Here is a 288,358-nt window from a genome sequence, read left to right as displayed (position 1 = left end):
GTTCAATGAGCATGACAGGCTGTCAACCCCTTGGCCAGCTGTGAGAAATTAACACTCTTCTGTTTCCACCAAAGAGCAGCTGCAGTAAAGCGCCACAGCTCATCCAGTGTTTTCTTCATCTGCAGAGTATTTCATGCAGATTAGTTAAATGATGGCGGCACGGTGGCCGACTGGTTAGCACATTTGCCTCACAGTTCTGAGGACCTGGGTTCAAATCCCGACCTCGCCTGTGTGGAGTTTGCATGTTCTCCTCGTTCCTGCGTGGGTTTTCTCCGGGTACTCCGGTTTCCTCCCACATCCCAAAAACATGCACGGTAGGTTGACTGAAGACTCTAAATTGCCCGTAGGTATGAATGTGAGTGCGAATGGTTGTTTGTTTATATGTGCCCTGCGATTGGCTGGCGACCAGTTTAGGGTGTACCCCGCCTCTCGCCCGAAGATAGCTGGGATAGGCTCCAACATGCCCGCGACCCTTGTGAGGAGAAGCGGGACAGAAAATGGAGGGATTTATAGTTAAATGATGCATGGAAACATTTTTGAATGGTTGAGAACCTCCCCTTTAACACTTTGGGCTCTATATTTGGAAACAGCGCATCAATGGAGCGCAAATGCCAGCTGAAGTGTATTTGCCAATTTGGCAGACCCGTCTGCACCAAGCTGGGATTGGGACACCTGCTCAGACCACGCATGTCGAAGGTAGACCGTTGTTCTCACATGATTTTTGGTGAATTTGATTTGGTCACATGGGCAGACAGATAACTGCTGGCGACTTAAATAGTATGTCATATTTAAGTCGCCAGCAGTTATCAGCAGCTCATTCTGTATTTCATGAGTACCCGCTCACATTGTCTGGTGTCACACCAGCCGAGAGCAGTGACGAAGTTTGAGCGTTTTGAAAGGCGCTTTTCAAGATCATTCATGATCGTTAATTGTTTGGGGTTGAATGCAAATCTGGTTGAAGCTCAAACACAGTCGACCTCCAATTTGCTGTGATTTGTATATAAAAAAAACAACAACTCAAAAGAAGCAATGTAAATTTAAAAAAATCTGTTGCCATCATGAAATGTATTAACTATATAGGCAATGTTTTAAAATACATTCTCAAATGTTAAGTCGAAACTAAACTTTGCATCCTATCGCTTGACACTTGAAATTCAAATTAAATTGATCATTTTAATCAATTTACATAGTGCTGTATATATAACCAGATCACACACGTGCAGGCATGGAAGGAAAGACGTCAGAGGGAAAGGACTGCACAAACATTAGAGGGGCAATTGTATTTTGAGGTACCACCGTATTTCAATTAACCTCAGAAATTGTGAAGGACAATTGGTGGAATATTTGGAATCTCAACATGTTGGCATTTGATTGTTTTCAAATGTTATTACTTTTCAAATTGTTGTCGATAATGTTTCAATTTACATTGAATAAAAGTATATCGTATGCAGACCTGAACGTGTGCAAGCAAACCCCAAATAACCTCTCACATTTATTTATTTATTTTTTTAAGTCTTAATCTCCTGCCTGTTTGTTTGATATTGCACAGAGTCGAAAACATCTGTGCACATTGGTTTGATGTAATCTTTGAGTTCGGTGAGCCCTTTTGATCTGACCGGTGGTTGAATTTAACTGTGATTTAACTGTATGATTAGTGGACACAAATTAGCGTAATTTTAAACAGTGTTGCCTGAGAATGATCGACCACAAATCTCCCCCCCCCCAATTAAAACCCAATACAAATGGACTACACACACCGAGTGAAATATTTCATGATTTATTTTTAATATATTTATGTATAATTATGATGATTAGATCTTACGGTAAACGAAAACCCCAAATTTGCCATCTCTAGAAACTAGAATGGTATGTAATAAACAGTGAAGAAACAATGAAAATGATTTTTAATGTAGAAATTAGGCAGGAATTTGCCCTCTGAATGTGTGTGTGTGCACTTGCATCTGTAGGTATAGGCGTGTGTGTGTGTTTAGGTGTGTGTGTATGTGTGTCCGTGTGTGTATGTGTGTGTGTGCGGGCGCTCGTAAGTGATTGAAAAATATTTAAATATTTAGGTGAGAATTTGTCGCACCACAAGTCGGGGGGCAGCCGGTGTGGCTCTGAACATGTGGGTCTCACACTTGTGTGGCAAAAGGTCATGTGTGAGAGTTAGCAAACTGTGAGGGGAGTCTTTCTCCTCCTTCCACATCTCCATCACACTGCTCCACAAATGAAACAGCCCTTCGCGCTTTAACCGGCCGCCTTGTGTGTTCCTCACCTCACTTGAGCAAATGGCATCTCTACTTAAAAGGGACGAGGCGCATCCACGCAGGAATCGGCCTTCGATTCCTCCAACCAACATGTCAGCAGCTCCGTCACTGGATCTGTTTATTTTCTCTCTTTTCTTCCCCTCCTCTTCTTTTATGAGGGGTGGCCGGCCCATCCGCTGGGGACCTCCATCCTGTTTTTGATGTGTCCCCCTCCGTCCTGTTTATCTGTCTGCTTGTCTGGCCTGCAACTGGGCGCTTCACCTCTAATTGACTCGGCCAGAATTTGAGGGCTGGCGTTCCCCACGCAGCAGGTAGTAATTACTTCACAGCAAGTTAATACCAACAGCATGCTGGGATGAGTGGGCAGGGTTCATATTGGGGAGCACGGTGGGACACTGCTGGGCGGGGGTGGTCACAGAGGAGTATAATGTTACTAGTGTTCTTTAATGTGCCTCAATGGAGCTGCATTTCCCCTCTCGCCTCGCTTAAATAACTTCTTGACTCCTCTGGGCTAGTCGCATCTCTCTGTGTCCTCTTTTGCTTTTCATTCACGCTCCGAACAGTCACAAGTCGCCCCCTCCTCATCTGGCAGCCTTTTCGCCTTTTGGCTGTGAGGCTTCTGCCGCCTGATTTTCTATAGCGAACTAATGAATGAGGCTTTTGAGTTAATGTGTTCCAGGCCAGTGAATTACACTCAGCCTTGCTGTGCAGTTGGAGGCGGTAGATAAAAAAAAACACAAAAAAAAAAAACAAGAAAGTGGAAAAGGGACACAGGAGGTCAGAAGAAACACAAAGCTAATCACTTTGACCCTTAATTATTGCTTCCTTTGCAAAACATAAATTGCCCCCCTCCATCTTTGGCCGTCACTTCTTTCCTCATTTGGAGTGCAACACTTTGAAGCCAGACTTCTTTTTGTATGATTTTGATTAAATAACATTGAAGGATTACATATTAACAATGTACACAACTTGTCAATAATACATAAAACAATGCATAACAAGTTCTACTTTACTGGTGTAGTTGCATGAGGCCGTAGGCCGAAGAATTTTGTAGGATTTCATACAAAAAAAATGTAATTAGTTGAATATTTGAACATATTTGAAAGGCTAATCAAGAAATACTAACTTTAAAATAAGAGTCTAAGGAAAATCAGTAGCTAACAATGAATTTTGTACTTGTAATTCTGAAACTTGTATAGTTTGGATTTGCAATATATATTTTTTGGTGATATACAGAATATATAGTACCATAGATACAGTACGTATACCTTTCTATACATATATTCTGTACAGATAGTGTACATAGGGCCTACTGTATATGTGCCCTGAGACCAACTCTAGGCTCCAGCTCGCGCAACCGCGAATAGGATAAGCGCTATAGAAAATGGATGGATGGATGGATGGATATTCATTATAGCACACTTCTATTCATCCATCAATGTTCTATCAGGGCTTGTCCTCCCATTAGGGTTGCCGGTTGAGCTAGAGCTGATCTAAGCTGACTTTGGGCGAGAGGCATACTTCATTATATTTAATCATACAGTTTCTATTCCATTAAACGTGTGAATGTAGTACGTTTTCAACATTATAACAGTGTGTAGAAGATTCTCTTGGCAAAACAATTCTGGAGCAGGAACCCATATCTGTACATGACAATACTATTCCTCCATTTCCATTGTTTTGTTTGCCCCACTTGTTGATCTCCCCCAAAACCAAAACGTGCTACTTTTCTACTAGTAAGTACAAACAATATAACACACTTGGCAGCTTGGGATTCACCTTTCGCGTGTAATGTATTGTATTGGAATTTATATATTCCAGCTTGTCCTGCTGGATAGATAACACTTACTTCATGTAGTCAGAACCTGGCCAACTATTTTACGTTCACACATGAAAATCAAGTTAAAGTTATGAATAAAGCATGTTTTCTTTGCGGCGTTGCCTTGCCACTTTAAACCGGCTTTTACCCGGACCTGCTCTCTGCAAGCAAGTGTGCCAAAACTACCAATAAATTGAGGCTTGACTGGTCAACCTTGACATGATTTAAACTTCACTAACAGTATTTGGGAAAATCAGTTATTTGCCTGAAATTCTCATATCAGACAAACCATCAGCAGCCATTTGTTTAAGGTGCTAATCGTCTAGTCTTTGTACTCACATGACTTGGAAGGGGCAGTTGGGTGTGTGGAGGAACTTGAGCTCTTTGATGGAGCGCTGGGGAACCGTGTTGAGAGTAGAACGACACCAGCACCTCTCCACAAGACTGATGGGCTTTGCTGCAAACACACCGAATTGAAAATGATTATTTTTTTATTTTTTTAAGTATGAAAACAAAAGACAATATGCTAAGAACTCGCCTATTGTGCATTTTAGGCAATCAAGAACCACTTGGTATGGCATGCCCCTAATAAGAAAAATACACTACATTATTTACAATACCTCTGATTAAAAAACAATATCTGTCAATGTGTTCATACTATGACAAACAAAAGAACGATGAACATAATTCACATGCCACTTCTCAGTTAAAGATAAAATGTCATATTGAATTATAAGGAATTAATCTCTTAAAGGGGATGCGATTACATCCCTGACTTACCTCATTGAACACGCTAAAAGTGTGTTTAGTCTACTATAACATCTTTCCAAAGCATGGGAACATACAAATGTACCTGCTATTGCTCTTGACAACATGTTCATTAAAAAGAGATTAGTTCCTTTTTGATCACTTTCTTTTTTCCATACACACTACCACAGAATTTTAGCTTTTCACTCAGAACGCATTCAGCCTGACTGGTCTCCCACTAAAGGGTCCTCGACACACAATTTCTAATGTCGCCCTCTTTTATAAAAGAGCCCTCTGCAGCTCACACAGCCTCAGTGGAAATCACCCTAAGTACATTCTTAAAATGATTACAAATCACTCCTGTGCCACCAGCATGGAGGCTCGCGGGGCCCCGAGCACTATTGCAGATGCAAGCAGATAATGGCAAACATCAAAGTATGACAAGCGCATTCCATAAAGCAGCTGTGGATTGCTCTAAAATGATGCTTCTCAAAATGCTCCGCAATAACACTTTTAGCGACGTATTAAATTTGGCTTGATTCTTAAACAACTTAAAGCAAACCTAAATAAATCCAATCATTTCAATAAATACGTTAAAGAAACCAAGCACACCTAGTGCAACTCAGACCTTCCACATATTCCTATTGACATGCATGTTTATAATGCAACACCAAATGGCTAAGACTCAAGTAATATCAGCCTAATGACTACGCTTCATTCTTATGTAAACTAGGAGATCATTATGCAGCACGCAGCACTGGGGCCCGACGCAAGCGTCCACTGCTATCATCAGCCCGTTGTTTATCCCTAATTAGAAACTAATTAAAAGAAAGCAAAGAGGAAAGCCAAATGCATACAAGTCTTTAATATGCAATCTGGGGGTGCTAGCAGGGCACAAACAACAAGCTTAACATAGCACAGGCCAGGCCTTGACACCTGGCCACGAACATAAGGAGACACTAAAGCGGGGCCACAAAGTTGATAAGAAGACGATGCAAGATAACGATCTGTTGTTCGGTGAAAACAACATCTACAATACATCTTTTTAGGCAAAAGTATTTTTGAACATTTATTTCTGTATAAGAACAAAATTGGGAGCTACGTGTGTTTCATCGGACAACAATGTTATACTCCTTGTGTTATTATATCCAACGTGTTTGAATTTGATCATGCACTTTTAACAAATAATAATAATTATAATAATAATAATAATTGTAATCATAATCATGATATATTTTTTTCCTACAACAAACATTCCAGATTCTAAAGTAAATGTAGCTCGGAAAACCATTGGAGAAAAGTAAACCAATTCATCATCAACATTCAAAAGTTTCATTAACAATCTCCTCAGATATTTTTTGAGACAAGTCAGTTAAATTTTAAATATTAAATATGACAATAACAAAGACAGTATTATTTAAATTAAATTAAATAAATCAAGACCTCAGCATTCAGACGAACAATACTACCTGTGGTTAGAAAAGGTCTTAAAGTATAGGTCAGTAAAATGATGCCAATGAGCAAAACAACACATAGATAGCCATGCAAGTTTTTAGTGATTCAGACTCACCGGTACTTGTAGGCCCATGTGTGACCACGGCAAACAGAAGCATCAGTGGCAGAAGTTTGACATCCATGATGGTGCTTGCTTAAGCTGCTCCCTCTGCTAAGTTCCAGGGCACAACTGAGGCCGCCAGCTCTGTATTGTGTTAAAAGCTCACATGAGAGAGAGCGAAATAGAGAGAGAGAGAGAGAGAGAGAGAGAGAGAGTGGGGAAGGAGGGAGTCCCACTTTCTCAGAAGGGGGAGTGTTGAGCGGGGTGTCCCAGCATGGGAGGAGAGGAGGTGAGACCAAGGCAGCGAAGAGGAGGAGGAGGAAGGAGCAGTGGTGAGTCAGGAGAGACTTCCTCACTTGTAAAGGAGTTGGCAGGGAGTCAAGGAGAAAGTCTGGTAGAAATTCTTTCGCTCCTTTTTTCCTTTCATTGTCAAATTCGCCTGGTTTCATATACTCACCCAAAAACTGAGGCTATTCAGCTTTCAGGTGAAATTCCTGAATGAGCCTAAAATGGACTCCAACCTTTACAGGTGAACTGAATTTGACGTGTAAACTTCTGAATGTACGTATCCAATTGTTCAATGTTTCAGTACCTTTTGCACAATTTCTAAGAAGAAGCTGAATGGCAAAATGCACAACAGGTATTTTGATCCATTAATGGACCATTACATTTCCAAGGACACCCATTTCATGCCTTTCTGTGACCCTTCCAGTGTCTCTGTATGTCAGTTGCAACCTGCTGATGACACTCTAAGCTCTGTGGCCACTTCCCTCTGAGAACATCCTTGTTTTAAGCCTTGCAATGGTACTGTTGATCATTTCTTACATGTCATGTTGGTCTCATGATGTCAAAATGTGAAGAGCACGGTTTGAATACCATTATAAATTCAATTCCTGAAATTTGGCTTGGTCTTTTGCAGTTTTGAAAAATTGCGTTATTCTAGATGGGGTGTTTGGAGGACTTGCCCAAACACCCCATCTTTGTAAATCCCCTTCCAGCAATTTAGAGAAGAGCATTAAGATATATGCCTCATCCTACATACCCGGAAAGGAAGGTAAGGTCAATAGTCTTCCTAACATTGTGGTTATGTTAGATGTAGGTTATCAGTATGCTTATAAACAATCCCGTTTAGTGATGCAATATGCGTGTGGTAATGTATTAATTAATTAGTATGAACATTTCCTGCTTAACGTTATGGGTAGCTTTTTTTTAAAAATTTTTACCAAATTATCTTTTGTAGAATTGAAAGTCTTCATCGGATTCGACAAATCGTTGTAATCCAAATGAAGAAATATATTTTAGTTTCTGGATCTCTTTCTTTAGAGAGTCTATTTCTCCTTTTTGTTTGTATTTTCATGCACGGCGGTGTCCAGGAATACAGGCTTCTGGGACAAAGCAATACATGTAATCGTGAGTGCATTCAACAGTGCAAATTTCATTGATTTGGGAAAAAAAACAAAAAAAACAGATTCATATTCAGGTGTTTACTCAAGACTATAACTACGTGGTAGTCATATCAGCTACACCAGAAAAGGGTGAACCGGATCATCCGCAACGGATATGACATCACAGTGTTACGTGCAAAGACACGATTGTTAGCTGAACTCTTCGTCTCATGATGTCAAAATGTAAACAGCATGATGAAGACGACTGTTAAAACACCAATTTTAATTGAACCAAGAAATGTATTTTACTGAATTTCTTTTTATGTGACTTATATAACTTGTAAAAGTCATTTAAAAAAATATATTTTTGTGAGTGGAAGTGAAAATAACTGATATAATGGGGTTGTGTGCACACCCTTTATAACTGGGCATCTCATTGAGGCTTATGTTAACGCACACATGCCACCTTTAAAAAATAAAAAATAAAAAAAACTTTATCCAATCTTAACTTGATTTATGCTAATTTCCCCAAGCATCTTTGACTCTCCTTCCCATCTGCCACACACACACGTTTGGGTGACCTCCCTGCTGTTGGACTAACATTGATGTATTCTGCATATCAGCTGAGTGTGACAATTCTATCTCTCTCTCTTTCTTGCTCTCTTGCTCTTTCACTTTCTCTCGCTTTCTCTCAATGGAAGGTATGCATTTACTGTATTGTTCTGGAAATGCAAATACTGCAGCTCTGGCTTATTTAAGAGAATAATAATGTCCAAAGGGTTAACTAGTGCGCTCATTGGATGAAGAACAAATGAAAACTCGAAACCATTAGACTTCATTCTAGTGCTCAAGGGTTCTTTGTATGAGACTACCGAGACCGATTACATGAATAAACAATGGCCTACTTTTTTATTTATCATTTACAGTGGAACCTTGAAGATCACCATCATAAAACCTTTAACTGTGCAGGCAAAGTTTAAATTAATATATTTTTACATTGTTGATATTAATTGATTGGCTTAACAACAACACACAATTAAAAATAATTAGACTCTTAAGGACAAATGGGAATTATGTACGGCAAGAGGATTGGTGTTGCAGATAGTTATTGTTAATTGTCATACAATTGTAAAACGAATTTGACCCCTATAAAACAAAAACAATAAAATAAAACACTCAAAGTGACAATGCATATGTAGTCTACTGCTTTCTCGGTGTAGTCTGCTTACTGTTGGTTCGTCTTTTGGTGAAAACATTGCCAAAAAAAACAAAAACATCCAGAAAAAGCTTAAAGGGTTCATCATTGTATGGGGATAATGGTTCATTTTCTGTTGAATTGACAGGTTTTTTTTGCAAATCAAAATGACAGCAATCAGACTTTTTAAATGTAGTTTTTAATTACATATATTGATTCAAATGAAGTAAAACTATAAGCAAATAAAACCCGTAGCAACACTACACAAGTGCGTGTGTCTCTATGTGCTACATGCACATTACAACGCATTTGTGTCATGCTCCCTGAAACTGAGACCAGTCTTCATGCCAGAACATGACGGCCCTTTTGCAACCCCACCCCTCCCTTTACCCCCACCAGCATCACCTTGGCCAATAAAACCATACAAGCGCTTAAGAATGGTCGTCGATTCATACACCGAACCCCTTTACGGGCCTGCGCTGCTGCAGTGTGGTGGTGAAGGAGTAGTGGCAGGTCCTGTTGTTTTAGTCATAAACCTGAGAGGGTGTTTACAGTTAGCCAAAGAGGTGTGCACTAAAACCGCCACCAAGAGGAGAGAGCTCAACCCGAGCTGCCAGGAGACAAACTGTAATTGAGCTGGCTGGAATTAACTTCCTCTCATGACACAAACAGCACGTTTTTAGTGTTTTATTGCCCAAGAAAACAAATTGAGAAACAGCACAATATTTAGCCATTAAGTCTGCAGGCCTCCATCGCAATACAATAGTCGTATATTACCTCTGCCAAGAAGTTGTGGCTTTGTCCAGTTGTTTGTTTTTTTATGCAACTTCGACTCTTAATATATCATTCATTCATTCATTTTACAAACCACTTATTCTCACAAGGGTCGCGGGCGTGCTGGAGCCGAACCCAGCTGACTGTGGGTGAGAGGCGGGGTATACCCTGAACTGCCTGCCAGCCAATCGCAGGGCACATATAGACAAACAACCATTCACACTCACATTCACACCATCCATCCATCCATTTTCCGAGCCGCTTCTCCTCACTAGGGTCGCGGGCGTGCTGGAGCCCATCCCAGCTGTCATCGGGCAGGAGGCGGGGTACACCCTGAACTGGTTGCCAGCCAATCGCAGGGCACAGAGAAACAAACAACCATTCGCACTCACAGTCATGCCTACGGGCAATTTAGAGTCTCCAATTAATGCATGTTTTTGGGATGTGGGAGGAAACCGGAGTGCCCGGAGAAAACCCACGCAGGCACGGGGAGAACATGCAAACTCCACACAGGCGGGGCCGGGGATTGAACCCGGGTCCTCAGAACTGTGAGGCTGACGCTCTAACCAGTCGGCCACCGTGCCGCCCACATTCACACCAACGAGCAATTTAGACTCTTCAATTAACCTACCACGCATGTTTTTGGAATGTGGGAGGAAATTGGCTGGCAACCAGTTCAGGGTGTACCCCGCCTCCTGCCCGATGACAGCTGGGATAGGCTCCAGCACGCCCGCGACCCTAGTGAGGAGAAGCGGCTCAGAAAATGGATGGATGGACATTTCTTTTAGCCTCTCCAGCACTAACATACCACAGCGGCAAGCACATTGGCTGGGAATGTGTTTGGCACCTTTTCCGCCGACCTGTGGGACAACACGGCCGCTTGTATTGCACGTGGGGTCAGAGGTCGCTGTTTCATGTACCTGTGTAGGGTTACAGGCAATTGGGGTGCCTGGTCTTTGTTCTGGACCTGTCCTGATTGACAAGCTCGCACAAATGGCTGGCTTGATGAAGGACATGATCGAGAGCAGACGAGTATTGGGGCCGGGTGAGTGTTCTGCGTCACCTGTACAACACTTACTACTCTATTCTACATAAATAAAATGTAAAAAGTCAGGTAAAGGCTTGACCCTGAACAATTACTATACATTACCAGAATTTTTGTGGATTTTTCAATTTCACTGTGTGTGGTCTTAACTGATTGGCTGGTTTTAATATATTAACTACTACACAGTTACCAAATATGGCCCATTGCTCATTTAAAGGCTACAAGGGATATCTGATCACATCAGGACTCGTGGTTACATTGAAACTTCTGAGGTAGTAGAAAAACACTATTTATTTTTCCTTTTTCTTGGAGCATTATGCAGTTTCCTGCCAAGATTGAAGTATTTGTGCATAATAAATTAATCCTTAGAGTTAAAATCTTGTAGAATCAACTAAAGTCCACTAACAAAACATACATACTGATGAAAAATTCTGTCCATTCAGCTAAAGATCATACGATACACATACTGCTGAAATTCATCACAGTCATCTTTCATCAGCATGTATGATATAGCACTTTAAGATGACTAACACAAACACAATATTAATTCCCTTCCATGTAAAAATGAACCCAAATAAACACATACTAATCTTTTCAGTAATCTTGCACAACAGCAGATCCCAGCAGTAAAGTTGTGATCTCTGTAAGGAGATTGCTCTGCAGTCTCCAGTTTATTGTGTTTGAGTCTGGTGCTGAGTTGTGTTTTATGGTGGCAAGGCACATGAAGGCTTTTCTTCCTCTGGGCTTAGATAAACAGTAGTTCACAATCCCACTCAGATCTGTATAGGGCGAACATAATGTGCCATATAAACACACAATCAATGTGGACATTCTCTTGAGTATTATCTCCTTGTACATATCAGTTTTTTGATCATATAAAGGCCAAGTGTTGATTAAAAGCTATGCTCAGTCTCTGTTGGTCAACTATCATTTTTGGGTATCCATTATGGGAAGAAATACAACCCCAATTCCAATGAAGTTGGGACGTTGTGTTAAACAGAAATAAAAACAGAATAAAATGATTTGCAAATCATGTTCAATTTCATTGAATACACTACAAAGACAAGATATTTAATGTTCAAACTGATAAGCTTCATCGTTTTTAGCAAATAATCATTACTTTAGAATTTTATGGCTGCAACACGTTCCAAAAAAAATGGGACAGGTGGCAAAAAAGACTGAGAAAGTTGAGGAATGCTCATCAAACACCTGTTTGGAACATCCCACAAGTGAGCAGGCTAATTGGGAACAGGTGGGTGCCATGATTGGGTATGCAAAGGAGCTTGAAGGGAGGGTGAAGCATGGTGGTGGCAGCATCATGCTGTTAGTGGGTTTTTCAGCTGGAGGGACAGGGAGACTGGTTGCAATCGAAGGAAAGATGAATGCAGGCAAATACAGGGATATCCTGGACGTAAACCTTCTCCAGAGTGCTCAGGACCTCAAACTGGGCCGAAGGTTCACTTTCCAACAAGACAATGACCCTCAGCACACAGCTAAAATAACGAAGGAATGGCTTCAGAACAACTCAGTGACTGTTCTTGAATGGCCCAGCCAGAGCCCTGACTTAAACTCAACTGAGCATCTCTGGAAAGACCTGAAAATGGCTGTCCAACAACGTTCACCATCCAACATGAGAGAACTGGAGAGGATCCCCAAATCCAGGTGTGAAAAACTTGTTGCATCATTCTCCAAAAGACTCATGGCTGTATTAGCTCAAAAGGGTGCTTCTACTAAATACTGAGCAAAGGGTCTGAATACTTATGGCTGTGTGATATATTATTTTCTGTCATTTGCGCACCTTCATGCCATTTACGCACTCTGGGCGGAGTAACCCTGATGTGTGGGCGTTCCCTCTCATATCTGCTAAAGACTTACGCGTGTTCCCTTATCTGCACTCCAGAGGCTGTAGCAAGTGTAGCGCCTCGGGTAGGTGAAACATCATATTGCACATTTTGATCCGCTCTCATGTTCTGAGCCTCCGACGGCTGGTAGCGGCCCGGCGACTGACAGTCCAGGTGACACCTGGCCCGTACACGCTCACAGAATGCCCAATGGCCATAATGCGTCCCTACCACATTACGCTGATCAACGGCTGAATGTCGATATATTATAGTAATTGGCAAAGACAAATTCAGCACCAGAAGACTATTTTTCATGCACCTGCAAGGGGCATTTTTACTGCAAACATCCGACATGGCTGCTGAGAGTTAGTCTGGAAGCGCCCCTCATAACAACTGCAGTCGCCTTGATGGCGCGATGGTGTGTTAGATTTGAAATCATTTGTTTTTATTCGATCTGTGTCATCGTTGATCGTGAAATCCGTTTAAGTGACTAACCTGTTCGGCAAGCGGTGCTCACATCTCACAGGCCACGCCTAACTTCGAGATCAGCTACATGTAAAGTGTCGACAATCCATTTGGAAAATAAGTCATACTTTAAATGTGAAATTAACTCCTGTAGCGGATGGAAGTTAATTGTTGCCAGCGAGCCGTGCACACCGTTTATGTAACTGGCAATTTTGAAGGAGCATGTTTTTTTTTTTTTTTGTATTCTGTGTTTAATAAATCCAGTAAAAATTATTTAATCATAAATATGAATACAGAAAAGCGAGTTGTTGATCAGCAATGCCCAGCAACCATGCTGAGGTCACTTTGATGGATTCCACGACCGACAATGATACCGATAACATAAATACAAATGCATCGAACTTGAACTCATCATCACGCTATTAAGGTCACTGCAGTTTTTGTTAGGGGCACTTTCAGACAAACTCCAAGCCGACAGCCGTGGAAGCGGAGATGCTGCCCGCAGGTGAAAAAAAAAAAAAGTCAGATACCGCGTAATGTTTTTTTTCAGCAATATTATGTCGACGTTCGGCTGTCGGCGTAATGCAGTAAGAACACATTACGGCCGCTGGACAGTCTGTGAGTGGGTCAGGTGTCTCGCCGGAGCATAGGAGCAGTTAAACTGAATAAAAATTTGCAATATGATGCTTCACCTTCCCAGGACACGAGACTTACTCCAACGTGTATGAGGAAACATTTTTGGCCAGATATGAGAGGGAACACCCACACTTCAGGGTTACGCCACCCAGAGTGTGCGAATGACCAGAGGGTGCGCAAATGATAGAATTAAGTGAACGGTGGGCGCAGTCAGACAAGCGCGGAGCTGCGCACCTTTTCTGAATTAACTTTCCCCTTGACAGTGCGCAAGCCAGGCGCGTAAAAAGAACACTTATGCACGGACAGGAGAATCTGGCCCCTTAAGAGTAGTGAGAACACACATGGCGATTTTCCCCTCCATCATGTGTAGGGTCTCTCACATTTAAAAAATCAGTTAAGATGTTAAAAATGTATGTGTGTACCCCGCTTAAGTTGGAATTTGCTGCAGTTTAATTTTGACTGGCAGCTAAATGGATACTAACATGCAATCACTTGAGAGGTGAACAGAAAGGCCGCCATGAGAACTCCTTGTTTCCGTTTGCTCGCGGTGTCTGTGCTCTATCTGTAATCGCAACCCATTTTTCTCACCGCTTGGCCACACAATGTTGCCTGCAGTAGTGGAAAGCTACTTACTGTAAGAATGACCATGATACAGTTGATTCATTGTACTACTATACAAGCACTTAAAGGGCAAAGGGTAAGAAAATTTTGTTTTTGTACTGCACATACAGTTAAAAAGCTATGAAAGGCACCAGAGGGAATGATGAAGACATTTCCATCTGAATAAGAATTTGGTCACATCCTGAATGTGTTTGAAGTTGTAGGCTCTCCTAGCTTGTGGCTTCTGCTGAAAGGCTTCTCATTGACTAATCCAGTTTAGCTGGTGCCCGCCCGTGGAGGAGAGAGTCTGGCATCCCACCAAATGCGACTCAATGGATGCTTTTCCAAACAAAAGCAAAAATGGCCTCCCTCCTCCTCTTCTTCTCTCCTTGTACCCAGCTTGAAAAGCACATTGATTCCAGCTCGTTTTTCATATATTTGTCAAGAGCTCGGTTTGCATTTGACCCTGTTGTCATGGTTTCAGGACCTGTATTGGGCAGGACATGTGTTTACTGTATACGTTTAGGATTGCTGATAAAGGAGAGGGCCGCCCAGAGCCCTGGTCCTCTTCTTGGTGGCACATTCAAGCGTGTGAGACGGGGTCTGCTCACAGTTCTTTTCTCACTGGAGGCCATATGAATGGATGGGTAATCAAAACTCATTCTCTAATTGGATGAGATGCACCATGAAGGCTAAGTGACCTCACGCATGGTTAAAAGCCTCAGTGAAATTCTTTCAGTGGTCATGACTGTTCCTGAAACTGAATGATATGAGAACATACAAAAGACACACCTGCCACATTAGGTAAACCTGAACAATCGAATAGGATCCAATCCTGGGATTCAAATGCATTTTTGGGGTGGGCCACATTGGAGTTTCAGTTTTACTCAGAGGGTGACTCTGTGACTCTGAACCCAAAACATGTGTCATCGCCTAATCATATTATTGCAAATACACAATAAATTCATGGATTACTAGTTTTGAAATTAGAGGTCAAGAATTAAAGTGTTTGGTAACAGCAACAAAAAATGCTAGCAAAAGCTCAATGTTATTATTTATTACATATTTATGATAATTAGAATTCTGGTAGAGATTTGAACAAGAATCATGGAAGTTGATGCACATGATTTGCTTTTGCGGGCCACATAAAATGATGTGGGGGGCAAGATCTGGCCCCCGGGCCATGAGTTTGACCCCTGTGCAGTATGTCAATCAATTTTCCTTAAAAAATAGTAATGTTTTATTTTTAATTAGAAGTGTCAGGGAGGTCTTCACTCAAAAATGTTTATTATCATGGTTGTAGTTTGCAATGGTGAAAAACAGTTTAACAATATAGCCCCACAATGCACATTTCCAGCAATTAGCCTCAAACATGTATAATTTATTTATAAATCAATCTATTATTTCACTTTACATAACCTTTAAGGTAAATAAGATAACCAAACTATTTGAAACACATAGAGGTACAGTTATATAACTAATAACTAATTAGTAAATACACAAAATGTAAACAGATAAATGAAGCAAAAAATTATTAATTTTGATTAATAGCTTACACAAAATAGTAGAGGTTTTCTCGAGCTAAGTAAGAGCTAACTTGATTTTTTTTCTTTTTCTTTTTTAAGATTCGATCAAATTGCTTTAGGTAGTAGGTGTCCTATGTCCTGTGCAAACACGCTGTTCTGTCTCTACAGTGAACATGACAAGTCATTTTTGTTCAGCATGTGCTCTTTTCTGCTCATACGTCAGTTATAACTATGACAGACAGCAACTGCTTTGCGGCAATGCGGCGCAATATCTTGAAATGTTTTTCAGTCTGGGAAAGATTGATGCACGTTGAGAGAGAGAAAGATCTTGTTGCCGCTAGATAATAAGCTGTAACAATGCAGTTCAGGCCCATTTTCTCACTGTAGTGCTCTCCGCAAATGTCAAAAGTAATCACATTACCAGCTTGGGTGCACTTCAAAAGCACAACTTAATCTGTGAAGCTTGCCAGAATGATGACGTTAAAACCTGAAGGAATGGCACATCATATGGTAGATTGGGGTGTGAATGCTCTTCTTAATACATATTTACTATTGATGATGCATCTGTATTAATCTGACAAAGGCATGTCTAGTTTTCCTTGTTTTATTTCCTTTACTTTATATTTAGATACAGTGTTTCCTGAGAACAAATATTCAAGGTGATTCATAATGCAACTCCATTAGTGGAAAATTATAGGTGGCCAATCTTCACAACTGAGAGGACAAAACGATTTGCTGGACAACTGAACAGAATTTGTGGGGCATAATCATTTGTGCGCTCACTCTGCTGTTTTCTTGAGGGATAGAGAGCTCTGCAGCCTCACACTGACAAGGAAGCATAGGGAAAATCAGGCAAGAACACATTCAAAGTCAAATTACTCCCATTAAAAAAAAAAAAAAGAATTAATAAGGGCTTACACAAAAGTGAATTCATATACACTCGTATCAACTGAAGCTCAAGCATGGGAAAAGTAATAAGATTTTACCACCACGGTACCATCTGCTGGATCTGGTAGGGCACTGTCCTGCTTGCCCCAAAGTCAACATTGTCACTGAAAGAAATTCAGTGGCACCTCTGAGTCAAACACAATCTGTTACGGGATGCTGGTTTACCTCAGATTTTGTTCAGATTAGGAAATAGTTTTTCGCCATACGAAATAAACGACAGGCGATGTTTTAACTCACACTTTAACATTTGTAACAATGTAATAAGTTAAAGGTCCCGTACGTTGGCGATTTGACAGGTTTCCTTTGTGTAAACGCCTTTATTATGTTACGTAAACATCTATTTGTCTAGGCAAATATTGATTATGAGGTATTCAGAATAATCTTTCAATTGCAAAACAATTACATATTTTACGCTTTATGTGAATATACTGTACAATATGCAAACTCTGTTGCAGTCAAGAGTAGTTTTGATGTCTTGCTCAATGCCACTTAGGAACCAAACAGTCATCTGTCCAGCAACCAATCCCAGTTTTCATATTCTTGCAAAGTCTGTAGTGGATGTTGGGCTAATTTTGGGTCTTCTGATTTAATTATTTTTTCCCATTGTTACTTTTTATTTTTGGAATCTTGAATGTGCATGCAACCTTCTGGTTCCCAAGCCAAATCCTTGGAGCCAAGTGCTCACTGACTGAACCAATGCCATCTGAGCGACCTCGTTAAGTCTATGAAGATTGATTGCAATATGGTATCGTGAAAAAAAAAAAAAACCCAAAAACAAGAACGATCCCTTATAAAAACAGTGGCAGGATGTCTGTCACAGCCTTCATGTGAAGAGTTCATTTGCATGAGACAGTTTAATTCACCTTGGAGATTCTTGGTGGAAAGATACAAGAGAACCACAGATGGTGTTTGCCCCTCCCTCTTTGACAGTCCCATGACGACAAACGATTGAGGGGCCACTTTCAAATTGACAAGTTGAATTTCTCTGCCAAAAGCCAATGTGAAGGAAGCCAAGGGAGAAAAAAAAAGAAGGTCAATTGAAAACATCAGGTTGACATGGCAGCCTTTTAAAGAACATCTCCATCTGCTGAGCTTTTCAGCTCTGGCAAATTAAAGCTGCATTGGCTCTCACACGTCTTCCTTATTTCACTCTTTGCTTCAGTTTGTTCGACTTGGGAGGAATCCAAGTGTGCAAAACCTGCAAAAGCCCGTCAGAATGGACTTTGAGGCCTTAATGGGATGGACGTCTGCCTCATCAGCTGCTAATGTGTTGGCTTTCTTGCACTCAACACATAGGTTTTCTTTCTTTAAACACAACACACAAACGGTGCTCACATGCACTGCTGGCTTTTTTGGAGTCGTGACGAAAACCGGCTGGTATGGAGATGAGGTCACGACCCTGACACACAGAGGTCTTGCTCACTGCTCTCAGCTTTGCAGGTGCTATCCTGCTATGACCTCTCCTAAAGCAACAATAGGTGCTAGAGTGTGAGTGTTTCAACAGACCAAAAAAAATCCTGCAGTTTGGGGATGGCTTGTTTTTGGTCCACAACACAACACTGACTCTAATATGGTTCAGCCTAATAGTAGAATGTTCTGCTCCTGTTCACACTTCTTATCAACATCTGTTCCAAGTTTACAAGTGGACTCATATAACATAAAATTGATCTTTATACTCTGTACATCCACTTGTGAAGATATATAAAAACAAGGAGGCATAATCCATTTTGGATGGCTGGCACAGTACTTTCGTGGTTAACAAGTCTGCCTCACAGTCGAGAGGTCTCATGTTCGAATCTTGGCTCCAGCCCTCCCGTAGAGTTTGCATGGTCTCCGTGCGTGGGTTTTCTAGGGTTATTCCGGCTTCTGCATTCCAAAAAGATACATGTTACTGTAGGTTCATTGAAGACTAACTTGCCTCCACAGGTGTGACTGCGATTGTGATTAGTTACTTATCTACTTTTGGCCTGTGATTGGCTGGCAACAGGCACAGGGTTCACCCTGCCTCTCGCCCAAAGTCAGCTGGGATAGCCTCCAAATCAGCTCTGAACCTAATAAGAACAGACAGACTGATGGATGGAAAATTTTGATGGCAACACATATGCTCCAGTACTTGAAACCATCTGCCAGTTCTACACATGTGGATTGCACCTTAGCAGCTCTTATTATCTCTTTAGAAGAGTCACATGATGTACATGACAAATGAGAATGTACAGCAGAACAGCAGACAAGTAGAAGGCGTAGCTCAGTGTGTAGGTCAGGAAATGTTGAATTGCCACTGTAGACAGAACCACTTCCAAATGTGAGCTGACTCACTGGATTTTAATGAAAGCTTATACTTGGTATTCGTCATCCTATGACGTATTGTGTTTTGTCTCCAAATGCAATTTTACGGCCTCGGCAAGCTGAATTGATACATTTATAAAAACACTTGGCGCCAACAGTTATGATAATGAAAATGATTCGATATTCAACATAACTACCGTGTGAACCACTTTTGCAAGCATGTTAAACAGACAACTGAAAGATTGTTATATTTTGAACATTCAGCTTTCCATTTCTTAGCAAGCTGCTTCGCTGTGCTCCCTCCTTCCACATTTCCATCCCTTTCACTGGTTTTCTCCTCTGCACTTTTTTTTTCCTCTTCTAGCATTACCAGATATTTATTATATTATACAGCGGCTGAAATAAGTATTTAACACATCACCATTTTACTCACTAAATATATTTCCAAAGCTGCTATTGACATAAAAATGTAATCAGATGTTGGGAACAACCCAAGTAATCCACACATACAAAGAAAGTAGAACAAATAAACTCAGAAATTAAGTTATGTGTAATAATGTGAAATGACACGGGGAAAAAGTATTGACACTCACAATCACACCTACGGGCAATTTAGAGTCTTTAATTAACATACCCTGCATGTTTTTGGGATGTGGGAGGAAACCGGAGTACCCGGTGAAAACCCATTCAGGCACAGGGAGAACGCGCAAACTCCACACAGGCGAGGCCGGGATTTGAACTGTGAGGCAGATGACCCACCGTGCTGCCATATTATTTATTATTTTCATATTATATTATATTCTGTGTTTGCACGTCCTTTTATCCCTGTCAGCAGACAACAAGTTGATATTATTTGTACAGTATAGTATGATAGGGTGTCCACTATCCATCCATCCATCCATCCATCCATTTTCTACCGCTTATCCAGGTTGGGTCGCGGGGGCAGTAGCTTTAGCAGGGACGCCCAGACTTCCCTCTCCCCAGCCACTTCATCCAGCTCTTCCGGGGGGATCCCGAGGTGTTCCCAGGCCAGCTGAAGGACGTAGTCTCTCCAGCGTGTCCTGGGTCATCCCCGGGGTCTCCTCCCGGTGGGACGTCCCCGGAACACCTCACCAGGGAGGCGTCCGGGAGGCATCCGAATCAGATACCCCAGCCACCTCATCTGGCTCCTCTCAATGCGGAGGAGCAGGGGCTCCACTCTGAGATCCTCCCGGATGACCGAGCTTCTCACCCTATCTCTAAGGGAGAGCCCGGACACCCTGCGGAGGAAGCTCATTTCGGCCGCTTGTATCCGGGATCTTGTTCTTCCGGTCACGACCCACATCTCGTGACCATAGGTGATGGTAGGAACGAAGATCGACCGGTAAATTGAGAGCTTCGCCTTTCGGCTTAGCTCCTGCTTTACCACAACGGACCGATACAAAGTCTGCATCACTGCAGACGCTGCACTCATCTCATCCCCGGCCTGGAGAGGGCATGCCACCCTTTTCTGACTGAGGACCATGGTCTCAGATTTGGAGGTGCTGATTCTCATCCCAGCCGCTTCACACTCGGCTGCGAACTGCTCCAGTGAGAGTTGGAGCTCACGGCTTGATGAAGCCAACAGAACCACATCATCAGCAAAAAGCAGAGATGCAATACTGAGGCCACCAAACCGGACCCCCTCTACGCCTCGGCTGCGCCTAGAAATTCTGTCCATAAAAGTTATGAACAGAATCGGCGACAAAGGGCAGCCTTGGCGGAGTCCAACCCTCACCAGGAACGAGTCCGACTTACTGCCGGATATGCGGACCAAACTCTGACTCCGGTCGTACAGGGACCGAACAGCCCGTATCAGGGGGTTCTGTACCGAAGCACCCTCCACAGGACTCCCCGAGGGACACGGTCGAACGCATTCTCCAAGTCCACAAAACACATGTAGACTGGTTGGGCGAACTCCCATGCACCCTCGAGGACCCTGCCGAGGGTGTAGACAATAAAACTTGCACTCTCTAAGTGATCTCTGCGTCTGAGTCCTGTGTGTAGTCCCGGCCTGACAGTACACTCTGGCCAGTATGGACTCAGCAGAGACTGGTCTGCTGACAGCAGCGCTGTACGTGCAGGAAGCCCGTCTCTCCCGTCAGGAGTAAGTTCAATGTCATGAACTGATGGAGACGGGATCCAAGAGCAGGCGGAGGCTGAGAGCATGTGATGAACAGTTTATTGAAACAAAGGGAAATGTAGATGGTCCTTGAGGTGCACTTGCGGGTTGTTGAGGCAGACGGTGACGAGGACAGGTGGCTGGCTTGGAGGCGTGGGTGCAGGAATTCACTTGGCGAGGAACACAGAGGACACTGAGGACAAGGAGAGACACGGAAGTCAGAAAGGAGTATATACGGAGTAATACGTAGCTTACAAGGAGAGTGGGGAGCCATTGTACCACTTGAAGAAGCAATATTCTGGTGAGGATTTCCGGGCTTAGGCTGGCTTAAAAGCAGGTGCAGGTAACAAGGGCTGATTGGTGACAGGTGCGCGGCCGAGGAAGTTGCTGGAAAGAGAGAAGAGAGGGGAGGGGAGAAAGAGAGAGAGGGCACAAAGCTCCAACAGTAGCAGAGAGGGCAGCTCATGACAGTACCCTGCCCTCTCAACGGATGACTGCCGGTGTCCTGCCAGGCTTCCCCGGGTGGGTCCCATAAAAGTCAGACAGCAGGGAGTCGTCAAGGATAAGCTTACAGGAAATCCAAGAACACTCCTTCGGACCATACCCTTCCCAGTCTATCAGATACTGGTAACCCCTCCCCCTGGGCCTCACCGTGAAGGCCGGATGGTTGTCGATAACACGGGGGGGGGGGGGGGGGGGGGGTACGGCATGAGGGCTCAAGGCGCAGGTGGAGACAGGGTTGAGCAATGACACGTGGAAGGATGGATGAATTTTTAGAGACTGTGGGAGTTGAAGTTACACGGATGTGGGATTGATTATTTTAGTGATGGGAAACAGACCGATAAAGCGCGATGTGAGTTTGTGGGATTCAGTTTGGAGCGGGATGTCACGGAAGGAAAGCCACCTTGTACTCAGGTGCAGCGGAACGACGAAGGTCCGCGAGCTGTTTATTCCTCTGTGCAGATCAGACCAAGGCCGCCCTGATGTCCTTCCACACGGACTCCACCCTTCTCAGATGATCCCTCACCGTGGGAACCACCACTACATGCTCCTATTCCTTAAATAATGGAGGTTGGAAACCGTAGCAGGCCATAAACGGCGACATACCGGTGGCTGAGCTGGTGAGGGAGTTGTGGGCGTATTCGATCCATGGCAGGAATGAGCTTTGCAGAATTCTTTCCAAACCAGGGAGGAGAACTGGGGAACTCAGTCCAAAACGATGTTGATGGGGATACCGGGGAGTTTGAAGACATGATGAACAAGCAGTTAGCAGTTAGCAGTTTCAAATGCTGATAGTTTGGAAAGGGGTATGTAATGGACATATTTAGAAAACCGAGCGACACCAGTAAAAATGATAGTGTTACCTTCAGAAGGAGGCAGGCCGGCGGAACGGCGGTAGAAAAGGTTCTTGGGATCAGTCCAGATGATAAACGGTACTTCAGGCCCCTCCAGCCAGTGCCTCCACTCTTCCAATCCCCATACGATGGCTAACAGCTCTCGGTTGCCAACGTCTTAATTTCTCTCGGGGACAGGCGATCGGAAAAAAAAGGCACTGGGATGAAGTTTCTGGGATGTGGTGTCCCGCTGCGAGAGGACTGCCCCTACCCCAGTGTCCAAGGCATCAACCTCCACCATGAATTGGAGGGAGGGTTTGGGGTGACCTAGGATGGGAGCACTGGTGAACAGGGTTTTGAGTTGGATGAAAGGTTGGTCTGCTGCTGGGGTCCACTGAAAGAGGGAACTGGTGGATGTGAGGGGAATTGCGACCTTGCTGTAATTGCGGTTGAAGCGGCGGTAGAAGTTGGCGAATCAGAGGAAACGTTGGAGTTCTTTCCGGGTGGTGGGAATGGGCTAGTCAATGATTGCTTGGATCTTGGCAGGGTCTGGTTGCAATTGTCCAATGGCAATGATATAGCGTAGAAAGTGCACAGAGGAGAGGTTTTCGCATTTTTCGGGTTTGACGTACAGACGGTTTTCGAGGAGGCGCTGGAGGACTTGGCGTACATGAGTGGGGTGCTCTTCAGCGGAGTGGGAGAATTTGAGGCTGTCGTCAAGGTAAACAAAAATGAACCGGTTTAACATATCACGGAGGACGTCGTTGATGAATGCTTGGAAGACTCCGGGGGCGTTGGTTAATCTGAATGGCATGACTAAATATTCAAAGTGTCAGAGAGGGGTATTGAAAGCGGTCTTCCATTCATCCCCCTCTCGGATACGGATGAGGTGGTAGGCATTTCGTAGTTCCAATTTGTTGAATATTTGGTCAACGCAGAGGGGTTCAAATAACGGGTCGATGAGGGGTAGTGGTGATTTGTTCTTTATGGTGATGTCATTGTGTCCGCGGTAGTCTATGCCTGGGCGGAGAGTGGAGTCTTTCTTTTCGACAAAGAAAAACCCCGCCCCAAGTGTAGACGAGGAAGGGAGAATGAGTACAAAAACAAGGGAATGTAGTCCTCCATCGCCTTTTTATCCGGGCGGGCGAGATTGAAAAGAAGGCTGGAGGGAAGAGGGGCTCCCGGCAAGAGATTAATCGCGCAGCTGTAAGGCTGGTGGGGAGGTAGTATAGAAATGGTCAGGTCTTTACTGAACACAGGAGAGAGATCATGATATTCTTCGGGTACACGGTAGAGGTCAACGGCGTGGCAGATGGTGGTGGTTCACCAGAGGGCGGTATAGCCGCGAGCAGTGTGAGTGGCAGTGAGGGCTCCACCCGGTGATAGATTGTTGGGTCCAGTCTATGGCGGGGTTATGCTTCTTGAGCCAGGGAATTACAAGGACTAATGGGGTCTCAGGGATAACAAAAAGAGAGATGTTCTCGCGGTGATTTCCGGAAATCAGCATGGTGAACGGCACTGTTTGGTGGGTGACGGGGGAGATGACTCAGCCATTTAGGGCTGTGACTTCTTTGGGGGACGGAAGTGGTTGGAGAGGGAGTTGGAGCTGATGTATTATACCTTCGTGAATGAAACTATCGTTTGCACCGGAATCAATTTGGGCAACTATGGGTGTGTTGTGGCGGCACGGTGGACGACTGGTTAGAGCGTCAGCCTCACAGTTCTGAGGACCCGGGTTCAATCCCTGGCCCCGCTTGTGTGGAGTTTGCATGTTCTCCCCGTGCCTGCGTGGGTTTTCTCCGGGCACTCCGGTTTCCTCCCACATCCCAAAAACATGCATTAATTGAAGACTCTAAATTGCCCGTAGGTGTGACTGTGCGTGCGAATGGTTGTTAGTTTGTATGTGCCCTGCGATTGGCTGGCAACCAGTTCAGGGTGTACCCCGCCTCCTGCCCGATGATAGCTGGGATAGGCTCCAGCACGCCCGCGACCCTAGTGAGGAGAAGCGGCTCAGAAAATGGATGGATGGATGGATGGATGGGTGTGTTGTGAGCGGAACCTAGAATGCAAGCAGGGACTGTCATTCGGGAGGGAGAGCTAGAAGAAATGGTGGTTTGGCTCACCACGGCGCTGTTGGATCGTGGCGAGCCTGGTCTTTTGGTTGCAGGGGCAAGTGGCAATGAAATGACCTGATTGACCCCAGGGTGGCTTTCTGTGCGGGCCTTTTTTCAGTATTGCCGATTTACGAGCCATCTGTGAAAACATGACTGATGGCATGATGAGGCCGCCTCCTCTTTGTCTGTCGGCTTCTCCTCTTCCCTGTCTCTGCACAGAGTTAACGGGAATCTTTGTGACTGTGCGAGATGCTTACCAGATGGAGGGCAGCCATAAATGTTCACACTGAAGGAGATGGGACACATCGTACACCTCCAACTGGCCTGTAGCTCTGTGACACAGGTTTATCTTTACTGTTCTTTATTGTTGTGATGGAGGAAGAAGAAATGAAATGAGCACTGCAGGCAAAAAAAATTTAAACTACAGTATGTACCTGTTTTTAAAGCTTAGCAACCACTCACCCCCAATCACCAAGTTGGTTTGTTCATTCAACCATTTGTTTTTCTGCAACCACTAACTCTTACACAGCACATAATACAGTACAGGTGTGTGTAGAAATTCATCCCAGGATCTTTTCTTTGGAATTGGTGAGAATAAAAGTGCTTAAAAGACATTCATCGATTCACTTGCTGTACCACTTGTCCTCATTAAGGTTACGGGTTTCCTGGAGCCTAGCCAATCTGATTTTGGGCTGTTCCACTCTGGACTTGTCTCCAATGAATCGTAGGGCAACTTAAAGGGAATGTTTTCAGTTTTAAAACTGCTACCAAGATTGTAATGTACCCTTACTTTGCTAATCCCCATCAAGGATCTGACCAAAGCCACGGCTCTCACTGATGTGGACGAGCGCAATTCTCAAACCTGGCCATACATAATGGCATGGGAATATGAAAGTGTATAGTTGTGATAGTCACAGATTACACTGTCCATCTTAAAAACAAACAAAACAACAACAACAACAAAAAGCAGCCCTAGCAATGCTAAGCAAGTATTAGCTCTGTAAACAAAATGTTAGCCACGGCTGCTACTGTATATTGTCTTATTCGTAATAGTGTTACTATAAAACAAAATTTCATCAGTTTGAGGTTTTATTTTGGAGCATACAAAAAAAACAACAACAAAAAAAAAACATGTCGATGTTCTGTGTTGCTTCTGAATCCTCTCAGCTGCCTAAGGTTCCTTTGCTCTGCTTGTGTTTATGTGCTAGTCATCTGTCTCTGATAGATTGTTCTTCCTTGGGTGAGCTGGTTTCTTTAAATAATACACCTGCCAACTTCCCCTTTAAAAGACAAAAAAAAAATCCATATTGTTTACAACTGGTAAAACAAACAAACGAGTTTTTACAATTTTATCTGATTAGCTAAATGTGTACAAGGTCATATTCTGGATAAAATGTCATCCAGATTACACATTTGCTGAGACTTTAAATTTACAGTCGAAAAAGGAATTTAACATGGTAAAATGTCTGTCAGAGTGCATCAGATAACTTTGTAATGTGTTAGTTATTAAGCTCTTGTGTTGCTCCCTTGAATCCAGTGTCAATTCTGCAAGAGGTTTGTGCTCTTTGAGACCTCCTGATTGTTTTCAACTAGATCCAAAGGTACAATTCACATAAAGGAGCTAAACTGTCATGAACAATTTTACCGTTTATATGGATTAATGCTGAGAACAACAATTACATATAACACACACAAACAAATAAATTCCAGACACCCACCGACCGGGCAGCTTGAAAGATGCCGACGGCCTGGTCGCGGTGTTAGATCTCCTTGAATTGTGTTTGAAGTGTGAGCGCGTGTTTGTGTGTAGGGAGAGGGGTGTCCGGTCGGGACATTATCTGCCGACACGCAGATGCACACATTGCCTGACCTCGGATGCCAGGCCTTAGGGCTGCAGAGCTCGCTGAATAGAAGAGCAGATGGCGGAGAGGTGGCTTCAATGGAAAAGGAGGCTAAAAGAAAAGTGAGTAACAGAAAAGTAAAGAAAACCTTTAGTCAGGTGTGTGTTTGAAGTTTTTGTCTTGAGAATGTGAGTGGTGGCTCATAGACTCTGTGTGTGTGTGTGTTTGTGTGTGTTTGTGTGAGCAAGAGAGTGCGTTACCCACAAGGGGTTAATTTATTTAATTAAAAAACTCAACCACGCCCCCCCCCACACGCAGTTGTTATGATTAGCTGTTGCGATCTGAATGCAATTCTCTACATTGCAGAAACAATACAATATCCATCCATTTTCTGAGCCGCTTCTCCTCACTAGGGTCGCGGGCGTGCTGGAGCCTATCCTAGCTGTCATCGGGCAGGAGGCGGGGTACACCCTGAACTGGTTGCCAGCCAATCGCAGGGCACATAGAAACAAACAACCATTCGCCTACGGGCAATTTAGAGTCTCCAATTAATGCATGTTTTTGGGATGTGGGAGGAAACCGGAGTGCCCGGAGAAATCCCACGCAGGCACGGGGAGAACATGCAAACTCCACACAGGCGGGGCCGGGGATTGAACCCGGGACTCAGAACTGTGAGGCTGACGCTCTAACCAGTCGCCCGCCGTTCTTGTGCCCATCAGAATCTATCAACAGAACCACCAAATTACCAATTTACTATTCTTATTCTAAGCCTATGGGTGAATAATTTTGATTCAGAATCCTCAAGTAGTGGCCAATGTTGGCCGTGGAGCTGTCTATGTGAATTAGTTTCTATGCGTTTGGCAATCAGGGTGACAAATGCAGCCTCCCATACATTTACACAATACAACTGTGGTAAATAGTTTAAAAGAGTTAAGAGGCTCATTTGGTTATTTTCAACAAAATCCACTATCACGGAATAAAAAAACTGAAGGCTTGAATTTTTCCCCAATTTCTTTCCCACAAACCTCTAACCGGTAGATTCTGGCATTGTCAAAATTTGGTTTAGTGCTTTTAAAGTAAGTACAGTATTTGCCATGTTCGAAATTCTATATGTTGGCAGTCAAGGAAAGTAGAGGAGCACCTGCATGCTGACGGTTCCAATATTTGGACCACGTCACGCCCTCGTAAAATAGTTATTTTGGGAACACCATAAACTGCTTCCATGTTGGCTGCGGCCTCACACAAAAAAAGATCCAGTGTTCCGCCCCAGTTGGTAAGGGCCGAAGAGGGGATTATTGAGGACTTGGCCCAAAAACATTGCCTTTCCAAATCCTCAAGCATAAAACAGCCCTACCCATTCCAGTCAGTGTAGGTTTTCCCTCATAGCCATCCAGTAGAGCACCGTCAAATTCGGCGTTATTTTTGCAAGCCACACAGCTGTCAGACATCACACATCATAGTGGCCAAATTCCACGACAAACACAATCTTTGTGTGTAACTGTATCTTTTAATAATAAACGAATGAAAAAATATTTAGTGTGATACAAGAAAGGGGACAGTTTTGAATAGTCATTAAAGCTTTCATTTTTTATTTAAAAAAAAAAATATGTTAAATGTCTATTTTTCATTATTCAATCCCAACTAGGGAACCCTGGAGATGCATTGTTTTTATTTGTCTGCTTTCCATGTCTGTCGTGTCCTTGCAAACAGATTGTGTGCTTGAAACAAACAAAATCAAAATTTTCAATGCTGCTGTTTATATATATATATATATATATATATTCATTCATCTTCCGTACCGTTTATCCTCACTAGGGTCATGGGTGTGCTGGAGCCTATCCCCGCTACCGTCGGGCGCGAAGCGGGGTACACCCTGAACTGCTCGCCAGCCAATCGCAGGGCACATACAAACAAGCAACCATTCGCACTCACATTCACACCTATGGGCAATTTAGAGTCTTCAATTAACCTACCCTTTTGGGATGTAAGAGGAAACTGAAGAAAACCCACGCAGGCACGGGCAGAACATGCAAACTCCACACAGGCCGGGCCGAGATTTGAATCCCCGGTTTTATATAGGCACAGTGGATATATATATATATATATATATATATATATATATATATATATATATATATATATGTATAAAATTGTTGTTATTACCCAAGGTAATGTAAGTATCTACTACAATTTCATTTATATGATATAAATTTTTTTTAAATTAAATATTATTTATCCAGTTTGTTGCAAAATGTGGTAGGAATTAAGAAGATAAATCTTATTGTATAACACCAATTGGTGGTGGGTATTAGGGGGGAGGGGGTGTAGAAGAGAGGAAGAGGAGACACCTGGTTTGTTTTCCCAACTCGGACTAAATCAATAGTCACAGTGTGGGCTCACCCATCTGTTGACAGCTCAAGTAACCATAGTGGCAGGGTGTGGGGTGTTCGCAGGGATGTGAGGAGGAGGAAGAGGGAGGGGGACTTATTGGTGTGGGATGGTAATACCAGCGGTGAGTGTGTGTGTGTGTGAATGTACGTGTGTGTTGTGGTTCAACACACACTTGTCAACAATACAAGGGCTTCGGGTCCCACATCTGAGAATCAAGCGTTTACAGTTGCGTAAGTGTTGTGCACGCGTCGCGATGAAATGCGTGCCGACGTGCTGCCGTATGTGTGTGACAAGGGCAGGAGAATCTGGAAGACATTATCAGCGCTGAATTGTGGAGGCACTTAGAGGCGTGAAACAATGATCTCACGACGGCTGGCAAAGGTCACTACATCAACCTTGCAGTGGCAAACAAAAGGATGCCTGAGGTCGACACAGGAGTCCGCAGCGCTGACTGAAGACATCACTTACACACATGCCTCTTTAGTGGGGATAAAAGAAAATAGCTGACGGGATTATACGGTCCATCTGAAAGTGCGTTTGCGTTGCGGGCGTCTTCTTGTCGCTTTGGGATAAGGGACAAGCTTTTCTCCTATTGCTTTACAAAATGTTAAAGGTTGGCTGGATTGAAAAAAAATTGCAATATGACCATCAACCCATGAAATATGAATGTTGGTACAGGTCCTCTATAATGTATATAAAGATCAGACAAACCTTTATGCTTGAATAGTGGCCGGCATCGTGCTTTCATAGTTTTTGTGGTGTGTGAGTTGTTGATGAAATCTGGGCTCCATTGTTGGTCTCAGTGGCGAGATCATGTTCCATTTATCGAGCTGCAGCCAGACCACTTTCTTCCTATAGCATGTCTTTGCTGAGGTTCATGGTGATAAATCATATCATCACCATCTCATATTGTGTTTGAATTAAACAATAATAAGGTATACATTTTCTAATCCTTCGTCTTGGCTAACATATTCGTGTAACAATGCAATGCTTGTGCTTTATTTAGTTATTTTTTTCTAACTTGAGTGTACAGGCTTCTTTACAGAAAATGTTCATCATTAGGAGCATTACATTTCTAATTGGTCATATTGGTATCATCAATGCGATTGTTAAATGAAATCGTACCAAAATCATACATTTATTTCTGTATGATTATAGTATATTATATTAACATTCCTTACACAAAAGCACATATACAAGACTGTCATTTCGCAATATCAAAACTTTTTATTAAGTAAAGAGATATATTTACAGTACATAACAGTAGATCCCCTTTTAAATGTTCACGTGTTATAATGTTTTATTGCATTGCTTCAATTAATGTAATTGAAGTGATGAAATTAATGCAAGAACAAGAAATGAAATTTACATTTTTCAGTAGATTCTGCAGCCACAACATGCAAATGTGATACAATATGAGAGCTGCATCAAAAAGATGTTGATTGAAAATGTCAGAGCGATATTAATTTATGTTTAGTGTTGTGGTGGTAGTTTGCAGTAGTTTAGAATTGTACTGCATCAAATAAGAAGTATCTAAATTATTTTGGCAATTATAGTTCATTTAATACATCATTCTTATTATAATTACTCGAGGAAATTCAAATTATGCCCCGCTGTATATTTTGTGTTGCACATCAGATGGAGAACACGATTACACCCATGCATGCATTCAAAGAGAGATGTCAGACCCAAAGAGACGCGCAAACACTGCTGCACCACTTGAGCTGGGACAATCGGGACAATGCCTTGCTCAAGGGCACCTCGACATTAGCCCCGCATGCTGACTAGCATCTCTCCAACAACTAGTTGCCAATTTTACATATTCATCCACAGTGCAGGGTCTCGTACCCTTAGCAATTCCTTACAGATGAGCTACCGCTGCCACCCAAAATATCAGAAATATTGTATTTGTCTTTAGAATACCGATCAAGATGAACAAATGATTAGAGTAGATGAGTTTGGTGAACTCAACCTAACCACAGAGTGCATGTGCAATGTTGTTTTGATGATAAATATTTGTGTACAGTAAAAAAAAAAAACACAAAAAAAACATTTTTGTTGTTGTTGTAAAAACGTACTCTTTCCATCTGTTTGGCCTCCGTAAAGATCATCCGTGCATCATAAACTCCTAACTTCCTCTAAGGACTAACCCTATAAAAGGAACCACCTCTGGGAGTGTGATCTTTCCAAAAACAATCTGAGCATTAGACTCCAATGAGCTGTTACGCAGGTTAACGCCAAAGCAACAAAACTTCATCCGCCGCAGCCAAGATGAACAGGTTAGCAAGTCAGGTAGAAAGGCGAGAATGTCTGTCGGCGGCAGGCGGGGCTCAGACTGACTTATGGCCGGAGTGGAAGCCCGACAGGGCTCCACGACTCGCTTTACTGTTTATTTACTCTCCCGTTTAACTAGCTTTATGATTCATATGTCAGTGTTAACTGCCTTTAGGGGACCAAATATTTATGTAAGTTAGAACTCTGCTTACTGGGGAGGAAACACACACACACACTCACAATGATTCGTTTTTCACATTATGAACATATGACCCCAAAACACCTCAGTGCAAAAAACTAAGATTAGCTAAATGATGAATGAATGACTACAACATGGGCTGGAGTGTCTGTGTGTGTGTGTGTGTGTGTGTGTACTGTGGAAACTTGAATCAACCCTACACCGAGGCTTCCATGTGATCAGAACATGATGCTCTGGTTCTTTTCATTCCTTCCTCACATCCTGTCTGGTCGTCACCTAAACTGGGGCAACTTTAGATCTTGATTTAGATCTGCATAAACTCAGCAAAACCAATTTAAATAGACAACAATTTAATCTATGCTGTTGTGTTTGATTTTGGACTATTGTTATTCTACAAGCAAGTCGCAGTCAAGTCCCATCCTCGTGTGTTTTGCTTTAATTGAATAAAAGGGGTTCAACATCCAGATTTGTGTTCCACAATTGAACCTCTAAAATTGAATGAAGTTAAAGTCATGCAATCCGTAATTCGTAATGGATAGCTGTCAAGCCCAGGTGTGGCTTGACAGCGCAGGATCCCCACCGTTACATACGGGATACACACACATACTGACAAACTTGAGCATTTTCCCTCAAAGTCAGCAAAGGCCTGATTCGCAGATATCTCTGACAGATTATCTTGAGCGATTATTGTGTGATGTGGATTTTTCTTCCTCGATCCGATCGGAAAATGGTTGGGGATCGACAACCATAAATTTGAAACTTGTTCAACATTTGCGATTGTAAATCCTTATGTGTGCGGTGAACACCGAGTCCTTGCCTGAGACGTGAAACGGAGCGATTGACAATTAAGAAGCGCTGTTTGCGGACACAAATAGAGAAGCAACAGGTTCCGTCACAATGCAAAAATAAGTGTTTGCAACTGCAATTTTGCTAACAGCTTAATGCCTAGCCGAGCTACTTAAACATCTAGTTTGAAGGAGACTCACAATTTTCTGTGAAGATATGGTTATGTTTGCGGTGTGCTGTGTTGGTCATGTCGAGTACACCACAAAATATAAGGCAGTAAGAACACACATTGAGATTTTTTTTCCTGTCACATGTGGGGTTTCTCACATTGAAGAAATGGGTTCAATTGTTAAAAAATGGTATGCTTATACGCCACCTTAAGGTTGGAGGATGGTGACAGTTTGACCCTGGAACAGATTAATATCCTGCCTTAAAAATGAATTTTACATTTGGAGAAAAAACATCAAAGGTTGACAAGCATCCCAGAATTGATCGTGTTTGAACAGATGGAAATTACAAATGAAAAGTGGTCAGTTTATCATCACTGTTATTGCACATGCAGCTTCGTCTTCTCAAAGATTTTTCTGTCGGCACATGAAGACATCTTTTTACACTTTCAGCAAAGCCACAGCGTCAGAACATTACGGTTCACAGGCTCGCTAACTTCCTGCTGGGTAAACTCAAGCGCGTGGAATGCGGAGCGGTGTTGACTTTAGCGTCTGTTTAACCTTAATCTACAGATCTGTTTTTTATATACTTTTACAGCCTTTAATAATCCTCTAATATAACCTGTGGCTGGCCACATCTTTATGGCCTTAATCATGATGGCCGGGGTCAATCCACTTAACACCAGTCTCTCCTCCATCACTTCCTCTTTACTCCCTCTTTCATCTGACCATCATTGGGGGAAGCCCTGCTCGTTTCCCCCAGCAATATATGTGATCAAGCTGTGACAGAGCTGTTTTTGTAAGGCAACTAAACCAGCACCAGTTTTTTTTGGGGGGGGGGGGGGGTGGGATGGGTTAGCTACCCCAACTACATATTACATTTAATCTTAAAAACACAACATAGAAAAGCACTCTTGTGATAGGAGTCCATCAATACATGAACAAGAAAATTCAACTATTCCTTCATCTGAGCCATGTATGATAATAATGATTTCATATTTGGATAAAACAGTTCATGAAATCATCTTATTGGGAATTATTTGTCTGTAATAGAACCAAAACAGGATGACGCCCATTTAGATTTCCTATTTTAAGCATCATGTCAAACAATGACACATGGAGATTGTTATCGCAACATCGATATTGTGATACAAAACTAAACTACAGACAAGAGATTTCATATCAAAAATATTTATGTGAAAATAAAGACTATATAAAAGGTCTTTATATAAATTCTAATATTCAAAATATCCCAAAACTGAATATCCGGTGTTTTGTAAATGAACTCAGAGCGAGCTGAGAAAACATACGAGCCACACTTAAAGACAAAATTGACACTGCACACATCTTGAGGCAGCCAGACTGGAGGAAAAAGGCACACCCAAACAAAAGCCTAATCTATACGTCTCACTCGACGTGTCAAGCTGTTTGAGTTTAGACTCAAGACTGTTGGGAGTCTGGTCATGCCTCTATGTCTGAGGATTAAGGGGTCTGTTGGCATACAGGCTCTGTACCCCTATAGTCCTCTATCGTCGCCCTTATTATTTACAGCCCATTATACCAGGAACTGAAATTCACCTCAGTGGCAGCCTCTCAGATATCTACAATTGCCTCTTTCCTGACATAATGTTTGCAACCTTGGTAGAAAACACAACTTATAACTGTGGAAATGTTAGTCATACCCCATGCTGACTGTTATCACTGTGTTTGTCACTCAAAAAGTAGCATCAAAGCACTAATGACAAGTATGGTGTTACGGCACATTTTTTGACACAAACCCATAAAACAGGTTTGACAGGCAAAGCTGAAAACATTCAGACAAACAATACAATACAAAAATCGGCATTTTTTCCTCAGCATCATCCAAACTCTTGAAAACCAAATTAAATGAAGCATTGTCAGCCTGATATTTCGGCCTCCAAGCTTCTCCCTAAAATCAGATTGACAATGAGGAAAAATGTTATTGGCAGTAAGAAATTCCTTAAGTTGGTTACTGACTAGAGTCTCTAAGACGAGCAGATTAAAAAAGTGGGACGACATGTAGCCCCTTATGCCCCCCTCCAACTACGTCCTTGCGTGGAGGCTTTGCAGCTGATGGTGTATTGTGTCCCACTGTGGTCCTGTGTATTTTAAGGCAGGTCTTACTCCATAGAAGCAAGGCCTTACAGGAAATGTTGTCATCGTGTCGGTGAAACATGAGTGTGTGTTATCAACAGTCACAGGAAATTTGCCCTCTAAGGGGCATGATATGCCTTATGCCATATTTCCTTCATTAGTCATTTGCATCAGCACAAACTCCACAGCCAATCTCCAAAGAAATACGGTTGACTGCTGCAGCAAAATAGGAATGCTAGAATTATCTCTATGACAAGATGGATCCTCAGCACACAAATTGATTAAGACTAACAATTTATCCAAATAAGAACATACGTGACATGAAGGTACAAAATGTATAAAATTAGCACAATAGATGTTGGCAAGTTGGCTTTATCTTATCAACATTTGATAAGTTGGAAAACAGATGCTGTCAAAACCATTAAATAATACTATAACATTTTGTAAATAAATCATGCAAGTACTACCTAAATGCAAATATACATAAAATGAGCGGTTGTTACACAAATTCGGGTTTTGAATGGGGAGCATGCAATTATACCTAACAAATTATTACACATAATCTAATTTTAGTTTTTTATAGACTAAAAGAAAACAAAATCAATAAAATGTGAGGCTTTTTGTTGGACAGCGATGATATGCAGCTTTTCACAGCTTCATATAAAAATATATCAACGTGTTCAATTCAACACATGTATGTTTTTAAATGCCAAACAATGTTTGCCATGTTTGAAAAAAATTATCTGCAAAATGGACAATACATGTTTTTTGGACAGCAACAATGTGCAGCTGTCCACACATTTGGATTGTGAGTGAGCCCACAGAAACAAAAATGATACATTAGAACATATGTAATAGAAGTAGTTGCAAATGAACAGTTAGTTAGTTAGTTTAGTTAGTTAGTTAAGCCACTCTTTCCTTCTTGTTAGAGGAACATGTTGATTGATTGCTAAAATGTCTCCACTGGAGGAGAGTGCAGCGACACACTGGCACACAAACCCACACAAGCAGAGTCAACAAGGACCACTTCACTACACAGAGCCACCAAGTGGAACCCAGGTTCCTTGAGGATCGCATTAACCCCATGACTCGCGCACACAAAAATGTTGGCGTCTATAGAAAACACTCTATAGGATGTTAGTTTTGTGAAGTTTCCAAGCAAATCGCAAACAAGAGTTGTCCTTTGCCCTCCTTTTCACACCATCATTTTATTTGGCACAAACGGGCAGCCACACACCTCGACCCAGTGGACGAACCACAAAGGCTGCAAAGCTGCAATGAAAGACCAAGAATTTTTTTTTAAGTGGGAGCGTTTTCATCATTCCAAGTCTATGGTCATTTTCGAGCACCGAGGTGTGAATGAGCTTTTGGGATGTTCAGGATTTAGATGAACATCATTAAGAACGTTTTGAGCAATTGCAAAGCGCAAAGGCCACATGCATTCACACGTAACGATAAAGCTACGCGAGCTACTTCCTCTTCTTTCTAGATCGACAACCTCTTTCTGCTTCAGTCCTCACAAATTCCAATCAGACTCAAAGTAGCTCATCAACACTCCAAGAAACTGTGTCATTGCACAAATACCATTTTGTGGCAGCCTTCCCAATAAAGAGTAAACATGAAAAATGGAGACACACTTTTCGTTGCAGTAAAAGTCCTCAGAGTGTGGGTTGTGTAAAGGAAACACATCTGCTACAGCACTTCAGAAGACCATTTCCCTCATCGCCTTGTAGTGGCTGAACAACAAGGCAAAGAGCATCTCAGTAAATAATTTAAATGGCCATGAAACCCTACTGTTTTTGCAGAGCAAGACTGATTATTCCTCCTTCCAGTCTTTCATTTATCTTTTTGTGCCATGTAACCGGACACAGTGGCACTTTTGCACTTACATACAGCACTGCAAACCCAACAGCTTTAGAGAAGACTCCCTCGTCACAGATTGCTTAATTTTTAACTTGAAATGGAGGTCAAACTTGGTAGTGGCTGCATGTTTATGCATTAATAATATTTTGAATCATCTCCCAGTTATTGGGTATATTTAAACAAAAACATTTGAGTAAGGCGTTATTGTTCCTTTGCATATTTTCCTCATTCACACGGAGCTGCAGAAACAATGGTACAGGCTGTCCTCGGTTTACGACGGAGTTTCCTTCCTTTGGTGGTGATTTTAACCAGAATTTGTACACAAGTCAGCACACGCTATAGTCTATTACGCAGTAGTAAAGTTAGAACTACACATTTCCTCGTCGATGTATGACAAACCCTTCTGGGCCATGAATGCAAAGCAATCAAATGAAAAACAATAAGTACAACTGGAACTGAAAGGGCCTTCCTGTGCAGCGTGATGGTATGCAGTATTATTGAATATACAGGTATGTACACTACTCTGCATATATTTGTGTTGAGAATATGTGTAATGTGTCTCCGCTGGTCGCAGTAAATATACCGTATTTTCACAACAATAAGGCGCACTTAAAAGTCTTACATTTTCTCCAAAATGGACGGGGCGCCTTATAATGCGGCGCGCCTTATGTGTGCACCGAGTTCCAACATCTATAAATGTTGTGTGATGAGCGCTCCTTTTTAAAAACATTGTTTTAGCGTGCATGCATGCTACCGTATGTTTTAAGCTCGCGTATGTTTTACCATGCCTGCGTCCCAAAAATACAGTGCGGCTTATGTATGTGTTAAATACAGAAATAGACCCCGTAACTGAGACTGCGCCTTTTAAAAAGGTGCGCCCTATGGTCGTGAAAATACACTTCTGTGGAGAGCTGTAACAGCAACACTTGATAAACATTTTCAATGTTTAGATGGGAACAAAAATTTTTTCAGAAACTTTAGCTTGGTGACCCATTTTCATCCTTCCATCCATCCATTTTCCATACCACTTATCCTCACTAGGGTCGCCGGTGTGCTGGAGCCTGTCCCAGCTGACTCTGGGCAAGAGGCGGGGTACACCCTGAACTGGTCACCAGCCAATCGTAGGGCACATGTGGGAGGAAACCGGAGTACCTGGAGCAAACCCCCGCAGGCACGGGGAGAACATGCAAAATCCACACAGGCGAGTCCGGATTTGAACCCGTGTCCTCAGAACTGTGAAGCAGATGTGTTAACCAGTCGCTCACCGTGCCGCCACCCATTTTCATAATATAAAAACTTTACTCTCCACAACACTGTTGTCATCCAAATGATTGTCAACATTTATAGTTAAAATTGGTCAAACTGTATTGTGTGCCCCTGTCAAATGCAACAAATGTATATTTTATGTTTAATACGGCGCAGTGATTAAATCACAAACCTGCCTTTCGTCATAATCCTTATTGTGGTACGTTCGTTATTGTCTGTCTGACTTCCTGTTCCCGTTGGCTCTCTGTCCAGGAGCACAGCACCGTCACTCCCTGGTATCACATTCAAACGTGACTGGCATAGGCCAAGCCTTATGAACTCTTTTTAGCAGCAAGTTGCAAATGTGTTACAAGACCAGGAAAGATGATTCTGCTGAGCTACACTGCTGTTTCTGACACAATGCTAAGAGTGTATTTAATTTTTAAGTTTTCATATCAATCACACATGACTTTTGTGATTTATAACATTGCTACTGGAAGAGTTTATTATTATATCACACATTTTGAATGAGTGTGTTAGTTTCCCTGCTTGATGCCACTCGACTTAACCATTCAGTGTTGTTTATTGATGCAATTCAAAGCCACCCAAACAAAGAGATTTATATCCAGTTTAAGCAAACCATCACCTCAAGTCATCACCTCAAGCAGTAAACAGTACTCCTACATGTCCAATAGCTTCACGGGTTTTCTCCCATTTCGTCAGTCATTTATCTTCCTCTCTTTTTATAATATCTCGTTACTCTCGCTCTCTCTCTCCTGAGCCATATCAACTCTCTCTATCAGCACTACACAGCGAACATGCGTCTCACGGGCCAGCAGCTCCCTCTTATCCTATCGGCGAGTTCATCAGAGTGCTTTCTCAGGATTCATTGACAAGACTGCGATGGCGGCAGTCACTCGGGGCCACTCCAGGTCACCTTTCATGTTTGACTCATTTTCAATTTAAAAATTTTATTACAAAGGATTAGCAGCATAGCCAAGTCGAGTGGGGAACATTTCAAACAGTCGCAGTACTCATAATTGAGCAATAAACTTTCATAAAAGAGTTACATCAATGCTAAATGTCTTTTGGGATACAATCTCTTGTCACTGCGATTGTGAGTTTGGTAATTTTGTTATTAACAATTCTGACTGCGCGGCACAGTGACCGACTGGTTAGCACATCTGCCTCACAGTTCTGAGGACTGGGGTCAAATCTAGCCTCACCTGTGTAGAGTTTGCATGTTCTCACCGTGCCTGCGTGGGTTTTCTCCGGGTACTCCAGTTTCCTCCCACATCCCAAAAACATCCATGGTAGGTTAATTGAAGAATCTAAATTGCCCGTAGGTGTGAATGTGAGTGCGAATGTTGCTTGTTTATATGTGCCCTGCAAATGGCTGGCGACCAGTTCAAGGTGTACCCTTGCCCGAAGAAAGCTGGCATAGGCTCCAGCACGCCCGTGACCCTAGTGAGGAGAAGCGGTATATATATATAATATGGTAATTGTGTCCTGGAAGCTGATCCTTTGCTCCCTGTTAGAGGACCAAAAGTCATGTGGTGTGGTTCACAACATGCTGGGTGTGATTCAGAAGATGGAGCTCTACTTCCACCAATCTGCTCGAACAAAACTAGAAAGGGACAGTCAGAAATTCAGAAATAGTGGTCGAAAAATTAAGTTAATATCTGTATATAATATTATATATCCATCCATCCATCCTTCCATCCATTTTCTGAGCTGCTTCTCCTCACTAGGGTCGCGGGCGTGCTGGAGCCTAACCCAGCTATCAACGGGCAGGAGGCGGGGTACACCCTGAACTGGTTGCCACCCAATCGCAGGGCACATACAAACCAACAACCATTCGCACTCACAGTCACACCTATGGGCATTTAGAGTCTCCAATTAATGCATGTTTTTGGGATGTGGGAGGAAACCGGAGTGCCCGGAGAAAACCCACGCAGGCACGGGGAGAACATGCAAACTCCACACAGGCGGGGCCGGGGATGGAACCCAGGTCCTCAGAACTGTGAGGCAGACGCTCTAACCAGTCGTCCACCGTGGTATTGCATCTAAAAAATTAAATACTGTATACTTCCGGATTGTGTTTTCCATGTTATTTTTGTGATGTACACACATGCTCAGCTGCCACACACGATACTAGTGGCTCGTTTCATCCAGACCTAATACCCCACTAGAGGAATGGAGATCTCTCAGTTCCCCAACATGAATCATGAAGACAAATGGACATTCAGCAGACCCACAGGAAGACACAAGGTACTGTAGACAGTGTGCTCCTAGTCGTTTAACACTAATCCACTTTGAATATGTAGTGATCAATCTCACCTCTAGGGAAATAAGTCATATATATATGTATTTTTAAAATAAATGTTCCTGTTCTTATTTTCACAGCTGGGCGGACAGTAGATGCTTTGTAAGACATTAAATCACAGCTCTGGTAAAGATGTTTAACCATCCACAATACAACTTACAGCAGCTGCCAGCTGGGGGAGATTCATTCATCACGCAATACATGTTTTTAGTAAATATTTAACCATTATTAAAGAAAGATTATAAATATTTATGTAGTTTGAAGTGCAAAAAAAGGGGTGTATTATGCTCATTTGATGGATAATTGTAGAAGCCCTATGGGGGGCACAAGCCAGTGCAAACTGTAGGCCGGTCCCAAGCCCGGATAAATGCAGAGGGTCCAGTCAGGAAGGGCATCCGGCTTAAAACTTTGCCAAACAAATGTGAGCGTTCATCCAAAGAATTCCATACCGGATCGGTCGTGGCCCGCATTAACAATGTCCGCCACTGGCACCGTCAACCTTCAGGGCGCTGGTGGAAATTCAGGTACTGCGGGTTGAAGCCAAAGAAGAAGAAGAGGTGGAAAACGGGTTCTTCAGCAGAAAGAGAATAGGAAAGCACAGAGCCTAGAACTGAATGTGGGGACTATGACAGGAAAATTTCAGGAGTTGGTTGACATTAGGAGAAAAGGTTGATATATTGTGTGTCCAGGAGACCAGGTGGAAAGGCAATACGGCTAGAAGTTTAGGGGCAGGGTTTAAATTATTTTACCATGGTGTAGATGGGAAGAGAAATGGAGTCGGGCTTAAAAGAAGAGTTGGCTAAGAATGTCTTGGAGGTGAAAAGAGTATCAGATCGAGTGATGAGGCTGAAACTTGAAATTGAGGGTGTTATGTATAATGTGATTAGTGGCTATGCCGCACAAGTAGGATGTGACCTAGAGGTGAAAGAGAAATTCTGGAAGGAGCTAGACAAAGTAGTTCTGAGCATCCCAGACAGAGAAAGAGTTGTGATTGGTGCAGATTGTAATGGACATGTTGGTGAAGGTAATAGGGGTGATGAAGAAGTGATGGGTAAGTACGGCATCCAGGAAAGGAACTTGGAGGGACAGATGGTGGTAGACTTTGCAACAAGGATGCAAATGGCTGTAGTGAACACTTTTTTCCAGAAGAGGCACGAACATAGGGTGACCTACAAGAGCGGAGGTAGAAGCACACAGGTGGATTACATCTTGTGCAGACGATGTAATCTGAAGGAGGTTACTGACTGTAAAGTAGTGGTAGGGGAGAGTGTGGTGAGACAGCATAGGATGGTGGTGTGTAAAATGACTCTGGTGGTGGGGAGGAAGATTAGGAAGACAAAGGCAGAGCAGAGAACCATGTGGTGGAAGCTGAGACAGGACGAGTGTAGTGCAGCTTTTCGGGAAGAGGTGAGACAGGCTCTTGGTGGACAGGAGGAGCTTCCAGAAGACTGGACCACTACAGCCAAAGTGATTAGAGATACAGGCAGGAGAGTACTTGGTGTATCTTCTGGCAGGAAAGGAGAGAAGGAGACTTGGTGGTGGAACCTTACAGTAGACGAAATCATACAGGGAAAAAGAAGAAGTGGGACACTGAGAGGAGAAGTGAAAGGAATACATTGAGATGCGACATAGGGCAAAGGTAGAGGTGGCAAAGTCCAAACAAGAGGCATATGATGACATGTATGCCAGGTTGGACACTAAAGAAGGAGAAAAGGAGAGGTTGGCCAGTCAGAGGGATAGAGATGGGAAGGATGTGAAGCAGGTTAGGGTGATTAAGGATAGAGATGGAAATATGTTTACTGGTGCCAGTAGTATTCTAGATATATGGAAAGAATACTTTGAGGAGTTGATGAATGAGGAAAATGAGAGAGAATGGAGAGTACATGAGGCAAGTGTGGTGGACCAGGAAGTGGCAATGATTAGTAAGAGGGAAGTTAGAAAGGCATTAAAGTGGATGAAAAATGGAAAGGTAGTTGGTCCTGATGACATACCTGTGGAGGTATGGAAGCATCTAGGAGAGGTGGCTGTGGAGTTTTTGACCAGCTTGTTCAATAGAATTCTAGCGCGTGAGAAGATGCCTGAGGAATAGAGGAAAAGTGTGCTGGTGCCCATTTTTAAAAACAAGGGTGTTGTGCAGAGCTTTGGGAACTATAGAGGAAAGTTGATGAGCCACACAATTAAGTTATGGGAAAGAGTAGTGGAGGCTGGACTCAGGACAGAAGTGAGTATTTGCTAGCAACAGTATGGTTTCATGCCTAGAAAGAGTACCACAGATGCATTATTTGCCTTGAGGATGTTGATGGAAAAGTACAGAGAAGGTCAGAAGGAGCTACATTGTGTCTTTGTAGATCTAGAGAAAGCCTATGACAGAGTACCCAGAGAGGAACTGTGGTACTGCATGCAGAAGTCTGGAGTGGCAGAGAAGAATGTTAGAATAATACAGGACATGTACGAGGGCAGCGGAACAGTGGTGAGGTGTGCTGTTGGTGTGCCAGAGGAATTTAAGGTGGAGGTGGGACTGCATCAGGGATCAGCCCTTAGGCCATTCCTGTTTGCAGTGGTGATGGATAGGCTGACAGATGAGGTTAGACTGGAATCCCCATGGACCATGATGTTTGCAGATGACATTGTGATCTGCAGTGAAAGCAGGGAGCAGGTGGAGGAACAGTTAGAAAGATGGAGGCATGCACTGGAAAGCAGAGGAATGGAAAAGGCTGACACGCTGTGGCGACCCCTAATGGGACAAGCCGAAAGGAAAAGAAGAACATGGATAATTGGAGAGCTACAGTGGAACTCACAAATTTGCACATTTGTTTTGACGGTCAGCAACAGCTTTGAAACACACTTAGCACAGTTTTCACAGTGTATCATCTTAATTTGGAAAATGAACAACATTTGGGAGACATTAGCTTCTTAAATTTAGCCACTCGCTACTATTTGCATTCATTCAGAGCCCAAATGGTATGAACCAAGCTTTGATAGTTTCATTAATAACCTGTTGCAACAGATAATTTTCCAAATGTGAGTTAAAGCTATGATCCATAACTATTATTTGTAAAACATTTTCACCCAACCCACAACAAGAGTCGATGACAGAGTGCTGATTAAGCCAATCAGCTTCTGACATATCTTGCTATATTTTTCAACTTTTATTTTTTTAAACTGAGTCCCACGCTGGATCACTTGGTGGAGCTCTAAAATGACGTAGCGGAAATGACGTATTTTATGGACGTACGGAGGGCCCATATGTGGACAGCACGCAGCTCGGCTAAGCCATAGAGAAACTAAAAAACGTGGGGCTGGAAGGAGGAGGAGGCCGGAGAAGCATTTAGCCTATGTCATATTGAAGCGACAAAGGCTTTGTTGTAATGCTGAATTCCAGCGTTAGGAGGCGCCAGAAATTGCAGATTATAGCTTTAAAAACAACATTAAAACATGTAACATGTTAAGTGTTCTCGTGAAGAATTTTAATAATGAGGACAGATTTTTTTTTTGTGTGTAGCTATGATCTTTTTAATGTGATTGAAAATTTCTGTCGGCCTTCACATTAACCAAAGTCTATTCTGTAGTCTTTATTTGTCTAATAGAGCTTTTCGTTATCGCCGCCAAGTGAGAAATTGCTGACACAAAAAAAGTTTGTGAGTCTATTAGTAGGATTGAATGCAAACTACATAACCAAGTTCGAAACGTGTTTCAAGTGTCCTTGTTGCACATGATACAAAAATACAGGTTTTCATGCAAATCTGTATAGAAATGTGTGTGTGTGTATATATATATATATATATATATATATATATATATATATATATATATATATTTAAATCATCTTCTCTTTTTGCCACTCCTTTTTGATACAAATGACCGCTTGTGTCTGCCTGTCCTGTCTGTCTTCATAAAGGATGAAGACATGTTGGTTTTGCTTCAACTCTGCCATCTGTCATGTAAACCATAACTAGGAATATAAACCTGTGTCACTGACCCCAGCCGGTGCTTTTATGGAGGGCCCTGACCACGTTTGAAACTGTCACCTCCAATTTGTGGAAGCATAGGTAAGAAAACAGGAGTGCCGATCTGCTTTGATGGACATTATGACTGAAAGAAGGTCAGCCTCCATAAACGTTGACATCAGAACCTCACAAAGAGTTAAAATGCATAAAACACCATTTGACCATGTGGAAATATGTGTTCTGTGGATACCTATGAAATAAAATGGCAGAAAAGACAAACCAGGACAGAAAAACATGGTATCGAAGGAGTAACTTAACTCATTTAAAGCAACAAAATGTAATAATCTTATTTAAACGCAAATAACAAATATATGTTATGATACACTGAGACGTAGCAAAGAAAATGTCTCCATCTTTGCCATGGTGGCTCGGGATTACCTGCATTAGTGGTCTATAATATAATGGTCTACCAGCTGCTCATATTTTTACTGAGTAGTTTTCATTGTAAAAACCTTGCTGCGTGCTAATATGATCAGCTAGTGTTTAATTCAAGACATCTTGTCATATCAGATGAGTCAATTAGCATTTAGCTTACGCGTTCCCTTATCTTGAACATGAGCATGTCTGTAGCTCAGAGGATCAATTAATGTTTACCGTTATTGATTTGCATTCACAACAATGTCTGAACAGTAGGGCAGACTGAGAGCAGAATAAATGAAAATGATTCCAAAGTTGAACAATTATCATCAGCAGTTATTAGCAGGCCACTTTATGGTTCATGGCAAATGACCGGGTTGTACTGTTAATAATTCTGGGATGTGGTGAACCTTTCCATTGGGATTCAAACATTAAAAATATGAAGAAAAAAAATCACCTAACAAAAGTAAAACATATTTATGTGTTTGCCAGTTTCTTCGTTCGCAGACTATTTCCTGTTTCATTGACGACGAAGATGACGGGACTGATGATATTGATTTTAGGTCGATTTTAGGTATCGGAAACCCGAATTGAATGGGTTCTTCCTTTTTACATTCTCAACTCCTAAACAGAGTTATGGGAAATCTGCTGTGCAGTGTAGCTAACTATCAGTCAAAATCAAAAAGCAATAAACGGCAACACTTGCTTCCCATTTTTGCGCTTGGCAGAGGTTTTTATTTTTATTTTTAAAAAAGGTCCTGTTTTCTAGAAAGATATATAACATCTGGTGAGGCATGAAACCTTTTCCTCTCTGAATGTGTGCTTTAACATGGGAAAATGAATATCACAGTCTTTCTACGAAGGCTTGTTGTTTAATAGGGTAATAAGTCAAATGAGAAAAGGTTCATTTTCTCATAGAGCTCTATACAAATCGGATGAAAACAGACCGGTGCATTAAGTTAAATTGCAATGACATCTTTTAGTGAGACAAGCCAGAGATGTGTGCTCCACTGAAAGACGGTAAGCTGTCAAGATGAAGAATGTAACGTGGCCCCAGATAACATGAGAAATGAAGGCATACATGGAGTAAGGGGGAAACAAGACTGGAAGGACTATGGGTTCTTCTCTCATCTGTGAGGACAGGAAGAGTGACGAGGGCGTCTGTGAGGGGGAGATGAGCTTGATTTCCCCCAAACCACAGCAGTGTATTTATGGGCCACCCGTAAACCTCTGATGATCTTGGGCCTGACCGCGCCACCCGTAAACCGCCGGTTTAAGAGCATCCCGGAATGCTCTGAACCTTGACTGAAGCTGGTGAGGTAAGAAGATGGTGTGACAGGTTTACGAGTAAACCACCCTCGTCCCCCCCAGACTTAAAAAATAAGACATTCTGTTAGCTGTCTCACAGGACGAGGAAGGTTCATTTTTTAGTTGATCCGAACATGGAATTCCAGCCACAAGTGATCCAGAACAAGAGGGATCAACGCCTCTCTTCTTGGACCCAGTGAGTGATAGAGAAGGTGAGTCAGGATGGACTCAGGAAGACAGAGGTGAGGAGGTTTGATGTGTTTACCGCCACACATGGACGCTCACCGTATTGTCCGATTGTCAGCGAGCTGAGAGCAGACAGGACATCCTGCCAATCACACAAACTCACAGTTTTGCATGTGTTGTGTGGGTTTGTAGAAATAGCACACATTGTTAAAGTCCCTGTAAAGTGGAAATACATTTTACACACTACAGAGAAGAGTGTTTAACGACCTTGTACGCATGTATCATGTATTTAGAAACAAATCTCTGAATTCACTTTGGAGGCTATTTAAATTCAATGTTGCAATGTACCAAATGAATAAGGCTTGATGTTTTTTGTTGCAAAAACACAGATATGATTTTATCTCTCATATTTATTAAAGACAATGAACTATGCTCTGTGCTGCTAATGGATGCAAGAAATAGGACTGCTTAGATGTGAAATTCACAGATTTGTTTGGAAGATAGATGAAGTTTTGATAGATAGCTCCACAAGGGTTAAACCTTTAATGCAAAAGGTGAAATGTCATAGCTATTCTTGGTGGGGGGGATTGTTCTTAAAAAAAAATAAAAATGTTGATTTTAAATAATATCTAATCCAACATTGGTACATCTGTTGTTGATTTTCACCTGAAAGGCATAATTTGTTACACAACTGTGGGAAGGCAAAGAAAAGCAATTGTATAATAGAAGAAATATGTTTCACCTTCTGATGGGTGACCAATATAACCTTTCTCTGCGCTAGTCTGTTTCAAAATATAGGACATTTTCTGTAAGCAAAGATGCTGCAATGATGCATACAATTGTTGAGGTGGGTATATTTCATGGTATCTTGTAGTGTATATCTATTCATGCACTGTAATGCAATTGGTGTGTCCGGTCTCAGATAGTCTGTGTGACACTCATATGGCAATTATTTCATTATTCCATGGGGTGCAAGGCCAAAAAAAAACAATAATCACAAATTATAAACACCAGGTGATGCGAGATGGAGCTTGACAAGAGAGCGAAATGAGCGTGGTGTGTACAGTACGTGTGGTATGTGTGCTTGTGTTGGCGTGTTTTTTTCCCCACAGTGCATGCACATGTGGGTCTACAGGAGTTAAGATTACAAAAAAGAAATATGGTTGAAATGATCCATCCATCTGTTTTGCGTATCCTCACTAGGGTCGCAGGCGTGCTGGAGCCTATCCCAGCTGACTCTGGGCAAGAGGTGAGGTATGCCCTGGACTGGTCACCAGCCAACTGCATGGCACATCCAATTAAACAACAATTCAAATTCATATTCACACCTATAGACAATTTTGATTCTTCACTTAACCTAATGTGTGTATTTTTGGAATATGGGAGGAAGAGTACCTGAAAAAAAAAATAACATGCAAGCATGGGAAGAACATGCAAAGTCCACACAGGAAGGCCAGAGCGGCGATTCGAACACTGACCCACAGAACTTTGAGGCAGACATGCAAACCACTTAATGGCCATGCTGCGCAATAAAACATATTGGAGTAAAAACTAGACTTATATTCACAAAATACATCCATTTGTGCCAATTGGAACGCTATTAAAGTATAACACTATGTACCGTATTTTCACGACCATACGGTGCACCGTATTAAAAGGCGCAGTCTCAGTTATGGGGTCTATTTCTGTATTTAATACATACATAAGGCGCACTGTATTATTGGGCGCAGGCATGGTAAAACATACGCTAGCTTAAAACATACGGTAGCATGCATGCACGCTAAAACAATGTTTTTAAAAAGGCAGCCAGAGCAAAACTGAGTTCGGTTGTACTCTATTGAAGTATTTAACAATGTACGTTATTTTTTGATGAATCCTCAACCACAAATCCATCAAAGTCCTCATCTTCTGTATCCGAAATGAACAGCTGGGCAAGTTCTCCGTCAAACACGCCGGGTTCCCTCTCGTCATCGTCGGAGTCAGTCTCGTTGCCGGGGGGCTGTTCAGCAATGATCGCGAAAGCTCGGACAACAGTGCAAGCAGACACGTTAGCCCAAGCATCCACAATCCATTCAGAAATTGTGGCGTAACTCGCCCGGCGATGCCTCCTAGTCTTACTAAAGCTGTGTTCGCCATCTGTCATCCATCGCTCCCACGCCGCTCGCAACTTCACTTTGAACGGCCCGTTTGCACCGATGTCCAGCGGTTGGAGTTCCTTCGTCAATCCTCCAGGAATGATGGCAAGCTCCGAGTTATTGCCCTCAGTCGAATGGTGACTGTAGAGACGCTTCTCCCGGCTGTTCTTTGATCATTAATCCATTGCTCGAGTTGGTCTTCCAACTCGGACCACCTCGCCTTGTTTCCGCGGAAACGCAGCTTCGTCTTCTTGACTTGGCGAAGCTCGTTTCCCTGCTTCCTCCAACCATTGATTCGCTGATCTTGAATTCTCTCGTGGCTGCTCGATTCCCATGTTCCTCCATGTAACTGATAGCTTGCAGTTTAAACTGTGCTACGTAAGCGTGTCTCTTCGTAGGTGCCATTTTCGGGGGTCCTTAGCCAAACCGATGTTGTTTTGCACAATGCACATACCGGCGCTATATACCGACTGGGGGCGTGCCTTTAGCGTCCTCTGTCACGAGCACCCTTCCCCCTTTAACGTCCGCATGCTGTCCTCAGTCACGTCCGCCTTTCCTCTATATAAGCAGCGTGTCGGCAGGAAATGCTCCCAGTCAGTCAAGTGGAGGGCTCATCGAAGTCACACAACATTTACAGATGTTGGAACTCGGTGTGCACATAAGGTGCGCCGCATTATAAGGCGCACCGTCCATTTTGGAGAAAATGTAAGACTTTTTAGTGCGCCTTATGGTCGTGAAAATACGGTACTTAGAACGTAACAGACTATTGTACCAAGTTGCAGTATTTTTGGGACATATTTGAGATAGATAATTCATATTGCATGCATTAGCTTCAGTCAAAACCCAAAACAACAGCTGGTGCTAAACGCACCATAACAAATAATGGGACCTTTGCCAATGATGTGTTGAAATAAGAACTTGGTTTTTCTTCCGGGGAATAAAAACCACTGGAGCACTTCAGAACGCTGCGGGAGATCAACATGTTGAACTTCCTCTCAGGACCAGCAAAGTACATTTGGAAAAGATTCACATTCATGACCATGTTCTCATCTGGCACACTTTAAAGCAACTGTACAAGGTAAAGGAGCTCCTGTAATGTGTTACAGTCACTGACTGACATTGTGGCATGTTTTATCACCTGTCCTGCGGTGTTGATGTGGGGTTCCCCGCTGGAAGCCAATGGCTGTTAATTGTCCTGTTAAATCCACACGAGTCTGTCAGCAGACATCAGATAGACAGTGGTTGACTAACCACTGCATCTTGGGGGGAAAAAAGACATACATCGCATATGTGTCTGTGTGTTTTATTATATTTCTGTTTTGTCAGGAGGAAAAGAGATAATCAAATAACACCTGTTAGCTTGTCTCAATGATCAGCATGTGTGATCCTCTCCATGCTTACCCATGCTATAACACTGCACTACCTGGATAACACTAAAATGCCCATAGCCCTGACATTTGGCTTTTCTACCTGTAATGCCTCAAGAGGAGCCGAGTGGCTGGATTAGTTTGAACTAATATCCCAACTCAGGTGTGAACAGCCCAGCAATTAGGCTTTTCTAATTTGCATGCCCAAAGGGCTGGCTCGTTCAATTTTTTCACCATTCTTCACCATCTTGTCACCATTGTTCTGTAAATGAGGCAGTTACGCTCTACTCTCTACACATTTGCTGAAAGAGAAGTGATGTTGCTTTGCCTTTACCTGAATAAATTGATAGAAATTACTGGCTGTATGCTTACACAACACTGCATACACTTTTGTTCAGATACCAACCCAGACCTTTTTATAAACATATAGTTTATAGTTACTGACGTATCCCTGCCAATAGCCAACACGTTCATTAGTAAAGTTATAGAAAACTGAGCTCGCTCTCAGGCACGGTGAGAGTGTCAGACTGAATTTCCGAACGTAGCCTGTGTTGATATTTTGTGCGTGTAATGCAACTATATGTTTATAGGGAGATCTGGGCATGTTTCTGGAATGAGATGTATCAAACAAAAAGTATGCAGTGTTGTGTAAGCGTGCAGCCAGTAATTTCTATCAAAATCAGTGTGTTGTAATGTAATGAGAGAGACGTAGCGGTTTAGAACTAGTGTACATTCGTTTCTCACAGCATTGTGTTCAACAATAATAATATTTCCACTTTTGTGATCACAACAAAAAAAATATTTTCCCCTCCCTTCTTAGTAAGAGGCTGACAGTTTGTTTTTCAATTCTTGTTGAGATTTATTGCTGATGCACAAGATTCAAACAAGACTTCTTCACTTATAAATTACTGCAATGAAATATACAAACACACAAATGTGTGCAGCATCTGGATAAAGTGAGGTCTTCAACCCTCTACATTGTCTGAACATATTCGGCACTGCCACGCCATCTCCTTTCTGCATTTGCCACGTGTACTTGTAGCAGTCAACACAGCGCACAGTGACGTAACTGTTCTTGCACCGCAGGTTTTTCGAAGCATGCCAAGAGTGACGAAACAGAGAAAAATCTGTAAGCGACTCGACGCTGTTCTTCTGACCAACACAGTTGGCTGTCCATCTGCAGCGTAAGATTCAATTGAGCTGTGCTAGAGATGCTTTCCGACCTGTTCTTGCGCCACACTGTGCCGTCTTTTGCCTTCTCTGTTGGCCCGGTGTGTGTCTTCAGTCAACCTCTCTTTTCTGGTGGCGGTGAAGTCTCCTCATCTGTAGGGTGATCATATTTTTTAGATGTGCGCAATGAAATATGATGTGCGCTATAATTGAGGTTTTTATAGCTCACATCATATTTCATTGCTCACAAGGTTAAAAATCTAATCGCAATGATATCATTTGAATTATAATTCCAAAACATCAAGTATGTTTCCTCTGTATTGATTTTGCATTGTTTTCGTCTTTTCCTAAAAAAACAACTGCCATAATCAGCAAATGAAAATAGGATGTTTCGGAAATCTGAACTCAGCTGAAGGGCAATGTCTCCTCCATCGGAGTCGCAAGGGTTGACTTGGTTCAGGATCAAATCCACAGCCTGCTGAGTGCTGTAGACTTTCTGCATCTTTGTTTCCTAGTCGACTGAGTAAGTGAACTACTATGTGCCGTGAGCAAGCTATTTATCCATCTCGGGTCTATTGTTCATTCATCGTTCACACCGACCCATCCTCCACACCAAACCCAGTAGGCCTGTTTTTACATTTCCATCAATGTTGATATCTATTTTTTAATTTCTTTTCTCATTTTGTTGTTTTCACCAGGATTTTCTGTGTTTATTTATATAGCACACTTACAATGACCTTCTTATTTCGTCCCTCATCTCAAGTCATCTCAAGTATTCACTGACCCCAATTCACTCATTCATTTCCCCATGTACAGCAGGGGCTAGCAGGGATAATGGCGATACCTTCGATGCTAGAGGTCAAATTTAATAGAACGCTCTCGAGCGAGCTGCCTCAACTACATCTGCTCAAGCTAATCAGAATGTTCAGCATTTCCCACCGGAACTAAAGCCTACTTCATGTAACAGTGCTTTTGGGATGGACATGTGTCGGGACGACATAATAACCAAAGTGCTGTCACTATGGAGGGAAAAGGATGCTCATGGGAATGTGAAAAATGTATGATTGACTTATTTTGGTAAAGCATACAGCAGACAAAGTGCCTGATAAAGACTGTTATCTTTCACACCGACTCAAGCGCGTTGACCAAGTAAACGTAACCAACTTTTTTATGTTATCATCCCAACACTAAATGTTTCTCCCCTGTCTTGCCGCCGCCAAAACCTCTCACGCAGAGGAAATAAACATCTTATTGAAACCAGTCTTAGTGGGACCTTTAAGGGGGTCCTCCTAAAAGATTAGCCAACATCCACTGAGTACAAGACTAAAGTATTATATTTCAATATTGTCAGACTGAGTTTGCACACACCAAGCATGCAAGTTTTGATCTAAGGGGATGTATATGTATTTCGTAGTGTCATTTAAATCCAGAAACCATCCATCCATCCATCCATTTTCTACTGCTTAGCCGAGGTCGGGTCGCGGGGGCAGCAGGGACGTCCAAACTTCCCTCTCCCCAGCCTCTCCCCAGCCACTTCATCCAGCTCTTCCGAGGGGATCCCGAGGCGTTCCCAGGCCAGCCGAGAGATGTAGTCTCTCCAGCGTGTTCTGGGTCGTCCCCGGGGTCTCCTCCCGGTGGGACGTGCCCGGAACACCTCAACAGTGAGGCGTCCGGGAGGCATCCGAATCAGATGCCCCAGCCACCTCATCTGGCTCCTCTCGATGCGGAGGAGCAACGGCTCTACTCTGAGAACCTCCTGGATGGCCGAGCTTCTCACCCTATCTCTAAGGGAGAGCCCGGACACCATGCGGAGTAAACTCATTTCGGCCACTTGTTTCATTTAACATATAATAACAGCATCAAAAATACTAAAATAAGAGATTTGCACATAAGTCGGGTGTCAGGATCAGCAGTTCAGTGTAAGTGTTCGAGCATGCTTTGTGTTTAAATAGACATGATGGATGGAGAGGAGAAAATATTCAATTCAAATAGACATGACCAATTTGGTGGAGCATGTTTATCCCCTGTTGAATCATCCATCATTGGACAAGGTCTGAGCACACAACATTGCTGACTTCCACTGTGTGTGTAGCCTGGGTGTGTGTGTGTTTTTGTAAAACTATGTCATATGGAAGTGATCTTTCATCTTCAATTTCAACTCTCTTTCGTTTCTCTTGAATAGCATAATTTCCATGTACAGGTATTTTGCTATAGCCTCTGCATGGATAAAAAGAGCCACTGAGGTTATTTTTTTGCAGTAAATGTTGTGAATCGTGCGGCACGGTGGACAACTGGTTAGAGCGCCTGCCTCACAGTTCTGAGGAGTGGGGTTCAATCCCCGGTCCCACCTGTGTGGAGTTTGCATGTTCTCCCCGTGCCTGCGTGGGTTTTCTCCGGGCACTCCGATTTCCTCCCACATACCCAAAACATGCATGGTAGGTTGATTGACAACTCTAAATTATAGATAGATAGATAGATAGATAGATAGATAGATAGATAGATAGATAGATAGATAGATAGATAGATAGATAGATAGATAGATAGATAGATAGATAGATAGATAGATAGATAGATAGATAGATAGATATTTTTGGAATGTGGGCCGGAGCACATGAAGAAAACCCACACAAGCACGGAAATAACATGCCAACTCCACACCTTGCTGCATTTTAGATAACAACATTGAAAAGACTTAATAAATCATAATTTTTCTTGCTTATAAAACATTACTGTATTTAAACAACACTTGGTGTAGGGTTGTTGTTGGACCTATGTAAATGGACAAAAATATTATATAAGTATTCAAACTGCTATCAATATTTGAGTCAATTTAGCCTCATTTCAGTCCCTGCCCACGCCTCCTCACGTACCAGGACAAAGAAATACCCTCAGCTCACTAAACTTGAACAACAAAAATGGGTCAAAAATGTTTACATGGTTTGAATAAAGGGTGTCCAAATTATGAACATCCATTTTCTCAGCAGCCTGCATCATAAACTAAAATGAACATTTGACTCAGCGTTCTTTATAACCAGTATCAATATTAAACCAATGAACTAAAAGGCAGTGTGTGTGGAACTAACCCAATTGACTTAATATTCATTAATTATTGTTTCAGCTAAAAGTTAAATATAGCATTGTTAAAATAGTTCTTTGCGACTGCTTTATCACGTCAAATGGTTTATTTGTGCAAGTTTTAACTTGAGTTCCGGTTTTAAGCATGTAGCCTTTGATTTTGAAGGTTTCACACCGGAACTCAGCATTTTGGCACGTAAAAATGACAAAAAAACGACAAAAAATGACAGTAAAGTGAAAAAGAGTAATGAATGGAACCAAATGCTCTGTAAAAAGTTGATTCCTTTACATACACACCGATGAGACACAGGGTTAGTGTTTGTGATACTGTGAGACGTTTTTGTGAATTTTGCCCCAATTCATTGTGATGTGAAGTTGCTCGTTTAAGTGAAGTTTGGTGAAGTTTTAGCTCAATGTTAGGCTTGTAATGTGACTCTTTTTACTTTCTTTCCAGTATGGTAAAGTCATTTATAGTTTATTTTAGTGTCCGTCATCAGCTCTTACGTTGGTTTGAAGACTAAAATAAACACTAAAAACCATCAGTGCAAGAATGTAACCCAGTGTTTAACTTGCTAGATGCCTCAATGTTGGCATAGACGTATTTTATTGTTTCACTCATCCAATTGACTTGACTGAAGTTCTGCATGGTGTAGGCTGAGGCTCGGAGTGGAAGAAAGCACGTCAGACTTCTATACATCGTGAAAGCCTCCTTTGCACAATATAATCTTAATCCATGTGTTACACTGAGGTGAATGGTCATTTATTTTTAACATACTTAACACTTTTGTTTGCCGCTGCCGTTGGGCACAAGCACGTCTTCGTGCGCGTTCGTCTTCATTGGTTTTCGCCGCTTTCTTCTTCGTGGTAGGTGGACTGTAGGCATTGAAACTGGGAACCAATTTTTTTTAATTTGAACGATTCCGGGAGAACCCGGATGTTAGTTCCACTTCCAATCGGTTCTCCATTCTCGATGCCCAACCCTACTCTCACTCCACTCTCTGATTGGTTATTCTTGTCTTGCCATGCCCAGTTGTAAAACCATAATGAAAATTAAATTAATGGCATTAGGTGGGGCCAGGCGGCACGGTGGACGACTGGTTAGAGCGTCAGCCTCACAGTTATGAGGAGCGGGGTTCAATCCCCGGTCCCGCCTGTGTGGAGTTTGCATGTTCTCCCCGTGCCTGCGTGGGTTTTCTCCGGGCACTCCGGTTTCCTCCCACATCCCAAAACATGCATAAATTCGGGACTCTAAATTGCCCGTTGGCGTGAATGTGAGTGCGAATGGTTGTTTGTTTCTATGTGCCCTGCGATTGGCTGGCAACCAGTTCAGGGTGTACTCCGCCTCCTGCCCGATGACAGCTGGGATAGGCTCCAGCACGCCCGCGACCCTAGTGAGGAGAAGCGGCTCAGAAAATGGATGGATGGATTGGTGGGGCCACAGAGGGGTGATTTTTCAAAAGATCATTTCAATAACTGTCAGGTTACACGGACAATTTTAGCATAGTATATGACAAAAAAATTTTTTTAAACTGCAAACTCTCCCTTCAAGAAAAATTTATTTATGGGTGATTTGTGCGGAGAGGCAGAATAATCTTCTCTCTGCTCCTTTCCAGTAAAGGCTTGTGCAATTTCCTTTGATCTTTAATACATTAAACCAAACTTTAATTATATTATTATTATTATTATTACTATTTAGACAGGTCTTAAATTAGATGTAATTGTACTATTTTACATGTATAACTAATATTGTAAGTGTGTACTTGTGTTTATAATATAGATGGAGAGAGTGTTTCCTTGGATTGAAATCAAGTGGCCCTAAAGAGCAAATGTCCTCCACTAGATGGTCCACTGGGGCCTTGCTGAGTCCTTAAAAGTATTTATTGACTCAGTCAAATTAAACCCTGGGGCCCAACTGTGATTAACTGAATGTTTTATTTCACTACTATGGTCACACTGGCTTGGAGACATGCTTGTATTTGTATAGTGGCGTAGTATGCAGCATGTGCTCCTATAAGTGACGTTTCAGCGTTTGTGTGTATGTTTCCTGCAGAGTGCAGTCCGTATGAAAACACTGGGCCTAGTTTATCTAGTATAGTTAGCACAGCAGGGCATGTATCTAAAGCAATAAGAGAAGCCCAGAGGCTCTTCTTAACTGTCTCAAGCAATTTACTCTTTTTCATCACAGCATTAATTTTATAATGTGTCATACAAAACAAGTGGAATTTAATACTAATTGCAAAATAAGTGAAAGTAAAGAGAAATGATGAAGGGGAGCTATAGTGCAACTGTCACTCCCATTCGGGCTTTATCGACAGTATGTGCAACTGAGCAACTGTTTTGCTGAGTAATCTGCATACCTGCCTGCCTGCCTCGCTTTTATGTCTACACTATAGAGACAAAAGTATTTAGACATGTACTTAATCAGTATATTCATCCATCCATTTTCTGTACCGCTTATCCTCACAAGGGTCGCGGGCGTGCTGGAGCCTATCCCAGCTATCTTCGAGCGAGAGGCGGGGTACACCCTGAACTGGTCGCCAGCCAATCGGCACATATAAACAAACAACCATTCACACTCACATTCACACCTACGGGCAATTTAGAGTCTTCAATTAACCTACCATGCATGTTTTGGGTATGTGGGAGGAAACCGGAGTGCCCGGAGAAAACCCATCCAGGCACGGGGAGAATATGCAAACTCCACAAAGGCGGGGCCGGGAACACTGAACACTGGTCCCCAGAACTGTGAGGCAGACGTGCTAACCAGTCGTACACCGTGCCACCTAATCAGTATATTAATCAGTCAAATTTGTAATTCTTCATCAATATTTCTTTTCTGGTCCTGCTTGTTTCCTAGTGCACAAAAGTTCATAAAGGCTTGCTTAGATGAGTTTCATGCGGATGAACTTACACAAAAATCTGACCTCAAGCCCATGAAAAGCCTTTGGGATGAACAAGTCAGCAGGCCCTCTCTCAGGTCTCACTTCCTGTAGCTCCAGTGAATCGTGCCGATTTTTGGTTTGGTACAGTAGACATTCTCCTTTAACAAAGAAAGAAGTCACACTGTGGTGAGTCAGAACCCCTGAGCTGGTCACTCATATGGACCAAGAGGACTCCTCCATCTCCCGGCGGTGGGTTTTCAGCCATATATAAACAACATTAGCAAAGTGTGGAAGGACCCCATTTTTGCATGAAAATCAAATTGTCAACCTTTCCCCAAGCACTGGTAACTGGCCAGATTTCATCTTGCATCATGGTAAAGTACCTTTTGGTATTCATGGTATCGGAAAAAAATAATTGACCCACACCGCAGAAGACTATTGATCCCAGAGCAGGGAAATTCAATGGTTACAGCAGGAAACGTTAATATTCAATATTATGAAAAGAATAAGCATTATCAAAATAAATCAGATGAGAGTAAAAAAAAAAATATCAAGTTACCCATGCACATTATGTATTTACTTTACGAATAATATTGCACATAGTGATATTTGAATGATGTGTGTGTGTGTGTGTGCTGTACAGTATAGTTATTTAGCAAAGCAAATGTATTTATATGACGCATTTCATATAATGTGCTGTACATGATTAAAAGCATTTAAAAACAAAGAAAAAGCAAACAGCTTATTTAGTGGACTTGAGCAGTCTTATTGCCGTGGGAAGGAATGATATGCGGTAGCACTCCCTCCAGCACCGTTGGTGTAAACGTCTGGCACCGAACGAGCTGCTCAGGGACTCTGCAATGTAATGCAGGGTGTGGGAAGTGTTGTTCATGATGGATGTCAGCTTGGCGCACGGTCTTCTGTCAGCCTCCTCCTTGATGGAGTCCAGTTGGCAGCCCAGGACACAGCTAGTTTTCTTGACCACTTTGTTAAAGACCCTGTGCAGTGAAAGTAAAGTGTGTTAGAAATTTGACAGACCACAGAAAAGAGTGTTGTTAACAAGCCTGCCAAATTGCATTTAAAAAAATTGCCAAGTACAGCGGACCAGATTTTTGCTTTTCCGCTCGGTCCCTATCCCCGACAAATAGTGAAAATCTGCGAATAATTGGTGCTCATTATAATTGCCATGAAAAAAAAAATGTGTTTAGTTTTTTTCCATGAAAAACATGTAAGAGGAAAAATACCACCAATAAGCATCCCCCCCCCAAAAAAAAGGGGGTAAGTACACCACCCAAAAAAAGTATAAAAATATATTTTTTTAATTTAATTCGTGAATAGGCGAATCCGCGGATGGAGAACCGCGATTATGCGGGGGTCCGATGTATATAAAATGAGGCGCCAAAATCGGGAAAAACAGAGACCTCCCCCAGACTGTCGCATGCTGTGGGCGTGTCCGCTGATTGCAATGGAAACATACTTGACGTTCACCTGTCAATAAAATACGGTCGTTCAGTATCTTTTCAAATGTCTGTAGTGGGAGCTACAGGCTGATTAACGTGTGCCGCTATGTTTCATAAACAGCTAACTTTCCCTGCAGTGTTTCTGTTATGTGGACCCACACACACATGACAACACCAGCTGCAGTGACGTATTAGACGACCCCGCCGCCAGTCTAGCGAGCTCGCTAGCTCGTGCATGTAAATTAGGCCATGTTTTAATTTAGAGCCTGAAGTTCCTCTAGTGCGTGTAATATCAGCACTCAGCTTTAGGAATGTTTTTTCTCCCTCTGTGGAGTTATACATCACAGTTTCGCCTCTACAATAACCACTGCTGCTCAATTTATTAGCAGTACCAAAAGGTTTATGTTCACTTTAAAGTGTCAACTGTGCAGTGAACTCAGCTGGTTTCCATTTTTCTGTCGTTATTATGTTCTTGTATTTAAAAGGCCAGAGCAGGAAGAAACCAATACTTCTTGAGCACATGCCATTGTGCAACAAGTAACGAAGCATTCGAAAAGAAGTCTTGAGACATATACTACGTATTATTTATTAAATCTATCAACAAACTGAAGAACAATTAAAAGTTATCTTAAACACTATCTAATGTAATGTAGCCACATGAGTCACTGCCATACATGCCAAAATACTGCCTCCATCATGATTGACACATGATGTGGTATGCTTTGGATCATGAGCTGTTCCTGTCCTTTTCCATATTTACAAGTTGGCCTTGCTTTTCATCGGTCAAAAAAAATGTTATTCCAGAACATTTGAAGGCCTTTCAGATCTTTGCCAGTGGCTTTACTTGACTTGAATGTTACCAGTGGTTTGTACCTGGTTGTAAACCCTCCGTATTTACAGTACATTCATGAAGGTGTCGTTTGATGGTACATGTTGACAATGATAGACCTACACTACATTTTTCAAAGTGTTTTGGATTCTGTTGATGTTATGAACATTTTGTTTAATTCATTTTCTTTTGTGGTCTTCCAGGTTGTTTGATGCTGAACTCACAAACGTTTTCTTTCTTTTTAGGATTAACAAACTAATTAATGAGTGAGTTTGCTTTCCACAATATGAAATACTTTTATGAAATAGTTTTATAGCGAGGCCATTCAGAGGATGGTATTAAGATGTAATTGTGCAGAGAAAATAAAGTTTTGGCAGCTTTACCACTCTAGTAGATGGAGATGTGTATTAAAACTAACACAACCCGCCATTTCATGTTGACTAGCTGATCACAACAGTCAGTACCACGCTGAGAAAATATTTGGGCTAAGAGTTTGCCCTTCGGTGGTGCACCGTGACGGGGCGCAAAGAGAGGCCTTGTTTTCCCACTGTGAGTGTGCTATGAGTGGGGTGATCCCACACCTCCGTCTAAAAGATGTAGTGGGAGTAGGGGGCCCTCAGAGGCAGAGGGTCACTTCTGTTTTATGTTTGCCCAAACCTGCTTGTGTAGGCCTCTTTGTATTCAGGAGAGGTGAGGCTCCACGTGATCGCTCCCAGGACCACAATGAATCACGGAGTGGTCACCCTCTCCCGCTATCTTTTCTCCAACAATTTGTTTATGCCTGACACACATTTACACATCTTTATTTAAAATTTGGCCAAGTTCACTTTGGAGCTTGTGGAATTCACATGTCCATGTCTGACCTTTGTCTTTAAAAACAAATCCTCAAAACTGAGGTGAGTTATCTTTGTCTGTAGTAGTAGAGATGGTGTAAACAAACTAACCACAGTAACCCACAGTGGTAATTTATGGTCTTATTAAAAACAGATCAGATTAAAGTACAGATCAATAGTTCAGTAATGACACAGGACAAGTACCACATTTGATGATGATTAATTTAAACTACTATCCTTTTAAAACTCATAATTTTTATTTTATTACTAGTTAAATATTTTATTTTAAATTGAATTTCCACTGAGGGATTATATAATGAGTATAAAAAAAACAACAACATACAAATAAATGAATATATACATACATACATACATGCAAGCAAAGACTACTTCTTGTGGATACTGTTTATTACAGAAATGGTGCTTTTACTCAGATTTTGTCATTTTGACGAATGAAATGATTTTGAGTTTGATGAAATATATCCATCCATCCATCCATTTTCTGAGCCGCTTCTCCTCACTAGGGTCGCGGACGTGCTGGAGCCTATCCCAGCTGTCATCGGGCAGGAGGCGGGGTACACCCTGAACTGGTTGCCAGCCAATCGCAGGGCACATAAAAACAAACAACCATTCGTACTCACAGTCATGCCTACGGGCAATTTTAGTCTCCAATTAATGCATGTTTTTGGGATGTGGGAGGAAACCGGAGTGCCCGGAGAAAACCCACGCAGGCACAGGGAGAACATGCAAACTCCACACAGGCGGGGACGGGGATTGAACACCGCACCCCAGAACTGTGAGGCTGACGCTCTAACCAGTCGGCCACCGTGCCGCTGATGAAATATAATGAAACATTTCTCCACAACAAAGATATTGTCATCATCTTCAGTTTCATAGGTTGGATCAAAATATCATTGAGGTTGACTGAAAGAAATGAAACAAGGTGGGATTAGAAAAAGGTTAAGTGCAATTCCGGTCTGAGTCCTTGCCATCAAATTTACCAATATTTCATGAAAGGTGATAAATAACATTAACTGATACAGACTAACATGCGGATGCACTGGCACCTAAGCTCAAGCACGACAGTACTTACTTTGAGTCTTCTATCAATCTTTGAACCTCACTTTATGAGGTGCCGTCCCAGTGCAATGATTAATCATGAAAACTCCTGCGTGCAACAATGGACTGACCCCTATGTGCCGAAATTGAAACTAAACCTTGATTTACAGTAGATTAGTAATCATCTGAAAGATATGCCTTTTCTTTGTCCACTTCTGCACTTAACTTAAAAAATGAGTTAGCCCACTGTAGTTCTCAGCGGCTCAAATATACCGCCACGCGGAAATCCTCAATAATCATATTTCGATTCAGTTTACACTACTGTAAACAGATTCCAGGGGGTGCCGTGTGCTGCAGGACAGCATATTTTTACTCCGCTGCGCAAAATACTTGCATTACACTTGTTTGTAACCTCGAAATGTTGTATGTCGCATGTCTGTAGTATGGCAATCAAATCACACAGTTTTCATGAGAACTGTGTTGGATTTCGTGCAAATGTTGAAACACTGGAATGTTTTTTTTTTTTAAATAAAAAAGGACAGGTACTGTATATTTTATTAAAAGCATTCCAAAACCCCCACCCCCCGCCGCACACATACACACACACACCCTGCTGTAATTAAGTGACCAATTTGACCAAATAATTACTTGGGCATGTGTAACAATTACTCTCTTTTTATTAGTAATGCATAATCACAGCTAGACAATAATAATCTTATGTAGAAGAACTTAGAATGGTTAGAAGGAAGCAAAAGCTGAATTATTTAATGTTAAACTAAACAACAGTGACCTCATTTGCTGTGGAGAAAATTGAAAAAATTGCCAAAATCTAAGGCTAGAACGTGACGTTATAGAAATTACAAATTTGTGTAATATCTCTCTCTCGTAACTACTGAATCACAATAACATTTTCTTGTATTTTTGTATATATTTCTCAAAATCTAAAATATAATTCAAATGCAAATGCACCTGCAAGCACCTCATTGCTAGAGACAAATGTAAGGAGGAACTGTCAAACTACTCAATGCAAAATTAAAATCAAACAAAAGGGAAAATGTTTCTTGGTCATTGAGTAAAATCCAGAAGAAATCTCCCATCGCTGAATCAATCTCTTTTAAGTGGGGAAGCAGCACTTATTAGCAATACCTTGACAACTAACTTTTAACATGGAAAAACATAGACAACATAAATTCAAATGTCAAGAAATTTCCAATTAATGTGATTACAAATGATAATAGCAAATACTCCCTCCTCTGGCTGATTGGTATTCTGCTCGCTCTCTGTTGGGGTAGGGGCAAATTTGTTGAGGTCACCCCAGAGAACTCTGCAAACATCAAAATGACCAAAACTGTCCCGGACACAGGTAAGAAGAAGAAGAAAAAGGGTGGAATGGGAGAATGACAGGTCAACTTTTGGTTTGTCCCATTAGCTGTCATAACAGCCATTACTCACATGATTTGTTTGGCTGTAGAGATAGAGTAATTCATCCATCCATCAATTTTCTGTACCGCTAATAGTCACGAGGGTCACGGGCGTGCTGGAGGAAAATGTTCTATTTTATATTTTAAATTGTGTGGCATGTTATCGTATGAATTAAAGGCAATGTTAAAAACTATTGGTATTCGATTTTTTTCCAAGCTTATTTAAATCATTGATGGGGGGGCGTATAAAATCTCGCCTAGGGCGCCACATTGGCGTGGGCCGACCCTGATCACAATGATCAGATGAAGTGCACACAGAGCAACACGATCACAATGGCAATGATGTAAAAGCAGTGGAACATGTGTTGCTCATAAAACTGTCACTAGAACCTCGGTCACCTTGTTAAAGGCCCTTACTTATGAAAAATAATAAATAAATGAGCGATGGATTGTCTCTGCAAACAATGTAGGATTCTTTACCCCTGAGAATACTATTATTAGCAGAAGTAATATTATTCAACATCTGCTGTGAAATCATCAGCAGTCTTCTGGAAAAGGTCAACAGTCAATGCATTTTCTCACGAAATTTTAGTGGAAAAACTTTATTGCATAAAGTGCATATGGAAAGTATTCAGACCCCCTTAAAATTTTCACTCTTTGCAGCCATTTGCTAAAATCATTTAAGTTAATCCCCCCCCCCTGTATTAGCTCAAAAGGGTGCTTCTACTAAATACTAAGCAAAGGCTCTGAATGCTTATGCCTGTGTGATATTTCAGTTTTTCTTTTTTAATATCCATCCATCCATCCATTTTCTGAGCCGCTTCTCCTCACTAGGGTCGCAGGCGTGCTGGAGCCTATCCCAGCTATCTTTGGGCAGGAGGCGGCGTACACCCTGAACTGGTTGCCAGCCAATCGCAGGGCACATAGAAACAAACAACCATTCACACTCACATTCACACCTACGGGCAATTTAGAGTTGTCAATTAACCTACCACGCATGTTTTTGGGATGTGGGAGGAAAACCGGAGAAAACCCACGCAGGCACGGGGAGAACATGCAAACTCCACACAGGCAGTGCCGGGGATTGAACCCCGGTCCTCAGAACTCTGAGGCTGACGCTCTAACCAGTCGTCCACCGTGCCGCCTCTTTTTTAATAAATTTGCAAAAAATTCAATAATTCTGTTTTTTTTTCTGTCAATATGGGGTGCTGTGTGTACATTAATGAGGAAAAAAATAACTTCAACAATTTTAGTAAAGGGCTGCAATATAACAAAGAGTGAAAATTTGAAGGGGGTCTGAATACTTTCCGTACCCACTGTAAATTGATTTTTATCCAGCACCATGTCCACAAATGAAAGACATGTACCAGCTATAATGTAATATTGTTTCATATGCAATATTTTGACATCATGTTAGACTTAGAGAGTTGTAGCATATATTTTTTAAAAATGTTTATAACAAACAATAATAATAATAACATGCACTTTGTTCTTTCGGTCACGACCCACAGCTCGTGACCGAAAGAACAAGATCCTGGATACAAGTGGCCGGAATGAGTTTCCTCCGCAAGGTGTCCGGGCTCTCCCTTAGAGGTAGGGTGAGAAGCTCCGTCATCCGGGAGGGGCTCAGAGTGGAGCTGCTGCTCCTCCACATTGAGAGGAGCCAGATGAGGTGGTTCAGGCATCTGTTTAGGATGCCTCCCGGACGCCTCCCTGGTGAGGTGTTCTGGGCACGTCCCACCGGGAGGAGACTACCCAGGACACGCTGCAGAGACTACGTCTCCCGGCTTGCCTAGGAACGCCTTGGGATCCCCTCGGAAGTGGCTGGGGAGCGGGAAATCTGGCCTTCCATGCTAAAGCTGCTGCCCCCGCGACCCGACCTCGGATGGATGGACATGCATTTTAAATATAAAAAAAATATATAATAATTTTTACCCCATCCATCCATTCTCTGTTCCGCCTCTCCTCATTACTGACTTTTGCGGGGTGCATCCTGGACTGGTCGCCAAAATAGACAAACAACCATTCATACTCCCATTTACACTTAAAGGTGAAGTATGTAGTTCAGAAGAAAAAATAGGTCATATATGTTAAAACTCGGTGGCACGGTGGCCGACTGGTTAGAGCGTCAGCCTCACAGTTCTGAGGACCGGGGTTCAATCCCCGGCCCCGCCTGTGTGGAGTTTGCATGTTCTCCCCGTGCCTGCGTGGGTTTTCTCCGGGCACTCCGGTTTCCTCCCACATCCCAAAAACATGCACATTAATTGAAAACTCTAAATTGCCCGTTGGCGTGAATGTGAGTGCGAATGGTTGTTTGTTTCTATGTGCCCTGCGATTGGCTGGCAACCAGTTCAGGGTGTGCCCCGGCTCCTGCCCGATGACAGCTGGGATAGGCTCAGAAAATGGATGGATGGATGGATGTTAAAACTCTGCATGTCCAGACAGTAAAGGGTTATTTAAATGATCTTTTGAAAACTCATCCCTCTCCAGCCTCATCTAATGCCTCTAATTTAATTTTCATTTTTCATTTAAAAAGTCTCAGTGACGGAGAGAATTGTGCAATCAGACACTGTACAGACTCTAAGCGTGGCCCTTGAGTGTGTCAATCATTTTCTCGCTTACGCGCATTTACACCAGAAGGAAGCTCTGGAAACAGTGGCAAACCCAGCAAAGTTCGGTGATAAATCCAAAAATGCCCCCGTTTGCCCACAACTGGGTCTCCTAATACAAGGAAACACAAGCAGAGTGAAGAAATCAGAAAGGCTAAATGGAGGGAATCTGATAGAGAAAGAAATAAAACTAGGATACATGTTGGACCGTCGCATATTCCAGTGGTGGCAGCAACTTGTACTCTCTGAGGGACTTGATTGACTCAAGAGCGACGTGGCTTTGTTTCTGGTCGACGGGTAAGTCTATCACATACTTTTATTTTTTTTTTTGATTGTGCATTCCCCATGTTCGTGTGTAGCACTGGGTGACTGCAAATACACAAACTAGTTCAAAATAGCATCGCTTGCTATCAATACAGTAGCTAGGGTTTCCACCTTTCAGAAATGAAAAAAGGGACGCCCACCATGGCATCTCAGGACCCCTGTGGAATAGTGTGCCCATAGCAGTGTAATATGAATGACTGTGGTTGGATGTTTGGTGGTGGTCGGAGGGGCCATTTTTTTTCTGTCAGACTGCCCCAGGGCAGCTGGAGCTACTCAAGTAGCTTACCACCACTAGGGTTTGACTGTGGAGTGAATGAATAATTTGTGCAATTGTAAAGTGTCCTTGACTGCCTTGAAAACGCTATATAAGTGTAATAAAATATTATTATTATATTTTTATTTGTATCCTTGTTTTTGTGGTGAGCATGAAGTCAGTTAGCATTCCTATTTAACGTACAATGAGGAAAAAGTAAAAAAACAAAAACAAACATGCAGACATTCCTGGAAGTAAATTGAAAAAATAAGGTGCAAATGGATCTGCAAATGTTTATAAACATGTAAATAATACATATTAACAAATAATAAATATAATAAAAATATATTAATACAAAATAAATATTTTTCACATCACGTATTGGGAATAGGCACCATTGGCGGAATTGTTTGCTGTTCTCTCCAGGGTCATGAAGGTCAGCTCTCCGGATGTCATTCCACATTTGGAATCCTCGTCCAAGATCAAGGTGTCCATGAGATTTGTCATGTGTCTGAAGTTATGGCAAACACCAATTCATTGATCAGGGGCTGAAGAGTCTGAAGAGCTTTCCCAGATGTTTCGTGGTGGACGTAAAAAAAAACATGGAGCTGCGGTCATGTTGCTGAAATGTCTTTATCACACTTTATGATTCCTCTAAACTGAGTCTGTCAACTCTCTCCTGTAAAGGAAGACATTATGGTGATTAGATTTTGTGTTTTTAAAATTGGCAATCCATTGTTACAAATATAGCATCTATTTTTTTCTGATGTCCACATACAGACCCTTTCCAAAAAATTACAATATCATGGAAAAGTTTATTTATATCTATAGTTCCGTTCAAAAAGTAAAACTTTCATAGATTATAGATTCAGGTCCCACAATTTAAACAATTTCAAGTATCTATTTGTTTATTTCTAAATAATTTGGGCTTCCAGCTCATGAAATCCACAAAATCAGGAATTAAACTCTGAACAACTCTGAACAACCAAGGATGTAAATTTACTGTATAGTTCTTCGACTTAAATGTGGAGTATTGGTATTTAAAGCTTTTACCAAAGCTAGTTGCTAAATAAGCGTCTAATAATCAAATGTAAAGTACATGTTGACAACTTCCTAACTAAAATGCCGTGTGTTCGTTTTCTATTGTATTCAGTATGATAACATCTGTTTCTTTCACTTACCGGTGAAGAGAAATAAAGAACTAGTCACCGCTGTTGCTGCGACAGGATGATCACAGCACGTCATCAACAAGCCAGGAGACTTGGTGCGTGCACACCGATGAGGAGCACGGCTTCGGCCAAACACTCGGGGCAAGGAGGGAGTAGTGAAGTGAAGCGTCATTGAAATCTTCCTAGCATTTTGAACACGACAGACTGCACCTCTAAGGACAATTTAGAGTCTTCAATGAATGTAACATTTCTGCTTTCGGAATGTGGGAGAAATACAGAATACCCAGAGAAAATCCACGCAAGCATGAGGAGAAGATGCAAAACCCACGACTTCTGACCTGTGATGCGTATGTGCCAACCAATCAACCACCATGACGCCATTTTGTCAACCAATTACAGTCATAAATACAAACTAAAACGGAATTTCCTAAATGGTAGCCTAAATGGTAGCCATGTTTCTTATGGCAAAGAAAATAGTAATTGCTTTAATTTTTATTTGTAATCTGTTCATGCTTATTTTGTCATTATACATGGTTTTACATATAGATAACACTAATGCAGTTGCACACCATAGCTAAGAATTAGTTTGAGAGATGTGTCAGTGCTTTTATTTTGATTTTTTTATGTTGCAGTTCAAATTTAAATAGTTATATATATTTTGTCCATCCCGGGTTCTCGTTGAAGTTTAAATATTTCTTTCTTTTCACATTTCACAGCAGTCACATTAGACCACATTAACAATATTTCCTTGTAAAAACCTTTATTTGCGGGTTTCAAGTCACTAAGTTTGTTGTTGTGTTAAAATAAAATAGACAACCACAAATTTACAACATATATTGGTTTATGTATATTTATACATGGGGTCAATGCATCTAAGTAATTAATATTAACACAAATAACATATAATCCCAGTGTGGCATGCATGTTTAAAAAATCCATTTTGGGTTTTATTTGTGAAGTCATGGCCTTTCCTTGACTGATGCATGTTAAATCATGGGATTACTGCTACAAATGCCAGTTGTCCAGCAATAAAGTCCCCTGTGCCTTCCAAATGATCATATTAAATGTGGCTGTTGGTTTCATCGGGATCTTTGCCTCTTTCCAGTGTCCACCCTGTGAAAACACACACGGGGGGATTCGCATTCCTCCAACCATCTCCATCCAAGAGGTTCTTATTTTAGTTAAAGCTCCTGTCCCACAAACACACACACACACACACGCACACACATACAAAATCCCCCTGGAGTGTCTGTTGACATGGTTTTCCCAGAGATCCATGTATACATTCATCTTGGCCATCTTTATTTGTTACATGCCCAAGTGTGTGGCTCCCACAGACGAGGTTGGTTTGAGAATTGGGAATTAATGTGTGACATAAATCAGCAGGATTTGTTGTCTGAATCCAGACTGTGTGACAGAACCAGGTCTATTTGCATACGTCAAAGCACACATGAGCTAACTATAGATCTTCCTTAGAGCTTCACTATCCCTCGATTTTCTTTACGGCTTATCCTGTTCAGGGTTGCAGGGTAATGAAAACTATCCCAACAGACTGTAGGCAGGTAGAGTACAACCTGCACTGGTTGCCAGTCAATCGCAGGGCACATAAAGAAAAATAACAGCTCACCCTCGCATTCACACTGTCTTTAAGTGGCAGCTGAACACACGCTGCCTGCACAGAAGTCAAACGAGTGGACCACTACACTATCAAATGTTAAGATAAATGTTTTTTTTTATTTTCACACCTGTATGACAGGGTTATTCATAACAATGTGCCGTATAGAATACAGCTCTTGTAATGTCTCAATGTCCCTAATGGTCATTGGAGACATACAGTTTGCATCAACAAAATCTTTTTTCTCAAGGAAGTTTAGGTTTGGCAGACAAGTGTAGGTGAAAAGGGGTTAGATCCTGGGAAAAGAAAAAGAATATGGCAGGATTTTGGACAGCAAAAACTTGTCTTTTCCACAACTTGGATAGAGTGTCAACTATATAAAACATTCAAAAAGAAATTGTATCTCCATATCTCCATAAAGTTAAAAAAAAACTATATAAGCTATTCCCTACTGTGTTTGATTTGTAATGTGTTTGTGGCCAAACCAACACTACTTTTCCCTTTGGATTGAAACAAGAAAGCCCCCCAAATAATACAAAATAAATCATGAGATGCATTTTAAACTTTAAACTAAATGTCAGCTATGCTGGTGGATAATAAATGTACACATTTTGTTTTTGTCGATTTAAGACTTGAGTTTAATATTCCATCCTACTCTTAAAAAAAAGCAATCTGCTAAACTGTAAATGCAATATGGACATAGCCTGAAGCCTCACACAGTTTTACTACAAATTTGAGAGCAAAAAATATAAGGTACAAGGCACTTTTATTGTCAATTCTTCAATATGCGTAACACATACAGAGGATTGAAATTACGGTACTCAAGGGCCCGCGGTGCTACAAAAGACAGTAGAAATAATAACATGAATATAAAAGCTAAATAAACTATGGTATCACATCTATAATCATCTGTGGGTTTCTGTTGTACAATTTATTTAGGTACAGTATGTCATCTCAATAAAATATTAAAATATTTTCAAATTTATTGAGCCTGTATGTTCGTTGTGTGTGTGTGATTTATTGTAATTTTACAAAAGTACATAGGACAGTAAGAGATTACTTCTGCAGTGTCGGTTGGTGCTACAAATAGGATGGATCAGAAGCTGATTCTTGTAGGAATGAAGCATCCCCTCTTCTTCCTTGGATTTGATTGTTTTCATGTGATTGTTTTTAAGCCTGTTTAGACTCTTGAATCCTTGAAGCGTATGTAACACAAGTGGGACGCAACTGAAGGAAACATGGAAACAATTTGATGTGAATGAAAGCCAGGGGTCTTGAGTACATCGTTTTAATGTTTTCTTTTTTCTCTCTAATCATTACATACCAGCTTGTCTATCCAGCTTGTAGGGAATGTGGTTTGCAGTGTCATGGCTGAATGAATTAACATTGATACCTGCAGTGAACCCAGGCAGGAAGCGCTTCCTAGAGTTTTCATGCAAACATGTCTTCCTAAGTCAACAATTAGCAATGAAACAGCCTGGTAGGAGCTCATCCTCAATAATGGTCACCCCATATAGAACTCACGAATCAGCATAAAAACACTTGATATTCACCATTGGTTTTTGGCATCTTCAACTGTCCAGATCTATAATTATTATTTTTGTCAAAATTCCAGGTGACAACATAATGAAGTACAAACAATTGTACATGGTTTCAGACGACACATGGTATATCAAGTGACAAGACCAGGCGCTTTGGTTACTGGGCGCTTTGGAACAATAACCAGCCAGCTTTCGGTGATGTTATTCATGTACTTTTTTTTGGATTTCCTGGAAATAACTAACGTAACACAATTTCCAAAAATTATATTATTCTTGCAATGGATTCAGGAGGTTGGGGAGGTTTAGGTTTAGTTTTAGAGCCAGAATCCATCACTGACTAGTGGAAATTCTGGAATTTTCCCTCATTTATACGCCGGGATCCCTAAGAGACAAAGGCAGTTGTGCAAAATAAGCAGCAAAACTCTGTGGAACAACACAGGGCATATTTCTAAATCCACTTATTATTTGGATTTCTTTGCCTTCTTCTAAAAGTAGGGTTTTTCATTCACCTTGACAGCAAGATAGATAGATGAACATGGTTTTTAAATCCCATGCGGGATATATATTGTTAAATGCCATTTCAAATGTTTGCTGTACCGCTAAAGGCATACAGTATTCCTTGCCATGATATCTGCCAGCCAAAGGCTGAGCTGCACTGCATTTGTTTTCAGAGTAAACATGTGGCTAGAGCACAAGGAAGTAACATTTCTTGTCACTTTTCTACTATGTTCTACTTTGTTCTACTGTTCTACATTCTATATTTTATACTTTTGAGAACTTGGCACACCTTAGTACTGTACCGAAAAAGAATCAGAATAGGAATACAGATTTTACTAGCTGTCTGGGACCCACTTTTGGGTTCCGACCCACCAGTTGGAAATCACTGATCTAAAGAACCGCAAGCTTCCTTTGCCTCAGTTAAGGTCAGTATTCAGGAATCAACAATAAGGAGGAGAATGGGCAAAAATAGGAATCCTTGGCAGCATTCAAAGGCAAAAACCACTGCTGATCAAAAAGAACATAAAGGCCCGTCTTTCTTTAGCAGAAAAAAACAAAACAAACATCTGAATGATTCCCAAGATTTTTGGGAGAATATTCCTTGGACTGACAAGATGAAAGTAAAATTTTTTGGAAGGTGTGTGTCTCATCTAAATACAACACAGCATTTCAGAAAAAGAACATCATACCAACAGTCAAACATGGTGGTGGTAGTGTGATGGTCTTGGGCTGCTTCGCTCCTTCAGGACCTGGACAACTTGCTGTAATTGTTGGAACCAAGTATACTGCTCTTTACCAGAAAACCCTGTAGGAGAATGTTCAGCCATTAGTTCGTGACCTCAAGCTGAAGCGCACTTGGGCTCTGCACCGATCCAAAACACACCAGCAAGCCAACTTCTGAATGGCTTAAAAAAATTTTTTTAAAAAAGGCTGAATCTGGTTGAAATGCTGTGGAGGTTCATGCTCCACAGAGATGTGAAAGAGTTATAGGAAATGCTTGGTTTCAGTTGTTGCTGCTGAGGTGGCCCAACCAGTTATTAGGTTTAGGGGACCATTAGAGCCAGGTAGCTGAATATTTGTTTTTCCCCATCAAAAATAAAATCGGCATTGAAAAAATAGCATTTTACTCACTCAGCACTTTACTTGAGTTACCTTTGTCTGATATTTACATCTGTTTGATGATTTTAAACATTAAAGTGGGGAAACTGCAAAATGAAAAATAAGAAGAAGAATCTGAAAAGGGCCAATACTTGCGGCACTGTATGTGTCGATGGCCGAGTGGCTAGCAGACGCAATTGGAGGGAATTTAGTCAAAATAATATTTATTTAAAAAAAAAAATGTTATGCCAGATGCCCAGTCCAGCCCTATTTACTAAGAAACCAACTGAACCACTAGGTGACAGATGCAGGTAAAAACTCCCTTTAAGGAAGAAATAAAAAAAAAAAACTTAGGATGGCTGCCCCAGGCTCTCTCCCTCGGCCGGTTAAGTTGAGATTGTTTGATTGTGACAATAAATGTTAAGTGGAAATGAATTCACAAATAAATGACCATCTTTTTATCACAATACACACTGCGGAAAGTTTTTCCAGCTACAAACACTAAGCACTTAAATCATCTAAATACAATGGACACTAATGCTATTAAGAATAATACTTCAATGAGCTTTACCATCACTGTACATTGTCCACTACAGCCTTCCAAGGACGTCGTTTCATCTGGCTAACATGGTTAGTCCAGTGTGACTTGATGGACTGCAGACATTAGCCTTGTTAATGTATTGTTAGGTGAGTGACACCAGCACAGACATGCAAATCACTAGAGGGAAATTAATGAAAAGGGTGAGAGTTGAAAAAAAAAAATCCATCGTATACACAATTTAGCATTGGCAGCACAAACCCAAATCTAATTATCTCTTACAGCCATGCACTGTCGTTAATATTCACCTCATGTCCACCTCTTTGGCCTCCCTTCTTTTATTTAGACAATCTATTGTTGGCTTCTTATGGCCAACAGAAGCTTAGGCAGGAGGTTTTTTTTGTTGTTTTTTTTTCCTTCCCCCCCATAAAGTGTTTAACTAACACTCCCCAGTCTGCTATGTCACATGTACAAAGATAAAGTGATGTTTGATGGGCACTTGGAGATAACACAATTAACTCACTGGGACCCCACAGCGTTTCAGCTCTCGGTTCTCTGTTTGTATTAGTGTTCAACTGGGACAAGACGAAATTCTACTTTTACAGAAATACTAATGCTCAGTTTTGATTAATATTGTCAGGGGGCTATTTCTCTAACCATACCGTATGTTTATTATCACAGTTGTAGTTTGCAGTACCTAAATAGTGTCTGGTGAGCATGTACAGTTATTGTTATGTTTCTCACGACTTTGTATTGCTTAGATGTGATAGGAAATAAAATATTAGTACAAAAACCCATATCTTTAAAACCATCAATTTTGAGCGATTTTAAAAAAAATGTTTAGCATACTAAAAGAACAAGGAAGCAATCCCATTGTCCCTTCCTCAGTGAAAATGTATTATAGGACATTCAAAACAGTGTCGTCATGTATGCAAACCTATACCAATTGGTATCTTTCCTTGCCATCTTTGACTCCACTCCATTTTCAGCTACTGGGGTATTTCTCAGTGTCGGGTTGTTTTTACAGTAACAATGAAAAATGACATAATCACGATACTGTAATCCTACCTCCGCTGCGCAGGAGGTCGGCAGACGGAGACTGAGACAGTTGCTGGTCCAGCCCCATGAGAGCGTTATCTGGTTTAGTTCATTTTAAATGGGACACATAATGATAATAATCAAAATAGATTATTTCAAAACCATCAGAAGAAATAGTGAGTCAATAATGTGGAAGTATCGCATTGTAAAATTGATGATGTACAGGTATGTTGTTAGACACATTAAAATGATATGTAAAATTGTGGAAATATTAGGTGCAAAGAACTTAACACACCTCTTACTCATACTTGTTAATAGTTTGGTTTATATTATCACCACAGCAAGTGTATGATCCGTAAATCTGGCATGTGTATTCGCATATGAGTGTGACTTTTATTGTCCGGAGATCACAAACTAATGTGTTAAACTTCACACATACAGTATTCCCTCCTCAGCCCATTACAGCATTTTTTTGCTGGCTGATAGCATGAAGTAAGAATCCAAGTGCAGTAAACTGTCCAAATACTGTATGTCAAAAATACAAAGTAAGTGTCAAATTTGCTTTGGCATTCATTTCCCACACACACAGACTCCACTTGCTTGCAACAAATGATATTTACAGAACTATTCTGGCATGCAGGAGATCTGCTCTGGATATGCTCAGGTGCTGCGTGAGCTTGTTGGCCTGCCAATGTTTTACAGACTGAGTTTAGTTTGATACAGTGGAACTTCCCACGTCAAAAACAATACGTTGCATGGCGCTGGTTGAATTCCAAGTTATTCTAATATCGTAACAAGGTTTTGCATCTTTCATGACTCAACATGCTTAAAATGTAAACTGAAATAATTCTATCCAGATTCAACTATCACCATCATAAAACCTCCATTCATTTTACAGGCAATGTTCTTTAAAATATTTACTTGTACATAAATATGTAAACTAGAAACACTGTATAATAAAACTAAACAAAAGTAAAACTATTGATCATTAGAAGACATCTGACAAAAAGGTGTTTCAATACTGTCGCCTATTGCTGGAATTACAAATAGAATAAACAAAACTCCAATGTAATTATATTTTGTTTTATGAAACCTCCCGACTGTGTGTATGACTTTTGAGGTTCTGTATATTGTTTCATTAAATATTGGTTGAACTCCAAATTATACCACTTTTAAGGTGTTCACTATGATTTGAGAGGTACATTTGAAGATGTGGTTGGTTCAAATGACTCCAGTAGGATAGTAATGTTTTGACTAGAGCCTCTTCCATAACACGACCAAATCTATCAAATCGTACATTGGGGAGCTTCTGTTCTGTACTGTACAGTACTTGTGTCAACTGTTTCCACATGGCACTCAAATAAATAAATAACGATATACGTCTCTAACAAAAAATAGTAGTCATATTTTTTGCCAGGAAACACAGTGAGCAAGTGTCTGCCTCATAGTTCGGAGTTTCTGGGTTCAAATCTCAGCTCCAGCCTTCCTGTGTGGAGTTTGCGTGCATGTCTTTTCTGCGGGTACTCCTGGTTCCTCCCTCATTCCAAAAACATGCTTGTTAGGTTAAATGAAGACTCTAAGTGGTCCATAGGCATGAATGTGAGTGTGAATGGTTGTTTGTCTACTGTATATGTGTGCTACGGTTGACTGCCCAAACTCAGCTGGGATAGATAGACACCACCAACTCACCCACAACCTGAATGAGAACAAGTGCTATAGAAAATGAAAAGAAAATGGAAGGATGTATTTTTGGGTCAACTTCTTCCATCCCATTTTGTTACTTAACAATAATGTTATAGTGTGGAGCCATACATCATATAAAAATATAAAGTAAAGTCAATGTTTACTTTTTAAGGGTAATAAATTATAGTGGCAATTTGTTGTTACAGTATGTAGGACGGAACTGCATCATGCTGACTTTTTTTTTTCTAACATTTTTTCCAAATGTCTAACAATTTGCATCAGATGGTTACAAAATTACAAATAAAATATGATGTCTCTCATCAATGGATAGGTGTACGGACTATTTTACTCGAAATGAATAAGCTAATATCAAAGAACATAGCCTCTGCAGTACAAGTTTTACGTTAACAAAAAGAAGCAAACACGGTCCCAACATGTGTTTTACTTCATTTCCCTTATCAGAAACATGCCCCCTTGCTTCTCCATCATTATGAAGCAGTTAGTTAGTGTTAGTCATCCTCTCATCACACTGCAGCTTGTCCCGCCCTCATGTAAGAAGTATAGTAATGAGGTGTGTGTGACAGCTCCGTTATACTACACATCCTTACTAATATGAGTTCAAGGCCTTTAAAACAAGTAAAAGGCTGTTGCACAAATAGCTTTTACATATTTGATGTCAAACAGGAATTAAGAAGTGTTGCAATGGACTGTGATGAGACCAAAATAATATTTTGACCCTCCCTTTGACAGTCAGTCATGTTGGGTTTATTTTCTTAGCAACGGATTCAATGAATAATCACAACATTGTTGTTGGTCCATTAAATTGTCTGTGGAAATGCTTGATTCATAAAAGGTTTGTGTACAGGCAATGTTTCACGTAACATTTTTATATTATCAAGAGTCACACAAGTGAGAAAAATAAGTTAACCATAATTATAAGATGACACACGTAACACCAAAATAACTTTGACTTGGCTTGTATTTTATTTTATTTTTTTAATGGTGGACTTGTGGCTTTGAATGTGAGTATGCTTTCTTCATGTAACCAGTGTATATTATTTTACTTTGCTTCTCACATTCTCCTTAGCACCCCTTGTTGAGGCTGTCTTATTTTGGAATAATTGTGACAAAAAAAGGAGAAAAACAAAATATAGTTAATGCACTGAGATAATTCTCTGACGCTCTGTGAAGTATGATAAGGTCTTTTAAAATATACAGTTTTTAAAATATTATAGTCAAATTTTGAAAAGTACAACCTCAGGACCAATTTCTTTTGGAGGTGAAAAAGAATTACAGTTTAACGTGTGCTTGTTGTGTTTTTTTATTTTTATTTATTTAAAGATCTCCTCCATCAACAGAAATTGAATTGCTGATACAAATAAAAACAACACAACCAGGCACCGAAGGTTACCCAGTTGTTGTGTGTTCAATGGTAAACCTTTGGGTGACTGTGTAATAAATCACTGCAGGACCCTCCCGCTGAACCACATAAGAACAAATGGATCACAGCAGAACGTTAATTCCCAGCCAGCCATGTGTAAACATAACATGGGCAAGGAGGGGCGATGAAGGATGCTCAGGAATTTACTGGAGGACTGATGGACTTGATCGCTGTGGATTGAGAAACTGTAAATGGAACAAAAATTGGTCTTGAAAAAAATAAAAATCATGTATTTTTTTTAAGCACTCAGACGGCAATCTGTACAATTTAAATAAAACTAATCCATAATGCTAATTTAGATTAATAAAAGACGAGGTAGGAAAACTATACAGAAGATTAGTGAGGCTGTGCAGGTATTATGGATTGAATTATAGGTCATTATGTCAACAGCCCTGCCCAAGAAAGAACCCACATTTTAGTGCAGGCAGATCTACAGGCAGAGTATGGTATCTATTTATTATTTTATTATATATATTTGAATTTTCTCATTAATTCTAACATTTTAAATGAATGATACAATTCATACATATGTTATGGGTCTGTCTGATTTTGTCTGATTTACAATTTTTGGCCCTTAGCTGAGATCTCTGCTCTAGTATACAGTATATGTGTGTATTTTAAGACTCAGACTCACCCTCTAAATCCCTGTTCACTTTTCCATATTGACAGTAACAAATGACTAGCGAATCAGAATCAAATTCACTTCTTGTACTATTCTGAAATAATAGTCCAACAAAGGAAAAATCCAATTTGATTATTTGAAAACTATCTATTGAACTGGAAAGACAGTATGGTTGCCTGTTTAGGCTGATGCGTTTTTGTCTCCCTCTGAAAAGGTTTATCTTTATAGTTTAAAATGGCTTACGTTAACCAGGATCCCTCGCCGTACCTTGGCCAAAGGTAGAACCCAGGTTTGCTCTGTGCCTGTCGGTGTTGTAAATCCTTTCTGCCTTCATGTCTTGGACCAAGCCGCCGCCTTTCTAGCTAGGCGGCTGTCGTTATCTCTCACGCTGCGTTAGCTAAATTTTTTTCCCATTCATTCTGCCACGGTAGCCGTCCACCACGACGATGGCTCCTTTCCGGTTTTGGTTGTGGAAGCTTCCATGAACATCCGTGCAGCTCCTCAGAGCTAGGCTAATAGAAGCCTAAAGCACTAAATCGATATCTAGGTGGAGCTACTATGTTTATATGCGCAGAAACTATGCACAGTAATTCAAAATTGGTCGACCATAAACACAGACTAAACGTAAAGTTATGATTATTATTTTTTTTAAGTAATAGTGCCATGGCAGCATTGCAGCTCAATCAGAATAAAGTAATTAATATGTTATTCTTTGATTTGTTGCGATTCGCATCAGAAAATGTGGGATTCTGCATTCACTTCTTCAACGGATTTGCGAATCAATTCAAGTCACCACCAATTCACTCATAGCCGTAAAATATCGTAGATATAATTTTAATTTAAGACATAACATAATATGCCATGGTTACTGACTGGATAGCGCGACTACCTCACAGTTCAGAGGTCATGGTTCGTATCCGGGCTCCGGCCTTCCTGTGTAGAATTTGCATGTTCCTCCCGTTCTCTTATGGATTTTCTCTGGACACTCCGGTTTCATCCCACATTCCAAAAACATGCATATGAGGTAAATTGAAGACTCAAAATTGTCCTTAGGTGTAAATGTGAGTATGAAAGCTTGTTTGTTGTCTATGTTCGTCTATTTGTTCTCTGCAATTGGCCGACATTCCGGTCCAGCGTGGACCTCGCCTCTCACTGGAAGTCAGTTGGGAGGACAGGCTCCAGCAAAACCGTGACCCTAATGAGGAGAAGAAAATGGATGCATGGGTGGACATAACATAACAATTGAAGGGAAATGAATACAGTTTATTGTAATTCTCCATCTGTTTTCAATTTCCATCATAATCATAGCAGTTCCTTTATTAAATCGCAATTTACTCCTGTTTGAATTGAATTGTCTCAGTCTCAGTGCTTTGTAATGATTGCAAATGAGGTGTATCTAATGGCATGTCTCATTTCACTTCAGTGGTCTTCCAGTTTATTACTGTAATATGAATGCAATATTCCCCATTCATTTCTGGAAGGCTGAAAATCATTAAGATGCGTAGTATCAATCTTCTCTATTTCTATTGGAAACTATCTCAATAATTTCGACAAAGCCAAGGCATTTCACTTCTGAATGTTTTCCAGTGCAAATATTTTGGTCAAAGCGAAATTAAGATGTTTTTTTTTTCTTGGCTGATATTCACACACCAAGTGGGTGACATTTTACAGAAACCTTGTTACTTCTGAAAGCACATACCATTTTCTTTTGAGTGCACACAGCTAAAATGAATGGTGATAAGTGGTGTTTTATCTCGAACCTCTCCAACTGAGTAATAATAATCTGGGTCCCAATACCAGTGAGTTGGTTTGTGCAAATTGGTCCGCTGAAATTAACCATACCAATATAATACCACCCATAATAAGCATAATAACCACCCATGTGCTTTTCAAAATTCAAACATGTCTGCTTTACTGAGTGCCAGGGTTGATGGGAAAATCAAACCAAATTTGAAAAAAAGATATTTCACGCCCTGAATGCCACTGCCTCATCATTCACTCAACTGCTGTGTTTGTTTTTCTAGACTGTATGCAGTATGCTGACCTGGAAAACAGGAACGCTAAAGTCAGTCAAGCCTCAACTACCAGATGGATGAATGTGATGGAGGAAGACTGAATAGTGGAGATGAAAGCAAAGTCTGACATCTAGTGAGCGCTTAGTGAAGTGTAGTCTTGCTTGGACTGGCAAGTTAAATGAGTTCTAAGTATGACTTCACAAGATTTACAAATGAATTATAATTGCTCATGAAAAATAAATTGGACGTGGTATCAGAAATGTGTGTTAGTAACACTTATTTTCACAAAATAATATATTGACAAGCGGCACGGTGAAGGACTGGTTAGCACATCTGCCTCACAGTTCTGAGGACTGGGGTTCAAATCCCAGCCCCTCCTGTGTGGAGTTTGCATGTTCTCGCCGTGCCTGCCTGGGTTTCCTCCCACATCCCAAAAACATGCAGGTTAGGTGAATTGAAGACTAAATTGCCCGTAGGTGTGAATGCTTGGTTGTTTCTATGTGGCCTGCGATTGGCTGGCGAGCAGTTCAAGGTGTACCCCGCCTCTCGCTCGAAGATAGCTGGGATAGGCTCCAGCACGCCCGTGACCCTTGTGAGGATAAGCAGTGCAGAAAATGGATGGATGAATAATTCTTACGTATATGTGCAGGTGCATCTCAATACATTTGAATCTGTCCATCTTTTTTCTTTCGCACTTTCCCTTATTTGGGCCACAGGTAAGCTGGAGCATATCCCAGCTGACTTTTGGCGAGAGGCAGGGTACACCCTGGACTGGTCGCCAGTCAATCGCAAAACACATTGACAAACAACTATTATAAATTCCAACATTGTAGAAAATGTCATTTATTAGTTCAATTCAAAAAGTAAAATGAATGCCAATTCCTACCCAATTTCAAATTTCTAAATACTTTTGATAGTTTTGTGTGCAATATTCACATTTTTAGTGGCATTTTTGTTTAGGACGACAAACGTTCTCGTCCTAATGAGAAACGTTCTTGTTTGAACAAAGTAGTCCATTGCATGCGTGCACTATATGGCAGACCCTAAACTACATTTCGATTTGCATTTTGGTGTGAAAATAAGTGCAGGAGTTAGTAAGCTTATATTTTGGGTTATACCGCTTGTAGTTAAAGACATTTCTCATTCAAACAAGGTTTCTTGTTTGAATGAGAACGTTTCTCATCCCAACGAGAAACATATTTTTCTTATGCCCATGTCCCTTTAAGCCTGGCCTACGTAGTAAGATATAATCATCAAAATTATAAAAAATAGAAACATCAAATATTTTAGTGTGTGTAGTGAATTGATCTGAAATAATGTCCAAAATGAGTTTTCCACGATTTTCTAATTTAATGATATTTACCAGCATATATACACACAAACAGTAAGATAGATACTATAGATTTCCCCATACAGGTATATACATACAGCTTATCTTCCTAATTAAACAGCCCAGTCATTTATTAGATGCGCAAATAAATGCCATTGTGCTGCAGGATGAAATGAAGCATAAGGAAAGGGAGAATGCTGCCTTTGTTGTTCTTTGGACTTTGGCTCTTGCAACTTTTTTGGAACCAAATATCTGCAGAGGCCTATTTGGGTTCCCCTCTAAAATTCTTTCAATTGGACTCAGAGCCTGAAAACAGAAAAAGGTGGAAACTACTTGAATTAGATGGTGACACAGCTGCAAGTAAATAACATTTTCCCCCTTCTTAACTGAAATGTTATGTGACAGTAAGCTTATGAAAGCCAAAACAATACAAAAAGAGTTAACTGTCACATCTGAACATTTCTTAAGTTTTAGGAATTTCCTCTGCAAGCTGAGAGGCTGCACAAACATCACAAACAGTGTGAACAAGTGCAACTTTCTCCCTTCAAGTGCTTGAAGAGAATAATGAGCAGTAAACATGAGAACGAGGGAGAGAGAGAGAGTTGAAATGAGGAGTGACAAGAGGGGCTGTCTCCATGGCAACCGATCCAAGCGCTTTGAGTCACATGGCCAAAGATTCTATTGAATCCAATGGTAGGAGCTTGACGCTCAGGTTTGCTCGCTTGCTAGCAACATGACTGGCTCACGAGAGGTTCGAGTGATGACACCTCACAGCCTTCATTTCAACGCAACTTTGGATCTCCATGATGACGAGATGAAAACAGCGGTTTTTGGTCTGTTATCCTTTTTCATATAATGTTGACTGAGGGTCACTGGCTTTTTGAAAGTGAGAGCTACTTCTTGGGTACTGATTAATGTGAAGGGCTATACCAATTTGATACAGACTTCTTTCTGAAATAATAAATTTGCTCAGGGCTTATTGATGTTTTTCATTAAAATCACACAGTTGTATTTTTAACTTCAAACGCAAACTACATTGGTTGAAGCTGCTTTTTATGGAAAGTTGCTAGAACATTTATTCGATATTGCTGTTATCCACCTTAAGGTCCGTGTACTAGTTTGCTCTTTGTCCTCACTATTAAGACAATTCGAACAACTGTGTCTAACTAGTAATTTTTTGTTTCCACTACTGGAGCCACTTTTGGCCTACTAGTGCGTGATTAATAGTGTTGCCAGAGTTACCTTGAAAAAGTTACTTTACTGATTACTTGAGCTTAAAAGTTACTTAGTCACTTAACTGATCACTTCATTTCAAAAGTAACTAAGTTAGATTGTAAGTAACCTTTGTGGCAGGAATATCACTTAGCCACAGTACAAAAAGAGCATTAGTTTAACTGTACCCATTACCTCGTAATATACGCCCACAGGTGAGTAGAGTAGCCAAATATTGGACTCGAGTAGGAGTATTTAGTCAAATACCATTGGACAGATTAGGTACTGCTTTCTAAAGTCATGAGCCATAAAGGATTTCTTGTAAAGAATCACTCAATAGAAACTACCATTAGTTTAATGAAGTAACTTGGTTAATTTCCTGGATTCAGTAACGTGTAACATTGCTCGTTACTCAAAATAGTGGCAATTTTGAGTCATGCAAAGTAATGCGTTACCGCCATCACTGGTGTAAACTCGTAAACAACTGTGCTATGCTAGTAACACTCCTAGGCCCAACTAGTAGGCATGTGTCACGCACAAGTAGCCTCCTTATCAAGGATATCGAATAAATAAATATGGAAATCAGTAGTGTTACTACTGCCGCACAGTAGTCTATTAGTAAGGTTTAATTGCATACTTGTAGGCTGGCAATAGTAGTGGAAGAACACTACTGGTAAGACAGTCGCAGTGCTCTGAATTGTCTTACTAGCGAGGAAAAATCACGTACTAGTACATTGATCTTAAGATGGATATCAAGGCTATCCAATTAAGGCTGGAATAGCTTTCAATAGCCAGTTCATCAAATCCACATTTAACTTGTTCTCTGGAATCATAAGTACATTTGATTTTCAGATACTAATAGAAACAACAACAAAAACAACATCCTTGTGCTTTTTCTTTCCCAGAGTTCAAAGTTTTCAACATAGTCATCATTGCCTTGGCCTTGTGTATCCTCATCATCACCGCCATCTACTGCATCAGTATGTGCTACAACCGCAGCAGGTGATGCGCACACATATAGCACTGAGCATGTGTTTTGGCCCGCAATTAGGTTTCAGCAATGCGATAATGAAAATATCATATGTGACCAAAATGTCAATAATATCCCTTTGTAGAGCCTAGACCTCCACCAAGGCTGAACTGTAAACAAGTGACAGAAACAATATGAAGTGCAATTGTTGTTTGTTTGTCCATCTGTAAGTTAGTCCATGCCTTAATGATTTTGGGGTTACGCTATTCCATTGATGCCACAGTGATGCAAACAATGAAAAAAAAGAAAATTATGTGCACCTTTATCCAGATCCTCACAAACATTTAATGGGTTCCTTCTTGGCCCGTGGTTCTCAAACTTTGCACATCAAGTAAACCTAAAAAAATACATGGCTCTTCAAGAACCACCATAATGATCAGTATCAAAATACAGAAGCACAGCAGGCCCAAGTGTTCATCAAAACAATGTATTCCTAGGTCTATTTAATATTGTAAGCTATTGTGACATTATGCATAGTTCAGTTTGCACATTAATACTATGCTTAGATATAGGAAAATAAAACCACGGAAATAAGGATTCAATTAAAATGTATTACACATAAAAACTGAATATAATCTGTACCTTAATAAATGTGAAAAACAAACAGTTCTTAAATACTGAATGCAAATGTACTTTAAAGTTAAATACAACTGAACTGTGCTTAACAAATGTACAGTGCTGATTTTTTTTTTTTTAAGTTTAAACCAGTGTAAAATTATGCACAGCTTGAACATTTAATTCAGTGGTTCTTTCGCCTATCACTAGAGGGAGGCTGCGTGCCACTACTGGTACTCGTACCACACATTGAGAACCACTGGTAGAGAGGACTGATTGAGCTACTGCAGTCCCATTTTTGTTGATTTTATAACACAATATCATTTTGATAGTTGGTGGCCTCTTTTTCTCTAGGCAATCAAAGAGAGCCCAGGTTTATGAGAGCGCAGTGACCCAGGGGGAGCCAGCGGACCCTGTTGCAGTCAGAGCGGTGAAGAGGTCGAACAGTTTCATCAACCCACTGGCCTTCTTTCGGAGAGCAGAAGCAGCTAAAGACAACTCGAGAATCTATTACATCTACAGCAACCCACTGCCTGTGGGAGCCAAGGAGGACGAAGAAGACACAGTCAGGCAAATTGCGCTCCAACAGTTTCCGTCCATTGAGGAGTACGCAGAGGACCCCAGCAGTGGAGTCATTCTGGACCCACCGATATTTTACATGCAGCTTTAGAAATGTGATCACGTCACATCACATTATTATGAGTGTAAGATCTAGAGTCAAATTTACAATTGTACTTGTCTCAATGAAAAACATGACAGCTGTGAAAACATTGGTTTAAAAATCTTTGTAGCTCTGGAAAGGTTTTGCAATGGTGTAATGATTTCATCACAATTAGAATAGCCAAGATGTTGGATTTAGAGCTCAAGTCTACAAACCTGAAGGATGGAATTTTGAAATGTGGCTCTTACGAACGATACATCATGGGAACTGTACAAGTCTGCAGTTTTAGGAGCTTGTCCAACAGTCAAAGGTCAGGATGTGCTGTTCGATTTTAAATGTTTCATTCAGTGGCGCAAGACTAAGTCAGTGCCTTCCTTATCTTAAATTATCTATTTATTTCGGACACTGCACTGTCATGTTGTCCTTGCTTAGGTGATCAAATGTCAGATTAATCTGGGTAGGGAGTGTACCTAGGCGGGTCAAGGGCTAGGCTGGGCTGTCCCTCCGCCCCTTGTCGGCCGGTCGTACCTCGATACCTGGCTGACCTCCTATCACATGCCCTGCTCTTTTTTAATGCACTACACACCAGCTTAGGGGTGGGATACAATAAATAAAAATAAACATACATAACATCCAATCAAATCTACACATCCATTGAAATTTAAAATACTTAATATTTATAAATACATATAGCACATGGATTAGGCAGGTGGGGTGTGCGATGGGGGCCTGTGGTGGCGAGGGACGACGGGAGTGGGGTGGTCTCTGGATTGGTGCCCGGTGGTGCTCTCCCTCCCCTCAATTCAAGCATGGGAAGGGAACTGGCCTTCAACCCAAATTAATGAGTTCATTCTTCATCTCTTTCCTTTCTTTAAATACATATTTGTTTGAAATTAGAACTTTTTGTTGTTCTTGTTTTTGCTAATAGTATGAGTACTGTTTTTTTATTATTATAAACATCCCTAATATTATTACATTTTTCTTTCAAATATGTATGTACAGGTACTTTCACCCACTTCACCGATCTACATTCACACACACCCACAGTTATATTCACAAATGTTTGGGTCTTACTTATTACTGCTTCGCAATTAAAAAAACAAACAAACTTTGAGGTGGGTGTGCTAACCCCTCGCTCACCGTGCCACATTTTTTCAGTGTACCTAAAAGGTAGACCTTCTGCACAACAGTTTTGTCATGCACAGTGTATTGTGTTTTGTGTGTGTGTCTGTGTAACTCCAACACCATGTTCTATGCTTACAAAAACAGAAGTGATGGTCTGGGCTGAGCTAGTTTGTGATAAAAGCTGATCATATGAGAAACTATTAAAGACAAGACATTGATTGATTTTCACTGATCTTTATTAAAACTCTTGATACGATGTGTTACAAAATAAGAGACACAAAGGAAGATGAGACACGTACATACAATGATCATTGCACAGCACTGAATGGTACAGTGCTCTTGGCCAGAGTGGTCCCTCACACGATGGGTTGGGTCTCCCGGACGAGCCACTCCAGCGCCTCCTTTCTGCCTTGACGCTCCAGCTCCGCTCCCACCACCTCGCGGCACGTCCTGTGGTACTCGTTGACCCAGTCCCGCTGCAACACACAAGGACACGCAAACACCCTTTTAGTTAATGTGGCAAACGTAAGAAGGACGCGTTAGTAAAATAATAAATTATATACTTTTGAAAAAAAATGCTTCGGCTTTTGAGATGCATGAGTTTGAACTGGTGTTGGACATTGTGGGTAATGTTTACCTCCTTCTGGGTGAGCAGCTCTGTGTTCATCATCTTGACTTGGATGGGAACCAGAGTTAAGGGCTCAAACGTCAAGCTACCTCTACTTCTGTAATTGTACTACAGGAGACCAAAGAACAGTGTCATCGTTTCAACAATGAATGAATACTACAAATTGTAGAAGAACTTGTTTTCCTTCAGTTCAAAGTCTTACTTTGGGTTTAGTTGGTACAACAAGAACCACATTTTCAAGACGGATACCAAAAGCTCCATCTTCATAATACCCTGGTTCTAAAAATTCAATATGAAAAATGTACATTTAAAAAGGCAGAATTTTTTTTTATTAGCATATCATATATTAGTGCTGCATTTTTTTAGAACCTCACAACATAGGAAAGAAGTTCTCTATGGTGGTCACCGATTTGCAGTATCAGTCTTAGTGTGTCGATCCATACCATCGCTGACAATCATGCCCGCCTCAAGAGGTTCATCAGCGAAGGTCTTGTAGCTAATGCCGCAGGGTCCCTCGTGAACGTTAAGAAAGCAGCCAACGCCGTGACCTGTACCATGAAGGTAGTCGAGGCCCGACTCCCACAGGGCGGCTCGCGCAAACGAATCCAGCAGGTGGCCTGGACAGTGGAAAGAAGGCTATAGTCACACAGTCAGTTTTCTGTGCAACTGTTTTTTTCTTCACATATCCATCCATTTTCAATACTACTTAGCCTGCTCAGGGTTGCGAGGAGCTGGAGCCTATCCCAGGTGACTTTGGGCCAGGGGCGGAGTATCCTGGACGGGTCACCAGTCAATCACAGGGCACGTTTAGACAAACAACCATTCACACTCACATTCACACTTATTGGACAATTTAGAGTCTTTAATTAACCTGATGTGTTTTGTTGCAATGTGCGAGGAAGCCAGAGAAAACCAACACGAGCACAGGGAGGACATGGAAACAGATATGCTAACCACTACCCCACCATCCTCATATTTATCAATAAAAGTATAAGTGCACTTGAGCACTGTGCGAAACTGAACCCACAATGCTCGTGGATTAAAATAGACAAGCTTGGGGTTCTACATTGGATGACACACATCCACATACAATGGTCTGTTTTTTTTTTTTTTGGTTACTGTATATATGTTCTTCTAACTTCATCATCAGTCATATCATGGGCCTCGCATGAAGTCACATGACCAAACCAGAACACAGGTTGACGGACCTCCAGTGTGTTCAGCAATAACTATAATAACTACGGGCTGATGACATGATGATTTGAATCCGAACTTCATAGAATACTGTTTATATTTTATTTTTTGGATTGCTGGTATCTTCTGTTAGAAATTATTGACTGCACGCTTACACAACACTGCATACACTTTTGTTGGATACATCCCCATTACAGATACACATCCAGATATCCTTAGAAACCTATAATTGCATTACACTTAGTCACACCGACACAACAAACGCACACCATATCAACATAGGGTGCGTTGGGAAGTTCACTCCGGGCGCGCTCTCCGCAACCTTCGGTAACTCAGAGCGTTGGTAGTGTGTGTGCCACTCGATGTAAGTAAAACTGACACATTCAATATGGCAGACGTACTGACGCATCCCTAGCAATAGCCACCACGTTCAGTAGTAAAGTTATAGAAAGTGGAGCACGCTCTGTATCTGGGTGCCGCGGTCTCGGGGTGCGATGGGAACATCGGACTGAATTTCCGAACGGACCCCAAACACTAGGGTGACGCTACGATTGGTCTGCGATTGCGTGACGTCACAACGGGAAGCAGTTTTGGCCAAAAAACAAGCGGACAAGACATTTTGCGGTCTCTTTTCCATGGGAGTTATTCTGAACTAAGTGGAGGCGAGCCCAGCGCTGAACCTTCACCAACCTTATTGTGTGACTTGTATTTTCGAATAAATTGTTAAAATTTTCACCTGGTCTAATCATTGAAGTTTTACCTCAACCAGAATAAAAGAACCGGGCAATAGAAGTTTGTACGGCCGGCAGGTTATACCCGGGTCGCGACTTTTCTTTGTTCTCTTTTCCTAACCTCTAACATGTCAGACAAAATTTAAATACATGGATAGATGTGTAAAATGTATTTATACATATGATATGATCGGTGGCACGGTGTAGGAGTGGTTAGCACATCTGCTTCACAGTTCTAAGGACCGGGTTCAAATCCTCCCTCCCTTTGTGGCGTTTGCATGTTCTCCCCGTGCCTGCGTGGGTTTTCTCCGGGTACTCCGGTTTCCTCCCACATCCCAAAAACATGCATCGTAGCTTGATTGAAAACTCTAAATTGCCCGTAGGTGTGAATGTGAGTGCGAATGGTTGTTTGTTATATGTGCCCTGCGATTGTCTGGCGACTAGTTCAGGGTGTACCCCGCTTCTCGCCCAGAGTCAGCTGGGAAAGGCGGTGTTATATTGTCCATATATTTTATATTTAGTACTGCTTGCTTAAAGCTAGATGTGGCCTGAAAGTGGCCTTGGCCACGGGGAGCTGTGCTTGTGTGGTTTATTTGTCACAGGATGGCACCATCAGAGGACACCCAGATAAGGGCGAAAGACAAGAACAAGGATAAGATGGAACCACGCGAGGATGACTTGTCCCCCCCGCACTTGTACTGTCATCTACAAATTATGGGGGCTAAGAGGGAAAAGCTCTCTTTTTCGTCTCCCTGCGGCACAGGTGCGAAGTCGGTTTCAGGGAGAGAGAAAACAGTAACTCCGAAATTCTGAATTATGTAACTCTGTACCTTTACTGAACTCGGAGATAAAAGACAAATTGCAATCTTGTGTGAGTTTCTTAATTAGTGACTTAGTAATTAGTGACTTATTAACTTAATTAGTTAATGAGTGAAAAACATTTTGAAGCGCTCTATTTTGCATCAATCTATTTTCTATTGTCCACAAGTTGTCATGCAAAGTTAAGTTAGAGTGGTACCTTTGGTTCCGTTGGGGAAGACAGCAGCACTGACAGCAATGTGCCCCTTAAGTACAGAAGTAAAGCATTCCTTGAAGAGTACAAAGAAATGGGGTCATTGAAATCACAACACCAGATAAATGCTCTATTTACAGTATTGCTCAAGCTAAAAATGAGGTTTTGGCATGTTAAGTAGGCAGTTGATTGCACCTTTTCATATGCAGATGGTGTCCCAAAGTGCATGGTGCGGGTAACGTCTGTGGTGCCATCACTGCCAAAGAGGAGACAAGTCAAACCACATACCAATCAAGATGCTGCGTGTGACCAATTTTTTTTTACATGTACTGCGCTCCAGAGTCGATCAGGTAAACTTCATTAACGGTGAGGGTTCTGTTGGTCTCAGGCAGAGGCCTACAAAGACAGAGGTCACTTGAATTACAAAACCCACCAAAACAAATGCAGTAACCCAACGGCAACTGGGGCTTTTCTGACCTGTAATGTATGATTGCTGCATTGGGCCCAACGCTGGAAATTGTAGGGAAACTCAGGCCGACAAAATGTTTCTGTTGACTGCAAAAAGAAATAATCAGAAATAATGAGCTTCTGTGGCGCTTCCGAGAATTCAGTCATCCATCCATTCATCCCTCACTAGGGTTACAGGGAAATTGGAGCCTAGCTGATTTTAGGCAAGAGGCGGGGTACACCGTGGATCAATTGCAGGTGATGGTGAATTTTGAGTTTTCCTTAGCTGTAAGCTATCCATCAGTCCATTTTCCGAACCATTTATCCTCACTAGGGTCACGTGTGTGCTGGAGCTTATCCCAGCTGACTTTGGCCGAGAGGCGGGGTACACCCTGAACTGGTCGCCAGCCAATCGCATCCAGATCTGGATAAAATTTTGTCTTTTAAAAATAAATAAATAAATAACATCCATGATCATAATCATCAAGTAATTGATTTTGCCAGGAATAAAAAGATCAAATTGTCCATAAATCCTTTCAGGCTTGTTTGTTTTTGTATATCCTGTAGAGGGAGACATCACTCCAGGAGAGCCTTTCAATGAGACAGCCTTGTAAAGTAGGACATGAAGTTTGAAAATACTCAAGAACAAAAATCACCTGCGTAGTTCTTCAGCCTTGTCAGCAGCTGAGATTTCGGTTACAGAGCCTTTTGGAATCTATACAACCATTAAGATAACAAAATGACAGCAAGTTTAGTAAACAGTATGTGTTTCCCCGGGGCACAAAACAGTCAAGGAAGTACAACCCCAATTCCAATGAAGTTGGGACATTGTGTTAAACGTAAATAAAAACAGAATACAATGATTTGCAAATCATGTTCAACCTCTATTTAACTGAATACACTACAAAGACAAGATATTTAATGTTCAAACGGATAAACTTTACTGTTTTTTGCAAATAATCATGAAATTAGAATTTTATGGCTGCAACACGTTCCAAAAAACCTGGGACAAGGTCATGTTTACCACTGTGTTACATCACCTTTTCTTTTAACAACATTCAATAAACGTTTGGGAACTGAGGACACTAATTGTTGAAGCTGTGTAGGTGGAATGCTTTCCCATTCTTGCTTGATGTACAGCTTCAGCTGTTCAACAGTCCGGGGTCTCCGTTGTCGTATTTTACGCTTCATAATGCGCCACACATTTTCAATGGGAGACAGGTCTGGACAGCAGGCAGGCCAGCCTAGTACCCGCACTCATTTACTACAAAACCACGCTGTTGTAACACGTGCAGAATGTGGTTTGGCATTGTCTTGCTGAAATAAGCAGGGGCGTCCATGAAAAAGACGTTGCTTGGATGGCAGCATATGTTTCTCCAAAAACTGTATGTACCTTTCCGCATTAATGGTGCCTTCACAGATGTGAAAGTTACCCATGCCATTGGCACTAACACAGCCCCATACCATCACAGATGCTGGCTTTTGAACTTTGCGTCCATAACAGTCCTCATGGTTCTTTTCCTCTTTGGCACGGAGGACAGGACGTCCACAATTTCCAAAAACAATTTGAAATGTGGACTCGTAGGACCACAGAACACTTTTACACTTTACATCAGTCCATCTTGGGTGAGCTCGGGCCCAGAGAAGCAGGCGGCGTTTCTGGGTGTTGTTGATAAATGGCTTTTGCTTTGCTTAGTTGAGTTTCAAGTTGCACTTACGGATGTAGCGCAGAACTGTATTTACTGACATTGGTTTTCTGTTCTGTGTTCCTGAGCCCATGTGGTGATATCCTTTACACATTGATGTCGGTTTTTTATGCAGTGCCGCCTGAGGGATCGAAGGTCACGGGCATTCAATGTTGGTTTTCGGCCTTGCCGCTTACATGCGGTGATTTCTCCAGATTCTCTGCACCTTTTGATGATATTATGGACCGTAGATGATGAAATCCCTAAATTCCTTGCAATTGTACGTTCAGGAACATTGTCCTTAAACTGTTCGACTATTTTCTCACGCACTTGTTCACAAAGAGGTGAACCTCGCCCCATCTTTGCTTGTGAATGACTGAGCAATTCAGGGAAGCTCCTTTTATACCCAATCATAGCACCCACCTGTTCCCAATTAGCCTGTTCACCTGTTGGATGTTACAAACAGGTGTTTGATGAGCATTCCTCAACTTTCTCAGTCTTTTTACCACCTGTCCCAGCTTTTTGGAACATGTTGCACCCATAAAATTCTAAGTTAATGATTATTAGCTAAAAACAATAAAGTTTATCAGTTTGAACATTAAATATCTTGTCTTTGTAGTGTATTCAATTAAATATAGGTTGAACATGATTTGCAAATCATTGTATTCTGTTTTTATTTATGTTTAACACAACGTCCCAACTTCATTGGAATTGGGGTTGTATTTACTGAGTGCATGCATTACATTTCCCTTTCGGCATGATATACGTAACAATCTCATCGTGGTTAGAAATCAATATACATAAAGAATCCTTGTGCAATACTGGCTTGTGATGCAATGCTAAAAGGGCACATGCCAATTCTAATAATTGCTAATCGTAAAGATTAAGGCTATTCATAAACTTACAATAAGTCTTAAAAGTGTCTCTAAGATAAATAGTGCTAGGTGTGGAGTAGAGGCCTTACAAATAGGCTTGGAAGTTGTCTGAAGCACAGTCACGTGAGGAAACCATTACACAATAAATGAAAAGTAAGCAGTCTTTCATTGTCATTTAATGATTTAAATTAAATTTAAATTAGAAATGAAAAAGTAAAATAACATTATTAAATTGTACCGATTAGACGATGCCAAGAAAGTGCTGGTTTATATTTTTGATGTGATTAAATATGACACGCAAAAGAAAAATGTCACAATGACAGAATGTAAGGCAAAAGGCAATCCAACAGTGAGTATTGATGAGTGGGGTCTGAAAGCTGCTATATGGAGAATTATCACATACACATTCTTAGCATAAGATTAAATAATTATTATATTGTAATGATCAATTACTATTATTAACATGGCGGACGATTGGTTAGCACACCTGCCTCACAGTTCTGAGGACCCGCATTCGAATCCGCCTCACCTGTGCGGAGTTTGCATGTTCTCCCCGAGCCTGCATGGGTTTTCTCCGGGTACTCCGGTTTCCTCCCACATTCCAAAAACATGCATGCTAGGTTAATTGAAAACTCTACATTGGCCATAGATGTGAACGTGAGCGCAAATTATTGTTTGTCTATGTGTGCCCTGTGATTGGACAGCGACCAGTTCAGGGTGTACCCCATCCCTCGCCACAGAGTCAACTGAGATCGACGCCAGCACAACCGCGACCCTAGTGAGGATAAGTGGTACGGAAAATGGATGAATGGATATTGTTGTCATTATTATATTTTTTGTTTTCTGTGGTGACTATAGGTCAGTGCTTCTCAAATAGTGGGGCGATACCACGGGGGGCATGTGAGACCCTGAAGAACATGATTTGCCGTATTAGAATAAAGTGTAATTGCACATCCACTGCAGAAGATGGCAGTCTATATCTCTTTCTTTTGGACAAGTACTTTCTTCAATGTTTATAATGATTAGATAAAATTATCCTTTGTATACAATGTTATATAGAGGTGTACTCGCGGGGGGGGGGTCGCACATTTTTTTCTTCTTACTGGGGGGGTGGTCGTAACAGAAAACAATTGAGGAGCAGTGCTGTAGGTGCTTTTACACAGAGATACTGCTGAATTGCTGCCATATCAAAAGATTTGGTTAGCATTTACTTGCCTTTATCTTTTACACAGAAAAAGTAATATTCTCAACGTAGAATATTGGCTGCCGACTTGGTGACCCTATTCCGTGTCCATGCCATTTATACAAACCAGCCACCCACAGAGAAGGCAGTCTTTTGGCAATGTATACCAAGGCCTTGAAAAGTCAAACTTGTTTGACTTTAGAGTGTAGAGTTTAGGATGTACACTGTAGGATTTGCTACATTTAAACAATGCTTTCCCAATAAGTGGTCATTCAACAACCAGTGTTACTGAAAACATCTGTCCCATCAAGTAAAATATTAACAGCATGGTAAATAAATTAAAAGATGGTAAAGAATTATGTGTTTGTGATTTATTCAGAGTAATTAAGAGCACAATTACATGTGCATTTCTTTTAGGGGGAGGGCAGCCAATCACAGGGCAACAAGGTAATTGTCAGCCTCGCCGCCTCAAAATTGAGAGATTTGCGTATTCTTTATGAATACGGCCCCAGGTGTTTTAGCCGATGTTGAAAAACACAAAACTGTACCTCTTTTTCCAACCAAGCAAAGAGGTCACAAAGAGCGACTGCATCCTTGATCTGTTGCGAGGACGGCAGAACGTTTATGAAACATGAATAAAGTCAGAGAGGAAAATGTTAATGGGTAAAATGTGTGTATGGATTTATGAGGATTACAAATAAGGCAGAGGTTCTTACATGGGCTGTTTTCATGCCTTGAATCTCTGTCGGGTTCTTCACGGCCTTGCCGAGGCAGAGGGGGGTATAGGGAATGGGGGACCTGTGGGCCTGTAAACACACCCAAAGCAAATGGTGACTATTTGAAAAGAATAAAATGCAGAAGAACTTAATTAGGCTCATTAAAAGATAACGATTGTAATACGAACCAACATCACGAAGTATATCAAAATTAGCCTTTTAATGGCTATCGTGAAATATTTTCAATACCACACAAAATCTTGATGGACACTCTTCTTAAGCTTTTTTTAACATCCTCTGCTTTTTTTTTTTTAATATCTTCATCATAGACAGTTACCACTATCTTTCTTTGTGCTCGTACAAAAGAGGCGTACTCTCACCTTGGGAATGACCTGCGTGAGAGCACAACTGGCTTTGTCACAGATCCACACTTTGTCCTTGGGGCCGAGCGTGGCGCAGATGGCCTGCAGCTCAGTGTAGACCGATTCGTATGGCAACGTCTGAATGTGAAGCTCAGGCTTGCTTGGCAAGTCCAACTGCAGATGCTGTCTTAATGCTGGGTCGGCTAGACGCTTTATGTCCACAAACAGCCTGCATAGTGATTCAGGTAAAAACAATGTGGATTGAAAAGATACGTATTTATTCATTTATTTTAAGTTACACGTCCTGAAAGTAAGACAAACTAAGCGGTCAGGGCAAAGTAGCAACAAAAAACAAGTAGAAAAACTACAAATGAATAGGGGAGACAAAATCCAAAGCAGAACGCAAAGCAAAGCAAATTTACAAATGCTGCTCATGCTATGCCATGTGTAATTTGCACATTTTGCATCTAAAAACGAGGACCTGATATTCGTTGTCCGAAAAACAAGTCGGTCAGCTCAGTGAAACTTAAATGTCTTTTCCAGTAATTTTGTTTTAATACTGAAACAGTAATTCCCAATTTTTTAGCCAAATCTCACAGCACACCACCAGATTAAACATCACAAAAAATGTATATACTACTGAAATAATGATGATCTTGTCTCAATTTAGTCACCATTTTTATTCTGTTCTACTAATGACAACAGCTGGATAAACAGGTTAATGGTACCTTCTGCCATCTTATCAAAGAGCATTGAATTGTTCTGCCTGACACTATAGTAGATTTGCATAAATAGATGAACAAAGATGCATTTGTTTTGAATAAACAATCATTTTCATACTAATTCAGTGATATTTTTTGCAGACGCACGCACACACACACACGCACGCACAAACACACTTGATGATCTCATTGGTTGGCAATACACCATTTGAGTCAAATCCAATTAAAACTGTCTTCGGTGCACTAAAAAACACTGCGACAAATTAAATGAATTAATTATATGTACTCCAACCTTATTGTGTTGATCCCCACAATGGTATACGCAAAGAAGACAGGGTTATACTCAATATCTGCACCGCGGAGGTTGAAAAGCCCTGTACAAGAGAAGAAAACAACCATTAACAACAAAATTACTGGCATGTTAGACAATAAATTATTCCAAAACTAGAGGGTTTGTATGGTATTTTCAGGATGGTTGGTCAATGGTCTGTAATAAACATATTTATATACATCCATCATAAGTCATTTGAAAAAAAATTTTTTAAAACGCATCGCTGCAGTTGTACATGTGTAGCTCAATAAATTTGATTATTTTTGAAAAGTTCATTTAATTCACTAATTCAATTTGAAAGTAAAACTAACAAATAACATAGATTCATCAAACACAGGCAAATTCCTACCTAATTTCCATGTTAAAACGCATTTTGATTGTTTCTTATGAAATTGGAGTTTTGGTTGGCTGTAAGCTGTCATCATAAAAAAATATTTTAAAAACAATGAATCGTGAAGTACAGTATTTCATACTGTGTAGTAATTCTATATAATACTGTGACTTTCACTTTTTGAATTGATATACTTAATTAAACTGAGTTTTTCCACAATATTCAAATCTATGAGCTGTACCTCTATGTTAGCTTGCCTATGGTTTTCATCAGGGATCCTCTGCAGATGCCTGAGCAATTCAAACCAAATGTCCATTTAGTCCAAATGCAAGCTGATGACAATCACAATCACGGTAATTAACATAGACTCTGCGAGCAAACAATCAGAACCAAGAGCCCCTCAGGCACGGTCAACAAGTTACTCAAACAGACATGAAGTGGGACGCCTGTGCATCCCGGGGTCCTTGGATCGTGATCACGTATCAGAGCTGATTTATGCAAGAGATGTGACACTGCTGCACAACATGAAAAATTAGCACGATTTGATCACAATTGGTTTATGTTGTTTTAAAACACGATTATTGAAAGTGGATCTTTTTTTTTATTTCTAATAAAATGCACGGTGACTTGTTTATAGTTAGTCTAGTATTCATATTACTTTTTCATTTAACTGTCTGTTTGCGTGTGTACATTTTATGCCACAGTGCATACATAATAAGAAAAGTAGCACTCTATAATATTATACTTCATCAAAACACAGTAATGACTTAAATAGAATGTAGGTTTTTGTCACACTTTTGCTCCTTCAATGCACATTTTGCTGCTCATTCTGGTGTGCGCACCTCAGTCAACTGGGGGCAGTATAAGACATACAGTAGATTGGCATACAGTACTGTACTGTAGACTCGAGGCTGACATTTGTTTGGGATTCCCACCGGGTCTTGCTGGATTCCTGCTGGATTGGAGTGAATTTCACTATTAATCACGGGATTGGACAGGAGTGGGAGCGAAAGTCAACGGGATCGGTGGGAGCGGGAACTCGGATAACAGTCACCGGGAGTGGAAACCATGACGGGAGTGGAAACCATGGTTTTTGCAGGATTCTGTAAAATTTTGGCTTGGGATTGGGAGGGAATGAGATCAATATCTGTGGGACTGGGAGGGGGCAGGAGTCAATATCCACTCCCATGTCAGAGTCCGCTCCTCTCTCAGCTTCTCATCACAGCAGTAATATTAGCCGTTCTTCGCAGAGAATAAGGAATATAATGTATGCCTGTTTCTGTTTGCGGTCAGATATCCATTGCTTAAAGGGTAAGAACACCGTTACATAGATGGGCCTATAGAGTTTCCAATTATATGTTAGAATTAAAGTAGCAGAGGCTATGAGGTTGTTTAACAGTAACCTTCAGCCAAAAGTGACAATAAAGAGCTTGGAGCGTCTTTTTTTTTTTAAAGAATATTTACTAATGATATCTGCCAAACTGCCGCTTGTTGTGAAGTGAGTCCAGTCACCCGCCACCATACAGAGCTCGTATCTCAAGTTTGCACTCGCAAGTCAAAGCAAAATAAAAAATAAAAAAATTGCTCGCTGGTTCAAATCTAGAAAAACTCATAAATTGGGTCACTGGTATCTCAAGGCACCACTCTTTATAATTAAAGATCTGACATAACCTCTGAAAATCACAATAAGGCCAAACGGTTAACAAAAACTGTCAAATACATTCTAGACCTGCACCAGAGAACGTTTCTTCTTTAAAACATGCCCCATCCATCCACAGGGATTTATAAAAATAAGATATATTTTATCAACCCCTGGAGGGGAAAGTCAAGTGTTACCAGCAGGACAATGTAAAGCAGCACACACAACACAACAGATTGTTTAAAATAATAAATGTTAGATACAACTTTTTCCTTTTTTTTTTTTTGTTGGGCAGGGGGGATAAAATGACTTTTTTTGTAGCAGCAGATTAAAGCACAGGAATTGAGTCTATGAGCACAAATATAATAAGTATATGGGTCCTTTTCATATAATTTGATTAATAACAGTAAAGACAAAAATATGAATACAGTAAATATCTTCTATGCTGAAACAGCCATGCTTGAAGTCCTATTTTCAAAAAGTTATTGATGATTTAAAATTTTAGGCCATAATAGTACGGGCTGTTCGGTCCCTGTACGACCGGAGTCAGAGTTTGGTCCGCATATCCGGCAGTAAGTCGGACTCGTTCCCGGTGAGGGTTGGACTCCGCCAAGGCTGCCCTTTGTCGCCGATTCTGTTCATAACTTTTATGGACAGAATTTCTAGGCGCAGCCGAGGCCTAGAGGGGGTCCGGTTTGGTGGCCTCAGTATTGCATCTCTGCTTTTTGCAGATGATGTGGTTCTGTTGGCTTCATCAAGCCGTGACCTCCAACTCTCATTGGAGCAGTTCGCAGCCGAGTGTGAAGCGGCTGGGATGAGAATCAGCACCTCCAAACCTGAGACCATGGTCCTCAGTCGGAAAAGGCTGGCATGCCATCTCCAGGTCGGGGATGAGATCCTGCCCCAAGTGGAGGAATTCAAGTATCTTGGGGTCTTGTTCACGAGTGAGGGAAGAATGGAACGGGAGATCGACAGGCGGATCGGTGCAGCGTCTGCAGTGATGCGGACTTTGTATCGGTCCGTTGTGGTAAAGAAAGAGCTAAGCCGAAAGGCGAAGCTCTCAATTTACCGGTCGATCTTCGTTCCTACCCTCACCTATGGTCATGAGCTGTGGGTCGTGACCGAAAGAACAAGATCCCGGATACAAGCGGCCGAAATGAGTTTCCTCCGCAGGGTGTCCGGGCTCTCCCTTAGAGATAGGGTGAGAATCTCGCTCATCCGGGAGGATCTCAGAGTAGAGCCGCTGCTCCTCCGCATTGAGAGGAGCCAGATGAGGTGGCTGGGGCATCTGATTCGGATGCCTCCCGGACGCCTCCCTGGTGAGGTGTTCCGGGCATGTCCCACCGGGAGGAGACCCCGGGGACGACCCAGGACACGCTGGAGAGACTACATCCTTCGGCTGGCCTGGGAACGCCTCGGGATCCCCCCGGAAGAGCTGGATGAAGTGGCTGGGGAGAGGGAAGTCTGGGCGTCCCGGCTGAAGCTACTGCCCCCGCGACCCGACCCGGATAAGCGGTAGAGAATGGATGGATGGATGGGCCATAATAGTAAAGATAATCAATAGATCATAATCGACCTCGACAGCCACGCTTCCGCCTCTGCTTGCTCCTCTGTCGGCTTATGCTGCTCAGCGAGTCCGCTGCTCCGTAGCCTACTGGGTCTTGCTAGTTTAGCACACCGAGGTTAGTAAACACTCCCGAGTGGTTGTAGCTCCGAACCCAAAGTCACTGCATGATCGTAATTCCAGCAAGTGCTGGTGATCTTATGATGATTTGCTGTGCATATTATTTGTACTATTATTGGCATTGGAATCGAAGAATTTTGGTCAAAATATCCAGAACTGTTGCGAGCCAATGCAGCCGACCAGGGAACCGCTATGTTGGACAATAAGTACTATTTTCAAAAAGTTATGATGATTTACAATTTTAGGCCATAACAGTAAAAGACAATCAAGAGATAAATATACTTATTAGATGGCAGTCCAAATCTTGTTTAGATTCCACTTTGGATTTCTTACACTTGTGGGAAAAAAATCATAAACAATGAAATCTTCTATTTATGAAGAACAACTTTATCTAATCAAAACAACATCAGCAGTGAACTTTATTGATTTGTGTTAAAATGTAATAGCATTATCCTTTGAACAACTGACAAAGTAATTGTGTAACATAGTTATGCAAACTAGAAATATATATGCACCGTATTTTCATGACCGGCGGCACGGTTGGGACTGGTTAGAGCGTCTGCCTCACAGTTCTGAGGACCGGAGTTCAATCCCCGGCCCCGCCTGTGTGGACTTTGCATGTTCTCCCCATGCCTGCATGGGTTTTCTCCGGGAAGTCCGGTTTCCTCCCACATCACAAAAACATGCATGGTAGGTTGATTGAAGACTCTAAATTGCCCGTAGGTGTAAATGTGAGTGCGAATGGTTGTTTGTTTATGTGTGCCCTGTGATTGGCTGGCAACCAGTTCAGGGTGTACCCCGCCTCCTGCCCGAAGATAGCTGGGATAGGCTCCAGCACTCCCGTGACCCGAGTGAGGAGAAGCGGCTCAGAAAATGGATGGATGGATTTTCACGACCATAAGGCGCACTTAAAGTCTTAAATTTTCTCCAAAATGGACGGAGCGCCTTATAATGTGGCGTGCCTTATGTGTGCACCGAGTTCCAAAATCTGTAAATGTTGTTATGTGACTTCGATGAGCGCTCCGCCTGACTGAATGGGAGCATTTCCTGCCAAAACGCTGCTTATATAGAGGAAGGCGGACGTGACTGAGGACACCATGCGGACGTTAAAGGGGAAAGGGTGCACGTGACAGAGGACGCTAAAGGCACGTCCCCAGTGGGTATATAGTTCCGGAATGTGCATCGGTTTGGCTAAGGACCCCCAAAATGGCACCGAGGAAGAGACACGCTTACAAAGCACAGTTTAAACTGCAAGCTATTAGTTACGCGGAGGAACATGGGAATCGACCAGCCGCGAGAGAATTCAAGATCAACGAATTCATGGTTCGCAAGTGGAAGAAGCAGGAAAACGAGCTTCGCCAAGTCATGAAGACAAAGCTGAGTTTCCGCAGGAACAAACCGAGGTGGCCCAAGTTGGAAGCAATGGATTAATGAGCAAAGAACAGTCGGGAGAAGCGTCTCTACAGTCACCATTCGACTGAGTGCAATAACTCGGAGCTTGCCATAATTCCGGGAGGATTGACGAAGGAACTCCAACCGCTGGACATCGGTGTAAACAGGGCGTTCAAAGTGAAGTTGCGAGCGGCGTGGGAGCGATGGATGACAGATGGTGAACACCGCTTTACTAAGACTAGGAGCCAGCGCGGGGCGAGTTAATACGGTGCGCCTTATGTATGTGTTAAATACAGAAATAGACGCCGTAACTGAGACTGCGCCTTTTAATACGGTGCGGCTTATGGTCGTGAAAATACGTTACACTGATTAAATAAATTAATGAATTTGTGAAAGTGTCAGAGGGTGGGTGCTCTGACACTTTCACAAATTCATACATACGCTATCGCAGAACTGACACCATCTATTTTGCTGTGTGCTATTGTGTGAACGTGAAATCAGAATCATTATTTGCCAAGTATGTCAAAAACACAAGGAATTTGTCTCCGGTAGTTGTATCCGCTCTAGTACAACAGCAGGCAGCCATTTGACAAAAAATACCTTTGTGACATAAAAACATAAAACAATAGCTGGGATAGGCTCCATCACACCCGCAACCCTAGTGAGGATAAGCGGAACGGAAGATGAATGAATGAATGACTGAAAAACAAAAGACAGTACGGAAACTCATTGAGCAATGAAAGGTTACCGGTAATGTTGATACTTTTTTTTTTTTGACAATTGTGCAAATTACTTAGAGTCCTCTAGCAATTTAGAGCAGTTGGACTAATAGAATGACTAATAGAGCGATAAACTGGTATAGTGACAATTGTGCAAATGGTACAGAGTTCAAGAAATTTAAGCAGTTTAAAGTGACTAGTAGTCTGATAATCTGGAACAGTGACAATTGTGCAAATAGTACAAATACTTATCAAGCACATGAGTGGCCAGTATTGGTCAACAACAGACATGAAAATAGTGCAGAATAATGTGGAAGTGTCCCGAGAGAGATGTGACAATAATCTCAAGAAAAAATTGGTAGCATTGAATTGTAAGTTAACTGTTTAAGAAGTTAATGGCAAGAGGGAAGAAGCTGTTCGAATGTCTGCTAGTTTTAGTTTGCATTGTTCGATAGCCTACCTGAAGGAAGGAGCCGGAAGAGCTGGTGACCAGGATGTGGAGGGTCCAAGAGGATTTTGCATGCTCTTGTCTTAGTTCTAGCAGCGTGCAAGTCCTCAAGGGTAGGTTGGGGTGTACTGATAATTTTTCCAGCAGTTTTGATTGTCCGTTGCAGTCGGAGTTTGTCCTTTTTTTGTGGCAGCACCAAACCAGACTGACAGGCTGATTCGATGACTGCTGTGTAGAACTGCCTCAACAGCTCCTGTGGCTTCCTCTGGCTGCTGGGCCTTTTTGAGGATGGAGTTGATGTTGATCTCCCACTTCAGGTCCTGAGAGACTGTAATTCCCAGGAACTTGAAGGTCTCGACGGTTGACACAAGGCAGTTGAACAGCGTGGGGTGCAGCTGTGGCGAAGGATGCCTCCTGAAGTCCACGATCATCTCTACAGCCTTGAGCGTGTTCAGCCCGGGGATCTGTTGCCCGCACCACAGCTCCAGCCGCTCCACTTCCTGTCGATATGCAGACTCATCACCATCTTTGATGAGGCCGATGACCGTGTTGTTGTCCGCAAACTTCAGGAGTTTGACAGCTGGGTGCATTGAGGTCCAGTCGTTCGTGTAGAGAGAGGAGCAGCGGAGAGGGGACACATCGTTGGGGCGTCCCGGTGCTGATGGTGAGTGTGGATGAGGTGGTGTCCCCCAGTCTCACCTGCTGTCCCTTGCCCGTCAGGAAGCTGTAAATCCACTGGCAGACGGCAGGCAATACACTGAGCTGGAGAAGCTTGGAGGAGTGGAGTACCGGGATGATGGTGTGTTGAATGCAGTCCATGAACGGGATCCTCGCGTAGGTCACTGTGCCACCGAGGTGTTCCAGGATGAAGTGTAGTCCCATGTTGAGTGTGTCATCTACAGACCTGTTTGCTCTGTAGGCAAACTGCAGGGGGTCCAGCAGGGGACCTGTGACGCCCTTAAGGTGGTCCAGCAGGATGCGGTCTAAGGATTACATGACCAGAGATGACAGGGCGACATGCTTGTAGTCATTCAGACCCGAGATTGCAGCTTTCTTGGGGACTGGGATGATGTTGGAGCGATTGAAACAGGATGGTACTTCACACAGCTCTAGAGAACTATTGAAGATCTCTGTGAAGACTCGAACGAGCTGGTCCGTGCAGATTTTGAGGCAGGATGGGGACACAAGGTCTGGGCCTGCCACTTTATTCATCTTTTGTTGTTTGAAGATACGTTTCACATCCTGTTCGTGGATGGTCAACGCTGGAGGGGGAGTCAGAGGTGTGATGGTGGTCGGTGTGCGGCTGGGTGGGTGTGGGGTGTGAAAGTGTCCTTTTCAAATCTGCAGTAGAAGGTGTTCAACTTGTCAGCTAGTCCTTTAATTGTTCTCTGCTCGGGGGGATGGTTCCTTGTAGTTGGTTAGCGTGGATTAAATTTTAATCCACGCCAGACTGACTTAGAGTTGTTAGCGGTAAACTGCTTTTCCAGCTTTTCTGTATAATTTCTCTTTGCGATGTTGCTTTCTTTCGTCAACTGGTTTCTATCGCGATTGTAAAGGGCTCTATCCCCGCTTCGATAGGCGTCCTGGCTGCCACATCCTGGCACTTCAGCTCAAAGATCCCGCTGGTGAATTGCAACAACATACTCTCTCCAGTGGCACTAATGGTAAAGACAGCTTGAGTGGCAAAGGCAAAAAAAAAAGGAACTCTGAAGACACACAGGCTATGTTCACACTGTAGGTCAATTCAGATTTTTTTTGCCCAATGTGACGTATCAGATTCTGTGATGTCAATGGGAACAGTACAATTACGATGTTTTTAATAATCAATCCAGGTCTCTTTCATATGCAGATATAAATCGCATATGCATCCAATGCAAGTGCAGTGTGGACGTCATCAGAAGGCAACAAACGTCAAACTGTTGGACAAAGCAGATGCAACAAAAGCAAACGGCAGAAAAACAAGCAGAAAACAGTCAGTGGAGAAAAGAAGATGCTTTAGAACTGATAAATATCAGAAGATGTTACAGAAATGACGAGTGGCAAGTGATGGAACATGTCAACGTTCAAGCTTCAAAATGACGTTACAGACCCGTTCCGTACTCAGTAAAAGCCATATTTGTTTTTGTAATATGAACGACTCCATAAAAAGATTAACAAAAACATCCGAATTGGGCGTCATGCCCTGTAGTGTGAACGTAGCCATAGGTTCACACTGAAGGTCAATTCCGATTTTTTTTGCCCAGTGTGACATGTATCTGATTTTTTCATGTCAATGTGAACATTACAGCTCCGTTTTTTTTTATATCCGACCCAGGCCTTTTTCATATGGGGCGAAGATAGCTGGGATAGGCTCCAGCAGCCCGCGACCCCAGTGATGATAAGCGGTAAGAAAATGGATGGATATAAATCAGATATGTATCCTACGCGAGTGCAGTATGGACGCTCACAGGGTGCGCATCCAACCCATACGTCATAAAAAAGCGATTGTTTGGCAGGGGTGAAAACATGATGCTTTAGCACTGATAGATATAAGAAAATGTTGGCTCCGATTGCACAAAATTCTTGAAATCGCCACAAATGCGTCATGACGAGACCTCTGCAAGGAGCTGCATTTACTTCCATAAACATGTCGCCTCACAGTGACTTCCGGTTTTGTTCACATGCGTGTGATGTCACGGATGTGACCCGTCCACAATAGAAATCACATTTGTTCTTGTAATGTGTTCTAACGTCTGCATAAAAAGATCAGATTCAACTAAAAAAATCTGAATTGGGTATCATGCCCTGCAGTGTGAATATAGCCTAAGATGCATTTGCGTTAGTTTTTATGGAAAAGGCATATTTTAAGCAATCGGAGAAGACTATGTATATCCTCAAATGGAATTAGCATCTTCAGAAATCATGTTGCAAACAATGAAATATCATTTAGGACACAATGGTAAAGACATTTTGGCATTAAAAGTGTGAAAAATAGTACTTTCGTGTTTTCTTTCCTTTGAAACAATGATTACCATCTGAATAATGATAACTGCCAATAATTCAAATATATATATAAAAAATTTAAAATTTATTTTCTAAATGAAATTCGGTGGGTATGTCTTTACAAGTATTTATCAAATTATAATAAATGACCCATAAATAAGTACATGTAGTGGTATTACACATCTTTTCACTTTGGTTAACATGTTGACCTTGGCAGAGGTCTGGACTTTTATGGCAGCTCTAATTCATACAACACTGCAAATAAAACCTGCTCTTCCATCGAAACTATACGCCTGCCTACACACGATTGCAATGCTATTTAATCTTGAATACACTGGCAATACATACTGGGAAATAAAGTCATTCACATGACTGAAATACTTACAGGCTATCTCATCCAGTGCTGTGGCAATGAACCAGGACATTTTTCGTTCAGTCATCTTTGCACGTAGCGCTGTGATCTTGTCTTGCCATAACATACCTTAAAATAGAAGATACTGTTAATCATGTATTCACATGGTCTTCATCTGATCTAATCATTTAATGCAAGTCCTGGATATCAAGTTCCAAGAAAGAGCACAAAAACAAAAAACAAACAAACAACAAACCCATGGTTGGCAAGGTAAGAGTAAAAGGTCAGACACGGCTATGCTCCACCGCATAGTCGCGATTCGATACTCGCAAATTCACCCATTCACAGATTTTCTTTTGGAACCTCCATCCATCCACTCTCTGAACCACTTCTCCTCACTAGGGTCACGGGTGTCCTGGAGCCCATCGCAGATGAGTTTGGGTGAGAGTCAGGGTACACCCTGAACTGGTCGCCAGACAATCACAGGGAATATACATAAACAACCATTCGCACTCATATTCACACCTCCGGACAATTTAGAGTCTTCAATGAACCTACCATGCATGTTTTTTCATATGGGAGTAAACAGGAATACCCGCACAAAACCCACTCAGGCATGGGGAGAACATGCAAATTCCCCTCAGGAAGGTCTCAGCCTGAATTTGATTCATATTTTTTGCTGAGGCCAAAGCCCTGTCTAATATACTATAAAAGTATTGCTTTGCCTCCATCTTGTGTCATCTTGGTTCAAGAAACTATGTTGAAGTGACAGGAGGAGCTTCATTTAGACAGGCCATCGCCCTGTTGAATAAAAAAAGAAAGCACTACTTGTGCCATCTATAGGCAAGTAAAAATATTTCGGGGGACATTAATTACTCCCGAATTGTCGTAGCAATGTGACCTTGTCTTGCCATGACATACTTAATTGAGAAGGTACTATCAATCATTTAATCACATGGTTGAGCTAATCTAATCAGTTAAAAACACACACAAAAAACATGATTGGCAAGGAAAAAGTAAAAGGTCTGACAGGGTATACAGGGTTCCCCCTGTTTTCACGACTCTCTACTCGCAAATTTACCTCTTCACTGATTTTCTTTGGGAACCTAAACTTGATATTTTCTGAAAAGTGCTTCTTTTGTGCTCAGGCCCTGTCAGATATAAAACTATTGGCTCATTGCACAAAATGCCGTGACATCATTTTCATTGCGGAATACCTGTTAATAAGACAAGCATATCACAATGTGAGTGTTTTTTTTCTTTTTTAAATAAAAACCACAGTCGAGAAAGAAATGTTCGTCTGAATTATTCATGAACTTTAAAGTGAACTCCGATTGCAATGACATGTTTGGTATATGAGTCATTCCACGGATGTGGTGAAATGTTATGAGCAATTATTAACAGCAAAATACATTAAAAGGGATCAAATATTAACACACAACAGTACCGTCAGTAATCAAGTATCAACATGTAGATTTTCCACCTCCAATTGTTTTGCTATAAACCATGTCAAACGGATTTTTGTGAATTTTGACCAGCGCCGAAGTGTGACATTTTAGCAGTCATCAAGGGAAATAGGCACAGTGTGAAAAATATCGGCAAAATCATGCAACCACTTCGCCAATATCTGCTAAAAGGGTGCGCCTACCACTCAACAGAAGTTAATGAAATTCCACGGTGAGATTTCTTAGAGACACTTAAATAAATAAATACGCATCATGCTCGTAACTTTGTTGGTCGTTGGTTACGAGCAAGCAGCCACTCAATTTCATAACTGTAAACAAACAACGACCATTTTACGACGGCTATTTGGAATTGATGCAATAATCTCCAAAAATAATCATAGAAGGATAAATCAATTGCTTCAGAAGGAGTAGGAGACAATATTTACTTACATTTTTAAGTGTCGGTCATATTTTTGTTCGAGCGACTTGGACAAAATAACAAAAAAAGTCGACTATTTTGCGACATCAAACACCCAGAACCATTTTCGGCTTACATACGACCCGCATACGGCAGCATTTGAGCTTGATGGGAAAATGGAGGGGCCGGTAGAACCTGGTAAGTGTTTTCAAGAAAATTATGTCAAAATGTTACAAGGTTCGATCTCAAACGGTCAATTTACTAGCAATGATAAAAACGGAGTTTGTATAGAATTAAATGTTTTCTTGTTTGATTCGTTGAAGGAGAAATGATTGGTGAATTTTGACCGTTTTCTATCGCTAGTGCACAGGCTGTTTTCTGTGTCTCTTGACTGCATTGCTGGTAATTTTGACGAGTCACAGCTGTGTTGAGGATGTTGTCATGATTACGCGCGTACTTTAATCCTTATTATTAAACTTGGATTTGTTTCCGATTATAAAGACCTCCTGTCAAACGTTTTTAACTATCTTTGATCGAAACATATGATTCACTTTGTTGATATAAATGCCGATGTTGTGTGGTGCACTGTGGATTGTTACTGGTGCTTGTAACATGACATGGGCACTGCCAAAGACCGCTGATGTCAAAATTACGCACAGGTCTAAATGGCTGTATTATCGTTTACAAACACTGACTTCTGTAGCGACATTGTGTTCAAAACTGTGTTAATGTTTTGAAATCATAGTATTGCTCAGTCAAGGATTGGTATTTGGAATACATGTTGAAACTCTGGAATGCCATGGTGTGTGTAACTGGACAGTACAAGTTGTCTACCTTTACAAAGCTCACTTACAACAGAAGGGTACACCTTCAGCTGAAGAACAAGAAGTATGTTTCTAATCTATTGCTACAGCTACACAAATAGAAAAACATTCATTGCATAACACTGAAAATGTACATCTAGGGTTTTAGCATTAAAAATGGCAATACTTAAACCTGAATTAAAATAAAAATATAAACAACATTAATGTTCCCTAAGATTTACCTTTAGATTGTTTATCATGTACAACAATTAGATAAACATAGTTGGTCAAATGATTGAATTGGAAGTTAAAAATGGCAAGTGATGGAACAAGTTCAAGCTTCAAGTTGATGGTCTAACTGTGAAGGGTGAAAATTCACTAGTCCTATTACAAACCCAATTCCAATGATGTTGAGACGTTGTGTTAAACATAAATAAAAACAGAATACAATGATTTGCAAATCATGTTCAACCTATATTTAATTGAATACACTACAAAGACAAGATTTTTAATGTTCAAACTGACAAACTTTATTGTTTTTAGCAAATAATCATTAACTTAGAATTTTATGGCTGCAACACGTTCCAAAAAAGCTGGGACAGGTGGCAAAAAAGACTAAGAAAGTTGAGGAATGGTCATCAAACACCTGTTGGGAACATCCCACAGGTGAACAGGCTAATGGGGAGCAGGTGGGTGCCATGATTGGGTATAAAAGAAGCTTCCCTGAATTGCTCAGTCATTCACAAGCAAAGATGGGGCGAGGTTCACCTCTTTGTGAACAAGTGCGTGAGAAAATAGTCAAACAGTTTAAGGAAAATGTTCCTCAACGTACAATTGGAAGGAATTTATGGATTTAATCATCTATGGTCCATAATATCATCAAAAGGTTCAGAGAATCTGGAGAAATCACTGCATGTAAGCGGCAAGGCCGAAAACCAACATTTAATGCCCGTGACCTTCGATCCCTCAAGCTGCACTGCATGAAAAACCGAAATCAATGTGTAAAGGATATCACCACATGGGCTCAGGAACACTTCAGAAAACCAATGTAAGTAAATACAGTTCGCCGGTACATCGGTAAGTGCAACTTGAAATTCCACTATGCAAAGCAAAAGCCATTTATCAACAACACCCAGAAACGGCGCCGGCTTCTCTGGGCCCGAGCTCATCTAAGATGGACTGATGCAAAGTGGAAAAGTGTTCTGTGGTCCGACGAGTCCACATTTCAAATTGTTTTTGGAAATTGTGGACGTCGTGTCCTCCGGGCCAAAGAGGAAAAGAACCATCCTGACTGTTATGGATGCAAAGTTCAAAAGCCAGCGTCTGTGATAGTATGGGGCTGTGTTAGTGCCAATGGCATGGGTAACCTACACATCTATGAAGGCACCATTAATGCTGAAAGGTACATACAGGTTTTGGAGGAACATATGCTGCCATCCAAGCAATGTCTTTTTCATGGACGCCCCTGCTTATTTCAGCAAGACAGTGTGCACGTGTTACTACAGCGTGGGTTCGTAGTAACAGAGTGTGGGTACTAGACTGGCCTGCCTGCAGTCCAGACCTGTCTCCCATTGAAAATGTATGGTGCATTATGAAGCATAAAATACGACAACAGAGAACCCGGACTGTTGAACAGCTGAAGCTGTACATCAAGCAAGAATGGGAAAGAATTCCACCTACAAAGCTTCAACAATTAGTGTCCTCAGTTTCCAAACGTTTATTGAATGTTGTTAAAAGAAAAGGTGAAGTAACACAGTGTTAAACATGACCCCGTCTCATCTTTTCTGGAACGTGTTGCAGGCATAAAATTCTAAGTTAATGATTATTAGCTAAAAATAATGAAGTTTATTAGTTTGAACATTAAATATCTTGTCTTTGTAGTGTATTCAATTAAATATAGGTTGAACATGATTTGCCAATCATTGCATTATGTTTTTATTTATGTTTAACACAACGTCCCAACTTCATTGGAATTGGGGTTGTAAGTTCTGATATCCACTGAATTCATCCACTTATACCTGTTAGTATTCAGATCCTTCATTTTCCATGTTGTATTTTTAGTCAATGTTACACACATCTATATTTGCACTAAGTAAATTTTTTACTCGATACTTTGCGGTGCATTAACAAGTTGGACATAAATTGGTTTGCGAACCTACTCTAACCCTAGTATTTGTGTGAAAAATCCCCAAGGTTTTCATACAATAGACAGCTTTCCATGTTCCTATCTAAAGTCAGTGTTTCAAGTGACCACTGGTCAAATAGTGGTCATATTAAATAAACTATGTATGTTTTTATCCCATGAACCCCTAAATGTAACTGGTATACTTCAAAGAAATTTTACTAACATATTTTCAACAAAATGATTTGAGTTCTTAAATTTTTTTTTACATCTCACAAATTGTGTACCACCTCAGTAGAATGACCCATATACGATCTCTTTCGACTTGAGGAACAACAATAAGATACAACTTTCGATAATCATTTCCAGATTTATATATTTTTACAAAACGTAATTTTAACATAGGCCACCATTGTTTTTTCGTCGCAGTGCATTCTGGGTAGTGACGTCAAATGGGTATGTGCCCGACGCCAGGACTTTTTAGCATTAGCCACAGTAGCAGCCCCTGGCAGCGATGAACGTTGTTCAGTCATTTCAGTTCGAGCCAGAGCGTCCTCAGGGAAATGAGGAGAGGATGAAACAAGAAATGAGGATGAAGATGACAGGTGTGAAGAAAATCGAGTTGGTCATATTAAGTGGTGTATTTATAGCTACTGCTTGCCAATGCCGACTGAGAAAGAGAGTATCTGTTGTAAAGAGCTCCGTGTCATTTCTGCTACTTGTTCGTTTTGACCAATGTTATAAATGCAATCAGTAATAACTGAGTAAAGTTATATGCATACCTATTTTACTATTCTTCACTGCTAACTTAGTGCCCGGTGGCGATGGTCTGCTTACAACAGCTGCTGTTGCTGAAAGTGGGCTGCTCAAGGTATGCGACGAGCACCTGCTGTCTTTCGCATCTCTTTGCTCGGCTTTCTCTTGTCACACGTAGCCGTTTAGGCTCCTTATGAAGAAAGATAGTCGACGCTGCATTGGATTTAAGCCGTCGTTTATACCCAGACACACCAGTGAGCTCTCGCATGAGCTGGGGGCTTCGAACAACCGCGGAGCTTTTGGTAGCTCAACTCTTCCGAAAGAATTCTCCCACCGTTTCCTAAACTTTCTCTCTTTGGGAAAGCTATGAATGCTTACCTCCTTTTTTGCATTCCGTCCTGATTGGAAATTACATCCCAAAGCGCCGCAGTATGGAAATTTTAACTCTTTTTGCTGACGATAAGTTGTTCGCAAGTGGCTAGCTTAGCTCTGCTGAGAGCAGAAAGTAACAATTTTACAACACCCATTCTACGTCATCATTCCCAGAATGCTTTGCACACACTAAAACATGGCGGCGACGTATCAAATTATGGTCGAAACAAAATATTTTTTTTTAACTTAAAGGAATAATTTATAAATGTATACCACTGTATTTCAGTCATAGAGGTCAGTAGTTGTAAAATTAAATGTATTTGTTATTTCAATCGGAGTTCACTTAAAAAAAAAAAAAAAAACGTTATCAGTAGCTTTTCCCATCTTACCTTGTTTTATATCAAATGTCTCCATCAGATCCGGAGAATCTTTGTAATCAACACGTAGAGTTAATTTTGGGTTCATGGAACTCTTTCTTTAATCTCTTTCCTTAATGAGTCTATTTCTCTTGTTAAATTAATGTTTTCAACCACTGCGGTGTCCAGGATAGCAGATTCTGGGACGGAGCAACACAGTGAATTCAACATTGAGGCAAGGTCTGTTGTAGCTTCGCTGTTGAATTTGGATGGCAATATGCACGTTGGAACACGGCAATGTTTATGGTGTTGTTTGTGTTGCTTTTGGAAGGGAGAACTATGATGTTAAGGCTTAAGTCAACATACAGCTGTGATAGTTACTTTGGACAAGTCCTGTAAACACAACATGTTGCCATTTTACTCGTGGATTTTCGCTATTCATGGCAGGGTTCGTTCCCTATTCCTCCGAGTAGTGGGGTTAACACTATTAATCTAAACGTGTTGTACAGACCAGTGTAGTCCAATCCCAAAGTACGAAGCTGCGTGCTGGGTCTTTGTGGACGGTCGCTCCACACCACATCGATGAGGTTTTCCTGCACTCCTATGAGAGAGTGGCCCGCACTGTTCAATGCCTTAGACATGGCTTTCCATTGATCTGACATGGAACACAGGCAGGAAAAAATATAACACATTTAACACATACAGGTCAAGTGAAAGATAATAATACAGTAACAGTCAAAAGGACACAGATCCTCATTCATTAGCATGACCAAATGCATCCATTTTTTTGTATTGCTATATAAAAATTGGGACAATTTGCTTGAGAGCTTTACTTCTGGAGTACATGAGCAAAGCAACCTCAGGGGGCTTCTTTGTGTGCCATTATTATGTGTATGTGGCCATTAAATGTCCCTACCCAGAGCACCATGTGAAAGCTTGAACATTTTTAACTTTTGTTGCTTCTATATGATGAGAAGCATTCACGCTGCTATGGGTAGCATCACCTGTAGAGAATTTTGCATCCATAGATCCATTTTCCGTCTCACTTATCCTCACTAGGGTTGCGGGCGTGCTCCAGCCTATCCCAGCTATCTTTTGGCGAGAGGCGGGGTACAACCTGAACTGGTTGTCAGCCAATCGCAGTGCACACATAGACAAACAACCAGTCACATTCACACCTATGGGCAATTTAGTCTTCAATTAACCTACCACGCATGTTTTTAGAATGTGGGAAGAAACCGGAGTACCCAGAGAAAACCCACGCAGGCACGAGGAGAACATGCACAGTCCACACAGGCGAGGCCAGATTTGAACCCGGGTCCTCAGAACTGTGAGGCAGATGTGCTAACTAGTCGGCCAATGTGAAATGAAACCACAAAATACCTGCAGCAATGATCCAAGGGTCAACGCCCACTTTGGAGTTCTCTGGCAGGACACTAATCAGCCAGTCCTCCTGAGAGGGTGTCTCCTTCAGTCCTGTATGACAATAAAAAAGTAGATTATTTGGGCATGAAATGTACCAGATTTTTAGCTTCTGAACTGCATGATGTTGCAGTGCTTGCAATTGTTGCTGAGAGGGATATATCGATTTATATTTCTGTGATACAACTACAATCGATCTGTGCTCAGCAATTTGGCTTTCCAGATGACATCGTTTTTTAAAGGTAATCAATTGATTGTATCAATACTAGGAAATAACACATTGGATTTAAGCACGGCAGACTTAATATGGGTGTTTTTCAGCACTTTTAATAAAAAAGACAAATGTAACTCGATTCACTCTGCCTGTCTATGACATCATCGCTACGCACCAGCAGACAACAAAATAACATGGCGGATGGCAGAGGATAAGATGATGCGCGAGAAATTATCAAGACACCATTTTTGCCCATTGTGTGGAAACAGTTTGGCTTTTACAAAGACAGAGATGCTCTATATATGTTGCTTGCTTTTTGTAGGGTATGTAAATGTCAAGTAAAATACCATGGCAACACCACAAACCTCTCCAAACACATTAAGGCGCCATGTGATTTCACACAAAGCCAACCGTCCAGGCACATTTTACAGCGTTCCCGTTTAAGCTGCATTGTAAGATAACATCCGCTCTGCAGAAGCTTCAGGCCTTGCCAACACAGCAACAATTGCAAACAGCAGAAGTCGCAGGTAAACGTACTGTTAATTCAACCTGAAGAGATGCTGGTTGCAATTTTTATTTTATTTTTTATATTAATATTGTATCATTTTTATGTTGAAAAGCAAAAACAGAAGTAGCAGGTAAACCTACTGTTGAAATGTTGGTTATGCTTGCTGTACTTTTTTTTTTCAACCTGAAGTGTTGGTTGCACTTAATTCAAATACCATTAATCAATTACCATTAATTGTTGCTTACTTGTTTATTATATTCGTAATTAATTTATACATGATTCCCTTACAAGAAACTACAGGAACCTAGGAAACATCACCTGCATTGTCCAGTATCCAGGTATTGATTTTATAGTCACAATGGTTGAATTTTGGCTAAACACTTATTGAATAGATTTCAAGTCACTGAATTGTTTTGGATCGTATCGTTTAAAAGGTCCCATATTTTACCAAACCAACTTTTTCTTGTATTTGGGATTTTATATTGGCTTTATGGTGCCCGCGAGCCAGCGCTGTCAACATAACAAACACGTGCGCGCTCACAAGTAGTGAAGGTTAAGTCTTCTACATGGAGGCAACCGATCAGAGGAAAGGGGGCGGTCTGAGACAAAACGGATACAAAACTGGGTCAAACAGAAGTAGCTGCCAGATGGGCCTTTTCTGGACACTAGTATGACAAAACCATGGTGTTTTTTTTTTTTTTATTAAATTCACACTTTTATACTAAGTCCATGTTAGAGAGTCACTCTATGGTGCTCTAAATGGCCAAAATATGGGACTTTTAAATGTACCAATATCGTCCTTGAATGGTATCGGCAACCACGAATCATGACACGAATCGTTGTTAAAACTAATCGCTACATCCCTAATATAGGGTATTAATAAATGGAGTCACTCAACATGATCTTCAACTGCAGTCACAGAAAAATATATTAGACCACTTTTTTTCTTCAATTTCTTATTCATTTTTATGTCTGGTACCACTAAATGTATATTACCTGAAGAATACAATGAAAATGACAAAATATAGCTGATTCCATAATACTTTATGACCTATTTCACATACTTAAGTTTAATTGTATTCCCAGTGATTTTTTTATGCACTATCAAGAAAACCATGGAAAATGGCTAAATATCACCTCTTAAATTTAACTATTATGAGCTATTTTTGTTGTCATAATTGTATTTGTGCAAACAAATGTACCTTTAGTTGTACCAGGCATTAAAAATGAACAAAAAACTAAAATAACAAGGGTGGTCTAATATTTTTTTTCGTGGCTGTATGTAGTTGAGGTTGTAAATTACCCATCTTCATAAGGGTCCAGTTGTTGTCCATCTGCTGGGTGGCCTGAAGGAAATAACGCCCATCAGTCCACATGGCGGCGTACTGCTCTGTGATGATGGCTGTACCTACACAACACGACACAACACAACACCCACTCATGATTCAAAATCTAATAACACAGGCTCATTACTGTCTCAACCACAGTGGTTCTCAAAGTTTTTACACCAAGTACACCTCAAAAATACTCGACTCTCCAAGTCCCACCAATATGACCAACATTAAAATACAGTAGCACAGTCAGCCTATGTGTTCATCAAAATTGAGGGAGCAGTTTTAATATTCAAATGTATATGTTATTATTATTCTGAGCCACTCTAACAAAAAAGTCTTTAAATGATTAAATTAAATTGTATTGCACATATAAGTTAAACAAAAATTTAACCCAAGTAAAAATAAAAGTTTGAAAACTAACAGTTCTAAAAGATTAAATGCAAATGTTGTGCACATAAGTTACATACAAATAAACTGCACTTAAATGCACTGTCCTGGATATTAAAAAAAAAAAAAGTTTAAGTGACAGTACAAGATGCCGTTTGAATCACTGCTCTCCAAGATTCAGTTGAAACCTAAATTGCAATGTCCATAAAGTCTTACAAATAAGAATTAAGGAAGAATTTCCTCAAGGATTAATTAAAATTGACTACCCATGAGTGACATTTATTCTAAAGCCAAACTAAAGCTGGGTTTAACCTAAATTACTTAAGTCAATTAGTGTTGTGCGTGAATATTTCAAGGCAGGGAGTCTGTGTAGCCTTCCACAAAAAGAATGCACATTCCAAACAACAAAAAACAAAACCCACATCAAAACAGATACCTGCTGAGCCGTTGAAACCACAGATGAACTCGCGTCTGCAGTCACATGGTGCAATGTATTCACTCTTAACACAGAGACAATAAAAACAAAAACATATCAGATCATTAATAATCACAGCCAAGTGGTCTTCAGCCCATATACCACATTTACCAATTTGTCCTACTTACATCATGACGAGAATTCAATTTAAAACATCAGACAAGCAGAAAAAAGCTTCAGAATCACACAAGCGGCGCTATTGTGAGTGTATATATGAATTTCTAGAAAAGATGACACACCTGGAAAGATGCAAAAAAATATTTACCTGGTGGGCATCACCAGAGGGGATAATATAAGCTTGAAGAGGCTCAGTGACGTATTTACAATTCTTCATTACCTGGCGGAGATGCCTGACCAGCTCTCCTGTGATCTTTGGAGACATGTTTCTGTCTGAATGGACAATAATGGCAGAAAATTACTTCATTTCGCTGAAAGATTCATATGACAAATCTCTGGATGTTTGCATAGTAGTATAGATATAAAGAATACAAGCAAAAATAACCAACCACAATCATCTCGTTGTTATCATTTAAAACATGAAGCACTGACATTACCAGACATTTGGGAGGACATGGAGACTTCAGTTGAAGAGTGACTCACACTAAATGGCTGTCTATGAACATGGAGCTCACAAGTCACACCTCGATCTTTAACCCCCGTAACATGCTGACTCAACAACATGGAGTCTTTAAAGTCTTTAAAGTAATACATTCACTGTACATGCCATTAGGTATCTCCTGCACAATTTTACAAGATTCATACTTCAGTTTTTACAGAATAAGCATTTTTATTTTCCCTGTTGAAACATCTCTATATGGAGTTTGCATCCTTGTGCTTGAAAGGGTTTTCTCCAGGTACTTCAGTTTGAATGGTTGTTTGTCTGTATTGCCATGTGATTAACTGCAGACCAGTCTAGTGAGTAGCCCGCCTCTTGTTCAATGTTAGCTACCAGTGAGCACAAATGAGGATTGTGGTTGGACTTTGTAGTTTCGGTATGTACAACTTTATTGCACCGTAGTTAGGTGTGTCCAATATTTAGCTTTTCTGATGTAGGTATCCGAATTACTAAAAACACTGAGTATGATGTAGGGAAAACTCCAACAAACAATAACAACATAACATAACATAATAATCCATCCATACATGCATTTTCTGTACCGTTTATCCTTAACATAATAATGTTGTTGAATAAGCACCTCTATGACAGTAACAATGTGCACATTGGCCACTACTAGCCTCATTGTGTTAACTGCCTTTTCAGAGCAGTTCTTTTGACTGAGAACTCTTGCTTAACTCCATCCACATATACATTTTCTATAGCACATGTCCTCATTCGTGTCACAGGGGAGCTGGAGCCTATCCCAGTTGAGTTCAGGTCAGAGACTGGGTAACACCCTCAACTGGCTGCCATTCACTTGCAGGGCACATACAGACAAACACACTCACATTACCCTAACGGACAATTTAGAGTATTCAATTAAAATAACACGCATATTTTTAGAATGGGGAGGATGCCTTAGCAACTGAAGAAAACCCACACAATCACAGAGAGAACACGCAAATGCCACACAAGGCTCGAGGCAAGATTAGCTAGAAGAGCTTCTCGACTGTGAGGCAGACTCACAGTGCTGCCTTACTTATTACTTTTATAAGTTTTTAACTTTTTCATTGAAAATCAAGGGAATGGTTCAGCGTTACATTTTTATTGCACAATATGTGACAACTTGTATATTAATATTATAAATATTGTAGTAGTGTAAAGTCATGGTGGGGCATGGGGACACTAAATACTTGCCACTACAGTATAGGCTTTTAGAACTTGTTTTTTGTGTGTTTTCTGGTATTCTAATAACCTCGTGATTAGAGTATATGATCATTTTAGCATTGCTAAAACGGCAAACCTAATAATGGCCCAAGACATTGCAACTTCATAGTGATATGTATATGAATATCTGTATTTCCAAATACCACTGCCACAGTAATCATCAATAATAAACAGCATCTTTGATAGAATGATTGATAGAATGTAATAAAGTAGGTTCCCTGCTCGGTCAAAATAATGAACGCCCATGCGTGTGGAAAGGCAGTCAAATGTCACCCAATCACGTTGCAGGATTCTTCATCGATGAGCGTTACCATTGGCGAACCGCTCTGCATGCGTTTACAATTTGTTATCTTATCTCTCTAATCTAATCTCTTTTGTCAAGTCTCATCCTTTTGCTGGTTTGTCGGCTACAACGAACATACCAAATTTTTAGGCCAGCAACACAACAACAAAATTCAGTTGAATGAGGTCTTGGGTGTGGTAGGAAAACAGAAGAAAGTCATTGTTATGTTCTAAACTCCATTCTATTTTTTTACAGCAATACCCGTCTCAGGTTGGCTCTCAGTTTTCATACCAAACAATGGTGTGAGTTCGAGAAACAGACGTGGGATGAGCAAACGAGTCGCTCACTGGAAAACAGACCGCATCTACCATATGACTCGCTTTGTGCCACCTTCCGAACTCCTGCGCCGCTTTACGGTCAAATAACCACGCGTGCAGTAGGTAAAATAATGAATACACACCCGAAACTTTCGCCGTGTAAACGTAGTTCTTGCGTGTAAGGAGAAAAAAAAAACAAGTATCAAACAACAAGTCGTGAGGGTTTGGTTTACTAACAGGAGGCAGCCATTTCGCTGGTGATGTCATTAATCACGTGGCTGCAGTTTCCTCCAGTAGCGGCGGAGGGATGCAGCCTCGCCTCCTTTTTATTTTCCTCTTCATTCATACCACGCTTTCAATGAGCTTTAGCCTCCGGAATTTTGTGTATTTTGGTATGTTATACTCAAATTGATACTAATGCAATGGTCAGTGTATCAATAATTGTATACACACACACACAAACACACAGCAGCTGAAATAAGTATTTAACACGTCAGCATTTTTCTCACTAAATATACTTCCAAAGGTGCTATTGACCTGAAAATTTCACCAGTTGGGAACAACCCAAGTAATCCATACATACAAAAAAAGTAGAACAAATAAGTTTGTTGTGTGTAATAATGTGAAATGACACAGAGCAAAAGTATTGAACACGCCAACTGGTATTTATTTACTACTTCGTACAAAAGTCTTTGTTTGCAATGACAGCTTCAAGAAGCCTCCTGTATGGAGAAACTAGTTGCATGCATTGCTCTGGTATGATTTTGGCCCATTCTTCCACACAAGCAGTCTTCAAATCTTGAAGGTTCCGTGGGCTTCTTTTATGGACCTTGAGTTTCAGTTCTTTCCATAGATTTTCAATAGGATTCAAGTCAAGTGATTGGCTGGGCCATTCTGGTGGCTTTATTTTTTTTCTTTGAAACCAATTGAGAATTTCCTTGGCAGTATGTTTTGGATCATTATCCTTATGAAATGTCTACCCTCGTTTCATTTTTCCTTCAAAGTTTTGTCAAGAATGTCTCAGTACATTTGCCCATTCATCGTTCCTTCAATAATGTGAAGTTTCCCAGTACCATTTTCTGAAAAGCAACCCCATACCATCATGTTCCCACCTCCGAACTTCACTGTTGGTATGGTGTTTTTAGGTTGATGTGCAGTGTAATTTATCCTCCAAACGTGGTGTGCATTATGGCATCCAAACAGTTAAATTTTGCTGTCATCCGACCAGACTATATTCTCCCAGTATGTAACTGGCTTGTCCAAATGTTCTTCAGCAAACTTTAGATGAGCTTTGACATGCTTTTTTATCCTCAATGGGGTCTTGCGTGGTGAGTGTGCATACAGGCCAAGCTATCACTTACGCGGAGGAACATGGGAATCGAGCAGCCGCGAGAGAATTCAAGATCAACGAATCCATGATTGGAGGAAGCAGGAAAACGCCGGCATCATTGCTGAACAGCCCCCCGGCAACGAGACTGACTCCGACAATGACGAGTGGGAACCCGGCATGTTTGATGGAGAACTTGCCCAGCTGTTCATTTCGGATACAGAAGATGAGGACTTTGATGGATTTCTGGATGAGGATTGCTAAAAAAAAATAACGTGAGTACATTGTTAAATACTTCAATAAAGTACAACCGAACTCACTGTTTACATTGTTAAATACTTCAATAAAGTACAACCGAACTCAACCAGTGGCTTTTTAAAAACATACGCTAGCATGCATGCTAGCATATGTTTTAGCATGCATGCGTGCTACTGTGTTTTAAGCTAGCGTATGTTTTACCATGCCTGCGCCCAATAATACAGTGCGCCTTATGTATGTGTTAAATACAGAAATAGACCCCGTAACTGAGACTGCGCCTTTTAATACGGTGCGCCTTATGGTCGCGAAAATACGGTATTCCCATGTATCCAATACTTTCTGCTAAATGTTTCCAAAAACACTCCAGTTCGAAACTTATTTATACAGTACTTGCTTGGCAGCAGCCAAAGATCTGCAGCTTCCCCCCACCCCCTGCCAATTGACTCTTGAGGATCCACCGTCCCCGTAATTGTAATTTGTTTCCTGAAATGTTAGTGTTTAGTGTTTTGTTTTTGTAGTTCCTGAAATGTTAAAGTGTTTCGTGTTTTGTTTTTGTGGTTCCTGAAATGTTAAAGTGTTTCATGTTTTGTTAATTTGTTTTCTGAAATGTTAGTGTTTCGCGTTTTGTTTTTGTGTTTTCTGAAATGTTAAAGTGTTTTGTGTTTGTTTTTGTGGTTCCTGAAGTGTTAAAGTGTTTCGTGGTTTGTTTTTGTGTTTTCTGAAATGTTAAAGTGTTGCACAATTTGTTATATTGTTTTGCACTTCCAGGCCACCGTAGAAACCAGCTGTGGTTACAATAATTTTTCCTTCGAGAATTACGTCTTCAACCATGACACTCCGCCGCCATGGTACTGGAAAAAGTGGCACGTACAGGACAGAGGTAAGGACGTTTTTGCATGTACTATGACTATACTATTGGTTGTGATTAGAAATTTATTAAAACCATTTGCAGTTACAATTTAAACCAATTCGGCACGCTGTTTACCTTGTACGGCTGGCTGCTCATGACTCAATGGCTTTTTTTTTTTTACTACCGACAGCCTGCTGCAGCAAATATACATTTATATTAGGGCTCCACGATAACTATCAGACCAATAATTATCGAGGTGATATTGGGATAAAATGATGTCTCACGATACTGAAATAAATTTGTATTTCTTTGCTGCACATTAGCCTTTTGTGCACACAATTGAATTGTCGTCGGTGCATTAGCATGCACTTACTGTATATAAGCACTACACCATCTATGTTCCTTTATAAATACGTGACACACAGTTTACAAACAGTGGACTTTATTTAGGTGTGCGCGCACACACACACACACACGCACACATGTAATACAGATTTACAGAAAAATGCATATTGCATACATCCAGGCAGGAGTCTAGGAATGTTAAAACAAATAACAGCCAGTACTGTAACAGTGCAAATGACATTGGAAATACAGGTTAGATACTTTAAAAATTAGGTTTGTCAAATAAGTATAAGTATCGAATAAGAATGTTGTTATTACATAACTTGTAAAAGTCAGATGACCACATTATGGTGCACTTCATTCCATGAACACATTCAACATACGGATGAAGGAGAGGCTGATCCTTTGTGTGGCAGTGGCAGTAGGTGTGAACAATACTCAAATTGTAGAAGGAAGGAGATGACCTGCAACAAACATCAAGCTGACGAGGATGTTTGTGGGTGCCAGCAGTCCAGCCCCACTTCCTGGAAACATCAGATCAGATTTTAAAAAAATCGGATTCAACTTTTTTCTTTTTCCCCAAATCTCCACAAATCTTAACTATTATTATCATAAATCCATTTCTTCTTTCTTATTCTTTCGATAACACTTGTCCTCATTAGGATGAGCTGGAGCCTATCTCATTTGACATGTGGCAAGTAGTACACTACAGACTGGTCACAAGTCATCATCATCATAATTATTATTACCATCCATCCATCTTCCATACCACTGATCCTCATTAACATTGCAAGCGTGCTGGCGCCTATCTCGGCTAACTCTGGGCGAGAGGTGGGGCATACCCTGATCTGGTCGGCAGCTAATTACAGGGCACCTATAGACAAACAAGCACTCACATTCATACCCATGTGCAATTTCGAGTCTTCAATTAACCTACCATGCATGTTTTTGGAAAGTGAGAGGAAAACATGCACGGTAGGTTAATTGAAGACTAAATGCCGTGTAGGTGTGAATGTGAGTGCAAAGTGTTGTTTGTCTATGTTCCCTATGAGCAGTTCTGGGTGTACCCCTCCTCTCGCCCAGAGTCAGCTGGGATGTGTTCCAGCATGCCCGCAACCCTAGTAAGGATAAGCAAATGTACAAACAAATACAATACAAAAATGTATGGACGGACACACATGACTTGCTAAACAAAATACTTTATTATCTGGCTTTGTAGCACACGTCATCACAATGATAAGAATAATCTCGCCCTCATTCTCTCTCCTCCCTCATTCTCTGATCTGTACATTTGCACAGTACAAAGAAAAGCAGTCTGCATCATGGAGGACTTGTCACACCCATTTCAGCGATGTTCTGTTATTGGACTTCTGTGCTCATCACGGATTGTCCATAACGAACACCATGTTCAAGCATAAGGATGTCCACACGTGCACTTGGCACCAGGACACCCTCGGTCGCAGTTTGATGATCAACTTTGTGGTCGTGTCATCGGACTTGCGGCCGCATGTTTTGGACACTCGGGTGAAGACAGGGGCAGAGCTGTCAACTGATCAGCACCTGGTGGTGAGTTGGCTGTGATGGTGGGGGAAGATGCCAGTCCGACGTGGCAGGCCCAAACGTATTGTGAGGGTCTGCTGGGAACGTCTGGCAGAATCCCCCGGTCAGAAGGCTGTGGCCGTAAGGTGGTCTGTGCCTGTCGTGGCGGCAATCCCCGCACCCGTTGGTGGACACGGTGAGGGATGTGGTCAAGCTGAAGAAGGAGTCCTATAGGGCCTTTTTGGCGTGTAGGACTCCTGAGGCAGCTGATGGGTACCGGCTGGGCAAGCGGAATGCAGCTTTGGTGGTCGCTGAAGCAAAAACTCAGACATCGAGAGGAGCCAGATGAGGTGGTTGGGGCATCTGATTCGGATGAGGTAAGGTGTTCAGGACACGTCCCACCGGGAGGAGACCCCGGGGACAACCCAGGACACGCTGGAGAGACTACGTCTTTCGGCTGGTCTGGGAACGCCTCGGGATTCCCCCGGAAGAGCTGGATAAAGTGGCTGGGGAGAGGGAAGTCTGGGCGTCCCCGCTAAAGCTAATGACCCCGCGACCCTACCTCAGATAAGCGGTAGAAAATGGATGGATGAATCTATGTGTGTTTACCTTGTTTAGGTTTATGTGGTTGTACGTATTTGTAGTGTGTATGTATTATGTTCTCTGAGCCCCAGATGAAAGACAATTTTCTGGCACTATGTGACAAAGTTTTTTGAATTTGATTAATAAAGTTTATTTAGGCAGCACGGTGGCCGACTGGTTAGAGCGTCAGCCTCACAGTTCTGAGGACCCGGGTTCAATCCCCGGCCCCGCCTGTGTGGAGTTTGCATGTTCTCCCCGTGCCTGCGTGGGTTTTCTCCGGGCACTCCGGTTTCCTCCCACATCCCAAAAACATGCATTAATTGGAGACTCTAAATTGCCCATAGGCATGACTGTGAGTGCGAATGGTTGTTTGTTTCTATATTGTTGTCTATATATGTTTCTGCGATTGGCTGGCAACCAGTTCAGGGTGTACCACGCCTCCTGCCCGATGACAGCTGGGATAGGCTCCAGCACGCCCGCGACCCTAATGAGGAGAAGCGGCTCAGAAAATGGATGGAAGTTTATTTAGCAAGTTTAGAGAGGTGTTTACATGTAAAAACCCAAACCATTTTGGGAAGCCTATTGTATTCACACTGAACTTCAGAACTGAATCTTTGATTAGATTAAATAAAGCACACTTACTAGGGTTGCATTCATCTGACTCTCTGAACCTTCCCATCTGCTCACTGGTTTTGACAGCGCTCAGAAGCTCTGTACTGACATCACCTTAGAGGAAAAGACAATGTTCAGTCACACATAGACGGTCCTGACTGATGAATTACAACTCATTGGGTGTAATCCCAGGGAGAAAGCTGTCATTAGTCATGTTCAGCATTAGAGTATAGGTCTTCTTGAGAATTTGAATGCAAATAAACTTTGTGTAAGATTTTTGTTCTAATGAAGGAAGCTCACAACGTGCATATTTTAAAACTTTCAACAAGAACCTACTTCTTTCATATTGTTTTGTGTGTTATTACATGAAGCATAGCAGCATACCTGATACCATGAAGCTTACTTGTTGGCATCGTCCTTCAACTACAGATGTGGGAGAGGAGCCCAAGAGGGTCACTCTTGCTGTTTCGATCTGCAGGACATTTGCAACATTACTGCGGAATTCATATCTGGGAATAAAAGGGAAAAAAACTTGAATTAATGATACTCGCCATTCAATTCCTGTAATAATGTTTTGTTTATGGTAACAGCATAACATGAAGTTATGCACTTGAAGTTAATCGAAATCATTCAATTCAAACACCGATAAGATTCCACTACGATCTCAAAAAGAACAAGAAATCTTAATCGTAGCGAATATACAACCCCAATTCCAATGAAGTTGGGACGTTGTGTTAAACAAATAAAAACAGACTGCAATGATTTGGAAATCATGTTCAACCTATGTTTAATTGAATACACTACAAAGACAAGATATTTAATGTTCAAACTGATAAACATTGTTTTTAGCAAATAATTATTAAAGTAGAATTTTGTGGCTACAACACATTCCAAAAAAGATGGGACATGGTCAGGTTTACCACTGTGTTACATCACTTTTTCTTTTAACAACATTCAATAAACGTTGGGGACTGAGGACACTAATTGTTGAAGCTTTGTCTGTGGAATTCTTTCCCATTCTTGCTTGATGTACAGCTTCAGCTGTTCAACAGTCCGGCGTCTCTGTTGTCGTATTTTACGCTTCATAATGCGCCACACATTTTCAATGGGAGACAGGTCTGGACTGCAGGCAGGCCAGTCTAGCACCCGCACTCTTTTACTACGAAGCCACGCTGTTGTAACACGTGCACACTGTGGTTTGGCATTGTCTTGCTGAAATAAGTAGGGGCGTCCATGAAAAAGACGTTGCTTGGATGGCAACACATGTTTCTCCAAAACCTGTATGTACCTTTCAGCATTAATGGTGCCTTCACAGATGTGTAAGTTACCCATGCCATTGGCACTAACACAGCCCCATACCATCACAGATGCTGGCTTTTGAACTTTGCTTCCATAAGAGGCCGGATAGTTATTTTCCTCTTTGGCCCGGAGGACACGACGTCCACAGTTTCCAAAAACAATTTGAAATGTGGACTCGTCGGACCACAGAACACTTTTCCAGTCCATCAGTCCATCTTAGATGAGCTCGGGCCCAGAGAAGCCGGCGCCGTTTCTGGGTGTTGTTGATAAATGGCTTTTGCTTTGCATAGTAGAGTTTCAAGTTGCACTTACCGATGTAGCGGCGAACTGTATTTACTGACATTGGTTTTCTGAAGTGTTCCTGAGCCCATGTGGTGATATCCTTTACACATTGATTTCAGTTTTTCATGCAGTGCCGCCTGAGGGATCGAAGGTCACGGACATTCAATGTTGGTTTTCGGCCTTGCCGCTTACATGCAGTGATTTCTCCAGATTCTCTGAACCTCTTGATGATATTATGGACCATAGATGATGAAATCCATAAATTCCTTGCAATTGTACGTTGAGGAACATTGTCCTTAAACTGTTCGACTATTTTCTCACGCACTTGTTCACAAAGAGATGAACCTCACCCCATCTTTACTTGTGAATAACTGAGCAATTCCGGGAAGCTCCTTTTATACCCAATCATGGCACGCACCTGTTCCCAATTAGCCTGTTCACCTGTGGGATGTTCCAAACAGGTGTTTGATGAGCATTCTTCAACTTTCTTGAAGTTTAATGAGCATTTCTTCAACTTCATTTTTGCCACCTGTCCCAGCTTTTTTGGAACGTGTTGCAGCCATAAAATTCTAAATTCATGATTATTTGCTAAAAACAATCAAGTTTATCAGTTTGAACATGAAATATCTTGTCTTTGTGGTGTATTCAATTAAATATAGGTTGAACATGATTTGCAAATCATTGTATTCTGTTTTTATTTATGTTTAACACAACGTCCCAACTTCATTGGAATTGGGGTTGTAGCATGTGAGTCAGGTAGGTCTAATGCAAATTAGAATATTTCAAGTTCATTCAAGGATATTTTTACACTCACCTGTTGAAAGTTACAACTCTGGGGAAGGTCTGATCTGCTGAGGGAGATTCTGGGATAATGTCAGCACATGCAATGATGTCCTCACCATCCTTCAGCACCAAAGATCTGTTGACAACTGTGAAAACAAGCAGCAAACCTATTTTAGGGCATAGCATTTTCGATAAATAAAAAATACACAACACTTAGGTTTATGTCTCACGGGGTGCGTGTGTGATACATATACTGCATCTTTAAAAATTATTGTATTTCCACTTATACATTGCCACCTCATATGAGAGTCTCTCGTTAAACATTTGAGTTTTATCCACTTCAAATCTATCAAGTCATTTTATCACATCGCATGTATTATATGTAACTTTTTAAAGCCTCCTGCGGTCAAGTGGAGAATTATCACTTGTGCTTAAAAACTTAAAGCAATAGACCTGGTTTGTCCAATCTTCTTGTGATGTCCATATAAAATAAACAAAGAAACAAATAAATATTAGTGGTTGGGATGTTAAATGTTAAATATTCAATAAGATCATATAATGCTCGAAGGTTTAAATAATACAGTATAAATACGCTAAATGTGAAATAATCATTCAGACTTATCATTATATCAGGAATGTACGAGGCCAGTACCGGTTCTGACAGGGCCACCACAACTTCACTCAAAAAGGTTTGATGTTGAATCCTTGTTTTCCATCTATTGACATAATTATTGCCAGGTGGAGCAAAGTCATGAAATCATTGCTGCAGGGGTAGAGGATTGCAGACCATCTGAATGACCCTAATTTCATTGGCTCTGTTTTGATAGGACCATTTTATCTATTAAACGAGTTCCCAGTGATGGTAAGTGCCATAAAGGTGTTTGTTGTCAACCTGTGTGATCCCCAGAAAGCTGTATGATGCTGTCAGTGTAGAGCTGTTCCTCCCTCAGGCTGACTGGGCCGTGTCTTGCGGACAACTCCCCAACCACACAGCTCAGAGGGTTGTCAAGAGAGCAGCTAGAACTCTAAAAAGAGAAGAAAAAAATATTTCATTGTTACCGTTAAATGTAGATTAGCCATCATAATTGATGCTGGTTATGCAAGTCAAGTTTTTGAGTCTTACCAGCGATGTCATGTTAAAAGGATTATAAGTTCCCTGGTAAGTGTTACACTGGCTATTATCATCAGCGCCGATAAGGTTATTTGATATGAACAGTGAAGCCTCTGTGAGCTGCAAAGATACGTTAAAACATAAAGCAAACATTAGTTAGTACGTTGCCTTTTTTTCTGATTCCCACAAAATGACACACCCACACAGTAACGGGCGCGTACTTCTTTCACTGAGGATTTAGTAGTGCAAACTTTCATACTTGAGATCAAACACCAGTCCTTGGCATTTTACTGTAATTGCATGCAGGTATGTAGGCCAAACCTTTCTCAGTAATTCTTTCATTTCGGCTGTTGTCTTTTCTCCTGATTACATTGCACGTTAGCTTGCTCTCTGATGTCTGCTCTTTGTTAAATCATGCAGTCATTAAGCATTTCACTTCTTTGAACAATCATATTTCAAATGTGCCTATTTCTGTTGCCTCGGCCCCCATCGACCACCTCCATTTCCTTAAACCCTTTCCTGGAAGCTACAGTCATCTGACACAAACTGCCAATGTTTGGTGAGAGCCGCAGCCCCCTCCCTCGAGAACTCGGAAAAACTGCTCAAATACCACCCCACCAAAGCATTAACCTAAAATAATAATACGTAATGGGAATATTTTTCCTTCAGGTTCTATTTTATCTTCACATATAAAACATCATCATCCCTATTTACACAGACATTCAAAAATAATTGGAAATCCTGTAGTGTGCACACCAAGCCAGTAGCTTTCGATGTCACCACTGTCACACGACACAGATTCACACCAACTCTTTTCCATCCATCCATCCATTTTCTGAGCCGCTTCTCCTCACTAGGGTCGCGGGCGTGCTGGAGCCTATCCCAGCTGTCATCGGGCAGGAGGCGGGGTACACCCTGAACTGGTTGCCAGCCAATCGCAGGGCACATAGGAACAAACAACCATTCGCACTCACAGTCATGCCTACGGGCAATTTAGAGTCTCCAATTCATGCATGTTTTTGGGATGTGGGAGGAAACCGGAGTACCCGGAGAAACCCACGCAGGCACGGGGAGAACATCCAAACTCCACACAGGCGGGGCCGGGGATTGAACCCGGGTCCTCAGAACTGTGAGGCTGACACTCTAACCAGTCGCCCACCGTGCCGCCCCAACTCTTTTCGAGTTTTAAAATTACAGTACAGTGTGTTCAAATGCTTTCGTTCACAGAACAGGAAGTCTATTTTGAGTTAGCAATTACAGAAGGAAATCCACCTGTTTTGATTTGGTAATCAAAACAACCATCATTCTTGAAGTGGGAGATTAATCCCTTATTTGTCACACCTGCAGGTATGTAGGTCACTGATAGCACAGTAAAACTTTCATTTCTACCAAATATTGTCTTGTCTCCTGATCTCATCACACATCAATGTTTACTTGAACTTTCTCTCAGCTATCGTGAAATCACACAGACAAAGAACGCTGCTCTTCTGTGAACAATTGGAATGAGGTCCCTGAGCAATCATACAAAAAAGTTAGTCACTATACAGTATTATGCATATACAGTAAATGGAGTATAGTCCCAAAGTAGAAAGTGGCACTCTACAAATATTTAAATGCATCTCCTTGAAGAGTTAAGGTTGCACAACAATGACAGTTTAAACATAGAATTTTGTATGTGTGCATGTAAATTTCACATTGTTACATTCCCCCAGAACAAATTTTAGAGTCACTGGTTGGAAAACTACTCCCAAAAAGGGACTAAAGCTCAGAACAAATGGGATCCAAATGGTTTTTGAAAGAAAGCTGAAACTAAACCCCAACAACCCACTGATTCTATCAAAATGACAGACAAACTAAAGAGCTAGACCTTAAACCAAAGGAAACCTAAAATTTGGAGTCCCTACAAAAGGGGTGAGACAAAACAGTGTCCCATGGAGGTCAAGTGGAACTCCTCGCCCTAAAACATGCAGCCACACATAAATTCACAAAGTAAACTGATGGTGGTGACTCCCTAGAGACCTCCAACCAACTGGAGCTTGAAAGCCGTCTTTCAACTTGTCTGATTGTCACCAGGTGAGGGAGATGAACCCAGGTGCACTCAATAGCTCCTGATTAGGTGAGTGTGAAGCAAGCTATGGCCTATAATTATTCATGGCCAAAAACAATGTGCGTACACAAACGTCAAAATGATCTCCACAACACTTTCAAAAATGTGATTTAATATGCATGAGAGGTGATGTTACAGGAGTGTGTGAGAAAAATTGAAAGTTAGTCCAATTAAAAAAAAGAAAAAATCATTTAAAAAAAAAAGAATTGTTCCATTTGAACAGGCTTGGAAAACGCTATTGAGATATCTTGTGTAAAAAGGAAATAAAAAGCATTTTTATATTAGTGACATTAAATTTTTTTATAAATAACATTTATCAAACAATAAGTCAGTTTATCTTTAAATAGCAACACAACATTGTGCTGTTTCTTGTCCCTGGAAACTGATTATTTTGGCAGTAGGGGTTTTCCAACTCCTCCTTGGCAGGGAATTCCATGGAATTTTGTAAAACAATAAAAAGTGAGTTTTTTTTTTTTTTTTTTTGACCTTCTCACAGCTCAGCTAACGCAACTGTGGAAGAACAATTTGGCAGTAGGGGTTTTCCAACTCCTCATTGGCAGGGAATTCCATGGAATTTTGTAAAACAATAAAAAGTGAGTTTTTTTTTTTTTTTTTTTTTTTTACCTTCTCACAGCTCAGCTAACGCAACTGTGGAAGAACAATTTGGCATAAAATGGCCACCGCATCATCGCCAGGTGCTTCGCATACCTACCATGATGATTATTCGTAATATTATTTGGCTTATCCAGAAATTGTTTTGAGTAAATTAATAATTCCCACATTTCAAGATGTTTATTGAGAATTATGAGGCATACATTTGATATCTTGAGCCATTCCAAGCTGTATTTATTGACCGAACATACACGGATGAGTCACTCAGTGAGTGTATCGTCCGCCTATGTTTGCGGGTCACAGTGTTTAAATGAGTCACTGTATGATACACTTAGCCCTGAATGAGATACTTGAGTTAAAAAAATAAAATAAAAAGACTGGTAAAAGTAGCAGTACTCTTTCTACTCACAAACTTATGTAAAAGTAAAAAAGCATAGACTCTGAAATGTACTTAAATATGAAAGTAAAAATGAAGTTTTTCTGTCAATTATATATAGTACAAAACCCATTTTTATAATTTGGCACAACATCAGAGATCGTAATGTGTAATGTACAACAATAGCCCTTGCTGTGGTCCACCTGTTTTGTATTGCTTGTGACCTACTTGTTTATGGCTAGACTAAACGTTTGACATGGTCAAAACTACACTCTTTTTTAAAACCTGTTTTCACTTACAAACCAGGTCTTCTTGTAAATGACCACTATACTATGGTGAGTGTAACAAACAGAACATCTGCACAAATATGCAATGCTTACGTTTCCAGATTGTAGATTCACCTCCAGGGTGGTATCACCGCTACTTCCATCAGGAAACATTTGTTGGAGCTGAAAGACGTCAACCAGAGATGGATAATTGCTTTAAATTCATCGCTTACCAGACCTAGAAAGCCTTGGTCGCTGTGTTCCCCTCATTGTGGGCTCTGCATGCTTTAACAAGCTAGCCAAAGCAGAATGAATGGTGAATTTAAAAAAAAATATTTAAATCATTTTTATTTTGTCCAAGCTGTCACCTCACATGCAATGCTACTAATTTGTTAGCTCTTTTCCATCGATGTTGCAGGGCTCAGTATGGTGCCACTGGAGGATTGCTGACAGGCACAGCTGTTCTCCTTCTGAGCTTCATAGTTCACAGGGCATGAAGGTTCTTCTTCCAGCAGACGGATGCTAAGTTAAACTATGATCGTTATCCTTTACCTCCCTCGTGCAACCTACTGTACCACAGAGGCATAATGAATTCAGTGTCATGTTTTTGTGGCAGCTTAAGTTAGAGCAATTAAAGAGGACTGAATTTTACATATTTTCACTGCTAAACTGAAGCTCCTAATAGGGTGAGTCTACTGTATGTTGTGCATGTAGTATGGGATATAAAAAGGGCACCGTTTCTGATCATTTGCACTGAGACTATTTTAAAAAATAATAAGTTGTCAGTTAAACCAGTCACAGCAGAGGTAATTGAAAACTTGCAATGCTTACCATTCTGACTGTCCCATTCAAAGAGCCTTTAAACATAGCCTTGGCAATGGTCCATTGTCCATCTGTATTTCTGTCAGCAGTTAGGTCAGCACATTGCATTCTGTGAAAAGGTGCATGTATATGCATATAAATAAATGAGAATGGCCAGGGTGTTTCTACACATAATGTTGCTTTGACGGACTTTCAGTGAATGGAGAATATGCATTATAGTAAAACAAAGGTGATCTATTACAGAGTACATGCCATTCTATACTTGTGACTGCCTTCAAAAGGCAAGTCAGATCTATTTCTCTCCGAGTAGGTTTGCCTGTCTGGCAAACTTAAATGTCTCCTCCCTACAATTTGTACAAAAAACAGTATGTTCTTTAAAGCAAAAAGGTTTTTATGGTGACTATTATATGAATATAATGTATGCATAAAACTTGAACATTGTAGAAAATCGTCTCCCATTACTTTCAATCGTAGTTACAGTCCTTCCTGTTCCATTTCTGTTTTGGGAGCACAGTTTTATCTTGCCCCACCCTTTATTTATCGTGATGATTTTGGGCCTTTTAATGGATACAGACTCAACAACATATTTTTCTCACCTTGATCCATTGCTGTAGTGAATCACCACAGATCTTCCCACGATGCTGTGAGGCCCTGTTAATGGTAGGTTGCTGTCTACATACATCTCCTGCGATTCATTGAGGCGAGTCAGCAGCCCAAATTTTCCACTAATATCACCTATCTCATACTGGTCAACAGTACCATTTCCAGGCGCAGGGGACTGTGTTATGTTGACGGACAGCGGGTTGTAGTGTCCCCTAATGTTTGCATCTGAGCATGGTTCTGTCCTGTTTGGTTTGATGGGCAAAATGTGAACATGGTAGCCACCAGCCATGGCATTCAGGTTGGACAAGGACACAGATACATTTGTGGGGCCATTTGGGACAGACTGGGAGAACTGAATTTGTCCATTTGACACGCCAGGGCCAAACCAAGATCCTAGACTTGCTTTGGGTACACGCACCATAGTAATATTTGCACACGCAATCCTTGGACCTCCTCTTTCTGCCTCATGTATGACCACAGAACGACCAATAATGCCTGACCCTTGCAACCAGGAAGTGACATCAGTGAAGAAACTTTTGGCTTCCACTCCTCCAACTCTGGCAGTGACGGTAAGGACACTGTGTTTATTGGCAAAGTCTCCAACTTCACAGGCTACTGGAGTCAATGGGCCACAGTGAAGAGCATAACTGCTGTCTTCTGTGTTGATGCTGAAAGGGTTCCAATGACCTCCTGTTGTGCTGCACCTTGTCTCATCATCATCCCTCTCTGAACTGATGGGGTACATGTGGATATGCCAGTTATGGTTTCTGGTTGAGGCCATTGTGGGGTTTCCATATGACAAATCCACAAAGGTGGATACGTCTGATAAGGGGTTGTCCTTCAGCTGGGTGAACCACATGTCACCAACCAATGGGCTCCTAAACCTAGCTCTGGCAACAATGACTTCACCAGGATATCCAATGCTGGCGCAGACATACCTGGCACCATCTGTTAGATGAATCACAATGGACCTACCAACAATGCTGTTCCGTCCAAAAAGAGGGAGGTTGAAGTCTTCAAACGTCATAGTCACTTCGTTTTTAGTGGCAAGAGACATATGTTTTGAACCGAGGTCTCCAACCTCATACAGGTCATGTGTTGATCCAGGTCCGGTGGGGTATGTTGGGGCGCTTGTGTTGATACCAAATGGATTCCAGTGGCCACCCACATTGTCGTTGGAACACAGGTTTGAGGAAGAAGACCTGCCTGAAGGGACAGGAAAATTGTGGACATGAAAAGGACCGACCCTGCTCTGCAAGTTACTCAGGTTGAGCTTCAACTCTGTCCGATCAAAAGGGGAAGCCTGGCGAAAGCTGATGTATCCATTTATCCCTTTCATATCAAATAGAGCACTCACTTGTTTCTCTGGCACATTATAGATCTTAGCACATACAAAGGTTGAACCTGGGCGAAGGATGAGAAAAGATGTGCTGTTCTCGTAGTCAGTTAAGTCCAGGCGAGATTTCTCAGGTTGCAAAGGAGTTCCAATGTTGATGACACTCAGAATTGTTAAAGCTGAGGCATCTAAACTACCAAGAAGAACATTGCAGCTTGTGGCTGAGCTTGCTGAGCCAAAGAGTGTCATGTTGGTCGAGGATGCATTGACTTGACCGATTGTAACAAGATCTATAAGGAGCCGTGAGTTGTTCAGTCCAACGTTGTGGCGGATATAAACATTACCTGCAATCTCTCTAGTGAACCTGGCCTGACTTGTCAAGACTGTTTGATATCGACTTACAACGGTACATACATGAGTGTTGTTACAGGTCTTCAGAGTTAACGAGAGGTCATCTAGGTTTGAGCGCTGTTCAAACAGGCTTGACACATTGATGTTGGCAGTGAATGTGGAATTGGCAGTGAATGTGAAAATACTAGAGCCAATGTTTGCCACAGCGCATGGATCAGCAAAGTGGCCGTACATGACAGGAAACTCGGTGAGGGAAAGGTTTAAGGTACTACACGTTCCGGCACCAGAAACGTTGACAGTCGCAGTCTTGGATGTAGAGTTAAATTCAACCTGACCTATGACTCCACCCATGTTGAGTGGTGCCATAAACTGAACACAGGAGATGGAACCTAAAAAACACAAACACACACAAAAAGGATTTGATAGTGGGATCTCGTTGAATTCGTTTATGATATCTGAACAAAGACAGCATACATCTGCATGTTAACAACTTAACTGGAAATTATACTGCACATAAAGTACATATATTACATTATATTACTACCGATTATACTAATTAAAAAAACATTTCAATCACTACTTTAATGTTGTACTTGTGAATCATAAAGAACAGTTGAGAAATTTAAATATTCTTTTACAACAACTCGCAGACATTTTTTCAAGTGCAGTACTGCATCTGAAATATTTTTTTCACCGAAAGTGAAAATAGGTGTCGTGCAGGTCTTTCTTCTTTGCATAATTAACACTAATACTTAGATATACTGTACATTTTATTCAGTTTCATTTACATACTGTACATGTGTGATCGTTTGACCCATGCACCACCAATGTGGAGATTAGTTTTGTGTGTGTTTTGTTGTTGCTTTTTTTGTACTGTGTCTGCCCTACTATTTACTGTTTTGTGTTGCCAAAACAATAGCTATGAAAATAATCATTCAAAAGGCTAGTGCTGGCCTTTTTGACTTTAATATACATGTTGTAATTTTGCTAAATAGGTATGGTCTCATCAAAAGGGTGTAATGTGGATGAATCCTATTCCAAGTGAGAGAAGGAGCTTTAAATGTTGCACTTGACCAGAAGCAGCAATATCTCATACTGGATGATTTTAACATGACAAATTCCAACCCCAAATTAACTATCGCATCTTTGAACAATACTTTCAGTGGGTAGTTATAATATCAAATCTTAATTTCATGTCCACAAATCTGTACAGTAACAGTCTTCAGTAATAATTGACAAAATTGCATCTTATCAACAGAAACAAGTAGTTAATAAAACTTCATGAACATTTTAAATATTTACTTGCATTTGTCTTTTCCACTCAACTGTGTATCTGGTATAGAAGATACTTTTTTTTTTTTTTTTTTTTTTTTACACACATACAAAATAATTGTTTAACTCATCATATGAACACAGCAAGCAAACACTTTTTGATACACACAGAGCAATTCACATGCAAATTACGAATGGAGTAATAAAGCTACCAAATCTAAATCAGAGTCTCAAGGTTTTAGTTTAAAGAGAGAAGCCATTTTGACTTGTATGCAACATCCCCTTGGGCAAATAAAGCAGTCAATTAACTAATTAGTCAACCAATTAATGCTTACTGTATAAATTACTAAAGACGGTATATCTGATACATTTAAAATTCCAGAAAAGCTCCTTGAAACTTTACACTGCTGAACAGTTACAATGAGAACTATACTCACCAATGAAGCTAATCAGTAGAGGAACTATAAGACAGCACATTGTGGCAAATGGAGTGAAGACAAATGGGAAAATATGTATCTTGGTGTGAAGTGTGTGTGCATAAGTGTGTTCTCTAAGAATTGGTCCTGTGTGACTGGTTTGCAGAAGTGTGCGAGCTCTCTTGTACTTCAATAATTTTGCCATCTGTCTTTGTCAGCCTGTGATTGGTTATCAGGACTGTTTCTGCTGTATTCGTTAGGATAGGGGAGGGAGGATTATTTTGTAGCCACTAAGGATGCAGGTTGTTTTTTCAATCCATGAGCCAAATAAAAGCATCGAAAAACATTCAACATTTGAAAATGCTCAAGAGTTAATGTAAAACATGAAAAAGATACAAATAAAAGAATAATCAAAAATATTTTCTTACTGGCCTTTCTTTGGTGGTTTTGCTGTTATGATTCAAGAAAGCGGAATTTAACAGAAAGATATAAAAGCTATAATTCAAATGCGTGGCTCTGTTTTACATTTAAAATGCAAACGTCTGGCCTCATGAGTACAGGTACAAGAAAAGTTTAGCAAAGCAAAAAAAAAAAAAAGGGTGAATCTTTTGTTGAATATTGCAGGTGTGGAGTTAATAGTCCTTTTGAATTTTCCTTGAACTTCCTCTTTTCAATTTACTTGTCATCTGTCCTTGTGACCATACTGAGGAAAGTAAAAATAGTAACATGTACTAAGAATAGACTCCAATGACCCATCATTTTGGACTGTTTGTGGTAGGCCATACAGTTAAATACAGTTACACACCCTAGAGTGCATGTGAAGTGGATTAGATCCTTCATTTGCCTTGTTTGGGTCACTGATTGCTGCAGAGGCTACAATTGTGATGTTACTATTTCTGTCTCCACAGAAAGGACAGTGCAGGTTTGCTGTTTTCATTTTGGTTAACACTTGAAAATATGCACTGCAACAGCAAATTATTAGGGTGAAGTATGCAGAGACATAACGGTGGTGTCAGTTGGATTCACGTTTCTGAGTTTAAATCTTGACTCAAACTTGTGATGTTTCCTTTGTGAACTGCTGACTATCCCCTGCATCCTCTTGTCATGTGAGTTGAAGGTGCGAATGGGACGGTGAATGGTTGGCCGAGATAGGCTTCTGCTCTCCCATAACTGAGAAAAGGATAAGCAATCCATAAAATTGATGAGTGACGTATCACACGTTGTAAAATGGAGTTCCTTCATAAACCTGAAAAGGAGGCGGCGTGTTGATTCACTAGGTGGAGTCCTAATAATTTTATGGAACTCGGGAGGAGCAGTCTTTAAGGGCACACATACTGTAATTATGCAATCATGTAATTAAAACCTTAACATGTTTCGATAGTGACAGGTCAAAGAACCATTGAAAGCCTGGGTGGAATAAAGATGGTAAATTAATTTCTGAGTCCTCTTGAAATAGAAACTAGAAGTGCTTTATTCCAGATGTGTGTGCGTTTGTATGTATGTATGTATATATATATATATATATATATATATATATATATATATATATATATATATATATATATATATATATATATAGGCATGTCTTGTGATGAGAACAATACTTCCACCAAACTCAAGACAATAATCATACCAAAAACACCAACTTTAAAGTGTTTCAATTAAATTAAGTTTTTCAATGTAATTTCATTCAGTAGGTCTAATGCAAGATTCCCATTTGATTGTTCTTTTCAAATAAACTTTTAATTTTATTCCTCTGGAATAGTTACTTTGAAAAAATGCTTCATGTTTTTTAGGCCCAAGAATCTTTTTTTTTGTGCAGTAGTGATGGCTATTTAATTTTCATTTTCCATCCATCCATCCGTCCATTTTCTTGCTTAAGCAGTGATGCCTAGACTTCCCTCTCCCCAGCCACTTCGTCCAGCTCTTCCGGGGGGGATCCTGAGGTATTCCCAGGCCAGCCGAGAGACGGTGTCTGTCTAGCGTGTCCTGGGTTGCCCTCGGGTCCTCCTCCCAGTGGGATGTGCCCGGTACACCTCAAAAGGGAGGCGTCCAAGTGGCATCCTAATCAGAAGCCCGAGCCACCGCATCTGGCTCCTCTCAATGCGGAGGAGCAGCGGCTCTACTTGAGCCTCTCCCGGCTGACCGAGCTTCTCACCCTATCTCTGAGGGACCCTGTGCAGGAAACTCATTTTGGCCTCTTCTATCTGAATACACTGTTGACCTACCAAAGAGGCTGAGGAGTGTGATCCCGCTATCAAATGAAGAAACTTGTTGCATTATGACTATATAGAAAAAAAAGTCATTTTTATGCTTGAATATCAAATCTACTTTATCTTGCAAATGATAAATACCACTTCAGAGAGGTTTGATCCCATTGTACAAAATACATCAGCTGTTTTGGAATAGTGGTTCATTCAATGTTTATTTTACGTGTAGGCCTACAGTAGGCTACTCACTCACTTTTGATTTTAGTTTGACATACAGTAGTTAAATCCTTCCTGTCCTCTAGATGGCGCCAGTCCAGCATATTTGATTGCGTCATGCTCTCAAGGGTTGACGGCACTGCAAAAGTACAGTACAGTATACTGTAGATATTAATACTTACTACCTGCGGTTGTGCAAGTTGCACAGCTTTTAAACTGTGTGAATATAAAGAGTTTGTTATTTTGATGCTATCATCCATGTACTGTAAATGGACCCAATAAGCACGAGTACAACTTAAACCTGGATCATAAACAAAGCGTCTCAATCGCTCACGTCTTGAACGCAAAGCGAGGGATTTATTTAAAAGCTGCATCGGCATTTCAAATGAGTGGCACGGACCCCCACTTCCTGCCGTCTAGTGAGGCCTGGCTTCCGCTTCAGCCGGCGGGCGGCTCGCTTTGCTCGAGCTGAAACAACGACAGTGGGGAACCTGCGATGTCAGTGAGAAAACTCGGGCTGCCAAACGAGGAATACATGCCACATTTAAATCTCTGCGGTATGACCAACTGACTCGAGTGACAGGTATTTGCACCAGCGTCATTGGGGACTGAACTATTATTATTTCTGATGTGCGTCAAAGTGTGTGTGTGTCAGTCACAGTCATGACATTGTTACGATGGAATAAAGCTGCACCGAATGACATGGCAGTAAATTAGCACAGGTGCTCGGCAGCCTTTGAACGAGCAGTTGTAACCTAAGACGAACAAAATGAAAGTCTTACGATGAGACATATCAAGATATCGAGATTTATCTTCCAGACAAAAAAAAGATCATTCTGGATCTTGGCAACCACATGCACGTGCATGGGCACTAGTGTATTTACAACCCCAATTCCAATGAAGTTGGGACGTTGTGTTAAACATAAATCAAAAAAAGAATACCATGATTTGCAAAGCATGTTTGACCTATATTTAATTGAATACACTACAAAGACAAGATATGTCATGTTCAAATTGATAAACTTGATTGTTTTTAGCAAATAATCATGAACTTTGAATTTTATGGCTGCAACACGTTCCAAAAATGCTGAGACAGGTGGCAAAAAAGACTGAGAAAGTTGAGGAATGCTCATCAAACACCTGTTTGGAACATCCCACAAGTTAACAGGCTAATTGGGAACAGGTGGGTGCCATGATTGGGTATAAAAGGAGCTTCCCTGAATTGCTCAGTCATTCACAAGCAAAGATGGGGAGAGGTTAACCTCTTTGTGAACAAGTGTGTGAGAAAATAGTTGAACAGTTTAAGGACAATGATCCTGAATGTACAATTGCAAGGAATTTACGGATTTCATCATCTACGGTCCATAATATCATCAAGAGGTTCAGAGAATCTGGAGAAATCACCACATGTAAGCGGCAAGGCCGAAAAGCAACATTGAATGCCCGTGACCTTCGATCCCTCAGGCGGCACTGCATCAAAAACCGACATCAATGTGTAAAGGATATCACCACATGGGCTCAGGAACGCTTCAGAAAACCAATGTCAGTAAATACAGTTTGGGGCTACATCCGTGAGTGCAACTTGAATCTCTACTATGCAACGCAAAAGCCATTTATCAACAACACCCAGAAACGCCGCCAGCTTGTCTGGGACCGAGCTCATCTAAGATGGACTGATGCAAAGTGGAAAAGTATTCTGTGGTTGGACGAGTCCACATTTCAAATTGTTTTTGGAAATTGCGGATGTCGTGTCCTCCGGGCCAAAGAGGAAAAGAACCATCTGAGCTGTTATGGACGCAAAGTTCAAAAGGCAGCATCTGTGATGGTATGGGGCTGTGTTCGTGCCAATGGCATGGGTAACTTACACATCTGTGAAGGCACCATTAATGCTGAAAGGTACATACAGGTTTTGGAGAAATATATGCTGCCATCCAAACAATGTCTTTTTCATGGATGTCCCTGCTTATTTTAGCTAGACAATGCCAAACCACATTCTTTACATGTTAACACAGGGTGGCTTCATAGTGCAGGTACTAGACTGGCCTGCCTGCAGTCCAGACCTGTCCCCCAATGAAAATGTGTGGCACATTATGAAGTGTGAAATATGACAACGGAGACCCTGGACTGTTGAAGAGCTGAAGCTGTACATCAAGCAAGAAGACCCTGTCCCATCTTTTTTTAGAACGTGTTGCAGCCATAAAATTCTAATTTAATGATTATCAGCTGAAAATAATAACGTTTATCAGTTTGAACATTAAATATCTTGTCTTTGTGGTGTATTCAATTAATTGGGGTTGTATATCCATACATTTATGGCCCACTAGAAGTGTACTATTTCAAGACTTAATGTTGATCAAATGGCTCTGATTGGAAAAAGTGCATCTGGAAAGTCACAGCGCTTCACTTTGCCCACATATCTTTTTTATTTTATTATTTTTTGCATTACAGCCAAAATCATTTAAATTGTTTTCACTCAAAATTCTGCTCACATCACCCCATACTGACAAGTGACAACAATTTAACTTATTATAATAATTAATAAAAATGTATTAAATTAATTGAAAAAAATAAAAAGTCACACTACATAATTTTTCACAGCCTTTGCCATGACTAAAAATTTAAATATTTGCTGCAACCTGTTTTCACTTACCAATCTCGAGGTGTTTCAAAAGATTAATTGGATTGATTAACTATTGTATGAATTATTACTTAATTGATTAGCTGTAGTAAATTCAGTTCATTAGACTTGGAAAGGCACACACCTATAGTCTCATAGTGCATGTCAGATAACAAACCAAGCATAAAGACAAAGAAATTGTCTGAAGACAGATATGGGAAAGAGTACAGAAAACAATTCTGCTGCTTTGGCGGTCTTCATGAACACAGCGGACTCCATCTTCCATGAATGGAAGATGTTTAAAACAACAATGACTCTTCTTAGACCTGGCTAACCGTCTTATTCAGGGAAGGGACCAAGAACCCTATAATCACTCTGCCAGAGCTCTTTTATTCCCATTTAGAAAGAGGAGACCCTTCTAGAGGGACAACCATCTCTGCAGCAATCCACCAATCAGGCCTTTACGGTAGCGTGGCCCGACGGAAGCACTCATGGCAGCCTGCTTGGAGTTTGTCCAAAGGCACCTGAAGGACACTCTGACCATGAAATGCAAAATTCTTTGGTCCGATGCGAAAAAGATAGAAATCTTTGTTTTGAATGTTAGGTGTCAAGTGTGGAGAAAACCAGGCACCACTCACCTGGCCAACAGCATCCCTTTACTGAAGCTTGGTGGTGGCATCATCATCCTGGGGATGTTTTCAGCAGCAGGAACCGGGAGACTAGTCAGGATTCTGGGAAACAATGGATGAAAATCTGCCCCAGCCTCAGAAGGGGAGCGACAGTTCGTCTTTCAGGAGGACAACAACCCTTAGCACTCAGTCAACATATCACAGGAGTGGCTGCAGGACAATTCTGTGAATGTCCTTGAGTGGCCAGAGTGCAGACTTCAATGTGATTAAACATCTCTTAAGGGAAATGAAAATGGCTGTGCACTAATGCTTGAGGAACTCGAGAGGTGCTGCAAAGAGTACTGGGTGAAACTGCCCAAAGATAGGTGTGCCGAGCATGTGGCATCATGTTCAAAAAGACTTCGGGCAGGTGTTGCTGGCAAAGGTGCATCAACAAAGCAGTGCGTGAAGGCTGTGAATATTATGTACATGCGATTTTTATAGTTAATTTAAGAAAAAATAAATCATATAGTCATTATGGGGTGTTGTGTGTAGAATTTTGACGAATGAATGAATTTTGTGGAGAAAAAGTAATAATTTTTGAATTGAGGCATATAACAACAAAATGTGGAAAAACGGAAATGCTGGGAATACTTTTCGGATGTGCTGTATCTCAACCTACCTGCTTTTTTCCTGCTGCATTCACACAATTTCTCATGTCTTCAAATTTTCATTGGGGTGGCCATATAGCGATGCCCCTCAAACCATTTGGCAACAGGAGGGGGTGCGACTGGTGGCTCTCTAGAAACGAAATGGAAATTGGCATGGCAACATATGTGGGTGTTACAAAAGTTATGCTCTTAGTGTCTTTTACCTCCTCACCTTCTGTTTATTTATTTAGGCAATGTACAATGTACTTAATGTGATATTTACATTTACCTTTTTTTTGGTTATAGTTTCCTACAGTGTCTTGCAAATAACTGCAGCATCTCAAATCAAAAAGATTTCCCCTCAATCTTTATAAATCTATAATCTTGCTGTCTAGCTAACTCTATCTTTACTTATCCATCTTTTACCTCTTCTCACCACCTAAAAAAAAACAACTTTCCCTTAGTTGGAATGGTTCGTGTGTGTAACTTGATATAAACTAGTAAAATCCATGGTGAATATCAGATGTACAATGATGTGTCGATTTATTTTATCTGTAAGTGGGATCATTTTACGTGGCAGAATTGCCACGATTGCGAGATTGCTCTCATGCTGCGGCTCTTTTCTTGTCGTCTTATTGACTGAAAGTTACATAAATGTGATTTTGTACAATGATTTTTAATGCTTAGACTAGACATGCATGCCTGTGGGTTGGAGAGTAGTCCCAGTAGGTTTAAAGCTGTACATGTGAACTGAGGACAGAGATGACTTCATCATGACCTCACTCTGTGCTGCTTTGCCAACTTATCAAAACCATGTGGCTAAGCTCGCTATGCACACTGCAAAGTGACTGAGTCTTAGACCCCAGTGTCTTTTTTTCTTTGTTATAGGATGAACATGGCTGTGTGTGTGTTATTATGCTGGAATGTAGTTGTCTCTCTCTGGGGTTTTAAGTCATTGGTCCACCCATTTGGCTATTTTCAGCCTGTAGCTCTTCAGGTAGGGAAATTCTTCCAAAAGACATGGTTAATCACACAAACAGGAGAGAGAAACACAGTAACTGTGCTCACTTTTAGTAAAAGTCAGGAAGACCTCCAGGTGTGTGAATTCTAAAATGCATTTAGTAGCACTTTTTGCAATTGCAAAAAACTATGGCTGTGTCATATTGATATACTTTTTGACACCGTACAAAGATACCATATTGTTATATTAAGCATATGGTGACGAGCACAAACATTCCCTCTTGTGGGCATATTATGAGGCCAAACACGAGGGAACGAATGCAAACAGGTGGCAATCCAAGCTACACATCCAGAGTAAACACAGAACTAAGACGCCCCTTGTAGCTGCTGATGTAAGCAAAAAAACCCAACAGAGCGTTGCTGGAGCACTCAGTAGTATAATTCCATATGAAAAGTAGATGACACAGTAAATTGCTGATGTATCCTAGCATTTCCATAACCTTACACTGAAGCACGATTACTGTCGTGTTTTTTTACATTTTTTTGACAGTACACTGACATGAGACGTGAGTGTGACAACCTCATGATCTGGAGTCAGCTCTAATGGTGCAATTTGTAGTGGAGGTCATACAGCAACGCCCAGTCACTAACCCAGTGGTTCTCAACTGTTGTCACCCTGAGGCCCACATTTTTTCTATTGTTGCTAAGTCGCAACTCACTATTACAGAGGTTAGGAACAAGAAATAACATTTATTGTTAAAAAAAACAAAAACCTTTGAAAACATGAATATCATCATATCAGTATCACCACCTCAGAGACTGAGGATAAAGATAACTGCATGTACAAATTTTTTTATCTTGGCACTGGACTCTTTTTTTTTTAGAAAGTGTAACTTCAGTAGTTTGTCCTATTTTTGGGAAACAAAGCCTGCACACCAAAGCAACTGTAACAGTTTTAATAGTCTGAATTATGCTATAATTTTTTTTACTACCTGTCCGCGACCCACTTTTGGGTCCCGAGTCCCGACCCACCAGCTGAGAATCACTGCACTAACCCCTCAGGCGCACCCAAAACCAGTTTGTATACATATGTGAAAGCAAAAGTAGAATTGTTGGTGTCACGTGTAACACGTTTAATTTTGTCATTGGGAAAGGAATCCGTCAAGGAAGTGTTAAGTTTATTATTATCATTAGTTTGCATCAATGACTTAATTTAATTGCATGTGGTCAACAAAGTAAAATGCAGTACTAGATTGATCTCTGGTAAATGTTTCTCCTTTACCCGTCAACAGAGCATTGTTGGAGCACTTGCTCGTATAATTAAATCATTCTACAGTGTTCATGACTCAACAATAAGAAAGAGACAACGCAAAAATGGCGTCCATGGCAGAGGTCCAAGGCAAAAGCCACTGCTGACCAAAAAGAGCAAACATCTTACTTTTTCCAAAAACATCTGAATGATTCGCAAAATTTTTGGGAGAATATTTAATGGACCGATAAGACGAAAGTTGAACTTTTTGGAAGGTATGTGTGTTGTTACATCCCACGTAAATGCAACACAGCATTTAAAACAAAAATAACATCATACCAGCAGTCAAACAAGGTGATGGTAGTGTGATAGTCTTGGGCTGCTTCTCCTTCAGGACCTGGACGCCTTGCTGTAATCGATGGAATCGTGAATTCTACTCTTTACCAGAAAGTCCAGAAGGAGATTGTTCGGCCATCAGTTTGTGACCTCAAGCTGAAACGCACTTAGGTTCTGCAGTAAGACAACAACCCAAAACACATTACCAAGTCAACTTCTGAAAGAGGAAGGTTTTGGGGTGGCACGGTGACCGACTGGTTAGCACATCTGCCTCACGGTTCTGAGGACTCCACCTGTGTGGAGTTTGCATGTTCTCCCCATGCCTGCGTGGGTTTTCTCCGGGCACTGCGGTTTCCTCCCATATCCCAAAAACATGCATAGTAGGTTGATTGAAGACTCTAAATTGCCCTTAGGTGTGAATGTGTGCGCGAATGGTTGTTTGTTTATATGTGCCCTGCGATTGACTTGCGACCAGTTCAGGGTTTACCCTGCCTCTCGCCTAAAGATAGCTGGGGTAGGCTCCAGCACGCCCGCGACCGTTGTGAGGATAAAGCAGTACAGAAAATGGACGGATGGATGGATGGATGGAAGGTTTTGGAGTGGCCTAGTCCAAATCCGGACCTGAATCCAATTGAAATGCTGTGGCATGACCTAAAAAAGGCTACTCATGCCCGAAAACCCTCCATTGTTGCTGAATTATAAACAATTCTGCAAAGAAGAATGGGCCAAAATATCTCTATAGAGATGTGAAAGAATCATTACCAGTCATAGAAAATGCTTGAAACTACCCAAAAATTCCCATTGACTTGAATGGGGTTTTGGAAAGATATCAACATATCCGTGAACATTAGGTTTCTAAAGATTTGTCTTGGCCAAACTAAGAGTGGAATTACTTTTTTTCTTCAACTCTGTGTTACCATGGCGAAGCAATTCTCTAAAAACTACCCCCCCCCCAAAAAAATCCAAAGTACCCATGAAAGTGAATGTGTCGGCGTAACCAAGTTTAACTAATCCGCACAAATGTGGTATGTTTTTAATGTGTTACCAGGACAACTCCATCCATCCATTTTCTGAGCCGCTTCTCCTCACTAGGGTCGCGGGCGTGCTGGAGCCTATCCCAGCTATCATTGGGCAGGAGGCGGGGTACACCCTGAACTAGTTGCCAGCCAATCGCAGGGCACAAACAAACAAACAACCATGCGCACTCACAGTCACGGGCAATTTAGTGTCTCCAATTATTGCATGTTTTTGGGATGTGGGAGGAAACCGGAGTGCCTGGAGAAAACCCATGCAGGCACGGGGAGAACATGCAAACTCCAAACAGGCGGGGCCGGGGATTGAACCCCAGTCCTCAGAACTGTGAGGCTGACGCTCTAACCAGTTGCCCACTGTCCCGACCAGGACAACTCAATTCCCAAAAAAACTACCCAAAAAGTCCCAAGTCCCATGGAAGATGTAATGGGCACCGTGTCAAGTTTAACGTATTCACACAAATGAGGTATCAAAAGATGAGTCTCGGCCAGCCAATAATTGGAAATACTTTTTTTTTTTTTTTTTTTTTTGTATTCCCTATTACCATGACGACGCAAGTCACAGAAAACTATCAAAGAAGTCACATTGAAATGATCACCTCCAGTTTAATTTCTCGACCCAAAGAAGTCACATTGAAATGATCACCTCCAGTTTAATTTCTCGACTCATTTGAACCATTCCAACTTCAACATATTTACTTCATTCAAGCCATCGTGTGTTCTACTCCCATTCTGAAAATTCACCAAATTAAATCGGAAGAGCCCCAAAATAAACAAGAAATGCCCCAAATTGAACAGGGACTGCTCCGGAAGTGGCCCAAGATGAAGAGGAAGTTCCCCAAAATTAACAGGATGGGACCCGGAAGTGCCCCAAAATGAGCACGCGGTGCCCCACATTAAACAGGAAGTGCCATAAAATGAACAGGAAGTTCCCCAAGTTGAACAGGAAAATCTCCAAAATGAACAGGAAGTGCCCCCAATATCAACAGGAAGTGCCCCAAATTGAAACGGAAGTGACCCAGAATGAATAGGAAAAATGCTGCTTTTGAACTTACACGAGTCAGCAGGCCCATTCAAAATTTCTGTGGGAATTTTCTATTTACAAAATGCTATTTTATGCTGTTAAATGACAGTAACTTAGTGTTATTGTTAAAATTACCTTATTTTTTGGATATTTAGACATAGAGTGACTCTCTAACATGGATTTAGTATAAAAGGGTAAATTTAATTTAAAAAACAAAACAAAACAAAAAAAATCTTTTTTTTTCATACGTGTCAAGAAAAGGCCCCTCAGACAGGTACTTCTGTCTGACCCAGTTTTGTATCTGCTTTGTCCATAATTGGGTAAGACCAAAACCCTTTCCTCTGATTGGTTGCATCCGTGTAAAAGACCCACTTGAGAGAGTACACGTGTTTATGTTGACAGCGCTGGCTGGGAGCGGAGCGGTAGGCAGAGATCTTCACTAGTGACATAGCTAAGCTCGAGAAATTCAAATGACCTGGTTACAGGCCTCTTGGCAGAAAAATGTCTCGAACTCAGGAATGCACGGACGATTTTAATTCATATTTAATTTCCTATTTTACTGAGGCACCATATAGACAATATTACATGTCAAATAGTAGAAAAAGTCGGTTTGGCAAAATACTGGACCTCTAAATGACTGATCTGTTAATTTACATGCAAGAGATAACTATTTAATAGTATTTTACAATTATAAAATACAGTAAGATACTGTTGTAATCCACCGTTTAACAGTGATTCATTAAAAATTCTGTTTTATATGCTGATAATTTACAGTTATTTACCATTATTGCGCCACACACAACGAATCAAAGGAGTAATTCACCAAAAGTATGAGTCCAACCAACATGTGCTAGCCAGTCAGAGGCAGAGTAGGGCGGGTTATCGTTTGATAAATAAAATGGACACAAGCGTTCCTTCTAAACTCGATACATTTTCACTGTGGTAACACCCGGCACACAAGGGCACATAACTTTGCATTCCCAGCAGCTCTGGCTGACTATATTATTATTATTATTATTTTTTTTTAATCTAGTCTTATATTATAAAACAAAATAAATTACATATTGTCAGTCTGATCGTACAGTGTTTTAACTAAGGCATTCTGATACAAGTTTTCCTTCAAGATTTGTTCTTTTGAACGAAACGTTCGCGAACGAAACAACACTATATCAGGAGTCCTACTTAAAATACGGGTTTATCGCAACAGTTAACTCTCACCCACCAAGTCCGCTCTGATACAGACACAGTCGTAGGTTACTGCTCCACACAGGCAGAACTACTTTTACGGAGTTAAAAGTCTACTCTCATTGAGGAGCTCCGGCACCCACTCTTGCATCCCCCCCACAGTGGACGCACCACGAACGGCGAAGGGGGAAGCAGAAGCGAGGCAAGCGTGCGTGTGTGTGTGTGTGTATCACACACACACGCACGCACACACACACACACACACATACACACACACACGCCACCTCAGCCGGTCCGTGAGAAAAATGCCGACTCCTAACTGGTCCGCAGTGCAAAGAAGGTTGGGGAACACTGCTGTATTACAAAAGAACACATCCACTCCCATTTATGCAGTGTCCCAGAACGCACACTCACGCAGCTGCCACGTCTGCCTTGTTTCATTCTGCAGCGGGTGTCCATTTTTTAAATCTTTTGAGCATGTCCAAACAGGTGCCACTGCTGTTCACTTTTAATACTACATTTGATTCACTATATATTCCAGCACACCAACATCGCAGCGGACCTTGCAATGTGACTATTGCGCACACGTACATCGCAATGATGATATGCAAACAAAATATTGTGCAGCCCTAGTAGGAATGTAGCTGGACCAGCTCCTTCTTTATGACAACAGACCAATACAGAGTCCGCATCACTGCAGACATTGCACCAATCCGCCTGTTGATCTCCTTCGCCATTCTTCCCTCACTTGTGAACAAGAATCCAAGATACTTGAAATCTTCCACTTGGGGCAGAGCTCTTCCTCAACCTGGACAGGGCACGCCACACTTTTCCGACTGAGGACCATGGCCTCAGAAATGGAGGTGCTGATTGTCATCCCAACCACTTCAAACTCCGCAGCAAACTGCTAAAGAGACAGTTGAAGATTCCGCTTGATGAAGCCATCAGAACCACATCATCTGCAAAAAGCAGAGATGGGAATGCTGAGGTCACCAAACCAGACCCACTCAATGAGAAATTCTGTCAAAAATGTCATGAACAGAATCAGTGACAAAGGGCAGTTTTGGCGAAGTCCAGCCCTTCGCTGGAAACAAATTCGACTTACTGCCGGCATTGTGGACCAAACCCTGACACCCGTCGTACAGGGACTGAACTAAGGGGTCCGGTACTCCATACTACCGGTGCACACCACACTGGACTCCCTGGGGGACACGGTCGAACACCTTCTCCAAGTCTCCAAAGCACACGTAGACTGGTTGGGCGAACGCCAATGCACCCTTGAAGACCCTGCCAAGGGTGTAGAGCTGGTCCCCTGTTCCCCGGCCAGGAAGAAAACCATATTGCTCCTCCCACTATTCCACAGCCAGGATGAAAACCACACTGCTCCTCCTGATTCTGAGGTTTGACTTCCAGATGGGCCCTCCTCTCCAGAACCCCTGAATAGACCTTACCAGGGAGGCTGAGGAGTGCGTAGTTGGAACACACCCTCCTTTTTTTTTTCCACACCTTCCTTTTATTTCTAGAGGTGTTTTCTTTTGCATGATTTTTAATGTGCTTATAGGGTAAATTTGTGCTCTTAGCACTGTACCTTACAGCCTTTTTTACAAATTGCACAGCTTACCGTTGTATCATTTTAGGCCTAAAAATATAGCCACACAGTTTTGTATCTGCTTTGTCCATAATGCGCAGCAGTGAATACAAGAGCAAAAAAAATAAAAAATATCCCATAATGAAAAAGTTAAATACTTTCAAACAGTTGTGGAAATTTGTTGAAAGTGACGTAGCTAAGCTCGAGAAATTCAAATGACCTGGTTTCAGGCCTCTTGGCAGAAAAATGTCTCGAACTCAGGAATGCATGGACGATTTTAATTCATATTTAATTTCCTATTTTACTGAGGCACCATATAGACAATATTACATGTCAAATAGTAGAAAAAGTCGGTTTGGCAAAATACTGGACCTCTAAATGACTGATCTGTTAATTTACATGCAAGAGATAACTATTTAATAGTATTTTACAATTATAAAATACAGTAAGATACTGTTGTAATCCACCGTTTAACAGCGATTCATTAAAAATTCTGTTTTATATGCTGATAATTTACAGTTATTTACCATTATTGTGCCACACACAACGAATCAAAGGAGTAATTCACCAAAAGTATGAGTCCAACCAACATGTGCTAGCCAGTCAGAGGCAGAGTAGGGCGGGTTATCTATGTAAACATTTAGACAAAATAGGTACATAAGTATTCACACCCTTGGCTTAAAATGTTGTTGAAGCACCTTTGGCAGCAATCACAGTCTCCTTGGGTATGTCTCTACGAGCTTTGCACACCTGTTTTGGGGAATTTTCTCCCATTCTTCTCTGCAGATCCTCTCAAGGTCAGTCAGGTTGGATGGGGAGCGTCGGTGGACAGCCATTTTTAGGTCTTTCCAGAGATGTTCGATTGGATTCAAGTCCGGGCTGGGCCACTCAAGGACATTCACAGGCTTTGTTATCTTGGCTGTGTGCTTTGGGTCATTGTCATGTTGGAAGGTGAGTCGATGCCCTAGTCTGAGTTCCAGAGCACTCTGGAGCAAGTTCTCGTGAATAATTTTTTTATGGCTCAGTAGGTAGAGCGGGTCGTCCAGTGACCAAAGGGTAGCTGGTTCGAATCCCGTCTCTGCCTGTCCGGATGTCGAAGTGTCCTTGGGCAAGACACTGAACCCTAATTTGCTCCCAGTGGGCCTGGCACCGCATTGCATGGCAGCAGCCACCCATTGGTGTATGAATGTGTGTATGAATGGGTGAATGTGAGGCTTTGTAAAGCTATTTGGGCACTGTGATAGTGGAGATAAAGTGCTATATAAGTGCAGTCCATTTACTATTTACATTTGGCAGCTGTCATCTTGCCATCTATGTGGACTAGTTGCCCAGTTCCTACAGCAGAAAACCAGCCCCACGGCATGATGCTGCCACCACTATGCTTCACAGGAAGGATGGTGTTAGCCAAGTGATGATCAGTGCCTCTTCTTCTCCAGATAAGACGCTTGCAATTCAGGCCCAAAAGTTCTATTTTGGTTTCATCAGACCAGAGAATTTTGTTTCTGCAGGTCTGAGAATCTTTAAGGTGCCTTTTGGCAAACTCCAAGTGGGCTGCCATGTGCCTAGTTAGTTAGAAGTGGCTTCCGTCTGGCCACTGGAACTCCACCTTAGTGACCATAGGGTTCTTGTTCACCTCTCTGACCAAGGCCCTTCTTGCCCGGTTACTCAGCTTGGTCGGACGGCCAGATATTGGAAGGGTAATGGTGGTTCCAAACTTCTTCCGTTTCCAAATAATCGAGACCACAGTGCTTTTCGGGACATTCAATGCTGCTGAAATTATTTTGTATCCTTCCCAGATTTGTGCCTTGACACAATCTGATCTCGGAGTTCTGCAGACAATTCCTTAGACTTCATTGCTTGGTTTCTGCTATGATATGCACTGCCAATGATGAGACGTTATAGAGACAGGTGTGTGCTATTCCAAATGATTTTCCTTTAACTGAATTTACCACAGGTGAACCCCATTCAAATTGTAGAAGCATCTCAAGGATGATCAGTGGAAATCAGATGCACCTGAGCTTTAGTTTGAGTGCCCTAGCAAAGGATGTGAATATTTACGTACCTATTATGTTTAAATGTCTTCATAAATTTACACAAATGTCTGAAAATATGTTTTTACTTTGTCATTATGGGATATTTTATGTAGATTTTTTTTCTTAAAGAAAACTATACTCAAATCAGCTTTAGAATAAGTCTGTAACAGCAAAATGTGGAAAACGTGAAGGGGTGTGAATACTTTCTGGGGCACTGTATTACTATTTTCCTATTTGCCATTTTATAAAGTTTTTGAATCAGTGATGAACAGTTTAAATACAAATTCTAATTGAATCAGGAAATGTATTGGCCTACTCATGGATCAAACACCTGTTGTGAATTTTGCCATTGTTGGAGAACAGCAAGTTGTGGAAAAAGTACTGAAACGTGGAGGTGTATTCGAAAATTTAACGATGGTCAAATTAAGTTTACTTGTAGAGGTCACTGTGCATTCATCCTGAAATCGCACCCAAAATAATATCCCAAACCTTTTAGGAACAGCGTATTCTACATACAGTGGAACCTCAATAAAACAGACCACGATATAACGGATATCGGATAATACAGACTGTCGGGACTGAACAATATGTCAAAAAATCCATCCATTTTCTGTACCGCTTATCCTCACTAGGGTCGCGGGCGTGATGGAGCCTAACCCAGCTATCTTCGGGCGAGAGGCTGGGTACACCATGAACTGGTCACCAGCCAATTGCAGGGCACATTTAAACAAACAACCATTCACACTCACATTCACACCTACGGGCAATTTAGAGTCTTCAATCTAAAGAAGACCATGCATGTTTTTGGGATGTGGGAGGAACCGGAATACACGGAGAAAACAGACGCAGGCACGGGGAGAACATGTAAACTCCACACAGGCGGAGCCACGATTTTAACCCCGGTTCTCAGAACTGAGAGGCAGATGTGCTAACCAATTAATTTCCATTGGTCACTTAAACTGTCAGTTCCAGAATTGGCCGCTGCTGTTTACTGGCACTGTGGCGCAATGCAGGCAGAGAGTAGGACTGACGTAGTTCCGGGTCACAGGAATAAAACAAAAAAAATAGATCCAACTCCAAAAAATGTGCCTCCCGTACCTACGTGGCAGCCAAGTTGAAAGTGGGGCATTGACGTGGCGGCCATGGCCGCGACCTAAGGCACGCGGGAAAAGAGAGAGCGTTGGAGTGGGACGCGAAAGAGCCTGCACGCTGAAGAATCAATTTCACCTACCTTGCCCTTCCCGGTGGCGCAGCACCAGTCGCGGTCCACGTACAGAAGCTGAGGCGGGGCCTGTCCCGCCTCCCTGTACCGCCGCATCAGTCCGCTCGCCATGCTCGACAGCCCTTCGCCCTCGGCAACAGCGAGCACGGACATTAGCACCTGCCCCTGCTCGTTGCCCACGTTGGTGACCCAGGCAGCGGTTCCGGCAGCCGCCCCCGCAAGCTTCTTGGCCATCTGAAAGCGCAAAGGCACGGGGTGAGTGTCAGCAGCGGGCGGCGTGGCGGCAATGGAAACGACGCGCAACCTCGGACGACTACGTACCTTCTTGGTGGAGTCCATCTTCAGCACGCTCCCAAAGACCGACGTGATGCGGGCCTTGATCTCAGGAAGGTGTGGAATCACCGCCCTCACGAAGGCGGCCAGAACGGCGGTGGAACACCCAGCTGCTCCAGCACGGAGAGGTACTCCAAACTGTGCCTCAGTCACATCGCATTTTCCATCGCAGGCTGGTGACGGAGTTGCCCAACCTAGCGGGAAGCAAAGTGATGCGGCGATGTGCGGCGAAAGTTTGGCGCCAGCCCTTCGGCAGCACCTGCGACAGACGGACGATGATGACACCCGTGTGCCTGCCCGCGTTGCAATGCCTACCTTAATGTCGGGGGTCGACTCTGTGCCAGCTGTCTGCCCTCTGGCAAGTGCATCGACGCCAGAGGCGGACGCGGCGGAGGTTGAGGGGGCTGCTGACCGTTCCTCAGACACTGTCGAGTCGAGACATCGCTGTCAGTCTAATTTCATTTTCACTCAGACTAAATTCACTCATGCTGAGACTCGACTTCCGCGGCGGCTTCCATTAGCTGCTGGTCAGACGGCTCACCCTCTCCTGTAAAGAAACGCCTGTAAGTGTCAACAATCATTTTTAATAATGATGATGGTCTCTATGATGACCATGTTTACCTGCGTTGTACTTGGCCTGTCTGTCTCGGCCCAGGATGTACTGTTGGAAGGAGTGCATCCGCGAGCCCTGGAACACCTTGGTCTTCCTCATCCATGCCACGTATCTAGGATAGGATCATTCCATTTAACCAAACCTCTCTCATTTTGATTAATGACATTTTTCACAGGCAATAAGACAACTTACGATCGATGCTCCTCGCCGGGGGAGCCGTACAGGAAGCGATAGGTCTCATGGTGGTACTCCCCGAACTCCAGCAGTCTGTCATCCATCTCCCTGACCACCGGCGCACCCATGAGCATCATGCGGTTGCAGACGGCCAGGGACATGTCCGGGAACAGCTGTGTATAGGATGCCAGGGCGTCTTTGTTCCGAGCCAGGGGCGACTGTGACGTGTGTCCGCCGCCCCGCTCCTTCTGGTGAGAGGCCAGGATGGAGCAGGCATAGCCCACGTTATTGCTCAACAGCCACTTGAAGGTCTGGCCCCAGTACTGACCAAACTGAGCTCACACTCGCTGAGCACCAGCTGCCAGCACCCGGGGTCTCCTCCACCCTGGACCACATGAGCCTTGGCATCCGCCGTCACCTGATCCGCCATTTTTCAGGTCATGACCGTAGCCGCAGACCTACGACCATGACCAATTTATCATTATAATAAAATAATGTCAAACGTGATAGCAATGTACATTCATCGGTGGGCATCATCATCATCATCATCATCACGCTCATCCTACAGTGTACCTAGAGGCTCGGGGTATCTTGGAGGCTTCCTTGGAAGACTCCAGAGTCAGCTGTTTCGAGAAAGCCAGGTAGCGGAATTGAGGATGGAAATCCATCGTGCTGAAAATAAAATCATATTATAATTTCTATCAACCATTAACAACTTTCTGACTGACTGGAAAGCCACGTGTGTCAACACAAACAATTCATGTGACCCAATAACAACGACGTAATAGGCTCAATACTATTATATGATCATTCAGTTAGAATTTTCACAGACACCTGTTGAACTGTTGCACTAATGACTCGGAAGCAACGTGTGTGGACACAAGCAAATTCATTCGACGCAAATAAGTCATACGACGGACCCAATAAAAACTATGTAAAGTGAAGAAATTAATCAAAGGAAGCTTACCTTGAACGGCAATGGCGTCTGTATTACGAACGGCGGCGGAGGGTGGGAGGCACCCTCACTGAGGACAGCCAATCGTGAGTGTAGAGAGTTTATGGTGTACGCTGATTGGCCATCCTAATAAGTTAAGTGGACTCATCAGGGAACCCCGAGTATGGCTTTCCATGGGGCGCAAGCTATCTCATGGGGCAGCAATTGCGCCCAGAACTGTTTCAACCTTCCATGTAATGTTTAGGGTTATGTTTCTAATAACATTCCAAAGACCTGTGGATCCTGACTTATCTCAAGTGCCCACCTGTTACCATGATGTTAAAGACATTTTTTTCCAAGTCCAGAACCAAATCCCTTCCACCCCACAGACCTTATGACTGTGCAGTTGACTTGCTGCCTGGAACCACACCTCCACGGGGTGAGGTTGTTCTCGCTTTCAGGGCCGGAACACAAGGCTATGAAGGAGTATGTGGAAGAATCACTGGCAGCCGGGATCATTCTCCCATCTTCATCCCCTCCGGGAGTAGGATTTTTCTTTGTGGACAAAAAGGACAAGATCCTGCGACCCTGTATCGATTACCAAGGTCTCAATGAGATAACTGTGAAAAACAGGTACCCTCTTCCTCTCATCTCCTCCGCCTTTGATTTCCTGGAGGGAGCCAAGGTTTTCACCAAACTAGACTTGAGAAATGCGTATCATCTAGTCAGGATAAGGGAGGGGGATGAATGGAAAACAGCATTCAACACACCAACTGGACATTATAAGTATTTGGTAATGAGGGAGGGGGATGAATGGAAAACAGCATTGAACACACCAACGGCACATTACGAGTATTTGGTGATGCCTTTCTGTTCTGATTATTGACCTTGCCTCTTTGCCTCATGTTTTTTGGATACTGTTGCCTTTTCGGATTGCCTGCCTATGTACCGACCTCTGCTCGTTTATTAAACCTCTTTTTTTGAAACTGTCCATTTGTATTGGAGTCGTGCATTTTGGGTCTTGTCCTCTGTTCCGTTCATGACAGTGCCAGCTGCACAATCAATGTAGCATATGCAGTGTGAGTAAGCCATATCATACTGTACAATATAAAAAAGTACACTACTCAAATGTTAGGGATATTCGACTGAATGCACATATCCAGCTGTTCAATGTTTCAGTACTTTTTGCACAATGTGCTGTTGTCTAACAATGAGATGAGTGGTAAAATTCAAAAGAGATGATTGATCCATGAGTAGACCAATACATTTCCCAATTCAACTAGAATTGGTGTTTTTATGGTACTCTTCATAATGCATTTAGAACTTTAGACATCATGAGACTAAGACAACACCGGACAATTGTACAACAGTACCTCGCCATTGCAAGGATTCCAGCAGGATTTTCTCAGAGAAAAGTGGCGATTGATCTTGGAATGTCACAATGTTATCATCAGGTTGCAACAGGGATACCAAGAAACTGGAAGATTCACAGACAGGCGTAGAAGTGGATTCATAGATCAAAGACCTGTTACGAAGTTTACCATCCAGCTCTTTGTCAGAGAACAGCAAGTTGTGCAAAAAGTGCCATAATCTTCAACAGTTAGACATCTGCATGCAATAGTTTAAAGATTGTCAAATTAAGTTCACCTGCAAATGTTAGTGCATTTTGATTTGACTTATTGCCGGTTTCAAAAAATGCTTGATTTCAGTTGTTGCTGCTGAGGATGGCCAAACCAGTTATTAGGTTTAGGGGGCCATTACTTTTTCACACAGGGCCAGGTAACTTTGAATAGTTTTTTTTTCCTTAAGAAGTGAAATCAACATTTTAAAACATCATTTCAATGTCACGCTGTTTATATTTGGCTGATATTTACATTTATTTGATGATTGGGGGCATGGTGGACGACTGGTTAGGACATGTGCCTCACAGTTCTGAGGACCCAGGTTCAAATCCCGTCCCCGCCTTTGGGAAGTTTGCAATTTCTCCCTGTACCTGTGTGGGTTTTCTCCGGGTACGCTGGTTTCCTCACACATCCCAAAAATCATGCATGGTCGGTTGATTGAAGACTCTAAATTTCCTGTAGGTGTGCATGTGCGTGCGAATGGTTGTTTGTTTATAAGTGCACTGCGATTGGCTGGTGACCAGTTCAGGTTGTACCCCGCCTCTCGCCCAAAGATAGCTATGTTTGAGTATCAACTGCTAATTACCAGTTAGCTATTATTGTTAGAAAGGAATGCAGGTGTGGCACCCTTCAAAATAACATGTCACACATTCTCTCACAAGCTTTTGTTCTCTGACCGTGAACCAGGATTCCTGCTGTTGACACGGTGTTTGTGCAGATTGATTCCCATGGGTCATCTGACCCTCCTCATTAGTAAAATGGGCTCTTCATAGTGGAAACCACTGACCACTATGACTGACAACAGTTCATGTGATTTCTCCCATCCATGCATACGTACAAATTTTACATTTAGGCATTAAGTACATTAAGTGTTTAGACAGTTATGATTTTTGGGTTATATTTGTGCAAGCATACGTATTTTACATTTAGGCCAAGAAGTATATTGACAATTATGATTCTGGCCTTCATATAAAACCCTAAAGGATTTTCTGTCAAGTTGTGGGAGGCAAGACAAAAAGTGGAATCAGTAGTGGCTAACAGTGTATTTAGTTCAATTTCAGTACATCAGTACATTCAGTTCAATAGTACATTCAGCTCGTTCCTCAGCCGCCTGCGCCGTGCTTCCTGATACTGGCTGCTCATTGGTCATTTGCCAAAGTGAGTGACAATGCTGGTGAATCGCAAATCACATGGCGTACGTTCAGTGAAGTTCCGCCCCCCTGCACGCTGGCTGCTCATTGGTCATTCGCAGAAGATTCACAAGTGAGTGAAAGAACGTTACAGAGTTCCGTTTCCGCTCACAGCGGCGGCTAAGCCTAAAGAACGAATCATTTCATGAACTGAATCAGTTCAGTACGTTCACTAAAAACATTCATTCTTTTGAATGACACGTTCGCGACCAAAACAACACTACTTGTTTAAAGGAAAGGTGATATAACACATTAAGCATGCCCCTGTCCTAACTTTGTGGGAACGGTGCAGGCATCAAATTCAAAATGAGTGTTTACAAAAAAAAACTATCCGTTTGAACATTAATTAGGGCGGCACGGTGATTAGCACATCTGCCTCACAGTTCTGAGGACCGGGGTTCGAATCCCGGCCCCGCCTGTGTGGAGTTTGCATGTTCTCCCCGTGCCTGCGTGGGTTTTCTCTGGGTTCTCCGCTTTCCTCCCACATCCCAAACACTTGCATTAATTGAAGACTCTAAATTGCCCGTAGGTTTGAATGTGAGTGGAAATGCTTGTTTGTTTACATGTGCCCTGCGTTTGGCTGGCCACCATTTCAGGGGGTACCCCGCCTTTTGCCCGAAGATAGTTGGGATGGGCTCCAGCACGCCCGCGATCCTAGTGAGGATAAGCGGAACGGAAGATGAATGAATGAATGAATGAATGAATGAACATTAATTATCTTGTCTTTGTAGTGTATTCAATTGAATGTAGTTAAAAAGGATTTGCAAATTGTATGGTTTTTATTTACATTCTACATGAGTTTGTAGTATTCAAATACACTAGTAACTCTTGAATGAGTCAACTTGAGTAAAAGCCATCAAAAAATAATTTACAAGCTCGTTTAGAGTTTATTTTACTTGATGTAGCGCTTGGAATGAGTATAGTATTTTCTTACTGCACTGGTAGATTAGTTCACTGATTTCTTCTTTTGACATGCTGACATGACTCATGTGTCACCACTTTCATACGGTTTACTTTTTGTTTTGTTTTGTTTTGTTGACAGTTGTGTTAATAGATTGGTATTTGGACCCATTAGAGGACTTATCCTCTTTACTTACTGGAGGAGCTGAGGATAAATATAGAGTACATGCATGTATAATTATGTCTTTACAACAGCACTGGCATTTTTTTATGACTTAAAATGTCATTTTCATTGTTAAGAATAACTAACTGCTGGTATGACCTTGTATACATGCTGATTTTGAATGTGTCGAAGTGGGATTTAGGATTTGATTAGATCTAATTTATGTTGTTTGTTTTACTATGAGCAAGAATTCGCTTTAGGGTTTGTGAATTCAAAATGTTTGCCATTTGAGTGAATAGTTGAGCTCTTTGGCTAAGCTGTTTATGTTCCATTTATATATTGCACCAGAATCAAAAGTGGATTAACTGTCATTGTGTGAGTTTTAGTTTTAGATGGTTTAGTTTTGTTTCATGTTTTCTTGTGTCCCACGTTGTTCATGTCTTGTGTACTCATTGAGTTATTGTGTCCACCTGTTCTCGTCAACTCTCTACCTTGTGTCAACCAATCAGCTCCCTCCATCCACCTGTGTCTTGTCCAGGTGTTCCTCGTTGTCTCGTTAATTTGTTTGTATTTAGTTCCCTGGTTTCTTTCAGTGCTTGTCGGTTCATTGTCGTATGCCAAATGTCAGCAGTTGTCATAGCCCGTGTTTCCTGATCCTGTCATGTTTCTTAGTGGTCAGTATTTTCATGTTTCTCGTTACTTTGAATTAAGTTTTTTGGCCTTAAGCCTTACCATATTTAGTGTTTGCTCCATGATCTTATTTTGCCTTCTTTGCTTCTGAAATTAAAATAGACCATATGAGACCATGAAGGTGTCTGTGATTTGTTATTGGCTGAGTGAAGAGGATTGCGAGCGTGTCTGCAGCGTGTTATTATGAATCCCACTGTTGTTGCAGGTACGACACCCCAAACTAACCCTAACTCTAACCGTGATTGTTTTTACTTTGCATGAATGTGATACATATTTGGAATGGTTAACTCTTTCATTTTCAGTTTGCATAGGTTGCCCTGGATGCAGCAGCGAATTATATTGCAGGGAGATCATAATAAAGCATCTGCCTGATGACGGTTGACAGATGAGAGAAATGCTAGTTGGATATTTTATTTGTTTTTGTCGGCATTAACTGTTCATTTTTACACTGAAGAGGTTTGGTCGACTACCGCTTTTGTCAACTAAGCAAACGCTAAAGTATATTGTCTGTCTTTTCACTGTTACACGAGGGCTGGGTTAAAGGTTGCCCGTGGTCGTGTTAGAGGGTGCCTTTTAAGGTGGTGATGCAGAGCACTTGTGCTTTTGTTATATTTTAGGATAGTACATTTTATATATTGCATATTTTGCAGGTGACCATGCTACTGGTCTCATTTTTATTCAAATACTTCCACACACTTGAGACATTGCTGCTAGTTTTCTGTGTGAACCCACCACCTGTTGATTTCTGTGAGGTGTCCATATTTTTGCCAAAATGCATGATTGTCAATTAATCATCCTCAAGCTCTGTCATTGCAGTTGTATAGTTTTATGATGTGGCTTTTTTACTTTGGTAGACTCTGTTAAGTTTGTGTTTTAGTTGTCTGTGAGTTGCTGTCACGATACATGCAGCCACATTGTACCACAAATCCAAACAAACATGACATATTGTTTACTTTTTTGATTCTCTCATAAATGTAAAATAAACATGGACATATTTGACTGACGCACAATTTTTTATTTTTTTTAGATAACTCTCACACACTTACTTTCCACTTGAATGCTCATCGGGTCATGTATCACAAAGTAACCACAAACAGCTTTGTGTGATGAAAGGCTGGGAATGTTATGTCACAATACACAAACACTAAAATAAACTTTCACATTCATACACGCAGTTGGGTAAGCGAGTGCGCAGTTCTGCCCTTCTCAGTTGGATGTTTCATTAGTGCCTCCTCGTGTCACAAGCAGAAAAGTGACAAGGGAGGACAATGCAGCAGGAGGAGCAGAAAGTCAGCTCTCTGTAGATCAGTGACCCGACACAGGTCAAAAAAGTGTACACAGAGTACTGTTATGTGTAAAAGTTGCATTTAGTACTGTATATTCAAATTGGTTGATTTGTGATTTGTTTTCCTTTAGCATTAGCTGATTCCCATTCAGTATATAGCAAACTGTTTTATCCTGTGCTTATGAAATTATTATTTTTATTTGTTTGGTTTTTTTGATGCCACAGATGCTTAGTGTATTCATCCAGGTATATTCTGTGATACAATTGGATGAAAGCACAATTAGTGTTTTGGTTGTTTGACTACTTGCCTAGTGTACAAGTTGGTAAATTACAGCTTCATCAACTGCAAAACTTCCATCTAATTGCAAATGTCATTCACTTGTTTTTAAAAAAAGAAAAAAGAAAAAAAATCCCAAGTAGTAATATAGGCAAAAATGCCCTGTGCTGGACAAATGAATCCTGCTGGGATACAATAAACCACTGGTGTCAAATGTGTGTCCTGTGGGCCAGAATCGTCTTGTAAGGGTGTAGAGAACACACATTCACTTGTATTTAAATAAAAGTGTTGTTGCTAATTCTGTCCACCGGAGGGCACACGGACAACCACGAAACACAAATTACACTCTGAAATTGGCTGCTACTCACAATTTCACACGTGATATTGATGTACTTTTGAAGGCTAAAAGATGCCAAGTTTAAGGAACAAATTACCCTATTTCATAGGTTTTATCGCACTACTCTCTTGAAGTCTTGGCGCCCTTTGCACAATGGTCATTGCACCGGACTATTGCTATATTAGTCATTCGAACTGCTCTAACTGCTAGAGGACTCTGCATCTTTTTGCACAATTGTCAAAAAAAAATAATGTACCAGCATTACCAGATAACGAGCAACCCTTTATTGCTCAGTGACTGGTTTTTGTCAATGTCTTTATGTCCCAAAAGTATTCTCTGTCAATTGACTGTTGTCGTACTAGAGCGGCTCCAACTACCGGAGACAAATTCCTTGTGTTTTTTGGAAATACTCTGCAAATAACGATGATTCTGATTGTGGTTGACAATTTGGTTCATTTAGAAGGATATACTATCCGAAACGATTCAGCGGCTGGAAATCTTTTCATTAACTGTTTAGCCAAAAAAAATTTCCGTGTGACAATGAAATACATACCTGAAAAAACCTGAAAATTCTTAAGATTCTTGTTTTTTCTTGTAAGGGATTCCCTTACAAGAAAAACTAAGGTAAAAAATAAGTATGGTCATTAAATATAATTTCCTGATGTGCTTTCCTTTTATGTCTTATTGTGTACTATATGTGTTTTCTAATGGGCTATGAGTCTGCTTAATAAAAGTTGACTGATTGATTGTATTGCTTTTGCAATAAAACAAAGGGTAAAAGAGCAACTTATTGTTATCTATATTATTTCAGCTATGATTGTATTGTTGTGCCATTTTTTCCTCTAGAAAAGAAATGTTTAATTGAGGGGGTCCTCGGGGAAAATGTCTCTACTGTTAGGTGTCCCTAGCTGGACCAAAAGTTTTAGAATCTTTGTTCTAAACATTTAAATAGTAATGGCTAGAAAGAAAGCACTCTTGAGGTTTTCTTGAGGGAACTCTTTTAGGATTAGTGTTTATAACCCATAGAGTGCTAAATAAATGAACAAACTTGCTCTTTGTAGTACAAACTTGAGCCTGAAACAGCATCCAGTAGTTGACATTTGTGGCTGGTTCTCCTCTTGTTCACCTGAAATTCCCCTCGAGGGTACTTTGCGATCATTGTTAGTGGCTAACAATGAGATAAGTTAACCAGCTTGAAAGGCTTCAAAGTCACACACACACAAGCATCCTAAATAATAATTTCTCACTAGCCTCCTCATCTGCCACCCACCAGACAGATGAACTTCTTAAACTTAAAAAAAAAATTAAAAAAATAAACTGCATTTAAAAAAACACACACGCTGTAGTATATCATACAACCACTAGGGGCACTACGGAAAGGAGTAACTAGATGTGGGGTGTCGAAAAGGAAACAAAGAAGAAAAGAGTCAAAGAAGAAAGTAGCCTTGACAGTGCTAACTGCTGTGTGCTAATTGAAAAATCAAGCAAAGTAAAAGGAATTACAAGCGTTATTCCTGGAAATACAGCACATACACATCTCCATATAAAGCCTGCTGTGTGTAAATCCAGTGCGTTATTTCCTAGTATCGATTGATTACCTTTTAAAACGGTTTAATCGATTTATGTCCGGAAGGCTAACTTGCAAAGCACAGATTGATCCAGTTTGATCGTAGGAATATAAATGAATACATCAATATAATGAATGCATCGTTACACTACTACTATTTCATATGAAATGCTGTGTCAACCTTGCACTACTTATAAAAAAGTTTTAAGACATTGACTATTGCAAAATTTCAGTCAACAGCTTCAGTTCGAAAGTGGTTGGTTTGGTGGAATCCTTTTATGTCTTTTTATGCACTGCCACAACTTGTATGTATTTTTATGTATACATTTACAAGGTAGAGGGATAACTATTCGCTCTGAATATTTGCCACATAAATATTTATGGTGCGTTGAGTCAGTTGAGGGTGTCAAGATTTCCAGATAGATGCGGAAATTTCTGTAAATGTAATGTAAATTTAAAATTATTTGTAGAGCTTAACAGAGCTGTTTTATTAACTGTACATATATAGATCAGAGTCACTGATGGTGTAGTGGTACACTCGCCTGACTTTGGTGCGGGCAGCGTGGGTTCAGTTCCCACTCAGTGACGGTGTGAATGTGAGTGCGAATGGTTGTCTGTGTCTATATGTGCCCTGCGACTGACTGGCGACCAGTTCAGGGTGTTGTCCGCCTTTCGCCCGAAGTCAGCTGGGATAGGCTCCAGCGTCCCGCGACCCTAACCAGGATAAGCGGTGTTGAAATGGATGGATGGCTGGATGGATATATAGATCACTGTAATCTGTAAGTTGAACATGTGTAAATGAAAAAAAAAGATTCATACTGTTGAACTTGTAATCGTTTTTGTTAGGAGATTTCAGATCGCTCATGTGATTTGCAACATTTGCAACAAGATAATGGTCAATAAATGTGAACATTTTTGGAATGTACTTGTGGTGGTGAGGCCAGCCATGATGTATGGATTAGAGACAGTGGCACTGAAGAGACAACAGGAAGCAGAGCTGGAGGTGGCGGAAATGAAGATGTTGAGGTTCGCTCTTGGAGTGACCAGGTTGGATAAAATTAGAAATGAGCTCATCAGAGGGACAGCCAAGGTTCGATGCTTTGGAGACAGAGTTAGAGAGAGCAGACTTCAATGGTTTGGACACGTCCAGAGGAGAAATAGTGAGTATATTGGTAGAAGGATGATGAGGATGGAGCTGCCAGGCAAGAGAGCTAGAGGAAGACCAAAGAGAAGGTTGATGGATGTCGTGAGGGAAGACATGATGGCAGTTGGTGTTCGAGAGGAGGATGCAGGAGATAGGCTCTCATGGAAAAGGATGACGCGCTGTGGCGACCCCTAACGGGACAAGCCGAAAGGAAGAGAAGAAGAAGAAGTGGGCTCTGTGTGGGGAGTGGGCTCTCTCTCCTACAGTCTCCACTGTTCTCAGCCAGACATGAAGGCGGCCTCCAGCAACCCAAACACCGCCCAGATACAGAAAGAGACAGGACACAAGACTGTGGAAGAGAATAAATGATTATAAAATTAACATAAAAAAATTAGATCAATTAACATTTTATGGAGCTGCAAATAGCACAATTTTAAAACCCATAGATGTAACATTGCAAAAATGTGCACAATTTTCAGAGGTTTTCAGACGTTCAGAGGTGAGTGTATTTTTTGCAGTAACACATCAGGGATTAGTTTGTGATGGTTTACGTCTTCTAGCATGACTGAAGACTGAAGTTATTTTTAGCCTAAATGTGCTATCACATGGTGGTAATTTGATTAAGGTCCATGTCACAGTGTGCATTTAGACCCTAATGAGCTCCTCCTGACCTTGTGCCAGACATGGACTCATTACATCAAGCACCAGGTTTGCCTCTGTCAGATAAGGTTATGATCAACATGGGAATTAAAGAGACTAACCCCCACCCATCAACTCCGCGCCCTTCCCTCTAATGCACACAGGGTAAGAATATGCCCAATCCTTTCACTGAAATGGGAAATGGCCTCAGGATACTCCAGCAAATGTGTGTACTATGGAAAAAAATATTTAAAAATTACTAAAACCACTAACTGTGTGATTTGATTTGATTAAACTAATACATAAAATGCCCATCTGTCCCTTTTTTTTAACAAAAAATAATCCTGTTCATTGTCATTGGGGATTGTGAAATATCACATCTGACTAAGGGGGGCGGTAAATAATGTTTTCGTTGATGAAAGAATATATCTGAATATTCTGAACACCCATTTCAATCAGTTGTAAATTCCACACAATCGACCAAATTCTTGACAATCGATGAATCGAATATTAATCCCATCTATTGTTGAAAGCTATTTTAAAGATGTCTGTCAGGCTGATCATCTTGCAATCCCCACTGTACTGGGTGTAGATTTGTAGAGATTTGTAGCATGCATGTGTAGGCTACTTGATCGACAAGAAAACTCTGAATCCTTGGATCAATCTCACTGTAATCCCCACTCCATTATTTTAGTCACTGAGATCAAAGTATTCCCTTTTAATTTAACAATATTACCGGGAATAACAATTATTAATACAACATTTTACGGTAAAGTATGTAAGATATTTAGCAATTTTCATGCAATCATTTGCAAGGTCATTCATTTCAAATGTAAAACTGCAAATTGCACAATATAGCAGTAGCCCTTCATCACAGTATCACAATCGATGTATTGTTGCTCTGTAATATTTTGTGGGCAATTATCATGCAAGACTTTTATTTACATGATTACAGTTGTAGTTGTACTGCAGGAGGTTTCCATTATCAAAGTCAGGTCTGCAGTTGCTGTTCACATAAAGATTGTAAATCACAATTACAAATAACAATATAACCAGGATTATGCCTGAAAATTTATTTCATTTAGTTATTGGCACGGCACAATGGCTGACTGGTAATCATATCTTCCTCACAGTTCTCAGGTCCCGGGTTTTGTACAGTTTGCATGTTCTCCCCATGCCTGCATGTGTTTTCTCCGGGTACTCGTGTTTCCTCCCACATTCATGGAAGGTTAATTGAAGACCTTAAAATTGCTCGTAAGTGTGAATGGTTGTTTGTCTATATGTGACCTGCGAGTTAAAAAAAGTGGAAAAAGTAAGTGAACCTCTAGGCTACAGATTCTACTAGAGATAATCAGAGTCAGATTTGAGCCAAGTCCAATCAAAGAGACAAGATTGGAGGTTTGACTTAAAGCTGCTCTGGCCACTAGAAAACACACACCATTTGTCATGAACGGAACAAAGGACAGGACCCAAAATGCACGACTCCAATTCAAAGGGACAGTTTCAAAAAGAGAGGTTGTTAGCAGCGCATACCTGGCAAGCATTGACGTAATATGATGATAACATCTCGTCTAACATTAGGCCACCAAAAGCGCCGTTCGACCACAGCGTTTTGCCAATGCCTGGGTGACATACAGTCCTGTTAGTGTGAGCCCAGTGGATAACTCCTCCCCTTAAGGTCGGGACCACATAAAGTCTGTTTTCGGGGCAATCTTCAGGGCTAAGAGTGTTGTTCAGAGCCTCTTTTACAACAGTTTCAATGTCCCAAACAAAAGCAGAAATAAAACATGACTTTGGCAAAATGGTTTTAGGGTTGGACAAAGAATTCTCCATGCAGAAAATACGCGATAAAGCATCTGGCTTACCATTTTTAAAACCAGGTCGATAGGATAACGTGAAATTAAATCTTGTGAAGAATAGAACCCATCTAGCCTACCTAGCATTTAATCTTTTAGCAGACTTAAGATACTCAAGGTTCTTGTGATCTGTCCATACTAAAAACGGGGTCTGAGCCACTTCTAGCCAGTGCCTCCACTCCACCAAAGCCACCTGGACAGCCAGCAGTTCACGGTCACCTATGTCGTAACTTCTCTCGCCTGGAGTCAGTTATTTTGAAAGATAAGCACAAGGATGTAACTTATCATCCTTGAGGCATTTCTGGGAGAGCACTGCTCCTATTCCAGGATCCAACGGATCAACCTCTACAACAAACTGCTGTTTGGGATCTGGCCAAGTGAGGATGGGAACGGAGGTAAAGTTCGATTTTAGTTTCTGAAAAGCTGATGACAAAGCGGGTTCCACACAAAGGGTCTGTGTGGCGGGGTAAGGTCATGCGAGGCTATTGAACTGAATCAGAATCATCTTTATTTGCCAAGTATGTGCAAAAAACACACAAGGAATTTGTTGGAGCTGCTCTAGTACGACCACAGACAGTCAATTGACAGAGAACACTTTTGAGACATTGACAAAAAACAGTCACTGAGCAATAAAGGGTTGCTAGTTATCTGGTAATGTCGGTACATTATTATTTTTTTTTTACATTTCTTAAATAATTCTATAATTCCATCCATCCATTTTCCGAGCCGCTTCTCCTCACTAGGGTCGCAGGTGTGCTGGAGCCTATCCCAGCTATTAATTAATTTAATTTAAGTAATTTCTAATTACTAATTAAATAATTAATTTCTAATGAACTTTCTGTAGAAATTTGCGAACCCTAAGAAGCTTTGTACGGCCTTGAGTGACGTGGGAGTGGGCCAATTAGTCATGGCATCAACTTTGCAAGGGTCCATTTTGATTTCACCTTGAGCCAGCACGAAACCCAAAAAAGAAACAGACGCCTTGCGGAACTCACATTTCTCAGCCTTGACATATAGTTCACTCTGCTGCAACACAGAGCGGACATGACTAATGTGAGTCTCCTCATCCGGGGAGAATATCAAAATATCGTCCAAATATACCGAAACGTACACATTCAACATGTCACGCAAGACATCATCGACAAAGTTCTGGAAAACAGCTGGAGCGTTAGTCCAAAAGGCATTACCAAATACTCATAATGTCCCGTTGGTGTGTTGAATGCTGTTTTCCATTCATCCCCCTCCCTTATCCTGACTAGATGATTCGCATTTCTCAAGTCTAGTTTGGTGAAAACCCTGGCTCCCTCCAGGAACTCAAAGGCGGTGGAGATGAGAGGAAGAGGGTACCTATTTTTCACAGTTATTTCTTTGAGACTCTGGTAATCGATACAGCGTCGCAGGGTCTTGTCCACAAAGAAAAATCCTGCTCCCGCAGGGGATGAAGATGGGCGAATGATCCCAGCTGCCAGTGATTCTTCCACATACTCCTTCATAGCCTTGTGTTCTGGCCCTGAAAGAGAGAACAACCTCACCCCGTGGAGGTGTGGTTCCAGGCAGCAAGTCAACTGCACAGTCATAAGGTCTGTAGGGTGGAAGGGATTTGGCTTTGGACTTGGAAAAAAACTTCTTTAATGTCATGGTAACAGGTGAGCACTGGAGACAAGTCAGGATCCCCAGATGGGGTCTGTGGAATATCATTTGTAACATATCCCTGAACATTACATGGAGGCTTGAAACGGTTCTGGGCGCAATTGCTGCCCCATGACATAACATGCCCTGAGGACCAGTCAATGTGGGGGTTATGTAATTTGAACCAAGGGTTCCCTAAAATAAATAATAATTCATAGTGTCAAAAACATGAAAACTAATGAGTTCCGAGTGAGAATCAGGAAATGTTAATGTGAGTGTTTGGGTGCGGTGAGTGATCTTGCCCATAAAACTGCCGTCTGCAGCATAAGGGTAGCGGTGGCGTCTTACTTGAAACGTTCTAAGATGCATATGTCTAACGAGGAGGGAGTTGAGTAAATTTGCGTCAGAACCAGAGTCAATAAATACAGAAGTATGAATCTCTTGATCTGGAGAGCATAGTGTCACTTTCTGAAGAACCTGGGCAGGGTCTTCCTTTATGATATTTAGACTCACCGCTCCCGTGCCCTTGTTACCGGCACCGGCAAGTTTGACATGACAGTTGCTCACGGAATGCCCAGTTGCATGGGTTCATCCGTGGTGACGCTAGCCAGTAGACTGAGACTGGCAACAGGGGAGCTGCCTTGGTTTGGCTGGTCACCGAGACTCGTCCTCCAAGTGCGTGGTGACGCATCCTTATGCCGATCTCCGTCCAGCTTGCGATCCAAAAGCCTTATGTTGATCTTTATGGCGACAGCGATGAGAGTGTCCAAGTCGGTCGGCAGGTCTAGTGGCACTAAATGATCTTTGACGGCAGGAGATAGTCCTTGAAAGAATGCATCGTGTAGTGCCCTGTTATTCCACTGACTCCCAGCTGCTAGAATGCGAAACTCAATCGCGTAATCTGACACCCTGCGCTTGCCTTGTTGTAAGGTGACAAGGGAGCGAGCTGCCTCACGATCTGGTGTGGAATACTGAAAAACTTGCTCCATAGTCTATACAAAAGTTACTGTCAGAGTAATGGCACGTGCATACCGGCCAATTTTCTTTGCACCTCCGTCCGTGTGTATGTTAATGAATAAGAATGAATTCTAAATGACGGGCTCGTGCTCACGGTACTCCAATCTGCATAAACCGCACCCCTATTTCCCTGTAAAAGGACATCTGTGGACGCATCTCAGCCAATACTGAGTCCCGCGGAGGTTGAAGTTACAGAGGTGGCTGATCCAAAACTTGAATAACTTTCTTAATGTTTATCCGATAGTCAAAAGGTTGGTATCATTGGAAAGGTTGTTAATTACAGAAACCCAAAACAATAGTCACGTTAATCGTCCATCCATCATTCATAATACATTTCGAAGTAAATTACAGAATGTGGCACAAAGAACCTATAAAACAATTTAAGAGACGAGAATCAGCAAATACCGGATATGTTACATAGTCAACAAAGAGGCATCTGTAATTCATAAATTTTATGAAATTAACGGCCGGAGGTAACAGAAACTCTATAAGCCATGCCACTCTGAGTTATGTCACAAGCAAGCCAGAGGCGACGTGTTGTGTCCCTCTGATCATTTTGATGGTCATTTGTCAACTGTAAATTTCAGGAGATGTTGTTGGAGATTTGTAGCATGCATGTGTAGGCTACTTGATCGACAAGAAAACTCTGAATCCTTGGATCAATACGGCGGTTCGATGGATTTTCCCGGCGCGTGATCAAAGCATCAACGCGCAAAAAAACACCGAGCAGCGGATACACACGCATACATACATTCCTCCTGTTGGATTTATCTTACCCAACATTATAAAAAATAGACACAAAAGGAATGAAGACGCTTGTTTCTTTTTCTCATGAGGAGGGCGTATGGGAGATTGTTGAGATTGTTTTGCCTCTGCCAGGATAAATCTCTTTTTTGTCTATGTTCTAGATTAGACAAAAACATTGGTGCCCTTTCCATTAAATCTTGAACAGGCATAGGGTATACTGACACATGCAATATCAAAGTGATAATAGCGCACAATCCAGATATATCTTTAGGTAATCTATCAAACAGTCTATCATCTCCGCACCACCACCAGATGTCGCTCCGTGATACTGGCATAAACTTTGGTCCAACTTTTAAGGTTACTTTACACTGTGTGTCGTTCTGTGGTCCTAATTTTTTGCCTTTACTAATCATGTTTATACAAGTAAAATTATTCGGTGCTACTAAAGTAGAAAACATTGGTTTGTGTTTATCTGCTTTTGTTACGGGATATATAGGATCCCATGATTTACACCTCTCAGTTGGTACGGTAGCGTTCATTAATGGAATAATACAATCTTGTGATAATTGTGCCGGAACTATGCGCAACAAAGGCCTGGGACCCATGCAAACCACACAATCTTTTCTCGTTACATTTGCTGCTTGTTCCATCAATAGTAACCAATTGTTATTTTGTCCTGAAACTCCTGTGACAACAAGGAACCAATCATCAGTAGTTATGTTGTTAACCATTAAAATTTGTCCACCTTTCTTTGAAGTTTTCAATGGCATTTCTGGTTTAACACGGTTCCCATAACACAATTCTACTTGGAAGTGGGGATCTTTTCCGCCAGAATATGCCCACAAGCTCATCATCAGACACACTGGGTGACTTGATTTGTATTTCAATATTAAACTATGGGCCGTTTTGCTTATGTTAAACTTCTTGCTATGTTCTTTTGCTGTTTTTTGTGACCAACTGGACCAATCATAATCTGTTTCACCAATGAGGTGTTCCCATCCAAAGCCTATAGTTGCATACCAGTCATATCCAAATCCCCAATTCTGCCCATTCTCTTGAGCATCATTGGTGGGAGCCGCATATGGAATTATGATTAAAGCAGTTTGATTTTGGGGGGTACAAAATATTAAACCGTTTTACCGCGTTTGGAGGCCATGCCCACAGTTCTGATCATCAGCTGTACTCCTTTTGATACGAGTTAATGATTCAAAATTTTTTATTATTGGGTTCGTCATATTGGTCCAGTTGGTAGGAGATTTTCTATCTAAAAAATTGGTTTTATCATTTAGGGTGGGACGTCCCATGTACCACATAAACAAAACCAACACCATAGTAGCCAAAGTTGCTACGTAACAACTTTTCGAATCTCTTAACCAACGTGGGTGTGCCATTCTGCTGAGTTCTCACTAAACGGGTTGGTGTCTTTTTTTCTTCACTGACCAGCAAGCATTTTCAGAATCTATACATCTGCACCCGCTCCGTTATCAGACTTTTGCTCACCTTCCCTATTTGAGTACTCAGCTGAAATGACTCTTTTACAGTGTGTTAAATGAACCCATGTATTTCTTTCTGCTATTTTAGGGCTGTTGGAGTTGTCAATAACACTTGATACAGTCCTTCCCACTTTGGTGAATGCCAGTGGTTCTTTTTGATGCTTCGAATTAGGACCCAGTCTCCCGGTCCAACCAACTTGGTTTCCTGCTGGGAAACATGTTTACTTTCAGCAGATACTTTTAAATCATTTTGTTACTCTAACAACTTTCTCATGTAATCAGCTAAGTTTGTTTCGTCATCAAGTTCCCATTTTTGTTTAAACAACGGAAGTCTATAAGGTCTTCCAAACAATGTTTCGTAAGTTGTTAAACCTGTGGTGCTTGTAATGTTGATGTACATTTTAACGAGGTCAAGACACTGTGTCCATGACCTTCCTGTCTCTTCCATACATTTTTTCAGTCTATTTTTTCTTGTCCCATTCATTCTTTCCACTAGACCTGTACTCTGAGGGTGGTAAGCACAATGGTTTTTCAAATTGATGTGGAACATGGTTCCTATTTTATTGATTATTTGATTTACAAAATGAGTCCCATTATCACTGTAAATGGTTTCAGGTATGCCATATCTTGGAATGATGTCTTTATATAGTGCTTTTGCCAACGTCAGAGCATCAGGTGATTTTGTTGGGAATAATTCGATCCATTTAGAAAATGCATCTATGATAACCAAACAGTACTTCTTTCCCTCACTTTGACTTAATTCTATGTAAAATAAATGGTTGGACCTTCACAGTAACCTTGCGGTAATCTAGTAAATGTATATTTTTTGCCCTCAAATGTAAATGCAAACCAAAATTGACTGTTCTTTTCTATTGGTACAGAAAAGAATGCATTACTTATGTCCACTACTGTAAACACAGTAGCGTCTGGTCTTAATGAATTTAACAATGTTTGTGGATCTGGTACGCATGCTGCTCTCTGTATTACTGCAGTATTTACTGCCTGTAAGTCTCCAACCCACTAAAGGTGGGGCCTTTTTTACAGGGAGAAATGGGTGTGTTACATGGTGATTCTGGACACTCCACTATAACTCCTGCCTTAATTAGTGCTTCAATTACCGGTTTGATTCCTTCATGTGCATCTGTTTTTAATGGATATTGACGAATCCCTGGTCTATATTCTGTTTTGGGTCTAATTTGTACTGGTAAAGCCCCTTTAATAAGGCCGACATCAAATGCTCCTGTGGACCATAATTTTTTGGGAACTTTTTTAAATATTTCTTCATCAATTTCAGTGAGGATTATTTGGTCTAATCAAACACGATGCATGTGTTTCCCTTCATCACCCTGTATTGTCCAAAACATCGCCTTCCTAATTAGGCCAGTTGATGCACTGTATTCCAGTTTGTTTTCTATTTGCTGCCAATCATCTGTCTCCTGTCCTTGTTTTACTAATGTTCCGAAATGTTTCCACTGTGACTCATAATCTTTGCACAATGAAATGTGTGGGACACTTGTATTTTTTACAGTTCCTTTAATTTGTCTGGTAAAATAATTCCTGCCTGCGACTTTTGCTTCATTGTCTGAGTACAGATAATCTACAGTAATTTTATCAGGTGTCGCATGTCGTAACTTTTTTCATATCCTGATTACACAAGAGGATTTGTTGAGTTGGGAAGCAGGCTGGCTTAGTCATGCGGTAGTTTGTCCGTATTCTCTTTTATTTTATATAATTTGATTCCTGCAACACGGCTATCTTTTGTGTATTTAACCAACCATTAAAGCCGTGTTCAGTTATCCCTGTCTCTAAATATTAAATTTGATCAGGATCCTGTTTTTTTTTTAAATTTAATTTAATGAACTTCCAACCTTTACACTGCAGTGTATCCCCGTTTTTTATTTTACTACTTCCTTTCCCCATTTGAAAGAATTTGGTTCAGTGTAATACTACCTAGGGTAGTCTAGAACACTGTTTCTTTTCAGTAGGACGGTGATTAAAATTTACTTTCTGTGGTAATTCTCACTTCAACTCTTTCGAGTGGAGAATTCTTGCCTTTGCATCCACAAAAGTCCACCGTTTACTTTCCCACTGTTTTGGTATGGAATGAAAAACCTAGTGGTTTCCCATTTCCCATTTACACTCTCATTCAAACAGTTTTCATTCACACTGGCTCATCAGAGGACTCCGCCGTCCTATACGGAATTTAACTACGTCTGTCAACAGCTCGTTAGAGGACTCCGCCGTCCTATACGGAATGTAACTACGACGCCACGAAACTTTCCTGGTTTCTTTATTTTACCCGCCCTTGACTAGTATTCACAGGGTTTATTAAACACAGAATTTAAGTACGTACAGGACTCCGCCGTCCTCGCGGAATTTGTCGGACTCCGCCGTCCTTTTTCCAAAAAAAATTAAAAATGTAACTCACCAAAGTCGTCTTCAATCCTGTGGATTGTCGTCAACCTTCAGATCCCAGTTGAGGAGAACGAAGACCAGTCCCGGAAAGGGTCTCAATTGCCGTGGCCACGGTCTCTTAACTGGATGTCGGCTCCACAACTGGAATCCTCGGGTGTATTGACATCCGGCTTGAAGGACCAATTTAATGTCGGATTTATCTTACCCAACATTATAAAAAATAGACACAAAAGGAATGAAGACGCTCGTTTCTTTTTCTCATGAGGAGGGCGTATGGGAGATTGTTCAGATTACAGCCTCTCATCACGCTCTAAACAATCTCTCCCGTCGCTCCTGTATTTATTTGAAATAGGGAGGTTTTTAAGTTTACAAGACATAACGTACTAAGCTACAAGACACAACACACTAAGGGTAGGGTTTCAAGGTGAAAACATGGGACCAACACCTGCCACGTCCTTGGTCAAGGCGCCCTTCCATCGGATGATTCCTGCTGAGTCATCTTCTTGAAGGCGAGACATCTTCCTTTCTCAAAATCGTCCATAATACTAATGCAAGCTAAGCAAATAAATGATAACTTCTAAAATATATTTAACACCTCCCAATGTAGATAGGTCCTGAAATTTTAAATGTAAAACGCCAAGTTGCGCACAATACATCAGTAGCCCTACATTGCAGTCTCAAAATCCATGTCCAGGTATTTGTTTTTCCGCAATTGCAAAACTTTTATTCACATGATTGCAGTTGTAGTTGTTCAGCAGGAGGTTTCCATTATCAAAGTCAGGTCTGCAGTTGCTGTTCTCATAAAGAATGTGATTGTAAAATAGATCACCATTTTGCCTGCAAATACATTTCATCTTGTTGTTCAGCCATTTAATGTCATGCGCTATTTATCGAAGGATGGTTGCAACTCAATGTTATGATTTGTTATTGAATTTTTGTATAGTGCAGATCAAATGTATTTACATGGTCGTCTTACATGGCATGAATTCGAGGTACTTATAATGGCAGAGTATCTCCATCTGCCGATTTAAAAATACACTATCTCCATCTGCCGATTTAAAAATACACTAACACTCCGCTCTTCCTCTCCTCAAAGTAGGCATGCAGAAAAGAACTAGGTGGTCATAAATAATCTAGATGCACACACACCTTTTTTAACCCGCAGAGAGGGCTTTGACCTTCTGCACATTTGCCGCAAACATTCTAATGTTAGACCAGGCTTCCAGCTTTTACTACGGTGCCTGAGAGGTGCAAATTTATTTAGGGACAGGTATGTGCTTCTTCAGGGAGACTGTGGTCATTTACAAAAAAGTATTTTGCTGCATACATGGTAGCATCTTTAAAATTAAATGATGCACATGAGAGAGTAAGGGGGCTGCATAAAGATGGATGCATTTGTGCACTTTGCTTAGTTGTGCATTTTTGCTTGGCAAGCAGAAGTCCCATACTTGCTCAAACTTGGCCATCCCATTTGTTTATCTTCGCAGACCCAAAGACAGAAAATTCTACAGCCTCAGCTGATGTTATTTTGATGAAACATTGCGTACATAGAGACATGACACAACAGATTTCCCAGAAAACTATATTTTACAGTCCTAACAAGGGATTAATTCGAAAAACAAGGACCAATAGTCACTGCACGCAGAATGAGTGTAAGTAGGGAATGCCTGCCAATTGAGGACTTATACCAGGGTACAGTAGCTGTGCTGAACTGTGTCTCCTCATAATCCCTCTGCTGGTGTTTGAATAATTGATTGTGAATTGATTCGGGCTCAGCTGGCTCACTCGTATTTTCTGCCGCCCCAATAAATACTGTCGGGTTTGTTTCCATGGTATTCAGCAGTAATGCCAAGGTTTCTTGCCCACCAGCTGACATGTTAAGAAAAGTGGCAATTAAAAATGGATTTGAGGTTTACGAGTGCACAAACAACACAAATTACCATAACAACAAATGGTTAATTTAAATGTCAGGTTGTTCTTTGACATCTTCATCCATCCATCCATCCATCCATTTTTTGAGCCGCTTATCCTCACAAGGGTCGCGGGCATCCTGGAGCCTATCCCAGCTATCATCGGGCAGGAGGCGGGGTACACTCTGAACTGGTTGCCAGCCAATCGCAGGGTACATACAAACAAACAATCATTCACACTCACATTCACACATATGGAAATTTAGAGTCTTAAATCAACCTACCACGCATGTTTTTGGGATGTGGGAGGAAACCAGGGCTTATCCTCACTAGGGGCTGCTGGAGCCTATCCCAGCTATCCTCGGGTAGGAGGCGGGGTACACCCTGAACAAGTCGCCTACGGGCAATTTAGAGTCTTGAATCAACCCACCATGCATGTTTTTGGGATGTGGGAGGAAACTGGAGTGCCTGAAGAAAGCCCACGCAGGCACGGGGAGAACATGCAAACTCCACACAGGCGGGGCCGGGATTTGAACCCCGGTCCTCAGAACTGTGAGGCAGATGTGCAAACGAGTAGGCCACCGTTCCACATAACAAACAAAGAAAATTAAATGTTGCCAGAAACAACTCTGCCAGCCAGCGAGCCATCGAGCAAGTTTTATAAAAATGTCCATTCAACTTTGAGAGGTCGACGGCTATTTTACGTACACAGGAAAACCTTCTGTATGCTCTCCAAACTACTATCAAGCCGACTATTTCACTATTGTTTCCTGTTGGCATTTTTGCAATACTGAAAACCTTTTCATCACAAATGCATACATTTCTTCCTTCTCTTCTTTCATAAGATAATGGAAGATTGTATTTGTAAAAAACGTAAGGGGGAAAAATGCTTGGATTCAAGATGCATTAATAAGTAATCATTAAGAGACTCGAGAGTAGATTCACTATAATTTGCAAACTGTGCCAGTACCACACACACGGAATAAAAAAAATCTGAGAGTAATATTTCAAAAACTTGCCCTTTGAATCCTGTTTAGAAACTGTGTTTTTGCTTGCCAACATGCTGGTGTCATACAAATGAGTGGCCAAAATGGCCCTCATTCTCGTCCGTTGTTCTTGGCTAGCAGATCTCATTCCTACTGATCAGTGTTGCTACAGTTACCTTGAAAAAGTAATTTAGTTACTATACTGATTACTTGAGCTTAAAAGTAACTCATTTACTTTACTGATGACTTGATTTCAAAAGTAACTAATTTAGTTACTTTCAGCAGGCATTAGCTTAACCGTACCCATTACTTGGTAATGTACGCCACACAAGTTACAGAATGATGTCATCAACATGAACCAATAACTTAAATATTAGTGTAGTTGAAGCCACGTTAAATGAGTAATTTAGTGGAGACTTGACATGCCAACACAGTACAGTAAGTAAACAAGCACACCATTCTCACTGCCGAATTTGGTCCATGAAGGCAACTGTGTATGTGTGTGTGCGTGCATTGGTGCGTGCGTGTACGTAAATGTGAAAGTGAGTGACACACACACACACACACACACACCATTGCTCCCACCACAGTAATTTTGATGCGAAGAGCAAGAAAACGTTTTTTTCTTCCTACGTAACGTCAGCCGTGCAGCGTGTTAAACCAGCTCACAGTCTGGACTTCACTTTTTATTGTAAATATTGAATCTAAGTTTTGTAAGTCCTTCAGTGAGTCAGTCCTTACCCTCCATGACCGCGCATTTCGGTATCAGAATCAGAATCATCTTTATTTGCCAAGTATGTCCAAACAACACACAAGGAATTAATAATTAACCCACAATGTATTGCCCGTTTAAGACGCCAGTAAAACTGTATTCTTAATGTGTAAATAAAAAAAGTAACAACAATCAATCTTTTATGGTACTGCACCCGTCACTGTCCTTCTACACGTCTGGACTGCTCTTTGGTCAATTCACCAGCTACAAATTAGTGTTTGGTGAGAGGCGTTGATGATGCAAAAGTAACTATTGTTGGTTCGAAGAAGCAACTGTAGTCTAATTACTTTCCCGGAAAAAGTAGTGTGTTATCTTGCTTTTTACTCAAAATGGCGGTTTTTGGGTGTAACAAAAGTAATGCGTTACCGGCATCACTGATGTGTTCAATGGAAAGTGGTTTCTGCAGTGTCCCGTTGGACAATTTTTAAGCAGTACTATTTTTACTCTGTACTTTACCTAAACCGTCATAGAACATTTAACATTCATCGTTTTTTCCTTGTCCTTCTACCCGCATATCCTCCTAAACCTCCCATAACCCCCACCACGTTACCACAACCGCCCAGTGAATTCACACCATGCTGGCGAGGTCTCTCCAGCAAATAAACCGTGTCTTTGCTCAGCATAGAACTAGCTAAAGCAGATTGTTACCACTAGGACAGAAGAGCACCGGGGAAAGGGGGAGAGTGAGAGAGAGGGAGAGGCAGAGATGGGAGGAGCATAAAAGAAGGAGGGCAGCGGGAGCGCAGTTTGACTATGCTGGGCCAGAATGAGAGAGGCGTGCTAGAGAGAGACTGAGGAGCAGTGCTGGGACCGGACTTACTGCAGTGCAGGTGGATCACATCCTTCTGCTCCAAGAGGAAGATTCAGAGCTACTGAGTAACAAACTGGCTGTGTAACCAACAGGTTTGTTGGACTTCTTTCTTCACAACTGTAGCTGATAGTAGCCTAGTTTGTGTTCTGTGATAGACATAATGAGCACAGTGTTCTCCACCAACAGGGTTGTTATCTCACTGTCCTCCATTCGTATTGACTGTGCAGTTGTGATGTTCCCAGAGCTGCCAGTGCCAGGGAACTATGAACTGCATGCATGATTTTAAGATTTAAAAAGATCTAAAGCTTGAGATTCAGTCGAGAGCTTGAAAAGAAAAGAGGGTGGACATTCCATTTTGGCTGCTTCAAGTGTTCCAGCACGCTAAATAAAATAGCAGAGGCCCCTCTACCCTCCTTTCATGGGACTTTTTTTTTTTTTTTTTTTACTACATGGAAGAATAGAATGGGAAGATGTGAATGGGCCCGAGATTGCTTTTTGTGTGCACGAGAGGTGTCAGCATGCTTCGCCAGTGGATGCTGATTGCGTGTAGGGGAGGTCACACGTGTTTGTAGTTTGCTGATGGGGGCTGGGCTTTTGCATCTGGACCCCATTGATAAGAGATGAGCCATTACCCGTGTTCCCCTATTCATATCACGCGTGTGTCAGAAGTTCAGGATTTTTAAGTTGCTTCCTCCTAGTGTGATGTGGTGTGATAAACACAAGTGCTTTCATCAATGCCTTTTGGTCTCTGTAATTCATCACCTTAAGGCTTCTTTATACTCGTGCGGGCGGTGACCGCGCTGACGCACTGCAGCTATCCCGCGTATCCCAGTTTGCCTTTATACTTGAGCGCAACCCACGCGCGCTGCTTTGAAAATGTGCTGCAGTTCTCCTCCAAGTCGGGGGTGTCGCTACGGCTGATATTGGCTAGGACACTACAGCGTGGAGTTTCCTCTGCATTTTTTGGCCATTTCCGGTAGCCGTTTTTACTTTCCTTTCCGGAACATGGAGCAAAACAACAATGGCGAGCGTGGAACAGTGTCTGCTAGAACAAATGGACTGAGATGACCAGATGATACGTTTAATTATACTGCAAAATCAATCAAGAAGGTGGCGCCGTCGGTGGTATGTGGAACCAAGGGGAAAGCGGAGTACCTCATCACAGCATGTGACTAAAACGAACTAATCACGAGAGATGATCTGCGCGCGGTGACAATTTGTGCCGTGTGCGTGTCAAGTGACGCTTAGCGGCCGTGCGGCCAAATACGTCGGTCACGTGATGCAACGCGGGCGCTATCAGCCGCACAAGCGCGGGAGTATAAAAAGGCCTTTAGTCGTGAGAAGCCTTCTTCTTGCTATTGCACACACATAATCAATTTGGTTTAATTGCTTTTTTCTAAAGTCAAAACACTTCAGACGAATGCATTCGCACGCAAAAAAAAAGCTGTGCTTGCTGTTGAAGGGACATACAGTATTATGAAAAACTGCCTTTATAATTACTTGAATACAAATATTTGGTGTGCCTGCCTACCTATCAAGTGTGACTTTTACATAAAGAAGGAATGTTTTTGTTTGCGGCATATTTTGGAAAACATGTTTGTAAGAAAGCTGTATGGATTTTTAGTTTTTACAGATTTATGTTCTTCATATGACCGCCACAGTTTCACCCCTGGTTCGGTGGGGGTGTTATTTCTGTTTGGCAATGTGTCCGCTGCATGCGCCACATTCTCAGATCCTCACACTATTTGACATGTGATTAAATATATAATTTACTACCTCCCCAAATTAAAATAAAATCAAATCAATCTGTCTTTTTGTGGGCTTGGGTGCACTTCACATTAACTTTTTTTTCCTGAGAAGTAAAATTCGGTGCTCGGAACTTCTTCTTTCCTGGTTGTCATGGTAACACAAAACAGTACTCGCTTTGGCATTCCCCTCAGTAGAAGGTGGCTGGGTTAGCAGTGGCTCATCTGCATGAGACACGACATCCCTCCAAAACAATGTTTTGAAATCAACAGGACTGTCAAAGAAGTGGCAGTAGATTATCTGGAAGGCCACTAGTTGTTGGAGAGATGCTAGTCTGCTGTCTGGCTACCGTCGAGGTGTCTTTGAGCAAGTCACATACCGTCCCACTTCCTCCACCTCAAGAGATGTTTCCCTCTGACATCTCTCCTTGCATACAGTACAAGCATATGTGCGATCTGGTTCTCTCAGTGATGAGGAACACGAACTAAGTGTAAATTGAAATACCGCTTAAAGGATTCTAATTAGTAGAATTATCCAACTATGGTGTCTCAGTCTGAACACCAAGTAAATAGAGTATGTCAAGCAATGTAGCATCATGTCAAATAGATACTGCATACTAGCTCTATGTGCTGAGTTGTAAATAGGGAACAATAAAATAAATACAAGACTGATTCTTGAGAATACCACACCGACCATTCACCACTGTACGGGACAGATAAACCAATGTTGGTCGGCCCGCTGTTAACCTATTTGCATGATCGCTCGTGCAACAAAGCTAGCTGCTAATGCTAGAAACTGAAAACTAAACCAGTTTCATTTTTCAAGACCAGTTTAATGAATGAATAATTATTGAATTAAATAACAAGCAGAGCATTTTTCTTTTTCTAATATTATATTAAGACCAAATATGCACGACATCCTCAACTGTGGTGAGCTAGCAGCACCGGACTGCCATCAATCAGCTCCTAATCCTTTTATTCCCCCAATCTTTTTTTATAACTCCAAACAGAATATTCAGATCACGTGTTATACAGTATTATATATTTAGTCATCTTGATTCAAACCAAAGATTATTCCCAAAACAAAGAATAAACATATAAATAAGCTTTTCGAGGGTTGCAGACCTGTTGATTGTGGAAATGACCCCGCTAAATACTTTCACATCAAAGTGGTTGAGAAGTCTGGCCCAGCAATCTCCTGGAGACGCATGAGCATAAATTTACCATCCCCCTTTGTGACCATCGGAAATAAAAAAAAATAAAAAACTGGTGACATTTTGGGAACTTGTCCAGAATGATCACTGAAACTACCATTATTGAAAAGGGCTAAGCGGGGCTTACATGTGGGCTTTGACAGAAGAACTAACCCTCTTAGCTTTCATGCAGTTTGAACACAGGGCCCCCAACTCACTGTGATCAAGTTTCTTTTCTCAAAGTCAAGGTCACTTTGTTTTATTATTGCTGAGGTTGCACAGAGTTGGATTTCTGTAGACAAATTAGTCTTTGGTTTCCCATTTACTGAAATACAAGTGCAGTGTTTTATGAAATTCAGTCATGTAATGTTTGTGGAAAGGAATCTCAAGGAAATACTGTGTAATGTTAGGTCATATTATATCAAGGCATGTAAAATATAGATTGAAATGTCTGAATGACGCCACACAGGTGCTAAACCTCAACCCCTGACACAGCCTTTACCCATCGTGGGTTATGGTTTGTTGGGTGAAATAAAACCAACACTTTGAATAGAAATTTGTAATCAAATCAGATCTGTGAGAAGTTTAATAAGGTTTGATTGCGACTTTTTTCTTCCACTCTTTTTTTTTTTTTTTTTACACACCGGATCTAGTTCCTCTTAACTTGGCTGTACATGTAATAAGATTAAGCACACAACCTTCCTGTTTCACAGTACATCATCTCCACTTCTGAACTGCAGTATAACCTGTTATAATAAGTTGAATAAGTTATTTATGAGGTAGTGGTACCTCTCTTCCGGAGGTAGATTTGTGAGTAGAGTTTTAAAAGCAGAGACCTCCAGTTAAAAGTCCCAAACTGCCCATCAATGGAATTGCAACAGAGTTTGGGATAGAGAAACCAGTTCTGGAGCCGGTTAGGGTTTGGAAGGTTGGCTATGACCAAAAATATCGTCTTGAGCAGATAATGTTTTCTAGGATTGTCTCTCTCTCTGGTTAAATACTGGAAAATTGAGGTTATAAATCACCTCAGCAGAAACATGTGATGGGAAATTGTCTGACTTGAAAAGAGTATTAGACTGAATGAAATTATTACAAGTAGCCTTTGATGTAGGGATGAAACAGTTTACCAATAAACCGAAATACAGTTTCAGATTTCAAATTTGAATTATTGCTACTACCGTATTTGGTGTCTCCAAGAGTAGTACGGTAGTTGTCTTTCAGCATTTTTTATCCCCTCTGCAACAACAAAATGTCAAATCTTGTTGTGATTACCACCCCAAATTGTACACCAAGGGAGGTTTGCTGTTAGATAGACATATCACTGTCGTCTTAGTGTTTTTAAATAGATTCCGTGGGGTTTTTACAGGCATAAAAATGAATTTTGGTTGTTTAGATTTACAATTTACAATATTTCAAGTGTGTGTACAGTCGCTGATTTTATGTTTTGCATTCAAAAACCAGGTGCATATACTGTCTCTTCTGGTTATCCTTGCAAGTTCTTGGCATCAGCACAGTAGAATGTTTGGTTAGCAGGTGTACCTCACAGTCAAATGTTCTGGTTCCCAATCTTAGCTAGGTCTCTTTCTGTGTGGAGTTTACATGTTCTCCCTGTGATTGCATGGGATTTCTCCTTGTACTCTGGTTTACTCCCACACTCCAAAAACATGCATGCTAAGTTAATTGAGTTCTCTAATTGTCCATTGGTGTGAATATGAGAGTTAATTATTGTCTGTTGATATTCTATACAGTATGTGCCCTGAGATTGTGCCTTTTGACTGGTGACCCATCCAGGTGTAACCCTGTCTATCGCCCAACCTTAGCTGGAAAATGCTTCCTGATAGTTCAACGAGACACAGTCAAATATAAATTTCAGATTTGTTGGTGAAACAACTGGAAGCACAGAGAAATAAATTGAAGCCATATGGACTGAATATGCCCAGTTTGATGTGAATAAAGCAAGAAATGATACAATGAGAATGAACGGGTCATCTCTGTTTTCTCACTCTGTTGCCATTTCCTGTGCAGCTGGTTTCGTCACAAAAAAACAGAACCTAGGAGATGAGAATTATAAACAACAGTCCTGCCAGTGGGCTGGGCGTTCCCCACTGCTAAGACATGTGCAGTGAAATGGATCGACTTATTTTAATGTGCAGCTAATGACGGTGCTGAGAAGGCAGGTTAAAAAACCCACAGATGCAAACAAAAGCTGCTTTGTGTTAATAAAAGGTTTATGAAGCAGACGTTTATTAACTTTAATTTGATAATAATCCACAGTTGCACACAAAATGGGAATGCTCAGTTGATAGAATTGTACATCAGGATTACTTTGTGGTACAGCACACCGTGGTTGGCCATAGTCCACTAAAGTACAACCCCAATTCCAATGAAGTTGGGACGTTGTGTTAAACATAAATAAAAACAGAATACAATGATTTGCAAATCATGTTCAACCTATATTTAATTGAATACACTACAAAGACAAGACATTTAATGTTCAAACAGATACACCTGATTGTTTTTAGCAAATAATCATTAACTTCGAATTTTATGGCTGCAACACGTTCCAGAAAAGCTGGGACAGGTGGCAAAAAAGACTGAGAAAGTTGAGGAATGCTCATCAAACACCTGTTTGGAACATCCCATCGGTGAACAGGCTAATTGGGAACAGGTGGGTGCCATGACTGGGTATAAAAGCAGCTTCCCTGAATTGCTCAGTCATTCACAAGCAAAGATGCGGCGAGGTTCATCTCTTTATGAACAAGTGCATGAGAAAATAGTCAAACAGTTTAAGGACAATGTTCCTCAACGTACAATTGCAAGGAATTTATCATAATATCATCAAAAGGTTCAGAGAATCTGGAGAAATCACTCCATGTAAGCGGCAAGGCCGAAAACCAACATTGAGTGCCCGTGACCTTCAATCCCTCAGGCGGTACTGCATCAAAAACCGACATCAATGTGTAAAGGATATCGCCACATGGGCTCAGGAACACTTCAGAAAACCAATGTCAGTAAATACAGTTCGGCGCTACATCTGTAAGTGCAACTTGAAACTTGTCTATGCAAAGCAAAAGCCATTTATCAACAACAGTCAGAAACGGCCCGAGCTCATCTAAGATGGACTGATGCAAAGTGGAAAAGTGTTTTGTGGTCCGACGAGTCCACATTTCAAGTTGTTTTTTGAAATTGTGGACGTCGTGTCCTCCGGGCCGAAGAGGAAAAGAACCATCCGGACTGTTATGGATGCAAAGTTCAAAAGCCAACATCTGTGATGGTATGGGGCTGCTCATTTCAGCTAGACAATGCCAAACCACATTCTGCACGTGTTATAACAGCTTGGCTTCGTAGTAAAAGAGTGCGGGTACTAGACTGGCCTGCCTGCAGTCCAGACCTGTCTCCCATTGAAAATGTGTGGCGCATTATGAAGCATAAAATACGACAACGGAGACCCCGGACTGTTGAACAGCTTAAGCTGTACATCAAGCAAGATTGGGAAAGAATTGATTGGGAAAGAATTCCACCTACAAAGCTTCAACAATTAGTGTCCTCAGTTCCCAAACGTTGATTGAATGTTGTTAAAAGAAAAGGTGATGTAACACAGGGGTAAACATTCCCCTGTCCCAGCTTTTTTGGAACGTGTTGCAGCCATAAATTTCTAAGGTAACGATTATTTGCTAAAAACAATAAAGTTTATCAGTTTGAACATTAAATATCTTGTCTTTGTAGTGTATTCAATTTAATATAGGTTGAATATGATTTGCAAATCATTGTATTCTGTTTTTATTTATGTTTAACACAACGTCCCAACTTCATTGGAACTGGGGTTGTACCTCTTAAACATGGTGGGAGCCGACCAAGGTGGTTATTTGTCCAACTCTCTTAAATAGGTCTCTCTATTTGTCCTGACAAGCAATTCCAGAGATTTATTGTGCAGCCATGACAGAGACTTCCATCAAACCTGTGTCTAGACTGAGGTCACTCAAGTTCCGCTTAACATTCAGTAGGCCATGGCCCCAATAAAGTATTCTCTTAGCGGGGGTTGGAAGGTTTTCACACCTTACAGTAACCTGCTTTTACTAATCACTGCAAAGAGAGCTCTCTACACATGCAGCATGGCCACTTCACAATGTGGAATAGTATAACGCAATAATATACAGGGCGGTACGGTGGTCGACTGGTTAGCACATCTGCCTCACAGTTCTGAGGACCGGGGTTCAAATCCCGGCCCCGCCTATGTGGAGTTTGCATGTTCTCCCCGTGCCTGTGTGGGTTTTCTCTGGGTACTCGGTTTCCTCCCACATCCCAAAAAACATGCAGGGTAGGTTAATTGTATACTCTCAACCACTCAAGACTCACGTTCACGCTGTCACTTTTTCACATCCTTACTGTAAATTGGGAGATACAACAAGAACAATTATCTACTAGAGCAGAACATATTCCTGTGCAAGTAACACTAGCTGCTTCAAGGAAAAAAACGTACGTTGCGAAAAGCCAACTGTTTATTTGTTTATTTATCAGCAAATATTGAATATTATTTTAGATTATATTATGAAGCCTTCCAGTCATTTGGGCGTGTTGTTTTTTAATCTTCTGCAGTAGCAGTGTTTTCAGTATGTCTCATTGTGTGTAGACAGAAAGTCGGATCTCGCATTATTATTCTTTGGTGGAAGACAGAAAAGCACTGACAACTACAATTGAATTATTAAGGCCTGCCGCACACTGCGCCATGCCATGGAACCCAAGTGGATCGGACCATTGCCGACTTACCCCGCATATTGAGCAATTGGCCATACGGACACCCTCAGCAGCGAACCTGTATAGGCGTTTGATGCTGTTCATACAGTACATTGTACTTTATAACATTAATTAAACCATAAAAAGAGAGCCTAATGGTTAAGGAAGAAGCAGGTTGCTAAAGAGAGAGGACGTGGGCAAGATTAAAACGGAGAGTGCGGACATTTTCAAAGCGTGTCGCTGACTCATTCATTTGAACTACCTAGCGCTGTATGTACTGCACACTTACATTTTGGCCACAATCTTCACTTTTTTATCCACAGGCACATCAGAAATTATAAATATTGCTAAGTATTGATGAACAACACAATATTTGATGCTTTATATACTCTTATTTATTGAGGGCGGCCTGGCCGCAGTTCGTGACTTCGTTCACTTAAACCTGAAAATGTATTTTTAGCATGAGTGAAAGTTTATGTGCATTTTGAGTGGCTGTAACCTGCGATTCAATGCAAATCTTGAATTGCGGCAAACACCCCTGCAACATGATTGGCTCCTGCGTCGCGGGATGACCATCGGAAACGTGTCACATTTGTACGAAATAAAAACAAATGTGTTATGTTTAGGTTTAGGGCTAGGATTGGGTTTAAGGCGGTTTAAAATGGGTTAAGGTTAGGATTAGGGTGGGTATCTTGATTGATATGAAAACCTTTCAGAAATCCAAAATATATTTGTTCAACAGTACACAGTCAGGTTGTTAAATAAATCATGTGCTAAGTCCACCATGTGCTCAATAAATGCTAGCATTAGCCGAAAATGTCCACACTGTCAGTAGGCTCACTTTTTAAAATTGTATTTTATTTTATTTTTTTGCCGTTTTCTTTTATATTGGCTCCTTGTACTTAATTTTTATTTAAAAAAAAAAAAAGTGTGGGAGCTTGACCAATATGCATTTCCAAGAGCGTAACATCTAGTTAATACAATGCATATGAAGTTCAATGGAAAATCTCATCTTTTTGGGTGAAACGGGGAGTCTCAAAGGCACATTATAGTGATGTCGACTCAGAACCAGTGTATTATACGTTCACAGGTATTTCTTTATCTGAGATAAATCTCATCATGCAATTCACCACTTCAAAGCTTTGTCCACAACAGTCCTCATCGAAAGCAGCTCATTCTGAGTCTGTTGCTTGCCTCATGCTGCCTGGAGTTTGGCAGGTAAACGGATCAGTCTTATGGAAGTAATTAAAATTCCATGGGAACATGTGGACACTTGTTTATTTTCCACCCAAGCCTTGAGAGTGGCAAGCTGCCAGGGTAATGCGCTCTCCGTCCTTGTTCTCAGAGGAGATTGAGAGTGGAGCGACAGAAAGACAGGTAGGACCAAGAATGACTGTTGCAAAAGATAGATGGATGGAGAATGAAATGCGGTTGAGTATGGAAGGCTGAACACAAAAGACAGTGTCTACTCTTATGACGGTCAGAGCTGGATGTGAAAGGAATTAGACTCAGGCTGGAGTTGAGATACAAATGTATTTTTTTCCCCCCCATTTCATTTTCAGAACTCAATAGTGACTAAAATAACAGACTGTTACATTACCAACTGGTGTGGTATGTATGATTAGGTCATCAATTGCTGCTGTCTCTTGAATGGCTGACAGTCATCACTTTTGTGCGACAACAGTGATCAAACGTGACCAACTCCAAATTCACCATTTAAAAAATAAAAGTTACATTAATGAATCACAACTGTGACATGGTTTTGTCTTAGTTTTATTAGTTGTATCCACTTTTAGTACTGCACCATGTCCAATTCCTATTTTCTGTGTACTGTAAGTCATCGGTGTGCTACAGTGTCATGCTGCTGTCATGTCAAAGCATTTACATCCTATTTCCTCTTGCACTAATCATTCTACTTTTGTGTCTCCTTTGAAAACCATCCACTATTGTTCCCTTTTAGAAGGGACCTCCAAATGCACCATGATTAATTCTTCACATCACCTACCAGCCATAAAGGTTGCTTTGCTTGATTTTCTTTTTTTTTAATTTATTTATGTAAAAAGAGCTCCAGTTCATCTTTAAACAAAATATCTTAAGAGCATTGCAAAGTCCCAGTGGGCATTCTCCCTGATTGGTAAAACAGGCAGCAGCTTTTGAAGGATAGATTAATGTCCAGCTTTGGAAGGAGCAGTCTGTGTGCTCCATCCACCACCTTGTAAATCAACTTTGAAGATTTGAGTGCAGTGAACGTATCTTCCACCGTCTGTTAAGAATGTTGCGTCATTGCCACTGGCAGCTGGTGGAGTTGCGATGAGCTCCACTGAAAGGAACTCTGAATGCTTCAGCATACCAAGAGATTTTGGACAGTCAAACAGTTTGGGAGTTACCCCTTCAGTACACAAAGCAGTGTCCTTAAATCAGTGATTTCCAACCTTTATGGAGCCATATTTTACAATTGAAAAATCTCACGGCACACCAACAAACAAAAATGTCACAAAAGGTTGATACTTTAATTACTATATGTACTTCCTGCCATCTAATACAATAGCATTTATTTGTTCTGTCTGTCACTATGCCTCACTGGCATAAATAGATGAACAAAGATACACTGGTTGAGAATCACTGCCTTAAAGACATGGATGAGAGAATTTGCAAGGGATGAACTTGACTGGCCTGCACAGAGTCCTGACCTCAACCCGATAGAACACCTTTGGGATAAATTAGAGCGGAGACTGAGAGCCAGGCCTTCTCGTCCAACGTCAGTATGTGACCTCACAAATATGCTCCTGGAAGAATGGGCAAAAATTACCATAAACTCACTCCTAAACTTTGTGTACAGCCTTCTCAGAAGAGTTGCAGCTGTTATAGCTGTAAAGGTTGGAACCACGTCATATTGAACCCTATGGATTAGGAATGGGATGTCACTTAAACTCATATATGAGTCAAGGCAGGTGAGCAAATACATTTGGCAATATAGTGTATAACAAAAGCAATGCCACAGGCTGATTGCCTCAATGCCACGGCACATCCAGGCAGTGATTAAAGCAAAAGGATTCCCAACCAAGTATTGAAGATTAACATATCATTTTTGAAAGTCCATATTTTGATTGATTAAATATGACCCTAATTTCTTTCTTTCTTTCTTTCTTTTTTTTTTTAAACTGAGAAATAAATGGTGATTTCGTCACAATATTCTATTTTTTTGAATTCCTGATTTCATGGTTTTTATGAGCTGGAAGCCCAAATTATGTAAAAATACACAACTAAATACTTGAAATTCTTTAAATTCTGGGCCCTGAATCTATAATCTATGAATCTATTCAAAAAGTTTAACTTTTTGAATGGAATTATGGAAATAAATAAACTTTTCCATGATATTAATTTTTTTTTTTTGGAAAGGCTCTGTATATACTATTGTAGCAAGCAGCAAATTGTGTTACATTAATTGGTGTTGGAGACAAATTCTGACTGTAACTTGAAGGTATCTGAGTGTGATTGGATGAGCGAGTTTCTGGATGTAATTGGATAAACGAGTCGGGGGGGGTGTAGCCTGCCCAGCTGGAGCTGGCAGGGGGAGCGAGCTTGTGTTTGGAGGCGCGCACAGCGAGTTGATACTGACAAAAAAAAAATCCATGACATCATCGATTAGTCGACTCGACAATCATCCCCGTAGCGTTGACTATAAAAGAAATCTGAAGTCGTTCTATCCTTATTCCCCCCTCTGTTTCCCTGTGTTGGATCATCGTAAGTGTAACTGACACCGCAATGTGCAGAGGTAATCTTCACTTTTACCTTTGAGATGTAACAAAAGTGGTATATGTTATTAATACTACACCACTAAACTTGAACCACAGTAATAAACATACTGTTAATATATCTGTTATTGTGGATATATATACAAGCTGTTGTGTTGGCTCTTATTTAAATGTGCAGACCAAACAAGTGTCAAATAATGTGTGAATAATGATTTCATTTAATGGCCAAATTGATGAAAAAAATGTATCTCATCCTAATATTGCATTCAGCACAGGCACTACATTTACTGGGTAAAAATGATGGGACAAGTGAACAGAACCCATTTAAACTGACACAGATTCTTAGTGCTTGCCGTGGGCACCAACAAAATATTAACCTCCGGGAGTTTTTTTCTTCAGTTAATGTGTTAATGTTTTAATGGGACAATGATCACATGCCTAAGCCTGAAGTTTGAAGAGATAATCCCTTCTGCAGCATGGTTTCCCGTAAATTGTCTTTTTTTTATTTTTTTTTTATAAAACCTGTCCTGTTCAGCTCCATGGCCTTGCAAAATGGTGTAAGCGGTGTTGAGAATGGATGGATGGATGAAATTATCTCTTAAAAGAACCTCTGAATTTTGATGCCTCTTCAAGCTAAATATTCCAGACTGGTTGTTGTCTGAGTCTGAAATAGAAGTTATTGGGACATTTCTGCTTATTAGAACATGTAAAGCGGCAGTAGGCTGATAATAATAAAATAATAATGCACACCGTGTACAACAGCCATGACGGTTAGTAGTAATGCTTTTATCCGTGCATATACATTTTGTAGTAGTAAGTTTGATTGTGCAAAGGTTAACTTATTTTCACACTTTTTAAAAGTAACATATTAACATTCTTAACAAGCATGAAGGTTTCGTGGCACGTCAATCCTGGAACAAAGTAATTACATTTCCATGGTTTCCTATTGGGGCAACCCGGTGAACAAATGATTAGTACGCCTGCCTCACAGTTCTGAGGTTCAGGTTTTGAATCTCAGATCCGGTCTCCCTGTGTGGAGTTTGTGTGTTCTCCCTGTCCTTGCGGGGTTTTTTCCCAGTACTCCGGCTGCCTCCCACATTCCAAAAACATGCAAGTTAAGACTCTAAATTGTCCAAAGGTGTGACTGTGAGTGTGAATGGTTATTTGTCTATACATGCCCTGCCCTGTGATGGGCTGGCGACCAGTCTCGGGTGCATCCCCTGCCTCTTGCCCAAGATCAGCTGGGACAGGTTGCAGCTCTTTATTATTTAAAATTCCAAAATTGAATAAAAATCCAAACAAATGTCCCAACATAGACTATGTTCAACCTCAAATGTTCCACTGTGCAAGTAAGCAGTCATGTAAAAGTGTGTTTTTACCATGTCTGTGAAAACTGTAATGACATAATATTTATTAAGACGTGATTGCAGCCTCTAATATGTTCTGAATGGTTCTCTCCGACCTTCCTGGAATAATAATCTTAAAGGAGTAAGCAATAAATAAAGAATGCGGGAATCTTCAAGATGGGGTAGGCGCGATCCATGGAGATGAATGCAGAGAGCTGAAAGGACATGAAAAGAGTGTAAGAAAGGACATCTATGAGGCCCAGGTCTCCTCTGCGGTGCTCTCATTGTGTGTGGTTACTATAGAAGCCCAGAGAGAAATGCTTATAATTGGCCTTTTCTGGTTCAAATGGAATGCTATGTTCCGCGATATCACAAATGACTTTTTTTCTTCTTCTGCACCATAAAGTTGAAGTCTCTTTTCACTTTGGGGAAATATTTCCCATCTTCAGTGAAATGCACTCTCAGCATTTATGGGAAAGATTGATACACACACATTTCACATGGGTGAATGTGCATTCAAAAGGATACAGACTCGCACTGTCCCACACACCACTAAGTTGTGACTTCTGACACTGTCCCTCTACTGGACCCCACATCCTCACAGGAAGCATGTCCTTCCTTGATGCTCACTACATGCATGCCCATACACACTTGCATGTGTGGGTGTTTTGAAAAGCGGGAAGAGGCATTGAATATGTGCTGGACCCTCACTCAGGCAACCACCAAATAACATGCGATAAGGAGACACAGATGAAAAAGCACACACACAGATAAGCTCAGGAAATGATGGTTAAACTATACACCAACCTTGACCCTTCTTTGAGTGTCAGGAATCCAAAAACTCTTTGTCCACAGGCAAATGTCAATTTTATTATTTTAAAAATTTAAATATATACAACAGTCAAGAAAATCTTACTTTTATTGTCATTCCTGACCAAGTTGTACAACCCCAATTCCAATGAAGTTGGGACTTTGTGTTATGATTTGCAAATCATGTTCAACCTTTATTGAATTGAATACTCTACAAACTGATAAACTTGATTGTTTTTAGCAAATAATCATGAACTTAGAATATTATGGCCGCAACACATTCCAAAAAAGCTGGGACAGGTGGCAAAAAAGACTGAGAAAGTTGAGGAATGCTCATCAAAAACATCCCAGATCCCACAGGTGAACAGGCTAATTGGGAACAGGTGGGTGCCATGATTGGGTATAAAAGGAGCTTCCCTGAATTGCTCAGTCATTCACAAGCAAAGATGGGGCGAGGTTCACCTCTGTGAACAAGTGCGTGAGAAAATAGTCAAGCAGTTTAAGGACAATGTTCCTCAACGTACAATTGCAAGGAATTTAGGGATTTCATCATCTACGGTCCATAATATCATCAAAAGGTTCAGAGAATCTGGAGAAATCACTGCATCTAAACGGCAAGGCCGAAAACCAACAATGAATGCCCGTGACCTTCGATTCCTCAGGTGGCAATGCATCAAAAACCGACATCAATGTGCAAAGGATATCACCACACAGTTCAGCGCTACATCCGCAAGTGCAACTTGAAACTCTACTATGCAAAGCAAAAGCCATTTATCAACAACACCCAGAAACGCCGCCGGCTTCTCTGGGCCCGAGCTCATCTAAGACGGACTGATGCAAAGTGAAAAAGTGTTCTTTGGTCCGACGAGTCCGCATTTCAAATTGTTTTTGGAAATTATGTAAGTCGTGTCCTCCGGGCCAAAGAGGAAAAGAACCATCCGGACTGTTATGGACGCAAAGTTCAAAAGCCAGCATATGTTATGGTATGTGGCTGTTAGTGCCAATGGCATGGGTAACTTACACATCTGTGAATGCACCATTAATGCTGAAAGGAACATACAGGTTTTGGAGAAACATATGCTGCCATCCAAGCAACTTCCTTTTCATGAATGACCCTGCTTATTTCAGCAAGACAATACCAAACCACATTCTGCATGTGTTACAATAGTGTGGCTTCGTAGTAAAAGAGTGCGGGTACGAGACTGGCCTGCCTGCAGTCCAGACCTGTCTCTCATTAAAAATGTGTGACGCATTATGAAGCACAATTTATTTATGTTTAACACAACGTCCCAACTTCATTGGCATTGGGGTTGTAAATAACAATCAACACTTTCCAGTTCATCTCCAAAATGTAATGGATTGTTCCATGAGGGAAGGTTTCCAGGATATCACCAATATGTATGCTCCTTTTCCATTATACACTACCTCATCACTATTGACAATTGTCAAAAGCAGGTACTGCCGTGTTCTCTTTCCAGCCTGTGTTCCAAGTGTTCCGACCTGATAACAGTATGGTTGATAAAGAACGCTACTGGTGTTTTGTTTTTCCAAGCACATTTCCCATCTCTGTGTCACTGTGACTTTTGAAGATACACAGATAGAAATGACAAAAAAAACAAAAAAACAAAAACAAATGGACATTCTTACTTTTGCTGCGCTGTAGCGCTTGACAGTGCAGTATTAAGCAATATACTATATTCTACGATACACTATAGTACTATCACGTTTATTGACTGCTGTTAAAAGAAAAGGTAACACAGTGGTAAACATGCTTTTTTGGAACGTGTTGCAGTCATAAAATTCTAAGTTAATGATTATTTGCTTATAACAATATAGTTGATCAGTTTGAACATTAAATATCTTGTCTTTGTAGTGTATTCCATTAAATATAGGTCAAACATGATTTGCAAATCATTGTATTCTGTTTTTATTTCTGTTTAACACAACGTCCCAACTTCATTGGAATTGTGGTTATATTTATATACAGTATATAATTATTTTCCACTACATTGAAGAAATCGCATAAGACAGTTTTAAAGTCTTGTTGGCCAAGTTTTCTATTCTTTCTTTGTATAGTGTCATTGTTCACTGTGCAAGTTGTTTTGTCCATTCTCAGTAAAGTAATGAAGTGAGTAAATGTGGCTTCTAAAAATGGGGAAAAGAGCAAGCACAATGTCAGCATCAGCTCTCGCACAAATGCTTCCTTTCGCATGTCACACTTAATATTGCCTCCAATATTACCAGATGTAGCTAGCCGATGGGTGCTGTACCTCATTAAATTTTTGACACTGGTGTCAGTTTCCCAGGCAAAATTATGCATGTGCTTCCAATGCACCAACCCTTTTTCATTTTTGCTGAAAGGAGACTCAAGTTTACATTTACACTATATCAGACACGCTGAAGAAATGAAATGTTAACAAATAAACATGTGGAGAAAACACATGATGCAAAGTCAACAAATTGTTTCAAGGGTTGGCAGAATGAGCATTGTGCTGTTCGGCAACACAATTTATCACTGTGAAAATTCCTATCTGCTTAATGGTAGATCGAGCTTCTTCTTTAGTTGTCAACTAATTCTGTGCTCATTACTACCGCCTACAGGAGAGACATGGAACCTTATCGGCAACTTTTTTTTAAATACAAATGCATCAACTACATACTTCATGCTATGCGCAGTTTTGCTCGAGCTGCTTAAATAGGTCAGTGGAATCTATCTGGCACACTATGCTTATCCCAGTGCTCTTTTCTTTGTCTGACACACTTGATGTGCTGTGACAAGAATGCTCAATGAATTGTTGATGAGAATGACTCTTAGGAGTCTGCATCAAGGTGCTTGACCTTCTTCGTGTCATCATTGGCTTTCCCTCTCATTGACGGATGCTTTGTTTTGATTTGTGTAACCAACTCCAAAGCTTTAGGCTAACATTGCCGGACACACTCGCGTGCACGCACGTGAACTCCGGACACGCCACTCTGTTTGCCTCTGTGCTCTGACAGCCTGTTATTGAGCAGTCAGATGTGGTAGAAGGGGTCAAAGCACAGAGCAGGGACAGCGACTCACTGAGAAGAACGCTTGCTCTTTTTTCCCTTCCTGTCATGGGACAGACGTGCTGAGATTCTCTTTCATACAAAACAAAAACTCTTGAAAGCCCCCTGGCCGAATTCCAGCATGTCAAGACCACCCTTTTGATCCACAATCCAGCACACATGGGTCCAACAGAAGTTCAAATAATATTATAGTTGTATTGACTTATTTTTTTATCAAACCTTTTTATACTTAAAGTGTTTCTGAGCAGATATCCATGTTTTGTTTCTAAATACATTACTTTATGTTTGAAGATAAGTGCTGAAAACATATGCAAAGACATAACAATATAGTGTTGAATTGTTGAGCTATAGCTTAAGCATCTTTTTCACCCTTTGATTTTTCCTGATTTTGTGGGTGGGGCTAATGTGTGATGTCGCCCATGATGTCACGGGGCTGGGGCGTATACTTTGTAGCACAAGTTTGAGCCTCCTAAAGTGATTTTACATTGTATAAGCTATTACCCCCTCAGTATGTTTGATTCCTTTTGGCGCATCCATTCGACACGCCCACAGTGTCTTAAGTACAACGGCACTGCGTCATACCGAGAGCTTTTCTGTCATTTAGTTCCCTCACTAAGCTATAGTAGGCAGCTCCAAGTGTGATGCGGTGTGAAATAATCGTAAATGTATTCTTAAATAAATATCTGAGTTTTAAAACTGATCATTATCTCACTTAAGACAATTCGTTTGTATTGGATTTCATTAGATCACGCGGGTGGAGCTAATGGGGTGCCCAATAGGTATTGTGAAGGCAATTGTGTATCAAATACTCAAATCAATTGAAAATGTTGCTGATCGTGTTCTGTTGAAACACATTTACTAGACTATCAAACAATTGAAGGATGCTCTGTGGTATACAATGTGTTCATCCAGGCATTTTAATGCATCTTGGTAAAGGAATAATTTGTCATTTCATTAGATGTCTTTAGATTATATACTGTAGGTGTACCTAATAAAGTGTTGGCCACTGTATTTTCCATTCAACTCCCTTTCAGACTGGCGTGGTGAATGGGGCCGTAACAGACTGCACACACACACACTGCCATTACAGCAGTTGGTGATCTTCCATGAGGACAATTAGTAGATCAGGATCACTACAAGGCTGCTTGTACAAACAGATGGATTACAACCAGGCATGGTGACATCAGTGGCTCTACATGTCTGGTTTTTGTCATATTTATTATGTAAATTCCAGTGAAACCCACTGGATTCTCATGTTTCCACATGCATCACCTTCATCCCATGCGCTTTTTCACATCTAAGTGCAGTGCCTGTGTTTGATCTAGGTTAGATGTGGGTTAAAAGTTCAACACATCATCTAAATTCCAAATATAATTTTTAATGTGTGCATGAGGGTGTCTGAAAATGTTAAGCTTCATCAAGCTGGCTTTTCTTTGATATGGAACTGCTTGGTGGTTTATTTATGTATTTATTGGAGAGTAAAACACCTCTTTGTGGTGTTTTTGTCAAATGTGTTGGACAAGGTTGTAGAAGTTCATTGGAAACTGATGGGACTGATTGTGATGTAACAGCTGAATCTTTTTGGAAAAAAAAAAAAAAAAAAACGTATTTCCTTGTGGTACTTTGCAGTCGATTTGAGGTCCTGCGCTAATGCTCCCCACTTTCTTTTTGTCTCACTGCCCTAATTTCTTGGCCTTTTTCCTGCTCGGGTGGGGTCACTACTTGCTGGGGCTGTTTGTTTGCCATCGCCATAGAAACATGTGAGTGTGACTGCGAGCGAGCGGCCCCGTGTGTGAACGTGTGTGATTAGACCACAGCTGTAGTTCACAAATAATTACCTCACTTAGACACAGACCCCAAATTATCAAATCTGTCTGCTCCATCATATTGTGTAATGGATAGTCCCAGAACACATGCCAGCACTATGGCCCCTCAACTGTATGTGCGTGTACGTGTGTGCATGCGTATCTGTGTGCTTGTGCGTCAGAGAGATGGAGAGCTTGACCAGAGACCAGTACATTGCTTTCTGACAGCAGGAACAAAGCATAACTGATTTGGAACTGGATTTCTAAATAGTGCAATATTAGGTTCATTGGAAACATATTCAGATACCAGGAAAAGAAGAAAAGGGTAAATGGAGTTCATGAGCTGACAATGGACTTCAGTGTTCGTGTGGTGTATGTGCTGCATTGTACTGGATCATCATTGACCAAAACCTGTCCAACTCTTAAGTTGCAAATCTCTCACAAGGAAAATGTGGAACGTAGCCCACTTGTTTGTGTACTTACTGGTACGAAATCATTTCAGATGCTTCTCCTTTAAAGTGATGTGAATTAAATCCTACTTTTCTTAACATGTACAAAACAAGTACATTGCAACCTCTAAAGCTGAATCAAAGTTCAATTTGCACATTTATAATTTGAGGAAAAACCATGGCTAACCACTGCAATGCATTACATCACGCAAGACGTCAACATACATTACGTCTTCACTTAGTTTTTTTCAATTTGCAGAAGAAGGACCAGCCTCAAAACTATATGAACTATATACCAGTAGATTAATCAAGTAGGGGCACTCACATTGTCAAAGTTAAGGAAAGAAAATTGAAGTTGACCCTCAAACTGACTATTTTTATTTAAATATTTCCTGTAGAAAAAAAATAGTTTTAAATTCCAAGCAAATTGGACTGAGCAGCGTTCAAGAGATTCCGCTGTACTCAATTCTAACGATTTATTGACCTGCTATGTGTCCATAGCGCCACTGCTACAGTATGTACCGCTACAGCTGGTTCATCAATAGGTGGGATGGGTCAGTTATTTTAGTGCATACCATAACAAACTGAACAGAAACTCTGCTGCCTGGAGTAAACACAAGTCTGCCCAAGTGTGGAAGAGCAGAACAGTGGAGTCGATATAAAAGGATCAATGTCCCTTGAAAGTCTCTTTAAACCAGACATCGATGTCAACAGGAGCATTGAAGGAAACCAAATAACTCAGAGAGGAGCTAATTCAGCACTCAGCTCCTCATTGTGTCACATATCCATGGAGCAGGCATGGTCGTTCAGCTATTCACTCTGTGCCTGATCGTAAAGCCAGCGACTTTGTTTGCATAGACGCTAGACAATCAAAAGGAATTTATTGTTTTATATAGTTGGTCTTTTATCAAATTTTCTAATTTGGGTGCAAGTTTTAGTGTGCTTTGGTTATATGACTTCATTTTGTCAGACATTACCATATTATAAGTAACAAATCAGGTATATCTTCATCTCCCCACACGTCTGACTTTTTACAAAGCCAAGCATTGTCAATGATAAATCTCTTAGAACTGAAAGAATTTAATAATTCTCACACTGTTTTCAGTGTCAGTACAAGGAGAACACACATGCACAAGCATTCATCAGGTTTGAGGCATTGCAGTGTAATTTCATGGCAGTGTGGCAGCTTTGAGCTGCAAAAATAAAAGTCCTTTCGTGACTTTGTTTTAGAGTAACAAGCGTTTACGGAACTTGAACATAATCTGATGTTCTTTGCCCTTTCGTGTCAAAGTCTTAATCCAAAGAATCCCCAAACATGGATTTGATTAACATGAATGTTCACATCTGCTTGGAGCATCTATGGTGACATAAAATATTTATCGTGTATATAGTGTTGCATCTACAGTTCCTAAATGAGCAGATGCAGTGTATGCAGTTCCGTTATAACTGCTCAGCAATTTGTCAGTTGAGTTCAACTTGACCGAGAGCAGAACATCTAATGAGATGATGACCAGGCGGAGACTTCCTGTCATCACTTCCACAACACATTAAATCACCATCAATGAAGGAAATGAAGCAATAGCAATGACCTCTTCGCAGATCCAAACGCACACACTGCCTCATCGCTTGTCCTCTGCTGTTTACTGGCAGCATTTGAGGGCCAAGGTGGACTTCCCTCCACGAAGCTGGAGTGCATCCTCCTTGTTTCTTTGTTTTCTCCGCCTTGCTTGTAAACACAGCACCCCAGACAGTAACAACATCCAGATAAATGCCTCCTTAGCCCTCAAAAATGGATTAGTGGTGACTTAAGATCACTCCCACGGTAGCGTAAAAGTAGCCAGGCTATTACAAACAGGATAAATGGCTAGGGTGACAGCTCAGTGTGTGGGTGTACACGTAAGTGTGTGTTTAGATATCCTCACCAGGTGATGTAATAACTAGGCCTTTTCAGTCCTCCAGGCTTAAAGTTATCAGGGTTACAACCCACATGGATCTGACCTTTGCGTTTATGAGTCATAAAGGCTGATACAAGCATAAAGGGGCTGCAAAGCTGCTGGTATTCCTCTTTTTATACGCTGGCATTTGTTCCACATATTTTGTAATAAATAGATTCAAGTCATTACTGTATAAGTGAAAAATATTTTGTGAAGAAATCCACATGCCCTTTTTCTGTGTTATTTTTTTAAAAGGACCATTTGTGCCAATTTCCCGCAAGGGCTCCACGCCAGTATCCATGCTGGGCAAGTGTTTTTGCATTCCTGTGAAGGGATACCAGCATGCATTTAGACTGAGTCCTCCTCAGTTGGGTTTTGTTTTTGTCCACATCTTATCGGAGGGATCATGGAGGGGACAACTGACTTCACCACTGTATGGGATTACTTAAAAGTGCAGGGGTGGACAGATGATTCATTAACCAGACTTCTAAAAGTTTGCACAGAGGAGGAAGCATTGTGCTGCCTGCATTTAGTTTGACATCATCTGTATATACTGTAAGTTGACGTGAAGCAGTGATTTTGGTCGGCTCCAGTCTGTGATTAGCTATCTGGAGGAGAGAGACCGACAGTTATCAGTGAGTCATGGCTGTCATCACCTCCCCCCTGCTATAGTTGTCCTGGTGTTCTCTGCTTATATCAGTTAAATGGGAGCAGAGGTAATATTAGACCTAACTAGAACAAACTAATTGGAAGGTTTCCGAAATTTGGTGACTGCCAGCTAATCATTATAAACACTATTATCACATGCTTTATTAAAGTAAAGATGTATTTCACCCCACAGTTAAAATGTTGTGGTAGCTACCATACAACAGGATAGTGCGCTTTCACAGAGCAGAAAGTCTTCCAGCTCTTTAAAATAAATCGGTCACGGTTTGATGTCGTATGTGAATTGTATTGGACCAAAGAGCAGACTGAGGCGGAGGTAGTGGATGTAGAATGGTTTATTGCGGGTTGGCTCTGGGAAGGATATCCAAGGCTAGGTGATGGACCATCAGAATCAGAATAATCTTTATTTGCCAAGTATGTCCAAAAAACACACAAGGAATTTGAATCAAGGCTAGGTGATGGACCATCAGAATCAGAATCATCTTTATTTGCCAAGTATGTCCAAAAAACACACAAGGAATTTGTCTCCGGTAGTTGGAGCGTGTTCAGCTCCAGGTTGTGTCAGCCGCACCACAGCTCCAGCCACTCCATTTCCTGTCGATATGCAGACTCGTCACAGTCTTCGATGAGGCCGATGACTGTATTGACGTCTGCAAACTTCAGGAGTTTGACAGCCGGGTGCGTTAAGGTGCAGTCGTTCGTGTCGAGAGAGAAGAGCAGCGGAAACAGGACGCAACCTTGGGGTGCCCCAGTGCTGATGCTGTGGATGAGGTGGTCTCTCCCAGCCTCACCTGCTGTGTCCTGCCTGTCAGAAAGCTGTAAATCCACTGGCAGGATGGCAGACGAGACGCTGAGCTGGAGAAGCTTGGAGGAAAGGAGTTCAGGGATGATGGTGTTGAATGCTGAGCTGAAATCCACAAACAGGATCCTCGCGTAGGTCCCTGCACCGTCGAGGTGATCTAGGATGAAGTGCAGTCCCATGTTGACTGCATCATCCGCAGACCTGTTTGCTCGGTAGGCAAACTACAGGGGGTCTAGCAGGGGACCTGTGACGCACTTGAGGTGGTCCTGCACAAGACGTTCAAAGGACTTCATGACCACAGATGTCAAGGCGACAGGCCTGTAGTCATTTAGACCCGAGATTGTAGGTTTCTTGGAATGATGGTGGAGCATTTGAAACAGGATGGTACTTCGCACAGTTACAGAGATCTATTGAAGATCTGTGTGAAGACTGGAGCGAGCTGGTCCGCGCAGACTTTGAGGCAGGATGGGGACACAAGGTCTGGCCGGGCCTGCTGCTTTGTAAATCTTTTGTTGTTTGAAGATGCATCTCACATTCTGTTCGTGGATGGTCAACGCAGAAGTAAGAGGTGTGATTGTGGTCGGTGGTGCGGCCGGGTGGGTGGGGGGTGTGAAAGTGTCCTTTTCAAATCTGCAGTAGAAGGTATTCAAGTCGTTGGCTAGTGTGCTATTGTTCTCAGCTTTGGGGGATCGTCGCTTGTAATTGGTCAGCGATTGGAATGCATGCCAGACTGATTTAGAGTCATTAGCTCTAAACTGTTTTTCCAACTTTGCTGCATAGTTCCTCTTTGCAATGTTTATTTCTTTAGTCAGCTGTTTTCTTGTTCGATTATACAGGGCCATGTCCCTGCTTTGATATGCGTCCTCCTTCGCTTGGCGAAGTTGCTTAAGTTTGGCAGTTAACCACGGCTTATTGTTATTGAATGTACAAAATGACTTTGTTGGTACACAAACCTCTTCACAGAAACTGATATAGGATGTGACAGTGTCCGTATATTCATCCAGGCTGCCATCTGAATTTTCAAAGACACTCCAGTCTGTGCAGTCTAAACAGCTTTCAAGTTCCATCTTTGCTTCATTGGTCCACTTTTTCACTGTTTTCACTGTAGGCTTCGCGCATTTAAGTTCTTGCCTGTATGTCGGTATTAAGTGAATTAAGCAGTGATCAGACGAGCCCAGGGCTGCACGAGGTTTGGCACGGTATACGTTATTTAGCGTAGTATAGCAGTGGTCTAAAATGTTATTTTCCCTGGTAGGACAGCTGATGTGCTGCTTGTATTTAGGGAGTTTGTGGTTGAGTTTAGCTTTGTTAAAGTTCCTGAGAATAATGAGGGGTGAGTCTGGGTGTTTTGTTTTTTCAATTTCGTTGACTTGTTCGGCGAGCGTTAGCAGTGGGGCGTTCGTGTTAGCTTGAGGTGGAATGTAGACACCAGCCAGAATGAATAATGTGAACTCACGAGGTGAGTAGAATGGCTTACAGTTCAAAAACAGCGACTCCAAATGTGGGCTGCCTGAAGGCAGGTGCCTGGCCCAAGTGATGCTGATTGCTGGGGAGAAAAGAGGGGGAGAGGGAGAGACAAGGCGCAAGAAGCCACCCAAGCTCCAAAAATTGAACTGCAGGGCATGGATCATGACAAAATAGCTCCACCGTTCTTTCACCAAAACGAGATAAGTAGCCTTAAAAGAAGTAAAAAGAAGTATCCTTTGTGGCGCACGACTCAATATAGTGGAAGAGTGTGTAAATTTACTGTACATGCATGCGAGCTCCAGTTTGAAATTTTCTTCTGTTGTTTAAACGAGTCTGTGCAGCATGTTGATGTCATTATTAATGATGAGCTAGAAAATTGTTCCCATCTGTTCAATAATTTAAGGACAAACACAATGTAACATTTCAGCAGTTGTATTATGGTAATGCTTCAGCAGATGAACTTCCACAGATCTTCTTACACGACACTTGACACATCTGTTGAACCTGGTGGGTCACTTCCTTGCTCAGCCCTAATGCAAGTGGTTGAGAAATGAAAATAATTACATCGATTTGCACATTTATCTTGATGTGCAGTAAAATGTAATTGTTACTTCCTTGCTCTGCGATCGATGCACCCTTGTTTTTGAACTGACACCCTTTATATTGCATTGACAGATGTCAATACAATATTATAGACCCACACCTTGCTATTTCCGCTTTACACTCTCTACCAAAAGCTTCATGCTGCATGCTAACAGAGGAGCACTGGCGTCTTTGACATGGTGGAAGAAGAAACTAATTCATATATATATAAATAAATGAGGTGCATTCTCCTGAGTCAATTGCTACAGAAAACTTCAACGGCAACTTCAATTCCTCTGTTTTTGTTGTATACTGAAGACATTTGGGCCTCAGATCAAATGATGGACATGAGACAAAAGTCCAGAACCACAGCCTCCACCCCATGGCATTTACATCCAGATGCGCCAAACAAATCCGGACAGAGCACCTCCTGTTTGAAGCCACCCACTTTTCAAGCGAGCAAAGCATTGGAACAGACATTAAATTAACAAAGGAAAACTGTAAAATATGTTATAAAAAAATGTTCAAGCTTTAGGTGGGGCTAAAGCCTGCTGTTTATGTGTTAAGGAAAAGTTATGACTCAAAGCAGTGGAAAAGAGTGAGATGAAATGGTCCAACATTAACATGAGAACCTGGCGCCTATCCCAGCTGACTTTGGGCAAGAGGTGGGGTACACCCTGAACTGCCAATCGCAGGCCACATAAAGACAACTGTTTACGCTCACATTCACACCTATGGACAATTTAGTCTTCAAACATTCAAATAATTGCTGGTTCCAAGAGGGAGGGAGGGAGAGGGGGGGGAGAGACAGAGAGAGAGAGCGCGAGAGAGAGAGAGAGAGAGAGAGAGAGAGAGAAAGAACAATGAGTTACGACAGATACATGCAAGGAGGCTAGGTTTTTGTTACTCTGGGTGTCAGTTAGCACCATTGCACTTATCTCAAGAAAGAACTTTGTGGAAAGGTGAGCAATGGGCCAAGAAAGAATCAAATTTGTTTTTAATGTGGATCCAGTTTAAGGTGCAGATCCAAGATTTGCTTCTTAGCACTTTTGTTGACTTTCCATAGATAGGGCAGTTTGCAGCATTATCCTTAATTGCTTAAAAAAAAAAATACAAAATTGAATTCTGAGTATATTAGGCATATGGGTCTTAAACAGTACGGGGTCTCCGTCTCCGTCGTACTTTACGCTTCATGATGCGCCACACATTTTCAATGGGAGACAGGTCTGGACTGCAGGCAGGCCAGTCTAGTACCCGCACTCTTTTACTACAAAGCCACTCTGTTGTAACACGTGCAGAATGTGGTTTGGCATTGTCTTGCTGAAATAAGCAGGGGCGTCCATGAAAAAGACATTGCTTGGATGGCAGCATATGTTTCTCCAAAACCTGTATGTACCGTTCAGCATTAATGGTGCCTTCACAGATACCCATGCCATTGGCACTAACACAGCCCCATACCATCACAGATGCTGGGTTTTGAACTTTGCGTCCTTAACAGTCCGGATGGTTCTTTTCCTCTTTGGCCCGGAGGACACAACGTCCACAATTTCCCAAAACAATTTGAAATGTGGACACTTTTCCACTTTGGATTAGTCCCTCTCAGATGAGCTCGGGCCCAGAGAAGCTGGCGCCGTTTCTGTTGATAAATGGCGTTTACTTTGCATAGTAGTTTCAAGTTGTACTTATAGATGTAGCGCCAAACTGTATTTACTGACATTGGTTTTCTGACGTATTCCTGAGCCCATCGAGTGATATCCTTTACACATTGATGTCGGTTTTTGATGCATGCCACCTGACTGATCAAAGGTCACGGGCATTCAATGTTGGTTTACGGCCTTGCCGCTTACATGCAGTGATTTCTCCAGATTCTCTGAACCTTTTGATGATATTATGGACCGTAGATGATGAAATCCCTAAATTCCTTGCAATTGTACGGTGAGGAACATTTTCCTTAAACTGTTCGACTTTTTTCTCACGCACTTGTTCACAAAGAGGTGAACCTCGCCCCATCTTTGCTTGTGAATGACTGAGCAATTCAGGGAAGCTCCTTTTATACCCAATCATGGCACCCACCTGTTCCCAATTAGCCCGTTCACCTGTGGGATGTTCCAAACAGGTGTTTGATGAGCATTCCTCAACTTTCTCAGTCTTTTTTGCCACCTATCCCAGCTTTTCCAAGTTAATGATTGTTTGCTAGTGTAGTGTACTGACTAAAATGTGTTGAACTGTATTTGTTTGATAGGGCACGGTGGCCGACTGGTTAGAGCGTCAGCCTCACAGTTCTGAGGACCCGGGTTCAATCCCCGGCCCCGCCTGTGTGGAGTTTGCATGTTCTCCCCGTGCCTGTGTGGGTTTTCTCCCGGTACTCCGGTTTCCTCCCACATCCCAAAAACATGCATGAATTGGAGACTCTAAATTGCCCGTAGGCATGACTGTGAGTGCGAATGGTTGTTTGTTCCTATGTGCCCTGCGATTGGCTGGCAACCAGTTCAGGGTTTACCCCGCCTCCTGCCCGATGACAGCTGGGATAGGCTCCAGCACGCCCGCGACCCTAGTGAGGAGAAGCGGCTCAGAAAATGGATGGATGGATGGATGTATTTGTTTGAATTGCTGTTGTGAAAACTAGTTAAAAGTTTGTTTGGTTCTTTGTGTGGATGGATACTGGGGTGTCCTGCGTTCCGAGGGGTCTGTGAACATTTCAGGTTTTTTTTTTTTTTAATGATTGATTGAAGGGGTGGTGCGTCCAATGGGATTCGGAGAAGGAGGTGGGTCGTAAAGAAAAGAGCGGGAGATGGGCGAGAGAGAAGAGTTTTGTTTTGGGAGGGGTCTGGACCTGGACTGTTTCAACGCGAACGGATTTGACTGTTTCAACGCAAACGGATTTGACTGTTTCAACGCGAACAGATTTGACTGTTTCAACGTGAACGAATTTACTGTTTCAACGCGAACGGATTTACTCTTTCAACGCCACGGGTCCTGCCTGCTCAACGCCACCGGGCTGCCGCTTCGACGCTATGGGATCCAGTCGCTGTGCCTACTGAAGCGTTTTGAGGGCGCGTTACTACGGCAATCGGTTTGGATTTCTTTTCACCAGTGAACTGAGGGTTCAACGGTTTTGTGAGTACTGCCAGTGAGGGCTACACTAAAAACAATAAAGTTTATCAGTTTGAACATTAAATATCTTGTCTTTGTAGTGTAAATCATTGTATTATGTTTTTATTTATGTTTAACTCAACGTCCCAACTTCATTGGAATTGGGGAATAATGTGAAATACTTAACCACAACGACATGCACTCGGGCAGGGATACAAACCAGCGGTTGCAAGGTTTACACTTAGGCACTGCGTTACGCCACCCATTGTCAGTCAAAATTACATTCACTGGTAGGAATTTTTCTCACTCCGATGGCGGAACATGAAACAGATGTTAATAATAAAAATAAAGCCTCATTCATACTTAATTTGCATTTCATCAGTACCTGCTGCCGACTTATAAAGTGTAACAGAGTAACATCACCTAATGAGCTGAATGAAGTTGGAGAGCAGTTTGTCTTAAAGTGTAACAATAATGTATTAAGAAGGGACCTGCTTCAAATTGAATCTAAACTATGAGCAAAAATCAGGTACACACAATTAGAGGCTTTTTTCGGGTTACAAACAGAATCACAAAACAGCTGCTGTTTGGCTGAACCTGACCTGGGATCTGACCGAGCACCACTGCATTATAATACTTCTGTTTCGAAATTAGATGCACATTTTTTCTAAGGCGCCCGAGGGACCATTTGAGTCTTATTTTCTGTGTATCTTTTGTAAACAACCAGCTTTATAAATCAGTCTGCAGCAGCTTGTGTGGTGGTCTGCGGCCAGAGAGCGTAATAATCCGCGACCTCTATGAACAGTTGCCTGGAGACGGTTGTGACCTATCTGTGGTTGTGTGAATGACCGATGTAAAGAGAGCGAGGATTGTGGAATGTGGAAGAGAGACCAGGTTTTTAATTGTTCAAAGAAAATGAGCAGAAAGAGCAGAGAGAGAAAGAGCGAGAGAGAGGAGGCGGCAGCAAGGGAGGAGCAGAAAGGGCGATTATTGTGTGAGCATGCTTCTGATTGGTCGGACGGGTTTGTGTGCGTTTGTGTGGATCTGTGTGTGTGCATGTGCGTGTGTTTGAGACACACTGGGGGGGATTAAGTCTGCATCACGTGGTTCGTTTAGCTTCATTTCCACACACACTAACTGACACCCTCATTTTTAGAGGGCACACACACATAAAGTGATCCTCCCACATCCACACTCACAGCTGTTGATACTTCTCTCTCTGGTGAACGGCTAGGAGCCCTGCAGGAAGCTGAGGGAGAAAGCAGCTCTGCAGTTTGCTCGTGGCGCCACCAGAGAGCATCTACATGGAGGATCTCGATTGACTGACTTCACTGATTTGTTTTTACAATTACTTCCTGGTTTTCCCTTGGTTCATATCCCGCTTTTTCTCTCACAGAATCTCTGTTGTTCTTACTCCGAATCTGTGGGAGTTTATGGCAGATTCCTCAACGCAAGTTAGAGAGGAAAAAGAGACATGTGCTTTTTTTGTGTGTTTTGCCACCTACCACGCCAAACGATTCTCTTTAATTCACTGATCAAGGAGGAAGTAACAGGTTGGTTGGGATTCCATATTTAAATCAGCTTTGACTTTCCCAGTACACTGTCCTAGAACTGTCTGCTAGAGTTTATTTTACCTTGCGACATTGTACATCAATGAAGCTTAAACGTGTCTTGTGTTGTGTTGCACCACAGCTGCAACTCCCAGTCATTCCATCCCTGTGACTGATTTTCGATTTTAGGGGAATTCCATGGTAGTACGGTTGCTTGGGCCCTCAGTGCTGCACTATAAACACACTTGGTGCTAACTGTGCAGTGAGTGTGAGTGCCAGAGGAGATTAGCGCTACTTATTATCTCATGTGTGGAGTCTTTATGTGAAGGGTGAAACAGACGGGATACCTTGGGTTCACGGCACCACCCAAGCATTATTTTCTGAAATACAAATAAATGATTCAGAAAGGCTTGCTTGTTGCACATGGAACCGCCTTATCCAAGTGGAAAAACAGACCTGCATGCTATGTGCGTGTGTTTTTTTTTCTCGAGTTAAGCTGTTGAAATTTTGGCCCACAGACTGTCCTCCAGTTTCACTTCTAGCTCTGTCATGTTGCCATGCTTAAATGTAGAAACACGCCCCCTCCCGCATATGTTTGTGTGTGTGTGTATGTGCATGTCGTGGACTGTAAGTCTGTGTGGATTTTGCATGTGTGGATATAATTAGCTGCCATAGAGTTTCTTTCCTGGTATTGTTAATGGTGGGGTTGTAACGTAACGCACAAGGCTGTCTATATTTAGAGGTGGCAGCCATAAGATACGAAAGCAGTCATCACACTTTGGTGTGTCCCCCAAGCATGAAAAAGGTATGTGAGTGGAGGTTTTGTCAGCCCAGTGCCACTAGTGATGGCTTGAATGGCAATTAGAAGAACAATGGCCTCCACCAAGGCAGACACTGTCCTAATTTAGCTCAGCATCAGATTTTAAACTCTCAGACATAACCACATTCTGCTTATGTCTTTTTTTTAAAAACGTATTTTTTCTTAATATTAACTGATGAAAATCTCGTGGGTGCGTGCGTGGGTTTTCTTTGGGTACTCCGGCTTCATCCCACATTTCAAACTCATGTTTCAGGTTCATTGAAGACTCTTGTTCATAGGTGTGAACACAGATATGTATGGGTACATATGACACGCCCATTTTGAGCTCTCTGCCTATGGCGACGCTAAGCTAAGAGATCATAGTCGCCCGCGCATTCAATGTGTATGGATGGCAAGAAAACCAAAAGACCAAGGATGTTGGCACATTGTGCTGCATACGGTTGCCTAAAACGCCGTATAATTGCGACAAGGGAACTGGGACTACCTTTCACATGTAAAGAAACATTTGTTGTTTCTTTTCAACTGTTGTGTATTGATAGCTTACGCTTTGGCATTGACAAAACAGTAACCCTTGTGAAAATCGGTTGAGAAATGAGCAAGTTACAACCTAATTTCAGTATCCATGGAATTGACGACCTCCCCAACATGGCTGCCACGTAGGCACGTTGGTTAGCTAGGCTACTACAGTGCATTGGCGTATCTAATGTTCATATCTATGGGCGTGAATGTTCATGTGATTGGTGTTTTTCCATATGTGCCTTGAGCTTGGCTGGCACCTAGTACAAGGTGTACTCCGCCTCTCTCAAAATCAGCTGTGATAGTCTCCAGCTCACCCGTGAACCAAATGAGGTTACGCGCTAAAGAAAGGATGGATGGACAAAAATAAATGAGAAAATAAGAAATATTCCCTACCCAACAGTGGGTATTTTTTATCTTTATCCAGATCCACCCAACAGTGGGTATTTTTTATCTTTATCCAGATCTGCATTAAAATGTAATGGTGTCCTCCATGGTCAGTATCTCGCCCCTCCAAAAATTGTCAGTTGGTGTGTGTTAAAGTGGTTAAGTATTTCACATTATTCTTCTACAACCCCAATTCCAATGAAGTTAATAAAAACAGAATACAATGATTTGCAAATCATGTTCGACCTATATTTAATAGACTACAAAGACAAAATATTAATGTTCAAACTGATAAACGTTATTGTTTTTCGCAAATAATCATTAAATTGGAAAGTTATGGCTGTAACACGTTCCAAAAAAGGCTGGGACAGATGGCAAAAAAGTTGAGGAATGCTCATCAAACACCTGTTTGGAACATCTCACAGATGAACAGGCTAATTGGGAACAGGTGGGTGCCATGACTGGGTATAAAAGGAGCTTCCCTGAATTGCTCAGTCATTCACAAGCAAAGATGGGGCGACGTTCACCTCTTTATGAACAAGTGCGTGGGAAAATAGTCCAACAGTTTAAGGACAATGTTCCTCAACGTACAATTGCAAGGAATTTAGGGATTTCATCATCTACGGTCCATAATATCATCAAAAGGTTCAGAGAATCTGGAGAAATCACTGCATATAAGCAAGCGGCAAGGCCGAAAAGCAACATTGAATGACCGTGACCTTCGCTCCCTCAGGCGGCACTGCATCAAAAACCAACATCAATGTGTAAAGGATATCACCACATGGGCTCAGGAACACTTCAGAAAACCAATGTCAGTAAATACAGTTTGGCGCTACATCGGTAAGTGCAACTTAAAACTTGTCTATGCAAAGCAAAAGCCATTCATCAACAACACCCAGAAACGGCCCGAGCTCATCTAAGATGGACTTATGCAAAGTGGAAAGTGTTCTGTGGTCCGACGAATCCACATTTCAACCGACATCAATGTGCAAAGGATATCACCACACAGTTCAGCGCTACATCCGCAAGTGCAACTTGAAACTCTACTATGCAAAGCAAAAGCCATTTATCAATAACACCCAGAAACGCCGCCGGCTTCTCTGGGCCTGAGCTCATCTAAGACGGACTGATGCAAAGTGAAAAAGTGTTCTGTGGTCCGACGAGTCCGCATTTCAAATTGTTTTTGGAAATTGTGGACGTCGTGTCCTCCGGGCCAAAGAGGAAAAGAACCATCCGGACTGTTAAGGTCGCAAAGTTCAAAAGCCAGCATCTGTGATGGTATGGGGCTGTGTTAGTGCCAATGGCATGGGTATCTGTGAAGGCACCATTAATGCTGAAAGGTACATATAGGTTTTGGAGAAACATATGTTGCCATCCAAGCAACGTCTTTTTCATGGACGCCCCTGCTTATTTCAGCTAGACAATGCCAAACCACATTGGCTTCGTAGTAAAAGAGTGCGGGTACTAGACTGGCCTGCCTGCAGTCCAGACCTGTCTCCCATTGAAAATGTGTGGCGCATTATAATGCGTAAAATACGACAACGGAGACCCTGGACTGTTGAACAGCTGAAGCTGTACATCAAGCAAGAATGGGAAAGAATTCCACCTACAAAGCTTCAACAATTAGTGTCCTCAGTTCCCAAACGTTGATTGAATGTTGTTAAAAGAAAAGGTGATGTAACACAGTGGTAAACATGACCCTGTCCCAGCTTTTTTGGAACGTGTTGCAGCCATAAATTTCTAAGTTCATGATTATTTGCTAAAAACAATCAAGTTTATCAGTTTGAACATTAAATATCTTGTCTTTGTAGTGTATTCAATTAAATATAGGTTGAACATGATTTGCAAATCATTGTATTCTGTTTTTATTTATGTTTGACACAACATCCCAACTTCATTGGAATTGGGGTTGTAAATAACAATCAACCAACACTTTCCAGTTCATCTCCAAAATGTAATGGATTTTTCCATGAGGGAAGGTTTCCAGGATATCACCAATATGTATGGTCCTTTTCCATTATACACTACCTCATCACTATTGACAATTGTCAAAAGCAGGTACTGCCATGTTCTGTTTCCAGCCTGTGTTCCAAGTGTTCCGACCTGATAACAGTATGGTTGATAAAAAAAACGCTACTGGTGTTTTGTTTTTCCAAGCACATTTTCCATCTCTGTGTCACTGTGACTTTTGAAGATACATGGATAGAAATGACAAAAAAGAAAAAGAAAACACAAATGGACATTCTTTCTGTTGCTGCGCTGTGGCGCTTGACAGTGCAGTATTAGGCTATATACTGATCTCTACTTTGCTGCAGCAGCCCGTTTTCTTGACAGAAACTTTATTAACTGAGCACCCAGAACTGAGGTGGGTAAAAGCAGGTATATTGCTGCTTATTGTGTGTGGGAGATTGAGTGTTGTGTGTTGTCTGTGCTGCTGGCTCCTGACCAGCTCCAAATGTCATTGGAGCACTGATGCATGATGGGTGAACATTCCTGCTAATAAACACTAAGCTGCTATAATTGAGATTGAAGAGGGAGCTTATTCTGTAAATGAAAAGAAAATAAAGATGGAATGCAGTCATGCATAAATATCACTCAGGTCTGTTACAGTCAACAAGCATAATATAATACAACAGTGCAGCAAGTCTGTCATAAGGATGTTTATGAGAAGTTTTGTGTCCTTTAAATTGTTATTTTGGAGGCAGCAATTAGTGCTGCCGCTGCTGCTGAGCTGGTCTGGTCTTGCCAACCCCAATTCATTTAAATGGACCAAACACTGATTCAATCACCAGCATTCTGTTAATTGGACAAATTTACACTCATACATGCAGAAAAATTCTCTCGCTGTAGCTCCCATCTGTGGCAAAGGGCAGCAACACTAATAGGTGGCCAGACAAAAAACAAGAGATTCCCCGATGAGAAAGTTTTCATGGACGGCTTCCCCTCAGTTGAAGATGGCTTATGTCAGGCAGAGCTGTTGAAAATCAGTGAGCGGGGTGACGAGTGCGGTACACAAATGTCACGGGGGTTAGAGGTCGTGGTCACCTTGATTTGGGCTGCAGATCGCGGTCTCGCTCCTCTTGAATAAACACTGTCAGAGCCATTAATCTGCCAGAAATTTAATGAAGTTTCAGCTTCAATCACAACGTACCACTGTGCTCCAACACCATATTGTTTATGGCGCAGTTTATACAGTTGACACGTGTAAATATGACTGAATCTTTGACACTTAGAACCACCATAACCCCCCACCTCACTAAGGCTACCCACCCCCCTACCACCCCAAACAGTCATGCTGCCTCTGGATGTGAGCAGATTGAGTTCACGACGAGGACAACTGTCTATTGAGAGACACTGAAGAGAGAATGTAAAAGCAAGAGGAGGAGGAGGAGGGTGCTGCTGCCGGATTTGTTACACAACGCTGTGTGTGTCTGTGCATGAGTGTCTGTCCGTTATGACTTGTAGAGTTTAGGGGGCTTACTATATTTTGGTGAGGCTACAGCTGTTGTATTTTGACATGCACAATTCCACTCATTTAGCAAATTCCTGGAAATTGGTCAAATAACTCATTCTCAGGTATACTCTAATATCTATGCATCTGAATCATTTTATTGTTAGTGTGTGTCTGTTAGTCTTTTCCTGGGTTCAATCCCCGGCCCCGCCTGTGTGGAGTTTGCATGTTCTCCCCGTGCCTGCGTGGATTTTCTCCGGGCACTCCGGTTTCCTCCCACATCCCAAAAACATGCATGGGTTATTTGACAACTCCAAATTGCCTGGAGGTGTGAATGTGAGTGCAAATGGTTGTTTGTTTATATGTGCCCTACGATTGGCTGGCAACCAGTTCAGGGTCTACCCCGCCTCCTGCCCGATGATAGCTGGGATGGGCTCCAGCACGCCCTCGACCCTAGTGAGGAGAAGCGGTACAGAAAATGGATGAATGGATTTTGTATTTATGGGCCATAAAAAATACAGCCAAATAAAAATGGTTATTATTGGCTGTAAATTTCCCTATTGTGGGACAAATAAGAATTCACAAATTTTATTTTAGCGATTGCTATCTGCAAATGCGCCTAGTAAGGAGAAGCGTCTCAGAAAATGGATGGATGGATAGTACACGTGACAAATTACAGTATAGTTTTTCTGTTTTAAAAGTTTCTGAATGCATGAACAAATAAAAACAAATAGAATTCATGGTCATTGTTGCGGAAACAACTATAAAAAGAAGTTAAGCAGTTTTCTTTAGCAAAAAAATCAGAAGAAAATAGGATTGTTTTCATTCTGGAGATAAATATGTTTTAGTTTGGTACAGTATTTAGTTTTTTTTTTTTTATTATTTTGTGAAAAGTTGTTCAAGGTACCAATCTAACTGACATGTACCCCTTTTTTGGTTACTAACCACAATGGAATAGTATTTATAATTACTGAATAATAATTATTGGATGAATGACAGTTCATGATGACCAATACTGGATGGCTAAAGGTCCTAATGGTACAAAACCGACGCAGTACCACAACATGCCAAATTTTTAGCACATACAAGACGAATGTCTCTAGCTCTTTGCTGGGTCTACAAATCCTAAAATGACAATGCGTCACTGTTTAGTATTTTCAGTTGTAATTTTTATTCAAAGATCATTAACTTCAAAGGAATATTCATGCCAGGATGATTAAAAATTGCACCAGAATGTCCAAGGTTTTCCCAAAAGTCTCCCCCATAGGTGAACAAGAGGGTGAATTTAATATCAGGTTTAGGTTATATAGGTTATATAACCAAGTTATCCCTTCACCTTTGGTTTAGGAGGGAAAGTGGTCAGCTTGTATTCATTTTGGTAAATTCTCACCAAATGGATTATTTCCTAAATGTCTTCCTCTTGTTCCTTCCGCCCTTTGAACCAAGATGCCATCTGGCAGAGCTCACATAGGCCCCACCCCTTCCCTAATACACTAGCAGCTTATCCTCAGCTACAGCAGCCACTGATGCAATTTTGTATATTCTGTCTGGTCCTCTCCCGGTCAATGACTGTTCATCTCCTTACGCTCGTTAAGGAGGTAACTGTCAGCTACATCAGTTTTCTTGTTGTTTTCTGTCTGATAACGCAAAATTGGACAATTTCCATCAGCATCGTTTGACATGACAAGCACTTTCATTTACTGTATTTCTTTTTTTGTTGTTGTTTTTTGTTTTGCATTCTCTTTAAAATTGTTGTATCCTACAGTGTCAGCTAATCTGGCATACAAATAATGAGCATGCTCAGTGCTGCGTCAGTGTGTACCAGTGAATGTCTTTAGTGGGTCTGCAGTGTGACACATTTGTTTTGTATGCTTTATAAGTTAATCAAATTGGAGTGCAGATTTGATTTAGTACTGCCATGTATAACTGAAGATGCCAATAAAACTGAAGAAAATTAAATTAATTAGTTTTGTTTTTGTTTTGAATTTTTTAGATGTACTTTCTGTTGGCAGAGTTGTTTAGAAAAGCTGATTTATATTTGTTTTAAATATTGTTTTCAGTGCTTGTTTTGCTTGAAATTCTGTGTGACATATAAGGGAACAACATTTTCATGGTTATATTCTAACCAGTCCACCTCTCTTGATTTCCTCAGGTGTAATTCAGACCGGCAGCCATTCGGTGAAGAAGTGAGGCCAAACAGTAATGAGTGTGGACAGCCACCAGGGAGTTGTGACCACCCCTCCCCCACCCAGTGGTGGGACTAGAGAGCGCTACTTTGATCGAGTCAATGTCAACGATCCGGAGTACCTCAGAGCCAGGAACATGTCGGCCGACCTCCGGCAGGACTTCAACATTCTGGAACAGAAGAAACGGGTCACGCAGATATTACAAAGCCCTGTAAGTTATGATAACCTTAGCTTTACCCCCCTTCAGCACACTGGACACCTAAAGTCTGGTATGCTTCTCTTGTGTGAGTGCACTGATACATGCCCAAGTATAGTCCATTTCCGCTCATCTGGTACGCTTAGAAGTGGGCCGGCACGATTAGCCATGTACACGCACATAAAAGCGTGCAGTGTAAATATCATATAATTATGAATAAATAGTGCAATAGAAATACACATGGTTAACACATTCGTGGCCAGAGGGAGACAGGATAGAGAAGGGAAATCTAAGGTCAAGTTCGGTACTGTTCGAATGGCTAGTGTGAGTACGCCCAAAGACAAATTTAACAAAATGATTATGTACATATTGGTGAATCAGGCCAAATAGCATCTAAATCTCATGGCAGACCACCAAACAAAAATTTCACAAAAGGTAAGAATTATGAAATAATGATCTTGTCACAATTTACTTAAGAATTTACCGTGAAATCTGGATCTGTTTAAAGGTGCCATATTTTACCAAATCAACTTTTTTCTAGTGTTTGGGATATAATATTTGCTCTATGGTGCCTCAGGAAACTAAAAAAAACTTAAAACTAAACTAAATTAAACTTAAAATCGTCTACGCATTCCTGAGTTCCAGACGTTTTTTCTGCCGAGAGGCCCGAAATTAGGTCATTCGAATTTCTCAAGCTTATCTCCGTCTACATTTCCGCTACCGAGCCAGCGCTGTCAGCATAACAAAAACTTGTGATCTCACAAGTGGGTCTTCTCCACGGAGGCAACCAATCACAGGAAAGTGGGCTGTCTTACCAAATATGGATAAAGTGGATACAAAACTGGGTCAAACAGAAGTAGCTGTCAGAGGGGCCTTTTCTGGACACATGGCAAAACCAAGCTGTTTTTTTTAAATGAAATTGACACTTTTATACTTTTATATTGGGAACTTTAATTGAACACAAAGCTGATACGTGTAGGAAGGCATGACCTATTCTGTTGTATGAATGGCAACAGGGGATACACAGGTTTTATTGTACCTTCAGCCATCTAATGGAAGAGCATTTCATTGTTCCGCCAGTCGCTATATGTTGCTGGCTTACATAGCAACAATACAAATATATTTGTAATAAATCATGTGGCCATAAATGAACACATTTTGGGACAAATTGATTGAAATTTGATCATTTCCTTCAGCACCCCTGATTATCACTCATGCCACACTAGTGTCTCACGCCAAACTGGTTGGGAATAACTTCAGTACATCGATATTGTGAAAATGATTCCCTTTCACAGAAACATGACATAAATATCTGAGGACATTATAAAACATTACCATGCTAGTAGTTGGCAAAGCCATTCTTTGTAAACAAACACTACAAGCATGGTTTAGAATTTGGCATAATGTAAGTATTGTTACTCAGTTGGATGCATTAGTTGTAAATGTACACTTTGCTGGAGAAACACTCTAAGCACAAATGCAATTTTTGTTTTGGCTGGAACACACTTGTAATGTGACATCCATGCCCAGACATATGTTCTCCATTTCCACAATCGCCTGCTTTCATTGTTTACATGGAAACGACAACTGTTGTTTTCTAAAACGTCCACTGCTTTCAAATGTTTGCTTTTTTTGGGCTCTAAAGCACCATTGTCATGTCAACAAATGGCCCAAATAAAGATACTTTTTAAATCTATTGTTAGTCAAAGCCGTTTAACCGCTTTTAACAGTTTTTTTGTATGATGTACTGCAATGCATTCAAAACGACATGTGACAGCTTTAGTGCGAAGAGGACACAAAGTTAGTTGGTAACGGACACCTAAAAAACATAGATGTCTTGTTTGCACAGTTGAGTTGCATATTTATCACGAAACAAAATGAAACAGATACTTAATACATTCACATGCAATATACTCTGAAGCCCAGTTTTCCACAAAGTGGTACAGTTCTATGCAGATTTGATTTTCCATTTCAAAGTATTGAAGACTTTCCATATGGTTACCTATGATTGGCTAGCTCACAACTGAGAGGGTTTAAAGCTGTATTTGTTTCTAGATAATGTTAGACACACCATTGTACCATGTTGTGTTCCTTTTCCTTGTTAAATTCTATACAAGTTACTTTGAAATGAATCCTTTCAATGTCCCTTTATTTTTTATTTTTTATTCAGTGACAATGAGAGCCGAAACATGGTTTATTGAAACATGGCAAACTGAACTGACCTATACTGTTTGGTGGATTGAGACATAATATACAGGGCATACTATACAGGTCCTTGCTATTATATGATAAACCCCCTTAATCGGTGCTGTGGTCTCGCTTCAGAACCATGAAATAACTGAAGGGAAAAAGAATCCCGGAAGACCTAATGGAAAACCAGATGAACTCTTTCCAAACCTACACACTAATAGTTTGGATAAGCACTTGCTACGGACTTTGCCCTTTTTCTGCGACCCATGGGTTTAACAGGTAGGTTGTAGCATTTTCAGCAGAAATGGCTCAACGGAATGTCAGTGGCAGGCTAAGACCCTAATAGAAGCACCATAATATACCACACCCTTGCTCAGCTCTACCTCCAGAATTCTTCAAGTGGCCAGCAGCCCTCATGCGGGGTCAGGTTTTGCTGCCGTCGACAGTTTAGTGAGGGTAGGGCATATTCTTGCCAACGCTCGTAATGATGTTGTTTGCTTTTCTATCCGTGGAGGTCCAGATTCTTGAGAATTACATGAGGTTTACCAGACAAACTCAGATAAGTACTGGAGGTACAGTTTGTGATTTTGGAACTCCAAGGATATACATTTGCCAAGTATTTAGTAAGGCACGCAAGTTTGTGTAAGAACACACAGTTCGAGGGTGCTTTGTAAGTGAATGCTGCAATTCCAATAGTTTGCATTTCATAAACAGCAGACCATGTACACATGGTCCTAGGGTTGTTTTGTCTCCTTATTGTCCCCAGATTTGATTGCATCCCAGGCAGGAACTCCATGGTAACACTCATGAACCTATTTAAGCATAGTTTGGTGTTGTGTCTGTGCCTTGCGCTTTGTAATTTGCCCTTTGAACAGTTCACACCAGATTTTATGGCGATGTTACAACAAACCTGACCTGTCATTTCAGATCTAATAGTGTCTGTAATGTTTCTTCAGCGCTGTTGACTCAAAGCTGTTGTTCAACTGAAGTGCTCCTGGATGTTTGTAATAGGACGTTGCAAGTCTGGATGTAGCCATAATGCTCAAGTTTTCTGTGCATTCTTGTGTGTGTGTGTGTGTGTCTCCTTTACAAATGTGCAACTTGGGTCTCTGAGGCGTGGCAACAGTGAAAGATTGTTGGTTAAAAAAAAAAAATTAAAAAAAAAAAGCCACGCAGTTCGTCCGACGTTGGCTTGTTTACAGTGCATGTTGCGTACAATGCACGTCTTTTGCATATTAGCTTTAGTGAGGTGCGCGGCTTTGGTCAGAGACTCGAGGGGGTTGAAGGATTAGTAAAGTGAGGCTACATTCAAATCTTAATAACTTCCCCGATAGTGTGTAGCTGACTTATATCAGTGCAAACATTGCACATTCGGTATGCTTAGCCAAGTGAAATCCGATGCTAGTGCTGTATCAAAAATGTGGCCTTGACCATGATGAGCATCCAGACCCATTTCTCCGAATGCATATTGCACAGTGTCCAATGGACTGTTTGATGACATCATTGGTTAGCGACTATTTTCTCTGTGACATGACAAATCGTTTGTGACTGAATGGTCATGCACTCGGATGTTTTTATAGTCAGTCAATGGAGTTTTTGATGTCTTATCTAGAATAGGTCCTATGTCCCAAAGTGATTATTTTTCAGTCTCTTATACTCACTGTCATCTTTAGCAAAAATTAAAAAAACAACATGCTGTATGCATCAGGCGCTCAGTGGCCTCATTCTCACGATTTGTCTTCCTTTCTCAGTTTCTCCTTCTCTTTATGTTTGCTTTCATTCCAGTCTTCCAGGACTAGTGGACCCGTAGATTACATGCTTCTGGTGCTCAGATTGCAGGTTGCATTTAAAATCAGACCAATATAGACCAGGCTTGGACCGAGTCACCCATACCCTTCACGCAACTGTGTTTACTTTTTGGAAGTTGAAGTCTATAACGTTGAATCCTCTCATGGCCACACTGTCCGGATGAATAGACAACAGAGATACACTGACTGGCCACAACATTATGACCACTTACATAATATAATGATATCCAATTCAAGAGCTGTAGAAAATCTTCTGCCTTTACAAAGATAATAATGTTCTTTTTTGATTTCCAGTCAAAGAGGTATTAATTCATAATAATAATTAATATGTTCATAATTTTCATTATAGTTTGCAGTGGTGGAGAATTGTCCTGCGTCATACTAAGAACTTTTCTGTTTTGTAACTAATTAGAAGTACTAAAATTTTAAGATGCAGCTTTCATAGAGAAAAGCACATCCCTAATAGGTTATCAGTGGTAAACTGTTTAAAGTTATTAATTACATTAGTAGTTAACTTCTTTTTACAATTGATAATGTTTTGTTTTTAAATACAATGTGAGTTTCAACTGCGACACACCTTTTATTACATATTATATATATATATATATATATATATATATAATTACTCCTCATTCGTCATTACAGTTAAGTGTGTAAGGACTGTTTTGTAGTTAAAGCGTAAAATGGAAGGTTGTTTTCACACTTACGCGACAGTTATTAAGAACGTTAAAATATGATTTAAAACATGTTCAGTTAATTAATATTTATGATCCCATAGTTTAAGTGGAGAACAAAATAAGTTTCCATTTCTTGCCTATTAGGAAAGTTGTTCAACTTTTAAGATTCCATTATACTTTTCTATTTCTATAAAATGCTTACAGAAAATGTATTCCAACTGACAAGATTGGAAATAGCACACACTACTGTGTGTAAAAGTGTTTAGTTTAAACATACAGTACATGATGTTGAATACTGGATATGTGTGATGAATGTTGTCACCAGTTTAAAACTAAATAAGCCCTAATAAAAGGGTAAACTAATATCCTTTATAGAATGAATGCGTCTAGTTTGTGTGCTCTTTTTTCCAACGTACTTGATTTACTCGCTAAATGGAGCAAGATGATTTGTTTGACATTTCCTTGAGGGGGTCTGAGAGGCTTTTTTTGTTTGCTTGTTTTACTTTTATAAAATAAAAATAAAAAACTTTTTTTACATATATGCAAAAACTTTTTGCTTTTTGCTTTTTTTTTACATATATGCAAAACATTTTTTTTTTTTTTTATGCAGACCCTGGCAGCAGATTTGCAAAGCTAAGGTCTCTGTATTTTGGCTTCTGAAAACTAGTTAGCCATCATTTGCTCTGTGGTCTAAAAGGTCAAAAGATCAGAGCGCTTGAAATTGAATTTGAGTCACAGTTTCTCATGCTACTTCTATTTTCTGGGTCTCTGAACATCTTTATCAGGCCATCTGAATGGTTTCTCACTTCTCCTGCACTTTTCCAGTATGAGGAAGCTAATGTTTATTTACCCATACCTCAAGGTGACATTACTTATCCTAATTTGCCTTAATCATTTTATTTCAAATAAAAGGAAGCGTGAATCTTGTCCGCTTCCTTTGCCACTAGCCAGCAAGCACAAGTGGATAATTGATGTGCTTTGGCAGCTTCTGCCTTGCGTGAGGCCTCATATAATGGCAGCTCTCTATTAGGTTTCTTCTTTTTCTCTTTTAAAGTCCGTATGGTCTCTTTGCTAGAACATTAGCAGTTGAACTTCTTCCAGAGATATCTTTTTAAATCCACTTTTTCTCGCAGAGCCAGCTGTTTCACTCAGGCATTTCTCAGTATCTCTTGGGTGATGAACTTCGTGAAAGCGCCACAGTGCCCACAGATTAGTGGGTAGGAAAATTTAGTTGAAATCTGCTCATGTGCAACTGCAAAGGCCAAGACTCAATCAAATGGTTTTGGTTGTTATAACAGATATTACTCCCATCTTACTTTGCCAGTTTCATCTCAAAATACACAGCCATACTGTATATGTTTAAGTACCATGTCATAGAACGCAACCAGTTTCCAGTAATTCTCAGCTCAAATGAAACTGGTACCTATGATTTGAATTACAGATTTTTAACTTAAGATCAAAGAAAGCAAACCATTTTACTCACAACATTTTTAACAAGATCCAAATAAAATTAACACGTTCTGTGGAAAAATAATGTATCACCGGTGCACTAAAAATGCCATCAAGCCACAGAAACAATATTTTGCAAAATATTATTATTGTCATCAATTAAATGACTAAACTTAACTGACAATGTTGTAGTAGCGCAAGACATCATTTCCACCAATGTGCATTTAAAAACAAGCAGGATGATATTTATGAAGCAGGAACCTGTTTCACAGATGTGTTCATAGAGGTCAAATTGGCGTAATCGATAGCGCTGCCAGGCCTACAGGCAGACACTCTCCTGCTCTGTAACACTGTCACGTTGTTGGCTTTTGAGCAGCAATTGTGCTGCTTACATAACAGACTGAACTGGGTCCCAGAAAGTATTAGGGAAAAACTGTTTTATTCATCTTTTTGTGCCTTATTGAATATTATTATTGATGTTTACTTAAAACATAGCTCATTGTATTCTAGCTAAAGTCATGTTTGTCATAATAAATGGGAAAGGAACATTGTACGATTAGTACTATTATTACTCATTAGTGGAGGCAAAATGCTCAAGACCACGCTATCCGAGATCAAGACTTGGCCAAGACCAGAACTCACCATACAAGTACAAGACCAAGACTTATTTGAGCCGAGACCTAGTCAAGACCAAGAGAAGCAGAGACCCAGACAAGACAAATACCATAAAATCAATTTTAAAAACCATGACAAGCTTGAACAAAGAGTCTCCACTCTTTACATTTTCATTTTCTTTTAAATACATTTAACAGCCAAAAACACAGCGTCTGCAACTCTTTCAAAGCACAACATGCAAAAATATCAAATTGTGATAATTTTTTTCAATAAATTATTGCAAAAAATAAATTTTTCGATTTAAAAATGAAGTGCAAGTGTAAAGCTAGTTTACAAGTGCTGCTAACAGTACAAAGAACGGAAAAATAGCCAATTTAGTTGATTTGGCATAAACTACAGCCCAAGTATGATACTGTTAGGCAAAGGCAATTTAAGGTGTAATTAAAACCTCTTTTCAGAAATAGCTCAGAAAGACAAAACTAGATTTGTTGGTGTTACTTACAGTTTCAGATTACCTGTGTTTTTTTTTTTTTTTTTTTCCCCCTCTTGAGATGTCGGGTAAAGTCCACCATTGTCTACGCCGTTTCAGTGAGTTAAAGACCTCAGAATTTGCACACTGCAGAACATTTTCGTTGGCATTTTGTTTTACATATGAAGTATTTGTGGTTGAGGAAGCCAAATTTAATTACCATTGATGAAGCAGACATCTTGCTCCGGACTCTTCCTTGCTTAATTTCGTACTTTCATCTTGCACCTTTCACTTCAGGTGAGTCAAAAACACCGCGAAGGTTGCAGTCATTATGGGAATGGTGGGGGATAGTAACACAAGAATTGAAGGTCTTGCTTGTTTTACCAAGTGCTTTTCCTTATTATCACATTAACAAAGTTGAAGAATAGCAGATCGGTGCTAGTCTCAATGGAAAATCCGGCCGATCCAAGACCGAGCCTTTTGGGAGTCGCGTCCGAGACAAGACCAAGTCCTTCAAAATGTGGTCTCGAGACCAAGACTCGTGTGTTACAACACTAGCAAAACTGATGCCAGTCACTTTATATTCAGTGCAAAGCTGTTTCTGAGCTCCTAGTGATTGTGGCATTGTCATAATTCATGTAATACAAGTTTGGGAAACACCTCATGTAGTGGTCTGGTAACAACAAGCACAGATGTCACAATGTGATGTAGATTTACCTGATGCTTTATGGTTATTGCAAACCTCATCAGCATAAACAAGTTTCTTGATGTTGTTTTTGTTGGGACAGCGGTCCGCAGGGTTACCCAAATAATGATAGATCCACTTTCAGCTCTGGAGGTAATCCGTTTGCAAGGGTCAAATCCCAGCTGTCATAATCTTCTTGAGAATGCAGTACTCACAAACTGTTGAGCAGATAGATGCCTGCTAGTGTATGTCTTTCTGACGTACGTGTGCCTTTTGAAAGGCTTCAAGCAGCTCTGAATCCTCAGTGCCTACAACTGATGATATTCTCTGACATAACATTAAATATACATGCACAATCTACTGTGATCAATACAAGAATGTTGAAAGAAATTGGAATGTGGACGGAGGCATGTGGAGAACATGAAAACTCTACAATCCTGAATCGAACCCTGAACCTCAGAACTGTGAGACAGGCATGCTAACCACTCGTACACCACAATAAACATTTTTTTAAATTAATACATTTACGACATTGTCAATAAAAACAGAATTTTTAAAAGCATGCTGTATCAGAACGTGTGCAGGTTCAATCGTAATGATTGCATTTGTTTTCCGTATTAACGAGCAGAAGTCCTCCAACACAGACCCAAAACATCAAACTCTACAGCTGAGCTTTGATTCTGCCTTTAGAACACTGACTCAAATGTAAATGTGATGGAAAAGAAGTGTCTTAAAGAGAGAACTGTCCGAAACAAAACCCTGAGCTGTCACAGTCAGACATCCGCTCTGAGTCAGTCACCACAGCAACACCACCACCAGGGACAGAGGAATGTTTGGCCATGGATCACACCCAGCAGTGCACCGGGACTCTAGGTGTTCCAATAGAGGGGGTTGCTCCAGTTTTCAAAAAACACAATCACATAGGCCTGTTCTGTTGGCAGAACACAAGTGGATGATCCTGTGGTTGGTGTGTTAGGTGCAGAGCTATGACTTAAAGTACTGCGACGTGGTGCTGAAAATCCGGCATATGATTTTTTAAAAAGTATTTATTTATTTATTTTTGACGAGACAGCGCTCTAGAGTATGACTAATTTGGTTGCATATGTGCCCTAACTTCTGAATGCTGCGGCTCTTGTACGTCCAGCCATATGAGGAAGAAAGAAAAAAAAAAAACCTCCACCACTTGAAAGCACAAACATGAAACCAATCATGGTCTCAAAACCAATTCGAGAGGGTGAAGAGTGGGGATCCTGATTGGCCGTTTCTATGGGTGTGTGTGTGTGTGTGTGTGTGTGTGTGTGTGTGCATGCTTTTGAAATGCGGCCACTAGCATAGTATAGCAAAGCATAGTTCAAAAGTCGAATGCCACCACGATGATGTGTTAACATTTTGGATTCAAGCCGGAATAACGCAGCCATCCCCCTAACACAAATGAGCTGGTATGTCGAATTTGTATGAAGTTGCAACAAAGACAACACAATTTAAAACCTCAAAGTGACAAAAGCCATCTTAAACACAACCATCCCACCCAATTTCTTCTGCTGGGAACAAAAAACACGGTGGGACATTTCCTGTTTCCCGTCAGCTTGCAATTATGAAACCCTTTCCCCAAGAATGCAAATACAAACGTGACAGCGTATATGTGTGCACATATGCTCACATTATATACAGTGGCGTGTACTCACTATCGTGAGAGATGTAGCCATTGAACATGTTGACAATGCAGCTTTTAAAGTAAAAATCATCAAAAACCGACATCAATGTGTAAAGGATATCACCACATGGACTCAGGAACATTTCAGAAAACCAATGTCAGTAAATACAGTTTGCCGGTACATCGGTAAGTGCAACTTTAAACTCCACTATGCAAAGCAAAAGCCATTTATCAACAACACCCAGAAACTCCGCCGGCTTCTCTGGGCCCGAGCTCATCTAAGATGGACTGATGCAAAGTGGAAAAGTGTTCTGTGGTCCGAAAAGTCCACATTTTAAATTGTTTTTGGAAATTGTGGACGTTGTGTCCGCCGGGCCACAGAGGAAAAGAACCATCCGGACTGTTATGGACGCAAAGTTCAAAAGCCAGCATCTGTGATGGTATGGGGCTGTGTTAGTGCCAATGGCATGGGTAACTTACACATCTGTGAATGCACCATTAATGCTGAAAGGTACATACAGGTTTTGGAGAAACATATGCTGCCATCCAAGCAACATCTTTTTCATGGACGCCCTTCTTTTTTCAGCAAGACAATGCCAAACCACATTCTGCATGTGTTACAACAGCGTGGCTTCGTAGTAAAAGAGTGTGGGTACTAGACTGGCCTGCCTGCAGTCCAGACCTGTCTCCCATTGAAAATGTGTGGCACATTATGAAGGGTAAAATACAACAACGGAGACCCCAGACTGTTGAACAGCTGAAGCTGTACATCAAGTAAGAATGGGAAAGAATTCCACCTACAAAGCTTCAACAATTAGTGTCCACAGTTCCCAAACGTTTATTGAATGTTGTTAAAAGAAAAGGTGATGTAACACAGTGGTAAACATGACCCTGCCCCAGATTCTTTGGAACGTGTTGCAGCCATAAAATCTTAAGTTAATGATTATTTGCTAAAAATAATAAAGTTGATCAGTTTGAACATTATATATCTTGTCTTTGTAGTGTGTGCAATTAAATATAGGTTGAACATGATTTGCAAATCATTGTATTCTGTTTTTATTTATGTTTAACACAACGTCCCAACTTCATTCAATCTTGAATCAAAACAGGCTACTTTGATTTACTTGTGCTGTTATTAATGTTGCTGTACTTTGCACTTTTTCTTAACGAACTGAAAACCAAATTGGCAGTTACAGGACAGTAACAGGCAACATGTCTATATTGCCTGTTCAGGCATTATTGACTATTTTAGTCTGTTTTATTCATATTTTTCTATGCAAGAGATTTTAGTTATTGTTCTACTTTACAGTGCGTTCAATATTGTTAGCGTTGGAATTAAAAGTTCTTAAAAACGATGTACTTGAATTATTATCCTCTTAATATTATATCAGTGGCATAAAAAACATCAACGATACAATCGTTTGTCGTGATAGTTTGGGGGAAAATCTATCATCCTAAGAGATTTGCTATCATGACAGGACTAAACAGAATATATTGAGCGAGAGCAAGACCAATGGACAACACAAAAATATTGTACCAACAGTATAAAAAATAGAGTAACAACTTGAATAAAAATCAGTAATATAACATGACCACAAAGCAAGAACCGTGATATTACTGTATCTGTGGCGGCACGGTGGACGACTGGTTAGAGCGTCAGCCTCACAGTTCTGAGGACCCGGGTCCAATCCCCGGCCCCGCCTGCGTGGGTTTTCTCCGGGCATTCCGGTTTCCTCCCACATCCCAAAAACATGCATTAATTGGAGACTCTAAATTGCCCGTAGGCATGACTGTGAGTGCGAATGGTTGTTTGTTTCTATGTGCCCTGCGATTGGCTGGCAACCAGTTCAGGGTGTACCCCGCCTCCTGCCCAATGACAGCTGGGATAGGCTCCAGCACGCCCGCGACCCTTGTGAGGAGAAGCGGCTCAGAAAATGGATGGATGGATGTATCTGTATTCTGTGATGATAAATTGCAGGGACTCATTGTTTCCATGACATGTGCATCCCAGGATTCACATGGTCTCAAATGTAAAATAATCTATAAATATGTACTTGTACAGGTTTAAAAGGCAAATCCTGTTACCCCTTCAGCCAATCATGTGTATGATTGTACATAAGCAGCCAATTAGCTTCCCTGATGCTGCCTTCCTGCATGTTGACACCTCAGGAGCATGACTAATCTGTGATTAAGTGCTGCTTGTGTCTCACTTCACATTCCCACAGTTATAATTTCACTTTCGTCTCTACATGTGCTCTAATCCGCCATCCCTCGCCATCTTTTCACGCAAGTTTGCGCACATGTGCCATCATTCATCCTGAAGTTCTGTAAAATGTGCGCATTGTCTTATCACATCATCTAATATCTTACTTTCCTAACTTCCTTTCCAGGCCTTCAAGGAAGAGTTGGAGACTCTGATCCTAGATCAGCAGCGCAAAGGGAACAACCCCACCGGACTCTTGGCCCTCAGACAGATTGCTGACTTCTTCATGGCGAGTTCAATGGCTGGTTACAACACTTCCCCACTTAGTGAGTACACATCGCCGTGTGACAGTCCACAATATAAACCGCAAGTCGACCACACCCAGAGTCCAACTGCCTTTTTCACACAAACAAAGAGTAGTCAAAGACACTTTTCCCTCTTGAAGGCTGATGTACTGATCTGGGCTCAGACGCCGGAAGAGCCATGCATTTTTTTCTCACTTTTGATCCTTTTTGAGTTATGACTTGCAAACTGCTTACAATCACACATGTGGAATGTGCAACTAAATGCTTATTCATTTTTAAGGGATCACAGCAGCTCATTCCAGCTCTTCTTTTTAAGTCAGTAAATCAAACAGGGCTATGGCAGTAAATGAAGTAGTAAATGATGTGTCCAATACATCACTGAAGGAAACGAACTACTTCACTCATCCTAAAACAGTTTTTTGCATGTGTTTTATTCTGGATTTTCCTGTTCAGGTTTGGGGATGGTCACGCCCATTAATGACTTGTACAACGTTGAAACAAGCACCATGGTGAAAGGAGAGAAGCTTACACGTTGTAAACTGGCCAGCCTCTACAGACTGGTGGACCTGTTTAACTGGGCCCACTTTGCCAGCTCCTATATCACTGTAAGACTCTTCAAAACATCATTTAGAGCAGTGCTCCCAACCTTTTATCCACCACAAAATGGTTCAGCTTCATGCAAGTACATATTTATTACAGACCGGCAAACAGTCGTCAACGGGGGTGGGGTGGTCGGCGCGCTGACAGACTTTACCGATCAGAACCTAATTGCCAACGGGCCGGCAGGGAGTGTGCCGTTTGCAACGGACTTTGCGATGATGGCGCTAATTACTGACGGGACGTGGTGGGGCGGCGCAGGGGCATTTCCTGCTCCTCGGGGAGGGGGACCAACTCCGAAAATGCTTATTGGTGGTATACTCCCAATTTTTGGGGTAATAATAAATAAATAACTTTTCCAATGCAATTTTAATGGGTGTCAATTATCGGTGTATTTTTGCTATTTGCGATCTTTCCCGGTCTCTTTAATAATAATAATAATTATAATCATAATCATAATTACTTAGATTTATATAGCGATCTCCAGCGATGGGGCGTTGCAGATCTCAGAGGGGGAGACAGTCCCAGAGGGTGAGGGCTGCCATGCTGAAGGCTCTGGCCCCAAAGGTTCGCAGGTGGGTGTTGGGGATGGAGAGGAGACCAAAGTTGGAAGCCCTCAGGTCCTGGGATGGGTGGACGGGTGGAGAAGGTCTGACAGGTACCGGGGGGCAACTACATGAAGGGATTTGTAGGTGAGGCGCTATCCCCTGCAAATAGCAGCCGGTACCAATGGACCAATGGTTGGGAGCACTGATTTAGAGTAAAGATGGGCAGGCCACTTATTTTTCATCAGGTATACTAGCACAATACATTACAAGAGTTATGTCGAAAAGAAAATATAAAATTGACTGCTGGGGACACTGTTTGGGTTCCAACTGACACCCACAATGTTTTCGCCACACCTGCATCTGCTGGATCTAGTGGGTCACTGTTCTGATGCAAGTGCACTGTTGGTGAAATTAAATTCCTTAATTTGCATCTTTTTATAAATCTGTACCAAATTTGATTGTGGGTTTTGTAGTTCTTGTAAAATCCTCTAACAGGTGAAAATACAAACCTCTCATGAAATTTATCCTTGGCAGAGGGAATGCCTAGTTTTGAGTGACACATTCGAAGAGGTACTAAAAACAGCACATAAAGTAAGGACATTTGTGTTTAGGTCTTGGTAATGAATCTTATACTGTTGGAGAGCTTGTTTATTGCCCTTTGAAGTGGAGCTACATTTGTAAGAAACGTGCATTTGTGTGATGAGCTTTAGAGTATGTGGTTTGCACCCCATTAAAATAGTAGTCAGATCTTCTCTGCCATTGCCAGTCAGCCTATTTTGCTGTTGCCGTTGACTCGTTTTGAGCTTCTGATATCCCCAGCATGAGCATGTGCCCTGCTACAGTGGTCAGTATCTGTTTGCGTCAAGAATTGGCATTTGCCACATTAGGCTGCTCTGGAGAGGGCCTGTGCGATCAGGCAACTTCAAGCCAGTGTCCTGCAAAACCAAGTTGCATTATTGTTTGGAGCAGTAATTCCCAATAGCAATTCTGCTGGAAGTATATAATTTCACTTAATTTGTCCGAAAATTAGTATTTATAATTTACAAATCTATTTTTGTTCGTCTATTCATGCAAGGGAGGTACAGCGTATAGTGAAATGCAGAACAATTAAATCCTCTTCCATTAGATGGCAGATGGTACTATCAACCTGTGTATCCATCTGAAGCTTATCATACACCAGAACAAGTCGTGGTTTCCTGCAAGTAAATAAATGGTACAAGGTACTTTTATTGTCAATTCTTCAATATGCGTAACACATACAGAGGATTTAAATTACGGTACTCAAGGGCCTGCGGTTCTACAAAAGACAGTACAAATAATAATAATAATAAAGCTAAATAAATAAATAAAAATAAAATAAAATATCAGCTTTGTGTTCAATTGAACAGGCCCAAATTTCAGATTGAGGAAATTAATTTGTGAGTAAACTGAGACAAGACCATTAAAACTTCAGTATTCATACTTTTTTTTTTATATAACATTTTTTCTTGGTGGTATGCCTTAAGATTTTTCTAATATAAAATAGGTGCCTTGGCTCTATGAAGGTTGGCAAACAGAAATAATAGAAATAATAATTGAAAAAATATTAGACCCCTTGTTTCTTTGTTTCTTGTTCATTTTTAATGCCAGGTGCAACTAAAGGTAGCTTTGTTTGGACAAATATAATGATGAAAATGAAAATAGCTCATAAGAGTTTAATATAAGAGCTGTTATCTAGCTCTAGCCATTTCTCATTGTTTTCTTCATATTAACCAAAATTGTATTTAATATAAAAATTAAATGTTTGTACTCTTCAGGTAAACGGCCTTTAGTGGTACCAGGGTTTATAATGAACATGAAATTGAATAAACAAGGGTGGGCTATTTTTAAATTTTTATTTTGTTTTTTTTTATGACTGTATACTGTATATCATACATATATTGTCTGTCACGTATGGGGAGAAGCTGGATCCAAGAGCAGGCGGAGGCAGATGTAAAATGATGAACAGTTTATTGAGGAAAGGAAATGGCAGTGGTCCTAGGTGGGTTGGCAGGTGGGAAAACACTGAGAACAAGGAGACACAGGAGTCAAATAAAGGACTGAGGAATAGAGTGACTTACGTGAGGTAAATGGGCTGTGGTACCGCTGGAAGTAACTGCAATACTTTGGTGAGGATTTCCTTGAACAGGCAGGCTTATATACCGGTAGTGATGAGGCTGATTGGAGACAGGTGCTGAAAACAGAGAGGGGAGGGGCGGGGGCGGGGGAGAGAGAGTGAGAGAGGCGCCCTCCCGGCTCCAATAATGGAACTGCAGGGCAGTATATGGCAATTTTCTATCCATCCATTTTCTGAGCCGCTTCTCCTCACTAGGGTCGCGGGCGAGCTGGAGCCTATCCCAGCTGTCATCGGGCAGGAGGCTAGGTACACCCTGAACTGGTTGCCAGCCAATCGCAGGGCACACAGGCACACAGCCAATCGCAGGGCACACAGGCCGCAATTGTCTATAGATGTACAATTTTATATACATACAAACACATACATATTTGTCATATGGTAATGCAGGCATATATCTAATTATTTTTCATTATTATATATATTATTTTTTTAAATGTTAAAAATTGACTACTTACATTATTAAAAAAAATTCAAGTTTATCATGTTTTGAATTAACAAAAATAAAGATAAAAGTATTTGAAGTTGTTTTGTTAGTTTTCAGTCTACTGCTTTTACTGATGTTTTGGATTGTTGCCGTGGTATCGTTTCAGCGCCGGTATCGAGGTACCTTATGCGGGTATAGTATCGAAGTCAGAATTTTGGTACCACTAATACATATAACTTTTTTCTTACCTCATCTACAAATGGCCTGACCCATCTGTCCGTTTTCAAAATGTGGCTCTTTAGCAAAAAGGTTTGCCTACCCCGGCTTTAGACTCAGCAGTAGTGTAGTACTATGAAGTTATATTTCCTGACCCTAATAAAGAAGGAAAGTACTGATTCATAGTTGTTAATTATTGTGTTGTCTGGGTGAATTTGTCACAACATTCTCCAATGTGTATTTTCTTACTCCAAAGGGCCGAGTCAGCAAAGAGCAAGATCACATCCTTATCATGCCCAGAGGACTTTCATTTGCTGAGGCATCTGCATCAAACCTGGTAAGACTCGACGGGACCTGGTGCCAACCTTGAAATACAGCAACTTCTTCCATTAAGATGAATTTCACCGAAAGGAGACATTTTATGGAAAATGTACGTTATATTTGTATACAAAATGTTTGGTCTCTCGAGTGCCTATCCACCCCTCAAGTGTGAAATTAAACAATTAAACAACAAAGTAAATCTTAAATTATCGGCCTATTTCTGAAAATGTGTCAGTGAACATTCTAGTCGACTGTTATGAAACTGTGGGGCTATTTAACATAATAACCACCCACACACGGAGTTTCACCACCAATGAATGACTTTGCAGCTAGGCTGGCCAAAGTTCCAGAGCGACAGAACCCCTTTGCTGTGATGATTGAAGCACTGTCCTGTCAAAGCCAAAAGGCAAGCGTTAACAAACATTTTTATACTATTAGCTTCTGACTATGATAATAGTATGGTTCTAATAATGTTCGGCTAAGTTGTCTATGTAGGGAAAAACGGTATTTGTGTTTGGGGATGTTATGCACCACACTGCTCCTCTAATTGACAAGTGTTTTTTTTTCAGTTGACTTGGTGATAAAATGCTGCATCCATGGGATACTTAATTGACTGCACCATGACATTGTTAGAGGGGAGCAGAATGATGCTGTTTGTGTTTGGAGATGTGTCCATGCATCACAAAACCACCTTTCATTGTCTTAAAGCTAAGGAAGCTCGCTTGTTTTCTACACTTTGAGCTCTGCTTCAGAATCAAGCATAAGCAATAAAACCCTTTGTTGGATAAAGATTCTTTGTTTTAACCTGTACTTACCCAATTTATTCAATTCAATTTATCTATGAGAAATTCCAGCTATTGGTCATAAAATCATGCATCCAAAAACTAGTGCTCTGTATTCAAAGCTGAAGCCAAATAATTTTTTTAAATCACTTTTAAGTTTGTATTTAGATATTTAGAGCAGTATGATAATGTAAGTGATTTTAATGACTTGTGGATGTGTGCATTACTTTATGTTAATGGCATAAAGTTTCAACATACAAATAAGTGGCCATATGTTTTACGTTTAAAAAAAACACAAAAGAGTTATGATACTAAAGGACAAAAAGTTTAAAAAATAACAACCAAAAAACAGAACCAATTCGTTAGACAGTGTCCTTTGGCTGAACTTTGCTTTTAGCAAACTTTCAGCATGAGCGAAGCACATAAAAACTGGCTGTTTATGTTAATAATTAACATCGTTAAATCGCCTTTGACCTTCACTGAAAGCAGGTTATGCATTACTGTTTTGCCGGATTAGTATTTTACTGCCTTAATTACTTGCTTTAAAAGTACATGGAAAATAGCAGACATCCCTCTCTCATATTTTCTGGTTCAGTATTGATGTTTTGTTTGTACGATATTAACATTAGCGTGACTATCCTTGCTCTGCCTCGCTCTCTGCTCTGTTTGCATTCAACCAATAAAGTAGCTTAAGTTGTTTGGCCTGCGGGTTTACATGGGTACGTCAAGGATTCAGACAGCCTTAAAATTTTCAATCTTTGTTATATTGTAGCCATTTGCTAAAATCATTTAAGTTAATTTTTTCCTCATTAATGAACACACAGCACACCATATTGACAGAAAAAACGGAATTGTTGAAATTTTTTGCAGATTTATTAAAAAAGAAAAACTGAAATATCACACAGGCATAAGCATTCAGACCCTTTGCTCAGTATTTAGTAGAAGCACCCTTTTGAGCTAATACAGCCATGAGTCTTTTTGGGAATGATGCAACAGGTTTTTCACACCTGGATTTGGGCATCCTCTGACATTCCTCCTTGCAAATCCTCTCCAGTTCTGTCAGGTTGGATGGTGAACGTTTGTGGACAGCCATTTTCAGGTCTGTCCAGAGATGCTCAATTGGGTTTGAGTCAGGGCTCTGCCTGGGCCCTCCAAGAACAGTCATGGAGTTGTTCTGAAGCCACTCCATTGTTATCTTAGCTGGGTGCTTAGGGTCATTGTCTTTTTTGAAGGTGACCCTTTAGCCCAAGAATGAACACTCTGGAGAAGGTTTTCGTCCAGGATATCCCTGAACTTGGCCGCATTCATCTTTTCTTCGATTGCAACCAGTCTCCCTGTCCCTGCAGCTGAAAAACACCCCCACAGCATAATGCTGCCACCACCATTCTTCACTGTTGGAACGGTATTGGACAGGTGATGAGCAGTGCCTGGTTTTCTCCACACATGCCACTTAGAATTAAGGCCAACAATTTCTATCTTGGTCTCATCAAACCAGAGAATCTTATTTCTCACCATCTTGGAGTCCTTCAGGTGTTTTTTAGCAAACTCCATATGGGCTTTCATATGTCTTGCACTGAGGAGAGGCTTCCGTCGGGCCACTCTGCCATAAAGCCCCGACTGGTGGAGGGCTGCAGTGATGGTTGACTTTCTAGAACTTTCTCCAATCTCCCAACTGCATCTCTGGAGCTCAGCCACAGTGATCTTTAGGTTCTTCTTTACCTCTCTCACCAAGGCTCCTCTCCCCCAGTTGCTCAGTTTGGCCGGACGGCCACTTCTAAAAAGGGTTCTGGTCATCCCAAACATCTTCCATTTAAGGATTATGGAGGCCACTGTGCTCTTAGGAACCTTAAGTGCAGCATAATTTTTTTTTCTAACCTTGGCCAGATATGTGTGTCACAGCAAACGGTTTGAATACTTATGGCTGTGTGATATTTCAGTTTTTCTTTTTTAATAAATCTTCAAAAATGTCAACAATTCAGTTTTTTTTTTCCAGTCAATATGGGGTGCTGTTGGTACATTCATGAGGAAACAAATGAACTTAAATTATTTTAGCAAATGGAGAGTGAAAGGGGGTCTGAATACTTTCCGTACCCACTGTACATGTATTGTTCAAGCACTGGCTTATGTGAACAGGTGTGTGTGATAATCTTGCAGAAACGTTCCCCCCATTGACTTGTTTCACGTTGATATCTCTCTTTCACTCGAAAGATGAATATACTGTATGTTCAGTATGTAAAGACAAAAGACAAAGTAATCCATCAATCCATTTTGTATAGCGCTTCTTCTGTTAAGGTTTGCAGGGAACTGAAGCCTATCCCAGTTGACTTTGGGCAAAAGCGGACGACACCATGGACTGGTTGCCAGTCAATCACAGGGCAAATATAGAGACAGACAAGCATTCACATTCACATTTACACCATCACTTAGTGGCAACTAATCCCACGCTGCCTGCACAAAGGTCAAGCGAGTGTTATAACACTACACCATCAGTGACACAAAATAGTCCTGGCATAGTGTTTGTTTGTTTTATGCAGGTTATACGAGATGAAGTGTCGTTTACCAGCACTGCTTGTCACAATAATGTGACAGTGACTAACTAATAAGAAGCACCACCATCTTTATCATAAAACAATGGGAAGTTATTAAAAAAAGAAGAAATAATTGTCTATGCGACATCTGTTTAGACTTTTTACATGAACCTTGGCTGCACTACAGAAGCAGTTAGCTGACTCAAGTCCAGGATTTATGCAGCAAATCCCTCACTATGTGCGGACTTATAGGCTACAGCATTTGTCTCTCTGTCATGTCTTTCCAATTGTAAAATAAATATTTCATTCAGAAGTTTTCAAAGAATAGGAATAGAACATAATAGAACAATAGCACACTTCTACAGTCTTGTTTATTTGCCTGTCATTACCAATGCTCATACTTGTTTGGTCCGTGCTACCATTTGTAGTTAAGAGCTATTAGAAAAACAAATGCCTCACATACAGGTCAAATAATTCAATTTGAGTGTTTGTCATTTTGTAGTTTGTTGCCGCTGTGAGTTCTGCTTGCATTTTTGTTGGAGGCTGAGATTAACAATTCTCATCTGCCTCACCTCCCCATGTCTGTTTGAGATCCAATGTCAAGTAGAGTTCACCTCAGCACTGAGAGTTTGGTTCCATCTCTCAGGACTTTTGTTTCCAGGCAAAAATAATATTAGAATTTAGTTAATGCAGTTGCATAGTTGCTGTTTGATCCTGACCCAAGCTCTCAGTTTCACATGAGAGGCTCTGTACTGTACATGAAAGTGGTCAGTTTGCTTCGTGACAAGACCCCCCCCCCCCCCCCCCCTGCCACCAACCGCCCACCCCCCGCCACCCGTTCTCTCGAGTGTCGTTGCCATTTTTAGGTATTTCTTATCATCACCATTTAAGCGTGTCACATTTAACATCTTTCTGACACGTCCTTTGACATCTTTCTTTATATTTAGACATTCCGCACATGTCACAGGGGGCCTCTCAGCTGTACAGTTGTGTGACTGAGCAGGAGCTACTGAAGGACATGGCAGGGCATAGTCAAATGTTACTAGACATGTGATGGAAGCAATGTTCCATTTTCTGACAGCTGCCTTTGTCTGATCATGTCTACATTATTGGTGGTGGTTGTGTCATTTGCTTTGCCCTATTTTTGAAAGATCAATAAATTGTGTGCTGATGATGCAGTTTGCATCTGAGTGAGCTGAGGTGAGACCAACATTTTAAAGCAATGGTGGACAAGCTCATCAAAGAACTACAAATGGAATACCATTTGTAGATGTACACAATATAAATCCTGAAAAATAGTCACCAAAACAAAATTTCAAAGAAACATGTTTACTACATCCATGAATTTTCTACTGCTTATCCTGTTAAGGGTCACGGGGAAACTGACTTAGAACGAGAGGCAGGCTACACGTTGGACTGAACACTAACCACAGGCTGGTTAATCTACAGTTACAGTTAGAGTTCCGTGCGAAAGTGGAGCATTCTCACTACTCTTGGCAGGTGTGGCAACAGACAATGTGAGCAGGTACCCTTATGAAATACAGAATGAGCTGGTGATAACCTCTGGCGACTTAAATATGTCTGGAGACCTCAGTACTTAATATATCTGCTTGTGCCCCAATCGAATTCACCAAAGTCGTGTTAGACCAGCTGGCAGTTAGACGTTGTCTGAGCAGGCGTATTTGGTTTTATTACATCCACTTGATCAACTGAGAGGTGTTGCTTGAGGATTAAAATACTTTTTTTTTTTTTTACTTGAACAGTATTTGATTTCATATAAAATTATTAATTGGTCTTTTTGTATTAGTTGTTTACATGTTTAACACGAGCATGTATTTTGAGTAACTACTGTATCAATGAATCATGTGTAACTACTGTATTGATGTACTATGTGCTGTACTAATCCATTATTTGTGCCTACAACACCCAAAATAGTCAATATGCAAAGTAATTTAGCATATGATCGCCAGCCAGCACTTGCCGAAATTGCGATCATCCAGTGATTCTGAGTTCATGACAACGACGGTTACCGCCGCCATCTCATTTTCCAGGTCACTCTGAGAGCAAGCGCATCGTCACATTTACTTAAAACTCCACAGAAAACAAGAATAATAATAGTGAATCACGTCCATCTAGTTTTCTATTGTGATCCGAATTCTATAAACGTGTGATTTTCAACGCCGCAAACACTTTTTGCAATCAGATTTGCACTATAATGAACACAAGGAACATTTTCATCTTCTTCAAAACTTGACTAAACACGAACGTAACGTAGATAACGTTAATGAAAACTCATCCCATAAGAATCTGAAAAGTATTCCTGTCAACGTCATTGCGTCTGATCAAATGAACGGTCCGTTGTCATTCTTTTTGTCGTTGTCTTTCGCCAGGCACTTCCACTTTCACTTTTTGCAGTCAATTTGCACTGCGCGGGCCGGACGAAATTGCTGCTAAACCAGATATGTCAAGCTCCCGGAAGTGGCTCGCGGGCCAGGACCTTGACATGTCTGGTTTGGATCGACTTTCTGCCACCAAATTGTCACTCTGCTGGGCGCATGTTCAAGGACACTCTCTCTTCTGCGTCAGAATGCCCAGCTAGGGCTACACTGGTCTGCCAATTTGGAAAACACACACAGCAAGCCTTCCGCTTGCACAAATATCAGGACATACCGGCATTTGCGCCCAGCCACAGAAAGCCATCTACAAAAATAGAGCCCGGAGTCTGTGTGTGTTTAACAAACTGAAGTGAATACGATTCATCTGCGTCCAGCTGCATGATGGATGCCCTTTTCTGTTGCTACAACCCACACTCACAGTTTGTGTTGTGAAAGAGAAACATGATTTTGTGGTTTTCTGCTTTATATCAGAACAACATGTGGTGGCAGTGCGTAATGCCTGGAGACCGGTTTCTGTTTGTGATTAACTTTTACTCAGATCTTGACATCTGTAGACACTTTGGTCATTGCTATTTCTTCCGCTTCATGCATCTGTCTTTTTGACCAGGTGTCTTCATTCTCTCCCTTTTGTCATTGTTAAGATTTTGCCTTGCAGGTCTTGTACCTTTCTGCTTAATCCCACATCCCTCCCAGTTATCCAATTACTGAATGGTAATAAAGTTGCCATACCACAAATATATCGTGTTGCAGGTAACAGTCTAGTTCATTTCCTGAGTAGGAGCTTGTAGATAAGGAATGGTTGATAATGTTAAAGATACTGTTTGTTTTATTGATTTTGGAGATGGATGTTTCAAGGTTTATCAGTGGAGCTGAACCCATTTTGCCGCTGTCACAGCTTTTTGGAAGACATTGGTGCTTCTCTGCAGGAGTTTTTGTCCTTTCATCCAGAAGTTCAGAGTCAGTGATGTTGGATTTAAGAGCGGGCCGATGGCTGACCATATATGTCCTAGTTCATCCCAAAAGTGTTTACTGGGGTTGAAGTTGGGTTTTTGTGAAAGGTTTTCCACACCTAACTCATCCAAGCATGTCTTCATGGACCTTGCACTAATGCACTGGTATCAGAAAATGGCCAATATGGTCAAATATGTATCGGTAAAATGAAGAATTAAGATTTAGCATTATTGGATAAGCTGTTATTATCTTCTGCTTGTGATATTTAACCATGTTAATATTGCCTGCATTAACTCTAGTTGCCTTCAAGATGATGACAAAAAAAGGTTGTTGACTCCAGCTGATCTCCTTGCTTCACAGATGAAGGTCAACATCATCGGTGAGGCGATCGAGCAGGGCTCCACCAACCTGAGCATCGACTTAGGTGGTTTCAGCCCCCACGCCGCCATATACTCCATGCGTCCAGACACCCGCTGTGTTATACATGTCCATACTCCTGCCATGGCTGCCGTAAGTTTGTTTACAAATCACTGGAAACCATAACAGTATTCCGAGACAATGATATAATTTGGTTAAATGTTGTGATTAGGAGAGCACATTGTTAAAACATTGGGCCTTATATGTTCCTTTAGAAACAGCACAATGTACAGTAGTTTAGTAGCTCAGTATGTTGGAGAGAAAGATCCCGTAAAGTAGAAACACAAAGAAACCAATCAACTAGATGTGCACTCAGTGCACAGACCACTGCCAAGGCTAAAATGTTGACAAAAGTGAGGGAAAAAAATCTGTGGGCGTGTCGAATGGATCCGCCAAAAGGAATCAAACATACTGAGGCGGTGATAGCTTATACGATGTAAAATACGTTAGGCGGCTCAACTTCAAAATGTAATGTTTTTTGTGGACTATAATTGCAATAATAAGCACACAAGTCAACTTACCCTCATTGTTGGTGACATTATGTCACAGCCGAACACAGCACCTGACAACAGTGGGGCGGTAGGAGGAAGCCCGGTAGTTAGACAGTCGGCACTGTCCCATTCACTTGTATCAAGTTACCCGCAAAGCCATGTTGTGTCTGATGAACGTTTACAAAACGATCCACTGTAAAATGCTCACGACAGAGTTGTTAAACCAGCAATACTTACTTTTGAGTCATCAATGTCTGTCACCAAGTACTAATTTGTGGCTAGTGCTTCAAACAAAATGCAGTCCAGCTTTTCAATAGCATTTAACTGTTCACGCAGACCACTCATTTCTCATCAAACAGAAGAAAGTGATTCGGAAGTGATTGTTTATTACACAATGCACAGTGACGGTACAGTACCATAAAAGTGCAAAGAAAAGCATGATTACACTATCGCCACACTATTTTTGTTATTTTTCTTATTAAAAAGTGTATTTGATTGTTGTTACTATTTAATTTACACATTAAGAATACAGTTTGCTTCTCCCCCCTCGTCAATCACCCACAGCTTTGCTAGTTAAACTGTTAATCTCGTCACCTTTTCTCGCTCTTCGCATCAAAATTACGATGGTGGGAGCAATTGTGTGTGTGTGTGTGTGTGTGTGTGTGTGTGTGTGCCACCAATATCAAACCTCTCACTTTCACGTTTACGTACAAACGCACGCACGCACACACGCAGTTGCCTTCATGGACCACAATCGGCATCCAACTATCTATCAGTCAAGAGTCTTTAGAGAACTGTACTGAGAATGGTGTGCTTGTTTATGTTTAGGTAGTTACTGTACTGTGTTGGCATATCAAGTCTGGTCTAAGTTGCTGATTTAATGTTGCTACAACTACACTAATATTTAAGTGATTGGTTCATGTTGATAAGATCATTCTGTAACTTGTGTGGCATACTTTACCAAGAGGCTTTAAACGATAAAAAATATTCCCACACCTACGACATCTTTTTTCACCGACAAGATTGAAAAAACTTTATTGGCTGTCAGATAGTTACTGACGCAACAAGACACGTGACAAGGGTAAAACTAAACTAGCTTTTGGATTCTTACTCGACGAAGACGTGGAGTTAAATGTCTTGTGCGGAGCCGATCGATGACGTCATTATATCGGATCGTCGAATTATGACATGAAAGCCGATCTGCATAAAATGCTAATTATCCACCGATACCGATAACACCGATCAGATCGGCGTAAAGTCGAATTACCAAGTAATGGGTTCAGTTAAGTTAATGCTTTTTTTGTACTGTGGATAAGTTATATTCCTGCTACTTGGCAGCTGCTGAAAGTAACTAAAAAGTAACTTTTTTCTAACTTAGTTACTTTTGAAATCAAGCAATCAGTAAAGTAACTCAGTGACTTTTAAGCTCAAGCAATCAGTAAAGTAACTAAGTTACTTTTTCAAGGTTACTGTGGCAACACTGTCAGTTGCAACTGGAATAAATGAAACAGCAGTGACGTGTCCCTAAGAAGCAGTTTTTCCCAACCTTCATTGAGCCAAGGCATGATTGTGGCTTGGAAAAACCTCACGACACACCACCAAACACAAATGTCACAAAAAGTATGTATAGATGGAAATAATGATGATCTTGTCTCAATTTACTCACAAATGTGCTTTCTCAGTAAGTGTCATGACTTATTCTGTCATGTGAAGGGCAACAGGTGGATACACAGGCTACATATACACCTTCTGCCATCTGATGGTGTCATTTGTTCTGCCTGCCACATTACTCTGCTTGCATATATTGGTGAACAACGAAACATTATTTGTAGTGAGAAAATCATAATTGTTGGAACAATTAAGTAAAATTGGCTGCGATTGGCTGGAGACCAGTTCAGGGTGTACCCCGCCTCTCGCCCGAAGATTGCTGGGATAGGCTCCAGCACGCCCTTGACCATTGTGAGGATAAGCGGTACAGAAAATGGATGGATGGATGGATGGATAATATTCCATGGCACATCTGATGAGGTCTCATGACATACTTTTCCACTGCGCAGTTGAGAATCACATCACAGCCTTATTGCTTAATTCTCCTGCCTGCTTGTAGGTGTCAACTATGAAGTGTGGCATCCTTCCCATTTCTCAAGAGGCACTCATCTTGGGTGACATCGCCTACTTCAACTACCAGGGCAGCCTGGACGAGCCAGCGGAGCGCAGAGAGCTGCAGAAAGCACTGGGGCCTACAGCCAAGGTAGGAAAGTATATTATTAGACATGGAACAATTTGGAACATGCAAAGGGTGTGTGTTTTTACATTTCAACCTCACAATTGGTTATTTGGGTGTGGTTGAAGAGAGTACTTTGACATTCTTGTCTGCACGTTGTTGTGGGTTTTACTATCAGCACAATGTATTGTGCCAAAAACAAGAATTGACTGTCATCAACAATTAAATGTTGATGACAGTATAACTAAAAAACAATATGCTTTTGTTTTCGAAGGTTCTGGTGCTGCGGAATCATGGCGTGGTTGCTCTGGGTGAAACTATCGAAGAGGCCTTTCACTTCATCTACAATACGCAATATGCCTGTGAAATCCAGGTATAATCAAGCAGGAACAGTTGCTTGTGGAAGATGTTGATGAACATCTTATGTCAGGATGGCTGAGCCTTTTTTTTTTTTTTTTTTAAAGACAACCAATAAGAACGCAATCATGGACAACTGACTAGATTTAGTAGATATTTCAATTTGGAATTGTTCACATTTTTGCCAGTCTTTATTTTCACTTGTTTGTGATATGTTGTTGTCTCCGAATCTCCTGGATTTATGCTTGGTCAAGGAAAAAAAAAAAAAGCATTAATCCAACAGCAAAGCCCAGCTTAATTTCTATAAATAAATCCCCTGCAGCATGTTTGTTGTACTATGTATGATTTATTCCATAGTGTTGTTGAAGTACAGTACAGTGTCTTTTGCTAAATGACATTTTTGTCCCTGCAGATTAGGAAAGAGCATTGCTTGCACTCCATTGGCACTAATTCATCAAACGGAGGATTTTAGTCACAATATTTATTTGGCAGATGTTTGTTGGTAATAAAAAAGAGCCCATCTGTCAAGCGTGTTGCGTAAGCTAACGCCCTTCTCCCCTCTCTCTTTGTGGCTGTGTTTAGGTGAACGCCATCTCCTGTGCTGGCAGCATAGACAACCTGATTGTGCTCGACCAAGAGAAATACAAATCACGAGTGCACGACGTGTCCTCAACATGTTCCATCCAAATGAACTGTCTGCACAAGCCAAAAGTCGGCGAGCTAGAGTTTGAGGCTCTGATGAGGATGCTGGACAACCTGGTGGGTCAAATGACACCCATGTATTACTTTGTGCTGTTTCTCTCTTTGCTTTCATTGTTGATTATTTCAACTATTGTTTCCTTCACAGGGCTACAGGACAGGTTATGCCTATCGCTATCCCATCATGCGTGAGAAGCCGAGGCACAAGAGCGACGTGGAGATCCCCGCCACCGTCACTGCGTTCATGTTCGAAGATGACGTGGACACCACGCGCTTTCCCTTCAAGTTTCTGCAGCAGCGGCAGCAGCGGGAGAAGACGCGCTGGCTCAACTCGCCCAATAGCTACACCAAGGTCAACGTGGAGGGCGGAGACGAGCGTTACAACCACAACAGGACAACCACGGTGAGCACAATATGCATTGTTATAATGAAAACTTCATATTAACAAGGTTCGCAACCCTATCGGGTCACATGAATATGGATGTAGGGTCCTTGTTTATGAGATATTTGTTATAAATAGAATAGTATAGAGTATAGCCCTCTAGCGTGAGACTACTACGCCGCCTGCTGGTTGAATAAGGGATTAGTATCCTCCGATTCAGGTATTTGTTTTTAAACTTTCCTAGAGCTTTTGATGCAAAGTGTGTCTGTTTTTAATTTTATCCATCCATCCATTTTTTTTCTACCACCAATTTTCATTAGGATCGCAGGTGAGCTGGAGTCTATCCCAGCTGATTTTGGTACACCCCTGGACTGGTGTTCACCAGTTAATCACAACCAGCCAGCGTCTATACGTAGCCGGTAGCCCGGGGCCGCCGTGAATGTCCGTGATTATTGTGATAAAGTTTTCCTGCTGTCGCTGAAATAGTGCTGTGAAAATGTCCTGTTGTCGCAGTAGTTCAATCAGCTGCTGCGTCCGCGAGACAAACTCCTTGTCTGCTTTTACATCTGTATTTCGTGGCGGGAAACAACGGCATTTGGGGACTCTCGGGAGTTGTCCCTTTCTCAGAGTTTTCCCCAAAAGACGAATCACCGACGTGCAGGTACCGTAACGGGGCTAGCTAGTCAGTAGCCATCTTAGCCATTCCCATTAGCAAGATGTAGCAAACAGCTTGTGCATAAACGTTAGCTTCGCAGCAAAAGTTGCGCTTATTCTGGCGAGCCGTCAATACGACAGCGCTGCCCGATGATGTCACTTTTTGGCGACACACAGTAAGTGAACTACACTTCACGACTGTTCGATTTTCCTTCTGTATCTTTGTATTTATCTGAAATAAATACATGTAAAATCAATGCTGAAAGCTCATGTATGAAATTAATTGACAAAGACGAAAATTGACATGTTCGCTATAATTACAGTTAGTTTTGCAAACGTAAAATGTTGTTTTTTAAAAAACATTCTGTCACGATTGGTAATCGCATGAAATAGGACTGGACCCCAAAAGCAGGCGGCGGCGGAGGAAGTACATGAGAAGGGTTTATTAATTAGCAGCTCAGGGGCTAGGATATCCGACAAGCAATCAATCTGAACGCACGAGAAGGAATCGTGAGAGAAGGCCTGTATACCATGAACGAGAATAAATACTCTGGCGCTGCTTTCCTGGATCTGGCAGGCTTATATGTAGGCAGTGATGAGTGCTGATTGGACCAGGCGCAAAGCGCCACCCAAGCTCCAAAAAGGGAACTGCAGGGCACAGACCATGACACATTCTCATTTTTATTTTATTTCAGTCACGAAAATGTTTTGTCAATTTTAGTTTGAGTTCTTTTGTTCGTTTTCCTTTACTATAATAACCTTTGTCCCCCCCTTTAAAAAGCCATACACACATTCAAAGTCACAGATACCGACAGTAGAACATGAGGGTGGCGATCCAATATGGACAAAAATAATACTGTACCTGCACCTCACATACATATTTTGGATATTGGTATTGCTATTTAATAATAAATATTTAATAAAATATTTTTATGGCATTACTGTAGTAATGGATAGGATGGGATTTCATTATTTTATTCATTATTATAACTATGATTATTATTATTTCCATTTACAGTGGATGAAAGCAGAGGAGACTGGAACGCCGATCCGAATTGAGGACCCCAATCAGTTTGTCCCACTCAACACAGACCCCAAGGAGGTGCTGCAGAAGAGGAACAAAGTGAGTCTCATGTCACACAATCATGTATGATGATGAGGTCTTTTAACAGTTGAGATTCAAAGAACTCAAGAATTCAACTCGGCAAGATGATTAAGTGCGAAGTAATTAAAGATGTGTTTTTGGTTTTTTTATTTAGTTTTGTTGATGACTGATAGTTTCATTATTTTGACATTATATTATTATTATATATAAATATATATATATATTATTATTTTTTTAATATATATTTCTTTTTGACAAAGGCTTGTAATTTAACCAGCACAACTTTTGGGGAGTTTACGGTACCCTTATCTCAACCAGCACAACTTTTTCGCAGCTTTTCTAGTCATTACAATTGTAAAAAAATGCACAGAGAAAACACGCAGATCATGCTGTCTTATTTTTCCATTTTCAGGTACTTGAGGTACACTTGTTCATAAGCATTTTTTTTTTTATGTCACAAATTTAAGAAATGTTTGAAAGTCACCTGATACATATTTTTTTTTCTTTAGAGACAACAAAATAATGAAATGTAATATATACATGCTATACAACATGATTTTCCTGAACAGGACCTCTTTAACTTTTAACTGAGGACAGACACCTGCTAAAAATTATCCCAGCAGGTCAGGGATGGATTTGTTTTTTATTAACAATGTTGTTTTACAGATTAGAGAGCAGAATCGGTGTGACGTGATGACATCAGGACCGCGCTCTCAGCACCTGGCTGGCATCCCAATTGATCAACCACGGCGGGTAAGATGCAAAGAAAAAACAGTCAGACATTGTACACCAGGGTATAAAGATTAAAAAGTATGACTAAAGACCAACACATTAACATGAATTATTACTTTAGGTTTAAGTAGATTTTACTTTGAAGTTGTCAAGGACCATATAGCGGTTTAACTAGATGAATGCAGCTGGTGTGGGACAAAATGTTCCATTCACAGTCACTCTGAAACTGACTGTAACTGACAATCCTAGGGTGGAGTCAGGCTTTGGCCTTTAATATTTCGTGTTAAGAAGTCCAAACTGTTTACTCAAACGTGGTCAGTTAGTAACCCCTCATAGCCACAAGGGGGGGCCAAGCGACCATATCCCGCTTCAAATGCTCAACAGTACAGTGCAGTATTCAATTTCTTTGTATTTCCATCTTTAATATGTTGATCTAGCATGATAGAGTTACTGAATTGATAAATTAATAAATGCATGTGGATATAAAAAAAAAATTCAAATGTAACTTTTTGATGCTGACTTGAGTGTGGTTGGTATCTTTGTGTTGAAGGCGCAAGTGCAGATACACATTCTGGTAAATACCCACAAATGTTTATTAATGGTTGTTTGCAGCGTTTTTAATTTTCCCTCCCTTTTTTACAGTTTTGCATCACAGCACAACTGCCTGTTTTGTTGTCTTAGAATGATCAAGAAAACACATTCACATACTGTATGTTGCATCTGTACATCAAATCATTATGCAATATTCTTAATTGCATGTTAACATGTGATGATGTGTTTGGACAGATTTTTTTTACATAGATGTTGGGTCATGGTTTGTGTGCATGAATGTTACTCAACACAATGGCAATGTGCGTCTGTTTCAGTGTCTTGTCTGGGCAGTTTCTAATTTTCCCCGTGTGTGTTCAAGATGTCAGAACATTTCTGTCTTGAAATGAGTCAACTTTGAAGTGGTCTATACAATTTTCCTCAGTCGAGAAGCTTTAAAGTGTTAGTGATAACAGACCTTTTAAGACTGGAGTAGATGTGTGATTTTATTCTTTTTTGCCTTTAAGTTTCTGTTTCTATACACTGAAAAAAGGTACAACAACCTTTTTTGGCTATAAGTGCCTCCTGACTGTTTTTCTGTCTATTTGTGTTTGTGTGTGTCCACGGCAGCCATACGTGCCCACAGAGGAGGAGCAGATGGCCCCCCTGCCTCCAAACCCTTTCAGGGAGCTGTCAGAGAAAGACTTGCAGGAGTATCGCAAAAATGTGGAAATGAGGCAACTGGGTCTCGGTAGGTGATGCACGGCCAGTCTTCTGTTTATTTTCCTTGACATTTGATGCTGAAGTTGTTCATGCTCAATGGTTAAAGACTCTCGACAGACTTATTAACACAACATGCACTAAGAGACACTCAAATGGTCGGTAGAAAATGTTCTGCTCATGTAAATGATTATTTTAGCTCTATTTTCTGTCTTTATACCATTTGAATCACAGACATCATCCGATAGTGATTTAGTTGTCGGCTCATATGCAAAATGAAAGGCGTGTGAAAAAAGTAAAACATTTTAATATAACTGGCCTTATTTGCTTCATTTGCCCGAAACAAATGAGATGTGGATTTCTTACACAGTTACTCACAGGGCCAAAATATTACGCACACCAGCCCAGTCTTAAGACCATGCAGTAAAGATCGGTATTAACAAGTCTGCTTTGAAAAAGATAACACATTTCTTTTAATTAATGAGCTATGAATTGAACATGTTTGTTATTGTGGTTAGTTTGCAGTGTTTTAGAGCTGTTCTGCATTATACTGAGCGCTCTTGCTAATATTATGCCAATTTCCATGAACAGTGGCTATATTCAGTCTAAAATATCTCAGTATAATGCACAACATCAATTGAAACTTAAAACTACAACAATAAACACTTAATTATATATATAATATTATTATTACGGTATTATAATAAAATATGAATTCATTCATTTTCCATACCGCTTATACTCACTAGGCTGACTCTGGGCGAGAGGCGGGGTACACCCTGAACTGGTCGCCAGCCAATCGCAGTATAATAATGTATAATAAATAATATAATATTAGATATTTTATTGTATGTATATTATATTACAACTGCCCATCAATAGTGATCATAGTGATTACTATTATTAGATAACATTTTGGATTAATCTCTTGCATTGAATCTTACGAGTGTGCAAGTGTACCTGAGGTTCTGGTTGTTGTGTATTTCTGTAGATTAGCAGCAGCCCCAGGAAACACGAACGACATAGACGTTTTGCACCCAACAGACCTTTTTATGCATGCACACATACACACACACTCCGCAGCGAATGCTAATCATATTAGCTCTGAGCCTTTTAGACAGGCATGGGAAATATCAATAGTGAACAGATAAAGATGAGCAGGCCATCTCAACAGTCTCCATCATACTCAAGACCTGCGACCTTGCATTCAATACATGTGTTCATTCATGCGTGTGTCTGTGCATACAGTGCACAAATACAGTGCAAGTGTGTGTGGTGAAGCGGGCACAAGAGGCCAATATGAGTAAGATAGCAGAACGAACAAACAGCAGGTCTTCACACCCACCTCATGACCGCTGGTCATTGCTGTGACACTGTTGCCCCCGCACCGCCGTGAATCCCCAGTGGCCAATCTGGATGCCATCTGGACTGGCCTTAAACATGACATGGCTACATGGACACACAGGGCCCAAGTGGTCATCAATAACAATAAAAAAAAAAAAAAATTCATTCCATAAATGTCAAAAGTGTATAATATATAAGATACAGTATTTGCACTGTTGAAATCTCAATTGTATGCTTGTAAGTTTTGCACAGGCACATAAGCACAAACAGAAAGCAAATTAGCGCTTTCATAGCCTGTTACGCGAGCTGAATACACATACAAGTGTTGTGTTGTGAGTGAGGCCTCAGCCATCTCAATGTGTAACGCCGAACGTGCTAATTAACTATAATTAACATGTCATTGTGATTTAGGAGTATCTTTTGTGCACAGTTACATAATTATTCATGGCACAATAACTATACTGACAAATGCTGGGGCAAAACGCATTTTATTGTATTACATAAGGTACAGTATGAAAATCCTGTTGAACAACTATTTTTTCTGACTTAACTGTTGGGAAGTATGGTACGTTTAAGAAGTTTTTTTAAATTCTTAATGGTCGAACTACTGCAAAAAGATTCAAATGCTCCATGAGAAATTATTATGTTTGAAAGCTGGCAGGCAAACATTTATGCTCAATGGCCAAGTTCGATATATTTTTTTTTATTTTCTTTTTCGGGACAGATGTGCCAGGTCACCTGTAGATAAGGTTAAAAAAAATGATGCCAAATAGTTTATTTTGATAATAAAAAAAATATATATTATTGTTACATTTTATCATTTAAAATTTTTACCATATGTTATCACGTAAATTTAAAAATGTGGTATTGTAAAATTATTTTTTAAGAATAAAATAAAAAGTATTTTGGAGATGCAGTCAATTATTATTGTTTTTTTAAACAATGAACTAACAATTTTAGAAACGGCTACTGTACGTTTGTGCAAAAAAATATATATATATATTACCGGACTCTTGGTAATGCAAATTGTCTGGAGGTTGGAATAAAGAATGGAGTTGGCCTTCATAACATTTTTCAAAAATAATGATGACTAACTGCATACATCCTGGCAGAACCTGTAGTATGAGCCTGGCACAGAAAGAGAAACCTTGCTCTCCAAAAAGCCTGAAAGGAATCCAATGGTGATTCTGTCAAGTTTTCAGAAGAGCATCTGTCCATGTTTGAATCCTAACTCGTGTGTGTTGTCACTAATCTCTTGACTGGGCCTCCTCCCCCCGGCTACCCCGCTGACCCTTCGTCGCAATCCCCGCACCCTTTCCCGACCCGCTTGCCACCGCTTCCATCCCCCGCTGCACCATCGTCCCACAATCCACTCATCCCACCCCCGCTACCAACCCCCACCCCCCCTGCAGATGGCGAGCACGAGCTAACCTCAGATGACGGCTCCACACTCTCTCACTCTCTGTCTCTCACCCAGTCACCACAAGGCACTCCAGCTAAAGGTATCAGTCATTTTATCAGCGCTGCCTCTTCTTGCTCCTGCACTGTGTGTCAGTTATTAAACCAAAACTACCCTGTTTTCTCATGTTAGCTTTCACTCATATCTGTTGTGTTGGTATGTAAAATAAATAAATAGTAGGCTAGATACTGGGAAATCTGTAATATGATTTTAAATCTAATGTAATACTATCCATCCATCCATTTTCTGAACCGCTTCTCCTCACAAGGGTCGCGGGCGTGCTGGAGCCTATCCCAGCTATCATCGGGCAGGAGGCAGGGTACACCCTGAACTGGTCGCCAGCAAATCGCAGGCACATACAAACAAACAACCATTCACACTCACAATCACACCTACTCAGGCATGGGGAGAACATGCAAACTCCACCGGCCGGGGATTGAACCTCGGTCCTCAGAACTGTGAGGTAGATGTGCTAACCAGTCGTGCACCGTGCCTGTATTATTATTAGAATTATTATTTAATTTTTATTATTATTATTAGTAGTAGTAGTAGTAAGAGTAGTAGAGGCAGCGACAGTGGAAGGAAAAAGTATGTTCTGCATAAATGGGTCATAGAATGTGGTCTGATCTTCATTTAAATCAAAACGAACAGTCTGTTTATACTAATACTACACAAACAATTACCTTAATGTGTCGTGTATAAACTGCGCTCCAGTATAATACGCACCCCCAAAATCAACCCAAAAAATCAGGCAAACCGTTCTACCTATGTACTGTATAATGCACACCCTCGATTTGCGACTATCCATGCTCAAAACGTGAAGCGATAGTTGAGTCGCTTTCATGAGATTTAGTATGCTTCCTAGTTCGAAATCTGTCGCCAAAGGCGGACGGCTTGACCAACAAAACTAGTCATATTGTATATCTGTGACCCGGAAATGTGTCAGTCCCGTTCTCTGCCTGCATTGGGCCACAGTGCCAGTAAACAATACTGCCGATTCTAGAACAAACACACTTTGTGAAATGACAAATGGAAACTATTTTTGGAGGCAATGTTCAGTCCCGACGTTTTGTTTTATCCGATATGAATTATATCGGGGTCCGTTTTATCGAGTTTCCGCTGTATTTTTTTATTTTTTTGACTTGGGATATGTGCTCTATGAAGTGGTGATACAATAAATAAATCTGCTGTCAACTATCTAAGACTAAATCTGTTGCTGCCCAACGGACATGCTAACAACAGATATAAAATGATATGGTGGCAAGTCATGATTCTCGGGTGAGCAGTGAAAATTTACCGTATTATATATAAATTTGGGCGGCACGGTGGACAACTGGTTAGCACATCTGCCTCACAGTTCTGAGGACCCGGGTTCAAATCCGGCCTCCAGAGTCCCTGTGTGGAGTTTGCATGTTCTCCCCGTGCCTGCGTGGGTTTTCTCCGGGCACTGCGGTTTCCTCCCACATCCCAAAAACACGCATGGAAGGTTAATTGAAGAGTCTAAATTGCGAGTAGGCGCTAATGTGTGTGCGAATGGTTGTTTATATGTGCCATGCGATTGGCTGGCAACCAGTTCAGGGTGTACTTCGCCTGTACCTGTATACACGAGAAATGATGGTATATTATATAATGATGTGCTTTTAAAGGCACTTTAAACATGTAAGCATCTGTAGTTATATTTAAAAAATATATTCATATATTTTCAAAGGCTATTTTTGAACAATACATGTTTTTTTTAATTGTTCTTCACTTCTATAAAAGTGGGTCACCACTTAAGTAGAACAATGCAGGTCCCAGGGTGACAGCAGTTGAGAACCAATGCGCGAGAATTATTGTAACCTGTTTTTTGCACACAAATGATAAGCGCAAAAAGCCTATTGCATGGGAAGCATTGACCTGACAATATCAGTCGTGATAACAATACTGGGCTCTGGCTGATTCTACACCACTACACCCACAAAAATAACAAACGTTAAATTAATAAGTCTCCATAATGCTCAAAGGTCAGCCTAGTTAAAGGCAGAATATTCCATACAACTCTGAAACCCTCTGGGGCTGTTACTGAAGGTTTGGTTTCATACTAAAATCAAAACATTGTAACTATCTGAAAAGTCAGGTTTTGCTGGTTACTTGGAAAAACATGGTAATGCAATATGTAATATAGGTTCTTGACTGCTTTTGGCAAAACATTCACATGCTGTAGCCTACCCCAGCAAATTTGAGGCAGGAGGCGGGGTACACCCTGGACTGGACCCTGTATCTGTGCTCATAGACTATGCAGCTGGCAATGAAATTGAGGTAGGGCTCTTAGAGTGGAGCAACTATATATGGAAATACAATACACATTACTGATCAAAAGTTGCCCACTCATTCCGTAAAAGAAAATGTTTCCCTTTGTTTAGGTTTGGATCCGTATTGTTTCCTGGAGGCTCAGTGATTATTAACTATTAATTAGGATGAAACATAATATGTCAGGTTTGTTCACTGGTGTGACACGCGGCCGTCTTCTCGCCACAGTCAACCACTCGGGCCTGATGAACGGCAAGGACAACCACTGCGACGTGGACGACGAGCTGTGCAAGCGGGTCAGCCGGCTGGACACCAGCGTGGAGATCACGGTGCGCTCGGGCGACAAGATTGAGGAGGTCTTGTCCCAGGAGAGCTCGCCCTCCAAGTCGCCCAACGCCAAGAAGAAGAAGAAGTTCCGCACGCCGTCCTTCCTCAAGAAGAACAAAAAGAAAGAGAAGACAGAGGCCTAAGGGGCGCCAAGATGATAGAAAGGGGAGAAGTTTTGTCTTTTATGTTCTCTTTGTTTTCCTTATTTTTTGTTTATAATCCTTTTCAGAGTTTTATATTCAAAAGAAATTATTTGGATGGAAAAAAAAAGGATTGATATGTAACAAAAAAAAAAAAAAAAAGCTTCCTAGGCAGGTGAACAGGTGGAATTATTGTGGTAAGGCTTTTTCAAGTGGATCACGTATGCAGTACTCCCAAGTTGGCTCATCGATTCTCCTGTGCTGAAATTAGAACTTTTAAAAGTACCATGCATTGTTTCGTGTTTTAAAAAATGGAATAATCAAGTTGAGAGTGCAAAACTGCACATTTAAAAAGAAGAAGAAGAAGAAGCAGCAATCTCATCTGGTGGTCCTCTGCCTGTGCATTGAGTCTATAATGACTGAGTGGCTGCACGACAGATGACGTCACACTGGACAGCTGCTCTCCCTCGGTGGCCACAGGGTACGTGTCCGTTTGTTTACTGCTCTTCTTGTTCTTGCGCTTCTACAGCACCAACATACAAGTATGTTTACTCACCAAACTGGAGTCTGCACCATTTAGCATTAACATCTCAAAAGAGCCACCAAGACACTGTATATTTATGTAGCATTTTCCTACTTACTTTTTGGACAAACCGGAATTTTTAGTGTAGTTAAAGTCATCGCATGAAATTTGACCTTTTTTTATTGAACGTGCTTTTACTCAACTTCCTTTTATATTAATTTCTCAGCTTTTTCCAGGCACCTGTTTTGTCTTTTGCCAGGAGGAGAAGTGATTGCTCACGCTATATTCTGGAGTAGAGTGCATAAATATAACACAGATATATATGACAACTGGATATGTTGGCTATAGATTTGTAACTATATATTTTTTTATTTCATTGTGCTGCACGTTCCTTCTACTGCAGTGTGGGATGGTTTCACCAGTGAAGGAGACTGTGAAGTCGTATTTGGTCAAAATTGAGCAAGTAGCAGAGCAAAGATGTGGACGATTGAGCCGAGTGAAGACCCAGAAAAAAGGCTTTTCATGTGCAAAGTGATGTGTGCACTCAGCAAAAAATAAGTTCAAAAACAGGATGTGTAGTGCTGATACGTCTAATTTCTGCAGTTGCCAGCTGATTTGAGAATAACAGGAGTATTAGGGCCATACGGGGTTGGGGGGGGGGGGGGGGGGGGGGGGGAGGGGGGGTAATATTACCAGATACAAAGTTGTAATTTTAGAAAAAGACAGTGGCCATATTTCCACGCAAGTGTAAATGAAACAGTCATTCTCTTGGCATCTGTCATTAATCAATCATTACAAGTTGTATAATATATCAGTTTATAGAAAAAAATATTTTTTTCACCTGCACTGAAGAAAGTACTTATTTTTCACATGTATCGCCTGCACATGATTAAAATGTGGAACTGATGTAATTTTCCACTCATCTCGTAAATTATAGAATAATATACATGTATGTTAGTTTAACACCTTTTAATCATGTGCAACCGATGTACATGTTGGAATAGAGTCAATTCAAAGGACGTTTTTTTCACTTTTAATCTCATAAAATTTACTTTTTCTTGGAATAGCTTAATATTGTAAATTGTTTTCCCTGGTAAAATTACTATTCTCGTAGTACGACTGTATTCTTGTAAAATTAAAACAATTGCAATACTTGTAAAGTCAACTCCTAGTATTTCAACTTTATTCTGTTCAAATATTGCAACTATATTCATGTAAAACTAAAAACTATTGTAAAATTCCAACTTGATTCTTGTAACATTTCAACCCATCCATTTTCTGTACCGCTTGTCCTCACTTGGCAGATTTATATATAATACGGTAAATTTTCACTGCTCATGACTTGCCACCATATGATTTTTTATCTGTTGTGAGCATGTCCGTTGTGCAGCAACAGATTTAGTCTTAGAAAGTTGACAGCAGATTTATTTCTTGTTTAGTGTGGCCCTAATACTCCAGCCTCATGAACGAAGTATGGCGAAGGCATGACTTTTGTATAGTGTTGATATGTTTGTGTGTGTGTGTGTGATATAAAGCCATATTGTGTTGTTTTTAGACAATGGGTTGTGATCCAAAGTGTGGCTTCAATGACCCTGACAGGACCTCTTGTTTAATCCCCCTAATGACTGCATGGCCCTTGCTCTCAGGCTCAATACGAGCACTCGGCTTCACTCCTTCAAACGCAGCTTTTCAGGTGCACATTCGATCCCTCTGTAAGCCCTGTAACTCCCCTCGTGCAACCTTTTTGGCAAATGTAATATTTGTCAGATGACCTGTCGTTGACCTGTTCTCCTCGCACCCACTCCCTGGCTGGATGCACCGTGTACCAGTACCAGAACCAGCAGAGTAAACTAGTGGATTTGGAGGGCGGGCTCCGTCTTTAGTTGTGTCCAGTACTTTGTTTTGGCCAGCAGCTGGCCGGAGTGCATGCAAGTGAAAGATGGAGAAGGGAGGAAGTGTACACAAGCTAACACCGGCATGCATCAACACTCTTTCATTGCATCCCTCACATTTGACATCCTCCATTTTTTTGGCTTCATTTTTATTTTATTTTTTTGTTTTGTTTGCTCATTAAGCATTTTATGAGCACAAATTGCTCCCAGATTAACTGAATGTGCATTGTTTCATTTGGACTTTGATTTCTTTGCACTTGCGCTACTAATGCCTCCTAATCCACATTCTATGTTAAAATTGCAAAAAAGTTTGCTCTGGCCTGCCACAATGAGCCAAGCGACTTTGTGACCTGTGAACACTCCCTTATATAAATGCTAATCTCATGGAGTTGCTTTTAGAAGTACTGCTAATCAGTGTACATTCACAAATAAACTGTATTTTACCTAAATGAAAGCTCATTGTCATCTTTTTCTGCATCCACCTCAAACTTGAAAGTATTGTTTGTCGTTGTGCATAATCCATACACAATCATCTTCTTTTGCACCAGTTGTAAAGGGCGCAGTTCAGTTAAGGACTCATCCATTGTTGCATCCATTATGCTTGGTGACTGCATTGTCGGGCTACAAATTGGACGATGTCTATTGTGAACTGGAAATAACTGGTTCCTTTTATTTGTCTTTGATGGGAATGCATATACCTGTACACGTGTGGAATGTTCAATCACATTTACGACAGTGGTTGAGTCCGACTAATAGCAAACAATGGGACAATGACAATAAGTGGCACAGGAAATGTGGACGTTCTTGACAGGAATACCAAAGCCGTGACAATATCGTGAGAGACATGCACAACCTTCTTTGCCCTCCAAATCGAATAACTGCACTGCCACTTCGCACCATTTCATTAGTGTTAGGGTCAATATCACTACGACATGCTGTCGGTGTCCATAGAATCACTCAGTTGTCTTGAAAATGTTGCAGAATAATGAAGCCATGTCTTACTATGAGTGGCCAAACATATGCACACATACCAGTACAATAATGAGTCTCTTAAAATGTGTTTCCTTGATTTTATGCCTTTTTTTTTTTTTCATTGTATGTACTGGTATGTGATTTTGGCATGTACCACGCACTGCTCTGCTAACTACAGTGTGTATAAAAGTGGTTAAATGATATTACAATAAAAAATTTTTTTTACATGGTTTTATTGTCCACAGCCGGCTGTTGGGTGAAACAATTTCTATTATGCATCTTCTATTTGCATGATGATATTGAACATTTTGCCTCTGTCCCTGAATTTGCTGTCCACGCTATCAGTATGGGGTAAACTTCCCTTTAAGAAACCCTCTGCTGTTTACAGTGACATTATCACCAGCATGCTGTCCTTCTTCAGTGGAGGCTGAGACAGTGGCTAGTTGCAGAGAAAATATTGACAGTTTTTCATCTTATTATGTGTGCAATTGCACGTCAAGATTAACATGTCCATTCAAACTATATTTGTTAAACACTACACAGTCATCTTTCTAACGGAAAGGTCGACCATGTGCTCATTAAATGCGAACATTTGCCAAAAATGTCCACCCTGTCAGCAAGCTCACGTTTTGCTGTTTGCATGTACAGTATTTTGTGCACTTGCAATGGATTTTTGAAAAAAAATAAAGTGTGGGCACTTGGCCAATATGCATTTCTTAGAGCATAACATCCACTTAATATTTGTACAATCAATGACATTGACATTCAATGGAAAATCTCTTTTTTTGGGGGGTGAAATGGAGACTTCTCAGAGGCACTTAATGGTGATATTGACTCATTAACTGTTTTCCTGATTCGCCTTATTACTCATCACTGACCAAAAAGTCAGGCATGTGGCATCCATTTTGTCTGCTGTAAGTTACCAAATATGTTTTCTTGCCCTTTAAAGGCCAACATGTACTTCCAAAGAATGGCCCTCACCCCTGCTACTACTCAATGGCTGCATGACTTTGTTTTGCACAGCCAGTGTGCCTTGACTGCATTGCCACCCGCTCAAAATGTGAATCCAAATGACATGTTTGTAACCTTGCTGGAATATTCTTGATGACAAAGATAGTTTAGGCCCGGCTATAGCATCTTCTCTCCATCATAAAACACGCTGCTGCTGCTGCTACAGCTACAGCTACAGCTACAGCTACAGCTACAGATAAAGATAAAGATTGGAGTAGGTATAATGGAACACAGAGAAAAAAGGGGGGGGGGAAAGTTTATTTAGAAAGTCATGATATTACTGGCATAAATGTAAACCTGTGCTAAGAACAATTGGGGGTGTTGTCACGTTGCAATTTAATATTAGTTTGTATTATACTGTATACAATATTCATATACTGTTAGTTTTACAAACAATGACATCAACACCACATACGTAGTATGCACAGTATGAACAAAATGATTGTGTGTGACTTGTATTTTATTTGTGTCAAGTATTTGTGTCTGTTACAATTTTATTGTCATTACAAATGTTTTCTATAACTATATTAACGTGGGACTTTTTGTCGTAACATTATGACTTTATTCTCATCAGATTCAAATTTTTTTCTTCCTGGTTATGCTCAATTGATTATGACTTAAAAAATATATGCACCGGCATTTATTTTATTATTACATTATGACTCAGTGAGCTTTTTTCTTGTAATGTTCGAACTTTATTCTCATAATACTACTAGATCTGATGGAGTCAAACTTGTTTTCATCACAGGTTGTCAGTTCTATCAGTGGTACCACATGAATGTATACGCGCTACGGGTATGCCAAAAATTACAGTTCGGTACATACATTAAGTCATGGTTCGGTTCACATTGGGTATAGTAAGAGAACAAAATACAAAATGAACTGTTCATGTTTTGTTGAAACAAAACAGATTTTAACAACAACCGCTTAAGTCTGCTTTTGAGGAAAGTGCAACAATACGTTTGTCTTCTTTTTAGGAAATACGCAATGCAGACAAGAACAAACAACAGGAACAGTTTGAATAGTACGATTTATTATAATGCTATAACACTAAAAATGTAATTTGTTATGGCTTTGGCTCCATCAGCAGAGCCGAGGAGAAGCTGTTTAAATGCCGCTAGAAGTTGCGTTTTTGGTTTTCACTATGTGCTGGTACTTACGTCATTGTAATGCCGTTTCAAATGAATTAATGAGTTTGATGTTTTGCCAAAAGCATGCCGCTAGCTAATGGTCACGATGTCCGCTAGGCAGAAACTGAGCTGCACTGTGTTTGTTTACCAACTAGACTAAAACCCAAGGGAGTGCTAAACATATTTTATCTAACTTTGCAGGTTGCACTTTAGAATGTTGCCTTTTCCTGGTTGCTATATTCCATGTATGAGAAGAGACAATGTGTCATCCTGCACAAGCATGAGCCAAAAGTCTATTTTTAGGTTGGCAGCATGCTGAAAGTTAACGCAGAAACTTAACTCCACTGCGGCCCGATTAGAAAGGGATTGAGAAGATGAAATGGACCAGACCCAATTTCTCCTAGTCAAGACTTTGTGAAGAATCACGACTGCATCTTGTGTGTATTATTTACAACACCGTGCGAGCCTGCCCAGTGAATGTGATAGCGCTAGTTCCGGCACTTGATTTGGCAAAGCTCCTGATATAAACAATAAAAAGAGAACCCATGACTCAGCAGCATTTTGTGCATGTCATGACCGCGGCTCGTTCCGTCAGTTCGATGGCGGCTGCTGACAGCCACACACACACACACACACACATTCACTGCTCTTCACTCCATCAAGGTGATTCCAGTGCATCCAAAGGACGCTCACCTGATTTGTGATCATTATCTCGCACCAGCATATGGAAACACAGCAATAAAAGAGATTAAACTATGGATCCCCTTTGGAGAAAATTGGTTCCAGATCAATAATGCTTCATTACATTAGTGTGCTGTTGTGGAAGGAAAACATAATAGAAAGGATGGAAAATGGCTGTTTATTGGTTTTGTGGCAGAAAAAAAAAAGCTATTGACCTAGCACACCTCCAATTTCAATCACGTCCATCACAGCGGATGCAATTTATTGTGACAAAAGGACTGACCAGTCTTCTCAATTATAACACTCTTTTTACATTAAATTACATACACACAAATGACACTTAATTAGGTACATCCTCACAACCTAACACAAGAGCTATATACAAAAGTCCACCTTTGCAGCAATAATAATGCTCACTTTGATTGACACTCAGTGAATTATTTATGTAACAGCATTTATTATTGTGGTTACTTCATGTGTCATGTGTCTAAATGGGGAAAACCATTTGAAATAGATCTCAATTACAGTCGTAGTAATTGTACATATTCACTATTTTCATAGTTTTTTGTTTTTTTTTCACATTTAGACTCTAAAGTGCAATGTCCAAAACTGTATTAATACTTTCTTTTATACTGTATATACAGACATAGACTACTCACAAAAAGCACTACAACCTTAAAACGGGAATTTTTTAATGCACATGTTCAATATTTCACTACTTTTTGCACAACTTGCTGTTCTCTAACACGTAGCAGATTGGCAAAATTCACAACAATAAAAAGTCTGGTGAAATTTGAATTGGTATTTTAACAGTTATGGCCGAGGCCAACCTACATTCACCTTTAAAGGTTATAGTGCATTTAGGTTCATCCTAAAATTTCACCCGGAAGCTCCACATTCTTAACATTTTATGAGAAGCGTATGTAATGTTCTCAATGTATAGTTGATTAGAATGTTGTCGATTATGCTCAAAGTGTCATGAACTGTGTTTTTTTTTGTTGGCCCATTAGTCTTACAACAGTGAGCAGTGAACATTATTCCCTTTTATTATTATTATTCCCTACTTGTCTTTGTTCTCCCACATTTTGCCACCTCCTTGTGTCTCCTCCAGTCATTTATCTCCAGCCTCTCGTGTCTGTCCAGTGTGCCTTGTTGTCTCATTAGGTTCTGTATATTTAATTCCATGGTTTAACTTTGACTTGTTGTTTTCTGGTGGTCATTGTTGGATGTCATCTGTTGTGATGTGGCAGGCTCACTTGTGCTCTTGTGTTCTTGTCCTGTAAAGTCTCTATTTGTGTTCGTGTTTTGTAAGTTGTGTAATGTTCCTAGTGTCTTGTTTGTATCTTGGGTGGGGGTGATGTCATTATTCCTTTTTGATTGGCATCAATAAATGTTTTAAAGGTGCCATATTTTACCAGACCAACTTCTTCTAGTATTTGGGATGTAATATTGGCTCTATGGTGAAATGTGAGTTAAAGTCCCAGACGTTTTTCTGCCGAGACGCCTGAAATCAGGTCATTGGAATTTCTCGAGCTTATCTACGTCATTAGCGAAGATCTCCCCCAGCGCTGTCAACATAACAAACACATGTGCTCTCACAAGTGGGTCTTCTACACGGATGCAACCAATCAGAGGAAAGGGGGCGGTCTTAGCCAAATATGGACAAAGTAGATACAAAACTGGGTCAAACAGAAGTAGTTGTCAGAGGGGCCTTTTCTTGACACTAATATGACAAAACCGATGTGTTTTTTTAAATTAAATTGACACTTTTATACTACGTCCATGTTAGAGAGTCCCTATATGGAGGTCTAAATAGCCAAAATATGGGACCTTTAAGTTACACGCCCTCCTGGCCTGTCTGCTTCCCGTCCACCAGCCTTCATATCACTCCACTTCATCGTATCCCGACAAGAAGTTACCAGTAAGTAAATTGTCCAATAAGCAATTTTCAAAAATGTAAAGGAAAATCAAAATAGCAAATATTTATTTATTGCTGAAACAACTACTTAGTCTTTTGCCACTTTTGTCCTTTTTAGCTAATAAATAATCAATTAACAAATTCAATTCCCTTGAATGCGACATTTTGCCCAGGGGTATGAATAGTCTTGGCCTATATGCATCATATTGAGCATTGTCTTAATAGTGCGTAGTAGGATGTGGTAGTTAGTGGAGGAGGGGGATTTGTTTCTCTGCGCTAGACAGCACCATGCTGTGCGTGTCACAACAATGAGCCAGCTTCCATTCTGATGCGTGTGCTGCTGTCGTTGGGTTGTGGAAAACACGCTAGACCTTTTTAGGGCACACCCTCAACCACAAGCACCCTTACCCCAACCCAAACATCCCCAAGCAGACTCACAGCTAGCGGACACTGTAGTCATATCCAGATGCCTGGAGGAATTGAATTGCACTACAGTAAAAACAACAACACAGGGGGTCAGTCAGTGTATACCCCATTGGACCAACAACACACGAGCTTTCTTGCCTGTGATCACACCACAAATACGCCTTCGGACATTGTATGTATTGCAGTGGCGAAGTCGGCCTTCGTTCAGCAGACAATGCAATGAAAAAGACTAAATTGAACTGTTTAAAGCCCCATAACATGAAAATGTTTTTTTGGGGTTTTTTTTAATTGATGTAGTATACGCTTAAAACACTTGAATAGAAATGAAAGAAAATACATTTTGACGCTCCCACCCCAGTATGGTGTGGTAGTGGTTAGCACATCTGTCTCACACTTCTGAGGTTCTGGGTTTGCGGTTTGCATGATATCCCCATGCTTACGTGGGTTTTCGCCGGGTCCATCTAATATTCCAAAAACATGCTTCTTATTTAACTGAAGACTCTAAATTGTCCTTTGGTCTGCAGCATGAGCTCCAGAGTTGGCTGGGAGAGTCAGAATGCATTCAGATGGAGCAACATAAGGAAATAATTGAACTCTGTTCATCTTTTACATGCACAGCAGATGCTCTTTGACTCGCTAGACATGTTACGAACACCAATAGATTTTACAGGATTTGTTAAACAATAAATTAGAATGTCCATGCTCTGCACAGGGCAACGCAATGCATCGATAATAAAAGCCTCAGTGCCTTTATTTTCTCCAGGAAGGCGTAGGCCATTCACACACAGCGCCGTACAGTATACACGATGGCATATTATTGTCGTGTAAGATGATATACTATGCATGTAAGTCTCCTGCACATTTATCAGGCAAATGCATCTCCAGTTTCTTGCCTTCAAAAAAGTAGTGCATCATATCATAATTCTGTAGGCCTGGATGGCAAGAATGCTGGCTCAAATCTTTCCTGCTCTGGGACTTAGTAATACATTTATTTTTCATAACTCCCCAAATCTGCAAAAAGTCTGAGGACAAATCGTGGGGTAGTGTCACAAGATTGATCTGTGGAAGGTGTAGATTAGCGGTGTCACTGTCATGAAGGATTCTTAATTTAAGACATGGACACCATGTTGATTGAGTGGTTAGCACATCTGCCTCACAGTTGTGGGGTTCTGGGTTTGAATCTCAGCTTTTGCCTTCCTATATGGCCTTTGCATGTTATGTCTGTGCTTGTATAGGTTCACTCCGAGTAGTACAGAAACCTAGCAATTTAAAACTACAATAAAAACAGAACATGTTTTTGCGTTCAATTCCGAAATAAATATTATCCTACAATTTTACTAGGCACCAAAATATGTAGTAGCACTTCTGCACACAACGCAAAGCATCATCGCTGAGTGGTGTCCTGGCTGTTCCACCAACATTTTAGAAGCTATCAACACACTGATTTAGGCTGAAGTGATTTTGAGCTAAAATGACATATTGTTGCAAGGCACGTTGCATTTGAAGCTGATAATCTCAAGTTAGGGGAAATTGTTGGTACATATAAAACTGTGATGGTAATGAATGCAAAACAATGCAAACCAACAGTGACAGAACTACAGTTTACAACAGAGAAATGCGTAAGTGTTAACCATCGAAATACTCTATTCACCATAGCAATTGTATAAATCTAAAAAAAAAAGGAATAAAGAGGATGTGTATTTGGTGAGTTGAAGTGGCCTCAATGCTCCCGCTGACTTAAGCTGTGGAAGCAGATGGAAAGCAGCTTTATGCTCTCTTGCAATCAAGAGATACCTGTTACAAATGCGGCCACTGCACACAGGAATTAGTGGCATAGATTGCCTATAGGCCACACAATCATTTGTCCTGACTATTGACTCTCTGCTATGGCTTATATGTAGGCCACTCTGTCACATGCTCCTCCCATTGTACAATGAGATTGTCTCCTTTTTCTATTGGAAATCTCATCCTCCAACCCAGATCAATAGCCTCCTATTTCCTCATCACTTGGCGAGGACTCAATACAATACTGCCATGCACTCGACTGCTTATCTGCTACATTTGTTCGACTCATTTGACAAAAATAGTGCAAACTTTGATCAAGTTGTGTGAGTTGTTTCATTTAGTGATGATGCATGGACAGCATTTGAATCTATAAAGGCCATGTTCAACATGCTGCCGCACGTTGTCTCAATCAATGTGATAGTTTGTACTGAACTGATTGTGACCTACTATGATTTAGTTCAATTAAATAAAAGAATTGATTTCCTTTACTTCATTGCAGCGCACTTGCAGTGCTCAGATTAATGCACCTGAAGCAATATGAGTGGTATGTTTCCATATCGTTCTCTCTTATGTTCTTGCAAATAAAGTGGCAAAAAATGAGGTGTGAGTGTACGCATCCTCAGCAGAAAACTGAAGCCCACCCCCAATTTGTCATTGTGATCTATAGTCCCACGATGGCACATTTACACACATACACACTTACCTTTACCCCCTTATCACTAGCAACCATGTTGCAGGAAGGAAGAGACACAGGGGACAGAAGTGTGCTCACCAAGTTGAGTTCTGCGTGGTTTTCCAGTTCACTTACACAGGTTGACTTGACGAGAGGTTTTGAGGGCGAACTCGGCCAGATTGCTGCGTTGGACTGGACAGCAGTGGACTTAAGTAGGACAAATAGCACATCACTTTATTGCCCTGGGCCCTGACTCCAGTGGAGGAACCGATTGGACTAGACTGTGCAAAACTGACCTCCGCTTTGAACTTGGCCAGACTTTCCAAGAAACATGTTTTGAAGAGAGCTGCAAATAGACTTGAAGAGTCTAATTCAATAAATAGAAAGCCTGCAGGTCAGGTTACCTGAGGGAGAGCTGCACACATATGTAAAGAGGTCTTGCTTCCTTTCAAAAACATCCCTCTAAGCACTGATGCTTTCCTCCTGGACAAAAACGACACCAATATAACCAGATCCCGGAAATCCTCGCCAGAGTATTCGCGTTTCTCCTGCGATACAACGGCTCTCCACTTGCACCTAAGATACGCCAATCGTAGATTCCCTGCTGACTCCCGTGTTCTTCCTTCTCCTCAGTACTCCCTCCGTGTTCCCCGAAGTGGTGACCTCCTCCGCCACGCCCCCCAGCCATCCACCTGCTCACGCCACCACGTGCTGCACATTCCCCACCTCTACGACCTGCCAATACGCCCCAAGGATCCATCCTAAATATCCGCTTCAATAAACCTTTCACCACAACCCTTTCAGCCTCTGCTTGCTTCTGGGTCCCGTTAGCATCAGATCATGACAACAAGGTTGAATTAGGTTTGCGTTCAATACGTTTTATCCCGTCCTGTCACCTAACCCTCGAGAATACGCAGCCTCTCCTGCGTGATAAATAAATAGATAATGAGTGCGGTATATGTTGCATCAGCCCTGTGCTAAAGTCACAGTCACAAGGCTTTCTGATGTGCACGTTTGCTGACAACGCCTCAGCAAGGACACTGTATCGTCTTCCTATCCTCACATCTCTCCTGTCTTCCTTCCTCTATCTCCATGGAAGCAAGGAGGATGGGAATAAAAGGAAGATGACTAAGGCAGGTGCCAAACTTGGGAAAGGGGTACGCCTGTCAATGAGGTACGACCAAGCTACTGTGAGTTCGATCTTGTGGACTGATCGTCTCCTTTGTGTCAGCCACTATGGCTACAATAGGGGCCACTAAGGGGCACTTGGATTTCCCTAAGTGACACTGATTAATGATGAGAATGTAGTCAGCTCTTTCTTTCCCTTATCAGTACAAGCCTTAAATTACGCCTTTAAGTCTGACAGAAAGTGTGCCCTGAAAGGACTCTTTAAATGTTCTTTGTAATGATTTTTTATTTAATTTCTTTTGATTGATGTAATCAAGAAAAGGTGTTACATTGTAGGGTTTTTTTTTTGTTTGTTTGTTTTTTGTTTTTTGGAGGAAAGAATGAAATGATCATCACATGCCAAGATTTACAACATGCATATATTGGCAAGTCTTTACAATCAAGCCCAGAAGTATTTGTATAATGAAAGCAATATATTGATGTCAAGTGTTTAGCAGCTGTTGGATTGACACTAACAAGGAATTGAGATTATGAGATTTGAACACAGAACCTCAGAATTTTGAGGCAGAAGTGCTCACCACTCCATCACTGTGCTGCACCAGGTGAGATTTTGCCAGAAAATTTAGGAAAGAAACTCGCATTCTAGAATGAGTCGAAGAAAAGTATGTAAGTATACCCAATTCAGTTGTATACTGTATAGCACCAATCCACAGCAGATGTTAGGGCACTTCACATCTGGAGCAAGTCTAGAAGCACACTCCTCACACATTACGAGACCAACTAAACCCCATGGTATCAGTCATGCTGCCAGTGTTATGACATGGGAATGTATGGCTGCTACTGTAAGTGAACTTGATGATGTGACCACTCATAATTGTGCAGGCAAAGCTAATGTTGTGGCTGATGAGTGAGTATATGGCACTAATTTTTACTTTTACTTTTCGAGTCATATTATTCTAAAGTAACAGCACTCTTGAGTACTCTTTTTGGCAACTCCACCCGCCTCTGTCTGTATCATACTGTACACTACACTTTATACTGAAAGCAGAGAGACGGTTGAATTATAGAAGTTCAAATAAAAGTTTATTTGGGAAAATTACATTCCATAATTAGTCAGTGATTTGTTTGCAACGTTGCAGCTGAATCTTTTGAATTGAAAAAGTGGAAAAACAATAATCTTATCAGTGTTACTTGTTACAGAAGAACATACTGTGTGAGTCTCATAATGTTTTTCACATCATATGCACAGCTTGAGATCTGTGTTCCGTACAAACAGAAACAATATCACACCCCTGGGAGCCGCTGGGCGTTTTGTCTGGCCTGGATCCCTCTTTTGTGTCACCGGCTTTTTTTCCCCCTTTCCCGCTCACACTAATCGTCGCCCACCCCGTTGTCCCAAAGCCCGATATTAAGAAAACGATGAGAGAAAAACAAAGTGGGTAATTTCCTATCATCCTAAAAAAACATTATTCTTCATCTCTTCCTTCCCTTTTTCTTGATCCATCTTTCTTGGGAGTTTCCAGCAGAAATTTAGAGGGGCGACAACAACAACCACAATAACAGTGGGGGTTGGTGAGAAGTAAAGTCTATTTCTATTTCTTCCTGTGTGCGTCTTCTCTGTCGGCTGAAGCGATTTGGAGGGTGACAACAACAACAGGAGTGAGCAGGGACTACAGTGTGACTTTTCAGTGACCGTCCGTCTGCCGAGGTGAGAAAAGGAAGGGGGGAGCTAGATGAGGATCATGAAGGGCACACTTAGAGGAAGAGTATACAGAAGTGAGCGGTGAGGATAGAATGGATCCCGCTTGTACATTTTTTTTTTTTTTTTTTGTCCTGTTCGGCTGTTAGGTCAAGTGGTCAATCTGTATCCCTTTTATGCCGGAACAGTTTTACTGTGTCACAGTGGAGTTTTTAAGGTTCCACTGGGGTATTAGAATTGAGGTTTATTGAGAATCAGACTTGATCAGTCGAACAGAACAAAGTTTCTAGAAGGGAGAGAGAAACAAAGACAAAAGACAAAGCACTAATTGTAAACAGGATGAGAGAAGTAAATCATTACATTATCTACAACAATGAAACATTAAATATGAGTATCGCATGGTGCTGTAGTGCTACACCCTGTGAGGGAAGGACAGGACAGGATAGAACAGGACAAGGACAGGAGAAGAAGCATGCAGGACAAGGGTCGTGAACCCGGCTGTACAACTGATGTGTGGTGGCATTAATTATGTAAATTATAAAAGTCTGCAGGACGAGAGTATAAGTGAGGGGATACACAAGCGATTTGCATATTCATGAGTTATTTATCGCAGTAAGTGCGTGACCCCACACCCAGTGAAAAAGTCCTTGGGGTGTGTGCCTGCGGATACATGCAAGTGAATTGACACCGTTTTACATGCACAAAGACTGACAGAAGTGTCCTGTAATTGCTGTGGCCGCACCGCAATCGAGGGGCGGGATCAGGCCCAGGGGTCCACCTGAGAGCAGCCCGGCGGACGGGACACGTCCCACACCGAGGGACCCAGGGCGGTCCGCCGGCCCCACCGAGGCGCCCCGACAACTGGCCACCCGGTGGGGGCCGCAGGGACCCAATGCAACCCCCCCAGCCACCCGCCCTCCTCCACCCCCAGGAAAAGCCAGACGGCACCCACAACCTGCAGGGCCCGCGATGCAGCCAGTTTTTGTGCGTTTTCAGAATCAGAATCATCATTATTTGCCAAGTATGGAATTTGTCTTCGGTAGTTGGAGCCGCTCTAGTACGACAACAGACAGTCAACTGACAGAGAACACTTTTGAGACATAAAGACATTGAGAAAAACAGTCACTAAAGTCAGTTGTGTAATGTCTCCAAAGACGAAAAACAATACTAGAGATGCGTAACCGAGGCATCCACACGGGTAGGCGCCATCTTGTTCAAAACTGCAAACTCCAGTTTCAATCTGTTTATGTGTATATTGAAAAAAAAATCCAAAGACTAAAAATCCATACCGTTTATGTCATGTATAGTGCTGTACAAAAGGCCACTAGCTTTGTTTTTTGATGATCTTTTTCACAGCAGTCATTTTGACAAAGTGAAACAGTAAATGCAATAGTAGGACAGATACTATCAGCAGAGATTATGCACGTAAAACTACACCACTAACACATATCAGTTTTCAATTCAACTGTCCACCCCACAGAAGCACAATGGCACCGCTGAGAAAATGATTTATTTACTACAAATAATACAAATGTTCTTTGTTCCTCTATTTATGCCTACGACATACAGTGACAGGCAGAACAATTAAATGCTCTGCCACTAGATAATAGAAGGTAAAGTTAACCTGTGTATCCACCTGTTGCGATTCATACACCATTTGGGAAGTTGTGCTGCATTCACACAGGACTCTACTATACATGACTCCTCTGTTCAACATTATTTTGCACAATACAACACTGCCATTGAAACAGAACATTCATAGAGCTTCTCCCATCCCATTTATAATCCTATACATTTTTCAATGACAATCAATTAATTGCGTGTTAATTTTTTTCCATAGTCTTTAACAAAGTTAAGTCAAATGTCCATTGATTTTGGGAAGTGCATCACAATAGAAGCATATTTGTAGTGTGAATAATGCATTCTAACTGATAATATGAAAGATGGTTATTTGCTGACGGGATTGAAAGGAGTGACAAGTGAACATGGGGGAGGAGGGCGGAAGGCGGGACACAAGAAGTAGCTGTTAATTCATCCTCTCGTTGTCACGTTGACCCTCCCTCTGCCCTCCCACTCTGGAGTCACACTGACCTCCATTCACCGCATACTAACGCAGGCTCTGTCACCCCGCGATACCCACACACAACCCACTGTACCACGACAGCACACACACAACACTCTCTCATGCAGTTTTCTCTCATTCCAATCACATGGCATGGTTTCATGTGGGCAGCCATGTAAACAATATCTCCTTTATCCCTTTATTATTTCAACACACACAAAAACATGACGTCGGACACAAGCACACCGCGATGCACGAGCACAATAATTTGAAAATAATCTATACATATGAATGTTATTTGTTATTTTATTTAGCCATTGTTATTTGGATATTAGTGTTATTAATGGTTTTAATTCTCGAATCAGTCATCTATCCATCTGTCAGTTTTCTCCCACTTATCGTGTAAGGTCACAGGTGAGCTGGGACAGTCTAATCACGCCAACGTTTCTGTGCTTTTCTATTTCATTGAAACAAAGAAAAAATAAATGTGGTCTTTTACAGATGGTTTAATTTTTAAACTCATAAAATTTGGAGCTGTATGGAGGTAAATTCTTGTCATTGGACAGTGACCATATGTAATTGCCAGTACATATCTGATGTAGGCTCCATTGTGTCACTTTTAGGTTATTTAAACAACATTCACTGATAAAAGTTGGCGGGGAAAAGTTCGAAGAAGATCCAAGGAGAAATGTGGGAATGTTTAATAGGAATGTGCATGTTATTCTCACCTCAGCAGGTCATGTTTTATATACTGTATATAAGCTTCATATAGTGCAGTACACTTACACACTATGCAGACACACATACACGAAGCTATTAGACTTCCTTCCATAAATCACTTCAGCTTGCATCGAACATTTTACAGTCATCCATGCGCGCACATACTGTATTCAGACAAACACAAATGCCCATATTAGGGCACATATACATCCATCCATTTTCTTTACCGCTTATCCTCACAAGGGTCGCGGGCGTGCTGGAGCCTAACCCAACCATCTTCGGGCGAGAGGCGGCGTACACCCTGAACTGGTCGCCAGCCAATCGCAGGGCACATATAATCAAACAACCATTCCCACTCACATTCACACCTAAGGGCAATTTAGAGTTTTCCTTATCTCTAAGCGAGAGCCCAGACACCCTGCAGAGGAAACTCATTTCGGGATCTCGTTCTTTCGGTCACGACCCACAATTCGTGACCACAGGTGAGGGTAGGAACGTAGATCGACCGGTAAATCTAGAGCTTCGCCTTTCGGCTTAGCTCCTTCTTTACCACAACGGATCGATACAAAGTTTGCATCACTGCAGACGCTGCACCGATCCGCCTGTCGATCTCCCGTTCCATTCTTCCCTCACTTGTGAACAAGACCTCAAGATACTTGAACTCCTCCACTTGGGGCAGGATCTCATCCCCGACCTGCACAGACGCAGTATGCAACAAATTACATGCTCATTTTGACTGGCAAAGAATATCTTCCACTCCCTTTTCTGATTTATTATGAGCACACTTAGAATTGCAAACAGCACCTCCCTCTCTTTTCTTCTCCCCCCACCACCACACTCACACACACACACGCGCGCGCCATATACTTTCTGTACAGTGTAAGGGGTATCCGCCAGGGTGACTACGTACATACCCACTGCCGCCCATTATAATGCACACATTGTGGTAAAATCCCTGTGGATCAGAAGTGGGCTGACAAGCGCCTCACTGTGCCTGAGGTCCCACCACATAAGCCATTGTAAGCCTTTCCATATCACAATATAGGCTCCCCCTCCTACAAGACTGGATATGGGTTATTGGGTCAAAGGGATGCACGCTGCTGCGCATTATATAGGAATTATGACTCGGCCTCCTCTCATCGTGCCTATCTGCCGTAATCACCTGCAGATTATCCGCCACTGAATGCCAGCCTTAATCAAAGTGCGCTTCGGGAGAGTAGACAAGTCATGTTGACATGTTATGGTGAGGCTCAACATGGCTGGGATGGGCTTACCGCTAATCACACACATGAAAACACTGTGACCGTGGTATCTGAGAAAACATCGTCCTCCCTGCACTTGGCAATAAACCCATTTGAGCGGCCAACCATCGCAGGTGCTCCATCCGTGGTGACGGACACCAATTTGCGCACTGGGAGCTGAGTTTTCTCAATAAAATGTTAAAAAGACTGAAATATGACCTTTCCACGCGTGTGCTCTTTCATGGGCACGACTGTTAACAGCTACTCTTTTGTGGTCATATCAGTCATCATCATCCGAATAAAACTCCACAACCGGGCTGTGTCACTCACGTCTCTAGACTCATCCAGCTGCAGTTAGAAGCACTAGCAGTCTCCGGTGTCCTTCCAAAGTTGTTCGGTCAAATCCATGAGCAAAAGCTATGGCTTCACTGCGCTGTGTAACTGTAGCCCTTGATAGCTGGCGAGCTCCGATCGAAGATGCTACTTCTGCTTTGTTTTTACAGTCTTGAAACAACGAGTCAGCAGCTTCAACGAATGCCTCTTTTACCACCTCTCCGTCTTGAAAGGATTTCTTGTTCTTAATGAATAAGTCACTCGCCTAGAACGAAGCTTCGGTGGCTGCCTTTGCTTTTGAAGTTCGCTGTGAGAAAAATGACAGCTGTACGGACAACTGGGATTTTAGTTCTTTCACCTTTTCGCTTTTCGGAGGGAAGTCAAGGGCAAAGGACAAATTTTATAGTGAGGATGATAGGCTGACGTCTACGTTTTAATGCCATGCCATCTACCCACACTACCTTTGGGATCTACAGGCAGATCGCGATCGAAGTATTGGGCACTTACACTAAAATTACACTGTCATCTTATTGTTGCATTTATTTACAGTATGGCCTGTTTGTTATGTTTTGGTTTTCATTTTGTCATGGCCTTGTAGAAACCAAAACAGTGTGTAATGCTGCTGTGCATCATGTTAGCTGAAATATTGCGGTAATCTTAACACACTACTTAAAGTGTGATCAACCTAACTGGATGTGCATACGAACTAATTCTTTGCCCATCAGCCAAATTAAACTTTACAAAGAAAAACTTTTATAGGCCAGTTTTAGTGTCTCTCTCCTGCATTCTTTCTACCTTTGTAACTGTACATGTGACCCGGTGAGGAGCAAGGATCATGGGCCAGTGTCGAGGGGGTGTTAAGGTTTTGGAATGGGGGGTCCATCAGCTCTAAGCCTTTCTTGTTATGAGCTGAGTCCCCCTGTCCACCGTCTCTTTCTTTGGGCAGCTGAAATGAACTCCATGGGAGGGCACAACACATCATCGCAGGCGTCTGCTTTGCACACCACCCCGCCCCAAAGCCAAGGAGGGCCAGCCATCTGGGCCCTTTGTCTAAGGAGGGGGAAAGCACACCCTATTTGCTACCCCTGCACCCCTACACACACACACACACACACACACACACACAAAGATCTCACATGAGCAGCGGTAGAGTTAAACATATATCTCAAGAAGAAAGAAGTCTGTTTCGCCAGGGCCCCTCCTCTTACTCATTCACTCACTCCCTCAGTATGGAATATCAACGTTGCATCATCTTTTTTTTCTTTTCAGTGGGACACAATGAGCGGCTGTGTTTGCTTGGGTGTTGCCGAGTGACTTGCCGAAATTGTTCCCATAGCTCATTGTGTCTGCCCAGACCTTTATGTTTTTGAGAAGGGGGAGACCAGACGACCCCCTGAAGGATCACGCTTGAACAACTCAGCAGACTAATAACTTCTTACCAAAGTCACTCTCACTAAAATAGTGTAATAATTGAAAACTAAACATGATGTAGTGCAAAAAAACAAACAAACAGTGACTCCTTAAGTGTCATTTACATTTAAACTCATTTTAATTTGTGCTGAGTAAAAGAAATCTAATAAGTGACATGTGATATGCAATCAGCCGTGGAAATTGTCACAGAGCAGAGTTCATGGCCAGGAGGCGTGAACAAAGCACATCAAATCACCATTGAGCGGCTGTAAATGTATGTGAATAGAAAAGAGATCTTTCGCATTGGATAAAGCACAGATGTCCAATAGGGATGCCACTTCTAAACAAGCCTTGGCTCCTCCTGGCTTTTTTATTTATTTATTTATTTGGGGGGGGGGTACTGTATTAAATTCAGAATGTTGAGCATGTTATCACTCCATCCCCATTGTCTGTGAAGGGTGGCTCAGTGAATAGAAGACCTAGTTTTGGGCTGTGGAGGTCTGGAGGACCCTCTCTGCAAGTCTCTCCCATTGGCCCCCATTGTTTGGCTGGGCCTCTGTCTCGCTTGAGGCCCAACCCAGACCTACTTACCCACAAACAGCAAACTGCTGAGGTTATCCTGCAGCCACTGAAGGTCAATGGCAGAATGGAAAGCAATGTGGTTTTTACTAAGCTGGGATGTTTGCCAACATCAACCAGTCTCACTCACACTTTGCCATTTACCAAGACTTGATCAAAGGGTTTTTGTGTCAGTGATTTCATCTATCCAGAATTTTGGAGAATGAAATCATTTGAAAATCAAAGTTTTCTTTTCTTTTCTTTTTCAAAATAATAGCTTTTAGGCTAGCACGGTGAAGTCGGGCTTAACAAAACGTCTGCCTTACGGTTGAGAGGTCCCAGGTTTGAATCTTTGCTCCTTCCTCGCATGTTCTCCCAATACTTTTGTGGGTTTACCCTGTGTACTGTGTCTTCCGCCTATATTCCACAAACATGTATGTTAGGTTCATTGAAGGATCTTTTTGCCTATTCTGACTGCAAGTCGCACGCCATTGTTTCTGCCATGCTTTACATGATTGAGTCACTTTGAAAACTGTGGGTGGGTTTCATGTCTCTTAAATGTAACATTCTTTGCTCCTCAACGTTCGATGCTTCAACCGCGATCTGAAAATTGTGGGTTGAGCACTGAAGATCGAGCAACGACTGATGTTTGCTTTGTGGGAGTCCATTAGCTCCTGGACAGTGACGTACAGTATCAAAATGGGCATGGAACAGCTCGATCATATACGGAGCAGGACTTAAGATTGAATAGTTGATTTCTTTGTAACATTCCTTGATTATTTTAGTTTAGATATACTGTACATATTTTGTTGAGTCTGTTTTATTTTTGGCAGTATTTGATATTGAAATTGTTTAATTACAGTGGCTCATAGATGCTACGCAAAAGTCGAAAAATTAGGATGTAATGTTTTCAAATGCCACATCACGAAAACCAAAACAGTTTGAGCAACATATCAACATTATATCAGTCGCTACAAATATGCGCTGTGTGCGTATGGGCGGCGGGTGGTGAAAGGCGGCAGATGCCCACTCACAAGCGGAGTTGTGAAGCGTAAATGCTGATCATATTTGACTTTAATTTAATTGTACTTGAAAAGTAAATCATAAAGTAGACATGCTGTGATAGTAACAATTCAGACACTGAGACAATTGATTCCTGACACACGTCAATGGCACAAGGTCATCTTTAATTGCCATCGCCATGAAATGACAACATCGAAGAGCAAAGGTCTCATTTCTCCAAACATTTGTCCCTCCTCGCTCTTCTGTTGTTCTCCTCATAGACACAATGTGTATGTTGCCAGTGTAATGAAGCTCAATGTAACAGAGGAAGGGTAGCGTTCCTTCTTATGTATGAGTAAAAGGTACATTGCATTTAATCTACTGTGACGAGTAAAATTGTTCTAAAAAGAAATGTAAATGTAGCATGTTACGAGCCACCTCTGGCATAATCGCATCATAGAAAGGCTTTATTTCGGGAGGTGATGTGCTGTCACACTGGAAAAATGGTGTCGATCATCCATCAATCCATTTTCTACAGCACTTGTCCACATTAGGGTCCCAGGTGAGCTGGTGCCTGACTGTGAGCCAAGATTCGAACCCCACACTTCAGAACTGTGAGGCAAACGACGTAACCACAATCTCACTGTGCCGTGAGTGTCAATTATGAAATAATTGTTAAGGCGTCTGAATCTAATGAGCTGGAAGTGACATTTTTGTGCTATTTAACGTGCTATTGTCTCCGCCCTCGCAATGAAAACAAGCTTAATATTAACTTACAGTCACTGTTAAAGCCTCATGGAAGTACACTTTGCTTTCAATGCTAAACGATCTTAATCACCAGCTAATTACTAACATTATCATTTGGAAGGTGCTGCAGTTGGTTTTGGGAAGCGTTTACGAAGATGAAACTGTCGTTGCTGGAAATGAGACTGATTATAATTTATCCAGTTCGTCAGCCAAAAGCAGAACAATTTGCACGAGTGCAAAGGGGAACATTAATGAGAACATTCATCATGATGGCACAGCAACTCTCGGATTGTTGCTGTTTGCTTGTTTTTTTTCATTATTTCCTCTTGACTTGATGAGGATGAAAGAAAGGATTTTAAATCCAGTATGCTGATGGTTTATTTTAGGCTACAACACACAGATATTGACTCACAAAAGCTTCTGTGTGTGTGCGTGTATATGTGACAACACTTGATCACAGCGGTTACCATGGGGATAACAAACAGCGTGTTACAGTCTAATGTCATTACTCAGCATTTTTTGGCACACCGGTCTTCTCTATCCTATTTGTATGTTCTTTCCGACTCATCAGTTTGGAAGATTAGCAAACACTGTCGATACAGTCCATTTCCTGCCATCATAACTTGCGTGACCCAGGCACCCCGCACGACAACGTGCATGGCAGGAAAGTGCGTTATTTCGCTGACAGAAACATGGAAGCACTAGCCTTAAAAGGATTTAACAGCTGCAGTCATGAGGGAGCAGGGAGCAGACTGTTTTAAAGGCCATTATAGGGTTGGGTGGCTGTCTAGAATGTGACCGAGACTGCTAATGTATGTTTGTATGCATGTGCCTATCTGACAGAATGTGCAAAAATATTTCTCGAATGGAGGGCCAGTGCGTCAAGGAAGCCACTGAGGTTTACAGGTCCCTGGTTCCTTCCCCATTATTCTACTAAACTCCATCAGGAACTAAGTAGGTGGAGGATTTGATGAAAGGTTACTCAATGCGAGCAATAGTCCTGGTACACAACAAAGTTCCCCCAGAATCTTGAATTGTCATCTCAACAATTCTGTGCTTAAAATGTGTGGTCAATTTGGGGAAGACCATTTTCTGTGCTCAGTCCAATTCAAGGATCATGAAGGCATGCTTGGATGTGTTTGGTGTGGAAGAGCCCAATCCCATCGGACACCTATGGAGTTGAGATAACCCGTCCATAGTCCTACTCTTCAGTACTATCCCATTAAGTACCAACTGCACGGCTACGGTATCAATTCTCAAGGGCGGAACAAGACACATTGCAGTTGCATTGAGTTTACGAAGAATCGTCATACACCAAAAGTGATATCGAACCCACAGAGATCATGTCAGCATGCGTGCACTGTGTTACTTCTCTATGTAATTATATGCCAGCAGATTACACTTTCATGCACTGTTTTGCTATGTAATGTCAACATATGGCCGACGCACCCTATTTTGGAACACACACCAGGTTAGTGTTGACCTACTGTACCTCCAACTGTACTCCACTTTGTTGTCAAGCATCACACACGTGCCTCCATCATTTTCTCTGCCAGGCTCCAAAACAAGAGGTATTGATTTGATCACCATTGGCTGTTTTTCTTTTAGTTTGCAGAAAACATGTCTGATTAAAAATCTGTGGCGTGGTAACGTTGGTGTCAAGGAACTGCCTTTTAAATTTTGGTGCAAATCTGGGTCGCAACAAACCCTTTCATGCGATAACCCCAAATTAATTATGGTATTGCCCCCCACGTCTTCCGTGAACCAGAAAGTAGCCTGCTGATATGCAGACAAACACAAATATGTCACTCTATGTTATTTTTCCCTTTGGTAAGAACAATTAATCATCTCTTTTTTTCTGTTTTGTCATGATAGAACATTTTCCACCACGATCAAATCAAAAAGGGTATCTTCCAGTGATTTTATGTCTTACTCAAAGAACCAGGAAGTGCTCCGCTAAACATTTTTCTTTTACTTTTGTTAAAAGGTTCAACATTGCATTGGAGGTCTGCGCTCCACTGAATGGCATTCTCGTTAAATCTCTGTGTTTACGCCGCAAAGAGATTTTGACTGAGATGAGCCTATTTGTTTGTTTTGAGATGGCTCCAGTCTGACTGCCGTCACCACAGCCTCTTAAAGCATCAAGTAATGTTTCAACCAATGCACTGGCTGCTGGTGCTTCATTGCTAAATGCTCCACAGCCCGAGTGTGACAAAGTGTCCTGTACGCCCACAGAAACCCTACTGATTAGATCTGTCAGGAGGATAATGGGTGGAGCTATGCTGGTAATTACATGATGTCACAGAATTAATAGTAATGATAACACCAAGTCAGGCAGTATACAGTATTTGAACATTAGTGTGGGAGGAACAGGCGTGTGGGAGCTCCTTTCATGCATGATGAGTCACTGCATTACTCAGAATTCACATTAAAAAAAACAACTAAAAATGTGAAAAGCACTCTTCCATTCTTCGATACCGTTTTGACAAGAATTCTGGTTAAAGCATCATTCTCCACTCCACACTCATACTGGTAGTCAATTCGTTTTGTCCATTTTGGACAAAACTGACCAGTTAAGTCTATGGGCAGTTATTGGGAACATTTACTTTTGGATAAGTAGTCATCACTATCTGATTTCATTTTCCCAATTGTTTATTGTTACAGGTCGAGAGTACAAGTTATGATTAAACAATGACAGCACTTGTGCTGATATGGCCAATGGTATTGTCAGCACTTAAACCTCAGAACCAATTAAAGATATTAAAAAACAAAGCAATTTGTTGGGATCACATGTCTTATCATCCAACCACCCTTTTTTTTTTATACCCTTTGTCCTTATTATGGTCATGAGTCCAAGTAAGCTGGAGCCTATCCCAGCCGACTTTGTACACCCTGGACTGCTCGCCGCAGTCGATCGCAGGGCACACGCAGACAAACCATTCACAGTCACATTCACACCTATTGACAATTTAGAGTCTTTAATGAGCCAAACATTTTTCATAATGATACTCATTAACATGATTTTATTTTTTTTAAATGGGGGGAGTGGAGTACCTGGAGAAAACCCACACTAACACACAGAGAACATGCTAACGCCACACAGGAGATTCGAAACCCTGAATTTGAATCAAACTATGACGTCGATGTGCTTAGCACTAGTCCACACCGCTGCCCACACGTTACCAGTTGCAACTTCGAGCTCCAAACATTTGCATTCAAAATATGTACAGCAATACAGTATATGTGTAGCAAGAAATGTAAACTTTTGTGTTAGTGTAACAGGATGTAGTAAAGTTGAAGAAGCCAAACTAAGAGATTTGGAATTTCAACCCCTGACCATCTGGGCACACACACACACTCACATGCACGCACACAAAACCAACAGACATAGCCAACACGACTCCTCCCGCTGTGCTCCGTCTTAACCTGATGGGATTGCCACGGTGGAAGTATCCCAATAATGCAAATAATTAAATCAGCAAGAACGCAAAGAAAGGTTTCATGCTGCTCTTGGGGGAGCAGCCCCGACCAGACTGAACACACTCCCCCACTACGGCCTCCCACCTCAGAACACAGACAGAAAAGCACAGGGGGGGCAAGAGGGGGTTGTTAGGAGATTTGCCAATAGACCCCAGAGGGAGGAAGGACACAGGAGTAGGAAAGGAAGAAGGAAGCAGCAAAACAAAGAGCATGGGAGTGCTAGAAGATAACTGTAGGAGAAGAGATGAGATGCTTGAGCAGATCTTTCAGGTGATCATCACAATGCCAGATATCCTAACTAAACAATTCACATACAATTGATACATTTAGGAACACACAAATCTTGGGAAATCCAATAGCCTACTACTGTTTTAATTACTGTTTTCCACAGCAGTATTTTGGCACTTGTAAAACAGTAGACGGTAGGCTTGCGCTATGTATACAGTACATAAAGTAATGACATTCTTTTTCCTTTGCGTTGAGGTTTAAGAGGGTTAGCTTCCTGCTATTGCTTCAGTGAATTACGGTACTGCACATGGACAAAGGCACTGGGACACCTGGCCATTACACATAAAAGGAAGTGAAAATATGGAGTTATTTGTTCCCTATATATTGTTGTGGCACTCTGCTATGACCAAGCTGTACAGGGAACAACCCACATCTCACTCACGTCTCTTTTCTTATCCCTTTTCTTCATCCCTCCACTCAAGTCCCCCCACATGACCCCCATTACTGCTCCCCTCCCACACAGGTCCTTTGAACCTGCACTCTCTTTCTCTCGCTAGCCGTCCCACACACGCCCTCCTTCTCTGCTCTTCATCTGCTCCATCTCCTCTCTAATTTGCAGAGGAGGCCTACAGCCCCAAGGCCCCTGAGCTAATGTGGCAGCATTAGCTTGTGGGGCTTGTGTTTACAGTTTTAGGGGAGCGAGGTTCCCTGAGACTGAGACACTTTGTCTAAGGCCCATGTGGATAAATGACAGGCTAGTGTGACAAGAAGTAAATAGTATTCGCACTACTACTTGTATGTGTCTGACAGCAGAAGTACTTTGAACTGTCTTGCTCAGTAACGCAGTCTTGTCTAAATACGCTATGTGCTGTACTCTTTTAATTACTTTTTCACAGCAGTTAGTATTATGTAGCAGGATAGTTACCAATATTATGGTAAAAATACATACGGTATTTCCACATGTAATGTGGGTGTTTATTTACTCATCCCCAGAAAGGATCAGGCCTCGATTAGGGCTAAGCGGCTGACTAGAGAGATGATTTTATTTGTAGAAACACCATTTTTTCTAACATTATAACATCGTTGAATGTTTTTTATGTTTAAAAATGTTCAGTGAAACTGGAGTTTGAAACAAAATACATATTCTGTACTAGTGTATATCGTGATCATTTTGAGAAACTTGGTTGGACAGAAGCAGACTTTAAACATACTGCAAAGAGAATTTGTTTTGTTTATGTGTTTCAGCGATAGCTGCTGTTTTGGCTAGCAACAGACTTCAAATGGGATCAGCAGTTAATGCTTCCATGTCTGTGTGAACAATAGTGTATGCACTGAGATAATGACAACAGATACCACCTGTTTTGTCCTCAGGGGTATAAGGGAGGAAGGCGTCTATTTGGGGAGAGGTACTTATCTGTTTCCAGTGTACAACGTACCTGCACATTATTTAAATGTGTGGAGGGGTGCTACATAGGCCAAGAAGAAGGATAAAAGTGTGGACAAAGAATGTAACTATAGAAATCATATCAAATGAATCATTACCCTCCAGAATCGTACAAGTTTGGAGGTCTCCACTCTACAAAGAGACATTCGGTCAGTATAATATGGCTAAAACAAACAAATCGAATGGTGGCAATTTTGTACAGTGCAGTGAACCCTCATTTACCGTTGGGGATACGTTCTAGACCCACCCGCAGATGAAAATCTGTGCGAGAGTGACCTTCAAAAAACTGCTACTTTAACACAGCAGCAATGCATATAAACAGACCATACAACAAGACTGACAGGCATACTGTATATTCTCTTTGCTCTGTGGGAACAACACATTTTACTGTAGCTCAGTAGGGGCCTCTTCTTCTTGCTCTTATTTACACTTCATCTACATCCAGTAGGGCTCAGTGCTTGTGCCGGCAAAATGGGGTACTACACTGAAGGTGTGCAACCCCAAATATGGACATGCCTGTATCCTCGAAAACGGCATAAAAAAACAACTGCTTACAAATACGTGTTACAATTGGGGTGCAAATGATAAAACATGACATACTATAGAGGAGGAACACGGTACACTATAAGTCTTATGCCTTACGTATGTATATATTTCTGCGTAAAAACCTTAACGTGATTGTTCAAGCAAATATCAACAGTCACAAAGATGCTCCAATCCCTTGCTTTACTTGTGTGCACGTCTTGTTTGTGCAATCATTGAGAGTGTCAGCCACCTTTTCATTTGTCTGCTTGAGTACATTTCTGCATGTGTGCAGTTTCAGGCTCTTTTTCCTCTTTCCCGCCGTGTCCATTGTCACCAGATGTCAGTGCCTGGGAACAGAGGCAAACAATGGTCACAGAGAGCCAAAGGGCAATTGCAATCGGGGAGGGGTGACATCAGTCTGTCATCTCACAGGTTTGTACTCCACCCGTTCTGCCAGTACAACAGTGTTTGTGAGTAAGTTGGAGCTAAACTAAACTATCTAGAAATGGAGCATGGAGATAAGAATTGAGACATGCAACAGTAGTTGCATCAGCAATGTTTGGGTGAGGACAGGGTGGAGTCCCATGTGTTGTTTTGATACAGTAGTACAAGTAAGGGTTGAGAATATCCTGGAATGGAGATAATACCCAGGAAGCTTTCCCCCCAGTGGCCACTGGGTCTAAGTCAAGCAAAAGCAAAACCTGCCCGGTATATCTTGATGGTAGACAGATAAGTATCTTCATTAGAAAACCCTGACAAAGCAGGGACCCACACAGAGCACAGCTCCTGGGAAAAAGAAGCACACGGGCCGTAGTGTCAGCGACTGTGTCAATGTGAGGTCAGTTAAGGGGGCTGACACTGCTTTGTCACTCTCACCTTGTCATTTTCCTTGAATAAGCCTCCCCTCAGCCTGATGGACGGTGTTTGGAGCACACTTTGAGCACACACGAGCACCTTTGCTTGCTCGCAGCCTGTTTGCATAGTGTCAATATAATGTAAAACACAGCGGCATCTATTGTGCTGCAGCTGGGGGCAATTGCGCCTCCAGATCTGTGAATGTAAACGGCACAGAAAGCCACCCTAGCTGGGTTGGTGGTGAGCCAAAGAATTACATAATTGGCCTGTGGAGGGAACAACAGCAGCCATGACACGTATTCAGTGTTTAGGCTTGACCTCCCACCAAGAAGCAGTAACGAATGAGAAAGATGAGGACAGGAGCGAGAGGTTAAGGATGAGGGTTGCTTTCGGGGCCCTTGTTAGCTATACCACACAGCCACATAGGACAGAGGTCAAAACAAAAGAGGATGATTTCGGACTCTGCAGCTTTCACTCTCAGGGAAATAACATTGATAAAGTAACATTTACCGGTACATCTGTACTGTATTTATACGTCCTCTTTTATTGACCGTTGTACTTCACACTGCTGATTGGATTAACGTTACAAATTCATTTCAAAGTTAATTCCACAAACTCCTTGATTTCACGCTGGGGTGAAAAGAGGGCTGCTTATCGTGTTTTGAAAAGTCCAATACACTGGAAAACATGGTTGTAAAAAGGTCTGTTTTATAAATGACCACTTTAAAAATCTCGGCTAGGAACAAGTGTGTCGCTTTGGATTGCTGTATTGTGAAGAGATTTGAGACTTCGTTTCATGAAGTCAATGTGTCTTCCACTCTGATGATGCACAAGATTTGATGGGTTCGATTAGTGAAGCATTCTATCTTGAACCCGTAGAGATTGCACGGATGGCACAAAATGGCTCAGCAAAACAAACCAACATGATTTTTTCATACCCTCCAAATGATTAAAAAATATATACAATTGCCAAACAATTGTCTTTGCAGTGTCAAATGTTTCAACATTAGCATCATAACCATGGCCATCAAGAATAAGTCTAGTGCTCAACGTTAAAAATTAATGTTCACGCGTGCAAAAATAGTTCCAGGTTTTTACTTCTGTAACGTAAGGAATACTATGCTATTTCCAGGGTGACTATGGCTGATAGAATTGTTATTAATAATGCTCTTTATCTAATTTTTCAGATTATTCGGAAGGAAGGGATAACAAAAGGAACCTTCGATAACCTTTTGCTGAAAATGCCTTGGCCAAGTGAGCAGAGGACTTTTTGTGCGGAAACCTATTTTCAGACCAGGTCATTTAAATCTGTGAACTCAAAAGTTCGATGGAAGTTCAATTTCCACTGAACACTTGCATCTGTATAGGGCAGAGTTGGGAGTAAGTCACATATGTGCAAGTCACAAGCAAGTCTCAAGTCATAACCTTCAAGTGTCAAGCAAGTCCCAGGTCATTGTGGGAAAAATCAAGCATGTTAAGTTGAGTCGCTCACGAAATTTCAAGCAAGTTGAGTCAGGTCATTATTTGGTTTTAGCAAGTCACAAGTCAAGTCATACAATCCTTCTCCAGTCGCAACTTACTGTATATTGGGGTGGTAATAAAATGTTCTTTCACAATTTTTTCCCCCCATAAATCATAACACTAAAAAAAGTATTCAAAAGTATTATAAAAGTTAAATGAACAACAACTGAGATTGTGATTAATTGAATATATTGCACTGAATTGTTTGAAAGTTGTATTTCAAACTCAATTTGACTTAACTTTATTTCTCAACAAACCTTGCTGTGTACTTTGTGATGACAGTGTCAAGATACGATGGTGTTCGTTTTAACTGGACCCAGAAGCAGGCGGAGGCTGAAAAGGTTGGTGGAGAACCGTTTATTGAGAAGAGATTTGGAGGTGGATCCTTGAGGCGTGCTGGCAGGTCATCGAGACAGGGTGCATGCAGCAGACGGTGGCGTGAGCAGGTGGATGGCTTGGTGGAAGAGGTCAGCAAGGCAGGGAACACAGAAGGAGCACTGAGGACAAGGAAGAACATTAAATATTGCGAGGACGGGCGGAGCTTACGTGTACCACGGGTGAACGTTAATACTTCGGCAGTGGAGGCTTGGATCTGGCAGGCTTAAATGCAGGTGATGATGAAGGCTGATTGACAACAGGTGCGCGGCCGAGGTGGTGCTGATTACTGGGAAGAGAGAGGGGGAGAGAGAGCGAGAGGGGCGCAAAGCGCCACCCAAGCGTCGACAAGGGAACTGCAGGGCACAGCTCATGACAGTAACCCCTCTCAACAGAGGCCTCCTGACATCCTGCCCAATGTGAGCTGCGTAAAAGTCCCTAATCAGGGAGTCATTGAGAATAAGTTTGCAGGAGTTCCAGGAGCGTTCCTCCGGACCATAACCCTCCCAGTCCACAAGGAACTGGTAATCCCTGCCCCTGGGCCTCACATCAAGGATGCGCGAAACTGTGCAGGCCGGAGGGTTGTCAATAACGCGGGGGGTTTGGGGGGAGGGCACGGCCGAAGGGCTAAGAGCACAAGTGGAGACAGGCTTGAGTAGTGACAGATGGAACGTCGGATGAATCTTAAGCGCTTGTGGAAGTTTTAGTTGAACTGACGTGGGATTGATGAGTTCAGTGATCGGGAAGGGGCCAATAAAGCGCGGAGTGAGTTTACGGGATTCAGTCTGGAGTGGGAGGTCACGGAAGGAAAGCCAAACCGTCTGACCCACCTTGTACTCATTCATAGAGGAGCGACGAAGATCCGCGAGCCGTTTATTTCTCTCAGCGGACCGGGTTAAGGCCGCCCTGACGTCCTTCCAAATGGACTGGACCCTTTGCAGGTGATCCCTTACTGTGGGAACCGCCACCGCATGCTCCTGTTCCCAAAATAACAGAGGTTGGAAACCGTAATAGGCCATGAACGGGGACATACCGGTGGCGGAGCTGGTGAGGGAGTTGTGGGCATATTCTATCTAGGGGAGGAATGTGCCAAACTAACCCCCCCCCCATAAAAAAATGTTAATTAATTTTATTTGAAGTGAAACTGTGGGAAGCAAGCAAACAGACCAAAACAAGAAAGTGGAGACTGTGGAGTATTAATACTGCATTGTCCAGAGATAAGATGCAAAGCCATGGAAAACTAACATTAGCATGTGTGATTCTTTTTGGTATATATAGCCATGTATCCTCAAAAGTTACAATGACACTGCGATGACTGCGTGATCAATGAGCAACCAGCAATTGTTCACATCACCTATTTGGTTGCTCGGTACGCTTAAAATGGCAGCTGGTCATGTAATATAAATGGGACCGAGAAGTACCTGATTTTGTCAGTGGAAAAGTATCAATAACGAGATTACATAACAACAACCACAAAGAGGTAAACAGGAAACGTGTTCAAAATGTTTCACATACACACTTCAACAGTGTCAAAACAACTTGCAAAAACAATTAAAATGGATGCTGTGATATGTATATGAGGTGGGGCAACACTTTCTAGTGCTACTGAAGGAGAATCTCTGTTCAAACTTTTAACTTGTAGTGGTAGTTTGTTATACCTCTTTTTAAAAAAACATACAAATGTGCACCAACTGCTTGTCCTGTGCTTATACAAAAGCTTTTAAATACCCGTCCTCTGTTTAACTTATGTAAGTAAATCTCTTCTTCTGACTGTAGTTGTGTTACTTAACATGTAGATTTCACAGGGGAAACATTTCATGTGCTACTATATGGAGTTAGCATTGTGGTCTACCATTGTTGTTTTGGTTGGGAAGTCCTCTTACATGGCTACACTGAATGCTTACCACTCAAGTGCAATCATTTTCAGCATTTAGATGGAAATGTGTCATTTCCAAAAACTTTCACTTTGACACCCCTTTTCAAAGGGGGGTGGAACCATGTTGGCCAAAATGACACCATTACTATCTGTTCCAAAGCGGGAATGCTCAAACGGGCTTCCGTCTCGACAGCCAGGCCTTACAAAAAGGTGGAGCAGGGACCTTCAAAGATTCCCCTGTGTGTTGCACTTAAATGTTTCTGTCTGTGTGAACTTCACATCAAACGAGCATGGTCTGCTTCTGGCGCTTTGAAGTGCCAAAGCGGGGGGTGAGAGCAAGGCACAAAGGCCTGCCTTGACACGTTCTGGTTGAAAATGGACTTAGCTACAGTATAAAAATGGCTCAGTTAAAAGTCTACTGAGAGTGGTACAGTATCCAGGCTCAGGACTTGACCAGTAACTGGACTCATGATCCCTGTCACATACAGCTTGATCTATGGCATGTTTATAGCATGGACTAGTGAGTTGGTCGCAGCAGACAGTATTTTGTCCAGTAATTTATTGTATAAAATAACATCAGGTTGCTATTACAAAGATCTAAAAAACAAGGATTTATTGAAGAAACTTGCACAACCTTGCATACTGTGGTTATTATTATCACTGCAATTATAGTAGCAACTATGAAAGGCATTACAGACATGTAAAACAGTAAAAAGACGTGGTTAGAGTAGCCAAATATTGTGCTCAGGTAAATGTACTGTTACTTTATAATAATATGACACAAGTAAAAATAAAAAGTAGTCCTCCAAATAATTACTTGAGTCGTAAGTACTCAGTGAAAAAACTACTTAAGTACTGAGTAACTAGTGAGTAACAACTGATTTATTCTTTTAGAGAATGAATGTCAAATAAAATAAAAATAACTAAATACAATATGAATGTGCAAATTCAGATATTGCTGCACAATATCACTAAAACATAATAAATAACATCTTTATAAAATAAAATATTTGTAAAATAACAAATTTAGGTAAATTCAGCTCCAAGAAATTGTTTTATACTATATTGTTTCTACTTGTTAAACAGTACAATACTGTAGGGAGTTTACAAAAACAGGACGAATGCTGCAGAAGAGATAAAAAGTCTAAACAACCCTGTTCAAATGCCAGGTTTTTGTGTTGTAAAAGAATTTTGACCAAGATAAATCTTTTTCAAACTTTTTCCACCATGTGACCGTGTGACCTATAATTTGTACAACTCAATTGATTTAATGTTGTATTTTTTGGAGAGGGGAGGTGAAAATAAACAACTGAAATAAACTTGAATGTTGAATGACCTGGACTTGACGTTTAACTTGCTGCCTTCTTAGCCAGGTCACCATTGGAAAGGAGATGTTCTGTTTTAACTGATCTTTTACCTGGTTAAATAAACTTTAAATAAAATAAATAAAAATAAATCTGGTTGCACAAGGATGTACTCAAACTGGCATGTGGCTGTGTTCAGAAGTAACAGATGTATTTATGTTCAATGGGAGTCCGCACACACCTGGCACCATTTTAATTTTTAAGTGGAAAATAACAACAAAAACACATGCATAGGGCCTTACAGAAACATTATTTGCTGTATCCACTAAAAAGAATGAAGAAGCTGTTTGCTGACCAGACATACTGATAAAGTGTGTGTGTGCGTGAGAGAGAGAGAGAAAGACAGAGCGAGAGAGAGCACAGAATGTACCAGAGAAGATGCATGTTTAACAGTTACTTGCGACCATAAAATAGTACTAATGTTGCAATATGCACAGCCAAAACAACGGAAAAAACATCTACAACTTACCGCAAGGTGTTTTCTCAAGTTACAAGTGGGCTGAAATGTCCAAGTTTGGGCAGTGACAAAACGACGCTGCATTTTAAAGCTGTTGTTTTTCGTAGTCTGTAATGTAAACATGAGTTGCGCATGGCTGTCACGACTCACTCTGATTGGCCCGCGAAGCCTTGTAGAACACTTTGTGTCCGGACATGTGACTTGTGTCGTATGATTGGTGAACTTGAGTCAAACATCACTGTGGTAATCACGGTGGATTGGAGCAACGGTGCCCCATGTGGAAGTCGAAAACAAAAGTCCAAAAATAGATTCCGCACGCAATTATTGATAAATGAATGTAGCGAGCGGCATGTAGCTTATTGTAACGAAGTAAAAGTACAGTTTCTTCTTAACATAAATGCTCGTGTAAAAGTAAAAAGTATGCTTCATTAAAACTACTCTGACAAGTTTAATTTATCCAAAATGTTATTTGAGTAAATGTAACGGAGTAAATGTAACGCGTTCCTACCTACCCCTGGCTATAACCGATATTTAATTGTTGGACAAATTATGTACAACCAGTCAACTAAAGTAAACCATGCGAATATGACCTGAGATTTTATGCTTCGTAACCACATGTTGGGTGATAAACTCAGATTTTTTATTGATTGTAAAATATCTGAACAACGTGATTGGCTCGCGACCAGTCCACGATGTAGGCAACTCAACCTCTCACCCAAAGTCAGTTGTGATAGGCTCCAGTTCACATGTGGCCCTAATGAGGACAAGTGCTATAAATATTGGATGAGTGGACAATTTTTCAAATTTAACGAAAAACTTAATTTAAAGATTAAGAAATACTGTATAGAAGATGCAACTCTAAGTCAATGGGAGGCAACATATTATGTCAAAGTTGAGGTTTTAGGTAAACAAGTGACATGCTAAACTCTTTCAAGTTAGTTTGAGAGTTTGGACAGTGGGTACAGTCACATGTGTGAGTTTAAAGATCCCTTTCCATGCCGCGACGACTTGGTGGGCTTTAAAGGCCCTGTAAAGTTAAGATAAAATGTCTTATGAATTCAACACAACACAGAGAGGAGTATTATTAACAACCCGGCCAAATTTAAATTAATATAAAAATTGCCAAGTATATAAAATGAGGCTCCAAAATCATGAATAATAGATCCCTCGTCCAGGCTGTCGGACACTGTGGGTGTGTCCGCTGAATGCGCTCAAAACACACACCACTCAATTTTCACCTGTCAATCAAATCATTTCATGTCGTATGTGCTCAAATGTCTCTAATCAGCTATAGGCTGTATACCGTGTGCCGCTGAGTTTAATAAACAGTTGACTTACCATGAAGTGTCTCTGTTATGTGGGGAACGACACACAACACTGAGCGAGGTGGTGACATGTTAGACGACTCCACCGCCTGTCTAGCAAGCTTGTTAGCTCACTGGCTCATTAGCTCATGGGCTAGCAAACATAATAAACAGTTAACTTTGCCTGAAGTGTCTTGTGTGGATCTACGTGCAACACATAGAGTAAGGCTGAAGCGTAATGGACTGACTCAACACCAGTCTGACGGTCCACGAGCTCCCTACCCATGAGTTACAGAAATCTGCAACAGAAGTGTAGATATGGTGATTATATACTACAGTTGCAGATATCGCTAACTGTTATTTGTGTGTGTTTTTTTTTTTTTGTCCTGTTCGGCTGTGAGGTCAAGCAGAATGGAAAATCTGTATCCGTTTTATGCCAAAACAGATTTACTGTGTCACAGTGGAGTTTTTAAGCTTCCGCTGTGGTATTACAATTGTGGTTTATTGAGAATCAGACTTGATCAGTCGAACAGAACAAAGTTTCTAGAAGGGAGAGAGAAACCAAGACAAAAGACAAAGCACTAATTGTAAACAGGATGAGAGAAGTAAATCATTACATTATCTACAACAATGAAACATTAAATATGAGTGTTGCACGGTGCTGTAGTGCTACACCCTGTGAGGGAAGGACAGGACAAGATAGAACAGGACAAGGACAGGAGAAGAAGCATGCAGGACAAGGGTCGTGAACCCAGCTGTATAACTGAAGTGTGGTGGCATTAATTATGTAAATTATAAAAGTCTACAGGACGAGAGTATAAGTGAGGGGATACACAAGCGATTTGCATATTCATGAGTTATTTGTTGCACTAAGTGCGTGACCCCACACCCAGTGAAAGAGTCCTTGGGGTGTGTGCCTGTGGATACAGTCGAGTGAATTGACACCGTTTTACATGCACAAAGACTGACAGAAGTGTCCTGTAATTGCTGTGGCCGCACCGCGGCGGCTGAGGACCCCACCCAATCAATCGAGGGGCGGGATCAGGTCCAGGGGTCCATCCGAGAGCAGCCCAATGGGACACTTCCCACACCGAGAAACCCAAGGCGGTCCGCCGGCCCCACCGAGGCGCCCCGATAACCGGCCACCCAGCGGGGGCCGCAGGGACCCAATGCCACCCCCCCAGCCAACGACCCCACCCCACCCATCGCCCCACGAGCCCCCTACTATTGAGTTACAGAAATCTGCAACTGAAGTGTAGATATGGTGATTCTATACTACAGATATCGTTAACTCTTATTTGACCGCACTACAATTTTATTCTGACGAGTTATAATTTCAGTTACAATTATCTAGTTATCTATTTACTGGCAGCACTGTGTGGGGTGTGGGGTGCAGACTGAGGTTTCCTGCCAGCAAAACAACTGTCCAAAGTCTATGCGTGCGCCCTGTGCAACGCCCGTCGATTGTGAGGCCTTCGCTGATTGTCAACAGTGGGGTGGCGCCCCCAACAGAATGCCGCCCTGGGTGGCTGCCAATATCCCCCATATCAGTAACTGTCCCTCGCCGGCCTTCCTGTGTGGTGTTTGCATGTTCTCCTGGTGGCTGCATGGGTTTTCTCCAGGTATTCCGGTTTCCTCCCACATCCCAAGAACATGCATGGTAGGTTAATTAAAGACTCCAAATCAGTGTTCCCCATCCTTTTTTCTGCCACAGACCGGTTCATGGAAATATATCTACATATCTCACGGACCAGCTCGAAATTGTCCGAAGGTGTGAATGTGAGTGTGAATGGTTGTTGTCTATGTGTCCCAAGCAATTGATTGGCTGGTGAGCGAAGTCAGCTCGGATAGGCTCCAGCGCCCCCGCAACCCGAGTGAGGATACATAAGCGGTACAGAGAATGGATCGATGGGTGGGTGGAATTATGACTAGTCAGGATCAAATTGTAGCTATCTCAAACTGGAGCCACAGATGTCTACAATTCTGCCACGGATATCTTTAATTCACTTAGCTGAAATCTGCAGCTGAATTAACCCTGAACTGGTTGCCAGCCAATTGCAGGGAACATAGGAACAAACAACCATTCGCACTCACAGTCATGCCTACGGGCAATTTAGAGTCTCCAATTCATGCATGTTTTTGGGATGTGGGAGGAAACCGGAGTGCCCGGAGAAAACCCACGCAGGCACGGGGAGAACATGCAAACTCCACACAGGCGGGGCCAGGGATTGAACCCGGGTCCTCAGAACTGTGAGGCTGACGCTCTAACCAGTCGGCCACCGTGCCGCTTCTTTATATTTAATGTTTATTTAATCATTTTACAAAGCAACGTCAGATTTCTTTAATATTTTGCTTCAGTGTGTCATCTATAATGTGTGCATAACAACTGATCACAGTAATTGTATTTTAAGGAACAAAACTCACAGGTATTTGGAACAGGAAAATACAGTCCCCTCCAAAAGTATTGGAACGGCAAGGTCAATTCCTTTATTTTTGTTGTATACAGAAGACATTTGGGTTTCAGATCAACAGATGAATATGAAACAAAAGTTCAGAATTCCAGCTTTCATTTTATGATATTTACATCTTGATGTGTTCAGCAACTCAGGATAGAGCACCTTTTGTTTGAGGCCACCCACTTTTCAAGTGAGCAAAAGTATTGGAACATCCATCCATCCATTTTCTGAGCCACTTCTCCTCACTAGGGTCGCGGGCGTGCTGGAGCCTATCCCAGCTATCATCGGCAGGAGGCGGGGTACACCCTGAACTGGTTGCCAGCCAATCGCAGGGCACATACAAACAAACAACCATTCGCACTCACATTCACACCTACGGGCAATTTAGAGTCTCCAATTCATGCATGTTTTTGGGATGTGGGAGGAAACCGGAGTGCCCGGAGAAAACCCACGCAGGCACGGGGAGAACATGCAAACTCCACACAGGGGATTGAACCAGGGTCCTCAGAACTGTGATGCTGACGCTCTAACCAGTCGTCACCGTGCCGCAGTATTGGAACAGAAATGATTAAATTAACTTAAAGTAAATAACATTAAATATTTGGTAGCATTACCTTTACTTGCAATAACTGCATCAAGCCTGCAACACATTGACTTCTCCGGACTGTTGTATTCTTCATTTGAAATGCTTTTCCAGGCATTTACTGCAGCATCTTTCAGTTCTTGTTTGTTTCTGGGGCTTTTTCCCTTCAGTCTCCTCTTCAGGAGGTAAAATACATGCTAAATTGGGTTAAGGTCTGGTGA

The 288,358-nt window shown here is 41.2% G+C and overlaps 6 protein-coding genes and 2 long non-coding RNA genes across 17 annotated transcripts in view; 3 read left to right on the top strand and 5 right to left on the bottom strand.

Annotated features, from left to right (window-relative positions):
• cxcl12b (chemokine (C-X-C motif) ligand 12b (stromal cell-derived factor 1)) overlaps positions 1-6,535 on the bottom strand; it is an 11,946-nt gene extending 5,411 nt beyond the window's left edge. Inside the window, exons 1-2 of the mRNA XM_061769436.1 lie at positions 6,404-6,535; positions 4,426-4,543 (exon numbers count right to left, since the gene is read on the bottom strand). Of these exons, the coding sequence (XP_061625420.1) occupies positions 4,426-4,543; positions 6,404-6,470 (185 nt within the window). The 5' untranslated portion in view covers positions 6,471-6,535. The remainder of the gene's footprint in view (positions 1-4,425; positions 4,544-6,403) is intronic.
• A 73,853-nt stretch (positions 6,536-80,388) lies between these two features.
• si:dkey-246e1.3 (uncharacterized) lies at positions 80,389-84,548 on the top strand. Its single transcript, XM_061769435.1, has 3 exons — positions 80,389-80,580; positions 81,865-81,961; positions 82,899-84,548. The coding sequence occupies exons 1-3, from the start codon at positions 80,481-80,483 to the stop codon at positions 83,212-83,214; spliced, it is 513 nt and encodes a 170-aa protein (XP_061625419.1). The 5' UTR covers positions 80,389-80,480; the 3' UTR covers positions 83,215-84,548.
• Positions 84,549-117,100, bottom strand: xpnpep1 (X-prolyl aminopeptidase (aminopeptidase P) 1, soluble). 4 transcript variants are annotated; one of them, XM_061769432.1, is made up of 20 exons: positions 116,944-117,100; positions 114,641-114,765; positions 114,337-114,400; positions 113,483-113,587; positions 111,419-111,511; positions 110,547-110,690; positions 103,797-103,892; positions 94,178-94,259; positions 93,182-93,392; positions 92,802-92,891; positions 92,634-92,684; positions 88,999-89,057; positions 88,373-88,450; positions 88,220-88,291; positions 88,091-88,151; positions 87,902-87,971; positions 85,402-85,575; positions 85,161-85,237; positions 84,968-85,066; positions 84,549-84,806 (listed from the first exon to the last, which is right to left on the bottom strand). In XM_061769432.1, the coding sequence occupies exons 1-20, from the start codon at positions 117,065-117,067 to the stop codon at positions 84,687-84,689; spliced, it is 1,995 nt and encodes a 664-aa protein (XP_061625416.1). In that variant the 5' UTR covers positions 117,068-117,100; the 3' UTR covers positions 84,549-84,686. The 4 variants fall into 4 exon arrangements, 3 of the variants coding, with proteins under 3 accessions (XP_061625416.1, XP_061625415.1, XP_061625417.1); XM_061769431.1 differs by lacking the exon at positions 116,944-117,100 and adding an exon at positions 114,930-115,039; XM_061769433.1 differs by lacking the exon at positions 116,944-117,100 and adding an exon at positions 114,882-114,997.
• A 19-nt stretch (positions 117,101-117,119) lies between these two features.
• On the top strand, positions 117,120-121,011 carry LOC133476279 (uncharacterized). The gene is made up of 3 exons (XR_009788014.1): positions 117,120-118,402; positions 119,154-119,265; positions 120,880-121,011. It is a non-coding gene; the product is annotated as an uncharacterized LOC133476279 (long non-coding RNA).
• On the bottom strand, positions 119,661-134,142 carry cusr (Copper-only SOD repeat protein). Its single transcript, XM_061769430.1, has 10 exons — positions 133,971-134,142; positions 130,568-132,650; positions 129,981-130,080; positions 129,264-129,332; positions 125,801-125,908; positions 125,570-125,702; positions 124,709-124,823; positions 122,698-122,822; positions 122,344-122,427; positions 119,661-120,104 (listed from the first exon to the last, which is right to left on the bottom strand). Exons 1-10 carry the CDS (start codon positions 134,008-134,010, stop codon positions 120,019-120,021), a joined length of 2,943 nt encoding a protein of 980 aa, XP_061625414.1. The 5' UTR covers positions 134,011-134,142; the 3' UTR covers positions 119,661-120,018.
• Positions 134,143-136,810: 2,668 nt separating this feature from the next.
• add3a (adducin 3 (gamma) a) lies at positions 136,811-253,375 on the top strand. Of its 7 annotated transcripts, none has more exons than XM_061769424.1 (16): positions 136,811-136,958; positions 212,688-212,932; positions 224,855-224,993; positions 225,426-225,577; positions 229,169-229,249; positions 236,251-236,400; positions 238,906-239,049; positions 239,297-239,395; positions 239,962-240,138; positions 240,227-240,481; positions 242,133-242,237; positions 242,886-242,972; positions 243,502-243,525; positions 244,110-244,230; positions 246,956-247,045; positions 249,520-253,375. In XM_061769424.1, the coding sequence occupies exons 2-16, from the start codon at positions 212,738-212,740 to the stop codon at positions 249,759-249,761; spliced, it is 2,061 nt and encodes a 686-aa protein (XP_061625408.1). In that variant the 5' UTR covers positions 136,811-136,958; positions 212,688-212,737; the 3' UTR covers positions 249,762-253,375. The 7 variants fall into 7 exon arrangements, with proteins under 7 accessions (XP_061625408.1, XP_061625407.1, XP_061625406.1 ...); XM_061769423.1 differs by lacking the exon at positions 136,811-136,958 and adding an exon at positions 176,318-176,474; XM_061769422.1 differs by lacking the exon at positions 136,811-136,958 and adding an exon at positions 204,957-205,364.
• Positions 227,860-236,954, bottom strand: LOC133476275 (uncharacterized). Its single transcript, XR_009788012.1, has 3 exons — positions 236,829-236,954; positions 228,240-228,329; positions 227,860-228,160 (listed from the first exon to the last, which is right to left on the bottom strand). It is a non-coding gene; the product is annotated as an uncharacterized LOC133476275 (long non-coding RNA).
• Positions 253,376-279,997: 26,622 nt separating the features above from the next.
• LOC133477511 (uncharacterized) lies at positions 279,998-281,056 on the bottom strand. The gene is made up of 2 exons (XM_061772328.1): positions 280,294-281,056; positions 279,998-280,219 (listed from the first exon to the last, which is right to left on the bottom strand). Exons 1-2 carry the CDS (start codon positions 280,940-280,942, stop codon positions 280,191-280,193), a joined length of 678 nt encoding a protein of 225 aa, XP_061628312.1. The 5' UTR covers positions 280,943-281,056; the 3' UTR covers positions 279,998-280,190.
• Between the last annotated feature and the right edge of the window lie 7,302 nt (positions 281,057-288,358).

The sequence above is a fragment of the Phyllopteryx taeniolatus genome, chromosome 4, assembly GCF_024500385.1.
Source record: "Phyllopteryx taeniolatus isolate TA_2022b chromosome 4, UOR_Ptae_1.2, whole genome shotgun sequence".
NCBI classification, from domain to species: Eukaryota; Metazoa; Chordata; class Actinopteri; order Syngnathiformes; family Syngnathidae; genus Phyllopteryx; species Phyllopteryx taeniolatus.
This window is presented reverse-complemented; position numbering and strand designations above follow the sequence as displayed.

Excerpts from the sequence above, each read along its gene's own strand:
- add3a (XM_061769424.1), top strand. The coding sequence starts at position 212,738 with ATGAGTGTGGACAGCCACCAGGGAGTTGTGACCACCCCTCCCCCACCC. Across the intron at positions 224,994-225,425 it reads TTACAACACTTCCCCACTTA|GTTTGGGGATGGTCACGCCC; the intron begins GTGAGTACACAT and ends TTTCCTGTTCAG. Across the intron at positions 240,482-242,132 it reads ACCACAACAGGACAACCACG|TGGATGAAAGCAGAGGAGAC; the intron begins GTGAGCACAATA and ends TTCCATTTACAG.
- xpnpep1 (XM_061769432.1), bottom strand. The coding sequence starts at position 117,067 with ATGACATCACCAGCGAAATGGCTGCCTCCTGTTAGTAAACCAAACCCT. Across the intron at positions 110,691-111,418 it reads CCCTTGGATCATTGCTGCAG|ATCAATGGAAAGCCATGTCT; the intron begins GTATTTTGTGGT and ends GTTCCATGTCAG. Across the intron at positions 85,238-85,401 it reads GGGCATGATTGTCAGCGATG|AACCAGGGTATTATGAAGAT; the intron begins GTATGGATCGAC and ends TTGAATTTTTAG.
- cusr (XM_061769430.1), bottom strand. The coding sequence starts at position 134,010 with ATGTGCTGTCTTATAGTTCCTCTACTGATTAGCTTCATTG. Across the intron at positions 122,428-122,697 it reads AGTAAGCTTCATGGTATCAG|GTGATGTCAGTACAGAGCTT; the intron begins GTATGCTGCTAT and ends TTTTCCTCTAAG. Across the intron at positions 120,105-122,343 it reads GTCAGATGAATGCAACCCTA|GAAGTGGGGCTGGACTGCTG; the intron begins GTAAGTGTGCTT and ends TGATGTTTCCAG.
- LOC133477511 (XM_061772328.1), bottom strand. The coding sequence starts at position 280,942 with ATGAATGAGTACAAGGTGGGTCAGACGGTTTGGCTTTCCTTCCGTGAC. Across the intron at positions 280,220-280,293 it reads TCCAAGCCTCCACTGCCGAA|TGCTCCTTCTGTGTTCCCTG; the intron begins GTATTAACGTTC and ends CCTTGTCCTCAG.
- si:dkey-246e1.3 (XM_061769435.1), top strand. The coding sequence starts at position 80,481 with ATGACTGGCTCACGAGAGGTTCGAGTGATGACACCTCACAGCCTTCAT. Across the intron at positions 80,581-81,864 it reads GATGAAAACAGCGGTTTTTG|AGTTCAAAGTTTTCAACATA; the intron begins GTCTGTTATCCT and ends TTTCTTTCCCAG. Across the intron at positions 81,962-82,898 it reads ATGTGCTACAACCGCAGCAG|GCAATCAAAGAGAGCCCAGG; the intron begins GTGATGCGCACA and ends CTTTTTCTCTAG.